At 45.2% G+C, this 288358-nt stretch overlaps 1 protein-coding gene across 1 annotated transcript; it reads left to right on the forward strand.

The window, feature by feature from the left end:
* The first annotated feature begins 8578 nt into the window (after positions 1–8578).
* Positions 8579–230265, forward strand: TMEM71 (transmembrane protein 71). The gene is made up of 9 exons (XM_085604903.1): positions 8579–9035; positions 30013–30081; positions 57818–57884; positions 104048–104266; positions 106041–106216; positions 156438–156596; positions 193136–193237; positions 197360–197545; positions 228582–230265. Exons 2-9 carry the CDS (start codon positions 30036–30038, stop codon positions 228659–228661), a joined length of 1035 nt encoding a protein of 344 aa, XP_085461029.1. The 5' UTR covers positions 8579–9035; positions 30013–30035; the 3' UTR covers positions 228662–230265.
* Positions 230266–288358: the final 58093 nt, after the last annotated feature.

The raw sequence follows: 288358 nt of genomic DNA on the forward strand, positions 1-288358 counted from the left end.
CCAAATACAAACTTATCATAGCATCACAACAGTCTACTCTCTGTTGGTCTCGCTAATTGAAATCGGAAGTTCTCAGATGCACGGGTAGACTCTATTACTCCATAGGAAGCAACCCAGAACACCTTCAGTCTTTTTCCACTTCACACAGTCACGGATACAGTCAACCTCGGATGATCGGCTTCCACGGTGACTACACCGCCGCCGTAAATACCTACGTTGCAGCGCTCCTTCCCACCGGGGAGATCAACACACTTTGACCTATACCCTTCTCCGTGGCCTGTTGCTTGGCGCGCTCCTAGCGCTACCATGTACTAACGGTCGGATAACGTTGCTCCACGCTTATCCGCCTACCTTCACCTTATACCCAACTCGATTACCGCTCCAAGGAGCTGTACCACAATCACAAAGTTAACGGCTCATGGTTGGAGCCTCCTCTCGTCTATGCTCCCTCTGGAACTTTTCGAAATCAGGGAAGGAGGGTCTTGAGGTTTGCCAGGACCAAAACCTCTCACGGGTAGCTCAGCCGAGCTGCAAAACTCTCACCTGCTTCATTCTACGGAAAAAGCCTCCGAAACCTGCAAAGCCTCTCTCCGCCTGGTCGCCAAGCTCCGAGGGACGGGGAAGAGAAATTTCTAGTCCTCTTTCCTGTTTCGCCGGGACGCCTAGCTCCGAGCGGCGAACAGGGTGTTCTCCATAGATTCAAAATAACGCACGTCGGGAGGCGTGCGTGACGGACTTAAGTAGCCGCCCACTTCCTGTTTCTGTGTTTGCTGGGACGTGTAGTCCGGCGACGCTCGGTAGGCGCCTTGGATCCTGAACCCTTACAGTAGGTCCCCTCCCCAAGCGCCTCCTAGAGCCTGGTTTCTCCGGATGTCGGTCGTAAAACCTTCTCACTGCCGCAGGGGCATGCACCGCGTCCGAAGGTTCCCAGGAATCCTCCTCCATAGAGAACCCCTTCCAAGATACCAGGAACCATAACCGGCCCTTCCGTAGTCTGGCGTCCCGTATGCTGCTCACCACATACTCCAAGCTCCCATCCACCCATACGGGCGGGGGAGGCCTCCTGGCTGCTGACAACGCCGGTTTCAACAAACTGCAATGGAAGACGGGGTAAATGCGCATGGAGCTCGGCAGTTTGAGCTTGTATGCCACAGGGTTGATCCTCCGCAGCACTTGGTAAGGTCCTATGTATTTCGGGTGGAACACACTTCGTAGCTTAAAACGAATATATCTCGTGGAGAGCCACACACGATCGCCCACTCCATACTCCGGACCATCGCTCCTCCTCTTGTCCTCCCATTTTTTGTACTTCAATTTGGCTTCCCTCAATGCCCCTTGCGTTTGCTTGTGAAGCCGGCGTAAGGCTTGTAGTCTGGAGTGAACCGCTGGCTGATCCCCTACGGTCTCGGGTAAGGTCACCGGTAGGGTTTTCGCCTCATACCCAAAGTTGGCCTTAAAAGGGGACATTTTGATAGAGCTATGCCACGCCCCGTTATAAGCCAGTTCGGCCATCCGTAGCATCGACACCCATGCCTGCTGCGAATGCGACACATAACACCTCAGATATTGCTTTAATGTTTGATTCAGGCGTTCGGTTTGTCTGTCAGATTGAGGGTGGAAACTGGTGGACGTAGCGGATTCGATCATCAGCGCCTTGCACCACGTCTTCCAAAAACTGGCCACAAATTGGGGGCCTCTATCTGACACGATCACTCCGGGCAATCCATGTAAACGTACCACGTGGTTCAACAATAGTTGTGCAGTTTGTCCTGCCGTAGGCAGTGTGTGGCAAGGGATGAAATGACCCATTTTGGTCAGGCTGTCTACTACCACCAAGATAGCAGTATGCCCACTGTCTCTTGGAAGTCCCGTAATGAAATCGACGCTGATATTCCTCCAGGGTTGTTGAGGTGTGGGTAACGGGAGCAGTCGTCCTTTTTTCTTCCCTCTTTCGGTCTTGTTCCTTGCACAGACCTCACAAGCCGCCACCCACCTTCGGACGTCTTTCCTCATGGTTTTCCACCAAAAGTGTCTGTAGACTGCCACCCATGTCTTGTGTATCCTAGGATGCCCTGCCAGAGGGGAGTTATGACACCATTGAAAGGCTCTGAGTCTGAGCACCTTCGTCGGGAGAAACAGCTGTTGTCCATGAAAAGGAAGGCCGCCCTTGATGAGGCGTTTCAGATCCCTTTGGCTCCACGCCTTCCACCCTTCAGCTGATCGACTGGCTTTAACGTCACCCAAGAATTCGTCTGCTCTCACCACACAGAGGACCTTGGCCGGGTTGATGAGAGAGAGAGGTGCTGGGGTTACGCATCCTTCCGTGAGAGCCTGTCTGGACAATGCGTCTGCCTTCCTATTTTCTGAGCCCGGACGGTAGGTTATAATGAAATCGAACTCAGCAAAAAAAAGGGTCCATCTCATCTGTCTTGGGGTTAGGTGTCGCGCTGTCTTCAAGTATAACAAATTCCGATGATCTGAAAAAACCATTACTTGATGTTGCGCCCCCCACAGGTAGTGACGCCATTCCTGAAACGCCTTCTTGATTGCCAAGAGTTCTTTTTCGGCAATCGTGTAGTTGCGTTCCGCGGTATCCAGTTTCTTTGACAGATAAGCTACTGTGTGTAGTCTACCTGTGACTTTATCTCGTTGGGACAAAACCGCTCCTATGGCTTCTTCTGACGCATCTGCCTCCACTATGAATTGCGCATCTGCTTGTGGGTGTCGAAGGATCGGGGCCGTCGTAAAGCTGGTTTTAGTGCCTCCATCGCTTCTGTTGCTTCCGTCGTCCATTGAAAGGGTACACCTTTTCGTAGCAGTCTTGTTATGGGTACGGCGGTGAGTGAAAAATCCTGGATAAACCTGCGGTAATAGTTCGCAAAACCAAGGAAACACTGTACCTCTCTCACTGAACTCGGAGTAGGCCATTCACGAATAGCCTGTACTTTCCTCTCCGACATGCTCAGCCCCTCAGGTTTTAGGATGACTCCCAGAAATTCCACTGTTGTGACCCCAAACTCGCACTTGCTGAGTTTGCAGTATAATCGGTTCTCTCTTAGTTTCTCCAAAACTAATGTAACATGCTTGCTGTGGTCTCTCTCGGCATTAGAGTATATTAAAATGTCATCTATGTAGACCACCACAAAGATGTCCATATATTCCCTTAGTACTTCGTTTAAGAAGTATTGAAACGCCGCCGGGGCATTACAAAGCCCGAACGGCATCACCAAGTATTCATATAGACCAAACCTGGTTTTAAACGCGGTCTTCCACTCATCCCCCTGTCTTACTCTTACCAAATGGTAAGCACCCCTTAAGTCTAAACGGGTGTAAACCACTGCTTCTCGCACTTGGTCCAACAGGACACTGATCAGGGGCAACGGGTATCGGTTTCTTACGGTGTTTTTGTTTAAGTTTCTATAATCACAACAGGCTCTCAATTCCCCATTGGCCTTGGCTATGAAAAAAAGCGGAGAAGCTGCCGGAGAACGAGATGGCCTAATGAAACCCAGTTCCAGATATTTATCAAGATACTCTCGCAGATGGCGTGTTTCCGGGTCGGCTAAAGCATATACCCTACAAGATGGAACGACCGCTTCGTCTACCAAATCTATCCGGCAGTCAAAAGGCCTATGTGGAGGCAACTGTTCCGCCTGTGTCTTATTGAACACCTCGGCATATTCTTCATACTCCTCAGGCAACTCCACTTCCTTTTCTGCTGCCGTAGCCAAGCGGAAAGGACCTGCGATTGCCAAGGCCTGAGAGTGATGACCGAGAATGCATCTGTCTGCACACCCTTGTGACAAAAAGCGGACTGTTCTGTCCTGCCAATTCACCGTAGGATTGTGACTGACGAACCAGGGCATTCCCAGTATTACTTCGTATTGTGGAGCGGCTATGATATTAAATTCGATTATTTCCTGATGTTTTTGTCCTCCTTCTTGTAGTGTCATTTTTAGTTTCCCTGTGTGCAGTGTGATTTGACCTGATTTAAGAGGTTCGCCATCCACTGCCAGCACCTCCTCAGGGGATTCCCTAGGTACTGCTTTAATGGATAGCAGACAAACCAGTCCGCTATCGATGAAGTTCCCGGTGGCTCCCGAGTCCAACATGACTAATACCTGATGCTCCTGTTCCCCCACTTCTAACCCCGCTGTTAATACGATGTGTGCTTCCGTAGCGGTGGATTTAGTATTGGCTAGTGACGGGATCCTCCATACAGTGGTTTCCTGGGGTAACGGAGAGGCCCTCTCGGGAGGGTTTGCTTCTGTACCCAGGGAGGACACTGCTGCTTTCTTTCCTCTATAAGGCACGGAGGGATTTTTTGGTTTAGAAGGGCATTCCCTTACATATTGCCCCCTCTTACCACAATACATGCATAACCCTAAGGCTCTCCTACTTTCCCTTTCCCCCTTAGTTAAAGACGGTCTCAAGGCCCCTACCTCCATAGGCTCGTTAGTTGCGGAAATCGGGGTTGTTTCTTTCCTTATGTATTTAGTCGTTCCCCCACTCCCTTTGTACCTGTCTCCCCCTCGTTCTGCCAGGCGGACGTCCAATCTCAGCGCCAGATTCATCAGTGCCGCACATGTTGTGGGTTGGGGGTCTATCTGTGCGACTACATCTTTTAGCTCTTCGCAGAGCCCCTGATAAAACAAAGACATGCGTTTCTCTTCTGGCCAAGCGGATTCCGCCACTAACCTATTAAACGCCGTGAGGTAGGTCACTAAATCAGTCTTACCTTGTCGTAACGCCAGCAACTCCTTGTCTGCACTAAAGGTGGTTGTGCGTCGATCGAACACCCCCTCGAACGCTGTTCGAAACGCTTCCCAGTCTGAAAGTATAGCGTCATTATTCCGAACCAAGGGGACTGCCCAGGAAGCCGCATCGCCCACCAAGTACGAGATTGTGAAAGCTACTCTCGAGTGATTAGTGGGGAACGACGATGGTTTGCAGGAAAAATGTAACAATACTTGCGTGAGGAAAATTTGCACTTTTTGCGGATGTCCCGCATACCTTTCCGGGCTGGCCAACGGAATGGGTGGGGGTACCGTCACATGTATCTGCTGCCCTACGGGTGAGGATACATCAAACGGATTCCGCGCCATCCTATCCACCCTATTGCGTAAAGAGGCCGCCTCTACCCTAGAAGCCACCAGTTCTTGCTGAACCAATGCCAACGCCTGTACTAGTTCCTCTAAGGTGGCCATACTCAATACCACCCACCCGGACCGGGAGGAGCACCAAACGTTGGTGCGTTATTCTGTCACGATCTGCAGAACTCCTCAGGATCCGAGCGATGATATAGAATTCCACCTCCCGATCTCCCCGGACTCCAACCAAAAGGTTACGGAGCCCAGAAGGGATCAGGCGAGGGAAAGGAAAGGGGTGGGGGTCAGCAGGGATTGGGTTCTGAAACGAGAAAACAAGTACAAACAAATATATAACAACAGTCTACTCTCTGTTGGTCTCGCTACCTGAAATCGGAAGCCTCTCCAAATACCAACTTATCATAGCATAACAACAGTCTACTCTCTGTCGGTCTCGCTACCTGAAAACGGAAGCTATCCAAATACAAACTTATCATAGCATCACAACAGTCTACTCTCTGTCGGTCTCGCTAATTGAAATCGGAAGTTCTCAGATGCACGGGTAGACTCTATTACTCCATAGGAAGCAACCCAGAACACCTTCAGTCTTTTTCCACTTCACACAGTCACGGATACAGTCAACCACGGATGATCGGCTTCCACGGTGACTACACCGCCGCCGTAAATACCTACGTTGCAGCGCTCCTTCCCACCGGGGAGATCAACACACTTTGACCTATACCCTTCTCCGTGGCCTGTTGCTTGGCGCGCTCCTAGCGCTACCATGTACTAACGGTCGGATAACGTTGCTCCACGCTTATCCGCCTACCTTCACTTTATACCCAACTCGATTACCGCTCCAAGGAGCTGTACCACAATCACAAAGTTAACGGCTCATGGTTGGAGCCTCCTCTCGTCTATGCTCCCTCCGGAACTTTTCGAAATCAGGGAAGGAGGGTCTTGAGGTTTGCCAGGACCAAAACCTCTCACGGGTAGCTCAGCCGAGCTGCAAAACTCTCACCTGCTTCCTTCTACGGAAAAAGCCTCCGAAACCTGCAAAGCCTCTCCCCGCCTGGTCGCCAAGCTCCGAGGGACGGGGAAGAGAAATTTCTAGTCCTCTTTCCTGTTTCGCCGGGACGCCTAGCTCCGAGCGGCGAACAGGGTGTTCTCCATAGATTCAAAATAACGCACGTCGGGAGGCGTGCGTGACGGACTTAAGTAGCCGCCCACTTCCTGTTTCTGTGTTTGCTGGGACGTGTAGTCCGGCGACGCTCGGTAGGCGCCTTGGATCCTGAACCCTTACATATGTGACTATATAGTGAAGTGGGATATCTCCAAGTGATTGTGGACAAGCCAGTACAGTAGGTGTATATAGTAATACTGATCTAAAAATACAAAAAAACTTTAAAAATATGTCAACGACTACAAAACTTTCAGGGAAAGATGCACAAAGAAAAGAGTAATAGTATGAATTATAGACTAATGCTTACAAATTTACATATACGGGTTTTCAGCCACCTCTCTTTGTCCTGTGGTCTGTTGTTGTGTTATTCACATTTTGCTTCTGCCCGATACAATATATAGCATGGGGCAGTGGGTCAGCCTACTTAAGCCACTGGTTAAATTCTCTTTCAGTGACTGCATTTTGCTCTGTCACAAGGAACACATTCGCACACAAGCTTGTTCCCATCCGTGCCAACGTTTTTTTGCCTTTACTTGATAATTTCCTTAGTGTTTGTTGCCTTTGTGTTTAGAGCTTGATGGAATAACAGGAAGTGTCTTGTACACATTCCATCTTTATCAGATCCCTTGTCAATACTGCTGTAAATTCCTTTTAGAATGTTTCGCTTTTTTGACTGTTGCTATTTCACAGCATACCAGATTGTGCATATTTGAAACTGTTCTGTATTAAGTTATCCTCAATTTACTTTTTTTTATTTCTCTCTTCTTTCTTTCCTAATTTCTTTCTTTCCTTCCTTCGTTGTTTCGTTCTTATCTTCTTTCATTCTTGCCTTCTCATTCCTATTCTCTTACTTTCTTTCTTTTTTCTTTCTATTTCTTTTTTCTTCCTCTCCTTCTTTCTTTCTTCTGTTCTTCCCTTCTTTCATGCTTGCCTTCTCTCCTTTTTATTCTTTTCTTCTTTCTTTTATTTTTTCCTTCTTTCTTTTCATTTCTTTTTCTTTCTTTATTTCTCTTTCCTTCTTTCTGTCTTTCTCTTGCCTTCTTTCTTTCTGTCTTTCTCTTCCTCTCTTTTTCCTTTCCTTTCTTTCCTCTCTTTCTTTCTTTCCTTCTTTTTTCTTCCCTTTTTCTTCCCTACTCCCTTTCCTTCTTTTATGTCTCTCTTTCCTTCCTTCCTTCTTTCTTTCCTTCCTTTTCTCATTCTTTCCTTCTCTTTTTCATTCGTTCCTTTTCTCTTTATTTCATTCTCTTTTCTCTCTTTTTCTTTCCATCTTGACTTTTTTCATGCCTTCTTCCTTTCTTGCATGTCTACTTTGTTTCTTTCCTTCCTTTCTTCTTTCGTGCTTTGTTTCTTCACTACTTGACTTTAGCTTGCCTTCCTTCTTTCCTTTGCTCTTTCTTTCTCTTTTTCTTATAAGAAAGAGGCTTGCAGCCAATCCCAGACTGATTCATTAGGTCTCTGTTCGCCATGACATTGTGATTTCACTAAAATTATGTGAATAACATAGCTCCCTATATGGGTTTCAGCCAGACTTCATCCATTAGTCTGTGGTTTGTGTCATTCATATTTGTCTTCCATCCACTCCACCATGCATTTAGGGGCAATGTATCAGCGCATTTCACCCATTGGTTGACTTCACTATGAGTTACAGAATGCTACACTCACCCAACTAGTACCTCACAACTAGATCCCACAATACACCTTCCCAATTGTCACTGTTTACAACGCCAGGAACTTGCTTTTTATAAACCCACTACTCAACTTAAAACCTCAGATGACAGGCGCTGCACTGATTCTGGTAGTGACATAAGCTCACTAACTCTCAATAAGTTATTGCACACTGAAACTGCATTGTTTTCTTAAGTCACTTATACCCGGCGGTATAGCTGACATTTTGCCCCCCCAAATGGAGTAAACGCCTCAGTAGACATCAGTTTGAGCTGTTGTTCTAATCCAGCCAGTAAGTGAATTCTTTCTCACGGGCAGACGTCTGATTGGTCAAAGTCTTGACTGTTTTCAAACGTCATCAGTGTAAGAAGCATCCACGGCGGCCTTCTTCCCATTGGCTAGTAATGCCTTTAGCTTTAGCATTATTCTGAGCTGTCGCCTGTTCTCCAGCAGGTTTCTGCTAAGTCGAGTAGCTGCAACTGGCTCAGGTCCAACAACAACCTCCTGCTGATTGTGCCATCTGTGGGATGAAACCCCTGCAGGAAGGGATCCTGTGGTGCAGACTGCAGCCACAGACCGCTGAGGAAACCGACCCAAAGTCTGAAGAAAGTCCTGCCACGGGGGCGCGTTTGAATAAAAACACTCTTTATCCAAGCTGGTCTGTTTCTTTATCTCTCGGCGGGTGAGGCTTCGGTGTGCACTGCTCTCGAAGGGTTTGCACTTCAGAACCAAACCCTTGAGAGCCGAGGCTGTTTCTGCAACAGGAAACGTGACCTCATGGGCTCCGGTGCCTCCTATCGCTCTGGCGGCTTTTGAAAGGAAACAAGAGGCTGCAGAGGGGAGCTGGCTGCGGTTCTCAAGCCCTCTGAGCTCAGCTGGCCGGTGCACGGGGCACCATCGCTCCCGCGAGATCTTTTATTCAGTCCAGCGCAGCTTCGAGAGGACTTTAGCACGAAGTCTGCGCAGAGGGAGTGTCTCGCGCAGGGACGCAGCCGAGAAAGCCTGCGCGCTACCTTTTCTTACGCATCAGTCCGATGAAGGGACCAGCTGGGTAAAAAACACCCATCACCAGAAGGACGTGACTGGAGATTCCATCAAAGGTAACGTGTGGCAACTGAGTTCACTGTCACTGACTGATGTTTGCATTTAGGAATGTCTCAGACTTTTGACTGATATGGAGAAAGTTTACTCTGCTGTCTGTCTTTCCTGCAGGAGCACAACCCGCTAAGTTATTTTGAGCATCCTTATTAGCATTAGAATAGAGGACCCTGCCGACACTCTTGTGGTGCTAACGTACCAGTGCCAGGTGGTACCCTACCACTAATGTGCTACCACTCCTACTGCAAAGTAGCATCAGGACAACAAACCCCTTTTAATTTGTGGCTGTTCAAGGTGATTGAGCCATGGAACTACCTGGTGTTATACTCTCATACCCAGGGCTTCAAGTGGGGCGAACAAAGTGGGGGATCTCAAAGGAATAGTGAAGTGTGTGGCTTAAACATAAAGTACATTTGTGTGATTCCCCTGGTGTGCCACCTCACCGGTGTTTGCGTTCCTCTTTGAGCTTTCTGAGATTGCATCCAGAAATATAACACAACAACTAACATACACTCAAAACCCAGACTGGACTATTGCCTTTGTCAATGCTTGAATTCTGAAATTGTGACAGTGTGAATTAAACAATAGTAAAGCCTGTGGAAGAGGTAGTGGTATCCAGAGTGTTTCAATCGCTACTGTTATATCCTGTGATATTCACTCTATGTTAAAGATGTATGCATGGATGTGATTTAGAGATTGCAGCTGAGACCCCTAGCTTGCCCCTTGCGAGCCCTGGCACTATCTTTGAGACTCCTGGCCTCAGAGGTGGCAAAATCATTGGCAGGAACACAGGGGCAGCTGTCCTTATGGACATTGGTTGGGGCCCCGCTTTCCTTATCGCCTGTCAATGTTTTCATTATACTAATAGTGAATAATATTATACTCTTAACTTTTAGTGTCATTAAAATAATGGAGCACAATTAGGTGCAATATGACTCTTCCTGTTATTATTATGTGTTCTTATATAGCGCTCAACTTACCCTTGGGCATCTTGGCGCTTGCATTGGGAACCCGTCCTGGTTTTTTCCCTGTGAGATAACCCGTACTGGGCATCCCCAAGGTGAAAGCCAGGCATCCCGCCGCGGGGGGGGCCGTTGTGGAGATTAAGCAAGCTTGTTGCGCAGAGCTGCATAGTGTGAACTCGTGCTTAGAGTGGGCACCGAAGCGAGAATTATCGAGTCCGTGGACAAATGGGCTCCGGACCCTGCTGCGTCGGGAATTGAACCCTGGTCCCGGGTCTGACCTCTGCTTCAGGGTATGCCTCCTCTAACCAGTGAGCTACACTTCTCCTGTCAGCTGAGGTATGCAATAAAAAGCTCTTACATGTGTGGTGCGTGCATGCTTGTGGGGGAGAGTGTGTTTATGTCAGACTGTTTGTGTGTGTGTATGTTTAAGCATGTGTGTGTGTAAGTGAAAGCAAATGTCAAATGGTGTGTGCTGTCGCTCCCACTACCCCAGGCTTTTTAGTGAATTGACGTCCATGCATGTGCACACATGTTCTCTCCACATCTTGTCTATCGGCATATCTCAACATCATCCTTTTCATCTTCAGCACCAGTAGCGGCTCGTGGAGGGAGTGCTGTGGGTGGTGAGGCGGTGAGGCGGGGGAGGGGCAGGGTGGGAGGTAGTAAACTCCGGCATACGGCCATGCAGGTATGTACATAAATAAACAATTCAAACGAATTACATTGCGCACGCTGCAACGCCAAATGGGGATGCAGCGTGGACAATGTAATTCTCTTTAATTATTTATTTATGTACTTACCTGCATTGGGCTGTATGCCAGAGTTTACTACCCCCCACCCTGTGCCTCCCCCGCCTCACTCCCTCCAGGAGCCGCTGCTGTTCAGCACACAATTTTCACTCTCTCCTAATTACTTCCTTGCATCTCCTTCACTTTCCCTTTCTCCAAACAAACAAATCACCCACTCACCCGTAAGCCTTATATTTTCTTTTGATTTTAACTTGTTAGTATTTTGACAACTGTTGTCATCCTCCCCACATATTTGCAGAGAAACACAATTGCAACTGGAATATGTGACCATTGCTCTGTGTGTTCTGCAGAGGGGCCAAGGATTGAATGACAGTGTATTCTGAATACCTTCTTGACCCACAGACAGGCACTGTGAGAAACTCACACTGCCTTCAGCCTCAACTCCGGGGCTCTCAATCGAGGTCCGTTACAAACACCCGGATGTGACTCAGTTCAAAAAATGCACTTTTCAAGATTAATATGCAACATGAAAAAAACCCAGAATCAAAGCATCCTGGAAATAGCTAATACTCTTGAGGAATGCAAAAATAAATAAAGCCTCTGAAATATAAACAGAGCTAAATCGCTGATGTGTTTTACATTCCATTGTTGAGAAATCCTTCAATGTTTTTGTCACTAAAGTTAAGGACGTGAATATAGGGCCCGGTTGTTTCAATGTCTGTTTTTAATTACTACCGTGTTTGAGGCTCCGAGAGACCCAGCCCACTTAAAGCCACGCTCTTCCCTGGTGGATCCACTTAACGACAGGCAGGGGTGGGCTTGCGTCACTTAACGACAGGCAGGGGTGGGCTTGCGTCACTTAACGACAGGCAGGGGTGGGCTTGCGTCACTTAACGACAGGCAGGGGTGGGCTTGCGTCACTTAACGACAGGCAGGGGTGGGCTTGCGACGCACCCAGTGCTTTAAATGGGCAGGTACTGAGTACCCACAATGCTTTAGTTTGAAAGGGAGAGTACCTGCACTTCTCAGCATTGCTGTAATACATTTAATGGGAGAGTACCGGCACTTCTCATAAGCAAGCAGGTATTCTAAATTGTGAGTGCCTGCACGTCTGTATCTCCATGTAAAATACTGGTCACACCTTCCCCCCTTGCTCTCGGGCACTAGTGCAAGCCTGGCCTTTGTCATCAACGCAGCACTAAAAAGCTCGCCTTTTGGTGCCTGCCGCCTCCATAGTTTCAGACACAGGCAAACACAGTGGACCTCCTTGTGAAGGCCTGGAAGCAGAAGGTGGGGCGGCCGTCTGCAGAGAAGGCAGGGAGCCTAAATGCGGCTTAAGGCTGTTAGGATAGTGTGCAGAGATTAACAGGTGTTACCTCAGCAGTGCCATCTGTCCCTGAGATAAACAAAAGGCTGCGAGAGCCCTGCAGACTGTTATTATTTACTTGATACAAGGATGTGGTTGGTGCAGCTGCTCACGTGACAGCAGGCCATATGATGGCCGAAGACATACCCTGGATATTCCATTACGTCAGTGTGAGTTGGTACCCCTACTTAAAATACCTTCTCTAAATTCCACTGTGAATGTACCTGACTTCAAACGCCAATCTTCATTAAACGATTCATCCTGGGCGGGCTGAGGCAGCTGATCCTGAGGTCTGTGTCTAACTTAAAAGACGAAAGGGATGATGCTGAGATATGCGGATAGACGAGAAGTGGAGAGAAATCTGTGTTTAACTTAAAGTCACACACTGGAACCGTGGCCCAAACTTTCAAAGTCGACATTGTAACTTTCACTAGTGAAAAACACACCTTTTATAGACACGAACGCGGGCCACAGGTTGTTGTGTGGGGAGCTCTATCAAAATATTGTCATTTACATATTAAAATCATTATTTCCTTCGCAGAGGAACTACACCTAGCCTTGAAACCTCTTTAGCGAAGCATTTCAGCTGCCCGATCTTCCCTCCGAAGAGAACTAAAGGAGAAATTAGCGCTTCCTTCACAAATTAAAGATTTCCTTAAAGCATCTACCTCTAAAGTTGGATTTGGTGGAGCCAGTGGCTGTCTCTATTATGTCTTGTTTTGGTTGCATGGCAACGGAAGGCCCCTTGAGTGTTCTGTCCTCTGTCAGCTGAAGGCGCTGAGCAGGTTCCAGATAGGAGTGAAGGAATTCTTTGCAGTGCTGCTTATCTGAAGGGCCTCTGAGGCTGGCATGCTTCCATCAGCCAGAGCAAGGATTTAAGGCACCAGCTGAACAATATAATAATCAGAGTACTGTGTCCCCCAAACTGGATTTGATTGCCCTACTGCAAGGCACGATCGGTATTGTGAGGCATCGACCGCAGGGATAAATGTAGGAAGATACCTGACAGTAGATACTTGTGCAACATCCCATCCCCGGCCAGTTGGAAACAGTGGAAGAAAAAGAGACACCTTTGCCATAAGTCAGTCAGTCAAACATCTTTATTTTGGCCACTGGGGCCATAAAAGCACATGAGATAAAAACACATTATATACAAAATATAGCAGCATCGTATGAAATATCAATTTTTGAATGGGTCTTTATATGTACATTTGTATCTGAAATCTTGAATTAGCAAATCCAACTCTTTTAAGTGCCCTCAGGCAGAGGGTTGTGCATTAAACATACAATGCATGTCCTCTACATTAGCCACACGGTTGAGGACAGTAAAGTGCATATGGACAGAGGACAATTTCATTCAAGTGTTTAAGGGAGCGCATAAATAATAAACGCTATATGAGAAGCTGTCCAAATGTGAAATAGAAATAACTATTTCCTTTAAAAAGTAATGTCTATACCAAGATGTAAATGACGGAATAAAATTCTATAAGTTATAAAACACCTTTAGCAATAAATATTTTACAAAAATGATAAATCAGCGGGACAATAGTTACATTCAGTCAGTTTAGGAGAGAGGGTACCTATCCCAGAGTGCCTAATAGATAGTGTTAGACTGCGGTTGTCCTATGGGGTCTTCTTTAAGATGGCTCTACGGGTACACCACATAGAGTACAAGTAACGTAAGATGGAAAATACAATAGGCATGTCAGTGTCGTACTTGAAAAGCCTAAAGACCTCAGAGCAGTGTCTATACCCCATGTTCCTACACAACTGTAGCAACCAGCGAGACCTATACGCACCGCCTCATTTATTCCAGCCCTATAGGACTGCAGCATTGTGAGGGGCAGTGGAAACCATGGGATTCTGGCCCAGAATGGTGTCCTATGCATAATCATTCATCAGGGTCATATGCTGGTCACGAGGCCTCTTTTGAGAACAAAGCATGTTCAGCATCAGCTGCAGTGACTCCTACTGATGTTACTTATGAAGATTAGTGGGGGACAAAAGGGATGTTAATCCAGGCCCAGAGAGTGAAGAGTGGGGGAGCAGAGTGATGGGCTGGGTTCTTTTGTGTCCCTGGAACATTGGGGTTTGCACTAGTCTGCCAGATCACTTCCACTGCACAGAAGAAACCCTCTGCTCCATTCCCAAAGGTTTGCAACCTTTAGTTAGGAGAAGATGCAGGCCACATTCATACTTCCCTGGTCACAACTAAGTACAAAAAGCTTTGCTTTTAGAGATGCAGAAGGAACTCCGCCCCAAGTTCCACAGAAATTGAATGAAAAGTTTGTTTTCTAAAATTAGTTTTTTTTTAAAACAGAGGAAAAACAAAATTCAGATGACAGTATTTTCTTTATAAAGAAAGATAAGACTTTAGCCCCAAAATTGGAAACATATTAGATTCCAGAATCAGGGGGCAGATTTACCAACCTTTCACTCAAGGCAGAGCAGTCTACTGTAACAAGGCAACTTGCCGTGCTGTATTGCGTGAAAAGCAGAGAGCAGAAATGTGCCATCTCTACTAAGATATAGTGCACTTCTGCTCGCTCTCAGCAGTGGTGCGCTTCAGGCAGTCACCGTGCAAGGATGCCTGCGTTTCAAGGAGAATTGTTTTTGTGCAGGAAGGTATGCCTTCCTGCACAAAAACAATATCTCGAGGCATTTTCCTCTTGCGATGTGTGCTGCACATTGCAGCACACGTAGAAAGAGGAAATAACGAGAAGAAAAAAGATTTTCCTCCTCGTTACGCCATCCTCTGGGAGGCATAGCGATTTCATGGAATGCCAGGTTTACAAACCTTTGTAAACCTGGGATTGCGTGAAATCCATGGGTGGATGCATGGGGACGCCCATGTTCCTCCTATGGAACGCCTCCCAGAATGAAATGTAACACAATGCAGCGCAAGCCACTACATTGCGTAACATTTATTTTTTTACAAAGCCTCACAAGGCTTCGCAAATTGCCCCTTGCATGGCTTTGTAAATCTCTACAAGCTTTTTGCATCATGGATGCGCCACAAAAGTGGTGCAACCATGAAGCAAAATGTTAGTCAATCTAGCCAAGGATAATTTGCGTGCAGGACTTTAGATGGATTTCATAGCGATCCTTTACAATAGAAAGAAGAAAAATTGTATAATTCTTGCCTAATTTATTTGTAGACTAAATTAAATATTAGACGATTTTTATCAATTTTTTAATTTTTTTGTTTGCTAAAGTTCTAAAAAGAATTGGCAGAATTGTATTTATGTCTGATAGGGTAAAATCTGAAAAATGGGAATAAAGCACTTGAAAATCTGTTGAGATGAACATGCATAACACTTACATTGTTCCACAACCTCTATAAACGGCCAATAGAAATGTTAATAAAAAGTAATAATCCGATTTGCATAGCACATACCATAAAACATATTTGCCCATCTGGGCTCCAGGAAGATAATACTCATGGGAATAATCATTACTTTATCAAGCTATGAATGCTGAATGGCTGAGTTGCCATTACAAGGTTCTCATCTTGTGGACGAAAGGTAACGCACTGATGGCTCTAACAGACAGCTCACCCATATGAGCTTTATTAGTAACTTCGGATTCTGTTGCACATGGGTCACCCAGTCTTTGGACCTTTTTTGAGGGTGAGTCTCATTACCTCGGTCTCACTCACAATAATTTCAAGGTAAATTGGATTGAGCGTGTTTAACACCAGTGTCCACCTTTTAAGATGAGGCCGCTATGGCGCAGCTACAGTAAGGGGAACTGGGCTGGTTACACGTGAACATGTCTGTGGGCTTCATGTGAGAATCTAACATTGTGCGCAGCCTGATAGCTGCACATAGGTTACATGACAGTGGCTGTTTGAAACTGCAAGCATGTCCTGTCAAAATAGCGCCATTTTACAGGCCTAAACCTGCCTTTTAGATATTGATAGGTCACCCCTTCTAAGTAGGCCTTGTTGCCCATGAAGATAGGATGTATGATATTTAATAGTAGGATATTTCGATATTTATGTTGAATATGGCCTTACAGCGAAATATCCCCAAAATGTATTTTCAGCAAGACGGGTTGCTTCCATAGGGAAACATTAAGCTACATTGTTGTATTTATTAAATGCTGAATTCATAATGGTAGCAGATAGAAAAATAATTAATGGACTAATTTTTATAGTTATTCCAACTCAAATTTGATGCTTAAATCAAATTATGTCTATCTATTAAGCAAAAGGCACGTTAAAAAAGTTAGCATATTTCTGCTTAAAGTTTGTAAGCATTCAACTGTAACCTGGCAGCTGGATGACTCCCTTGTGGTAAGATGTGGATTGCTCCCAGACAGTATACAAAGAGCTTGGGTGGGGAGAGATGTTTTTGTTCCATTCGCAGAATAGCCTGGGACTTGTGACCAGTCCTTTCCTGAGCTTCAACAAATTGCTATCCGGTCACTAGCAGATATAGCTTACATCTAAGCATAGCTCCCTTTTATCTTCCTTGACATTTTGGCCCCAAAACCAGTGGCAGGAGGAAACTGCCCCAGAACCGGCTTGATGTGACCACAAGGGAGGGTTTGCTCATTATCATAGCCACAGTTGAGAGTGGCCACAGGAACACTGACCAGGGCAAGAAGGGTTCTGCCATATTGCATTGTCCTAAAATACAGCAGGAGAGTTGGGACTTGGGCGGGGGGTTGAGGTGGCATCCTAGGATTGGCCAGGCATGCTTGCCATATAGAACTTCCCACCAACACTTATAAACCCTTGCACATTAGAGAGAGAGTGAGCAAGACCGTGGACGGCGAGAACACGAGAATCATGAATAGCATAGCTGGAAGAAGAAGCCACCTGATGCGCCTGATGGACTAAGGACTTCGCCTATACCTGACACCCAGGACTAGATGGGTCTCCTGAAGACCAGTGGCACTGGCCCCTATATGCCCTTGAGTATGAGTTGGGGAAAGATCTTGTCTCCGCTACCACCCCAAGTGCCCTGCAAGACAGCCAGGAGGCTCTGAGGTTTGGGAGTGTGGGCAAGAGGGTGTTCTGTGGACTGGTAGGAGAGGGGCTGTGCAGGAATCCCACTCCAGCAGAAAAGGAGCACCAGGAGCAAGGAGAAGAGCAGACTGGCACAGGAAACCTGTGAAATCAGTTCCCCACAAAATAAACTCTGTAGATGTTAGGAGGTCTGTTAAAATGCTCATATTTGCTAGAGCGCACCACGAGAAGTAAAATGAGCCAAGGAGCAAGATAATTGGCCCAACTGGCCCCACTTATGACCCTGAAAGGATTTGGCCAATTAAACCTGCCTTTTTGGAGAAACAGAGCTAGTAGTACTCTGGTGATACTTCATAAAAATTCCCCGGCATAGGCCAGAGTCTGGGAGTCAGCAATGGTCATGTACTGAATTAACCCAGGGTGGGAATGATTGTTTGGGCCCCCTCACCAGAATCATTCTCAGCCCGGGGACCCCACTTTCCTGAGCCCACTGCAAGAGGAATGCCAGGCCTCGCAACGCAAACATTACCTGGTGAGCAAAGAGAGGGTCCCGGGACTCTATCCCAGGGCGCAAAAGACAGCCGAGTGCCAGGGGCAGATGCACCCAGCTTTAAGTCCTCCCGTCCATGCTCCACTTGGCAGGAATACTCTTTTGGCTCCCATCTGCTGAGGACAGCGGGAGCTGAAAACACGTAATGCCAGCTCCTGCTGAATGCAGGGAGCCAGTAGTCCTGTAGAGGCCTTGAAGCTCCCCCTGCAGGCTCCCAACAGCTCGACAGTGTGTGGGTGTCCCAGGTTGGACTGAGGCACCTGTGAAGATCCAAGTAAGGCAATATCAAAACAAAAGAAGGACCACATTGAGAGAAAAAGCGGCACAAGTTGCTCATTTAGTATGCACTGCTCCCGGCCTGGGAGCTCCACATAATGCCCCCAAGAGGGCTAATTGGAATATTTCCCTTCCCTTGTGGTGCCTCAAACTTGATGGAGGCACCACCAACACAATTTGTAAGTGTTGTTGGGGGCTACATGGAGTGCAGCAGCCCCCCCAGGAGTGATGTCGAAAACAATAACTTTATGTCACCCAGGCCACAGCATGCATGACCATGTAGACTTTGTACTAGTACTTAGCCTTCCTGGATTTGGGGCTTGGTGTTTTAAAGCTCAGGAGTTGGGGGCCTCTAGTGGTTGATCCTATTGCTGCATGCTATGTGCCCAACGTTTGTAAAGTACAGACTCACACACATTTAATGTTGCTTTGAATAAAAAAGGCTTTATTGACAATTTTGTTGATGAACAATGCAATGCTCATTGATAACGAATACATTTAAATATAATTAATGAATTATTTGGTTTTAATTGTGCATCCTAGTTTGTGAATGGTGCCCTAGTGACCCCTTGGGAAAGCCAGATAGGCTTGCTGTATATCTTTGACAAAAGTTAAGTATCTTTAAAGATTCTGTACTATTGAAGGCTTGGTATTATCAATTGTAAAAAAGTGGGTTAATAACAGGGATAGATGTTAGTCAACCTCTAGGAATAAGACCAAAAACTTGTTAGGGTAAATCAGTAACCAGGGACAGGACCCATTCCAGCAGAGGCCAACAACAGGGTCCAGTTCAGGTGCAGATGATACTGGCCAGCTTGGCACTCCAGGAAGAAGGCCTCTTGCAACTGTTGTGTTCCTCTAGCCACCCAGGAGGTCAGCCAACTGACCCTTTGAGTCCAATTGTTTGTCGTGGGTATGATATGATACAAACAAGATTTATGAGAGCGCAACAAATGCCCTTAGGCATGAAGCCGCTGAAGTCCTGCGATGCCGCTCCGCGACATGCTGGTTCCAAAAGGTGCCAATGAAACTAGATCTCCCTACAAAATGAAAAGGCAGGTCTTTAAGGCCTTCCTGAAGGGAGGATGCAGCTTCGGACACGGAAGGTGATGAGGAAGCTCATTCCAGAGCCTTGCTGCCACAGCCGAGAAAGCTCTGCCTTCCCACCTCTTTTTCTGAACTCTGAGTACAGTTACCCAATGTGATGAGCGGAGCAAAGATTTCTCTTAGGAGTGTACCATTGAAACATGGTTTTGATTCCATCAGGATTGACCTTGTAAAAAGCCTTATGCACAATACAGAGGGCCTTGAACATAATGTGCATTTTTTACTGGAAGTCAGTGCAGTTCATGCAGTCTTTCGGACACCAACTGACGTTTAGGGATATCCAAGGTTAGCCTTGCCACCACATTCTGCACTAGTTGCAGTTTTCCTTGAGGCATCTTTCGGGTCTCCAGATAAAGTTTAGTGCAATAGTCAATCCTTGATGAGACAAGCGTAAGGGCTACTTGTCTATGTGCCGGTAAAGAAACAGATGGAAAGACTTTCCTAAGTATTTTGATGATCTAATAGCAGGATGTCACAGTGCAATTGATCTGCCAGTCCAGTGTCAACTCGCTATCCAGGATAACACCTGGAGTCTTTGCTTTGTCCATTGGAATAAGTAAGATACCCAACATATCGGGCCACAAATTCCTGTTCCAAAGGGTGGATTGGCTTCCAAAGAGAAGCACCTCTTTCTTCTCACCATTTAGTTTCAGATAGTCCTTGCCCATCCACCTGGCCACTGTCATCATGCAGTTGAAATTCGTTGCAAAGGCAACTGTGTCTTTCGAAATCTTCACGATTATCTCAGTGTCAGCATACAAATCAGACTGAATTCTGAAAGAGAGTATCAGCTGCCAGGTGGGGAGACATAAAGATTAAATTGTGTGGGGCTCAGGGATGAACCTTGCAGTACAGCACATGCAAGGAGAATAGGTCTGATTGGAACTGATTCATGGTCAACCTCTGAGATCTATCTGTAAGAAATGAGGTCCGCAGTTTCAGAGCCCTGATTCCCAAATCCTGTAGGCGTTCGGTCAGCAGGGTTGGGGAAATGGTATCAAAGTCAGCGGAAAGATCCAAAAGGATCAAGTCCTTGGCCTACCCTGGTTGACTAGGCGTCTGATGCTATCTGTAGCAGATAACACTGCTGTTACTGTTCCACAATATCCTTTTGAAACCAAACTGTGATACGTTCAGCAGACTCTGTTCCTCCACATGAGCCATCAGGTGAAGGTTGAGGTGTTTCTCCAGAATCTTAGCTGGGGCCGAGAGTAGACAGATAGGACCATAGTTCTTGAGGTCATTGGGATAAACATTTGGCTTCTTCAGAAGTGGCTTCACCAGTTGAAGTGGGACAGTGTCCAACCCTTCAAACTCTCCACACAAGTCTCCAGCAGCAGGTCCAGTGGACTAGAATGTGTTCTGGTGAGCTGTGGGTGAAGTGCCACTTTTGTAGGATTTACTTTTGCCAGTGGGTGGAGGTGATTTCTGGGCACTCCCGAACCATTGCGGAACAAGTTCCCAAGGACAAACTTTTCCACTTTTGCTGCACATCCTGTTTGCTTTACTGCAAACTATTCAACAGTGCACTATTCCGAGCAAATCCAACATGGCAGAATCTATTATTTTGCTCCTGAAGGGAGCGTGTGTGCCAGCCAATGTTATGTGTAGAGAAATAAGCAGTCTTCTCCCCTTTAGCTACGCCAAACTGGTTTTGGGACCAGCTCCTCCTCCCACTAGCCTGGTGCATAGCTGGTGACAGATAGCCTAAGAAGCAAAAGGCTTCCCTTCCTCAGGTCTCCCTTTGCATTTACCTCTGAATGGGCAGGATCAACAATATGAGCTTCGTTAGTACATTTGGTTCCTGTCACAAATTGGTCACCCATTTTTTGGACCTTTATTGTAGGTGAGTCTCTTCCTGGGTCTCACTCACAGTACTTTCAAGGTAAGTTGGACTGAGCATGTTCTTTCCTGGTCCTTTCAACTTAATGAAGTTCCTGGACCCTTGTGAGCTCTCCTTTATGCGCTGAGAGGATTTACATTCCTCACCCCCACGTTTACCTGTCAAAAAGCCCTAAGCCTTTGTTCCTGCTCTGGCAGCAGTGTTCACACCTCATTAGGGGAAGCACTGACAGGGTTCAACTGTTAGCTAATGCTCATTAGCCTACTTAAAGTTCAACCAGGTGAAGTGTAACTTTTTAAAAGTCATTTTTCCTAAATATTTGCTAAAAATCATACTTCACCAATGAACTGGATTTTTAATAAGTATTAACAAAAGTGGTTACATCGCCTCTGTAGCTTATCTCAATACAAAGATAGCAAACATATTATTTTATCTGAACTTTAGTTTTTTTATTGAACAGCTACAGCCCTAACAGTGAAAATATTGTTTAGGGGTTAGTTACTATAGGTGCATGCCACCATTAAATTCTTGCATGTACCACTTTTAAATAATCAGGCATTATACTTTGTGGGCTAATTGGCCTACTCAGAGGTGACATTTAATATTTAAAAAGTAGGGTTCTGTCATGTCAAAAGGGTTATTTTGACAGGATCACCTGCAGGTTTGAATACTGCAGGAGTCAAGCTACACAGGTAGGTCTGAAGCCATGTTTTCTTGGTCACTCTAGTGGATGGCATAATAAGGGCTGCATTCCACAGGTGACATTTAACTGTCCATGCCATTGGTGTATTTTCCTACACCATATTCTATGTCCTTAGGGTAAAGCTAAATTAATAATTCAGTTAAGGATTAGCTAATTTTACTTCGTTTTTGGGGCCAGAGCATATAAACTGGGGCCTAATCAGAGAGTGACCCAGTGTCCAGCAATACCAGTCAGCAAAAAATAAAGAAGAGCACGCCAAAAGGACACTTTTTTACATCCATCAGTCAGTATTGTTGTGGACTACATTTTTCTCAGCATTATCAGTGTCTCAGTAACGTAAGAACTTGGCCCACTAATTTTGAATACTTTAGTTTCATAAATGGCTCAGTATTATCTCTGATACAGAATTAATAGTTGTTAAGTATCAGTGGTTTAGTATACCTAGTAGCTAATCAGTGCACCATTGTGGTCAGTTGCTCAGTAGTTTTAGTCAAGCTGTATTATCAGTAGGTTAGAGTTTCCAAAAGGTTCTTACAATTAATGTGTCAAGATTACCAGGGGCTTCTTTTTGTGGCCTATTATTATTAATGGCTCAGTGTTAATGGGGGTTTCAGCATTATCAGTGGTGAAGTGTCAATGGTTAGTGGGTATGAAGCCTGACTTATGGCCACATTACAAAGCTCTTGGAAATATTAGCACTTTAATTCCACACCCAAATTTACAAATACTGCAGCTATTGGTAATACTGGGATGCACAATTACTACGATATTCCAAGTAATTCCTTTCAGATTGAGAATAACTTTGGCAATCAGTGTTTTTGTACCAAGTTTGAAGATGTGAGCGAGGAGTATTGAACGACATGAACAGGGAAGTGAGAATGACTGGTAAGGCAGATAAGAGGAAGGGATGAATGAATAAGTGATGATGGAGAGGGAGAAATGTGGAAGAGTGAATGAAGAAGCAAGGAGACGGAAGGGGGTGAACAGAGGAGCAAGGACGGAGAGCAAGGGGGAGAGATGGTGGGTAGTGAGAATGATGAGATTAAGGGAAGCAAGCTATTGACATTGGAGACCCAGGAAATGATGACTATATGAAGTTCTACCATCCCAACAAAACCTAATGGAAGCATTAATTGGACAATGTAACCTTTCACAAATTGTCATGGGCGTGTGTGAGAGGGAGGGTCGAAAGGAAAAGCGAGGAGGCTGAATTCGATGAGCAATGGTGATTGAGTTTTATTCAAATGAAATTCATCGTTCCACAAAACAGGTTTAGGATGGTATGATGGCCTTCTCTATTCGGGGATCGTCCTCGCTTTCTTCCGGCTGGTGATGGGTTCCTGGCGTGGTCGGACTTCCTCCCCAGGTTGCCTCGGAAAGTAAAAAAGGAGAGAAGGCTGTAAGTTTCGCGGTTCAGGCTTTTCTGATACGAACCCTCCACCAGTAACGAAAAAAACACCCGTTGTGAGGCACGACACAAAGATACAGGTGTGGTGGTTCTCTATAGGATCAGGCGTGGAACAGGGATAAGGGAGTCAGGTTCACTCTGGCATATCAGAAAACCGGGAGGATTAAAGAAGGGAGGTTCGCGAGAATCCACGGATAGGCGTAACACACAAAAAAAAGGGGGGTTTAGGAACATACACTCTATCGAGGAGTAGACAGGGGATAATTGCAGAGGAGCTAAGCTAGTGGACCACAGTGCTCCTAATAACGCGGCTGGGTTGTGAAGGGATACAAAAGGGAGGTGCGTGCTATGCCAACCGCTCTCACCCGAGGTTTCCATGCATTTGCAACACCCGGTATTCGACTAGCTGGACCCCGCTTATCCCTCCCCCTTCCCGTGTCACATACCGCGTTGGGCGCAACTCTCCTGAGTTGCGGCGGCTTATCAGCGTCCTCCTGGGGGCGTCTACCACTCTTCGGACCAGGTCTCGGCTTCTCCGGCTTCGGGTGAGTCCTCCGAGTCGACGGCTGGCCTCGGTTCCTCGTCTCCTGTGCTGGTGGTCGAGTGTTCCTCTACGCTCTTCTCTTCCTCTCGGCGTGGCTGTTCTCTCTGCTCCGCTGGTTCCACACACCATCGCTGTTCTTCCGGGTTCTCTTCATACTCGTCAGTTCCTGCCTCTCTCATATTCCATTGGCTCCTGCTCAGTCCAGGCGGGGCTCCTCCCTGCACACAAGAATCAGTGGAAAGGATTAACTCATTCCCTCCCAGCCTTCGCGTGCCGTTGTCATTCTGTACAAGGGATGATAGGAAGGGTATACCGGCTATGGAGGCCACCTCCTCACATCCCCCTTCCCTAACTTTCTTGCTGGCAAGAAAAGAGTCAAGGGGATATCTAGATAGATAATCAGCATTAGAGTGTTCTTTCCCTTTCCGGTGAAGAGTAGTAAACCGGAAGGGTTGTAGGGCCAAAAACCATCTCATGATTCTGTCATTATGCCCTTTGTTGCGAGAGAGCCATTGTAAGGGTGCATGGTCCGTGTACAGAGTGAATTCTCTTCCTTCCAGATAGTAACGGAGGGTTTCTATGGCCCATTTTATGGCTAATGCTTCCTTCTCGATGACCGCATATTTGGTTTCCCTAGGAAATAATTTTCTGCTGAGGTATAATACTGGTCTTTCCTGATTCTGAGTGTCGGTTTGGGATAGGACAGCACCCAGTCCTTGATCCGACGCATCCGTTTGCAATATAAACGGTTTAGTGTAATCAGGACTCAGCAGTACCGGCTTTGATGTTATGGCTGTTTTCAAGGTCTGAAAGGCCGCTAGCTGTTGGGTTGAGGGAGATCGTAGCGCTTTCTCGGTGTTGATGTTCTTTTGCAGGAGGTCGGTCAATGGGGCAGCTGTTTGTGAGAAATCTGGGATGAACCTCCTATAATATCCTAGGATACCGAGAAATGCTCGTAGTTCTTTTTTCGTTTGGGGAAAGGGTATATTGGCAATAGCGGTTACTTTTTCGTTTTGGGGTTTGATGAGTCCCTCCCCGAGGAGATACCGTAGGTATTTAACTGACCTAGCTGCTAGCTTGCTTTTAGCAGGGTTGATGGTTAAACCGCTGGTTTTCAGGGTCTGTACTACAGCTACCAAATGATCCAGATGTTGTTCCCATGTGTCGCTAAAAATGACAATATCGTCAATATAGGCGGCGGCGTAGTCCTCACAGTGCTTCAGCACTGTGTTCATTAATCTTTGAAAAGTGGCTGGGGCCCCGTGCAACCCGAAGGGTAAAACAGTAAAGTGATACAGACCTCCCGGGGTTGAAAATGCGGTCTTTTCCCATGTCCTGCCTTCGTAGTGGGACCTGCCAGTATCCTTTACTTAAGTCCAGGGTGCTAATATACTGTGTGTTACCAAGCTTCTCAATCATTTCATCAACCCGGGGTAACGGGTATGAATCAAACTGTGATATTTTATTAACCTTGCGGAAATCGATACAGAATCGAATAGATCCGTTGGGCTTTGGCACTAAAACAATCGGAGAATTCCACTCACTAGTAGAAGGTTCGATCACTCCCATATGGAGCATCTGTTGTACCTCCTTCTCTACCGCCAGTCTGCGGGCTTCCGGTATACGATAGGGACGTAATTTCACCCTCCTCCCGGGCAGAGTATTAATAGCATGTTCGGTTACTGCAGTGTGTCCTGGGAGGGTAGTGAAGAAATCCTGAAAAGGCTGTAGCCTGTCATATAGGTTCTCTTTCTGCTTCTCTGTCAAGTCAGGGTCTATGCTCACGGAAAAAGGGGGTGGGGTCCTTGGTTACGGCTACCAACTGGGGTACCTGCCCTTCCCGTTTCTTTAATAAATTCATGTGAAAGATTTGGGTGTTAGTTGGTTTTGTGGGGTCCATTTCCAGGCGATAAGTCACTGGAGTGACGGCCTCTAAGACTTGAAATGGACCTTGCCATTGCCCCAGGAGCTTGTGGTCTGAGGAAGGCATCATAAGTAAAGCAAAATCACCCACATTCAGAGATCTATTTTTGGTACCCTTATCGTAGTAATGTTTCTGGGCTTCTTGGGCTTGTTCCAAGTGGGTTTTACAGATACTACGTATTTCGTGGAGGTGCGTCTTCAGTTGTAAGACGTATTCATGTAGGGGTTTAGTACTCTCAGGGATTTCTTCCCATTCCTCCCTTGCCATGTCTAGTAGGGTGCGTGGGGGTCGGCCATATAACAGCTCGAACGGCGAGTGTCCGGTGCTTCTCTGGGACTTACATCGGATAGCAAAAAGAGCAAGAGGTAACATGTCCTCCCAACGACGGGTTTCTAACTCAAGCAGTTTTTTTAGTGTGGTTTTGAGGGTAGCGTTATATCTTTCCACTAATCCGTCAGTTTGAGGATGATAGGCTGATGTTCGGATCTGCTTGATGTTTAACTGAGTACAGACCTGTTTCAGGAGCTTGGAGACAAAAGGTGTCCCCTGGTCCGTTATTATCTCTCGTGGAAAGCCTACTCGGGAAAAAATGTTAACCATGGCTTTAGCTATATGCAGGGCGTTTGGATGACGCAACGCCACTGCCTCAGGGTATCGAGTGGCATAGTCAACTAAAACCAACACAAATCTACAGCCGCTTCGAGAGGGGAGCAAGGGGCCTATTATGTCCATCCCTACCCGAGCAAAGGGTTCGCTAATGACAGGTAAGGGACGTAAGGGGACTCTAGAGAAGACACGCCTGTTGTTTTTTTGGCAAATGGCGCACTCCCTACAGTATCGACGGATTTGGTGGTATATACCTGGCCAAAAGAACTGTTTTAGAATCTCCTTCTCTGTTTTTTCCTCCCCAAAGTGTCCCCCTAGGAGATGGCTGTGGGCAAGAAACATCACTTTCTCTCTATAGGTTAGTGGGACTAATAGTTGTAGGGGTTGGTTACTTCCCCCCTTTCTATATAGCAACCCCTTCTGCACTAGAAATTGGGGACCTACTTGATTTGGGTCTTCCTCCTCTGTGGCCTTGTTCCAGGCTTCCCTTAGCGTGTCGTCCTCTCGTTGTGCGGCAAAGAAATCTTGGTCGTACTGCCACATGGCTTCCTCCTTGTTCTGGGTGAGTGCTACTCGGTTCCAATCCCTTTTCTCTCTTTTCTTTTGTTTTCTACTTTTCTGGGGTCTCTCCTGGAGTGGAGTGAGATGGGGCTCCTTTGAAAAAGGGGCTGTTAAATACCAAGCGTTCTGATCGGTGAGGTTTTCTGTAACAACCTTAGAGAGATAGGGATAGTCAGAACCCAGGACTAAAGGTTCCGGTAGCCGAGGTATCAACCCTACTTTCACTGGTACTGGAGCATGAGCGGGACTGTGTTGGATTTGTACAGTAGTGGTGGGATACCTCTTGTTGTCCCCGTGTACACACTGTATGTTTACTGTCCCAGTGGTTTGTGTAACCCCTCCCGGGACTGCAGAAGGCTGTATGACACTCTGCAATCATCCTGTGTCCATCAGGGCTTGTCGTTCTTCTCCATTGACCCTTACGGTGTGGTGATAGGGAGGTTTCTTTCCCGCGGGATTACAATAGTAGGAACGTGTGAGCCCGATTTCCATGGGCTCTTCTTTTTGGGGGCACACCCGGGCTATATGACCGAAACCTCCACACGAAAAACACTGGGGCCCTGGGGAAGGAAAGAAACGAAGGGGGTTAGGCAGGGGACCAGGTAGTAGGGTGACCGTATCCGACCTCCGTGGAACCAGTGGCCTCACTGTCTTGGCAGGTCCTCCGCTAGGACGTTTCCAGGTTTGTTCGTCCTTCCCTCTTTGAATGTCTTGTGCGCGATTATATGCCCCAGCGATATCTACTGCCCTGTCAAAAGTCAGTCCCGTGTGCTGTCGCACCCATTTCTGTACGGGGGGGTGTAAGGAGGATAAAAACTGTTTGTGATATATCTTTTCCATGATGTCCTCCTTAGTGGCAGTTAGGGGTTTCAACCACCGGTCAGCTAGATCCCGGATTCGAAAAGAGAGGGCCCTGGGGGTCTCCTGGGGGCCTTCTTTAATTTGTCTGAGGCGTAGTCTGTACGTCTCATCGTCTATCCCCAACCTTTCCAGCATCGCTTTCTTTACATCATCGTACGGTGTAAGGCCTAAGGGGTTGGTGGCCTGATAGGCGGCCTGCAGATTCCCGGTCAACAGCGGTCCTAACTACTGACCCCATTTGTCTGCGGCCCACCCAGCTGTTCGAGCCATTCTCTCGAAATTGGAAAAAAAGAAATCCGGGTCCTCCCCGTTTACATACTTCTGGAGGACCACTGAAGGTAGGGTGGTTTGGTTTCTTTGCTGACCCATCGTATCCGCAAGTCTGTTGAAAATGGCTTCCTGGGATTGGCTTTGCTTCAACGTGGTTTTATGGTGTTTCTCCCTGTCCTCTTCGGTTAAGGCTAGGAATCGTTCCATAATGCAACCTAACTTTTCCTGACCCTCAGCCATTTTCTGGATTGCGGCCTCCATCCTTTCTGATCCCACTTCTGACACCAAGTGTGAGAGGGAGGGTCGAAAGGAAAAGCGAGGAGGCCGAATTCGATGAGCAATGGTGATTGAGTTTTATTCGAATGAAATTCATCGTTCCACAAAACAGGTTTAGGATGGTATGATGGCCTTCTCTATTCGGGGATCGTCCTCGCTTTCTTCCGGCTGGTGATGGGTTCCTGGCGTGGTCGGACTTCCTCCCCAGGTTGCCTCGGAAAGTAAAAAAGGAGAGAAGGCTGTAAGTTTCGTGGTTCAGTCTTTTCTGATACAAACCCTTCACCAGTAACGAAAAAAACACCCGTTGTGAGGCACGACACAAAGATACAGGTTCTCTATAGGATCAGGCGTGGGACAGGGATAAGGGAGTCAGGTTCACTCTGGCATATCAGAAAACCGGGAGGATTAAAGAAGGGAGGTTCGCGAGAATCCACGGATAGGCGTAACACACAAAAAAAAGGGGGGTTTAGGAACATACACTCTATCGAGGAGTAGACAGGGGATAATTGCAGAGGAGCTAAGCTAGTGGACCACAGTGCTCCTAATAACGCGGCTGTGTTGTGAAGGGATACAAAAGGGAGGTGCGTGCTATGCCAACCGCTCTCACCCGAGGTTTCCATGCATTTGCAACACCCGGTATTCGACTAGCTGGACCCCGCTTATCCCTCCCCCTTCCCGTGTCACATACCGTGTTGGGCGCAACTCTCCTGAGTTGCGGCGGCTTATCAGCGTCCTCCTGGGGGCGTCTACCACTCTTCGGACCAGGTCTCGGCTTCTCCGGCTTCGGGTGAGTCCTCCGAGTCGACGGCTGGCCTCGGTTCCTCGTCTCCTGTGCTGGTGGTCGAGTGTTCCTCTACGCTCTTCTCTTCCTCTCGGCGTGGCTGTTCTCTCTGCTCCGCTGGTTCCACACACCATCGCTGTTCTTCCGGGTTCTCTTCATACTCGTCAGTTCCCGCCTCTCTCATATTCCATTGGCTCCTGCTCAGTCCGGGCGGGGCTCCTTCCTGCACACAAGAGTCAGTGGAAAGGATTAACTCATTCCCTCCCAGCCTTCGCGTGCCGTTGTCATTCTGTACAAGGGATGATAGGAAGGGTATACCGGCTATGGAGGCCACCTCCTCACAGCGTGAAAGACAGTTCATCCAACCAATGACAGACCATGAAAACTACTTAGGAGCCAATAGCTGAAGGAATCTGAGACACGCCCACCCTCTCTGTACTACTTCATCTATGTATTTTTATAAAGTATTGATAGCATGAAGTCTCCATGACAGCTATAGCTGTCTTTAGTGAAACCTAAAAAAGGCCTGGAGCACTATGCTAGTTAGTGCTTGTACTATGACTTCTTTAGTGAAACTGCAAAGGTAATGGCAACCTAAAACCACTTTGTTAATCACAACTGAAAGGCGGGAAGATTGCAAAGTTTGCAAAAAGTAGAGAAAATAGTAACAGTATTATAAATATTGCACCTGCTCGCTCCCAGAAAAGTGTGCCCTCTATAGTACACAGTGCATCCCGAAGCTCCAACAGGACAGCACCCTGTGAGGTGGTAAGACACAGTTGCTTACCTGTTAGATGGAAAGAGCAGAGGAGAGCAAGGGAGGTGATTTACAGGCTACAGGTCACCTTACTGCAGCAGAGGGATAACAAAGTCACACAATATAGATTCACAAAGAAGGTCTGACTTCCTTACTTTCAATATAGTGTTGTCTTCCAGATATGCTGGAGGGCATGTCCCGGAATGTCTTGCCCTGGTGTTATTGTTACCTGGTGAGGGCACATCATGTACAATTGAAGTGCAGTCATGGAAGAACTGTCTCCTGTTAAATCTATATGTACGTGGATATCAGTCACATCCTATGACATTGGTATTAAAAGCTGAAAAGGAAAATAGAGTAATATTTACATTCTCTCATGTTATGATCCATGATATCAGTTGCCTACATTAGAACTAAATCTCTATTTTGCCATTTTCCCATGTTCTTTGACAGGCAGAGACCTACAGAGACTACATCACAATGCATGGCCTGCCTCATCTACAGTCAACGCCTGTCGCAAGTAAATGTATGTACAGTTAATATTTACGTTGGTAGGAATTGGGGGTGCGTTTGGCAGCTTCAGTACAGCGAGAAACACTGAGCATCACTTTTACAGAACAGTTAATTTTGGAAAATGTATATAAGTGTCAAACCCCTTTCAGAAGGCCACAGGGCACACAGTGGCTACTGGGCCCAGCCGTGGTGGTCGAGGCCATTTACCTCCAATGCTCTGGGGCCCGACCTACTATGGATCTTGAGCTACTAGGCCAGGTACCCCTTCTGCACTTAACTCTCAGCGGTAGCTGTGGACGAGCAGTCAAAGGCTCCCTCAAGGATGAAGATACAGGTTATTGAACATGACTCATAACTCAAAATGCACTCAGCAAAGTCAATAAATCAATGTACAGTTAAATACTTGCTTTTATATTAAAAAGAAGTATTTTATTTCTAACTCCATGCATTCAAAGAAGTATTGCGACATTCATAAGAAATAACACAATCCCCTTGAGTTCGGGGCTCAAATGTGTAACTGGATAGTCCCTGTCCCACACTCTTCCTGGTAATGTGGTCGGGGTTATTCCCCATTCACCAGTGGCCACATACAGAGGATGTGCACTAGTATGCCTTACTCAAGTGTCCACTCTGACTCTTAGAAAGCAGTCAAAAGTGTCTGTGATGCTGCAACACCTTTAGCAATGAGTACCCTGGGGCCCGGCAGGCACATATCAAGTCCTATCCGCTACAGCATGAGGAAGTGCTCAGAATCTCAGCAGGTGCCCCAACTGCAGGCACTCACATTGCTCAAGTCCTGCTTGGTCAAATAATTCTGCATGCTGGATGCGCAGCAGCACCTGGCAGATGCAAGCTCTCCTTGAGCTGAGTGGCTGGCTGCAACAGCGATTGGAGGTGTATTTGGCTTCTGTTTGCTTGGTAAGTTCAGCCCTCCCCAAACGGTAGATGGTGGTGTTGTGGAGGGAGGATTTAATCCTGGTGCTCATGATCTTGTACCAGTGGCAGAGTGATATTCTCTCAAAGTCCTCCACAGTCCACAGGACAAGTCAGGGGCAGGTCTTAGTGTTTGTTTTTAACCTATATATCACAGCTTCAGTTTTCCGGGCGACAGCCCAAACTTTACAGTACGTGGTACCAGCAGCCCCGCCAGGCATACAGATTTGCAGATGGCCAAGCATGGGTCTTCACTGCACAGCTACCTATACCATGGCATACCCTACTGACATACTGGGTTGCCACTAAGGCCTGCACAGATCTTGGTGTTTTGCCAGCAATTAATTCCATGTTGCTCCTTGTGGCATATGGGGGTCACAGCAAAGAGGCAGTACAGGCTTCACTCCTCCTCGTCCGGCACTTGATTCACTGTTAAGTTCACAGGGTCCCTCCTTGGCGCAAAGGAGTCACCAATCCGATTCTGCACATGGGCAACAACCTGTTCTGTGCACAGCTATATCCTCACACTTTGCACCGGGAGTCCTCTCAACACTGTCCTCTTCCTCACAAGGCACACTGGTTGTGGCAAGCAGGCAGGCACTGGTGCTTCAGGCTCCAGAGCAGGTGATCTTGGTTTACCTTGGTGATGTCCCCTCAGGCCTGGGCTCCCAGTCCTGTTCACAGGCAAAAGTCTTGCAGAGCTTCCTCATTTCACACAGCCCATCTGGCTGCTTGGGAAAGGACACATCTTTGGGGTCTTCCCTCTTAAAGTCCATTTCCAGGTACCAAATGTGATGTTGGTTCTGGGTCTTATGTTGGGGTTCTGCTTCTTTTGAAGTACACCCTTCTCTCCTCTCTTTTTCCTCTTGAATGGCTGTGTGTTACAGCAGGAGAGACTCCGAAGCTGATAGTCCCACAAAGGAGGCAATAGAAGTGACTGGAGCTCACACATGGATACCAGCCACAGTCAGGTTAATCCCATACTCCCAGCCCTACTCTTTATGATTGCCTTATCAGTCCCATCTCCTTCCTGAGTTGTGTCCATGTCCCTTCCTTGTGATCTCCTTCCTGAGCTGTGTCCAGGTCCCTTTCTTGTGATCTGTACTGAATCAGAGATCACTCTTAGAAGTGCACTGGGGAATCTCTCTCTCCCTTCTCCATTGTGTCCCACCCAGCTGACATGCAGCAATACACAAATCTATCGGGGGGCTCCACCACTCCTCTTGTCTTCACCAAAATGGAGTCCAGGGTTTTCCACGTGATGTGCAAGCACAAGGGGAGATGAAGGGAAGCAGGACACCATACATCCTCCAAAATGTTAACACATCTAATCACAATGAGTACAGTGTATCAAGAGAGAGAGTGGGGAAGAACACTGTGTTCCGTATTAAATGTCCCTGGGTGGAAAAACCAGATCCAGTTGTTCTGCATGAGGAAGCCGCACCCACGTAATGTGGCATGCTTTATCATAAGGTTCCTCACCCTGCCCTGGTAAGATGGTACTAACAAGGTGGACTCAACCTCATGAGTATGAGGGAGTTTTTGATAAACAATTCCTGGATAATTACAGGGATCCAGATAAAAATACATTAGGGTAACCCTGGCGGAATTCCTGTTATTATTAGGTACCCAAAGTTGGTTAGAAGAACTGAGAAAGATGTTTCTGGGCACTATGACCCTCACATCTATGTTTTTTTCTGAGAGGAAATATGACCCTCACAACTATTTTCCTGCCAACATGTATCTGCCCATAAACTAACCTAATACACAGCCTCAGGCATTCATTAGGGCTTACAAAGGTAGAGATAGTAAATCCCTCCTAACTGAAGTAACACCTCTACATGCAGGTGATACGAGGAATTTCTACTGTGTGTTTGGCAGACGGGGTAGAACGCTGATGAATGCTGCTCCCTGACAAATGTGTGACTACAGAAGTCGTCGTCCCTGGCATCTGACCATGTTGTGAAGTACCCGCCCCAGTTGGGTGATCATCTCCTTGCAGGCAAGGTAGGTATGCATGGTGCACATGCATAATCTGTGTTTGCCTATGACAACATTAATCAGCATTTGGGATCCAAACAAGAGTACAGTTAGGCACTCAGAGCAGGGGTACACAACCATTACCATAGAAAGGACTTTTCCTTCCCACCAATTAGATTATTTGTTTCAGCGAGTAATGGACTTCATTAACAAAGTAAATGACTATCCTAAAATATGAACGTACATTGGAAATCCTACCAAAGAGAAAGAAAATTCCCTATTCTGACCTATCTGGAGACAGGGTCCGATTTACCTCAACTATTGTGTGAGTAGATGTGCATTACACCTGGCTAACTCCTGAATGTATAGGTTTAAGTCACACCCACTCATGGAATAAAATACATTTGTAAATGTGGGCCATCGTTCTTACAGAGACTCCAGATTTATCTTTCCGCGTCCGGTCTGAGTGAATTCAGTTGTTTTTGCTCCATCCCCTACACTGGAAGGTTGGTCCAGGTATTCACTACCTTCCTACGGCCACCAGTGGTCTGTACCACAAGGTCTAGAGGCTCATTCTCACAGTCCTCGCCGGCCGAGGGTCTGTTACTACTGCTGGGACTCCTGACAAACTCACACTTCAGGTCCATCAGGCAAAAAAAACAACTGCTCCTTACTGATAAATATGATGTAAGAGACTGAGCCAAAAGGAAGTCACAAACTTAAGCAAGGACATATGATCATAAGCAATCGGTTGCACAACAATCTACACTGCAGTGCTACAAAGTGTGGATTGTAAGTACAAGTCCTGCCTTCTAGGGCTGTATCAGTAAAAGTGAGAGTAAAGTACGCATGCGCTAACAAGTTTTGCACATACACTAGCAACACTTTTTACACACTTTCAGATCATGGGAAGTAGTACTTGACACTCTTGACACTCTGTCATTTTACATATCACTGTACAATTCACTTTTTTTAATTTTTTTTAGAGTTTTATATAGTGCAAACTAGACGCGAGGATATCAGGTATCAGAGTGCTTTACATGAGCGCCAGTTTCGTTACTTTAATCAAACTTGTCCAGTGTTGGTCCAGCAGGGGAAGATCCATGTCAGATTATCACAATAACACTTAATTGCATAAAAGATTTGTACGTAAATGTATTGGGTTTTGTGTTATATAAAATGTAGGATAGATTCATCCATCCTGCATCTTAATTGGACATATCTGAGCTTTTTTAAATTAAAGAACTGGGGAGAGGGCAGGACCGTTGGGGGTAGGGTTGTGTCAGGGTTTGCATAAATACTGGCTGATTAGAGATAAAACAGTGGAAATATGGTCCCTGAGGTAGTGCACTAGTTAAAGTTAGACCTACAGGAAATCACTTCCTGGGTCTAGGGTGGAGCTTCCTGGGCAATGTGGTAAATGGATATATAAAATCTCCACCTACACTGGCTTATGTCTCTGGCAGCATTCCTCATTGTTTTGGCTTCTTTGCTGCAGTTTAATTTGTCAGTGACGACCATCATTGAGATTCCCCTTTTCAGTTCCCTCTTCCTTTCATTCGACCTCACTTAAAATTTGATCTCATGGTCATATGATCTTACCTGCCTGTGACAGTCTTTCCCTTGTTTATCCTCTTTTGGTGTCCTGAGGCTTTGGTCCTCCTTTCCGGCTGGATGCAGAGCTCAACCCGCACCAAGAATGGGGTATTTTTAATACTGAACACAAAAACGTGTGTATAGCATTTACCTTGAAAGAAAACTGATTTGTCTGTGCTGTTTTCCTTCACACAGTATCAAGTTCCATGATTGTCCTGAGCTGATATCTAGAGCCTTTCTCTAACCACTGTGACTGGTGTGTTCCCCTTCTCCCATTTCTCTGGTTCCTAACTGAGATATTGTTCTCATACCAAATTTATTTGGAACAACTGGAAAAGTGGGATTCTCGGCTACCCCCATACAACCCTACTATCTTCCTTATATCCTAACAGGTTGCCCTTTCTAAGTTTTGTAGATGAGGGAAACCTAGTCATTTTCACTAAGGCCTCATGGAGAAGGTGGGCTCCTGCAGAATGAGGTGTCTCCAACCAGTTGATCGCGAGCTACCAGTAGCTCCCATACATCTTCAAAGTAGCTCGCAGCTTTGAGTTCATTTTTAAATAAGCACAGGGTCACATTTTTCTTTTAACTTTATACTACATTATTATCATCAGGCTGCAGATAGCAGGGCCTGATAATGAGCAGTACCCAGTCAGATTTGTGGGCCAGGCTGGGCCACAGAGGTGAAGAACTGAGGCACTGAAGTATTTTACTCTTAAATAATAGTCCTTGCTGACTCAATATTGTAGCTGAGAACAAAATGATGTTTCTGGATGCTTTTAAATGCTTTTAAATGGAGAAAGTTAAATTGAAAAGTTATCTTAATGAATAACTCTTCATTTGAATTTTCTCCCATTTACAAGCAGGTGGCCTTTTGCTCCCAGTGGCCAGTAGACAGGCGTCATCTTTATAGCTGAAAAATAGTAATTTTTTCAAATGGGAGAAATTTAAAGTGAAAAAAACTTTTTCTATGAAACATTAAGTATTGATGTTTTTCTCCACTTTCTCTTAAGCCAAATACATCTTAATGTCTTATGAAGCATGTTTATTCACTTAAAATTCATCTAATTTAAACACATTTATGTTTCTGTTATAAATATGGCATCATGTCCACAGGCCACTGGGAGCAAGATGCTTGGTGTTTGTAAATGTAAAACTTGGAAGTGGGAGATAATGTAAATGATGAGTTTTATGGAATCCACATAAAAAAGTCAACTCTTCAGTTTAATTGCCTCTATACAGTGCCATATTTATAAGTGAAAAATACAGCCATTATTTTAAGTTGGAGAAATTTAAAGTGCAGAAAAATGTTTCATACTCTGAACATTTTTGCTGAACATTTTTCTGCACTTTAAATTTCTCCCATTTGTGTTATACATGTAATGGTGCCACATATGGCAAAAAGTGTGTCCTGTGCCACAAGTACATACAACACCATCTCTCAGTCACCCGTACACATTTAACTCCTTTAACACTCTTCAGGTTATCCTCGGCTCTTCTCTGCTCTACATAGCACCAAGACACCTCCAGGCATTCGTGCGCTTTATTAGTTGCATCATTCATTCATTCAAGTATCCCATTCACCAGCACACATGTTCATACATTCTCAAACACCATGCTCTCACTGACACACACAGCAGCCCTGTCATAGTGCCCCTAGTCAAAGTATTTTTCTTAAACCATAGCATCTGGCTCTGTGGACATTAGGCTTACAGCCAATTCAGCTTGGTGTAGGGGCGTCTGGCAACAATGCACGAGTTGCTTAGCCTTCAGTAGCTCACAATGATTTTTACTGATCAGAAGTATTCTCAACGATCTATCGCCGAGTTATCAGCACTTTAGCGCAGCCAAAGTGGCGATAAATCTATCGCATCATTCACAAGCTGGTGCTAACAGCCCATATCACCAGTTTACCTGCGATAGCAGCCGCAAAAAACATCGCCACATATGACCCCGGCAACTATCGCTAATGAGATGCAGAGTAGGCGTTCCCGAGCAAAACGTCTTGACAACACCACTCCGCAACATTCTCAATGACTAGCCACATCGGCGATAAGACCACAAAACAGGTGATAAGGTGTGTTAGCAGCAGGAAACTAACACCTGCTATGACATGGTCCAAAGTCGGACGAGACCTGGCACCAGACAAGGGAGCTCAGCCCAGAGCCACACATGAAGAACAACAGATGCCCTGGAGCAACTGAACATGCAGCCCGGAGCTCCAATAGGGCAACAACACCCACTGCTACCACCCCTAGGCCTGCCACCCCCCTCCTCCTTTGGACAAAGATATTGCCATCAAATCCACGAGATCATGATCCACACAATTTGCCTGTAGTCGCACAATCACAACACCTAACATACATGTGTGATCAGAAAAAGGAGAATCATACATTCAACTCAGAATATCCAAACAATATGTTTATTATATAATACACCCAAAGCAACAATTCAGAAGAGTCATGTCGGGTCTTCTCAGGACATTTTGTAAGTCACAGCCTGCAAGACAAAAACCTAGATAAGAAGGTGTGTCATGCGCTCATCAAAGTACAGAGAGAGAGAGTGAAAGATGAAGAGATAAAGAGAGGGAGAGAGAGAGATGGAGAGAGGGAGAGAGAAAGAGAGGGAGAGATAAAGAGATAAAGAGAGGGGGAGAGAGGGGGAGAGGGAGAGAAAGAGAGGAATAGAGATGGAGAGAGGAGAGAGAAAGAGAGTGGGAGAGAGAGAGACAGCGAGTGAGAGAGAGAGAGGGAGAGAGAAAGAGGGAGAGAGAAAGAGGGGGAGAGAAAGAGGGAGAGAGAGAGCGGGAGCGAGAAAGCGGGAGAGGGAGAGAGAGAGAGAGAGAAAGAGGGAGAGGGAGAGAAGGAGTGTGAAAGAGAGGGAGAGAGAAAGAGAGGGAGAGAGAAAGAGAGTGGGAGAGAGAGAGAAAGAGGGAGAGAGAGAGTGCCGAAACTGCAGACCCAGGCCTCACTGCTCACCTGCTGCCACCGGTGTGTCTCCAGCCACGTGCCGGTACACACTGCAGTCCCCCAGGTCCTGATCTGAAACAGTTGCCAAATACATGAATGGCGGAGTCCATACAGTAGCATACGCCATCATCGCTTGCCCGCCCCTGCGCACATAGGCTGCTGCACCCCAGCCCCTCCCGCCGCCTAGCGGAGATTGCCCGCCCCTGCGCAACCAGGCCTCACTGTCCACCTTACGCCACCGGCGAGTCTCCAAGAGGGCCCACCACGTGCCGGTGGGAGCTCCAACCCCGGGGCCCACGACCATGGCACCCTCCACATCATGCAGCCCCGCACCGCAGGCCACCAGGTCACACACTTGATTCTGGGTCTTGATTTTGCTATGGCAAAGAACATATCAGTGCACACGGCCTCATTGCAGGCTGCACACCCGCTCAGCCCTAGAGGTGCCACTAACTCTGTGAACCGCGAGGCGACGCCACGTGTCGGTAGGCCCGCACTGCCCGCTGGCTCAGGCCCACACTGCGGTCCAGCAGGGCTCACACTAATGCCACCATTCCGGACCGCCTGGACGGCGCATCATCACAGGCTGCACACCCACTCAGCACTTAAGGTGCCCCTACCTCAGTACACCGAAAGACACCGTCCTGTGGCGGTGTGCCTGCTGCAGTGTATCTGGTGCCACCAAGTCTGTGTTCCGCCAGCAATGGACCTTTTATGATTGAGTCCTGTGGTGCGGACACCATCATGTCACCCCCGGCACTGGACAATGTGAGGTGGCAGGGCCCTAGGACCTCATGCATAAATGATACCCACACGGGGGCACCCAGTTGGAGAGTGGAAATGGCATCCAGCACGTGCGCCAGGCCCTTTTTATTGGCAGGGTCGCATGTCCTGTGATGCCGGTGCTGAATGGGTGTGGTGTGGGTGTGAACCAGCAGTGAGGGAGTGGCTGTGGCATGCTGACAACTAGACCTGTGAGCAGCAAATCCCTACAGGGAAGACCTGGGACATGTAGCGTTGTCGTCCCCCCCGTGAGCGTAAGCGGAGTCCGCTGGCCTGGCATATGCCAGTCCAGCGTAAGGGTGTGAACAATGACCCTGGGGCTCTGGGCGTGCTTCCGTTCTGGGCTGGAGCTAATGCGTGTGTCTCCGTTCTAGTATCGGCGCCACCCGGAACGCAATTGACAGTGTGTCACCCTGTGACCCAAGTCCTGCAACATGAGCAACATTGAAGTAAGGGGGAAATCATTGACCCTACATTCATCTATACCGCCACACTTGCAAGATTATAGACATGACACATCGGTGTGACAATGAATGTTTAATGCACATTCAATGGAGTGTTGTAGCTGGAGCAGTACAGGGCCATGCAAACCCCACCTTGATTTGTTGGCCCGTGGAGGGCCAGCCAGAATCCTTAAGGGAATGACAAGTACATCAGAAGAGGAGGAGTTCAGTCCGCAGTCAGATAGCTGTGTCATTTGTGACCAAACAGAACATGGCAGTCCATTTCGAGGTGAGTGTTGCAGAGTGCATTGGGGGACAGTGGAAGGTGATGATGCAGAGGGCAGAACCATGGAGAAACAGGCCATATGGCGGAGTGGAATGCTACTGCGTCCTTCTTACCACAAAGGCAGATTCATCTGCATCTTCGTCCTCTGCTGTTTCATGTGCCTCGTATGTGGGTGGTGGTGTTCTGTCTCCAGCACTGTGTGGCAGTGACACCTCAGGGGCCGGAGGTGGGATGTCCGCCGCACTGTGTGGCACTGACACATCAGTGGCCGGAGATGTGGATGGAGTGTTAGCAGCAGCATTCATCAGCCCCAGGCCTTGTGGCAGCAATGCCATGAGGATGGTCTTTAGGGCACTGAGGGACCCAGCTACTTCTCGTTGGTGTGCAGCCGTGGCAGCCGCTCTTTCCGCCCGCGTCCGCTCCATGTCATCCATGAGCCTCCGCATGAGTCCCAACACCCGGGCGAGCTCGCTGGAGCCACTCTGACTGGACAGTCGTTCTTGTCTCTGAGTCAGGACTCTGGCGATGTCAGCCATGGTTCATTGGAGAGCCTGGAGTGGACTGTGGGTTTCCGTTAGGGACTGTGAGTGGTCCCTGATGGGACTTAGAAACCCATGTATGGCATCTAGTTTGGCTGCCCTGCGGTTGAACCCCACCTGCACTTGTTCAGCCAGCTTCTCCTGGCACCCCAACACACGGAGTTGGAAGGCCATGTGTTCGTCGTGGGGGTCCTGGGAGGCAGCTGTGGTGGTGGGTGCTGCCTGCTGTGTGTACTGTGCTGGGGTGGGTTCTGCTCGTAGCAGCTGGGCTGCCCTGCTCCTGGAGGTGGGGTGCGGAGGCTCTCCATGAGCTGTTGGAGGGCGTCAGAATCGAAGGTGTGGTGGTCCTCTTCGTCATCGGAGAAGAGAGGTTTGGGCTGCTCTGCAGGAGGTGTTGGATTTACCCCTGAAATGTGAAGGGGAGATGCAGTTTAACATTGTGTTGACATGTGTGTTGATGCATTGTACATGTTTACATTCAGACTGCATGACAGTGTATATTGTGTGTTTTTGTGGGGAGCTGCCTATTTGATGCGGGACTGTGGACATTGCGACAACATCACAGATGTGTGTTTGTACTTGTACATCATCATCTCACATTTCCCTGCTATGCCAAATGTGATTGGACAAAATCTGCACACAAACGGCACCAGTTGTGTCCTATGTTCTGTTGTGGACGTGTTGCAGTTTGTACCACATTGTTGTTGATGTTGCTGTGCTCTGCATGTTATGTGTGTGTGCTGCATTTTGGAGGAGTCGCACCGCAGCTCTGATTTGGATGCCCCTTATCCCTTTAATGCGGTGTGCCTTTGACTTTTGTGCTTGTACAGTGCTGGGATGCTGCGGACTTGTGGTACATTGGGCTCATGTTGGGATTTGGGGGCCTGGGGCATGGTTTGTCCGCAGATGTGCTATGCTCAATTGTGCATGTGTACCATTGTGCCTATCTCCCCCCTTCCCCCCAGTCCCTGGTCGTTACTCACCCTGTTGCTGTTGAGTCCGGTCATGTTGAGCAGTGTCCTGTCCCCCAACTCCTGCCACCATCTCCCCACTGATGACTGTGAACACCATTTCCTCCATGTCGTCCAGCTCCTCCTGTGGCGCTGGGCTCCTACCTCCAGTCTGCATTGCTGCCTTCCGGTTGTTTGCGAGTTTCTGCTTGGTTTTGATCTTGACATCATTCCAGCGCCTCTTGACCTCTTCCATTGTCCTCTTCAACACTCCAACTGCATTCACCTTGTCCTTGATGGTCTGCCATATTCCATTTTTGGTTCCCGGTGACACAGTGGTGGTGAGGAACAGTAGTTGATGGTGTTCTATCACCTCCGTTATCAGGATCTTGTTTTCCTGCGGACTGAACCTTTTCTTCCTACTCTTCTTGTCCTTGCCCTTCCCTGACAACGAGGTCCCAGGCTGGTTTCCTGGGGGGCTTGTGAGATTCTGGTTGTCCTCTGCACTTAGTCCGGCTGACTCCATTGTGCTTCGCTGTTGTTTGGCTTTTGTTTGTGTTTTTTTTTCAACTTTCATAGTGCATTTTCCCACATGTCGCATGGGGATTGCAGGCCTGTGGCTGGTTTTCACTGATTTTTGTATCACGATTGGCGTCATCGCCGCTTTTTTCACGTTTGTGTTTCGCATTTTTGCGGCATCGCATTGATTTTAACGCGTTCATTTGACGTGTTGTCGTGGGTCTATCGCATGGTGCAGCCGTGTTGAGAATACCACGTTAACATGGAGTTATTTTCCCGCGATAGACTGCGATGTGAAGAGTTGCGTTAAGCTACTTTTGCGCCAGTTATCACATGTTCTTGTGAACATCTCCCTATGTGTATAGTAAGACACAGAAGTCTAGAGCAGGCAATGTTCTCCCTGTGGTACACAGCTGAATGACTATGTGTACAAGCAAGCTCTTCAAACTCCTTACCCGGTGTGGTACCACAACATTACGGCCTAAATATGACCTGACAAAATTATTGTGGTCTAATATTGTTTCAAAAGTATCACCCCTTTGGATTTAATAGAAAATATATTCCCAATTGAACAATGGTATTGTAAATGATATTTAGGTCATGCTAGGAACATTCTTTGATATATTGCTTTATAGTAAGAGCCTCCTATTTGGAAATAAGGATGTGACTGGCTGCGTATGCTATTATAAACAATTTGAAAGCACGCCTATTGTCTTTGTCAGTGCATGCTTGGCAAATTACACAGGTTCAGTGTTCACTCCTCTAGTCTGCATGCATCAGACAGTGCTTGCTGTGCAATACCTTTTATCTCCTAATACGTCTGCTTGAGGAGGGGTATGCCTTTTCACACCCAGGAGGAAGAAAAGTAAGTTAATGCCTACCTGCATCAAAAAGAGCGGTCTTAGAGAAAGAATAGACCTTTAAAAGCAAACCCACCCACAAGAGGAAACAATACTGCAAACAGGGAAAGTGAACTAGTGCTGTCAATGTTGGGAACAGCATGGCCAGGACATTGTTATTATGCCATAGCACCAGATGGCCTGCATATATATCATATGTGGAAAGAGGGGACAGGTAATTGCTCTGCAATAAACTGCTGCCTCTTATGTATGCACATTGGCAATTAGTAAACATTTTATCTACAGCATCGTTCGGGCCCTTGTAAAAGGTATGTTAGTGAATATTTGCAATATGTGCCCAATATATCACACACATGCAAATTCATCTCATCCACACTTGCTGTCTTTTACCACTATCCCTAAACCATTGTAAAAGTTGCAACTGCCAACTGTGCCTAATTGTACACAACTTGTAATGCCAACATGAGCACCTCCTGTCTTATCTGTCAACACGGCACTTGCAGCCACAGGGCACCTTTGGCACATTTCAATTACTGTTTAATGCATGCATGACATGTTTTCTGGAACATTGGGCTGCAGTGCGAAGGGGGATACCCGGTCCCATGGCGCTCCGAGTGTACAGCAGCATACATTCCATTTTGCTTAGTGTCATTATCATGGCTGCTGGTTTCATGTCTGAAGTCATTAACATTGTCATATGCACAACGAACACTTCGCACTCAGTGTGACCAATTTACCTAGGTCGGTGGGGTGGGGGGAAATGGGAGACACACAAAAATAATACAAATAAAGTACTTACCTTAAGGTATGGCGCAATGTCCTCCTCCACTAGACGTCTCTCTTCCGTGGGACCCGACCAAATCCCCTAACCAATCCTGGTGCTGCTCTCATCAGCATGGGAGCAGCACTAGGATTGGTTGGAGCTGCCTCACTCAGAGCTCTCTGAGTTAGAGAAAATACAGGCCTCCCATACTCTTGAGAGAGGTGAGTGAGTGGTTTAAAATGCACTGGTCTCTTTGGCCTGCTGTCTTGTGACGCCCAGCTACACATGCACATTTAAAGCTGGGTTAGAGAAGTCTAAAATGCGCATGTCTGGCTGGCTGTAGCAAGACGGCAGGCCAAAAAGACATGAGCATTTTAAAGCGGACAGCTCTCTGCTGCCACCTGGCAGCACAGGCCCCTCTCCGTCCTGTCACTCAGTTTAGGACGGGTTGGTTCTGAAAAATAAAATGGTAATAAATAAACGTTATTGCCATTTTATTTTTCAGCTCTGGCCTGTGGGGCGACGCACCTCTGCTCAAACGGAGGAGCTGCCCCTGTTCGCACTATATTTCCCTATGCAACGATGCATCAGCAGCTCATGTCACCTTTTGGTGCCAGCTGTGTTTGGTTTTAAGAGAATAGAATCCCCTACATAAATAAAGTACTTTGATGCCAGCTTATTGTGTTCTCACTCCACTTTAGACTATTCCTTGCTGCAGAGCCAGAGGACAGAGACATTTCCTGTGTTTGCATGGTGGATCATGCAATGGTCATACAAAAGGTTGCACACTTCTAGATGTTTTGGGGTGCTCTAGTTGAGCTACAAAGATGCATCAGCTGATTGATTGTCTACTACTACGGCCTCAGCCCAGGAGGTCCCACACCAGAACACCAACTGATTTATTCGTAAACTTCCAGGAAATCAATGGGCTTCTAGCGGACTTCATGCATAAGTTGGTGACCCAAATTTCCAACTTTTTTGCCATACTTTGTGACAGTTAAATAGGTGTTCTAGTTTACTGCAATGAGAACTATCACTCGTACTAGTGCTTGTCGCTTACTCACTATAGGCCCAGACAGAGTTCACAAGGCTCCAAGCCGGCCACTAGCACATGTGCTGCTCTCAGGACTGTCGGCCTTGGTCATCATTGGGACAGCTTGAGTTAAATGGATGCCAAGCCCTCACCCAGCTAGACTATTTCATCATTGAGTTCGTTCGGCACCCCAGCCGGGTAGAATGTAGCCGGTGTTGGATCCTTGAGGGCTTGGAGCTCAGTCTGGAACCTCAGAGGTATCAGAAGCCAACAGTTTGTAGATAGAACTTGACACTGTACCTAACAGAAGCCTCATGGGGCACTCTCTTTGTGCCTCAATCGTGTATGGGGGACTGAAGAGAACAAGACTATGTCAAATTAGCCTTTTTTTTATAGAACTGCCATTTATTTGGTATAAAAAACAATTCCTAGATAGCCACGGATGTGGGATAACACATTTGCACATATGCCCGTACGCAGGCATGTGTCATTACGCACTGGCGGCCATTTGAGCTTTTTACATTTTCCTGTTCTGACATGGTAAATGGCAATATACGAAAAATTGATATAGAAGAACATATAATAATATATAATAAAATAATATGAGTTGGGGTGCCAGATGGAAAATGAGCCGCCCAGTAGCACCCCCGAAGCTACTGGAACTTGGGGAAAAAATGTATATAAAAATACCCCGCCCTCCTCCACACCCACCATGGCTACTTTTTTTAGGGTGTTCACATCCACAAAATGCCATGCGTTGATACCGTCGTTGATGGACAATCTAGTTAGCAAATGCAGAAAACCAGCTGAACCTCAGTGGCCCATGTCCTACAGGGGCTGTTTAAAAGCCCCTTTCTGTGTCAGTGAGTCTGCATGTGTAGCATATTATGTGTGTTGTGTGACATGTGTTGTGTGATGACATTGGATCTCGTGAGACAGCTAAAGTTGTCTGTGGGTCAAACCCCAAAAGGTGCTTTGTGGATTAAAAATCAGCCACTCTTTCTGCCACCACTTAGACATCTGCTACGATGACCTCATAGAGGCAGCTGGAATGTTGAGAGAGTCGCCTCAGCAGTGACTGCTAATCAGTGCAGGAGTCACGCTGTGCCTTGCTGGCACTGCAGATGCATTAGGGGGGATGTTGCCGAAATCCGTGAAGGTAAGGATGATGGACACGCACAGAAGAGCCCAGAGGGATGAGGGGGCCCAGTGAGCGGCGCATGTGACAGAGCTGCTGAAGAAGATCCGTTGCAGAGTTAAATAAATAATGGTAGTACAGGCCTCTAAAGGGGAAAGAAAGGTTACTTATTTTAAGTTGTTAAGTGTGCCAGGATGAGGGTCCTTTTTCCAACATTGAATATCAGGACATTTAACTGGATGAAACTGTGGAAGATTTACGATGTCATACACCAGCTCTGATATATGCGAGCAAAAATGGCTGTGGTCCAGCTCTACCAAGAGGTCTGGTAGTAAATGTAGGGTTAGTGATAGCTACCTGAATATATTTATCAACAGCACAGATTGTGTTATCAGTGTCACAGCCATATTCACACTAAAACAATAATTACAAGTTATATTTATTGACTAGAAGAGATTACATCAACATTAGAAAAAACATAGAAATAGCTCTAGGACATCAGGATTGCATGAATGTAATATTATTACATATTGTAAAAGAAAACTGTAAAACTTAAAACAGACAGAAACTGGAGTCACTGAAGGGAAAGGTGCAAGGCTGTAGGTGGCTGCGGCCCTGGAAGCAGTAGAAATGGAAAGAACAAAGGGGCAGATTTACAAGCCCCCTGCGCCACCAGCACGTCACTTTTTGTGACGTACTGGTGGCGCAGGGGGCTCCTCCATATTTACAAGGACAGGAAAAGCCACCCTGCGTGACTTTTCCTCTCCTTGTAAATACAGCCACTTCACACGCAGCACGAAGGGGTGTTCCATGGGTGTTGCAACACCCATGGAACAAGACACATCTCCAGATTTACGAGAAATCGTAAATCTGGAGATGCGTGTGGCGTAGCGAGGCGCAACGAGGAAAAATGTTTTCATTTCTCCTCTTTCTAAGCGTGCTGCATTCTACAGCACGCATTGAAAGAGGAAAATGCCTGTAGTGATTGTTTTTGTGCAGGAAGGTGCCCCTTCCTGCACAAAACAATCTCCCCATTACACAGGCATCCTTGCACCATGGTGCAAGGGTGCCTGCGCCAGAGCATGGCTGTAGTTTGTGCACCAGCCCAAGGAGAAGCACAGAGATGCGACATATTCTTGTAAATATGTTGCATCCCTGTACTTTGGAAGTGCTGCAGCGTGGCACAGCCAAAGGGCTTGCGGTGCCACGCTGCGGCACTTCCTCGTAGACCTGCCCCAAAAATGAATCTATCAGAAATGGATCTTTAATGGTGGACCTTGTAGAACTGCAGTTTGCAGGAATATGGAAACCCAGACATGCGGGCAGCACATTTAGGATTGCTTAGACAAAATAAACTGGACTAACTAGCAGTCACAGTGAGGCAGTCAAAGCCTAATGCAGAATGTAGACTGGAAGCCATGATGGAATGGTAAGTAGTTAATGCATTTTGGGGGAGAGCAGACTGCTTTAAGATGGCCGCTGCTGATTTGTGTGTGTTCACATGGACCACGCTTCTCCAAAGTCGGTCCTGGAGAGCCGGATCCATGCCAGATTTTTAAGATAACTGCATTTATCTAAATGGGGATATGTAGAAATCTGCCCTGGAACCGCAATTCTTGGACTGACATTGACCACCATCGAAGGATCTGAACCAGGAACTGAACCAAGAAACGTCCCTGCACGTTGGAGAAATAAGCTGAATGGAATCAACATAAAGCACGAGTTCTGCACATAACTCTGAGGGTTCTTTGCAGAAAAGCAAGTGCTCTGCGAGGAAACACGATTGCTGGGTCGCAAAGAGCAAGTGAAAGAAGGATAACATGATTCTATGTAAAGGCTTTAAAATGTAAAGTGAACCTGGGATTGGGAACTGATACCTCACCTGCTGGAACCACGGCGATACGTCTGGATAGTACGATGAAAACTGTATTGAAGTCGTCAATGAAACGACTGCAAAAAACATAAAAAGAAGACATCTATGTAGTTCTTATTTTGTAACCCCTCTGTTTATTTGTCACAATTCATTTGCATTCCATTAGTGCAATAAATGTCTGTAGGGCCAGGGCAAAAAATAACAGCAAACAATACCTGTGAGAGGCAACCATGTCTGATTCCCTGTTGACGTTTTACCGAGGGACTGCTTAATGGCTTCCTTTAATCGGCTTTACGTCTTTCATACACAATCCTTAGCCTGTTGAACAAGGTGAGGCATTTTTTGGGACCTGGAGCATTTAGAATCTACTGGAAAGCCTCCTGCGAGGGTTCTACTGTGTACCACAGGTGTCCCAGGGGCTCCAGTACTATTATTGCACTCCCGTTTCATAACCAAAGTACTCCCTCTAGGCACTCACCTCTCCTGGGGAGTGAAGCTGAGCATTCAAGGCTTATTTTACAGGCTATAGGGGTTAGCAATATAACCTGACACATTAAATATCATTCAAGTCAATGTCACGTCAGTAACATAACTTCACAGAAGAATGTACGTTTTATGGGGCATATCAACAACAACCGGCGATAATTATCGCTCAGCGCTCTTAGCGTGAGGATAATTATCGCCGGCTAGCGTGAATTTTTATCGCTGAGATAGCGTGCTATTAGCAACGCTTATCTCAATAGCGATAAAAATCTACACGCTAACAGGCTAACGTGAGATTATCGCTGGAAACCCAGCGATAATCACACGTTACCTTGTTGATAGGGACAGGCAAACTTAGCCATGATATCCTCCTTCCATAGGATATCATGGCTAAGTCTGAAAATTAGCAGACGTAAAAAAGCAGCGTTAACCGCGGTTAGCGCTGCTTTTTTTGTCTCTAACAGGGTTAGCGACATTCTTGATAATAGGAGAAATGTCGCTTAGCGACATTTCTCCTATTATTTTACTCTGGAACGCCCCCTTTGCATCTCATTAGAGATGCAAGGGGAAGCGTAGAGTAAAAGGGTGCTAACATGCAAATTTGCGTGTTAGCACCCTGTTGTTGATAGGGTGTTAGTTTTATCTCTGCTTTTTTGGCTTTTAAAGCCAAAAAAGCAGAGATAAAGCCCTTGTTGATATGCCCCTTAGTAAGTCAGTTAAAGGGACAATTACAAATCCAAACCATAGAAGTATAGAAGGTGCTAGCTGGAAAAGCTTGGTGGCCACAATATGGATCAAGATATTTGTATACGTTTTCCATGCTAAGTGCTAGATTTTCTGTAATAGTGCCCCTCTGACCGTTATCTTATTTATTTATGTATTTTTCAGTACATTTATATACAACACACTACATTTAAACTGTTTCTAGAGGTTAGGAAGTAGGGTTACCGATAGAGAGCAGGCTGTGTGCAGACTGCTGTGGCGGCTTTCCTTCAAGGGCTCTAGGGCTACCCCTTTGTTTTAGGGCCCGTTTTTATCATACCAAGAGTGAATAATAACCTATTATTCACTTTTGGTATTATACAAATAAATGTCGAGTCCAGCCTGAAGCAGCTAGTGAAGCCGTCCGTGGCTGGCTCAGGCGCATGAAGGCGCCAACACCAGCCAGCATCAGCCATCAAAGACATTGTCTAGGGCTGATGAAATTCCAGTCCTGCCTCAGGTCCCTGGTGCCCCTATGTGTCTCCCTATCTGTGACATAATAAAGGGTCACTGCTAGAGGTAGCCACTGATGCTGCAGGCCTAATCCTGCAGTGTGTGTGGCTACATGCCAATCACTTTGCCGCCCTACCCTTGCCCAGGCCGACACAGACAGACTGCAGCCTGGTATCTGCGACAGTGCAGGCTCAAGGCGTCATGCTCCAGTGCAGGTTGTAGCAGGAAGGAGCAGGTGCCCAAACAGGACCTGTGCAGGCAGCAAGGTAAGTCAAAAACGTGTTTAAATGTGGTGTGCTGATGTGTGAAAGCTTGCCTCTGTGTGTGTGAGAGAAAGAGTCAGTGAAGGAGTGAGTGAGAATGCGTGATAAGAGTGAGTATAAATGAGGATGGATGTGGATGATCGAGAGAGAATTGACAGTGAGCTGTGTGTGAAACTGAATGAGTCATGGTGAGACTAAGTGAGTCAAAGTCTGAGTGACAAAATGCGACACTGACTGAGACTAGTTGACTTCAAGTGATTGATTGGGAATAAGTGGGGCTGAGTCCCCCACCAGGCCCCCAGCGCCTTGAGACCCTTCCGGGTGAGTAGCTGTGCTCCACAAACCTTGATTGATTGATTGGAAGAGTGGGACTATGTGAGTCAGAGTGATTGAGTGATAATAAGTGTTGCTGCCTGAGAATGAGTGCAATTGAGTGAGAATGAGAGAGACTGCCTAAGATTGAGTGAGTCAGTGATACTGCGTATGACTAAGATAGAAGAGACAGAGTGTGTTAGAGTGAGTTAGAAAGAGGCAGAGTGAGACTGAGTGATCCAGAGTGAGTCAGAATGAGTGAGAATGAGTGGAACTGAGTAAGACTGAGTCAGAGTGAGAATGAGGGAATCAGAATGAATGAGAATCAGTTAGTCTTACTTAGTAAAATTGAGTCAGAGTGAAACTAAGTGAGTCAGAGTGAGGGAGGCTAGGTGAGTCTGAGTGAGATTGAGTGATAATGAGTGGAACTGAGTAAGAAAGAGGGAGAAAAAGTGGGACTGAGTGAAAATGAGTGAGACTAGGTGAGTCAGAGTAATTGATTGAGAATAAGTTGTACTGACAGATTGAGTGAGATTGAATAAGACTTGGGGGCATATTATCAAGAAACGGTGTTACAATTATCGCCGCTTTAGCGGCAGAAAACTGTTTCTAAAGCGGCGATAATGGGCTTGCAGAGAATTCCAATAGAAGCCCATGTTCTGGTGTCAACATGGGCTTCTATTGGAATTCTCTGCGGCATATTATCAAGCCCATTATCGCCGCTTTAGCGGCAGTTTTCTGCCGCTAAAGCGGCGATAATTGTAACACCGTGCTTGATAATATGCCCCTAAGTGAGAAACATAAAGACTGACTGAAACTTAGTGAGACTAGGGAAGTTAGTGAGACTGAGTGAGTCGGAGTAAGTCAGAATGGGCCCAATTCACAGAATTAACTTAAGACAAAATCCTAAATTTACTACTTTTGGTATTCACAGAATGCACTTACTACTTTTGGTATTCACAGAATGGATTTACGACTACTAACTTTACGTCTGCACTCGGGCCGGAAATTCCGGCCCAGAGGCTTAGCTTCCAGCCCGGAGGCGGAGCTTCCGGCCCAGAGGCGGAGCTTCCATCCCGGAGGTGGAGATTTCGGCCATGGCTAAATCTCCGCCACCGGCCGGAATCCTCACCTCTGGGCCAGAAGCTCCGCCTCTGGGCTAGCAGTTCCGCCTCCGGGCCAGACGCTCCGCCTCCGGGCCGAAAGCTCCGGCCCGAGTGCGGACGTAAAGTTATTAGTCGTAAATTCATTCTGTGAATACCAAAAGTAATAAGTGCATTCTGTGAATACCAAAAGTAGTAAGTGCATTCTGTGAATACCAAAAGTAGTAAGTTTAGGATTTTGTCTTCAGTTAATTCTGTGAATCGGGCCCACTGAGACTAGGTGATATTGAATGAGTGGGATTGATTGAGACTGAGTTAGAATGAGTGAGACTGTGGTTTGCTAAAGCAGATGTGATTGTTGAGGTATGCTGGGCCAAAGTTATGTGTGCTTTAAAAGTGTGGGTGAGGAGTTTAACTTGTGCTTGTTTGTGAATGGGGAGCCAGTGTGGCTCCCTTAGGTGAGGAGAGATGAGTGCGAGGCGTGGGAAGTTGAGAATGATTCTTGCAGTCGAGTTCTAAATGGTCAGCAGCCTGCTGGTGAGTTGTTTGTTGATCTCAGAGTAGAGCATGTCCCCATAGTACAGATTGCTGGTGCTGACAGCATGGGTGATGGTTTTCTGGGTGTTGGTTGGGAGGCATTTGAAAATCTTCCTTAGCATTTTCAGTTGATGATGATCCCGAGGTTCTTGGCGTGGGTATTGAGGGTGTGTATCGGTCCTCGCTCTGTCAGCTGCCAGGTGGATTCTCACGGTGAGGAGCTCTTCCCAAAGATCATAACTTCGGTCTTGTCAGTATCCAGCATCAGACAGTTGGACTTCATCGAATCAGCGATTTCAGTCATGGATGTTGTGAACTTCTTCTGTGTGCTTTATGACTTGTCCGTGAGGGAGAGGATAAGTTGCGTGCTATCAGCATAGGAGAGGACATCGATGTTGTGAGAGCTGATGATGATGCTGGCCAGGTGGATCATGTAAGCAAAGAAGACGGTCAAACTCAGGGAAGACCCTTGATGAACTCAAGGCGTCTGGGGTCAAGGGTGGCAGGATGACTGACTGGATCCTGCCAGTCAGAAAGAAGTAGCTCCAGCTTTATCCTGATGTTGTGCTGGCGTTGGATGAGGATGGGATGAGACACCATGGCAAATGCTGCAGAGAGGTACAGGAGCATGAAGCCAGCTGTATTTCCTCTGTCCAGTATCCTGTGGATGTCATCTGTGGCAGCGATGAGGGTAGTTTTGGTCCTGGGGTTGGGTCTAAATTCAGACTGCATGGTGTTGAGGAGTTGGTGTTTGTTTAGGTATTCCTTGAGATGTTTGTTGATGATTTAATCCAGTACCTTGGACGAGTATGAAAGCAGGAAAATCAGTCTCTAGTTGGGGACCACAGACGGGTCTGCTGAGGGTTTCTTGAGCAACGGTAGGGTTGTTTTGTGCTTCCAGATGTTTGGGAAAGTTACCAGTCTTTATTCCACTTTGTGACTAGCGAGGGAAGCCTGAGCCAAGTAAGCCTCTGCATTTTACAAAAGTTGAGGTCTTTCATCAATTCTGAAGAAGTACATACTTTGCCTTGTCTTTTGAATTTTGTGTGCTTCCACACCAGAAAGCCCAACGTCAGACTAACTTTAACTAGCCATGGTGTGATATATATTGCCCTCAAATGATGTTCAGCAGAAGGCCACTGTTGATAGAAAACCAGCAACATAGGAAGACGTTCAAAGGGGACATTTAACCAAAGCAGTGGAAATCTTTACTAAACATTGAAATGGGATGGGAAGCATCCCCATCTCAGTGGTTAACACTGTTTTTGGAACGGGCCCTGAGAATACCTAAGTGCAGTGTGTCTTGTCCACCATTGATACAGATTAGTGTGCAGTGAAATAACCTTTTTATGTGCCAAACACATAGTGAACCAAATGGATAACAATATTCACTCTTAACATATAAACACACAGACACAAAAACAGAAATATCCGATTCACAAATATTTGCTCAAATTAGAGAAAAACCTGAGATACTAGATCATTCATTCATTGTGTATAAAATATTACATATTGCATCAGAGACAATACATCCCTTGCTTATCAGTGAGTGACAGAGTGATTTTTAAGTGTATTTAAATGTCTTCACATTATGACCCACCCACTACTCTCACTGTGTCACTGTGGTCCAGAAGGGTGTGCACCGCCTTGGCCTCTGGGAGAAAATGAAAAAGAGATAGATTAACCCCATCACCCCTCTTCCTTCAGCTATAGTCATTGGAACATGGGGATGTTAGGAATCCAGAAGACTTGCCAGTGAAACTCTTGCAGGACATAAATGAGGAATAGTACCCACATCCCTCAAATCAGCATGGACATAAACCTTGGATTTTTATAATAATTCGTATTTATTATCTATTAATCTACTAAACATCATATGCATAAAGATTATCATCATAAAAAAGGATAACTGAGCCATCATTAATCTTATTAGAACAAATTGAATATAAACCTCAAAGGTTGTTCATCACCTATCCCTAATCAATCAGTCTTATATTTCTCTGTCTCCCTTGCAGCATTATCTTATTCTGCTGCCTCGTTGCTGGGCCATGGAGTACCCCACATGCCTACTACATGCCTGATGGCCTTCAGTACAGTGCCCAGAGGGCTAGTACGTCCCCCACCATTGGGGCTTTCTCTTGCGTTTCCCAACTGACGGAAGCTCATATATGGTTGTTCCCTTAATACCGCTATGGAGCTGGTGAGGGGCAACTCTCACCCGGAACCCAGGTTGTTAAAGTAGCAACATTTGACCGCTCTTCCCTTTCACTGAGGGCATCAGAAGCTTCAGGGCACTTTACACACAGAGAGCTGGAGCTCTAACAAGGTCATTCTGCAGGGGAGATTTTCCCTCCTAACACTGAGCAGTTCACACGTGGAAAGTTCCGCATGAAGATGAGCAGGATGGAGCGGAAGGTATAGGCAAGTTGTATGCACAACAATAAGACCATTATTCTGCAGATTCAATGCAAGCAAAGCAAGACCTTGTGTTAAAACCAACACACCGCATTAAGTGGGTGCACTCAACTACATGTATACAAGTTAAAAACAAGCAATACAGACCTTTCTTTTTTTTTAGAGTTTTATATAACGCAAACTCGACACAAAGGCATCAGAGTGCTTTACATGAGCACCAGTTGCGTTACAGATGGACACATTCATTTTTTTAGGCACAGGGAGATTAAGAGATTTGCCCAGAATCACAGGATGTTGAGCGTCCCTGCCGAGAGTTGAACCCGGTTCCCCATCCTCTCCCTCTTGTTAATATATGTAGAGGTCTATGAAACGCATAAGGGGGGCTTGATGCATATCAAACCCCATCTTAAGTGTTAGTTTGTCATATGACAGCTATACCCCACAATTGTATCTGAAGCAAATGAGCGAAATATATATTTGACAAATTAATACACTATGTAAATATTGTGTATTATGAAAGTGAGCCAGTCTATAGAAGGAAGCATGCAGATGGCAAAAATGCTTACAGCGAAATGATGGTAAGATTTTTTCTTATTATTATTTTTAATTGATTTTACAAAAGTAAACATTGACAGCCATAGTTATTCCAGTACTTTTTAGGTAACAATCACGCCTCAGAGTCAGTGGCATTTTACTTATTCCTCCTCGGATCCACTTGTCTTCTCCTCCCCTCCTTACCCATCCTTCACTCTTCCGATTGTGTTGCTTCTCTTCCCCGCCATGGAGTCACATACTGGCCCCTGAATCATTGCCAGGGGAGCCAGGCCGTATCTCGTTTTTTAAGGCAACCCCTCTCTTCGTAAACGTGTTTCTCCACCAACATGCACCAGTCCATATCTTCCATGCAGGTTTTGATATCTGGTGTTTCGGGCGCTCCCCAACTCCTTGCTATATATGTATTTTTGCTATAATGAGCCCGACCTCTAGTAGAAGCTTGGTGTATTATAGGTGTACTACCGTCGCCCCATATCTCCCTATTTTCCTCCCCGTCGCTGTGAGTAGTCCATCCGTCACCTCCACCCAGTCGTACTAGATATCCCCACAGGACCAGATTGTGTGTATGAAGTCCCGCACTTTGTCACACCCCCTGCTACCTGTGCCTCTGCTGGTCCTCCCCACCTTGTGTAATGTAGCCATAGAATAATAGGATCTATGCAGCATCCACAGCTGTATCAGTCCAAACGCAGAAAGTATTGTGATCTCTCGTGGGGCTTGTAATGCCTCGTCCCACTCCCCGTCTTGGAGTGGGCCCACGGCTCTAACCCAGCCCATTCTGCGTTTGCCCAGTTCTTCGGGGGAGTTGTTCATGATCTTCCTATATACCTGGGAGATTGCCTTTTTCTGTTAGTGGTTCACTCAGCACCCTATCGTCTAATGGTGCGATTAACTGTATTCCTCCATTCTGCTCCCTGAATGCTATGTGTATCAATATCCCAAATGTGTTGAGCAGCTTCTCTTGAAGAATATGATGATCACAATGGACTGCATATGCACCATGACTGCTGGTGTAAACAAGTCTCCTTTGGACCTGGCAGAATGTTGTGAGCCTTTGAGATGAAGGAGTACATCTGAATACTGACTGAAGGTGTGGATGTGCTGCACACTTGAAGCTGAGCAATGATCGAATGATCACCCATTTCAGAGCTGGCCTACACTGTACTTGAATCTTACCATATTTGGGATCCATCCAGTGTGCCGATGGACCTCAAACACTTTGACAAATGGTTAGTGACATTCATTTCTATGCAAATTCCAAATATATGTTCCATTCGAAGTTTAAGAAAAGGTGAGCAGTGTAAGATTATTGGGCAATGTTCCAGACTCTGATGCACGTTCCAATTCAAATGTAAGAAAAAGTGAGAAATGTTAAAATGTAACATTACCTGCACTGGACTGCTGTTCGTAAGTCCCTTTCCCATGTCCAGTTCGGAAACTTAGAATAATTCTGGCATTTAGCTAGAGCTGTCCTGGGGTCCCTGAGTGAGGCAAGGGCAAAACAAGTTGTTCGCTGTGAGAGTCGTGTCCAGATACGGATCACCATTGTGTAGAGAAGGGAAGGCTTACAAGTTTGTGGGGAGTTGCTTGAAAGTGTTAACGTCCTGGTCACTGGTAAAAGGTCCTAGCGAGGCAATGTCATCACGTCTGTGACAAAAGGAATGTTGTACCGTATGTACAGAGAGAGCTGGTTTTTATTGGGTACATGTGTAATTATATGTTTTACAGTGAAACAGGTAAAATCCCTGGCTGGCATTGTTCTATTAGGCGTCTTCCATTGCCATGTGGAGTTTTGAGTTTCTAATGAGCAAATCCTTCTTGAGTAAGCCTTGGACTCTTCTGATCCAAGGTTCCGGGGCTTTGGCTCCACCCCTTTGCTGGTCGTCTTTATTAACATTTGAGTTAATAAAGAAGACGTTGTGCTAGCCCGCCAATAGAGTCGCTCCATTGCTCAAAAAATGCAAACTCCAGGTTAGCTACTGTAGGTTGTGGTGTTGTATGGTGTAACCCTGTGATAAACACAGTAGGAGTTTTTATTCTGAACTCTGAGAAACAGAGCAGAAAGTCCTATACATTGTGAACTTTCTGACAAATACAGTAAGAGGGGGGTCATAGGTTAAATTCTATGACAAATGTAATAAGGGTATTTTGCAATACAAAATTTTCTGACAAAAACAATAGGATGGTTTTTTACATTGTGACTACTGAGAGACCTTGTTAGAAAGATCTCTAGTTCAGATGGTACATTTGTAAATTTATGTTTCATACTTTTTTTTATTTTTTAAGTAAAGATATTGGTTGACCATCATTTATTATGTGTAATTGTGTGTTTTCTGAGTTTAGACCCCACACCATCTCCTGAGTAAGCCTTGGACTGCAGTTGCCTCACTACCCTAAGGGTCAAATGCTAAAGTAGTGTACTCAGTTTTCGTTGAATTGTAAGTTGGCCCCTGGACACCGGAAGTAAAACACTTCAGTTATCTCAATTAGAACGCAGTAGCCAGGTGGCACTGGATAAACAGCAACAGTGGACCCATGCTGCATGTGGCAGAAGGAGCAGCTGGTACACCCAAGCATGACTGCTGCGTCCAAGTGTAAAGATGCGATGAAACATAGAGTGGGCTGGTGGGGGTGCATGTAATAGTAAATAAACAAACGGCTGGATCTCTGTGGTATGCTCCTTGCCCGGAAGGGATCATGTTATAAATTATTTTGGCAACTGCTGGGCTTCTCCCAGAGCCTCCACCCCACCATCTCATTGGGCGATGACTGGGTTTATCCACCTTACTTTACGCTGGTTTACCGAGTGCATAAGTATGGCGCTCTTTAATGCATGTGTGAGTGCCTGCTGTACGGCACATGCAGTAGGGTGATGCTTTTTGGTGTCAACGCATCTGCTCCTTTAAACTCATTGCACCGTGCATGCACCCCATGCCTAAAGGATACATTGCTGCTCACGCCCACTATGATTGGGGGCATGTAGGGGAGCTGGCGTGGCTTCTTATGTGGACCACTGGACCGACCGTAGCCAGGCAGAGGAGCTGCTAGAAACTGCTGTGGAGCTGTTCTTGTGAGGCCAGAGGCAGAGTATGTACCAAAGCAGAGGGTGAGGGTCTGGGGGGTGAGAATATGTTTCAGAGGTAAAACTGTTACTTGTTGGCAACAGTAAACACAGCCAGTAATGCATATGAAGTGGAGGTCAGTGATCCATGCTGGGGTGGGTTGGTAGGTGGAGGCAGCCTACCAGCGGTCACTGGACGAAGGTTCTTGAAGGTACATAAATGGACAGCCTGGGCCATTGGTGCCATCCGAATCTTTGGGCAGCCTGCTAAGGCTCAAAAGCAGAGGAAGATGACTTTGACTACTATTGCCTGCTGCAGCCTTGTACCTTTGTCGGCTGCTTTCTCCTCTGTAAACCCTTCTGCGGCTCTTATTCATGATGGGGGAGGGGGGGGGGGTGGTTTAAGGCACAGTTGGACATGTAACTACCAACTTGTGCACAAAAACAGTTGCGTGTTGGCGGCAATGTCTATATCAAGTAACCGGGGTGGTATCTGTGTTGTTTTGACTTTGCCAGCATTCAAGTTGTTGTTAATATTTTAATTTATCATGAGCAGTGCGTGATGTTAGCAGCACACTGGACAATGTCATGTATTTTGCTTGTTGCCCTTTGTATTTCAATAAATAGTCTGTTCTGTACTTGATAAATAAAATTAAAAAAACTCTTACAGCTTTTACTGCCAAGAGATTACAATGTTGCTGATTCGAATCTGTTTATGTAATATGACCAATACCGCCAGCAAATCAAAAGACCGCAGTCACGAGACAGTGCACCTGACACGCAGCATTGTCAGTTTCACCACAGCACGAGCCCTGTGCTTCTGCAGCGCTACTACATTGCCGTATGGGAGGGAGTACGACGTTTTGTGCACCGTATGCTGCCTAAAGGCGTCTTTGGGCACCTTTGAACAATTTTCTTTTTGTTTGTATAGGCCTGTAGTAGAAAAAAATTCAATATACTTCACGTTAAAAAGTCCCAAATAGGAGTGCATTAAACAGGTGGTGCAAAACCACAGGCGAAGGCTGGGCCTCTATCAGCCCTTGATGACTGGCAGGCATGATACTTTGACCCCATGGACGTAGTATGGCTGTGTCTTGTTCTGTTTATTCCTTAATTGTTGTCTCTTTCGGTTCCCCACAGATCCTCCAGTCAGACGTACGCCTACTGTGGATTTAAACAGCAACATTTTTGAGTATTCCTTTTCAAGGTAAATAATTAAGAAACGCATCTTTTTATATTAAAACGTGGATTTTAAAGATTTGTGGTCGGTAGTTTGCGTCTACCTAGCTGGGATATTGATCCCTCTTTTAGGACCAAGTACATGGCACAATTTCCCTCCTGGAGTTTTCCTCTTCAATAACACTCATGTACCAGGGTCGCACCAGTACACCAATGCATGCGACTAGCTGAATGGAGCAACCTTTGTATGAACACCACGCAATGGAGTGTTGGGCCAGTTGCGCAAAGCCATTTTGCCATCGCAAACCCTGTGATTTTCACATTCACAAGGTTTACAACTGCAAAATGGCTTGTTTTCTATTTCCTAACCCCGTTTTGCAAGTCGGACTTGCAAAATAGGTTTTGCACTCCATTCTGAGGGGCGCGAGGGGGGCATATTGTATGTATCAGTGGTTTGCTTCCATAAGTGCCGTTATCGAGACCTCAGAGGAGGCGGTAACTGCTTCACAAAGGGTGCCCACTTTGGAGCCCTTTGCATGTGTGAATCCTGACGGGTGGCATCGGGAGCAGCGGGCAGTGGTCCAGCAGACCTCTACATACCCCTTCCGATGTTTTTATCAGACGAGAAACCTTATTCTTTTTCTAAAGCAGAACCACTTCCTTTAGGGAATACATGCTGCCTTAAAAAAGAAAATGTATCCCGTTGGGGAATGCACACGCAGGGCAGGTGCACTGCTGTTCTTTGCAGGCCACGGTCTCTGTGTTTGTAGCCAATCACATGGAGCCACACATAACGACCTGCTAATTAATATTATAGGTAGGTCATTATGTGACTCCTGTGATTGGGGAAATTGCAGTGTGACCTATTAGTACATATTGTGCATTGCAAAATTAGAGACAGGTCGCAAAAGGTCCATGCACAGTTTGCGACCCCTCTCTTGGAACATCGGGGGCCTATCCTGGACTTGAGAGAGAGCAACCAGGGTCAACTGATTCAACTTGCTCACTCCCGCAGTGGTTAGCGTTGCCGCATTGTACGTTTTCTGGAGCCTAGCAGCTAAATGTCCCCATGAGAGGAAAGGGCAATTATCAGTCATATGATGAATACTGCTTTCTTTATTATTCAGCGTTCTTTATCATAAGGAACGCACATGCGTAGACCCAGAGGCTGAGACCTTTTGCTTCAGATGGTTTAATCAGATATAATTGTTGTAGTCAGACCCCAGGATATGACTTGACTTTTGCATCACGAACACTTTTCCTGAAAGTTCACAATCAGCCACTCGACAATTCATTGATCCTTTTATTAACAGGAATGTAACTTTTTTCAAACTCAAGCAACAGGCCGGCAGTCCCTGAACCGACTCCTTGTCGCCGGGGATTCCCAGTCGAGTGCAGTCGCAGGGGGCGGTGGAGGGGTGAACGACTGACATGTATAATGTAATCTGGTGCTAATGTTAAGTGCTCTAATGCCCTGAGGCCAAGTACGCGCTTTCTAAAACTGTACAACAACAAAAAACAAGCATTTGCAATGCAAATAGGTCTCGCATTTGAGAGTTAGAGTTATTGACATTGTAAATGGCAAAGTTTTTTACCTACACGTTTTATTTTTGGAGTAAATGTATGTAGCGTGCAAAATCCCTTGGAAAGGTCCTGCACTTCGTAATATATATATTGAAAAAGGCGCAAAGTGTGGATTGTGTCAACAATTGCTTGGCACGTACCTCATGGGTGAAGTGTCGCCACACATGCACACCGTGGTGCTTTACTAATGCGAAACTCATTAATAAAAGTAGTTCTTACAGACTAACCAACGCGATCGGGATCGGAGCATGTGAATCCGAATCCCGGCTTCTCTTTAAATTTCTAGACTATTTGACTCACTCTCCTGCGTATTGGTTATCCCCCAAACACTGGGAGGCAATGAAGTTTGCCAAGGGGGCAGGGGGGCTTCGGGAGTACATGAAAATGTATTCATTGCCTAGTTGTCAAAGGTCGCCCAGTGCTATTAGTTAAAAGTGTGCAGATTTCATTAAGGTATTAAGAGTACTTTACTCGCATCAATGAGAAAATCGACATTAACTAAACAAAATGCCAGAATGCATGTCAGTTTTCACAGTGTTTTAGACAGTACTGGTTGCTTAGTTTCATTGCATTAATTTTTGTATTTACTATTTTACACAGCATCCAAAGTAGGTTACCTAACCCCAAAGCCCTGAGTTGTTAAATGACCCATACAAGGGAGTGTTTTACAGTTGAGCAAATGTGTCCAAATGTAATTTTTGTAGTGCCATGGAATGATCAGCCAATGAGGTACTCGATGAGCAGGTATTTAACTACACGTTCAAAACGTCCGGTATTGTGACTGTTGTTTCTTTGTACACAACCACCTCTCTGAATGTGTTTATTAACACAGAGCTTCATTTACCAGACAGTGCTCACAGAGGGGCGACTAAAGCACAGAACAAAATGTATTCATTTATCCTGAGTGTGAAGGCACCCGGAAGGCTTAGGTGCCCGCCCGGAGAGGCTAGGGATCCCAGCGCTTCTACAGACTCTGCCGTGCTCCTCTGCACCAGCAGGGCACAGCTCAGAATCTGCCGCTTCTGCTAAGAACAGGTGAGGGAGATGAGGTTGGGGCATGCGGGGGTTGTCAGCAGATTTCCAGGTTATTGAAAGTGATGATTCGGACTTGAGGCAATGGAGACTGACTTTGTCTGATTGTCTGCACCAGTCTATTTCTCTACAATCTACGGGGCTCACTGTCATGTATCCATTCATCTCTCTTTGTTAGAGGTGCACAAGCCAATATATTAATTAACAGGTAGAGCCAGCTGGAGACGAGCCCAGCGTATACGAGCCAGTGGGCGAGCCGTGAAAATGATCGGCATGTTAATCATACAGTAAACATGATGTAAATGTGCGATAATGTCTCTTCAGAATTAAAAAAAAGTGCATTTCTTTAGCACATCACCTCAGTTCACTAGATTATAGCACTGAATTGAGAGAAAGTTATTAAAAGTGCTTATTTTAAGCATGAGTTAAAACACTGCCGCTCCTCCCGCCTGACAACAATGCCATTTGTGAACTAAGAGGCGTCAGTTGACATGCATACCCCTATTGTTGCCTAGAGCCTTATTATATTTAGAGTAACATTAAAATCTAGTTCATTAAACACGAGAAGTTTTTGTACAGCCCGCATCTTGAACTCGCATATTTCAAGGTGGCAATAATAAAGGTGAAAACGGAAGTGCCGGCAGGCAAGTAAACACGAACGGAAGAGGGGGGGTGCAGGGGAGGGTGAGAAGTCACAGACTGAGGGAGACAGGGAAGAAAATAGTGTTAGGAGTTAAGGGGCCAATAGCTGTGGAAGGATACAAATGATGAATGAGGAGGGACTAACAAGCCTCAAACCAATAGGAAGGCAGCATTTAAGACAAAAGCCAATGGGCAGAGAGTGGGCAGAGCGTCCACGAAGCTTCCACACCACAGTATATACTGCATGCCTCGCAAAGCGATGGCAGCGCATTCGCGCTGCAACGCTAGGCGAGACCTAAAGAGAGTCTTTAAGTGTGTAAACCTCTGTCCGAGTGCCACCTAGTGGGCATATGCGGGAAACACGCGTTTATGGGCATCAAGGTCCTGAATCGCAAATAAATTTACACAAAACTGCACTTTAATGGTAAGTTTATGACTGCGGACATAAAAACTAAAGACAGGCCTGTCCTGTCTTATGGGCGGCGTTCTCCACCAGACTGCTGAGTCGCCGCAGTTGTATGCTCACTATTAAAAGGCAGTTTTGTGAATACTGAAAAGTGTAAAGTAGCACAAACGTGAAAGTTTACCTTTTTAAATTAGACCCTGCGAATATTTGTTAAACACTAAACACAAACCTTTAGTTGTACTTTTCCGTCAGTAAATAAACTCGACAATAAAACTTTTTCCTGTATTTGGAACTAATTTTACAAAGTATATCTGTTAGGGTGCTGCTGAAAGCACTAGTGGTTCTATAGTTATTGCAAGGTAAAAAGACCAAATTAATAACAGGGTAAAACCATAAGTTCGACATTTCGTTCAGTACGCAGCAACAAAACTCATTGGTTTTACACTGGTCCCTAACTTATTGCGAGGCTCTCCAAGATAGTCCCGTACAATTGGAGGGTAAAAGGATTATCATATTTTGACCCACAATAGTACCAAAAAGATTGCTACTCTAAATCATGTTTTTGGCAATGCCACTTCCATTTTCACTGTAATCCTGTTTGTACATTTGCTGTAAACTTGTGAAGCTGGGAATATCTGATAGAAACTTCTAGCCACATATTACTTACCAGGCATCTGACTGGATCCAGAAACTTTTCATGAGCAGTGCCCCCCTGTGTGCCGGTAGTTAGCATTGTTAGTCTACTCGTAGCGTCTGCGCCAGAATTCACATGCGCAATGCCTCTATAAATACACTCCTCATAATACCACTCAGTGCCACATAATTATATGCTACATATTTACACTGCACTCAATGCAACATACACTCAAATAAATACCGCTCAGTGCCACATAATTACGCGCCGCATAATTACACTCTACTAAATACAACATACACTCCCCATAACACCACTCAATGCCACATAATTACATATCACATAATTACACTCTACTCAATGCAACATAAATACACTCCACATAATACCGCTCAGCACCACATATTTACACACCACATAATTACACTCTACTCAATGTAACATAAATACACTCCACATAATACCAATAAGTGCCACATAATTACACGTGATATAATTACACTATATTAAATGCAACATAAAAACACTCCACATAATACCACTATGCCACATAAATACACACCACATAACTACACTGTACTCAATGTAACATAAATTCACTCAACATAATACCACACAGTTTGACATAGTTACACAACACATAATTACACTCAGCTCAATGCAACATAAATACACACCACATACCAATAAGTACCACATAATTACAAGCCACATAATTACACTAAACTTAAAGCAACTCAAATGCACTCCACATATTACCACTCAGTGCCAGATAGTTACAAGCCACATAATTACACTCTACTCAATGCAACTTAAATACACTCCACATATTACCACTCAGTGCCACATAATTACACTCTACTCAATACAACATAAATACACTCATATAATACCACTCAGTGCCACATAATTACACACCACATATTTACACTCTACTAAATACAACATACACACAACATAATACCACTAAGTACCACATAATTACATGCCACATAATTACACTCTACTCACTGCAAGATATACACATTCAACATAATACCACTCAGTACCACATATTTACACACCACATAATTCCACTCTACTCAATGTAACATAAATGCACTCCACATAATACCACTCAGTGTGACATAGTTACACGCCACATAATTACACTCAACTCAATACAACATAAATACATGCCACATACCACTAAATACCACATAATAGCAAGCCACATAATTACTCTCTACTCAATGCAACTTAAATACACTCCACATATTACCACTCAGTGCCACATAATTACATGCCATATAATAACACTCTACTCAATACAACATAAATACACTCCATATAATACCACTCAGTGCCACATAATTACACACCACATATTTACACTCTACTCAATGAAGCATAAATACACTCCACATAATACCACTAAGTGTCATATAATTACATGCCAAATATTTACACTCTACTAAATGCAACATCAATACACTCCACATGATACCACACACTGCCACATAATTTAATGATACATGATTACACTGCACTCAATGCAGCATACACTCTAAATACCACTCAGTGCCACATAATTACACGCCACATAATTAAACACTACTAAATACAACATACACTCCACACAATACCACTCAGTGCCACATAATTATATACAACATAATTACACTACACTCAATGCAACATACACTCCAAATAATACCACTCAGTGCCACATAATTACACGCCACATAATTACACTTGACTAAATGCAACATACACGCCACACAATACCACTCAGTGCCATATAGTTATATGCCAAAGAACGTGAAACAGGAGTAAACCTGTTTACCCAGTTGAGACCGGGTGGATTATGGTACCAAAACAACAATGTCTCAACCAGTAATTACAGGGACAATTTTAGGAAGAAGCACAAATCATGAAGGAAGGGAAACGAGAGACAAAAGTAAGAAATTTGTTGTTATTATTATACAAATAGTTATAGCAGCACTATAGTACAATCAAATTAAATTTAAGTAGCCAAAAATACACCAATTGTGTACTGACCGTGCTTGGTGCAAGTGATAAGTGCAGTGACACAAGTGATATATACAGTGTGAAACAGCGCAAAGTGAAAACAAACATTAATCATAAACAAATTATATAAATACAATAAATAATTTGTTATAAGGTATAAATCAGGAAGCCGTGGATAACACTGGGATGTCGACGGCGTTTCGACCTTATACAATTAAGGTCATCATCAGGACAATGGCTACAATTTGAGGAGTGCTGTTAAAGTATAAAAAGAAAAATAGATAAGAAATATGAAATTAAGTGGAGCATCTGATGAGACATAAGCAATATCGAGTCACCAAGGAAGGAAAAGAGAAGAAAGACGGGCGGAAAACTCAACCGGCAGGGGTTATAGGAAGAAGAGGCGAGGGGGAGGGGGGGGGGGTTTGGGGTGTGGGGGGGGTGTTTGGGGTGTGGGGGGAGGAATGGGGGGGGCGGGGAGTGTTGATTATGTGTTGACGGAAAAAGGGAAAGAAAAGAGAAGGAGTGTGTAGGCGTAGGATCAATTAAGCGCAAATAAGGTGAAGTGCATAAATGTATCACCTGAGGTCACACAGTAGTTAAATCTACATGGAATCAAGGCAAACGCTAATGAATAGGTGTTATCAGGAAGTCTTGCAAGCACAAGGAAGCTGTATTCGAAGACTGCAAAAAAAGAAAAAATATATAGATACGTAAAAAACAGAGGATATCAAGCCATCTGATACAACAGAAGTGGGGGGGAGGGGGTGTGTGTAGGGATGGGAAGGTGTGTGTTGATAAAAAATTGCAAAAAAACAGCAAAAGAACACATACCAGGCTAGCAGTAATTTAAGTCTGTTGCAGTAGTCAAAATGCAGTCCAACTGGTACGGACTGTATCCACTTTATGTGTGATTGATTTCACCGAATCTATTGAACAAGGGAGGAGTAAATGAAAGCCTCAACTAGAAATGAGGAAGGTACTAAGGCAATATCGTTTAAAGAAACACTTACCAACCAAACCGAATCCAAATGGAACACACGCGCCAATTATCTGAGCTGTTTAGTCCGATTTAACGCTTAAGGGTGCCATAATTGCACATCAAGAGAATGTGGTAGCCGTTACTGGAACCAAAAAACTCTTTCCAAGCAATCCGGTCGATAAATCCCCAGAATGCCAAAACCAAGCGGAGTCAATACGCAAGGACGACTTGGTAGGAAACTCCAATGTGTCGTTGTACGGAAATAAAGCAGACGTGGAAGTCCAATGTGCGCATGTCAGCCTGACACTAAAAGCACTAGAACGTGAACCCTGGGAGAACTAAGTGCCCCGGGGGAACAAGTAACCAATGGACAATCAGTGCAAGTGTTTGGAATAAGAACGGGGCAGGAAGGGAGGGAACGGGGAATGAAATTCCACAAAGACGTGGAGTGGAGAGGAAGAAGAAAAGGAAAATGAAAAATCAAGAATAAAACTTTCAAGGTAACAAGGAAATAAATAAATCCGCAAAATGTAAATACATCATTGAATCATGAATAAACAGTTAACAAAGTATAAGCCTAGAAAAGACATTAAAAACATGCATAAATACATACAGACATAGATACATCAATGTACATGTATACTCTTCCATTATATCCAATTTCATTCGACATTTTAAACAAGTTTAGACACATTTAAATAAGTAACTACTTAGACATCAATTAGTAAGAGAAAACAGAAAAAGAAGAACATAAGAGAGAAACAGAAAAAGGGGGGGGTTGGCTAGAGAGGCCACTTAAACCTTCAATTCAGGCAGACTTAGTTAGAATAAACAGATGGTATTATACAATACATAGAAATGTCATGATGGTAAACTAAAGTACATTCAACTGGCCGAAAAATATAAAGAAAGTTAGAAGAAGAGCGATAATAATCTGCTCAAGGCTTACAGGTTCATGGAGTCGGGCGTATACAATTCAAAATCTTATGATGTCATCAAGACAGAATTCCATTCAAGGGAATTGAGGCCACAGTTTGCAGAATTACAGCGTGTGATCCAACGACATTCAAATCTATTAAGTAGAAGTTGAAGGTCGCTGCCTCGAGTTGGTATTTGTGGCCGATCAATTACCTGCCACGTAAAATCAGTTTCTGTATGATTAAATTGCTTAAAGTGTGTGACCAATGGGGCCGTTTCAACATTACATCTGATACGGCTCTTATGCTGGCTAATCCGTTGTTTTATCATCTGGGTAGTCTGACCAATGTATAACAAATTACAAGGACAGCGTATAGCATAAATCACATTAGTGACACCAAGCACGGTCAGTACACAATTGGTGTATTTTTGGCTACTTTAATTTAATTTGATTGTACTATAGTGCTGCTATAACTATTTGTATAATAATAACAACAAATGTCTTACTTTGGTCTCTCGTTTCCCTTCCTTCACGATTTGTGCTTCTTCCTAAAATTGTCCCTGTAATTACTGGTTGAGACATTGTTGTTTTGGTACCATATAATTATATGCGCTCAATGCAACATACACTCCAAATAATACCACTGAGTGCCACATAATTACACACCACATGCAAGTACAAAAAAACTAAAAGACATTTTTAATTCAAATCTTTTTAATAAGGTTTTTCAATTATATATAATGCCATCCTTGTTGTATAAAGGTCACAAAAATGCTTAACACTTTTTATTATAACTTTTCAAGATAATGCATAGCAGCCACAATGCTCTACAACATAGCCAAAAATTCTGGCTAAACACATAAGGTCCCAAAGGCGAGACCTATTGGCTACGCCAATGCTTGTTACTTTTTCTATGTGTGCTGTAGAATGCAGCCCACATAGAAAAAGGAAAAACAAGGAGAGATGAAGATATTTCTCCTTGTTGTGCCTCACTTACGCCTCCCCTGGCAACACCCATTGCACACCCCTTTAATGCAAAAAACTGTGTTATAAGGAACAATATTTATGAGGCAACATTAAGCCAAAAAATGACTTAGTGCTGCCTCATGAAAATGGAGCAGGTTCCTTCGCCACGGAATGTCACAAAAAGTGATGTTCCGGTGGCCCAAGTGGCCTAAAAAATGAGGCCCGTAGTATTTAATAGAGGACTTAATATCAGCCTACTGGCCGTCTGCTCTTTACTATTGGTTCACTCCAGTACAGCTCTTTTTTTCTGCATCGTAACTTGTTTAGGCAGCGATACGTCATTTCCGTTTTTGTTGACAGGTGCACCGGCGAAGTACTGCTTTGTTACACTGTGATTGCTAATGTGTTGTGTAGGGGAATGCTTTTGTTATTTCTTTATGCTCCTGTTGGTGAGTGTTCAGTTTCGACACCCATCTGTGATGTCCCCCTCCACCACTTGCCCTTCGCTTCTTGTTTGTCCTTGTTACAGAAGTGGCTGCAGATGTTTCTACAGCCTTTTCACACAGCTGATTTTGCAGGCATACATTTTTGGGCTAAGCCTTCTAAAAGTCACATCCCTTGGTTTCCAGGGGGGACCTGTGTTAAGAGGGGGCACCTTTGCAGCTGTACTGTACTACCGAGGTGGGCACCAGGTAAAGCAAGCTCTGAAGAGACGCGCTGTGCACCACTTAGACCACTCGTAGGGAGAGCCGACGCAGGCGGGCGCAGTCACACACTGCAGAAGTAGCGCCCATTTTAGAGATACATCATGGCACAGAGCAGGAGATACCTAATCCGACCCAGGTACAAGCACCGCCTGGAAGGGCGCTACCGCCAGCCTGGCAGAGTAACCCTCTCATGTTACACTAACCTCATGCCTGCTGCAGCAGAAAGCTTTTAATGCAGATCACAGCAGAAGCTAAAAGGCACCGCACTACGAACAAGCCCACATATCACTCGTGCACCCGTCTATCTTTCTCTTCGGACACCTTCCTCCCCTGTACAGAGGATGTTCTTTTGGGTACAAACTGTGGCTGTTTCACTTAGAAAAACATTTACTCGTTTACATTTGTACAAATGTTGAGCATGCTTCAACTTTTTGTTCAAGTTGTGTTATTCTCTGTTTAGGCCATCACCGTACCTTGCTAATGTTTCCTTTTTGTCGCTTCTGGCCAGCACGTACAGAGACTTGAAAGCAATCAGAGGCGAGCAGGCAACATTGAAGAGGGAAGGCTTTTAGGCAGTCATTCAATCATGCAGAGCAAGGGGAGCACACAAACAGAAAGAAGTTTACAAAGCCAAAACTTGCCTGCAATCAGAAGCAGGCATGAACTGAGGCGACTCAATGCTGTTTGCCCCATCTCAGTGCATGCCTACCCATCGCCTTACTCCAACCTCCGACTTTATTCATTATTCCCCAGCTCTCCACCCTGTTTCATCATCATACTTCCTCAGATTCCCCTTTCACCGTCCTTCATCACCTCTGACACCACCTCCATCACTTTCTTTACCTTATGAAACTCTTCCCCCTCCTACTCTTCTCTACTCAACCTTCTCTGTCTGATATTTCTTTTCTCTTCCCTGCTCCACATTACTTGCTTCTTATTTCATTCATCCCTTTCGCCACCATTCATTTCTCGGATCCTTTCTTGCCTTTTCCTGGACCCTCTCACATTCTCCTCCAATCGCCTTCCATCTCTCAGAATAACCCATCACCTTTTCCCTCTTGTCAAGATTTTTGAATTTTTTATCAGGGTCACTACCCTTTGAAGCCACATTTGTGAAAACTGTGGACCTGTCCTTTTTCAGGCCGTCCAATGAAATGACAGCACTGCATCCAAACCTGCACTCAATCAATACCTAATACCATTAGTGGTCGCAATGAGTTATGCGCCCTGTTTTGAAAATTGTAGGGGTGCATCGTAATCGTGGATAGTCCGCACCCGCATATAATCATGTGTTGTACTAAAACTGATCATTAGAATTGTAGAGGTAATAATAAAATGTGCGAGTATAATGATAGAAAATTAGTTCATGCCATTAGAGGAAGTGAAGTGCCATTTAATGTGATTATGTAACTATCGATACTTATTGAAAATGCTTAATGAAGTAGCTCACGTGTAATGTAATGCATTAGATTGAAACGTGCACTATATTAAAGTCTGCTTATGTAGAAATGATTAATCGTGCCTTAACATGATAAAGTGTAGTGTTTGCAGATGCAGCATTTATTAATGCATATAATTCTTGATGTATAGAGGCCTAAATGAATGTTCACATTTTGCTATGTAAGGCCTATTTGTATTTCTTATGTTGGCTGAATTATGTAGGCCTGAAGTGTACTTTCCCTAGAAAAGCTCTCATTTGGAGGTAGTCAGCGAAAATCATGTGCGTGCAAGGATATTCTGTTCTCATGCTTCTGTTGCAGGTGCGAGGACACCGTCTTCGTTAGTTAGACAGATGCCTTTTGTTTTAGGAGTTAGGTATGGAGGAGAGCTGAAACACTGTGTCCTGGAATGCCGATAATTGGAAGAAACCTGGGACCCAAGGACATATCAACCGTTGTTGGACGAAGTACAAGTTTTGGTGGAAAATTACCTACGAGAGGTGCTTAGCCGGAGGAGGTGTTTCAGAGGCGTGTCCTCTATATTGTGCATTTTGTATTAGGGATAGTGCCCCGAGGGAGGAGAGGTCAGATGCGAGCAGAGAGCCGTTAGAGGGTAGAAGGAAGGGATCGATACTGAGGAAGGAGATTTAGAATTAATCTGTAGCCTTAGCTATTGACCCTTACAACGTGAGTATACTTCTCAGGAAGTCTTTAAGAACTGACACCTTTTCTTGATCTTCCCTTGGGAGATGCTAAGTAGGGATGTCACTTTAGTGATAGTGTAGGGACAGGTTAATGATTTTTTTTGCAGGTTTCAATGAATACTGATTTAGATGTTGTAGCAGTTATCGCTTGTTTAATATTTCGGGAGTTTCTTATTCTTTTTATGCTTCACCGGATTAGATTAGTGCGCAGAATGAACTTTGTTTTAGTGACTAAGTATTTCTTTAACCTCGTCATGAGGTGCTTGTATGTTCAGTTATTTTTGGATTTGTAATAAATTTAGTCCAGAGTCAGAGATCCTTCCGAGTCTGAATTGATTGGTACATTGGATTAGCTTGAATGAATTGTTTTTCTCCCCTTTACACTTCACAGCAGGTAAAAAGGTCCAGTCGTCCGAGGATTCTTAGGAGCGGTAAGATAAGATAAGATTAGAATCTGGCGTTATCAGTTGGTAGCAGAGTAGTAAGGGGAGAAGTAGAGAAGGGTAGATATTGAGCCCATAGAGCCAAGTGATGGTGATCCAGTGGATCTTGAGCATTGGACGACGGCGTTTGATGGAAGCCGGAGGAGAATAACGGTGTGGCGGAAGCAGCAGTTCGTGGGAGAGTGAGTATGAACAGGGTTGTGTATCTGTTAGATTGCGGTGTTGTGTTGATTGTGTGATGTCTCGCGGAGTTGGTGTGAGAGTCAAGTGATTGTGGTTTCGGACTGTGAGCGCGCGCGGTCCATGAGATTTGATTTTGATATCCTGGGATAAGAGATTCTGGTGTAGAAGACACCCAGAGTAGAAATTGTCTGATCAGTGATTGTGGGAGTCATGAGACGTCACTGACTGACCCACCTGTGATGGGGAAACGTGAGTGTGAGTGCGTGAGTAAGCGAGGCAGGTCGTGGGTTGCTGTATGTGGAACATCGAGTGTTTGGATCCTATCGATTAAGTACATGACTGTCCGGCCGTTCGTGGGCAGATAGTCTGAGGCAGTTTTCCGGTCGTTTCGCAGACAGACGATTGCCAGAGTTGAGGTCAACAATTGTGAGAGACTGTCCGGTCGTTTGGTGGACAGGCAGTCAGAAAAGTGACTGTTTGGTCGTTTGGTGGACAAACATTTATTTCATTGTATGAAAGAGACGTGTGAGTGTGTGAGAGACAAATTGCAAAGGAGGGGAACTGCTGCATGCGGAGGAAAAGTGATGACAAAGGGTGCCACGTTGTGATAGGTCGGTTGGTGTGAAGCGGCACTGGGATTGGTGGCTTAATATTAGGAAGTAAAACGAACGCTGTGTGTAAAAAGAAGTTGATTTCACCATGAAATGTTTTAAAGTTTTATGAGACATGTGTAGAGGAGATAGAAGGGTGGTTACTCGGGGAGAAGAAGAAGCTCCACCCGAAGATACCCCGGCCCATTACATGGCTACGAATGTGGGATTGCATACTATAATTTGGCTTGAAAATTGGCATAAAATGACTGAGAAAGAGGGAGAATTGGCTTTTCTGCGTTACTGTACTTTCAGGTTGGAAGTGTTGTACCAGTTGAAATCAGTGATGTCTTGATTGCGACCTCTGCCCAGACCAACACATTTCTAGGCGCTTCATGCATGGATTAGAGCAGCACATGACAGGAAACGAGATCGAAGTCAGGAAAGGGTGAAAAAGTCGATCAGGGCATTTCAAGATGCACGATGGGATGCATTGGAGAAAAGATGGAGGGTGGAAACTATTGAGGGGGTTAGATTATTCCTGTTGATGGTGGAAGTGGGAGACACGCAGAAGAAGAGCGTTGAGGAAAACAATAGTGACACAGATGACAGCTTGTTAGAAAGGTTACTATCAGAGAGACTACCCCCATATAACCCAGACTCAGAAGAGGGAAAGTCGGTACCGACAGAGGTGACTGGAGAATCGTAGACTCAACCTAATGCGAGAGTAGTTGGGAAAATCTCAACAGGAACAGAAGGGATAAGGACACAGACACCAGCAAGTACTGAGGCTAACAGAGTTACAAGGTTACAGGATGCTCTTACGTTGCCGGTTACCATTGGCCTCATTGTGTCAGTATATGACCCAGATCAGGCGAGAAATGGGAGTTTGGCAAAGTCAGCAGTAGGAGAAGGGATTAGCTCTGGAGGCAATGGCACAGTGAGTGGAATAGCTCATCTTCCAAGACCCATAGAATCGAGTACGTCATTACCAGCTACTGCAGACTCCTCTAGAGGACAGGTGGATGTAAGATCGGCGAGACCAAGGTCTTTGGCAGATTCAAGATCCGACCTAAGGATGTGGGAACCACCAGTGAGAAGCCAGAATGACAGGATGACTGAAGATAGGGATCCTGGAAATTCAGGAGACAGACCAGTACTTAGGAATATAGTGGAAGGGAACAGATGTGGAGATCAGAGCAGTGTAAATGAAGAATCGTGTGGCACATCTAGTCGCGGGACCCTGAAAGTTGCTATAAGAGCAAAGATGTTGGACGTGGTGAGGTTAAAAGCTGAAGTAGATAAGGTAATCAGTGGAAACCTGCCTTTGGAAAGAGTGGAACTTTATGAACCAGACGAGTTGTTGTTTGTAGCTAAGGACGTAACTCGTACAGCAAGGACAGCACATGACAAACTGACTGAACTGGCAAAAGGGTATGAGGTGGATCTGTCCAAAACAAAGATGTTACAGGGAAGTCATAGATTGCAGTACAATGACCAGGAATTGGAAGAGAAGAGAGTCATAGGGTTGAAAGCTCACATTCGAGAGTTGATTATAGGGATGCGTGCATGGAGCATGCTCGATAAGTGGGAGGAAAGGTGGTCTAAGAAGAAAAGCACTAAAAAGAGCGTAGGAGAGACGCCACCTCCAGCAGGAGGATTGATAGGAGTGGAGAATAACCCTTTACGAGAAGTACAGAATGTGCATGTGCCTTGGAGTAGAGATGATCTGGCAGCATTTACGAATGACTTTCCTCGGCTGAGGGAGAAGCCTGTCGAATGGTACAAGCAGGTCGATTGTTTTGTCAAAATCTCAAAGGTGTTGTGGGTTGATTTGAATACACTGTTTGACATTGTAGTACCAAATGATTTGTGGACAGCTTGTAAAGTTGCAGTTGATTGGCCAACTTCTGAACCAGACAGGGATGTAGTCACAAATGGTCCTTCACCTATTGTTATGAAAAAGTTCGAACAGGTAATTACATGGCAGAAATCCAAAATCTCGCCACAAGATATTGATTGGGTTAAGATAGATCGAACTGTCCAGGAACCGAAAGAGTCTGTACATGAATACTTTGAAAGGCTCCTACAAGCCTTTAAGCAGTACAGTAGGCTAGACACATTAGACCCCAAAGATATGGGGCAGTTTGTTTACAAGTCTGTTTTGGGTCTGAGACCAGAAGTTAGCTTCATGATTCAACAGCATCTGATCTGCTGGCAGAACAAGTCGGTGGATGAAATACTGCGGTACGCCAGGTACTGCAGCGATGAAGTGGACTCGAAACAAAGGAAGCTTAAGGACAAACTGATGTTAGTCCAAATGCAAACCACTGACAGGGAACTCCAGACGCAGCCAAATGGAGGGATGCTAGGGAGAAGGCAGGGAAACAATCAAGGAGGGAATGTGCAGAGTCAAGGGAAAGGGAAACATGTAGACCCCAAGACAGGGATGGATGTGGCAACACTGAAAAAGACCACTGCATGTCACCTTTGTCACAAGATCGGGCATTGGTGTAGATTGAACCCAGCAAATCAGGTGCAACAAGAGGCCGAGATAGTACAGGTACCTGAGGTTGTCAATACAGTAACGAGTCCTAGATCTATGCAAGGGGGGACGATGGTCGAGCAGGTGCAAGTCCCGCAACCTTCGAGAATCCACAGGGAAATCGAACATACCAGCAGATGCCCCTTTTCGAGAATTTTGATGAGTACAGCTCAGACCCGTTGAAATGACGGTGCCCGAGAGGGGAGGAAGCCTGCACTCTTGGGGCAGTCTTAGAGGTAGACCAGAGGGGACAGTTTGTAGAGGCGGATGTTGACGGTCACCCCACCACCTTTTTGGTTTACACTGGTGCTACCCGTTCTACTGTAAGATCTGCAGTAGTTCCCAACCTACCCCTCTCGGGACAATCAATCCAAGTTGTAGGAGTGGCAAACAAGAATATTACTAATCCATTGACCGAGCAGATTCCTGTGAAAATAGGAACTTTCCTAGATCGACACCATTTTTGTGGTGTGCGACTCAAGTCCAGTCTGCTTGCTAGGATGAGATCTTTTCTGCAAGCTAAACTGCACCATTTACTGCACGCCCAAGGGAGTGGAAGTACAGATGAAGGACGATGATGCCACCTTTAAGGTTGCAAATCAGCATCCTGTGTTGACAGTGGAAGAGCTTCCACTTGACTTAAGGGACTCAGTTTCATTGGATGTGTGGGATTTCACGGCAGAATAGATTGGATTGATCAAGGGTGTTGAGCCAGTTAAGATCCAGGTTAAGCAGAATGCTGAGTTTCCGAGAACTCCTCAGTATAATCTGTCACCAGAGACGATCACAGGTATTAAACCTGTAATTGATTCCATGATTAAGCAGGGAATCCTGAAGGAGATAATGGGCAGTTCAAGCAACTCACCCATTATGGGATTGCAGAAACCGAGCGGAAAATTCAAAATCGTGCAAGACCTGCGAAAGGTCAACACAGTTGTTGTACCATTTTGTCCGGTGGTACCGAGTCCATCAGTGATACTATTCCAGATTCCATGCGAGGCAGAGTGGTTTACTGTGATTGACCTGTATCAAGCATTCTTTTCGATACCCCTCCATGAGGAACGCCAATATTTATTTGCTTTCCGTCTGGAAGACCGTGTGTTAACGTAGTGTTGTATCCCTCAAGGGTATACAGAGAACAGGGAAAAAGAACCTTGAGAGTCTTGTATTGCCCCAGAACTCCGTTCTCGTGTAGTAAATTGGCGACCTCCTTGTTGCGTCAGAAACTGAGGATACTTGTAGGATTGACACGATTGCCCTACTGAATCATTTGCCAGAGAATAGACACAAGGTGTCCCCAAATAAGTTGCATTACTGTTTGAGTGAGGTACAGTACTTGGGTCACCGAATTGAGAAAGACAAGAGAAAGGTGTCACCAAATCGGATTGAGGCGATCATGAACATGGCTGTACCTACCACTCAGAGGGAAGTCAGAATGTTCTTGGGGATGGTTGGCTACTGTCGCCAGTGGATTCCCAATTTCTCCCTGAAGGCGAAGCCTTTGCAGAGGCTGACGCTCAAGGATGTGAGCGATCCGGTACAGTGGGACAGCAACTGTCTGGTTTCATTCTTGGAGTTGAGAGAGGGCATGTGTCGTGATCCAGCTCTGGGAATGCCTGACTAAAACAAGCCCTTTTCATTGTTCTGTTGTGAGCGAGAAGGTTGCGCATTGTCAGTTTTGACTCAGAATCATTGATGTGTCCGTAGACCAGTTGCTTATTTCTCAGCTACTTTAGATCCAGTAGCTTTAGCGTTGCCCGAATGTCTCAAATCCGTTGCTGCAACCGGTGTCAGCATTGAGAGGTATGAAAGCATTGTCATGGATCACCCTTTGATAGTTAATGTTCCGCACTGTGTTGAACTGTTGATGACGAGGACTAAAACACAGCACCTGACAAATAATAGACTCACACGCTACGAGCAAGTTATACTTGCTGCGGAGAATGTGACTCTGTGAAACTGTTCTGTTTTAAATCCTGCTACATTGCTACATTGATGCCTTTGCCAAATGCAGATGATGAAGATTGTGAAGACCATGACTATCTCGATGTGACTGAACTTTGCATCAAACCGAGACCTGCCATTGTAGATGAACCTCTTCCTGACCCTGATGAAATTTCCTTTGTCGATGGTTCATGCTTAAGAGACAATGTTGGTCAGTTGAGAGCAGTGTTTGTTGTGTGTACCATTACAGGAGTGGTTGAAGCTGCTTGTCTAGAAGGAGTTTACTCTGCACAAGTGGCCGAAATTATTGCCTTGACACGCGCCTGTTTGGCAGCCGATCGGATCTGAATCACCATCTACACCGACAGCCAGTATGGGTACGGTGTGGTCCATGATTTCGGACAGCTATGATCTTAGAGGGGTTCATGACATCATCTGGTTCACCTATCAGGAATGGGGAATATGTGAGACAACTGTTGGAGGCTTTGCAATGTCCCAAAGAAATTGTTGTAGTAAAATGTGCAGCCCATGGGAGGGGGACTGACTTTGTTTCTCTTGGCAATAAGTACGCCAGTGAAGTTGCACGTTTTTGCGCTGAACAAGGTTGTATTTTTACTGGAGATTACACAGACAGGAGAGAGTCAAGAAAAAACCAAGCTCAACATGATGTTAGTCTTGACTGACACATGGGATGAGCTCGAGCGCCTGCAGGAAGAGGTTTCAGAGCAGGAAAAGGAAGTATGGATCAAATCAGGATGTGAGAAAGGGGATATTGACATTTGGGTTTCAAGTGATGGTCGAGCAGTGTTACCAGATGACTTATTGAGTCCGATGGCAAGGCAGATTCATGGTGCTGTGCACATTGGAAGGGATGCTATGGTGCAAGTGTTCAGACAGACGTGGTATAATCCAAGATTTCATACAGTTGCTGAAGCAGTGTGTCAGAGGTGTGTTACTTGTCAATAGATGAATGCTGGAAAGAAGACTGTGGTTACACTGAGTCACAGTGGGAGGTCGGAAGGGTCTTTCAATAGAATGCAGTTAGATTTTATTGAGATGCCAAAGTGTTATGGATTGAAGTACATTCTAGTGGTGGTGTGTGTTTTTTCATGGTGAGTGGAACTTACCCAACATGAAGGTGTGACACCCTCACAGTGGCGAAGCTGCTATTGAGGGAGTTGATTCCCAGGTTTGGTTTTCCTACCTCGTTGGAGTCAGATAGAGGAACACACTTCCACAGCGAGATCATGAAGTTGCTTTGTGCTGCCTTAAATGTTGATCAGAGACTCCATTGTAGCTATCGACCAGAGGCTTCTGGGTTAGTGGAGCAGATTAATGGAACTTTGAATGCACGGATGGCATAAGTGTGTTCGTCTACATCTCTGAAATGGCCTGATGCATTGCCTTTGGTGTTGATGAGTGTTCGCAGTGTCCCAGATAGGAGGACCGGTCTTTCCCCGCATGAGATCCTGATGGGGAGGGCGATGCGATTGCCAGCAGTACCATCTACAGCTTTGATAAACATCACTAATGACTTAATCCTTGATTACTGCAAAAGACTAGCTGATGTGGTCCGTTCTGTGTCTCAGCAGGTGCAAGCTGCCGCTGTTCCAGCTTCAAGTGACCTATGCCATGATCTGTGCCTGAGAGATTGGGTACTTGTTCGCAAGCACGTGAGGAAGAGCTGCCTGGGTGCTCGGTGGCGAGGCCTTTACCAGGTGATACTGGTAACTAACATAGCTGTTAAGTGCGGAGGATTGCCAAATTGGATACATCCTTCCCACACCCGCAGAGTTTCTGCACCCTTGGAAGAAACAGCTCCTCTCACAAATGAATATCCAGCTGTGGCAGCAGGGCCACGAGAGGGAACATGTCAAGCTGTAAGGGCTGCTGACGAAGCTGGTTGCTCACCAGGCCAAGCTGAGGAGGATTACGCTATACACAACCCAGATATCGACTCTGAGGAAGAAAGTGACGTTGGGAGTGGTACAGAGTCAGACTCAGCGGAAGTAAGGGGTGCGCAGGGGGTCTTGGAGGACAGCAGAAGGGCTGGACGTGCAGAAGAAGCGTGGCCTGGGAAACAGAAAAGGCTGAATCTGAGACTGGCTCCCGAGAGATATTTTGCCCCTGTGTCCGAGATTTCTGAATCGGAAGAGAGTGAAGAAGAACAAACTCAAAATCTGAGAAGATCAAGAAGGACAAGAGTGCCGTGCCAGAGATACGCTGCCCCGGAGTGGACTTACGCAGTAACTGATACCAGGAGTAGTGAGTTCCGGGAGGCTGAGGTCCGTGAAAGTGATCAGCAGAAATCCTCGACTGAAAATCGATGTGGAACTGCTAGTTCCAGGACATGAAATCGAAGGAGTGTTGACAATCACGGTTCCAAAACCTCCAGTTTTGAGTAAGGTACGAATCCTGATCTTGCACAGATTGGTTTTTCCATCGTTTGGATTTGAACCACCACCTCATGAAATGGTAGATGTTCGTCTTGAAATTTTGCATCATGTTTTAGTTGCAATTGGATCTGAACTTATCGTGGCTTGTGAATGAACTGTGTTTTGTAAATAAGTGTGTAAAGAAGTTAACCTAGGCCCGAGAGGAAGAAGAAGAAATTTAGGGACTTTCTGAAGAAGAAGAAAGAGGGTTAAGCAAGTCTTTTTGGACTGTGTAAATAAAGAACTAAAGTACTGTAAAGGGAACTTCCGGAGTGGTGTTGAACTGGTTAACAGCGACTTGTGACAGAGAAAAGGACTATAGGGGGCCCATTATAATGGCGGGCGGACAAGGTCCGTCTGCCACCGTAACGGTAAAAGGGACCGACTGCCAGAGGTGCGGCGGTCCCGCTGTGCCTATTAGGATGCCACCCTGGTGGTCGCATCCCGCACATTTAACATTGTGGCGGGCGGTGCTGTAAGCAGCACCCACCACAATGTTAAAAAGGCATGTTGTGCATTGGCATGCACAACATGACAGGCACTGCGCGGTGACCGCCACCTTGTGCATGCTAATGAAGGGGGGTATTGTGGGTACCCCCTATGTGCACCCCTCACTCCCCAACACCCGGGGGCCTGCAACGGGCACCCCAAGTCAAAGACCGCATGCCTTTCCATGGCTGAGTCTCCGCCATGGAAAGGCATTCTACCACACCCATCATATTATGGGCCTTTTTTCCGCCCGGCAGGCAATCGTGACGATTGCCTGCAGGCAGAAAAGCAGCGGATGGTCTTTCCGTTCGCTGTGGTACCCCTGCCATGCTAATGTGGCGATCCGCCCGCCATGATAATAGGCCCCTAAGTGTTCGTTTGCTGAAAACCAAACCGACACCGAAAATGGAGGCTGGAAATTCAAACCGTATGTCCAAATGTATGATAGTTACACTCATAGGGGGAGTGATAGTCTCAATAGTTGTAGTTATTATAGTGTCAGTTGCTATTCCACATGAGGTAGAAGTCGTAGAGGTGAAGGGAACACCTACGCCCAGTACTTCAACCGAGAAAGAGGGTATCATAGGAGCTGAGAAGGCTATGCTAGATCGGAATAATCGTAGATTTAAGCTTAATACATATGCTAAGCTGCTATATGAATATGAGGAGGCGATGGATGCGAAAGATTGTTATGTGTGTATGCACTTGCCTGCCTCAGTGGACGAGGGTATTAAATATCACCATCTTCCACTGACGTATGGGATTTCATGTAGTTTGTTGCTTAGTATGTTCTATGGGAGAGGTCATTATGAGTACTTCTTTTCGAATTACAATGCAGCGCTTTCAGAGGTATCAGCTTACAAGCACCTGAATAAGTATGATTATCATAAGCAAGAAGATGGGATTGGGAAATATTTCATACCGACTACAACGTTAGACACAGCCTATGCCCTTAGACATAATCTGACCTGTTCACTAACAAGCGTAGAGAAGAAATTTGTAGACCAAGTAAAAGATAGGTATAGACAGCTAACACAAACACGTAACACTGGAGAAAGTCCAGTAGATTGGACGGAGGAGGAGAGAGCTCACAGAGCCAAGGGGAGCTATGGCCCTATAGCATTGGACCTAGTGCAGAGAGGGAAGCTGTGTGTGAAACGTGTACAGACCTATTATGATAAGGTCATTGCGGGACAGAGCACGTGTGATCATGTTTTCACCATGGAAGAGTTCGCAAAGAACTTTTTGCAAGGTCCGGTACAGGTGGTGCCAACAGTATATTATGTGTGTGGAAAGAATGCTTAGGTGAGATTGCCTGCTAATTGGAATGGCACTTGTTATTTGGGAATTATTTTCCCCAAGATCTACCATGCAGAGGAATTAGAACTTTTGGAAGGTGAAAAGCATTCTAGGGCAAGGAGAGATGCAAGTGCAGGAGCAGTGATTGGAGATGTCTTTGGAGCAGTAATACCAAGTTTGGGAGTGATTTTGAATGATGTGAACATTAGAAAGTTGGCGACTGTTGTTGACAAGTTGTCAACTAATACAGCTAAGTCTTTGATACTTGTTGATGGGGAGATGTTGTCGATTAGGACGATGTGATGCAGTACCTTCTTGCTTTGGATGTGTTATTGGCAAAAGAGGGCGGAGTCTGTAAAATGTTAAAGGTTCAAGAGTGCTGTACTTATATACCAGATAACAGCAAAGATCTGGAGAAACATCACTGTGATACACCATGAGTTACAAGATCTGACTGAAGAAGGGGTTTGGGAAACAATTGGTAAAGGACTTGGCAGAGTGGGAAATTGGTTCGCGAATTTGGGAAAAGGTATTCTTGGTTATATTCTGAAGCCTATCATTATCATTGTGGTTTGTGTGGTTTGCTTGTGGAGATTTGCTAGAGCTTATCAGTGGTACAAGGCGAACCAAGTTGAAAGATCCCTTAGGGAGCAAGAGATAAGGATGGCTAGACTGCAGGACAGTTCCTACCAGAATATCAAGACTCTAGAGAAGTTCCAAAAGAGAAGGATGGCTACGAACTCTGTTTAGGTTGGTTCTTTCTCCAGGGAATTGTAATTTTGTGATGACACTAGTCATCAAAGGGGGAACTGATAGAGCGTCATGATGTTCTGAAAATTGTAGGGGTGCATCATAATCGTGGATAGTCCGCACCCGCATATAATCACGTGTTGTACTCAAACTGATCATTAGAATTGTAGAGGTAATAATGAAATGTGCGAGTATAATGATAGAAAATTAGTTCGTGCCATTCGAGGAAGTGAAGTGGCATTTAATGTATTATCGATACTTATTGAAAATGCTTAATGAAGTAGCTCATGTGTAATGTAATGCATTAGATTTAAACATGCACTATATTAAAGTCTACATATGTAGAAATGATTAATTGTGCCTTAACATGATAAAGTGTAGTGTTTGCAGATGCAGCATTTATTAATGCGTGTAATTCTTGATGTATAGAGGCCTAAATGAATGTTCACGTTCTGCTATGTAAGGCCTATTCGTATTTCTTATGTTGGCTGAATTATGTAGGCCTGAAGTGTACTTTTCCTGGAAAAGCTCTCATTTGAAGGTAGTCCGCGAAATTCATGTGCATGCAAGGATATACTGTTCTCATGCTTCTGTTGCAAGGCCACCGTCTTCGTTAGTTAGACATTTGTCTTTTGTTTTAGGAGTTAGGTATGAAGGAGAGCTGAAACACTGTATCCTGGAATGCCGATAATTGGAAGAAGCCTGGGACCCAAGGACATATCAACCGTTGTTGGACGAAGTACAAGTTTTGGTGAAAAATTACCTACGAGAGGTGCTTAGCCGGAGGAGGTGTTTCAGAGGCGTGTCCCCTATATTGTGCGTTTTGTATTAGGGATAGTGCCCGAGGGAGGAGAGCCGATGCGAGCAGAAACCCGTTAGAGGGTAGAAGGAAGGGATCGATACTGAGGAAAGAGACTTAGAATGAATCTGTAGCCTTGGCTACTGACCCGTACAACGTGAGTGTACTTCTTAGGAAGTCTTCACGAGCTGACACCTTTTCTTGATCTTGCCTTGGGAGTTGCTATGTAGGGATGTCACCTTAGTGATAGTGTCATATAGGGACAGATTAATGGATTTTTTTTGCAGGTATCAATGAAGACTGATTTAGATGTTGGAGCAGTTATCGCTTGTTTAATATTTCTGGAGTTTCGTATTCTTTTTATGCTTCACCAGATTAGATTGGTGCTCAGAATGAACTTTGTATTAGTGCCTATGTATTCCTTTAACCTCGTCATGAGGTGCTTGTATGTTCAGTTATTTTTGGCTTTGTAATAAATGTCCTAAAATTTAGCTCGGAGTCAGTGATCCTTCAGAGTCTGAATTGATTGGTACATTGGATTAGCTTGAATGAATTGGTTTTCTCTCCTTTACACTTCACAACAGGTAAAAAGGTCCAGTCGGCTGAGGATTCTTAGGAGTGGTAAGATAAGATAAGATAAGAATCCGGCGTTATCACCCACCTCCCAAAATATCCCAAACATCACATGTATTTGGAATTCAAATAAGTGTGTTCTTTTTCCAGATCAGGGACAACAGGCAGCTCAGTAGTTTTATATCGATGGCAGGACATTAAAGTTGTTTTTAGAGCGCTTGCCACCCACACTTGTCAGAAATGATGTAAAGGAGAGCAGCAAAAGCCAAAGATCATGGGAGCATCTTTGCAGCAAGTGCCTCAGCCATACCCCAAGGGAAGAGGTGTGGCGCCGCGGCCAGGGCGACTGACTCCAGAATCTGGGGATCACGGTTCGTTCGCCGGCGGCAGATTAGCCCAGCCCCATGTGACTCTGAGCAATAGCTTGCTTAATCTTCCCAATGGCCCCCAGCGCCTAGAGACCCTTACGGGTGATTGTTTGCGCTTTACAAATGTGGATTATTATTATTATTATTATTATCTGCCAACTTGAAGATCGATTTCACCGTTTGAGGAGGGGGCGGGGCCTCAAAGGGGGCAGGGCCTCGTGCCGAGAAGTACCTACGAGGCACTTTTGAACACCACCTCGCCCCCCGCCTCCCAAAAAAAAAAGAAAAAAGCTGGCTGAGGCTGGTGCCATGTCCTGGGGTGTTTTCACTCCCCTTAATGGACATAGGCAGTTCAAAGCCTCTCGAAAGCGAGCTGGAAAACTACTATTTACAGTGGTTTGTAGCTTGCTTTCCCTGCCACAGTGTAATAACAGCTCCTCACCAGGTAACCGTGTGATGGGAGCCGATGTCGTGTGTCACACTGTGACACTGTGTGCGTTGGCAGGTATGCATTAACCCACTATGTTATTTCATCAATTAGGACTGTTGGGGGTTACAGCGACAATATAATCAATTTCCACCTACTCATGTAAAAGAGAGAATTTGTTGGGACAGAATACATTTTCTTCTGTGAGCGCCCCAAAGGCTCAGCCTTCTTCGAGCACCTCAGGAGGTGGGGAGTAAGCATGACAGTGGCAGGGCAGTGCAGGACTGTGGCAGGGCAGTGCAGGACTGTGGCAGGGCAGAGCAGGACAGTGGCAGCACGTGTTGGAGAGAACGTCTGTGTGATTCTTTGGATAATGTGAACTTGCATTGCTCCTACCTCTGGTGTATCTGTGGTGTGTTAGTAAAACTTAGCAAAAGTCTTCTCACTTCAGACAAGTGACAAAATGTGACATTAGTAGTGTGTTCTTTACATGGCACTGCATGTTCGGCACAGCGTCACAGTGGGATGCGAATGAACCTTACCACTACTAAGACATATATTTTGAGCATATGCACCTTTTCAGTTACTTTCTTTGGGATGGCAAAGATTGATTCTGTCATACGGTTGTTTTCATCTCTAAATTACTGTGTGATGGGCGCTTGCAGCCTATTTCGATAGAATGAAAGTGTCGCAGGTGCCCCTGATGTTCACATGTGCATGATAACAGCCACAATCCCGACTGACTTCACTAATGTTACAAAGCACTTCAAGGAGCCAAAAGCATGGGTGAAGGTTAAACAACTTGGCTGTGAATCCAATGGTATATGTCCAAATGATTTATTAAGAAAAAGTGATGTGAGGGCTAAGTGATGACGAGGATGTGTGTGAAAAAGGATAAGGAGAAAGTGAGAGGCCTCTGGTAATTCCATACCGCTGATAAGGCTGGGTTCCACTACCAAAATTTTAACGAGGATCCCTAGGTCGATGTCTCCTTTTACCTGCTGAGAAGTTTAAAGGGGAGAAGCAATTCAATTTAAGCAATTCAACTTTCAGTAGTAACTATGGCTCAAAAGATCACAGACTCCAAACTTCAGTTTAGGGGGTTTATTACAAAGCCAAAAACAACTGGATATACAGGCACCTCAATACGAGGTTGTAAAAATACATGGGAACTAATACAAAACCAAATCTATGAATGAGTCTGCTCCAATGAATCATGAAGAGGATGAAAAGCTTCAAAAATAAGACACAGGCAAGGACTGCACCAACATTTAAGTCAGACTTCATCTTGGCTGAAAAGTGAAAAACATTAGACTGTCCTTACTCTATCTCTAAGGTCACATCCCTACTTAGCATTTCCCAGTTAAAGTCAGTTAAAGGTTCAGCACGTGAAGACTTCCTAAGAAGCACATTGACGATATTAGTCAGATAGCCAAAGCTACAGAGCTCGTTCTAAGATACTCTTCCCAGATCAATCTTCTATCCCCTTCTCCTAACTCATCCTGTCTCTTCCTGCCTCTCCTCCCTTGGGGCACTTTCCCTAATACAAAATACAAAGATGTAAAACAAGCGCCACAGATCACCTCATGCTAACGGACACCTCTCCTAGGTAGTTTTCAACCGTCATCTCCAAACGTAGTCTGGTGACCTTTGTTCCCAGGCCTACTCAACGAGAAAGAAGACCGGCTCCCAATTATCGACCTTCTATTTACTTTGTTTCACTTCTTTTCCATGCCTAACTCCTAAAACAAAAGGCGTTAGTTCTAACTAACAAAGGCAGTGTCTTCCAACTGCAACTGAAACGTGAGAACAGAACATCCCTGCGTGCACATGAAATTTGCTGACTACTTCTAAATGTGAGAGCTTACCAGGGAAATTACATTTCCAGGCCTACACAATTCATAATAACATAATAACATAAGAATAAACGATGCAGTGCACACAACGAAATTCGTTTTATTTATTTATATGTTTACTTACCTCTAATCAGCCATAATCCGTAGTTTACTACCCCCCACCCTGCCCCTCCCCCGCCCCACGTCAGCGCCCAGCAGCACTCCCACCACGGGCCGCTACTGAGTATTAGGAACAAGGGCAACCCAATAGTAAGAAGTAGTAACATGGGTCAATGATTTTAAAGATAGCAGTGGTTTGCTTGTAACTCTTTTTATACCATTGTAACAGCATTCTTAGAAACTCAGTTACTAGTGAAACCGTTGGCTTGCCGAATGATAGCTGTAAGAGTTGAACATTCATGAATGGAGCATATCAGAATTATAGTGCATAGATTATAAAGTCTGTGGTAACTCCGCAGATCTTATATCAGTTCACCTGTTAGAGCCAAGTAGACTCTGGGTGAAATACGAGGGAGGGAAAAGAGGAATAACCAGAAGAACTAAGGCCAGATTTGCAGAGTCCTCCAGTAATCCATCATTTCTACGGGGATCCTCAGCGCCCCACATGTAGTACTTAGAGAGATCCCCCCTCCCCTTTATATACTCATGTCCACAGTGGGAACTACAAGCTGCCCCGGCAAATTTTGTCAGACCAGCCCCCTTACAGTGCAGAGCGAGCGAGTGCAGCGAGCCTCACCACTAACAAGTGGGTTTGGGGGGGTTCTCCCCCAAGAAATTTTGTAAAGAAATGGCAAAAATGGTTCATTCTCCAACAAATTTTTCAATCTACATTGGATTGTATTAGCTCTAAAGCATAGTAAATTATGACCTTGCAATGCACCAGGATACAACAATCTTTGTTGGGGCTCTTCAATGATTCCCTCACTATCACCCTCCAACAGTGCCTCTCATCTCTCCATAACCCCTCTCTCACATGCATTTCATTTGTTTTATAGCACCCCTCATACCAGTGTAGGGTGTCAGAGCACTTTATATTACACACATACAAAGACAATGAATCATACGTGTGTAAATCAGTGAACACAAAATGTTACACAAGACAAAGAGACTACAAGGTATAGGATTCATGTGCCATTCATACTGGTAGGCATTTTTCAAAAGTGCTTGGCCTGGGGAAGCACAAACTCAGGATTTAGAGTGTAAAACAGTGGTTAGGGTTAACTTTACTAATAAGAATTTATTTCTACTTAAACAAACCCTTTCTAGCAACATTAGGCTAATGAAAGACTGGGAAAAAACACAACTTTCTAACATGTGCCATGCAGTGTGCTCACTGTGCTTGATTACGATTGTGTTAGACCTGGCATCCTTGGCGTGGTTTTCCCTGACTTTTTGCCTCTACCTCCTATGTTTTTTTGATGCTGTGCTGGATTTCGTTTTTACCGGCTTAGATGCTTTGGGCACTTTGCCACTGCTGATCAGTGTCAAGGTGCAAGTGCTCCCTGTATAGATAGATATCTATTTGTTTTACCAGTAGGTCCCTAGTAAAGTGCACTGAGTGGGCCAGGGCTGGTAACTCAAATGCTACTAGTGGGTTTGTAGCACTGATTGTGCCACCCACATGAGTAGCCCTGAAAAGAGGCCTGCCACTGCCTGAGCAGTTTATTAACTACCATGTCGACCTGGCAAGTGCACCCACTTGCCAGGCCCTACCCTTCCCTTTCCTTGCACATAGGACACCCCTATGGTAGGTCGAAGGTACCCCCCTGGGCAGGGTACAGTGTATGTGAAAGGTAGGACATGTACTAATGTGTGTAACATGTCCTGAAAATGAAATACTGCCAATGTAGGTTTTCACCATTGAAAGGCTATCTTGCCCATATGAGAGAATGGGGAATGCTTTGTAACATTTTCCAAGCATATCTTCCCATAGGGATGAGATAGAAAATTGGAGTCTGGTATCCCTGAACTCAGAATTTATTAACTCATCTTTTAGTAAGGATGGTTTTTAAATTCTATGTTTGAAAATGGTTCTTTTAGAAAGTGGCTATTTTCTTGTTCATCCTTCCTGTGTGCCTCTGCCTGTTTGTGGATTGACTGGCTTTGGAAGTGACAGGGGCTGGGGAGGTGTCGTGGCTCAGGAGTCTGGGTAAGTCAGCACTAGGCTGAATAGACCTGATCTACATTGGGAGTGGTGGAAGGAGTAGCACCTGTACCTGAATAGGGCTGTGCCTGCCTTCCACAATGATGGCTCTGCCCACCTGTGGTGTGTCTGGGACCAAGGCCCACACTGACAAAGGCTGTTGTTGTGCACTGGCAGAGTGCCCCCAGAACTGGTTTGGACTGGTCTCAGAGCCCGTTGCACAAAGGGATCAAAGACATTTTGGGATATAAGTACTAGACCTAAAACCCCTGAACTTTACACAATTTCTGGAATCAAGAGGAACCTTTGCTGAGGAGAAGAGCTGAAGACACTGAGGAGAAGTACTGCCCTTGCTGTGTGTCTGGGGTTGGCCTGCAGTTGCTGTTTCTGCCAAAGAAAGGAGAAGGACTTTGCTGTGTGCTGTGTCCCCTGCTTGAAGAAGGACTTTGCTGGGTGCTGTGTCCCTGGCTTGAAGAAAGTCTCCAAGGGCTTGAAGAAGAGCTTGCCTCCTGTTTTGAAGTCCCAGGAACAAAAGGACTTCACCCCAAGCTCCCCTGAACTTCCTTGCTGAGAGTTCTAACCTGCCATGAGGTGCCTGTAACTGTGTTGGGCCTCTGGAGGTAGTTTTTGCTGTTGGGAGCTGGAAGAAACTCAAGAGAAGGAAGAAATCCTGTTTCCACCGCCGTCGCTGCCGCCGCTGTGACGCCGTGACCTGCACCAAGGCCTGGGGATCCGCTCGTGAAGTGAATGACGCAGCGCCCGGCCTGCTCCGCAGCTCTGACGCCCTTCGATGCCCGCCAACTCGGGCAGTGATTGGCAGTGTCCGATGCCAGCGCTCGCATCGACTCCGCCTTCGCCAGAGCCTGCATCTTGTTATTGTGGCGCCGATAACTGCCGAGAGTGACTCGAGGAACTTGCCGACGTCGCATCATCACCGGAGCCGACATTGGCCCTCTTTGACGCTGTGCATCGTCATCGACATCGTTTTCAAGGTACTGTCTGTTTGGGGGTCTGTGCGACTCCACGCCCGACTCCGCGATCCTTGCGGGGCAGCGCAGTACTTTGGAATTCATGCTGTCCTGATATCGTGATAGCCCCAGTTGGTGCTATTTGAGTTCTACAAGCTTATTTTTGCAACATCCTTTTTAAAGACATTTTACTGAGTATCTGTATGTTGGATTTTAGTCGTTTTGGTCTTGTCAAGTTTAGATAAAGATATTTTATTTTTCTAAACTGGTGTGGTGTCCATTTGTGGTGTTTCACTGTGTTACTGTGAGTGTTGGTACAAATACTTTACACATTGCCTTTGGGATAAGCCTGTCTGCTCGGGCCAAGCTACCATGGGGGTGAGCAGGGGTTATCTAGAGTGTGTTTCCCCCTTACCCTGACTAGAAGCAAGGGTCCCTATCTGTACAAAGGTACCTACCTCTGCCAACTATAGACCCCCATTTCTAACAGACTGTAACTTATGAACTGCACAGTAACAAAAGCATCTCTGTGACAAAAGCTGTAACCCACTGAGCTATGCACATAAACTACTCTTTTGTGATCTGCACCACCTTAGAGGAGTCAAAACTGCCACTAGACAAAACTCAATTTTCTCTCCAGCAGGTACATCAATCACTAGAGTTATCCTGACACTTTTATTGCTGCCTGAAAACTGCTGGATATACAAGGAACTCTGCAGTGGGTGATTTTAGAACTGCTGCACTGCTATAAAACTGTCCCCCGGTAACAAAACCGCCCTCCACCATTCCTTCCTCCTGGAGAAACGCCCAATGCCCTTACGGCCAGTTTGATCTTGGATGTACTGATGCAACTGGTGTTGGTGGCACGGTGCGATTGCCGGGTTCAACTTTGAGGACCTCTGAATGATCCCTTTGAGAGTTCCCAGCTTTCCTATTAGTAAGTGGAAAATGTCAGATTATACCAATATACTCTTCAGCCAGATGTGGCCAGCATGACTCGCGGGTGGGGGGGGGGTGGATGCGTGTGGGGAGAGAGTCACGCGGAGGGGGGGTTAATTTTCAATAAATAAAAACAAATGTAACTTACCTTCACGGCCCGATTCGGTCCGGTCCTGCGTCGTCCTACGTCCTTTTCTCCACACACGAAGCAGGCAGCCTCCCTCCCCTCCCCTAAGCCAATCACAATGCTGCAATGGCATCCACAACAGTAGGCAAGCCACTCCTCCCCTGCCCTGGAGCAGGACCGAACCAACCGCCCGCCACCAACCAAACCCTTCTGCTTTCTCACAGTGCGAGAAGCAGAAACATAAAATGGTATTTATAACACCATTTTATGTTTCTGCTTCTCGCACTGCGAGAAAGCATTAGGGCGATGCTCCTCTGCCCATATGGAGGAGCCGGCAAGCCTTACATCATCACGAGGCGAGCCACCTCACCAGGAACATAACATAAACATAAAATTTCAGGAAAATAGAATCAAGCACCCCTATCCCCACCTCCACTCTGTGCCTCGGTTAACCTTTAAAATGTCACCGGCCCATTAGCCCAGCTTTTTGTCTATCTTGTTCAATGTATGTAAACTAGATTTATTACCTTTTTAGGTCGAGCCTGAGCCAGCGTGCACGCGCTGCTCTGGCGAAGATCTGTTGTAGTTCAGTACGGTAGAGAAGCCTCACCCACTCCCCCGCCCTTATTTTTCATTGGCTTGTGTCTTTGTCCTTTGTAAATGCTGCCATCTGATTCCTTAATAGGCTTATTAGTCCCTCCTTAGTACGGCCATGTTGTCATTTGTAACCTCCCGTGGCTACTGGCCCCTGTACTTAGTTGTTACACGGTAGGTGTTCTATTTTCTTTATTGAGTTTCTCCTACCTCAAGCACAGGGAAGTGCTTTGCTTTCATTCAGAGGGCCATGACCGCTTCACTTTCGCTGTAGCCAGGACAATGGCGGCCGTTTGTTTCCAATGCCATGTCTCGCATTTAAATGCGAGACTTATAGCATTGCAAATATTTTTTTTAAATGTTTCCGTTCTGACGTAGCCGCCGCTCATTTTTTATGCTGCTCGAGTGAATGCAGAAACTCCCACTTGGGAGCAGCGACATGACATTTCACTTGGCAGATCTAAGGGGGTCACAGACCTTTCACAGGCCCTAAGTCAGTGGGAGGGAGCGCTTTGGTAAACCGTGTAACGAAATCAAGCCAATGGTTACCCCTTTCATAAAACAGCGGAATGGCCCTGCACAATGCCATTCACATAGCAGCACAGGGGCTGAAAGGACGGTCACCCAATAGAAAACGACGTTCCTTTGTGTGGACGTGCCTCAAAAACGTCATTTGAAATAAAAGATGTGCAGCTCCTATTAAGGCGCACGCAGCTGTTAATATAACAAGTTATGTATCAGTATCGCCTGTACAGAAATATGCATGGATATACATGCATCCATTAACACACTGTAGACATATGTGTGTCTAAACGCATGTATGTGAATGGGAGAAGCCGTTTTGTCTGAAAGGAGAGGCACAAAGAAGCAATACAGCTGCCCTGGGGATGACCTATTGCTTTCAAGTCGCTTGAACAAATCAGAATTTCCATTGTTGCGGTTGATTAATTAAAACTGATAAGTCACCATGAACAAAGGCTGTTTTCTGTTTAATGTAGTGGGCCTGATTTGGTAAATGCTTCATTCATGTAGCTGTGCAGTGCAGTATACAGGCAGGAAACATTCAGTGTGTCCTCGAACATACAGAATTTATTACACTCGTATGGTCACAGGGAGCGAGCTTTCTAGTTTAATGGCCAAGTTTGAAAGGACGTCTCTTTTAAAGATTCACTGCCAGCTACTCTTTGCCGTATCTCCAGGGCCGTTTCTACCATTAGGCAAGACTAGGCAGCCGCCTACGGCGGCAAAAGGAGGAATTTTCTATTTATTTGTGTATGCATATAATGCCCACTGGAACAGTCTGCATTCATTTCACAGAAAAAGCAGGTGAAGTTCTTTACATATGTGGTCCTTCTTTTAATTTTTATAATTTCAGTATTGTAAAGAAACCATAGGGAACCCATTTCATAACCTTTAAAAGCGGTATAAATAATGTCACCTTTCTCGTGCAGACACATGGGAAAGAGTACACATGCAAGTGAACGTAAAAAAAGTAAGAATACGTTGTATTTTAAATAACATCACTAGGTTTGCAAGGAACACTTTGTAGTGTTCCAAGTGACAAATGGGAAAGTAAAATAGAAAGAAAAACGTGGTGAAGTGGAGATAAGGGGGTCTAAGAGATAACAAAGCGGAAAGGAGCACAACATACAGCACAATAAGCTCTTTCTTAAAGTGTCAAACAGAATTTCTTCCCAGAATCAATGTCGTAGATCACTGCAACTTATTGGGAGACTCAATCTGTATGAGCAGTAGGGAATCAGGGCCTAGATTCACAAAAAGTCATTCAGAGATGGGCTGCATCATAAAAACCTTGTTGTACTGCACTATGCAACTTTTTTGCCTCATGGTCAGGAGCAGCACCTGTATGTGAGTGCAATACTGAAATTATAAAAATTAAAAGAAGGATAACATACGTAAAGAACTTCACCTGCTTCTTCTGTGAAATGAATGCAGACTGTTCCAGTGGGCATTATATGCATGCAGAAATAAATAAAAAAATCCCCCTTTTGCCGCCCTAGACCCTTTGCCGCCCTAGGCGGCCATCTAGTCTTGCCTAATGGTAGAAACGGCCCTGCATGAACCCCGTGTTTTTAGGAGGGTCAAAGTTAGATTTAGAACATGGTGTCGATAGATGCTGAAGTTTCCAGTGCAATGAGAGCTCAGAATGCATATGTATGCCTTAAAGCGCGGAACTATGAGATCATTCCAGCCTGTTATCACTGATGTCTCAGATCTTGTGCTCAGGGTGAAAACCAGACTGCTGAGAGCCCAGAGGTTAATTTGCGTTCAATGAAACCTTCATTTCTGGATATTGTTTGTTCTTTTAGTCCGATGCTGGTCACTGACTAGCAGGTTGCGGCTGTAATAGGCTTGCTGGTAGGGAAAGAGTGATGTTCTCATGGCTGCAATAACACAAATGAAAGGAATGGGACCACAAGAATATTCTGAGGCTATAAAATTGAGCCTGAGGGTTCTCCGGGCTCTGTCTGTACCCATTGGGGAGAGGAGGGATGCTTAGTCTTTCCGTGAGGAGCATTTGAGAGGCAAGATTGAAAGGTAGATACCTAGTCTCCATTTTCTTGGGATAAAATTATGTCAGCCAATAAATTTGGTATTGAAATAATCTATTGGATGGGGTCCTCCACAAGGTAAGTTGTTCCAGCGATTTTTAAATTAGCTAATCAAGCCCTACCCTTGATCCTGAGTTCTTGTGGCGGGCTCAGCAAATATTGGCACACTGTATATACATTAAGGAGGCGTGCCTCCTGAATCCCTACCCCACTGGCCTAATTTTAAGATAACTGAATCAAAGAGCAAAAATATTCCAGAAACAAGCCAGGTAGAGATTTTAGAACTTATATTTAAGCGGGAAGCTTCTGGCAACCAGAAGATAGATTGTAACAGGCCTCATAAAGGGTCATTCTATAATCGCGTTAATGCATTGTAATTGAGTGTTCTTTAAAGAGGTCCATTTTCAACAGTTTCCTAAATGGAGAAGTGTTGGGGCAATTCTTATGGATACGTGGATGTTCTTACTGATGCCGCATGCATCGATGGAAAAGGCCTGTTTCTTTTTTGGTTTTCTTTGTTTACCTCTCCAGTCTGATAGTGGCCTGGCTGTTGGTGTGGTGAGAGCCCTTCGAGATGCTGAGCTTGTTTTTAAGATAAGCGGGGGGCTGGTCATAATCGCTTTGTAAATGATGTAGCTGGTTTTGAAGATGATACAGGCTGGCAAGGGAGCCAATGGAGTTCCATCAGGATGGGAGTGAGGCAATGAAGTATCAGAATGAGAGAGATTCTTATACTATCTTTTAAATATTTTGGGGGCTTGTCCAGCATAAATGATAAATGATCACCCCTGACTGTGCCCTTGTGAAAAGGTAAGAGTTGGAGAGCCTCTGGGCACACAGCGTGTTGTACTGAGAATGGTAGATGCCTTAAAATAAAGTGGAGCTTATAAAAGGAGAAATGAGTTGATATAAAATGACATACTTAGCTGGAACATCAGTGGATTAACAAATAAGCTCAAGAGACAGCTTGAGTTGGAATAGTTAAAATACCAATATTACAACGTGACTACCAGTGACTACTTCTACTTCCATTGAAATGGATGAATGTTGTAAAGAAAAGTGACGTCAATAGTGTGCCTTTTCAGATTAGAGAGTAAATACATTGATTTATTTAAGAATCTACTGGATCACATACCAGGAGATCTGAAATTGACCAGTTCTGAACATATGCCCCCTCCCTATTATGTCTAGCTAGTCATTATACATTGTCCATTGTCCAATCAAATGTCTTCAAAGTCATTGTTTTCTATAAATTCTTCAATTCAGAAAACTATCTATTGTACCGAAAATAGGGTAGGTCCAGACAGCATTTAACACCCAGATTAATGTGGCCATAATTTGATCTATCAAGAAACTAAACATAGTTCTAATGCCAGCATATGTTAACCCCCTTTTCCTATCCATACTCATTGGGGCCTATTCATAAACTGCATTTTGTAGTACATTTAGTAGTACTACTGTGGTAATGCTAAACGTACTACAGAGGGCTATTCACAAACCTGCAAATGTAAATCTCCACCTCCACCTCGCTTATCTTTTCTATGGAGAGATCCTCACATATGTACGTTTACTAATGTGGGAGGAACCGGGGGAAGGCTGGAGAAAAGGGCATACTTACTACTAAACAGGAAGCTTTAGGGAAGGGTAAGGAGTAGGAGTTTAGGGAAGGCTATGGAGGTGTTTACAGAGGACCATGCACCCACCCACAAAAGAGTAAGCCCAATGTTATTTACAAATTGCACTTCTCAAATTACTGCAGCAAAAATGACTCAATAAATGTACTCCCTCTCTGAGATGGAGTAGGTCTAGCACCACACACCACTGGTTTTGCAAGACCTTCTCATTAAAATAATGGAGGTAAGGACTGAAAATAAAACCCCCATGGGAACTAATGTAAAAATAAATTAATTATAAAATGTACAATAGTTGAAAATGTTAAAAGAATAATCTATAAAGAACATTTTTTGGACATCTTTTAATAACCTTTTTTTAAATTGAAAAAAGTAAAATTTCTTGTTAACATGCATTAAATCACTTTTAAATAATTCTATACACCATTTTTAATAATTATGAATACATGGTAATATAATTATTTGAGGTGTTTTTATTTACGCTTCAGAAAAATCATTGTGATCTAATTTAATAGATTCAAAATAATGTAACTTTGATGCAGCGTGACGAATCTCCACTAAACTTTCCAAAAAAGTGCTATTTTTTTTACTAGTTTGCGCATGGAAAGTTTCAGGTTGATCTCTCAAGTGGGAGCCAAGAAAAAGGGTGAGGTTCCAAAATGCTTTTACACCATTCATGTTTCCATAGGTAATTTAGACACAGCTTAAGCCCAAACCACTGAACGGATTCAGACCAAATTTGGCAGAAAGCTAGATCGTGATTCAGAAAGAGAGCTTTATGTATTTTGGTGTAAATTTGATCAGTAGTTTTGGGAAAATTAAGGTTATAACATTGTTTATATCACACCGCGGAGGGTCTGCAGAGCCGACAGCGCTCATCCTGAGTTCTGATTGGTTCCCACCACATCAACCAGGAAGTGGTGGCAGCCATCTTAGAACTCAGGACTCAGCCCGAGTCCTAAAAATGCAAAAAAAAAAACATAAGGGAGCAGGGTAGGAATACCACTATGTGGCCCACCTCCCCAAGTCTTCAAGAGGATTCCGGGACCCATATCTCTTGGGGCTTCTTATTGAAGGTGAAGGAGGCAGCGCAGCCCTCTCCCCGAGCCAGGAGAGGGGGGGCCCGCAGCCCCCTGCTCAAGTCAGGAGAGGCCCCATGGATCTCATTCCCCGGGCCGTGGTTTAAATAAGGAGTGTGGCCCCCTGCCTGAGCTTTATAATGGTCCCGGGGTCAACATTCCATAGGGCCAGCACAGTGATGATGTCCCGGGGTCCCCAACCCCCAGGACACTGTCTATTTTACTGCCCGCGGGCGTGGACAGAGAAAGTGCAAATGTTCTCCCACCGCGCAGGAGCATAAAGCTGTTTCCGCCCGATGAGAGTACAAAACATTTCCCTGCATGTGCTCTCAGGTGGGGAAATGCATTGAATAGCTCCCACTCCGAGGTAAAAAAATAAAACTGCTCATGTTGGGTTGGGGCAATGCCGGCTCCCGGTGCACCCGTGATGGGTGCAAGCAGGGGACTCGGCGGGCCTGCGGGGGCCCTGGGCCTCTTTTTGCACCCCGTAAATAAAAAATAAAAAAATACCTGCTTCTGTTCTGTCCCAATGGGCCGCTTGAAGGGAACCATTGGGGCCCTGGGGCAATCCCCTCAACTCCATATAAATAAAACTGTTGGTGTCCTGGTTGGGACCAGGACACTCAGCGAAAAATATATATATTTAAGTCCTTGATGTAGTTATTTTTGTGATTGTATTTTTTGGGGTGTAAAATGTGAAAACGTAGAATAGGAGATATGTTTGTTTCATTTGTTTTCTTTAAAAAAATATTATATCTCTGACTATTTATTTTCAAATTTTTTATAAAAACTATGTAAAAAGAAAGTCGCAGATATGTAAGTTGATAAACACGACATTTGTATATTCCAAGAGACTTGGGCGAGGGAAGACCTCCAACGTGTGGGTTATGCCTCCTATAACATCCTAGCTTCCACAGGGGAGAGGGGGAGACCCTCTGGTGGCTTAGTCATCTGGGTAGCCACCCACCTTGGTTGCAGGGTGGATCAGCTGCCAACCCTTAAAAGTGAAATCAAGTGCGTGCTGCTTTCCTTCCCAACAAAGGCGAAAATCGCCCTAATAAATGTGTATTTTCGCCCTGTTAACAAAAGCCAAGAATTGCCCACCATTGCCCTGCTGGGAGATTTTATCCCAACCTTGGATCCAGGGATATGGTTGATTGTGGGGGGCGATTTGAACTGTCACTTTGAACCCCTCACCGATCCTTCACATTTTGCCCCAACGGAAGACCTTTACTGGTCTATTCCCAACCTCCTCACCACACCTATTAAAACATGGTCCCCATTAGCGATGCAGCTAAATTCACTCACTTTAAAACTTTCATTACGAGCATGCAATGGTCGGACCAAATCTGACTAACCAGGGCAGACTACATTTAATAGAGTAGGCCAGGCTTCCCACATTGACTACATTTTGGTGGAAACAAGTTTTTGGGTAAAAGACAGGATAGTGACCACAACGCCTTGATCTTGACCCTCAGACAATGGGACCTAGGTATTGCCAAACCTCCCACATTTGTCAACTCCCATAGTGCACTAGTGGCGACCAACAACAGAAGAAACGTGAGATGGGCACACATTCAACAGGGTCCCGCGAAGTTAGCTAAAATTTACCAGCTGGCAAAGCCATCCCTTGTCAAAATGTGGGAGGCAGTCCATGTGGAGGGTCCCATTACGGATCTAGATAAGATAGGGAAAATTCATTCGGAGCTTTCCTTGAAACTGGGGGAGAGCTTCTTGGCGGTAACCTGTGTCAGAGAAAATAGTCATAATAACTGTCCCCAGATATTTAGACTACAACTACTTTTCTGGAAATGGTGACTATAGAGGGTGGCTGCCTCTACTTAATATTTGTTGATCTGAAGTCGGCCTTGGATCTTGTACCCAGAGAAAAACTTTGGAGGGTGTTGAGTGACCTAGGGATTCCTCCATACCTCCTGAATGTTATTAAGAGGTTGCACTTTGACAATTTTGCACAAGTACGCTCTGGAAGGCATGGGGAACTCACTTCCTGTTTCCCTGTTCAAAAGGGGGTACGGCGGGGATGTGTTTTAGCCCCTACTTTATTCTGTATCTTTATTAATGGTCTTATCGACTATCTTAAAACAATCAAGGACAACGATGCTCCAAAGTTAACTTCAGGAAAGGTCCCTGCGCTGATGTTCGCAGACGATACTCTGTTACTTTCAAAATCGCCTATGGGCATCTAGCGTATTTTAGATGGTTTTGAAATTTTTTGTAAGTCAAGAGGGCTGGAGATCAATCTAGCTAAAACGAAATATATGGTCTTCAACCCTCCTCGCACAACTCACCCAAACCCTTCCCTACATGGTATTCCCCTAGAAAGAGTCAAGATATTTGATTATCTGGGAGTTACCTCGGCAGAGAACTTTGAATGGGGTCCACAGTTGGATTAAGCAAGGCTTAGATTAACACAGACAGTGGGTGGTATAATGAAATTATATAGATCCTCAACTTTCAAACCAGCCGTCCCTGTGGTGGAAATCTATAAAGCCCAAGTGAGGGGTGCTACAATTTATTGGGTAGAGCTGTGGGGGCATTGCCCTACCGGCAACCTGATAAAGGTGGAGAACAACTTAATGCGCCAGTTACTAGGTTTACCCCGCAGCACCCCCTTAACCCCCCTTCGTATGGACCTCGGAATGAGGCCGCTTGATGAAGAAATTGCCTTGAGACCCTTAACTTTTTGGCGGAGGATGTGGGTGACCCCAGAGTTGTCTGATTTTAGGTCTGAGCTATCTGAGTTTTTATCTACTTGCACTATAAAGAAAATTCCATGGCTCTGCCATACAAGGGACCTCGCCTCCAAGTTGGGCAGGCCGGATCTTTGGAGCACGCCCAAGACATCGTGTGCCAAGCTTTCCAGGCTAGACTTAGTCAATTCCTACAGAGTAGCTAAGCTATCGTCCATCCGAGAAAGCACCTCAAGTGGTCGCTTAACTATAGAATTTTTAATGGTAAAGGATGTATATAGTAGGAAACCTTTTTAGATTTTGTTCAACCCCCACTGGCCAGGAAACTGTATATGCAATTGAGACTGGGGACACTTCCATTGGCTGCACATACCAGCAAATGGGTGAGAGACCAAACGAGTGAATGTCCTGCATGTAAATACAAGGCGGAGTCTGAATTACATGTTTTGCTCCTCTGCCCCGCCTATCGGCGGTCGCGCAAGCGTTGGTTAATCCAACTATGTAAAAATGTTGGTTTTGTGCGCTCTATAGAGGCTTTTAGAGTCCTAAAGTATGACATTCACCCACCAATAGTTTTTGCCGTATCGCGTTTCTTAAATTGTATGTGGCACACTCGTCGGGCCTATTTAAACTAGGTTTAAGGGGGTTGAAGAGTTGTATGAACTGGCGATGGGCGAGTATGTTTGTAACCAGGCCCTATGCCCTGCATCGCTGTCCTATAGATCTATTTTAGCATAAATTTTATAACTTGTTTATTTTTATATGGACGTTTTTTGTTTAAAAAAAAATTATTTTACCTATGAATGGTTGTATTTTAAGTGGCTTATGTCATAGTATATGTTTTCAGATCCCTGCTATACCTATGTAGTGTGTGCTGTGTGCCTTTCTTCTGTGGGTGGATTATTGTACAGAAGATTTTTGCCAGCATTTACTGTTTTTAATCAGATGTGTATATCATTTGTTTTATTGATGCTCTTTAATGGCCCCAGAGGCCGAAATAAAGTATAAATTAAGTAATTTAATAAAACTTTATTAAATATTTTTTAAGTAATCAATAATTATAAACATTTGATTGTGTGTATTATTGAAATATACATTTGAATACAATTATTGTTGATTTTTAGAGAAAGATTATATATCTGCTTTATATATAGGGTGTTGGGCGGGAAGGGTGGAGGGGAGAAGAAGGGGGTTTGGCTGTCGGCAGGGGGTCGGCCCAGGCCCTGGTTGTGTGACAAACTCCCCACCGCGCACTACAGCCGTGCACGGCATGGGGTTGGCTTTATGTATGGTAACAAAATATTTCTTTATATTAAAAAAAATGCAGACCTTCACAGAAGAAAACAAAGGTCAAAGTAACGTTATAGTTTGGCGAAATGTTCAGTGACAATATAAAGTTTTAAACTCTAAAAACCGCGGAAATTCACCAGTTATAATTATCTCAAGTAAATATAACTTGTGCCCTAAGGTAATTATAACTCGTGATCCTTGCACGAAAAAATATATCCACCTCAGCCCTTCATGGAAAGATTGGTGTAGATCCATCAAGAAGGGGATAAGTAAAAGTGAGGTCTCTCATGTTAATTCCCATAGAAGACTTTGCTTACCGATACACACAAAAATTGAGTTATTAGTTGAGGGGAGTGAGTACTCGCTTCAAATAGCTACAGTCCTTTTCAGTGTGAACCCTTAGAGTCACTAAATTAACCAGAGCTCAATCCACTGGTAGCTGTGGCACAGAGTAGTTCGGCTTAACTTAGAGGCAATGCGTAAAGCATCCATGCAGTACTAAAACAGTAATAGAGACAAAATGCAACACAATAATAATCCCAAAATGAATTAGAAAAACAGAGTGAATTGTAATAAATAGGTTTAAGTAAAAATAGCACCATGAAGCACAAATTGAAAATGATAGTCAATGTTTGCAGTAGAGCAGGATCTAGGTGCTATTTGAAACTGGCTGCGTTGGAGCGTGGGTCAGATACACCAAGCAGGTTTCTCCTGTGCAAAATGTTTTACCTTCTGACTTTAGTCCTTTAAGTCCGAATCCACCACAGGAGTCCACTTCTTTGTACTGGGTAGAAGAGGGACAGCAGATCCAGTCTTCAGGGCTCTTTTCATATCACAGACAGCAGGTCCAGAATGATCTGAAGTGGGTGCCTGGAACTGCCACATTCATGCCTGGCATATGCTAGTGACTGAGAATGACCCCTGAGGATACCCTAGCCAATGGGTTAAACATTCAGAGGTCTAACCTTACCCACTTTGGGCATTTTCAAGATTTCAACAAGTCTTCAGCCATACTAAACTTGGGCTCTGATGGCTGAGGGTGTGTTAGGGGACTGTACTATGGTAATCCTGGTGCCCTCCCACATCTCACACTCAAATCCAGTTTTAGGCAGTCCTTCTACACCCAATATACTCAGTTACAGAAGATTGGTAAAATCAATGCGGAGCTTGAGGAACCAAATGGTGGCTACACATAAAGGAGCTCATTACGGTGGTGGACGGACTTCAGTCTGTCCGTCCGCCATCGTTTCGGATTTGGGACCAGCCGTCCATGAGGTGACCTCCCCTCAATCCGATTTACAATGCGACCGCCTCCACGGCAGTCGCATCACCAATATTTTGCATTGTGGCGGGGATGCGTTCAGCAGCCCCCGCTGCAATGCACAAAATAAAGGCACTTGCATATCCCTGTACTACTTGCCAGGCATCATGCGGTGCCTGCCACATGGTGCAGGGATATGTAGGGGGACACCATAGGTGCCCCCCAGTGCCCTTGACCCAGACCCAGGGATAAAGGGGAACACGTTACTGGCCCCCAGATCCGTTTCCGCCTGCCTTCTTGTGGTGGGTTGACTGCCTCGAAAAGACCGGCGGAAAGAGATATCATAATCCCAGCACCGCCGCAATGCTGAGACTGCGGTGAGTTCCGACAAGCGGTCGGAAACAGTCCGCCTGTCGGTACCGTGGCGGACGGTCTTTCCGCCCACCATGTTTCCGACCACCATGGAAATCTGGTGGGCGGAAAACCTGGTTACAATGGTGGTGAACCACCATCATAATCAGGCCAAAAGTGTTTTGCCATTCTGTTTCCCTCCTATGAAGTGTGCTCCTAACATTGTATGTAAAGCCAACATGCCTTTCAAACAGTGTTCGACGGGATTGGGATCTAACTGTCCGCCAGGTCAACAGAAGGGCCCTGTTTAACTGTCAGCTAATATTTGCTTGTCATTGCGGAAGCGTCTTTGAAGTGCACACCAAATGTCATATGAAAAACCATAGCAGACCCGCCAAGCAGGATGTGACATTTAAGCAGGACTTGACAATTTAATGTCAGTTAATGCCCATTCAGATCAGTCGAATGTTTGCTCTTGGGAGAAATTCTCACCTCACCACAGGGGGGCCATTATCAGCCAGGTGATAGTTAGAAGCTTTAACCAGGCAGAAGGTCATTTTTTTACAGTGCCTGCTCTAAAATATGTATTACAAATCTGAAGTTCTCAATGAATTGCGTTTGTTATAAATATTTTAAAAGGTCAAATAATTAATTCTATAGCTGTTTCCAGTCATGTTTCCATTGTCACTGAAGTGGGTGGCAAAATGGGTGCTGCAGTCCACTTGTGACATTAAAAATACAGGCCCTGGGTATATCTATTGCCAGTAAAAAAAAGGGTACATAAAAAATGCAAAAATATGGGGTGACCTTGCAGAATGGGCAAAATTTCTAACAGCCGTTTTTGAGATATTGGCATTCAAACAGGGCTTGGGTTATGTATGAAGTTAGTCAACACTGGAAAAACTCAGTTATATCTGCATGGTTGACCCCTGGGACTCCACGGTAGCCAGAAAGTTAAACAATTGGCCATTCTGATTGGCCAAGTGAGCCTGTTTTCCCAATTGCCATTTCGGTTCTCCAGTACTGAATGATCTGATTGGCTGGCCGCGACACTGAAGAAAATGTTGCTCCCGCCTATACATCACTCGATGACTTGGTCCCAGAGGCCTGAAAATGTTATAAAAAAGCCAGTAAGGGAGCAGGGCAGGCACACCCTGACCCTTAGTGCCATATGGGGGTCCAAAGGACACCTTCCTGTAAGTTAAAACTTATTTCAGGTTTATGGACCAGTGAATGATAACACAGTATGCACTGTGTACTGCGGTACCAATGTACCAAAAATGCCTACATTGTTTTTACAATGGTCAGGTCATAGATCAGACCCTGCTACCAACTGCCACTGTGCAGGTTGTAGATTGTGTGCAGTGGGGGTTCTCCATCTGCAGTGGAATGGGCACAGGGCAGGGGCTCGGGTTGGTGGAGGTTGTTTGAATTGTAAAAAAAGGGGTGATGTTGTGAGTGATGTCATAATTTATGTCATTTAACATGTCATGAGTGATGTAATATGTGAGGTCATAAGCAGTGCTTGGTGGGAACGCAAGTTACAGGTAGTTCACTAAACTATAACTGGTGATTTTCTGTGGGTTTCCAGTTTTTGAACGTTAGTTCTTATCTTATTTCAACAACTAACTATAATGTCACTTTAATCTCTGTGTTTTTCTGTGAATTTTATTTGATATAGATATGTGGAGATTTTCACAGTTTAAATGTAGCTACAAGGCAAGACATTGCAGAACGATGAAGACCTTGATTATATGGAGAGAGAGATAGAGCATGAGCATACTGTTGCAGAATGTAGAGCAGTAAAGAGGTTAATATTACCCCTAAACTCACTGTGCAATAATTTCATCACTTGCATTGGAGCGTACTATGGCCCGCAGTAATTAGAGACATAACATCGCATCACGTGATCACAACTGGCCCAGTGTTCCTTTACCTAGTTTTCCTAGGTGAAGGAACACAAGAACTGATTGTACCAGCCAGAATTTCCAGCTGATAAAATTCCATTAGACTTTAGCTGCAACAGCATTTGTTGGGCACCTGCCATCCAGCCCCACCCAGCACCCTCAGCTCATTTTTGCCACTAGTTTAGAGCAGCATTCTGGGGGATTCTCTTGTAATTGCATGGCACTGGTGGTGTATTCAATGCTTCAAGTGATGCTTGTCACTTGTAACCTGGCCGCACAGCTCTGGAATCTATCAAAGGATTTATTTCACCACCTTAATCTTGTAATTCCATTTTTAATGTGACAGTTCATGCAAAGTATGTCACTGCGAATAATCATTCATCAAGAAATTTGACACTGATGGGTTCTACAATAAACATAAATACATTTCAAAGAAGGCATGGCCAATTTGACAAAATAATGATTTCTATTGCAGAAATTTCTGTTGTTGCACGTACATAATATTGCCCAATGCATTTCGGGATCTCTGTCCCTTCTCCAGGGGCCGCTGTGGAAAATATAAATAACAGTAATAAAAGGGAGGAATCATCACCAATCCATGTATTTAGTGCTCAATTTCAAACGAGCTGCTAACCAGACAAAGCCACATGCATGTTAAGAATACTGTTCATACTTAAAGAACTGAAGTTGATTTGAAGTGACAGGCCCTGGTGGTGTCTTACCATATGATAACTAACCCTGGGCGTAGTTCGCGAAGTAGCACTATGCGAAGCTACGCAAAGTGCACTTCGCACTACGCGAGCTACGCGTAGCACTTCGCGAACTGCGTAGTACCCTGTTCGCACTGTGCAAGATGTCGTTTTCAATGATTGCACAGTGCGGACAAGCAACCGGCACTGTGCAATCATTGAAAACGGCATCTTGCACAGTGCGAGCTATAGTTTTCTGCCGCTCGAGTAGATTTTTACTCGAGCGGCAGCTTTCTCAACGCGGACTGGTAGTTTCTCATCGCGAGCGGTCGTAAGCATACGCGACCACTCGCAATGAGAAACCTGACCTCCTCGCGTTGAGAATCTCGCCGGGAGGTTTATTTTCCACGCTCGCGATCGTCAACTTGATGTTGCTGATCGCAAACGAGGAAAAAGTCTCGCTGGGATGTCATTTTGCTTGCTCGCGGTCGCCAGCTTGACGTTGAGGACCGCGAGCAAGCAAAAAATGACCGCTGCATTACACAATACTACGCTACGCGTGCTCGCACTGTGCTACGTGCAATTTGCGTAGTGCGAAGTAGCGCAAACTTCGCAAACTACACGAGCGTAGCGTAGTGCTTTGCCCAGGCTTAATGATAACCTTAATTTTGTGTGCGTAGTTTGCACCCCACAAGTACCATGCAACTCGTTATGAAGGCCTATGCCTGAAGGATTTGAATTAGTTGTTAAAATCATTTCAGTGCTAATGTGGTGTAGTCTCATGATGCACAGTTAAATTAATGTAATGTCTGAGTGATTTATTTACCATGAGAAATTGTTACCAAACATATCATTATATGTCCAAATTTATAGTTCAGAAACACTTATTTGTTTTTTCAAAACATGTTGCTACTCCATTTTACCATAATAGTTAAACATAAGCATTAATATATGTGAAACGTGGTTTTTCTTTGTATTATCTAGAGACACTACAAGAAATGTACATATAAAGTATGTGTGGTTTGTGATGCATGCACAAACCACACATACTTTATACCCTATTCACACTCTTTAAAAGTACAGCCCTCATTTCAGAGGAGAGTGATATGATTGTTTTAAGCTTATTGGAGAAACTGTTTAGTAGAGGAAATGTATTGGTATTGAATGTGACACAAAACAATCCTTTTTTTCTCATTTCCTAGTGACAGTGATGCTGGTGACTGGTTTCGCAATTGCTCGTTTTGCGGTGATTCTGCAATAAGTACCCTGTCGAGATTTTACTTGACATGTCGTCATAGCCCACGACTCCTCACCAATGGCTACTATGTTTTGGATGAAGACAGTATCCTCAGCAGTGAGGAAGGCAATTTAACCCTTTCACCAACGAAGACAAAAGTCACTTACAAAGAGCGTCTAGTAAGGTACAGTAAATAAAAGCCTTCCATAATCACACCTTTATCGATTCTACCTAAACAACATTCATAGGAGAAGATTGTGGTCTCTAGTCGTAGGAACTTAGGGGCATATTATCAAGCATGGAGTTAAAATTATCGCCGCTTTAGCACCATATTATCAAGCCCATTATCGCCGCTTTAGCGGCAGTTTTCTGCCGCTAAAGCGGCGATAATTTTAACTCTGTTTCTTGATAATATGCCCCTTCAAGCCTTCTCTCGTCTCATTAGTTGACTTCATATTTCCAAAGGGGCCTTAAGGCTCCTGCACTGTCAGAGTGGGCGAAACCACAAAACAAAACATTATCCAGCTTCCTTGTCCCAGTCCTGACAAAATGCTGTCTTACTAACAGATTCTAGTAACACTCTTACTTTTTTTTTTTTATTTAACATGTCAGAAGTGACGTAATAAATGAGGTCATAAGCAGTGCCTGATAGGGGTGAAAGGTGTAGTATTTTGACTAAACTATAACTGGTGTATTTCGTTGTTTTTGTTTTTTAACATTCTCATTCCAATACCTAACTATAACGTCACTTTAACCTTTGTTTTTTCAGTGATCTTTTTTGCTTACGTAGATCCAAACACAACTATAGCTCAACTATAGCGAACACGATATGTGTAATTAAACAGGATTCCACAGATTAAGGATACCTTCCCAAGATCTACTTCCATGGAGTTGTGCATTTTATGCACACACCCTCCTGTAGGTGCACACTTGTATCCTGTTTTTTAAGTACACTTCTGTATAGTAAGTGCTTATTTGTATTTTATGCATGCGCATGCAAAATTAACCATTAACAAATGTGTACTGGCCTAATTGGAAATGGCTGGAACATTTATAACACAAAGTCCGCAGGTGGAAATAATTAAACATGACCAGAATTTCTTTAATTTTATGGAAGCAGCCCCACAAGCGGAGATCACAGGTGACCAACTAGTAGCCCAGCCTGTGCTTCTTTCTTATCTGGGGATACTTTATGATTCCCCACATTCCTGGCAACCCCTTCTAAAGAAAATTTCTTCCAGATTCAAAGCAGCAGTCAGTAAGGTTGGCCTCTCGGCCAAATGTTTGGGCCACACTAACACAGCTACCAATTGAAACAGCCTCCCGTTAGAGCTTCCTCTCATTGAAAATCATTTGAGTTTCAAAAAGAAACTGAAGACGTGGTTCTTTTCAGGGCTCAAGTAGTGATTCCCTCGAATTTTGGCTTTAAACCTGATGTACTTAGCATGTACCAAATTTCACTCTAAACTGTTTTTCCATTTATCCTAGTGTCGTGATGTCCCTTGGGATGACTGTCACGCTTTATAAAATACAAATACAAACGTGGAGGCTATGATTAAAGTCTTTAGGGCCAAGTGTGTACCATTGGCATGTTATGGTTGAGAAATTTGGGGCCATGTTCTTGCATTCCAGCTTCAGGTGGTTGAAAATTCATTTTTGAGAATCTTGCTCAAAGTACCAGCTAGCACTGCTTCTGAGATTCTGCATGAGGAAGTGGGCATGGCATATATTTCAGATTTGAGTAGACTTCACCCTCTGCTATATTGTGTGCTTTTTTATGATTCTCATGAAAAATCAAATAAAGCTTACTCTTCTACTCCCGTCTGTGCTATACTAGTTCAACTCCCAATGTTTGCACAGAGGGAGATGAATGCATGTAAATCCAATGCTATAATTAGGTTTAATTGATTAAATAAAGTGTCAGAATCCTGCATTAATGCATCCCTATGTCTTCTCAGAATTTTTAGAAGAAAGAAGAAAAAAATTTGCAAATCTCTTGCCAGTCTTTTTGACATGAGTCAAACTAATTCCATGATGGGCAGCAGCATGATTAGTGATATGGTACCAACACACGGATGTGATTTTGAGGACAGAGAGGACAGTGATGCAGAGAACGAAAGGAACATCGATCCTGGTAAATCTTTGCTACAGAATAACATTAGAAGGTCACAAGTGTACCTATGGGTAGATATGCAAAGTACACCAAATGTTTATTATTCAGTTGTAGAACATTATGTTAATAAAAGCAGAAATATTTGATTCTTCCAGCTGAGGTAGAATTTAAGCTTGGGGTTGAGAGGCGTGCAAAATCGAAATCGTGTAATTATTTTCTCAAAAGTATGTCAAATGAGAGGAAAATTATGTGAAATTACACAAACATTAACTGAAATGAACTTTGGGGTATCTGGAGTGGAAATTTGAAAGCAAGGGTGTACTTCACATTCAAAATTCACAAGATACTGAGAAAATATCTCTTGCAACACATTTTGCGTTAGAACATCTTTCTCACAAAAAGGTTTTTTGTTCGAGTCATTCCTCTGCAACCACAAACTATACAACCGGCAGCAACCACGGAACCAGTGTCTTACGGCCTCCTCCCAGCCACCAGCAGGGGCACCCGCCTTCGCGCACGACCAAGTTTCGTGGATGGCAACGATCACGTTCTACTTGGGCTCCTAATACTCTGCCGCTACACGACGCTCGAGCATTCCTGCTCCTCTGCCAGACACCGGATGGCCTCACATACCACTCCTGGGCCTACACATGTCCACCCACTGATCGGCGCAGCCGCCTAAGCCCCTCCAGTCTACCTGTACGGACTTCGTGACAGTACACGCCCGCCCTGAAGAGTCACAGGATTACTCCTAGTGACGAAACACGTGTCGGCGGGTTGTTTGTTTCAATTCAGTTGTTGCTTCATTAAAATAATACTCTAACATTATACTGGTGTCGACCGTTGCAATTGTGATCCAAACGAGACTCTCATACCATTGTTATACCCCCACCACGTGTGTCCAGGACTGTGCTCAATTTTCCAGTGTGGGTCCTTCGACTCACAGACTTCCGGGGGTTATTGGGTAATTCCCCCGAACTGGCAGCACCGTACTTAGTCTGATCATAGTAGACAATACGCGAATAGGTTTGAGCGCCATTCTTCCTGACTTCACTAAAAAACCTATCCCTAGCTTATACAACATTTCACACAGGCTTAATTTCGACATTTTGTGTAGTTTTCATAACAAGAAATGGCACCAGTTATGAAAATTGTGCAAGTGTAAAATAACATTTCACACAGGTCTAGTGATAATGGAAAACAAGTGCTAAATTTGGAAGCAAATTCACCACAGTCTTATCACTTTCATCACTAGCATAGTAAGGCAGTGGATTTATTTCTAGATGTAGCACTTCCTACGGAAGTCAGTGAAAGCAGAAACATATTTCCACCGTGGATTAAAAAAATTAGATAGCAACTGCACTTTTGCTAAAGATTTAGATATTTATACACGATGCACTTACTTTTAAGAGTACTCCTGGAAAGTTGTGACTGTCTCAGCTTTCTAGAAGTCCACCAGGATTTCTTGGAAATTCAAAAAAATGAGCAAATCTGCATCCAAATGGCGTTAAACTATGAGTATAGAGTTATATATATTTTTTTAATTGGACCGTAGGTGTTAAATGGCTAAAAGCTCCCATTTGGTGGCCCCTCAAACATTTAGCAGCTAGACAGACCAAAAGATTGCCAGTTCATTTCCCATTAAAAAAGTGCATTAATACTGGTTTGCTCATAGAGCTGCCCCTCACCCAAGAAGACCGAGTCATTAAAATGCTAGGATTAGCATGAGGGACATTGTGCTCCCTTTGACCCCTGAGGTCATGAAAGGGTTGTACACTTGTCCCTCAAGAGTCTGCTATTTGCTGCTGAGGGGCCAGGGTAAGACCTACTCAAGTAAAATACAGAAAGAAGACAAGATTAATAGAGGCCTACTTTTTGACCCTGACACTATCTTCAGTATCCTTGAGACCAAGGGCAGCAAGGGCAGGGAAGGGTGTAGCAAAGAGTGAGGCAAGGGTAGCAGGCGCTTCCTCTTGCTGTTCCTAATTAACATCCATGGTGGCATTGCTGTAGTAAAGAAACAACACCATTTCTCTCAACAGTACCCAAATGGGCCCATACCTTGACTAAATCTCAAGTTTGAATTATCCTTCAGGAGAAGAAAAAACCTGTGTGTGGCGTATGGTTGGATTTTGGATAAATCTGATCGCGAGCCAACATTGCACTAAAAATAAAGCTTGTGAATTAAATCAGATATTGTACATTTTATATGCTCAACTTTTGGGAAAGTGCTGCTTTTTCAAATAAAAAACAATTTTACCACTCACTAATAGCAACAGGATTGCTCACTGAATTCACACATTGTAAGCATTTACACATGTTGATTCTAGAGCAAACTCAGCTACGTTCATTGGAGAGATGTACAAAACTGGATTCATAGGAAAGTTGAACAGAAGAAGGGGGAGAGAAAGAGTGCAGGCAGAGGAAATGAGGTTACCAGTTAGGGTCACACTTGGATAAACTGTTGGATCGTGCCAGATCTGACGGCAGACAAATAGCCATATCATAGGCGCACAGTTAGAGAAGGCTTGGTGTCATTTCTTCCTTCTAGCTTGCTTGTCTCTAGTTTGATGGGGTTGATGCTGTAAATATGGTGCAGCAAGGATATGGACTGACAGAGGGAGGCAGTAGAGTTATTGGAAGGTGAACAAAATTCTGTTAAATTTCCTGAGACCCTTAATTAGTTGCCCAGAGGTAAGAAGGACTCTCTTCAGAGGAGCTTATATGCTTAAGGGATGTGGGTGAGCATGGTGTTGCCTCCAAAATGAGACTAGATCAGGGTTTGTACATACATATGGAAGTCTGCTTAAGGAAAAGAACTGTTGCTCTATGGAGCATGGTGAGTTGGTGCCAAGTGATTTGTAGCTCCTTGGACTATATGAATTCTGAAGCTGAGGACAGGATCAATACAGAATCCCAGGACTTAAAGCATGTGAGCAATTGTGGGGTGAAGCCATCATGGTACGTTGCTGAGAGCTTCATTAATAGACATTATTTCAGATACGTTGGAGGCCAGTTAGTCCTGCCCAACTACATTGTCTCTAAAGAACAGCTAGACATCTGGAATGAGAACTGAAGAAGAAGCCTGATCTAAATAAATGTAGTTTTCACCTTAGTTTCATATAGTACCATAATGTAGCTGAGACACCAGACCAGGCAGGAGGAAGGGCAGAGCTTTCTAAGTGCAATCACACTTTATTTTGAAGCAGAGGATGAGGGAACTTATTTCTGAATCCATTTTGTCTTGGAGGTCCTCCTGGGTGCTGAGGTGCAGTCGAAGAGCCTAGTCTTGAGACCCTTCCTGAATAGGGTCAGCATTGGGGAGAGCCTTAGGTGGAGTAGCAGGGTGTTCCAGGTTTTGGCGTCGAGGTAGGAAAAGGATCTTCCTCTGGTCCTGGTCTTGCGGATCTGAGGGACGGTGGCACGGGCCAGTTTGGAGGAGTGGAGGTGTCTGGTGGGTGCGTGGAATGAGAGGCGGTGGTTCAGGTAAGCTGGTCGGGCATCGTGAGAGCTGGTTAGGCATGTGTGAGGAGCTTGAATGTGGCTGATGGAGAGAAGAAAGATGGAGAATCCTTCAGAACTGAACAAAAGGAAAAAATATATCTTCAGGTAATTGTTGCAGTACATTCTGACAAGACTGAGGGAGGATATGGGCTTTCCATCACCAGAGGTATATGTCTCTTCCTCAAGAACAGTTCTCTGGAATTTTCAGCAATGGACTCGACTTCAGCCAGCCTGCATCATATGGGATTTCCATTGTATTAATTCATTATGGATGTTTTCTTAAGGAAATTGAATGATCCAATCAAATCTTGCTCTGATGCTTTATGTACTATCTATCCTCTAAGATTGACAGGAAAGTCTGCTTCAGTCGGCCCACTGCAGACTTTAGATCACAAAGCTCTAGATGGATCTCCCCAAAAACGACTTCCTAACTTTGTAAAGTGGTTCAAGGAAACAAGCCTCTGCTATATAAAAACAAACAAAGAAACAAATAAATAAATAAACAAAAAATAACTACATTACTGAACAGGATAGATAACAGCCAGGCAGATTGGTTGTAGTATATTTATTTATTTATTTAAACTTCTAAAGCGCGCAGCTACCCACAGTGGGTTTCCCGGCGCTCAGGGACAGACTGAAGAAGAAAAAATAGCAAGCTGATTTTACTGGGCTACAAATTACTGCTGGAAGAGCCAAGTTTTAAGTCCCTTGCGGAAACTAAAGAGATTGGTTTCTGTCTTTAGGGTCAAAGGAAGAGCATTAAAAAATTTAGGACCTAAATAGGCAAAAGAACGGCCTCCCATTTTTGCCAGCCTAAATCTGGGAACAGAACAATCACTGATGATCTTAGAGTTCGACTGGGTTTATAGGCCTGGATAAGGCCCTGAAGGTATTTTGGGGCTGAGCCGTGTTTGATTTTAAAAACGTGACACAGGGCTTTGAATTTAATTCTGTTTGGAATTTTAAGCCAATGAAGGTCACGAAGTGCTGTGGAAGCAGATATTCTCCTAGGAACATTGCAGAGCAGTCGGGCAGCAGCGTTCTGCACAACCTGAAGTTTTTTTTATGGTTGTTAGGTCGGCTCCAAGATATAGGACGTTGCCATAGTCCAGGCGGGAAACAACCAACGCCTGGACTACCGTTCTTTGTGTGGAAAGGGGCAACATCCACAAGATCTTCTGAAGCCATCTCAAGGTGGCAAAACAGATAGAGGCCACCTTTACAGCCTGCTGTCTCATTGTAAGTTTCTCATCAATGAGAAACCCGAGATTGCGAACTGCAGTTACAGGTTGCGGGGTAGGTCCCATATCATTGGGCCAATGGTGGGGGCCCCAGAGATCCTTGTTCTTGCCTAGTATCACAACCTCGGTTTTGTCACCGTTAAGCTTCAAAAAGTTACTCTTCATCCATTTGGAAACACGAATCAGACCTTCTTTCAGAGCAGAGATGTTGTTGCACTCTTTATTAGAGAGAGAAAAAATGATCTGTGAGTCGTCGGCGAAGGAGTACAGTGCAAGATCAGCTTCCTCCACAATAGTAGCTAGGGGTCTTACATAAATGTTAAATAATAAGGGACTGAGTATCGACCCTTGGGGAACACCATACGCCGAGGGATAAGTTGTAGAAGAAGCAGAAGCAGAAAACACCTGAAAAGTGCGATCTTTTAAAAAAGAGGCTATCCAGGCAAGAGCCGCACCCTCTACTCCCAGGGACCGGAGAGTCGCGAGGAGGATGGAATGAGACACAGTGTCGAACGCCGCACTTAGATCGAGAAGAATCAAGGCTGATGTTTCTCCGCGATCGACACTGTGTCGCAGACTCTCGGTGACTCCTAGGAGTGTGGTTTCAGTCGAATGATGCGCTCTAAAGCCTGATTGGGACGGATGTAAAAAGCCTGAGCTCTCCACAACATGTGTCAATTGTGTATTAATGTGCATTTCCAGGATCTTTGATAGAATGGGGAGCAATGAAATTGGTCTGAAGTTAGACAGGTTGGTGATGTCCGCTCCAGCCTTTTTTAATAAAGGAATTATCATTGCATGCTTCCACTCCTGTGGAACATATGACTCAAGTAATGAAGAGTTGAGAAGTTGCATTAGCACTTGACGTGGGCTGAGTTCAAGTAGTTTTAAAATCTTGGCGGGTACCGGATCCCGTGGGGAGCCAGATTTAATGCTATTTAGGCAATGGGAAAAAGAGGCATCCTCATAGGGTAACCAGTTTGCAAGTTTCGTCCTTGTGAGGAGTGAAACATCTGGAGTCAGGATAGGTTCTGGCAGAGGCGTATCATTAGATGTAGAAGGACTTAATGAGTCATAGATGCTCTCTACTTTAGATATGAAAAAATTAGCAACAGAATTGCATTGAGCCTCTTCTAGTGCAGGAGGGGCTGGTACCGTATCTGCTCCAGTTAATTTCTTCACAACCGAAAAGAGAGTACGGGGACAGTTTTGGGCATTGGTTACTGTATTCGAAACAAAGGCAGCTCTGGCCATTTTACAATGATGATGGTAGTCCCTAAGGGCTTCCTTATAGGCTATTTTACGGGAGGCAGAACGTCTCCATTTTCTCTCAAAAATCTTACAACTAGATTTCATGCGTTTTAGATCTTCAGAAAACCAAGGTGCAGGAGGTCGATGAGATGAAGAGTTTTTGAGTGTTAAGGGAAGAAGTTCATCGATGGCAGAATTCAGCCATTTGAATACTTCGGAGTTTAATACAGATGTGGATGTGTTGGTATTAGGAAGGGTATTCGATAAACGTGCGTTAAGATCAATAGTATTAAGTTTGTGCCAACGACGTATAAACACATCCTTACTGCTGCTGTTTTTATTTTGAATTTCTGTCTGAGATAAGGCAAAGTGTACAGAATAGTGGTCCGACCATTCCAATGGACGGGCAAGAGAAGAACATTCAAAAGGAAGATTTGAAAAGACAGGGTCCAATAAGTGCCCGGCAGAATGTGTAGGCCCAGAATTGCATAATAAGATATTTAAGGCTTCCAATTCAGATAAAAACTATTTGCTGACATTACATTGACCATCTTCCAGATGGAGGTTCAGGTCACCAAGAATGGAAAAGTTGGCCGCTTTCAGGGAAAGAGGAGCAATAATGTCTGCAAAGGGAGTTATCCAGGTGTTAGCGTTACCGGGGGGACGATAAATCAGGAGACCAGACAAAGTGAACTGGGGGCTAATAGCGAGCTTAAAAAGTCCGGCTTCGCATCCAAGCATGGGGAAAGCATCAAGAGTACATGTATAGTTTGACTTAAAAATTATCGCAATGCCACCTCCTTTACCAGTGTCTCTATCTATTTTAACCAGTTTATAACCGTCGGGAATCGTTATGGCAATATCAGGCCCCGAGCTAACCTGAAGCCAGGTTTCTGTAAGGAACATGGCATCAGGATTTTCGTCTACTACAAAGTCGTAAATGTTGGTCTTATGTTTTGGAAGTGATCTAAGTTCACACTCCAAAACTGCAATTTTGTGAGGGAGGAGGGAGTTTTAGCAGCCCCTCGGTTTACCCCGTTTATGTAATGCTTTCAGTTGATTACGCCTTGACATTCGGCCCGTGATAAAGCCGCAGTGGGTGCATTTAAAATTATGAACTGGCAATACACATGTAGTGCACTGTGCGGGGGGTGGTAATTAAGCCGTTTTAACTCCTCACCAGTGTAGATGTAACTAGCACCATGATGGACAGGGATTGCAGGAAGCGGAACCGGGTCCAGTGTCCCTGGGCCCATCCTGGCGTGGACGGGCGTAGACGGGCCTGACTCTGGCGCGACTCCGGCGCGACTCCGGCGCGAGTCAGGCGCGCACGCTGTGCGCGTTCGCTGCGCGAAGACATGGACATCCCCTTTTATGCGCAACTAGAGCGCTGTCAATCCCACCCACACACAAGATGGCCGCCGCTATTCAGTGCCCGGGACCGGCTCCACAGCGTCAATGCTCGGCTGGGAGTGGCCCAGGGCAGCGGGAAAGAGGGGGAACGAAGTGGGCGGTTAGAGCTTATTAAATCAAGCTAGATTGCTTAGAATTGCAATAAAGTGGATAAAACGCCGATTTAGCAGTTTGTACAATTTAAAAGCAAGTAAAATCAGAAACAATGCTAAGTAACACAGCCTCCCGGCTTCTGCCTCAGGAGGTGCTCAAGCAGTCACACAGTCGAGCGCTGGGGAAACCGGGACCCCTTTTATGCGCAACTAGAGCGCTGTCAATCCCACCCACTCACAAGATGGCCGCCGCTATTCAGTGCCCGGGACCGGCTCCACAGCGTCAATGCTCGGCTGGGAGTGGCCCAGGGCAGCGGGAAAGAGGGGGAACGAAGTGGGCGGTTAGAGCTTATTAAATCAAGCTAGATTGCTTAGAATTGCAATAAAGTGGATAAAACGCCGATTTTGCAGTTTGTACAATTTAAAAGCAAGTAAAATCAGAAACAATGCTAAGTAACACAGCCTCCCGGCTTCTGCCTCAGGAGGTGCTCAAGCAGTCACACACATATTTTCATCAACTCAACCAATGTCCTTGTATCCCATTGATTGCAAATAAAGTTACTGAAGATTCTAGCTTGACCCATTTGCCTCCCATCTCCAGTCCCAAAGTTTGTTTAGAGATTCCTAGATCCACAGACCTGGGGAGTAGGTGAAATGGCAATCAGTCAATCAACTTTTATATACCACTGCTAATCACACAATAGGTTATCCAGGCACCTGCAGGTCCCTGAAGGCTCATTCAAACAGCCAGGTTTTGGGGGCCCTTTGGAATTCAGGAAGTAAGGTGATGGTCCAGAGCTGCATGGAGAGGCCGTTCCAGGTCTTTGCTGTGATGTAGGAGAAGGAGTGTCCCCTGCTTCTGCTTCTGCTTCGGATGTGAGGAGTGTGGGCAAGTGATAGGGAAGCAAAGCGTAATCTTCTCGATGGTGGAAGTTCAGGCAGTAGTTAATGGAGGTGGGTCCTCGTTGTGTCGAGCCTTGTGTGCGTGGGTCAGCAGCTTGTATTGGAATCTCTTTTGTACGGGGAGCCAGTGGAATTGCCTGAGGTGTTATGTGGGTTCATCAGGGAGGTCAAGGACGAGTCTGGGTGCTGCATTTTGTATGGTTTGAAGCCTTTGTAGGAGGTGTGTGTCGATCCCTACGTACAGAGCATTGCCAGTAGCCAAGCAGCTGATGTATGGATTCTTGCCTTTTCCATTTATTAATGGCTCATAGTACTGAACAATGAGGCCTTGGCAGAGGTGATAGTAGTAGTAGTTACATGTTGGTCCTTCAGGAGCTAATGTTTACAGCTGAAAATCTGTCAGTAGCCCAGTTTGGAAAATATCCCAATTCTCTTTCTCTCAATGGCATTCTTGAATCAAACGCCTAAAAAGAGTATCTTGTTTACTAGGAAAATGATAATGTTAGGATACATTGATAGGGGTAGTCCAACACCCAAGAGGTAGGCTTAAATCATATGAAAAAACTAACCAATTTTTAAGAAGAAATATCAAATCTTCAAATGTTCTAGGTTATCCATCATCTCCTCGCAAACTGAAGAGGAAGGGAGATGATTAATCTGAAGCCTTCAATTTGGCGCAAATACGTTGTTTGCCATCAACATATATGCTCCAAACTCTGACTGCCCACAAGTCTGGCTTGCACTCAACAAAAAACTGGCTACCCTCCCACAAGACTCATCTATCATCCTTGGGGGAGATTTAAACCTACCAATGGATGGTATTCTTGTAGGAAATCTGAGGCAAAATTCAAACCTTCTTGGTCACACAAACAGATGCACAACCTTTGCTTCTTCCAAAAACTTAGCGATGCCTTCGGACCTCAGACTGGTTGTGAATTCACATTTTTCTTTGCACCACACCAGAGCTACTCCCAATTTGATTATACTTTGGTGGGGCCCAAACTGAAAAATTCTGGTATTGAAACATCAATAGAGCAAGCAAATAACAATTTCAGATCATGCATGCATCACCCACTCCATCAGTAATCCTTTAAACACCTCGAATAAAAGATCTTGGTATATGAATAAGAAATTGTTGGAAGACAAATACATTGTTTAGATATAAAAAACAAAATTAACATGTTCATGAAGGAAAACAAAGACTCGCTCGCATCTCCGTCAACAGTCTAGGAAACATTAAAAATCTTCACAAAAGGTATAATGATAAGCCACATGGCTAGGAAAAATAGGGGCATTAAGTCTATACTTGATAATCTGTCCACAGACATAAACATTGTGCAGCAGAAACATTGGCATTCTAAAGACATGTCTAATTTAAACAAGCTAAAGACGTTTAAATACAATTGCAATACGATTCTGAGCAATAAAGCCAATGTTTGGGTACAAGCACAAAAATCCCCCAAATTATTTCACTTTTACAAAGTGGAGAAAACTCTTGCTGCCTCAAAAGGAAGGAAAGCACATTCTCCAGCAAGACAAAATAGGAAAGCTCATTACCAGAGACACTGAAATAACAAAAGTGTTCAGTGATTTTCAGAGGACCTTTACAAACTGAACAATCACACATCAAAAGAAAACAGCAGGGAATTGTAGGCAAATTGTGTCTAACAGGGGGGCGTGGCCAAGCCGCGAGCTGAGATGGCCGCGCGGCGTTGAAGCTCCGCCGTCGACCCAGCGCATACACGGATGTCCCCAGCCTGCTGACTCGGGCGCTGGACGACGAACGCTGCCATTACTCCTCCTGACCCCCCGAAGCACGACGCGAGGACGATGGGGCCCCGAATGTCTCGACTGCGGCCGGCGGAGGGATTGAACCCGGCGGCCTGAGACCCCAAGATGGCGGCCTGGATCGGCGATCGGGAGCGGCGCTAGGAGCGGCGGCGGCCGGTTTGGAGACAGGTACCCTGGGGGGGCTGCGAGGGGGTTTTGAGCTCCTGGGTGCGGTCTGGCGGGGGTCTGCCTTGCTCCCTGCGCTGCTGCTGGCTTGGGGCCGGCCGGGCGCTTGGCGTTGGCCCGGCGCTGCAGGCACGGCCTCGCTCGTCTTCCTCCCTTGGGCCCCTTGCTAACCCGGGCGGCAGGGCCGAGGGGGGAGCGGGACGGCCTGTTAGCGGTGGGGGGGGTGGGGGGGACTCCGGTCTGAGCCGGACGCCCGTGCTGCCTCTTCCCCTGTCTTCGGGCCCTCTCTGAGGGGGTCCTGTGTTCCGCGGGCTGTGCTGGCTGTCCTCCTTTACCCTATCCTCCCACACCGGGCGGAGGCCGCTGCGCCACCGCTGCTGGTGGCAACATTGTGGATTGCTCCCCTGTCCTGCCAGGGTCCTGAAGCTCCGTGAAGGCGCTCCCTAGTCCAGTTAGTGGGGGTGTCGCCGTGCGGCTTGGCCTGGACATAGCCACGGCCCTTGCCCGGAATACTGCAGAGTCGGGGCTGGACTGACGCCCCTGAGAGGGCTATGCCGTCCGAAGAGCTGTGCCGAGCGGTTGTGCATTGGGCCGCCTTGCTGAGCTGACGCTGCACCGTCTTTGGGCCACCTTTGATCTGAGGGGAGCTGGCTGGTTTCCAGTCGGTCGTTTGGGGGCATGGGTCGCAAGGACCCGAAGCAGAAAACGCTGCCGTTCGAAAAGCTCGCTGAGCAACCGGCGGAGAGGCGCCCTGACATGACGGCTCCGGTTGAGGGCGCGTCCGGCGGACTGGCGGCTCGTGCCCCATCCCCAGACTGGTTGCAGGAGATGAGAGCTGGGTTCAAGTCCATTGATGGTCGCTTTGACGCTCTAGATAAAACGCTGGAGACAATGGGAGCCCAGATCCAGGCCCATGACAAGCGTTTGGTTGAGGCTGAGGCCAGGATCTCAGCCATAGAAGATAGCGCTGTGCAAGAAACCAAGCGAATAGATAGAATGGAACGCATCTTGAAAGAAGTGGCCATCAAGAACGAATACTTGGAATCGCGCAGTCGGCGCAACAACGTGCAAATTACTGGGGTCCCGGAGTCCACGGCTACGGGCAGACTGGACGTATTTGTGGAAAAACTGTTGTCAGACATTTTTGGGAGAGAATCCTTCACACCGGGCTTTGTGGTTGAGAGGGCGCACCGCTCCCTGGGACCGAGGCCTAATCCAGGGCTCCTGCCTCGCCCGCTGATTGCCCGCATCATGAACTTCCGGGACCGTGACACGGCCCTGCGTCTGGCTAGGGAGAAAGGAGATATAACCTGGCAGGGCTCGAGACTCTCGTTCTACCCTGATTTCACCGCTATGGTCCAGGAGGCCCGACGGAAGTACGTGGGGGCGAAGGCTGCGCTCCGCAATCTTGGTTTAAAGTATGGCATGCTCTACCCGGCCCGGCTGCGGGTTGAGATTGACGGCCGGGTTAGGCTCTTTGACAATCCTACTGAGGTGCAGGAATTCTGCCGCACATACAAGCCACGCAAGAGCCCTCCCAGAGGGGATGAGGATGGGCAGTCTCCCCCACACAGTGGATCGGCGGTCAGCCAGGACTTGTTTGCAGGCTCCGGGGTAGGGTGAGATAGCGCCTACGTCCAAGCTTCGTTCCTTCTAAACGTTTGCTACATGGGGACTATGGAACACTTTTTATACAACTGTTCTGCAGTGCTGGGTTGATATCGGGTCGTTGTCACCCCCCTTTGGTGGAAACCGCTGGGACTACTTTTGGTTATGATGCTCCGCTTGTTATTGTTTGATTGCAACTGGCAATGCTGTTTGGAGCTTTTCTTTTTGTTCGCAGGTCTGGGTTCGCCTCACGTTTGCGTGATCTGGCTGGGGGGGGGTGGGGGGTAGGGGTAGGTTATTTTGATCTCATTAACATTGATTGGTGTGTGTTGAACTTGCTGATATATGAAGATACGACTGATTTCTGTTTCCCACTGCTTGCTCCGTGGTTTCGATGGCTCAAATAGGCTTGAATGAAACTCCCATCAACCTATCGTTAATGTCTTGGAACGTCAGGGGCCTGAATAACCAGCGTAAATGCAAACAGGTGATACATTATTTGAATCGCACCGAGTGGACATTGCTTTTATTCAAGAGACACACTTGCACTCCTCTACCAACGCCCGCTTTGCGGCGTCCTGGGGCGCACACAGATACTTTTCCAATTTCAGTAATTATGCTAGAGGTGCTGCAGTGTTGATTCATAAGATAGTCCCGTTTCATTGCCAGAAGTTTCTAGGGGACAGAGAGGGACGCTACTGCATAGTGAGAGGGGTGTTGATGGGTCACGTGGTCATTCTTGTATGTGTGTATGCTCCTAACACTGATTCCCCGGATTTTTTCCACACGCTTGCCGCCCAGCTCGCAACCCTTGAACCGGCCAGGCTCCTAATTGGCGGCGATTTCAACCTATTGCTTGATGTGGGGTTGGACAGTACCTCAGGGGCCACTGACTCTAAGCCCAGGGCGCGGCGCGCACTCTTAGACCTCTGCCACCAATTTTCCCTGGCTGACATTTGGCGCAGGCGCAACCCGGGCACCACTGATTACACTCACTTCTCGGGTCAACACAACACTTGGACCAGGATTGACTACTGCCTCCTTTCCCCGGGCCTGTCCCCCTGGTTTCGTACACTGAAGACTTTCCCTAGAACATACTCAGATCATTCTCCGGTCTTACTGTGTTTGGACGTTCCACGGCCCGAAGGTTTTGAGCGACAGTGGCGATTCCCCGGGAGAGCGCTTTTAGACGACCTCTTTGTCCACGAGGTTTCCGAGGCGATTGAAGACTACTTCACGGTTAACACCGGCTCGGTGGACTCTTGGGCCGTGCTCTGGGAGGGGTTTAAGGCATACATTAGGGGGATTTGCATAGCTAAACATGCTGGGGTCCTAAAGGCGTTGCGCACGACAATCACTCAGCTAGAGGTTCAGCTAGACTCGATTGACGCTGAGGCGCGGCGGGCTCCGTCTGACGACGTGTTTACTAGGCGTCTGCGCCTCCTGGCCGACTACCGGGAGGCCGCAGACAGGGAGATCCTGTATCTAGGAAAATACCATACCGCACGCAGATACGGTGAGGGGGACAGACCGGGGCGCACGTTGGCGCAGGCTCTGCGACCGCCGTATAATAAGTCCTTTATAGCCGAGGTTAGGGGCGAGGACGGCACACTCCGCACGACGCCCGCCGAGATTCGGGACGAATTCCTGGCCTACTTCTCGGCTTTATACACGACCAAGCAAGGCGACGCCTCGGCCTCTCGGGAGGCCTACTTATTGGAAATCGCGCTAGTATTCCTTGACAGGGGAATGCAGTCATTTATGGCGGAGCCCATAACGGTGACTGAGGTTCGAGGGGCGATTAAGGTGCTTCGGAGCTCCTCAGCCCCGGGCCTCGATGGTTTCTCCGGGGATTTTTACAAGGCCTTTTCTGATCTTCTGGCGCCCAAGGTCATTGAGGTGTATGCGGAGGCCTTGGAGCTAGAGACCCTCCCGCCTACCCTTCGTGAGGCAGTCATAGTTCTGCTCTCAAAGCCGAACAAAGACCCGGCGTTGTGTGGGTCATATAGGCCCTCTCCCTATTAAACATCGATTTCTAAGATCCTTGCCAAAATAGTGGCCAACAGACTTTCCCAATTGATGGAGTTTATCATAGCGCCCGCGCAATCTGGCTTTGTACCCCATCGTTCGACGTCATTAAATTTGCGGACGCTATTCACAGTGTTACATAGAATAAATTCGGACACACCCGCGGCAGCGATTCTCCTCGACACCGAAAAAGCTTTCGACTCCTTAGAATGGCCTTTCTTTCTTTCCGTAATGCATCGAATGGGCATGCCAGCGGGCTTCATCGCCACCACGCGGCTCCTCTATAGTCGTCCCACGGCACGCCTGCGTATTAATGGTACACTGTCCCGCCCATTCACTCTGACTCGCGGCATGCGACAGGGCTGTCCGCTATCGCCACTGTTGTTCATACTTGCCATGGACCCTTTAATCAGGCACTTCCAGGAACGACATCTCCACAGGGGTCTCCAGTTCCGGACGGGTCCCCTGTTGGTCTCCCTCTATGCGGACGACACCATACTGTATGTCAGAGAGCCACAGGTAAACCTTGCTCCCCTGATACAGGAAATCCTTCGCTTTGGTCGCCATTCGGGGTTGGGCATAAACTGGCATAAGTCTATAATTTTCCCGTTGACTAGCGGCACCTCCCCTTGGCAGTGTGAGTTTCCGTTGGAGTGGTGCTCCGACTCGGTACGATATTTGGGCATACATATACACCTGAGCACGGACGAAATTATCCGCCTCAACTATGGCCGCGCGATTGCGAAGCTTGAGGCACAGGTGGACGGGTGGCTGCGTCTTCCGCTCTCCATATCAGCCACAATAGCCATTATAAAAATGATAGTACTTCCTAAATTTTTGTATCTTTTTAATAATATCCCCATTCCCCTCACCCGGGCCTTTTTCGCCACCCTACGGTCCCATTTGATTAGACTGGTCTGGGGCGGAAAACACCCCCGGATCCGTTGGAGGGCTCTCACACTCCCGCATGACAGGGGCGGCTTCGGAGTACCGGATTTGTATTTATACTATCTGGTCGCTCAATGTGCACACGCCTATGCCTGGTACCACCCCGACGCACGGATCCCATTTCTTCGTCCGGAGGCGGATTTTGTTCTCCCGGGTCGCTTGGCGGCGGTATTGCCCAAGGGTGTCCCTAGGAGTCCAGTGGATATTCAAACGGTATCCACCACCAGCTGGGCCTGGAATAGACTTTCGCGCTACTTGGACCAGCCTATCCTATATTCCTCTTCTCTCCCGCTTCCCAACCCGGGTTGGTTACCGGGCACTGGCGAGAAACTTGTGCAACGTACTTTAACGAAGTTTAACCTTACCAAGATTGGGGATTTATACCCGGGGGGGGGCACATATTCTCGGTATCTGAAGAGGCACGATTCAGCGAGGCCACGTTCATGGACAAATTCATCCTTTACCGGCTTTACTTTACGGCTAGGTCGGAAATTAAGGGATTCCCCCTCGAGCCGGCTTTCTTTGAACCCCTCACTATCCTCATTGACAAGGATACAGGGGCACACATCATTTCTAAACTGTACAGGACATGTGCTGCACTGGTTCCTTGTGCGGATGACCAGTTGCGGGCGGCATGGGAGGCGGACTTAGGTAGGCCTATTACGGACGAACAATGGTCCGCTTGCTGTAAGGTCACTAACACGATATCGCTCAATAGTCATCATAAACTCCTGCACTATAAGTTTCTCCGCCGCAGCTATATGACCCCTAATAGACTCCATTCCATTGATTCCACGCGGCCTCACACATGCTGGAAATGCGCTGCACCTCATGCTGACTTTGCACACATGACCTGGACATGTCCGAGATTGCAATCATTCTGGACGCAGGTGCACAAGATCCTAGGGGAGATGTTGGGGCTTGCGCTGGTTCCCACTCCTGAGGTTGCGTTGCTGGGCTACATGGTAAATTTCCCCAAGACAGTTCGGAGGCTTGCGTCTCTGGGATTGCTGCTAGCCAAGCGGGAAATTGCTGGGCGCTGGGGTGATAGAACAGCTCCCACGGCTAGGACGTGGCTTACGGCCATGGCTTTCTGCAACACGAACAGCGAGATTTACTCCAGTCTCCTCCCCACCGTGGCACGTCCCAAAGACATCTGGGGCCCATATAAAACATATATCGCAAACCTGCCGAGCTCCTCTCAATCGCACTCCAGCTCGGGGATAGTACCCACGGGGGTTGGATAGGCTATACAGCAGCGGAGTTACACATTCGGGGAGGTCGTGGGGTGGATGCAGCGCTGTGGGTATCCTCACTTCGGGTCTGGAGTTGTGGGTTGCGCATGAATTGGCTAGTGCAAATATGAAGGTCAAGGGTATGGGTGACATGGGGGAGCGTATGGAGGGTCCTTGTTCTAGGGTATTCCTGTTTGGCTTCGGACGGGTGGGATTACAGCGATGGTTGGTGGGTCCTTGCTGCCCTGAGCCTTGCTTATGTGTTATTTATGGTCTAGGGAATGGAATTGTCGTAATGTATCTCTCCAACTGATATCTATTGAACACACGGCCGAGATCTCTGCATTGTTTTGTTTTTCAAGCATAAATAAAGTTAAAAAAAAAAAAATTGTGTCTAACAAACCACCTGAGTATGAGAAACACAACCTAAATAAACCTATTCAAACACTGGGAATATTAGATACCATCTAATCTATCTCCTCAGACAAAGCACCCTATCCTGACGGATTCCTCATCAGTTTCTATAAATCATTAGGTGATGAAATCCTCGAGCACTAAAATCCACCCTCACACACTTCACTTCCCAGGGTAAAGTCTCAGCTTCAGCATCTGAGGACACAATTGTTGTCATCCCGAAAAATGGTAAAGACTCCCTAGAGCTGAAAAATTACAGACCCATAACCTAATCAGTATGGATGCTAAAATATATGCAGTGGTTCTAGCAAGTTGATGATGGAAAATAATTACCAAACTCATCAATAAATCACAAGACAATGAAAATATCTGCACATTTTGTCGTATTACTGAGAAGGGTTGCCCAAATCCCAGCCTCGGCTATTGGACTAGACTCAGAGAAGGCTATCGACAAAGTGAGTCGGCCTTACCTGGAAGCTCTCCTGCACCACCACGATCCAGGCACACATTTTATCAACATGACTATGGCACTATAAATTTAACCAAATGCTAGAGTGCGAATAAACCGTAACCTCTCAGACCCAATCACACTAGGTCAAGGGACTCACCAAGGATGTCCATTATCCCCACTTGTATTTTTATCAGCAATTGACACTCTTTTATGAGCCATAAATTTCTGCGAGAATATTAGTGGCTTCCAATTTAAATTTGACGCACTAAAAACAGCAGCATACACAGATGACATCCTAATATTCACCAAAGATGGCAACATATTGATCGCAGCTCTCTTAGAAATTATCCCTAACTTCTCCATCACTTAAGGATATACCCAGAACAAAGATAAGACAGAGGTTCTCCCATTAAACCCTTTATTCCTCTCTGATAGTATTGCTCTCTCTGGCCTTCATTGGCAATCCAAATTCATTAAATGCCCTGGTATATGGGTCACAAATGGTCTACTAGAATCAATTAGGTACAACAAATCGAAAACCATTACAAAAATTAAAAGTCTTCTGGATTCCGAGTCTCCAAAATAGTTATCTTGGTGGGGACAATTTGAAACTTTAAAAATGCTGATTACCTCTATTATTAATTTCACATCTAGCATACTACCTATCAGACTATCAAATACATTTTTCAGCTATAAATAAAGTCACTGTCTAATTTCTATGGAATTTGAAAAAACATAAAAGTGCCTAGACCAAACTATGCAATGAATAGATCAATTCCAAGGTCAGTGTAATTTTCACAATTGGTTTAATTATCCAACTGCATCCTTGACTAGTCACGGTATTCGTTGGCTCTCTGAAATGACCAATTTTCAGCCATACTGGATTGAAATTGAACTATATCACCAAACTGCTTTCTAATAAGCCGATCAACACTTCGCACTTGAAACAAATCTTGCTAGACTTAGAGTCAATCTGCTATTAGACAACAAACTAAACAAGCATTTGCAATGCAAATTGGTCTCACATTTGTGAGAGTTAGAGGTATTGGCGTTGTAAATAACAATGGGGCATATTCTCAAGGACTTATCACCGAGTTATCGGCACTTTAGTGCAGCAAATGTGGCGAAAGAATTATTGCCCCATTCTCAAGCTGGTGCAAACTGCCGATATCGTCAGGTTTCAAGCGATAGCTTCCGCAAAAAACATTGCCACGGATGAGAGCGACAACTAACGCTAATGATATGCAGAGTAGGCGTTCCCGTGCAAAAACACACGAAGACACCACTTCGCGATATTCTCGATGATCAGCCGGATCGGCGAAGCAATCCAAAAACCGGCGATAAAGCGTGTTAACAGCAGGGAATGAACACCTGCCTTTTACTGGTGTTTAGCAGGACGACAACCTGCAGTATAAAAGGGAGCCCGAGCCATATCGGCAGACCAACACATGTCATGGAGCTACTGATCATGCAGCTCGGAGACCCAAGAGGCCCACAACACCCACCGCCATCACCCCCAGGCCCCCCCCGGACCCCCACCTCAGACGACCACAGAGGTAGCGCAGCATAAGACAGCGGTCCTTCCGAAAACGCACCAGCCTCACAGACTTAATGCCAGAGGAAGTCATGGCCCACTACAGGCTCAAAAGGTTAACCATCCTCCGCATCCTGACCCAAATTGCCCACAGGCTGACGGTACCAGTTGCAGCTGAGCCTTTGACGGATCAAGACGTCCAATTCGCGGACTTGAATACGTGGCGATTGTTGAGACAGCACCACTCCTCTTTTCAAATCAAATTTACCGTCCTACAGAATTTGAACAGAATTTACTCTCAAAGTTGATGTCGGCCCCCTGCATAAGAGACACGAGGAATCTATTTCCAATTAATTAAATCGCTTTCCCAGGTCCCCAACCTATTTCTTGTCCTGATGAAGACCCCTTTTGATGCATACTAATTGGCACAACCATATTGGGTCGAAACGTCGACGTTACCTGTCCTATGCGTCCGTGCAAATCCACATATAGAACAAGGAAATCACAACCTATAGTGGCCTATGTACTTCAAGCCGGATCTGTTTGTTTATTATTTCTATGTATTGTCCATTGTACATATTTGTTATATGTGATTTTTTTGTTCAAGTAATCACTGTTTCACAAATTGTTCCATTTTGTATGTGTAATCTGGTTGGTTTACCCTGTAAACACTTTGGTGTTTTCATTGCAATAATTAATATCATTCCATCAAGTAACTCGAATTCAGTTCTGTTTCTTTGGGTCTGTGTGTGTCCTGTACAGTTCTAAAGTGTATTCAGTACACGTCTAAGTTAGTTTGCTCACTTCCCGACAGAACCACTGTTCTTCGCTTTCATTCGACGGTACCAACACAGCGGACAATCATCATCCCTCCGCAGACAAAGCTGCTGGCTGTGCTGCACCTGTTGGCCTCTGGTACCTTCCAACCAACAACCGCCAGAGTCGGAGGAGTCTCACAGCCAACCCTATTAAAGTTCATCACAACTGTCTTGGATGCCATCATCAGATTGGTACCCCAGTACCTTCACTTCCCCGACACTGCGCAGGTACAGCTGGAGACCAAGCAAGGCTTCTACGCCATAGCTGGCTTTCCGCACGTGTTGGGAGCAATTGACTGTACACATGTGCTACTTGTGCCCCCTGCCGACACTGCACACAATTACCGCAACAGAAAGCACACGCATTCCATCAATGTACAGGCAATAGTGGACCTCCGGGGACTCTTCACCAACGTCGTCGCCAACTACCCAGGCAGTGTGCATGATTCCTACATCTTCCAACAGTCCATCATAAACCAGCGATTCGAGGATGGCACCTACTGAAATGCACTGCTCGTTGGTAAGTAATAAATGAACACACCCCACACCTCAACTCCACAATCATGCAACTCACAACTGTGGGAAAGCACACGTTACAACATCACATACAACATGCCAAACAACATGCCCACCTACCAGACATGACAACACAAGGAACTGTGGTAACAGGGGCCAGCCATGTAGACAAACCACCCACGTCATGGCACCTCTGCCACACAATAGCAGGATGTGGTGAGAGTTGTGAACCAAGTATGTGCGAAGGAGGCAGGTGACCCATCAATGAGAATGTACACAATGCCAAGTGTGGCGGTGATGTGCTGGACAGACTTCAGTATGCAGAGCACAGACATGTCCATGTGGACATATGCTGCTGGTGTTTATAGTGTTGTGGACAGTGGACGCAAACAGGTCACCTCAGGCAGTTGGGGAAGACCTTGGACATGTAGCTAAGTCGTCCCCCCGTAAGCGTAAGCGGAGTGGGCTGGGCCAGCGTAGGAGTAGAAATTAATAGCCCGGGGCTCAGGACGTGGTTCACTTCTGGGGTGGCCACCAAAGCAACTACTGCGTGTGTCTCTATTTCTGCCATATCCTCACCATAGGCCTACACACACGTGGCTGACCACCTTCAATGGCCAATATCACAGTGTCGTCGTTAGGTTTGTGAACATGCGCAGACAGTCATGACAATGGTGTGTCTTAGGAGTGCAAGTGATGCAACTGCGCAGCGCATACAAGTAAATAGGCTCGGGGGAGTGAGGAGCAGCTGTGAGGCAACGTAATACACATGGATGCCACTCCTTTGCCACATGCAAGACATGTCAAACATGATTCCCAAAGTCCCACACATCACACACCAATATACTAATAAGCCTGCCAACACAGAATGCAGAACCACCGATTGACACATCTCTCTCCCCTGACAAAGGTGATCAAGGATATGCACTCTGCCCGTGGATGATGACACCCATCCGAGCCCCGAACACCCAGGCCCAGAGGCAGTACAATGTGGCCCCCAAACGCACCAGGGGCATTGTGGAGTGGTCATTTGGCATGTTGAAGTCACATTTCAGGTGCCTGAATATCACAGGTGAAAGACTCCTGTCCAGCCCGCAAATAATGTGCAAGATGATCATTGCATGTTGTGTGTTGCACAACATATGTGGAGGCACCAATGCCCCATGGATCCATGTGCCAGATGCACTGGACGATGATGATGAGGATGAGGCAGGTGGTGGACCACGCCCCAGTGCAGCAGCAACAGGAATAGACCGAAGGGACACTATCATTAACAATTTCTTCACACGAGCACGTCACATTGGGACTGTCCTTAGCAATCATGGGACAGGACAAAATGACCACAGGCACAGCATGTGCAAATAAATTCATTCCAAGACACATTCCCTGTGTGCATGTCACTCCTCTGCATTAGCACATCACTCTGACAAGTGTAAGTGGAACATTTAGTGCTGACAATTTAACCAATGGCAATTAGATGGTGGCTGGTCCTCCGTGGGGCTTGTGGGGTTCAGGTTGTCCTCTGTACTTGCTCTGGCTACCTCCATGGTGCTTCGCAGTTCTTTGTGTTCTGTTTGTGTTTTTTGTTGCCGCTTTCATTCTGATTTTTGCAGCCTGACTTGTGGGACTTGCAGGCCTGGCGCTGCTTATCGCGGACTTTTTATCGCAGCTAGGCCCAAAGCAACTTTTTTCACGTTCGGGTTTGGATTTGTATCGCCGTCCCGGTAATGTTATCGCGGACATTTGACACGTTATCGGGAAACTATTGCATGTTACGGCCATGTTGAGAATGTGACGTTGACACAGAGTTATTTTCCCACGATAGACAGCAATATGTGAAATTGCGTTAACCTATTTTGGCAATGATTATCGCACGTTCTTGAGAATATACCCCACTGTCTTTTACCTACCACAGGAATGAAAGAGGAAATAATATGGAAACAGAAAGGATGCTAGAGAAAGGAGAAAAATGAAACGGAGATGGAATGAATCTGAGGAAAGGGGACAACTGAGGTGAAAAGAAAATAGAGGGGAAAATGGAACCGACACAATAAAGACAGAATGATGAAAAAGAATAGTAAAGAAAGCAAAACTGTCCAAAGACTGAAACATACAGAGAGAGTAGGAGAGACACAGCAAAAAGACTGGCAAAGAACGAAAAGGACAATGGCACAGAAAGGGAGAAACAGGAGGAATAAAGATAAACAGAGATGAAAAAGAAATGGAAACCGGCACCAGGAAAGGTGGACCATCACTCCCGTACCCACAACAGCCCAAGCCAGGCACAGGGACACAAGGTACGTCGGTCACCTGCTGAGGCTCAACCAGAGCGGGGTGAAGAAGCAGACGTTTCGCCCAGCCGCCCCTGCATTCTACGACCCCATTCTCGCATCGGCTATTGCTGCACAGCCCACAGCCAGTTAAAGGGACAGCTGCGGAAGAGAAAGGCTTCCCTCAGCTGTCCAAAAGCCGGAGAGAACGGGACAGATTACCTGCCCTGAATCGTGCTGCCCGAGTCTGCAGTGCTACCCCAGCACCCCCTCTCACCTCGTCAGGTTGTGGCACCGGTCAGCGTGAGAGATTGCAGCGCCCCAACGAGGCACATCCCGCCCTGTGATCCTGCTTCCAGCGGGGCTACGTCTGTCTCCGGCAGCGCCCGGGTGGTAGGGAAAAGTGACCCTGCTGCAGCCAGGAAACCAAACAGTGGAGATGGGTCATCGTGAGCACAAAGAAACCAAGACGGCACACTGAGAAACCCCTGCCTCAGCCTGCAAAGAGAGTGCTGCACCAACGCGGAGACAAGCCAGCACTGACATTAACATCCCTGCTCCACCTTGCCCATAAGTGGACGTAATAAGCACAAGGAGCTGTAATGTTTGCTACCGAGTGGCACGGCGAGTCCCTACCTGTAGATGCCTTCGCCAGTTCAAGCCTCTACCCCGTGAAACATATTGAGGACAGCAACCACAGCGCCACCTGGAGGCCTGCTGCCGCACCGCATCTGACCTGTTGCAACACAAATTTTAGAGAGGAGAACCCGTTGCCACCTCATTGCCTGCAGAGGAGTGAAAGGCAGTGTTGAAAAGGGCAGCATACCCTGAGTAACGTGAAGGCCGTCCCCGACTGGGGGAACTTTGTGGAAAGGACAAGCACACTGGCAGGAGATAAAACCCCCACCTGCATTCAAGCAAGGCCAGCGTCTGCAGAATGGGGGGAGAGTGGTGAGACTGGCGAGGCCTGAGGAGAATGGTGGTGGCAGTGCCACCTAGTGACTGCCCGGCAATCTGCACCCAGCAGTGAAATTCTACACAGCTGCCCACATGGGGAAGAGCACGATTGCCTTAGCACACACAGGAAACGGGAAAGCCCCCCCCACTGCACCCGTCCACACAGAGCCCATGACAGCCGCTGTTGACTCACCTGCAAGACAGAGTGAAAAGCCAGAACAAGTGCAAGTGCACAGAGCAACCCCCTGGATGCGATATGCAGCCACAGCCAGAAGAGACTTTGCTGCCTGCCGCAACTGCGCCCTTGCCAAGCTCGCAAGGGGAACACAGAGTAAAGGCATATTTACAAAGAGTGCCTGCAGTCATAAAGCAGTATGGGGGGAGTACTGGAGCAGTTTCAGTAAAAAAGGGAGAGCTGCGCAGACACAGGTCCCAGCACATAGTGGGCTTCTCCCTGTCTCCCATGCACCATTGTAAAAGAGAAGCACCACAGAGCTGAAAGCTGCCCAGCCGAGAGCAGCGAAGCAACAAAGCCTAAGAAGGCAGCAAGCCCTGCGGGAAGCACGCGAAGAACATGCACAGAGTGTGCACACCCCCAACGGCTGTCGGACTCTGCCGCAAGCAAAATTGCGCCACCCACCCTCCGTGGTGAACGGACGCCACCGCCAGCGAGAAGAGCGGGACACCCATCCCAGTGATGAATAGCCACCATGGCAAGCCAGGAGAGGACGCCCACAAAGAGGACAAAGCGCGTGAAGTCCGAGGTGCTCGACAAATGCACCCAGAAGCGTGTTAGCATGGGCAAATGCCCCCGAGAGAGATATGTCCCCAGAGAGAAGCACTGCTGAATGCACTACAGAGAGCGACCACATCTCTACTGCACCGAGGTTGAAGAGGAGAACACAGCAACAAGCAATTGCACAGCGGCACAAGAACAACTACTACCGGTCCAGGAGTGACAGACTGAAGAGAATGCGCAATCAGCAGGTCCAGTGAAGCAAACAAAGGACGCAGTCAGTTGCGCGCCAAAAGAGAAGCCGACCCGCCAGACGGTCACAAAGAAGAAGCCGACCTGCCAGACGGTTGCAAGGGTGAAGCCGACCTGCCAGACGGTCGCAACGAATAAGCCGACCTGCCGCATGGTCGCAAAGAAGCCGACCTGCAAGACGGTTGCAAGGAAGAAGTCGACCCACCAGAGGGTTGAGAAGGAGGCGACCTCCCAGAGGTCAGAGAGGAGAGACCTGACAAGGTCCGACAAGAAAAATGAAGAAGAGGTCCGTGAAGGAAACCGAGGAGAAGTCTGACAATATTGACCAGACGTCACACAGCAGGCAAGGAGCCTGTCACACAAGTGACCAGTCCGGACAAGCACACTGGAGAGAAGAAGAAGCAGGCACCACGACCGCGCAGCCTCAAGGCGCCAGCACGATGCCCTCGAGCGAAGAGAAGCAGAACACCGTGGAATTCCCTGGAGGAGGGGATGGTGCCAATGGAAGTCCCCAAGAAGCACATGTAAGTCCTACGGACGGGATAGGCCTGCAACAGGTCCGCAAAAGGAAAGGAAAGACCATCACAAGAACGACGCGACCAGTGAGATGTCCATGTGGCGCCAACATGAGACAGGTGGCAGGACGCCATGTCCAACTGAAAACCTGGTCGGAAGAAGGAGGAAAGAGCATGACGCCACAGGGCAGACAACCACCACAGGCGAGCAAGATGGAACTGAGAAGAGCAACAGGACAAAGGACTCGCACCAGCACTGAGGAAGGTGTTCACAACAAGCCAGCCACTGGGGTGCAGAGAAGTCACTGGAGACAGCTCCGCAGGAGGACCTACCGTAAGCAGCTAGCAAGCGCGATCTGCGTCCTGGCCCCACGCTTCGCAGTTCGACTGTCCTCTCACATGTCACCGGCTGCTTGGTATCGATAGCACCACACCTCGCAGTGCACCTGCCTGAAAACAACAGAGCGGTGCCACAAAGTCCCTCAAGTCCTCCTCACTCCCTAAGGTCACCCCGACAAAAGATCGCCGCCTGTTTGCCCACTGAAGAAAACCAACATTCTGTTATCACCATCCAGGTGCATCATCGCCAAGGAGCATCGCACCACCCGAGTGAATCCACACACGCCCCAAACAACTGGAGGTCAATGAGGCGAATCACACAGGAACCTTCTGTGCACCCCCGTCAACCTACAGCCTGCTGAAGTCGAGCACACCCGGCCATTGGAAGATCCGCCCTTGGGGACTACTCAAGACTTGGCCGTGACCCTGTTGAGAGTTCCACAGTGACCCCTAAGCGCGGCCTACGCAAAGACCCGCACAGCCCACGTGGTTACGTGGCAGTCCAGGGGCCAAGGGCCTAGACTGAGTTCCCGTGTGAAGGGAGTCCGAGCAGGAGAGATGCGTCGGTCGCAGCTCCACGTCATGGCCAGGAAACAAGGAGGTCACGGTTGAAGACTGGTCACCCACATGATTATCAGAGGAAGGCGCTTAACTGGAGTCCAAATCCCGAGGACGCCCAGACGAAGACACCACCATCAGAGGCTACATAAGCGACTTGGCTGTGAGTCCGTTGACAAATCTTCAGTGACGCCTTCGCGTGGCTCACACGAACACCTCACACGGTCCCATGGCAGCCAGCAGGAAAGTCCTCCAAGAGGCTCCAGTGAGAGAGGAGTCCAGGCAAGGGATGCAAGTCGGACGTCGCTCAGCAATCCGGAGTAAGAAGGGTCGTTGAGCACACCACCTCCAGAGGAAGGCCTCACTTACAGAAATCATCTCCAACAGCTGCAGGTTTTGTCACCCACTGGGGCCTGAGCGCCTGAGAGATCTTCCAGAGTGGATTCCACCACAGCTCCAGATGCACCGACACTGAACTTTGTACATAGACTCCAACACCACGAAACCAGGCCGGTCTAACTATCATCGCCAAGGCGGATGAAAGCATCCTGACGATGTGGGCCAAAGCTCCAACGCTGCCTGGCTGATGGCCTGAAGAGACTCTCTTGGTGCTATGTGTTGTACATTTGTTTTTCTTCCAGGTTGGACTTTTTTTTTTCTTCATTAAAGTTTGGGAGGGATGTAGTGATTGGCTGGTCACCGTTCTAGTGTTCCACCTGTGATGTAACCACACTCTACACCCACCCACCACAGGCGTCACCAGTTAGGTGACCCTGTTAATAAAAGGGGCCGGGCGCACGTGCCCTGGGCCAGTTCCAGTACCACATATCAGGCGTCCATGTGGTCATTCATACAGTATGTGGGCCTACGGCCCGAAATGCTTACCAGCTCCATTGTGTGCATTTAACCAGCCCCAAATCACCGTAGCAAGAGACGCGCCCAGGCGCTGACTAGGAATGGCAGGCCCATCCAGCATCAGGAAGAGGCAAGGCCACCTCTTTGTCCTTGGCTCCGGGCCCCAAAGCCTCTGCATTCGTGTAAAAGGAAGGTGCTTTAATATGTATCTACTGCATTGCTTCACGGTGTGTCAAGAATGGTTAAATGAAAGGCTCAAAATAATCTCGTGGGTGTGGCTGCTTAATCTAAACTCCCTAAACTTCCCAAACAGACAAGTCACTCTTACGTGAATTGTGTAATAATAGAGATTGAACCCGTAATTGAAGGAGTGGAGACTATTTGAAAATGGAGGGAATGTTGGAGTGGTTTAGTGAACGTCCTCTATAACCGCAACAAAACGTTCCTGAAGTTTATAATTCTATTCAATTGTATGTTTTCCCTTAATAACTGTCTTAGCCATGAGTTTTACTGGCAAAAATATTTATTATTATTTATAAGTCGAGTTTGCCGCTCCCTCGCTGAGATAGTAATGTGGTAAACTGGTCCGTCTTTCGGCGCTACATCCATGAGCAACTTTAAGGATGTGGAAAACGGCCCACACTGAACTGCTGAGGCTGAGACAGTACGGCCCATCCTCCCACTTCCCTGAAGGGAGAAGAAATAAAGGCTCCGTTTTCCACTAACACTGTTTACTTCCCGACCCCGTACTGTGTACACAACCCTCCACCCCGATTGCTTCCCTCCAAAGACTGACTACCCTTTCGCATTCGAACAAACAGAAGTCACACTGAACACCCACGCTATAAGCTCCTACTAAAGGGGTTGCGGGTGGAACCCTGGGAGTCATTGAGTAAGCAGCATATACTAGGAAAATGGGCCTTCAACCACGCAGAAATAGAAATAAAACAAGATTAATTGTATAAAGAAGACTACGCTCCAGTGGGGTCAACAAACATATCCCCCAGCCACAACCCCCTCAAGGAACTGATGGGAGAGTATGTGCCTGGATGTCGGTCTTAGCGAAACAACTCACCACGCGCTAGGCCGCTAATGCTGCCGATCTGAGGCGTCACTACTCCTTGTATCGTTGCTGCTGAGCCCGAAGGTTGAAGAGGCTGTGGTCGGAGGAATCAATGGTTGCGCGATGGAGGGAAGTGACTCACACTCTATGCGCGCCAAAGTACCTCCGCTGCTTCGAGAGGGCAGGGCAGTTTACAGAAGCACGGTGAACAGAGGCAAGCCGCGCCCCACCTGGCCATTGTCTATGCGGCCGAGTGATCGCGTCCCGGATGAACAAAGAAGAATGCCGGCAGCGGCCCGAGTCTGTCCAGCCCATCCATTTCCTCGGTCCGGTAGGCACAAGCGGAGATTCAGACGGATAAGCATTGAAGTACAAAAGAAAATCGCGATTGCCTCAAAGTAAAACAAGGCACATAAAAAAAGAGATCCCCGAAAAACAACAGACCTAGAAAAAATGCACTAATGCAAGGTAAGGTGCCAATAGACATAGGCGAGCCCAACATGGAAAAAAGAGGGACTTAAAACACACTTAGCCAAGTAGTACATTTTGAAAGATTCACTCAACAACAAATAGGAAAAAGGAGGCGGGGACTCACCTAATAAAGCATATACTGCATGTTTCAACGAGACAGCGCATGCGCTGCCTAGGCGAGACCTGAAAACAAGATAGTAAAGTCTAACATGCTGTCTCTATGGTACAACAAGAAGGCTCACACAGATACCCATATTAATCTTGCTCACCCTTCACTGCTGTGGCAGCATACATGCAAAACAGGGATCATTAATCCCAGAATGGAATCCCAGTAGTCACAGCTTTCATGGAAAGTCTTAAGAGAGCCATGTGGAACCTTAACATAGTCCATGAGGCTCATGGGGCCACCCTTCAAACATTTACACTCATGTCCCTTACAGTTCTTTTATTGAAAGGTAGCCTTCTTAAAGCATTACTTCCCTCTAGGTGCATTAGTGAGCTACAAGCACTCACATTACAAAAACGATTCATTCAGGTTCACAAATATAAGGTTGTTCTCAGGACCAATCCTAAGTTTTTCCTTAAAGTGGTTTCACCATTTCACCTTAATCAGACAATAGATCACCGAGTCTTCTTTCTGCAGTTGGATTCAGTAGTGGAAAGAACTTTACACATGCCACAAAAATTCTTATGTACTACATTGACAAGACCGAGTCTTTTTGTAAGTCTGGTCAATTCTTCTGCAGCTTTCGCAAAACCTTCCACGGGACATCACATCTCTAAGGTAGGCACAGCAAGTTGGATAATCAAGTGAATCCAACCTTGCTACCACAAAGCTAAGAGAGTCTTACCTGTACCTCCCAGGCACCTTCCACCTGTAAGAAAGGGGTAACCATGACTTCCTTAGGGAACATTTCACTAGCTGACAACTGCAAAGCAGCCACCCGGTCAACGCGTTTTCACTAAGCACCACTGTGTGGGCATTTTAGCTTGACAGCTGGCTGTGGTTGGTCAGACAGTTTTCAGAACGTGTTCCAGACATCTCCATCATCTACTCGCTATCCACCACTTATGGAGGGCACTGCTTTTAAGTCTTTGCCGAGAATATGTATCTACAGTCACACATGCTACCAACAGAAAACGTTGCTAATCCTATAAGCATCTGTTTATAGCATGTGGTGATTGTACATCTGTCCTTTTATTACTCAGTTAACACAGGAGATAATGGTCCACTAATTAGATCAAGGAGACTGAATTTGTTACATACTCTTCCACAACTTAAATCACTGTCCTCGATTGAAACAAAACAGGTTTTTTTAGGTTTTTTTAAGTCCTCATTTATACGATCTTTATGATAATGGCAACAGGGTCACCTCATAATCGTGCACGGAGGAACGCCCAGAGAGGCATCGTTAAGCCATGTCATTAGAACCAGCCAATTCCAATAAGTTTGAGTGAGCAGTGTGCCACCATAGAAAAAACTCGAGAACTTGCTTGATTGTGTTGTTTTAAATCATTGGACTTCCCTTCCTACCCTACCACCTAGCCATGTCCCAATGTTCCCAATATTTTGTGCGTTTGCTGTTACCTCTCAGTTCATCCAACTTTCTAAACTTGTTCACTGCCCTAACCGAATCATCTACTTCAGGAGGTAATGGAAGAATCCAATTTTTACACACCTCACGTCTAGCTAATAACATAGATGTGAATAAAAAATGGTTCTGATTTTTACTGATTTTAATGCTAGAATCAGCAGTGTCTAAAATGCCAAATATGATAGGGAAAGAGCTTACCTTGACGTTGGTGTCTAGAACTTTATCAACAATCTTACTAACTGCGTGTCAGTAAGCATCAAGGTGAGTGCATGTATAGAACATATGCATGTCGTTAGCCTTCATCTCGCCGCATTTAGGACATTTTTTCATCACCTGTGTATTCATCTTTGACAGTTTTTCGGGTGACCAATACGACCTGTGCAAAGTAAAAAGATGACTTCTCCTAAGAGGAGCAGAAACAATATTGTGCAATAAAAAAGTGCAAGATACTTGCCAAGAATGTTGCAAGTCTTGAGCCGGAAAGGTTTTCTTCCAAACGGCTTCAGGTATGTCAAAATCGGCCTTGTTTCCCTCGATCAAGTGCCAGTACCACATCGAAACTACCTTTCGAGTGGGTTTTTCTGTAAATCCTCCTCTAGCTTCCTGCAAGGTTCTGGTAGTGTCACTTGTCCTCTAGCCCAGCTGGCCATCTGGTAGTATTTAAATCTTGATATTTTGTTATTTATTCTTTCCGCTAAAACGTCCCAGTGTTTAAGATTCCCATTTTCGAGAAGCTCCCTCCACTTCTCTATTCCTGCTTTTTTTTCAGAGGGCTTGCTAGGGCGTCTTTCAGACAGTCTGGAGTGCCCGGCGAGTTCCATATTGGAGCCAGAGGACTATAATACGAAAAATTTCATATTTACCTTATCTCGGACCAAATTTATATGCTGATCTTAATACCTTCAGTCTGATCTTTTTAAAGTATTTAGGGTGGCCGAACTTATAAAGACATTGATCATGGTCGGTTACAGCTTTCCAGTAGGCAGGATAGGACTCACGGGCACAAAATAAAATCCTAATGTTTTTAAAATGAAAGGCTTTGTAATACGTGGCTAAATCTGTGCTGGCGATCCTCCCCCCCCCCCCCCCCCCCCGGCTTTTCTTTTGGCAAAGCTTTCTCCAAGCTATTCTTACCCCTTTAGATGCCCACATAAACGTATTGATTTCACTCTGTATCTTTATTATGCCCACTGAGTTAAACTCCAAAGGGATTGCGTTAAATATAAATGTGAGCTTTGGTAGAATGGCCATTTTTATGACGTTCGATCTCCCCAAGAAAGTGAGATGTAGACAGCTCCATGATTTTAACAGTTTGCTCATTTATTTGGTTTTAATATCAAGATTGACTTGAGCAGCTTCTTCAATATTTCTTGGGACTTCGATCCCCAGATATTTGGTTTTGTTTTTGGACTCTGTCAGGGGCGTCGTTATGTTCCAATGCATAACCTCAGTTTTTTGGTGGTTAATCTGGTAGCCGGATATCCTCCCAAAATCCGATAATAAACAGTTTATGCTAACAAGGGATTCGTTCAGGCTAATCGTATAAATCATTAAGTCGTCGGCGTATAATGCCACTTTCAGGGCCCAACCATTAAAACTAAAAGGTATAATTTGTTCAGAAGACCTTATCATATTGGCTAAAGGTTCTATGTGCAGGTTAAAAAGATGTGGTGAGAGTGGGCAACCCTGCCTGGTGCCTCTTCTGATCTGAAAGCCATTTGATACTCTACCATTTACAAGTATTTTTCCCACCGTGGCTGAGTATATGTTTGCAATGACCCTTGAGAAATTCCCCCCTAGATCAAAATGGTGAATAACCTTCTGCACGTATGACCAGTTTACGTGATCGAACGCTTTTGCTGCGTCGAATGTAAAAACCGCAAGGGGGACTTTTTCCTGAGCTGCAATGTCAATGGCTCCAATAAGTTGGTGAGCCAGATCACATAGCTGTCTCCACCTCATGAAGCCCTTCTGGTCTTGATGGATTAAATTATTGGTAAAAGACCCAAGCTTTTGTGCCAGAATCTGGTTAAATATTTTATAATCATTGTTGAGGAGTGATATGGCCTGAATGACTCACATTTTAAAGGGTCTTTCCCAGGTTTTAAAATCAGACAGATAGTTGCTTCATTCCAAGTGTTAGGGATCTGAGAACCCTCTAAGTAAATTGAGTTAAATAGGTCTGCTAGTTTAGGGGCCAGCAGTTCCTTCAAAACTGAGTAGATCTCATTGGGGACTGCATCAGGCCCAGCCGCTTTTCCTCTTTTCAAGCTCTTAATTACTTGCAAGACTTCTTCCACCATGATAGCTGCATTTAAAGATTCACGGTAGTCAACGTCCAACTTCAAAAGTTTTGACTTCTTTAAGTATGTGTCTACCAAAGAGGGTGAGGGGGAGAGGTCTTCGTCATACAAAAGCTGGAAGAAGTCAACAAAAGCCTCTTCTATATCAGCCCTTTCTTCTACCTTTTCCTTCCCATTGGCCTTATAGACTGCCAAGATCTTATTTCTGTTGGACTCAGTTTTAAGCTTCCACGCTAAAAGTTTGCCACTGTTTTCCCCAAATTTGTAATTCGATAGGGAACTAGCCTGCCATCTCTTCCACACCCTGTCATCCAGATAAGAAGCTAATTCTTGTTTCTTTTTTAATATATCTTCCTTTATTTTGTTCTGATCGTCCTCATTAAGGACAATCTCCAACCTCTCTTGTTTCTCTAGTATGTCAGCCTCTAGCTGTGCTAGTTTAATTTTTTTCTCTTTATTCTTAAATGCTGCGAGGCTGATTAAGGCTCCTCTGAAAACTGATTTAAATGCGTCCCAAATTACAGTCTTGGAGAGTTCCACCTCGATATTATCTATAAAGTAGTTTAACGTAGTAGCACTTAACTTATCTATTACTTCAGGATCCAATAAAAGTGTGCGATCTAAAGTCCACCTTTTCTCTCCCAGCATGTCCTTTGTGACTAACTCAAGGTGTACAAGAGAGTGGTCTGAGAGATGAGCTGGCGTATGGGATACCTTTTTAACATTGTTGCCTAAAGTCTTGTTGATTAGAAAAAAATCAATCCTCGATGCGTGACCGTACTTATGATTCCTATAAGTAAATTTATTAATCATGTCTCCTTTAACTCTCCAAATATCAGTTAACTCCAAGTCATCTTTAAGACTATTCAGACATTCTCTCATTTTAGGAAGGTTCGAGACCCTGCCCGGGGGGTGCCTATCCTTTCTGGGGTCTAATAGAATATTAAAATCTCCTCCTAGTATGATTGGAAGAGATAGAGTTATCAATTTATCATAGAGAGATTGAAGGGGCGCTGGGTCATCTGTATTAGTACCGTAATACCCAACCAGCGATATGGAAATGTCGCCCGACTTTATGTTGGCTATGGCCCATCTACCCCTTGAGTCTACACTCTCCCATATTAATGTTAAATTCTCTGACTTTTTTATAATGATTGCTACTCCTTTGGTGTTGCAGGATTGATTTGTACAGACACTCTCACCAACCCATTTTTCGCGCTTCCTAATTTCGATCCATTCTTCTTTAATAAGGTGAGTTTCTTGTAGTATAATTATATCACACTTTAGATTACTCATCTAGCCCAAGGTTAGTCATTCCGCCTTTCACATCGACCCTGATTGCCATTAATTTGTATATCGGACTATTATTTTTTAGATTTTTTCCCAAATGCTCCCCACACAAAAACGTGTTTAAAGTGCACAAAAATAAAGGGAAGTTCCTGAAACCCCCCTACAACCCCAACCCCTACCCTTACCCCTGCCCTGGAGAACCCTCCCTAGCGCCATTTGGGCAAGATTAATTGCCCTATTTGAGGTCCACACTTGTGGATTGTTATCTTAAAAGTTATCCGTCATGGCTCTGTAATTTATAGTATTTACTGCTTTTTATTATGTGTCCTCATTTGCTCTAGGAGCTACTCTACTTCTGTCGGCTCTCTAATGTTATGTGTTTTATTGTTCCACATTATCCGCAAGAGAGCTGGAAATCTCAGTTGAACAGTAGGACCTTCCACTCTCAGATCTTGCATATATTTACCCAGGGCCCATTGCCTGTCGGCCGTGGCCTTAGAAATATCTGTACGGATCTTGTAGTTAAAGCCATCTTTTGAGAGAGTGCCAGATTTTAGGGCCTTATTCAAAATGTGCTCCTTTAAGATGTAAGATTGAAAGTTAACAAACACTCTACGGGGGTTTTTCCTATCCTTATTAAGCCTGAAGGGATCTCTATGTACCCCTTGTATGTCTTCGTCCAATGCTTTTTCATCCAATTCAGGAGTAAACTCCTTTAACAGATTGACTTTGAAACCCCTTACGTTCTGACCTTCTTCACCTTCCGGGATATTCAACAGGCGTAGTTTATTTCTTCTGGAGTTATTCTCTAGTGTCTCGACTTTGTCCCTGAGTTCCTTTTCGGCTCGTGACAGCTTATCAATACCTAGCTGGCAGTGTTTCATTTCCTCCCTAGTCTGTTCCAGGGTGGTCTCGACTGCACAACTCTAACAACTAAAGCGTTGACCTTAGATTCCAGGGCTTTGCAGGTTGCCTGAATTTTTTCTTGGTTCCTTTCAGATTTTGCGAAACTGAGCTTCATTTCCTTAAACAGTGAGCCTACCAAATCACTGACCCCTGCCTCTGAGGGTACTTCTAGGTCTTCTAGGTCTCGCTAGAAGACCAAAAGCGGGTTCTGTTCAATGATAAAAATGATCTGTCAGAAGTAAAGGTAGAATTTGGTAAAGTCCTGCACCTTCGATAATTCTGGGTAAATGTGAATTATTTTGGAATAATGGCTTTGATGTACGAGTACAAACATTACCGAAATAGATGGCTGGGAAATAAATGATATTGCTAAAATATGTAATGCCATATTCAGCACACCGCAAAAATGATCACTCACCCTACAGAATGTAGCCTGTTCAACAGTCATTCAGATTAACCCAGAAGGTAAGATTTGTTAGAACATTGCAGCAAAAAAGTAATAGTCAGAATCTGGATCAGGAGCTATCCTGGTCTTGGTTACCAGGAACATTGCACAGGAATAAATCTCAAAATGTTATCCATCTGTTAGTTTACCCAAACGCTTCCTCTCCTTTCATGGAATCTGGGGAAGTGGGGCTACATGAAAAAACAAATATCTAACAAAACTAAAGGCGATTATAATATGTATACAAAAATCTTGAGCCAAAGGAAATTTCAAGTAGATAAATTCTATGTAATAAATATCCTCGCTAGTAATTCAAAAAGTAGTCATGCAAAAGGGGCAATTGTTATTCCTTTATCTACAGATTATGACTTGATTATCTGAATACTCGGTTAACATTGTACGAAAAACAATATAACATAGAGTTGGTGCCCGTACGCATTGTGGACTACTGAAGGAGACTCAGCAAATCTCAATACTTGAAAGACGTCTACGAAGAAAAACAACTTGCAAACATCCAAGACCAACACTAGATGGGAGGAGTATGAAGCTCATCAAAGATTTTGCACCACCTCAGCCTTTGAGCTTAGTATGCACCAAATCCAAGTATCAATATCCCGATAGAGGAGATGACATACCTTTGAGCTAACTCACTACTTAAATGAAGGTTCCTTATCTATTAACTACCTTGGAAAACAACTCAAGCCGTCGATCTCCAAGATTTTCATGACTAACTTCCTTCCACTGGTAGAGGAAATCAGCAGGGGTTTACAACAATGGCGCTATCAATCTCTCTGCTTGTTAGGGTGTATTGCATCTATCAAAATAATGAGGCAACTGAATACACTATTTTCTTTCTCAAGGTCAACCCAATTCACCTCATTAGATGCAAAGAGACATACCTAACATACAATGAGGCATACCTAACATACATTCAATGGGTCTGTTAAGACTTTATTGGAGGGAGAAAAAATTCAGAGTAGCAGGGCAACTAGGAAATTGTCCCATCAAGAAGGAACACTGGACTATGATGCATCACACCTCAGATACTTTCTGGAGTGGTCAAAGGAAGAATCCCATCTACAATCATGCTCTGTAGATCGCTCACTAGCCGGGAGACCAGTGTGGAAGATCCACTTACTGTCATTCAGGGACAGCCCTAAAAATAGGATGAAAGTCCCAGCCAAGAGATCCTCCCTAGTAGCCTGGGATATGGCTGAGGTAAAATATGGATTGGGATAGGGATCCCCCTACCCTCTGTTCTGCGTAATTCTGAGTTTGGGCTCATTCTGGATCAAGAGGCATGTAAGGGCTGGCAAGAATCAAAGAAATATGTTTGCAAATGGCTCAAATAAGTACTTGAGCAATTCAAATTGGATTTTGGGGTTCAAGCAGTGGTACACTTCAGATACAACAAGTTAGGTACTGGGGTATTAACCAGTCTATTAGACAAGTGCCAACTAGCCATTTGACTCAGTTTGAGGAATTGCTTGGAGGGGTTTCAAGTGACACTCATCTGTTAGCCAGAATTTAAAAGGTGCTAACTGATGGAAAGAATACCCTAAGAAAGACTCACCAGGAGGAGTTTGGTAAGTCCCTCTCATGATTTAAGTTGGAAGCAGTATTTCCTTGTACGATTTGCTCCGGTGGCACTGGAAATCCATTCAATAAATAAGAAACAATCTGTTTTGTGCTGGAGGGTATGCTGAGAGGTAGGCAGCTTGTCACATTTTTGTATGGAATTGCACTCGCATATGGAGCTTCTGGAAAGAAATAATGGGAACCACTGAGGGAATCTTGGGCATTAAGATGCCCGAGTCCTTTCAAAGTATCTTATTAAGTTGGCTTGCTGTCATGGAAGGAAAGAAGATGAAGAGGGCTACTGATCTACATCAACTTTCTACTGGCGGCTAAACATCAATACTAGCTAGGTGGAGATCTCCAAAGGTGCCACATGTTCGAGTTTGATATTTTACATTAAAAAAAGTTTTGACCTGTCCCTTTCTGCCTTCCTTCTCTCATTTTTGCTGAATTTGTTTTTGTTGGCCTCAAGACTGTGTCACTTTACCACTGCTAACCAGGGCTAAAGTGCATGGGCTCTCTACTCTAAACATGGTGGAATTGGCTTATACCCAATGGCATATTTAATTTTCTTATACGTTCCATGTTAAGTGAACTACATAGGCCCAGGGCATGTAAATTAAATGTTGCTAGTGGGCCTGCAGCACTGATGCCACCCACTTAAGTAGCCCTTTAGACATGTCTCAGGCCTGCCATTGCAGAGCCTGTGTGCGCAGTTTTAAACTGCCATTTCGACCTGGCAAAATAAACCTTTTGCCAGGCCCAAATCTTTCTTTTTAATACATATAAGTCACCCCTAGGGTAGGCCCTGAACAGCACAGAGGGAAGGTGCCATGTATTTAAAAAGTTGTACATGTTTTACTACATTTTGCATGTCCTGGTAGCGAAAAACTCTTACATTTGTTTTTCACCACTGCAAGGCCTATCTCTCCCATAGCATAACATTGAAGTTGCCTTATTACATTTTATAAGTGTAATTTCCAAATAAGAAGAGATACCGAGTTCCCTGTTTGGTGTCTCTGGAATCCTAATTTAAAATCCTAATTTCAGATTTGTAATTACAATTCTGAAAATGCCACTTTTAGAAAGTTGGTACTGTCTTGCCTCATGACTGGGTGTGGGTGAAAATGGCCATTGTGTTGTATTCTTCATAAACAGCCACACACAATGGTGAGCCTAGGAGTGACTGGATGGGATATCACTAGCAGGATGAGAGGGAGGAGTTGGGCACAGCCCCACTTACACTTGAATAGGCAGTGTCATGTCTCCTCACAAAGGGCTGCATACTGCCTGTAGTTAGTCTGGATTCAGAGCAGGGAAGGCAGGGCATCTGTGCACTTCAAATGCATGCCTCTGCACTTCAAAGTCATGCCTCTAGAAGCTTCTCCCAATTTCAAAGGCATAACTGTGTATAAAAGAAGGACCTCAGACACCAACTCTTAAGTATACTTAAGGAACTGTGGATCCTCTGACAGGATGAAGGGCTGCTGTTCTGCTACAAGGACTGCCACTCTGCTGGACTGCTGCTCTAAAGGAACTGCTGTCCTGTTGTGCTGACCTGCTGCCTACTGCCCTATTGCCTGGAGAAGAAGTGAACCTACAACTCCATCTTGCACCAAGGACCCCAGAGTGTCTCACAGAGCTAGTCTGCTGGCCTCTTGATCTGAGCCTGGCCTGCTCTGTGCACTACGCGTACCACTGCCCAGAATGATCTACTTGCTCTCAGCGAATCTCTCCAACGCTAATGGGTCTCTTTGCACAAAACTTGAGAAGGTAAAACTTCAGCTGGACTAATCTGGGACAGTATCCAACCCACGCTCCATCGTGTTCAGCATCAACTTTTGACTTTGATTCAGTCCAGCACGACCAGTTAATTGCGACTGGTGCTTTACGCTTTTCAGGTGTTATATTGCAGTTTATTGTTTAAAAATTCAAAAATTAAGTTATACTGATTGGATTTTTGTTGTTTTGGTCTTATTGTGTTTATTAAAGGAAGTTCTATTTTTCTAACATGGTGTGGGATCCTTTTGTGTGTTGTTGCCACTTTATAACTGTTTGAAGTGTTGTACAAATACTTTACACATTGCCTCTAGGTTAAGCCTGACTGCTCTGTGCCAAACTACCAGGAGGTTGAGCACAGGTTAATTTGGGGTTCGCTTGTGCTCTACCCTTACTAGGATTGTGGTTGCTGATTGACAAGGTCACAGACCCCAGTCAACCAGTAACCCACTTGCTAACAGTAAGTATTGGGGATGGGAAAATATACATATGTAGTACAGGGCAGGCAGCACTCTTTCGCATTTTCCAGGGGCATAGCTTCTGGGGGGGTGGTGACAAATTCTTGGCTTGGTAGTTGGGTCTGGGGGCCCTGAGTCAGGTCTGCTTTGTCTGTGTTGGTTTTTCTTGTCATCCTAATTTCACTAAGGGGTTGTAACAGACTCATTTTTTGGATCAGAAACGTAAAAATATATTTAGGCACAGACTCACAAAGATTTTGCGTCAGGGTTGTATCACTCTTTAAATGAAGGCCCGATGCAAAATAATTTTCGGTATTTACAAAATCACACAAATGTTGATTTGCGGGGCTTTGTAAGAAAAAGCAACACAACGCAGGTCATTGACCTGCTTTGCATTACTTTGTGTCAGGTAGGCATTCCATGGGTGGTGCATGGGCATTCCCGCGTGTCCACCCATGGATTGTGATGCAAACCTATAGTTACAAAGAGTTGTGGACATGGATTTGAGCAAAAATAGTGTCCCTGCATAAGGTTGGCGTAACGAGGGGAAATATCTTTATTTATCCTCATTATTTCCTCTTTGCAGATGTGCTGCATTGTGCAACATACATGCAAAGGCAAAAAGCCTCCAAGGATAGTTTTTGTTCAGGAAGGTACTCTAGTCCTTACTGCACAAAAACTATCTTGACCATAATACAGACACCTTTGCACTATGGCTCAAGGGTGCCTTCATTGGCCCGAAGCAGCCCAAACTCCGCCAGCGCATGGAGAGAGTAGAACTGTTTGAAGATGCGGGACGACCGATTCGAGGCAGGTACAACAAAGGGTGAGATGCCTTGACGAAAGTTTGACAACAGGGACTACCCCCTCAGCCTGTGCCAGGTAGCAAGAGGCTACCACCCCAAAAAAGAAAAACAAACAGCGATTTTCCTTACAAGTCGTGGGTTGTAAGTACAATCCACACACACCATCCCTGTATGACCTAGGCGCATGCTGGTCTTTCATTTGTTTGGTCCTGACGAAAGCCATTCCGACCCTGAGAGGCACTCTTATGGCTGAAACATGTAGACCGCGCTGAGGATAAGTTGGATCAACTTAATATCCCACATATATACTTCACTATATTTTTTCACTCTGACCAAGACTTCCCACATAAAAATTAATGTCTAATTTACTGAAATTCTTGAGAAAATTTTAAAACTGCACTTTTCACTTATTAACTAATCATCACTGTTCGCCTCTCAAAAAACCCAGCTCTGTTGTAATCAGGAGTCGCAGCACACCCTGGGAGCACTCGGCGACCAAGGTGTGCCCTATGATGAAGCATGTCACCTACTAGGTAGGTGAGTGAGGGTTCTTTTAAACACCCTATGGGTTCCAACGCAGTGCACCTAAAAAAACACAAAAAAAGTGGTTATAGGTACAGTAGTGAATGAAATAGGAGATCCGTTCTCATTTTGTTACAATATGAGAGTAGAACTGTGCCATTTCTTTTAAGATATGGCACAGTCCTGCTCTCCTCAGGGGACGCAACTCTACCTCTTTGAAAGGCACCTCAGTGACTAGTTTACCACAAAAGTAGCAAACCTGAATCCAAAGAACTAATGCTTAAATGGATGCAAATTTACTACTTTTTAAAATTCACAAACATTGGCAATAGAATGTTTGGAAAGCTATGCAGTCTTAGGTTTCCAGGTATACTACTGGCAATCAAGCATCCAAAATTAATGCTCACAAATAGTTTAACTACTGGCAATCTCTTGGGGTTGTATTCCAAACCATTGTTTTTCATCCACTGTGCCATTTTATGCAGATGGCCTGATTTAAGATTTAGCAGGCTAAGTAAAGACTGACAGGGTGGCGGAGAACTTTGCTGGCTTTACTTGCCCAGCCACATTTAGAGTTGTCTGCCAGACCAGTTATGGCGGTTCATGTCAATGTAGGAAAAGTGTAATGGACAGCTCCTTCAAGCATGACAACTGGCCGTCAAACTTTTCCTAAGTTTGAAATTTGTCAGAAACAAACTTCCAAAGTGGGAGTTTGCTTTTGAAAAACAATATATAATGACCCCTACACCAGATTTCTGCCATCGTGTGGGGCGGTCATTTTTTTTTCCTGCCGGGCACCAGCTTGTTCATGGCGGTGAGGTACAGTAAAAAAAAGCAACATCTGACCATCAACTCTAAATAGGGCGTGCAGTCGGATGGCTTACTTCTGATGGCTCCTTCTCCGTTGGGACTGTTAAAGATAGTTTTCCACTGACAGAGTACATTTTACTTCCTTGGTGTAAAACTTGTGGTCCGTTCAACTCAACACTGCAACAAAGTACCTGTCCACCAAATTCTAAATCAGCTCCAGAGGCCCATCTAATGGTAATCAGTGCTGACCCTCCTCCTCATGGGAACAGCCATCCCGAACCTTGATCACCTCACATATTCACCCTGTGACCCACCACTGCTCTTTTAGTTGGTAAATTTGAGATTCACCTTACCCCCCGAATCTCACTAACTAAGCTACGCCCCTGAATGGCCCGCCTTGCTAGACACCTTATTGAAAGATCACATGGTGCTGATATGCAACAGAAATCTAAGGGCCCTACAAATACTGCAAGATGGAAGTATTTCTGGGATGCCCTTGTTCTTTAAAAAAAACATCCTCCACAAATCCCAGAATTCAGGTCATGTTTGGTTCATTTTATGTAACAAATCCTTGTAGCAAATTGAACCTTTCTCTTTTAGTTGCAAACCGTGCCCAATCGCCGGATTGTGTACTACATTATTAGCTATTATTATTGTCAGCTGATTGATTTGGACTCCCCTGTTAGCGTTTATGTGATTTGTCATATTGCCTTCGTGATCTAATTTGTACCAGGAAATGAACATCAGCATTATGCGGTGTAATGAGTTCTTGCTTCTAAATAATCGCAGGAATGAAACCAATTGAATTATAAAAGAGAAGCTATTAATGCCTCAGGGTGAACAATGCAAGATGTCTGAAAATCCAATCTCAGTGGACAGGCTAAACGCTCGAGATGATTATCAGTAAGTCACAGTGAGAGGCTCTTGGGGTCTGACTCAAAAACACAGTGGAGACCTGCAGCAAATCCCTGGCCGACATTTATCCTTTTTCTACCTCCACCTGCGCAGAATCTACGTGTGACACAGTTTAGCCAACACTGTCTTGGCACATGAAAGGACCACCACTTTTTCTCTTGATTTCCTACTTCTTTTTAGTGGGAAATATTATTCCTTGAGGCCACTTTCCCTTTTTAACACACTGTAAAAAATAGGGGTGTACGAATTTGCATAACTTGGTTTGGCGCTAATCTGGAAAAATTAGCTGAAATGAGGCACAATTATGCATCCTTCCATCCATTTTGAATGCCAGGGCTTATTTTGCTCTAAAACAATAAATACAAGTGACGCAAACAGCTGCTTCACGTGTTCTGGTAATTAGCTTTGTTTTCTTATGTTTTTGCTGCGAAAAGTGCACAATAAAAAACAAAACAAGCATTGGCATAGCCAATAGGTCTCGCTTTTGGGAACTTCTAAGTATTTAGTTATGCAGCACAATATCCTTGGTGCAACCACATCAACTGTTGCATGGCTAAACACTTATAAGGTCCCAAAGGCGAGATATATTGGCTATGCCAATGCTTGGTGTGGTTGTGTGTGTGGTTGTGTGTGGTTATGTGTGTGTGTGTGTGTGGTTGTGTGTGGTTGTGGGTGTGGTTGTGTGTGGGTGTGTGTTTGTGTGGTCGTGGTTGTGAGGTTGTGGGTGTGGTTGTGTGTGTGGTTGTGTGTGTGGCTGTGTGGTTGTGTGTGTGTGGTTGTGTGTGGTTGTGTGGTTGTGTGTGGTTGTGTATGTGGTTGTGTGTGGTTGTGTGTGTGTGGTTGTGTGTGTGTGGTTGTGGTTGTGGGTGTGGTTGTGTGGGTGTGGTTGTGTGTGTGATTGTGTGTGGTTGTGTGTGGTTGTGTGTGTGGTTGTGTGTGTGTTTGTGTGTGGTTGTATGTGTTGTGTGTGGTTGTATGTGTGGTTGTGTGTGTGTGTGGTTGTGTGTGTGTGGTTGTGTGTGTGGTTGTGGGTGTGGTTGTGTGTGGTTGTGGGTGTGGTTGTGTGTGGTTGTGTGTGGGTGTGGTTGTGTGTGTGGTTGTGTGTGTGTGGTTGTTTGTGTGGTTGTGTGTGTGTGGTTGTGTGTGTGTGGTTGTGTGTGGTTGTGTTTGTGTGGTTGTGTGTGTGTGGTTGTGTGTGTGGTTGTGTGTGTGTGTGTGGTTGTGGGCATGGTGGGGTGTGGTTGTGGGTATGGTTGTATGTGGTTGTGTGGGTGGTTGTTTGTGTGGTTGTGTTTGTGTGGTTGTGTGTGTGGTTGTGTGTGTGTGTGATTATGTGTGGTTGTGTGTGTGGTTGTGTGTGTGGTTGTGTGTGTGGTGGTGTGTGGGGTTGTGTGGGGTTGTGTGTGGTTGCGTGTGTGGTTGTGTGTGGGGTTGTGTGTGTGGTTGTGTGTGTGGTTGTGTGGTTGTGTTTGTGTGTGTGTGTATGGTTATGTGTATGTGTGGTTGTATGTGTGGTTGTGTGTGGTTATATGTGTGGTTGTGTGTGTGGTTGTGGTTGTGTGTGTGGTTGTGTGTTTGTGGTTGTGTGTGTGGTTGTGCGTGTGTTTGTGGTTGTGTGTGTGTGGTTGTGGTTGTGTGTGTGACAGTAATACTAAAAGCATCTCAAAATAAAGGAACACAAACATCGACTTTGTGGAAAGAGAAAGCACGTTGTAAGTAGGCCTGGGCGAAAATTTCGTTCCGTTCGCGGAAGTTGCGATAATTTGACATTTTCGCGTTCCGCGGAGAGCGCGAAAATGTCAAAATTTCCGCTTTCCGCAGCTTGGCGATAATTTGTTTCTTGCTCGCGCTGTAAAATAATACATTCTCGCGCCGCGCGATCGCCTTACCTGAATCCCTGTGTTCGCCAACAAGTTTTCTTGATCCGGTCGCGTTCTCCATGAGATGTTGTACTGTTTTTAGCCATTTGCGCTGTCTCGCGACAGTTCGCGCCCGCAGTGACGTCATGCGTCGCGCGATCACGTCTTTCTTCTCGTGATCATGCACCGCGAGACAACTCAAAACAAGATGGCCGCGCCCGCAAGCAACCACATGGGTAAGTTGGCGACCCGCAACCATGCAGAAAATCTCGCAAACATGCTGGAAAAACACTTCCGCATCTTCGCGATATTTCCGCTTGTTTGCAATAATTTTAAACATTTTCGCGATAATTTGCGGAAGTGGATTTCGCAAATTCCGCCCACCCCTAGTTGTAAGTCAAACGGGCGCAGCAAAACATTAACACAACAAAACAAACAAGATCACTTAGCGAAGCCTGAGTGCTGATAATGGATACACACAGCCCATCATCTTAAGAGTTCGATTGCAGCCAATGTGCATTCAAACCTGCCCACTCCTTGTGAGTTGCACCCCATATTTCATGAGTTGTAACTGCTGCACCCACCATAGCGCTTTGAGATCTAAACAGCTACATAGGTCTAATCGATTAACCAGCTGCCAACATGCTGTGCTTTTAAAGAGAATGTGCCAAAAGTTTCCAGCTTCCTCATCATGTCCTCATGAAACGCCAACGAAAGGACTCCCTGAATGGTGCAAAGGACATGAAGCAGCCGCTGCGATCAGAAATAAACACTGTGAACGTTGTCCAGTTTCACAGTAACATATCCTTAATGTTCTTTAAGTCACAAAACAGTAATACTAAAAGCATCTCAAAATAAAGGAACACAAACATCAAGTTTGTGGCAAGAGAAAGCACATTGTAAGTCAAACGGGTGCAGCAAAGCTTTAACACAACATGTTCTTTGATGTTTGATGTTCTTTGAACGAGAACATCAAAGGGGCGCTGCGAAAGTGAAAGTGATCGCGGGCGCTTAATGAGCATGACGAGGTTTGCCAGCCTCTGCTCCTAAGCGCGCGCCCGCGCACATGCACTGAAGCTCTAGGCTGGCCATGGTAGCATTTTTTGAGCCCTCATGCGCTGGGTCAGGCAAGACCTAAAAAAAAAACTTTATTTGTTTAATTTGTCACACAGTAACTGAGCGGTCGTACATAGAGTTTAACAACATAACACCATCCAGCTTGTTTCCAGTGTACATCTGAGTCCTATACACATTTCGTAATTATATATGCATTTATGGCACAGCAGAATACTTAGCATCATACATAGCTAGGGTGTTGTACAATTACCAACTTTACATTTCGCTACTGCTGTCAGATCCATTGTCCTGATCATTTCCATTTCCCGTTGGGTTTAACAACTCCCTGCATAGCTCTCTCCAGATTGCAATGTCCTCATCTAACTTTTCGTCCTTGCGACAGGTTTTCATAGGCAGTTCTTCTGCACGAACAGCCAGCAGCACCCTCAGCAATGGAAAGTATAGGTATTGCGACTGCCGTGGTGGCAATCGCATTGTAATACCCCTGTGGGACCGCCGTCTTGTAGGCGGGCAGTCCCTCTCCCCGATACGATGGCGGACTGACTAAATTCCGTCTGCCATTGTAATCAGCCTCTAAGTTGGTATCCTTATCTTGATTTGTGGGAGCAGTGCAAGTACAGCAAATGAAATCTAGTTTCGATGACTGGTGGGCTAATTGAAGCAGCACTGGTATGCACTGAAAAAAAGAGAGTATGGAATGGGAGCAAAAAGTAACAAAGTGCTATGCTAGAGTCTAGCATATCACTTTGTCTTTTAGAACCAAATCTGAATTTTGGAAAGCTCCAACCTTCCAACTTAAATTTAGATTCTTGCATATCTTTTGTTTGTGGATAAAATAAAATGTTCCATAATTTGTGTATTGTTTCAGGTATACTTGTTTCTGTATTTTTGTGTACTGTTTTGTGGTTCAAATCTTATAAATTGCTCGCTCAGGGTGGGGTCCTCGGCTTCCAGTAGTGATTCAGTGGCAGTCCACAGAAGTCAAAAGGTTCAGAACCACTGCTCGATAGAATGAGGGCCGTAGAGTACAGCTCACTTAGATGAGGGATGAGTAAAGCATCCAGCTCATAGAAGAAGGTGGCAGCACCATTCGGAGCCTGACCGGCAGAGTCAATGTTAGGAGGAAGCACAGAGGGGTAAGAGAAGCGGCTCTAAAACTTAGTCAGGAACTGGATATGGTAATTTCCTACTGTCTTTTCTCTCTACCTGTGGGACCGCCGATTAGAAACACAAGTGGTCAGTCAAGATTACTGACAAAGACAAATATGGTGTTGTTCCTTGGAGGTGATTGCTACTAAAATTATGAAATTCACATAACCTAACCAGATCACCTGAGTTATTTTGCATGGCTTGCTGCTAACAGAATTTTGGAAGAACATTGCATTGATGGTTCAGTTGGGCTATCATTGTATTTTGGGTCGATGTCAGACCAGGGTGAGCCCATCTACTGGTTAAAAATTCCCACATACTCCTTTTTTTGACACTTGGAAAAAGTTGTGCCTGGAGGAGAAGCCAATGTAGTTAATTTATTGTTGAGTGATGTTACCAATTTTTTTTAAGTGGCCTCCATTCAAATGAGAGTGGAGGTCCTGGAAGTCAATTTCAGGGAGGAAATGTTTCACTTTTTTCTTTAGAGAGAGTGGATACCATGCTGTCTCAGTTTTCTTGATGATGTGTTCTTTCAAGAAGAGATCTGTATCAAAGGCGAAACCAAGGAATTTTGTACTGGGTGCCACATTGCATGGAGGGGTGGTGGGGTCTAGGTTGTTGTCGCATAGCTACGTTTTAACTTGTAGTCATTTCATTCTGTTGGTAAGCAGGGAGAATTCAGTCTGTCTGCTGCCTTTCAACTTGGTTCAAGCTAAACAAATACCACATGCATACATACATACATACATTTGTCAAGTTTAGCTATAAGTAATTGCTGGACATCCAGTTCTGGATTAGATCAAAGCAGGTTTGAAGTTGCTGAATGCCGTACACCTATAAGGTTTTGAGTAAGAGCTGAAAGGCACCAGTGTATTGCTAAATCTTGATGTTGTACAGTGTGAATCTACGGAGTTACATGCAGATAGGTAGATGCTTACTCCGTAGGAGGGGGAATGTCTATTGATATTTCAGTTCCCATTTGGACAAGATGAGTGTGCTTAGATGTGAAATATTACAGCACTTTATTAAAGAATTCCATGTGTCTTTCCAGGGTGTGGATAAGGGCTTTGTGGCTGACTATGTTTCATTGTGGAAACGTGGAGGAGGATCAGGAGGCAAGGGTCATTACTGTAACAGATGAAGATGGCATCATCAGCTTGGGCGAGGTCTCATCATATTCATTAGCTTCGGGCCAGCCGGTTTCCTCCAGGTCCTCCCTGTTGTGTGTCTGTTGGATTCAGCATCAATTTTTTTGAACCACGAGATGTTCCTTGCGACTGTTTCTCTACCTTTGTTTGCTGTAACCATGGTTCCATCAACCCTCAACAAACAAGATGAGGAAGGCCTCTTACTCTTCTTCATTTGGGGATGAATCTTCCAGCTGACGATTTTTGGATGTGTCTGGCAGCGCCAAATTGGTCAGGGATAGTTGTTGCACTGCCCTCGCTGGCGGTTTACCTCCTCAGGAGCTTCTGCTCTTGAGTCTTTTCTGACAGACAGATGCGAAGTGGTTACTTAATCTGCAGTTCGAGCATGTGTGAGCTTGTGCAGGGCAATCACTGATTGGGTGGTTTTCACTGCCACAGTATCTGCATCAAGGTCTTGTGGGTGGGGATTCACGTATCTTGGCGGTATCAATTTTGCCATTTGTGCGGATGGTGTCAGCTCGCTCAGTGGGGTTCTTCTCTGGTGCTTGGGTGATGGCCAGGTCCATCTCATTGGCCCTTGCTGCTGAGAGGTCATGAGACCTTGCCAGGATCAAGATATTGTCTGTACTAATGTTGGGCTGTCTCAGGGTTAGGCTTCACAGAGTCTTGTTGCGACACCCCTGGATTATTTGGCCCTGATCTCCTTTAATTGGTCATCCGCAGTACAGGTACTTGCCCGCTCGCGCAGTCTCGCATAGAATGCATCGATTTACTCCCCTTCATGTTGTCGGGCTTGGTGGAGTTTGAATCACTCAAAGTCGGGGGTTAATTGCAGATCAAAGTGAGCGCTGAGGGATCTGACGGCTGCATCATAGTCTGTGGCAGGGTTGTTGTCGGGCAAATGTTCAAACAATTTGTATATCTCTTCCCCTGTGTAGTGAAGCAGCAGAGACCTTTTGATTGTGCTGTCTGTCTCTCGTGTGGCAATGAATAATTGTCCAGCCATTTTATCCAGGTCTTTCAGTGGGAAGAGTCAGTCGCTGGACCCGCCAGTTCGCTGAAGGGCAGCAGTAAGCTTATGTTTCTGAGGGAGTTGCCTCTCTGTGCAGCTGCATTCACGTCCTCAGTCATGGTGGGGGCTGCCAGGGTGGATTGTGCATTGAATTATTCGTGTTTTCAGAGTCCTCTTTGTGCTGTGTGATGTTGTATGTGTCAATGCTTGTTTGCCAGCACCTGACATCCTTTCATTTTTTTATTTTCCTCCTGGGCTTAGTCCCTCCTGGAAAGTGCCCCTTCCTTTGTGGTTGTACTCTTTTTCATTCGTTTTTTCCCTTCCTTTTCTGCACTGTGTATTAGAAATCCCTGCCCATTCCTTATGTGCCGAGTAGGGGTGGGCGGAATTTGCGAAATCCACTTTTGCAAATTATCGCGAAAATGTTAAAAATTATCGCAAACACGCGGAAATATCGCGAAGATGCGGAAGTTTTTTTCCCGCATGTTTGCGAGATTTTCTGCATGGTTGCGGCTCGCCAACTTACCCATGTGGTTGCTCGCGGGCGCGGCCATCTTGTTTTCAGTTGTCTCGCGGTGCATGATCGCGAGAAGAAAGACGTGATCGCGCGACGCATGACGTCACTGCGGGCGCGAACTGTCGCGAGACAGCGCAAATGGCTAAAAACAATACAACATCTCATGGAGAACGCGACCGGAACAAGAAAACTTGTCGGCGAACGCAGGGATTCAGGTAAGGCGATCGCGCATGCGCGAGAATGTATTATTTTACAGCGCGAGCAAGAACCAAATTATCGCTAAGCTGCAGAATGCGGAAATTTTGACATTTTCGCGCTTTCCGCGGAACGCGAAAATGTCAAATTATCGCAATTTCCGCGAACAGAACGAAATTTTAGCCCAGGCCTAGTGCCGAGCAGCCCTTGCGGATATGAGGGCCACAGGAAGGCTGCAGGTGGTAGTAGCAGCACAGGGGGCCTTGGAGCAGCAATAGGGCATGCCCACAGCAGGTACTCACTGTGTGGTCCAAGTAGCACACGGGTGTGGTGCGGTAGCAGGCCGCCCGGCCCAATTCCAGGTCCCGCTGCGGGGACAAGGAGGCATTGTGGTTGAGCGAGAGTCTCGCCGCAGTTGGGAGTGGCACGCCAGCCACAGTGTGGAGGTGGCAGCAGAAAAATGTCTAGAAGAGCAGAGGCGGGGCCAATGGGAAGGCAGAGGCGGGGCCGTGCACCGCCACAAGGGGCCGGCGGTACCACGGTAGGCAGCAGCGGCAGCTATTGGGGGAGGGTGGGGGATCCCATCCTTTTCGCCAGTGTCGCAGGCACCCTCGTAGTGGTAGAGGGGCCCGCTGATTAGGCCCACACACACTCTCCTAGCCCTCAAGAACACACGTGGACTTAGGTTGTATAGTGTGACAATAAGGCTCCGTGTAGTCTACACCCATTTATTTTATAGCCTCCGGCCACACCTGGCCAGAGGATGCACTGAGTGCATATCACGGTGAAGGCAAGCCAAGTGAGACCGGATGGCTCACTACACCCTACGCCAGCCAGGAAACAGGAGGAGAACTCAGGAACACCAGGAAGCAAAGAAACTTCAAGTGCAGGATTTCAGACCTGGAAGCAGAAACAAGCATATAAACAAACCCTGCCTAACTAGAGGGAACCAATTGGGTGAAAACATGAAAAGGGAAGGAACGGGTAGAGGTGAGTTGAACTAGATGAGAGTGGAAAGCTATACAACTAAAAGGAATGTTGCCAGGCAGCATATGCACGGTTGTAATGGACCCCAATACTCTTGCTGCCTGTAATACCACATCAATGTACCCTCAAACTAGAAGTGATTGTACTGGGTCTAGTTTATCAGCCTAACTACTATTGCCCCCTGTTCCATACCTGTCTTGGCTTACTACAGCCATATGTCTGGTATGTAAAGTAGGTGAAAACGCTAATAATGGTCTACCCAGTCTCAAAGCCCACATGTTCTGTGCCCTTACTCGAACAGATTCATAGTCCCCTCCCCCACCCCCACCGATAGTGTCAGCTTGATAACTTTTCAGAGTCCTGACAATTCGTCTGGGTCGAGATTTTAGTTTTCTGTATTTGTCCTGGTTTGAAGTCGTCTGGTAAGGTACCTGGGCTAAAGATGGAGTTGTTGATGGGTGTGATAGCATTTCCATGGGGAGATTTCACAATTAATGATGGAAGCATATGTCTTAAAAAGAGGTTGCCTTGAGGGTAAGGGTTCAGAGTTTGAGAAAAGGTCAAAGGAAGCCCAGTTAGTGGTGAAGAGATGGGCCTTAGGAGACAGAGTAGGTGCTAATTTGGGTTTGTTGTTGTGGCTTCCTTATTTGCCTTATTTGTTTGTTTTCCTTTTTGTGCCTCTCCTTTATTCCTGTCTGTCAGGAGCTTATATGTAGGTTTACTTAGATAGTTATGGCATGTCATGATTGATTTTTTTATTTATTTGCATGATTTTGCTCATTGAGGTCTAAAAATGTTTGAAAAAGCCTTTCATGAAATTACTTATCTGTGTTTATTCAGCCACCCTCATAGTCTCATGTTAATTTGGACCTTGTTGTAAATACTACTTGTTTATTCAGTCATTAAATGTCATAATTTCATCGTTAACATTTGCTTATTTTTTTTATTTCAATGTGGAAAAAGATCTTCAAAATGCAAAATCTCTTCTACTTGAGACTCCGCCCCCTTTCCTGACACCTACAGCTGTTAAAGATAGCGCTGGGCCTCCGGTTCAAGTACCACCAGTCTTGGGCAAAATCCCTGGGAAAGCGGCATCGTTTTCTAAAAGCATGACCAGTGCAGGTACTATGATTCCAGTCAATCTAGTTTATAAATGTGAAAAAACTGAGTGAAAGAAGAGATAACATATTCATTAAAAAATTGTTATCAAATGCATTGATTTTTAGATACTGAAAATTACATTGCCGCCCGTTGGGTTTATTTTGTGCTTCACACCAAATGGCTGCTGTTTTCAGCACTCAGATAACAGGTATTACTATTATCCAATTTAATAGTATTCAGTTTACTGACCGAAGATGGATGGAAGTGTGCTTTGTTGGGATTCAAACTCTTGACCTTTAGTTCACTGTAGATGGTCGTGGTGAGTGTTGGCCTGCTGGACTACCTCGACAGTGGAGCTTCGGGAGAAAGTAGTACACAGTAGCCTAAAACACGTTGTTCAGTACAGTTATGATGGAAAAGCTACACATCAGTGTAGACTCCATGCTTATTAAGCAACATCAAAGATATCTGTATTTCCTGCCTGTAGAGAGCCATAGAGTTAAACTGTGGGAGGAATAGGCCTCAGTCTTAATATGAGTTGTGGCTGACCTCACAAACATTTCCACTTCTTCCGAGAAAAGTGTATTTGGCAAATGAACAATAAAAAACACATTCCAGTTAAGAAATACATAGGCGACCGATGACGGGCAGGGCGGAGCCAGCGATGAGGAACATGGCGGCAGGCTGAGCGCCGGTCGCAGCAGCTCCGGGGGACTGCTGAGGTTGAAAATGCCGAAAAACGAAGCGGGACAGTATGCGGCTGTAGCTGGAACTTCAAGGCGGTAAGAATTGGATGGAGATGGTTTGGTGATGGAGAGGGTTCTATTTTTCAAATTTCGCCTCTATCTCTCTGTTTCTCGAGGTACGGCTGAAGGGACGGTGCTAGGACCTGCTAGGACCTGCTCTTTTGGCCCCTATGTGTGGGAAAGAAGTGCTGCAAACAGGAAACTCGGACGTATGCCGGAGGAGCTGGTGGTTTCGTTCTCGTCTGGCTCTTGTTCTATTCCAGCTCCGTGGCCCAGTGTGTGAGAGAGTTTCCTGTCTCTCGTGGGGTATTGTAGCGCCAGTGCAGGCACAGGCACAGGCGGTAAGCTGTTGTGGTGGGGGGAAAGTGTCGGTGTGCGATTTTATGGATCAGGGCATAAGCGTTTCCACCCTTCCTAATTCCACAGATGGCCAGTACTCCGAACTAATTCAGGAGGGTGTTAGGAGGCAAAGGCCGATTGCGGGGGTAATAGAGAAACCTCCCCTCCTGGGCAGACCACGCTCAACTTCGCTCCTTACATCAGCTATAGTACCTATAGTAAAAGCATCAAGTCGGAAACAAGGGCAACAACTGGCTACATCGTCCTTTCCCCCTGGGAGACAAAGGAATAGATACCAACTCCGCTCACAGGAGTTGAATGTAGGTGGCGAGTTGGATTCTGTCGATAGAGAACGGCCCATGCCATTAACCCCCTGCAAAGGAGGAAAAAAAGTAGGAAACATAAAAAAAGCAAAGGTGCCGAAACCTGCGCAATTGCCTCTTAAGAAAAATTCGCCTTCACTCAAAACATACTTTAGAATAATGGAGCAGGCTGCCGGTCATAATTAACAAGCGGAGTCCGATCTTACTCCACAAAGAAAACAGAGTGCGGATATTTCAGCAATCCCTCTTGAGAATCAATTTGCCCCCCTGGCAGGTCTGTCTGACACTGGGAGTGGGATACCATTGGTACAGTCTGAGGAGATGGAGGAGGCGGTTAGAGGTCCAAGTCCCCAGGTTGCTCCTACATTGATTGCAACTCAGGAAAAGCAAGGCAAGGATCTGGCCCCTGGCCAGGGCCTGGGCCTGGTCCTGGTCCGCGATCAGGGTCAGAGCCAGGGGAGCTTAAGAGAACCAGAGAGCATCAAGACAGACAGGTTGGGCTCCCTTTTTCAGTCCCTGAGGGGGGATCTGATGACTAAATTTGAGATCTCGGAGGGCAATCAAAGGGCAATTCATGACAGGTTCGATTTATTGGAATCTAAATTAGATGATGTTATCGCCCGGACCAGTAAATTGGAACTGGAAGTGGTAGCCCTAACTAAATCTGTCCAGGGGAACTCCAAAGACATCGAAACTCTGAAAATACAGAATAAATCCCTTGCTTCAGATGTGGAGAGGCTAGAAACCCAAGCCCGAAGAAATAACCTGAGAATCTTGAAAATACCTGAGGGAGCGGAGCTGGAGGACATCAAGGGCTTTGTCTGTAACCTGTTAAGAGAAGGGGTTTTAAAAGACCATCCAGACATTGACTTGGAGGCTGAAATTCAACGAGTACATAGAGACCCCTTTAAGTTACACGCAGATAGAAAAGCACCTAGAAATATTTTGGTAAACTTTCAGTCTTTCAATATCAAAGAATTAATCTTGGGGAGAAGTCTCTCTAAAGCAGACCTTCACTATCGGGCAACCCCATATCTTATTAGATCGGATATTGGAGGAAGAACAGCTCAGAGGCAGTGGGAGCTGGGCACTAGAATGCCAGAATTAAGATCGTTTGGAGCCCAAGTGCAAATGAAATTTCCAGCCCTCTTAAAGATTATGTGGAATAATAAAATGTATAATTGTACCCAGGTTACAGAAGTAGATGATCTCTTAACTTTGATGAGACAGAAGTGACATGGATTAAAGTAGGTGCAAAACACTAGCGGCAATATAGGTTACTTAGGGACATAGAGGTATAGAGGTTAAGTAACCAATAGGATATTAGAGAAAAGAAGGGAATAGTAAGGGTGAAAGAGAAAGGAGATATGAAAAGGAAGAGAAAAAAAAGGAAGGGAAGGGGGAAGGAAGAAAAAAAAAAAAAAGGAATTTTTTATTTTTATTTTTTATCTGTCACGTAGCACCCTCGCATTTTTTCACTTATTCTCTTATTATATTTTCATATGATTGTAGTAATTGGAGTAATGACAAAAAATTCCTGCTAGTGTACGTAGACCCAAAGGCAGTTCTCCCAGAGCCCTATAGACGGTTTTTCACCGTCAGGTATGTTGGGGGGGTTCCTCAGGGGGAGGGTGAGGGTGGGGTGTCGGGTGGTGGGTGAAAAAGCAAAACAAATAGTCCTCATATATAGGAATTATATGCCTAGGATGAGTGAAAGCGTAGAGTACAGTCATGAGTAGATCGATAAGTATTAAAACCGTCTCCTGGAATTTGAACGGAATGGGCGATAGGAGAAAACAGTCTAGGGTTTGTGACTTTTTAAGAAATTCTGGCGCCGACCTTATGTTAATACAAGAGACACATCTTGAGTTGAATGTCTGTAAGCCAGTTTTTGAAAAATTGGGGTGGGTGCAAGAGATAGTGTGTTCCAGACAGAAGGGAGTGACTAGGGGGGTTGCGATTGTTGTTAGGGCAAATAGGGGGAGAAGACTGATAAAGTCTGAAACTGATCAAACTGGTAGATGGATAGTGGCAGCCCTCTCCATTCACGGCATTCACTACACATGTGCAGCATATTATGGCCCAAATGATGATGACCCTGGTCCTCTATTGAAATTGGTAACAGGTCTATTAGCGTCCCCAGGCCCTGTGATATTGGGGGGAGATTTCAATCTTATTTTAGATTTTAATCTGGATAGGACATCAAAGGTTAAATATCATGCCCCTTCTAAATCACTTTCCGTCCTGGGAGCTTTGATGAAAGACTTTAATTTGCTGGATGTTTGGAGGGCCAAGTTCGGTTCTACTAGGGGGTTTACATTCTATAGCAAGAAATACAAAAATTATTTGAGAATCGACTACTTCCTAGTAGATCAACATTTGCTTACAGACATAACCTCTCTTTCCCATATTCCAGTAGGGATATCTGATCAAGCGGTTGTCGAAATGGTATTTTCATTAAGTTCCAGACCCCCAGCCATTAGATGGACATTAGAGAGGACACTGCTTTTAGAGGATCAAGTAAAGGTAGAAATGAGGAAAATAACAACTGAATTCCTAAATATTAATATTGGCTCCTCCTCCATTCAGATTGTGTGGGAATCTTATAAGGCTTTTTTACGGGGTATGCTGAGCTCCCTTATGGCCCGCAACAGAAAGATTCTTAAAAGAAAAAAGCAGGATGAGTTGAAAGCGATTACTGAAAAAGACATGGAATTACAATCGGCCACCGTTTCAGATAGAGAGAAGATCTCTAAACTAGAAAAGGAGCTTTTAGATCTACAACTATCTCTTAAAGCCAGCGAAGAAAAGATCATTAGGAAAAAATGGGAAACTAGTAAGCTGAAGAACTTTGAATATGGGGAGAAATGTGGGGCCCTTCTCGCCTGGAAAGCAAGAGAGGAAAGATCCAGGAACAACATTAAAGTTTTAACTCAAAGGGAGACAGGTATATCAATTTTGGAGGATAGGGACATTAGGGAGAAAGCAAGAGGGTTCATGCAAGACCTATACAAGGAAGATAAGAGTGTTGAGTTAGAGAAAGTTCAATCTTGGTTAAGTCAGAAAAATTTACCCCAAATCTCAGAAACCGATAGGAAATATCTAGAGAGCGAGATTATGGAAGGGGAAGTAATAGCTCAACTTAAGAGAACAAAGCGGGGGAAAGCGGCGGGCCCAGACGGGTTACCAAGTGAAATATACACAGTTTGCTCAGAGCAATTGATACCTGTCCTTACTTTACTCTTTAACCATTTATTGATTTCTGGCCAGAGCATCCCCCCTACCTGGGCTGAAGCGATGATCACTTTAATTGTAAAACCCAATAAGGACCCCAAAAAAATCGAGTCCTACAGGCCCATATCTCTTTTAAATTCTGATTTGAAACTCTACTCGGGGATCCTTGCAACCAGGCTTGCTAAAATTATAAAATCTATAATACATCCGGATCAAAGAGGGTTCATTCCGGGGAGGCAGTTGAATGAGTTGACCTTCCAGGCGATTCGAGCCATTGATTATGCGGAAGACAGAGGGCTCCCTTTATCCTTAATTGCAATAGACGCAGCCAAGGCCTTTGACCAAGTAAACTGGAAATATGGATGAACACAAAGGTATGAGAGGCAACACAAGAGCGAATTAACTAATACAGTGTGATACTGAACAGATTGTGTAATCCACACAGGACTTATAAGGTTTCAAATTATCTTTATTCCATTGATGTTGTCACATTCACAGCCAACGCGTTTCGCCCAAACATGGGCTTCTTCAAGGCTGTTGGAGATCATACAAAAAGTCATATCAGATTTATTTGTAATGAAAACATGTGTAGTTAACAAACAAAATAATCATAATACAAAGAAAAATAGAGAAGTGAACAACACACCATAATTTAGATGTTTGTCAAGCCAAGGACCTAAAAACATAAAATAATAATAAAACGTGAAAAAGAAAGATAAAGATGAAATTCAAAGTTTTTAGCAATGAAGCCCAGAATATCTTGTCACCAGAAATAGTGTTGATTAGAAAAAGGAATACACCAGTGTAAGAAAAAGTACTAAAAATGGGACTGAGAAACAGAACTATATGGATTTAGAAATGTCGCTTACCAAGAAATCAGACTGAGTGGCGCATAGAGAATGGGTCACAACAACGCAGAATGTTCACGACGGATAGAGTCTAAAAATAGTAAGGGGAAACATAAGTAATGCCCAAAATTGGTAGGAATGCAAAGATTTCAGTTAAAAGGTACTGATCTCTGGTCAGTCCACAGTCACTGACCTTGTTAAAAGCTAGCGTGTCATCTATGTACGAGAGTATACAGTAGTAACCGTCAATGAGAACTTCCTGTTTTAAAAAAATCCTTAGCCGAAGTTATCTGTAATGTAATTAGAATAGTAATAGTAGAGGTATATGAGAAAAAATATAAACGTTGATCTACAGAGTCGCTTTGAAAAGCACACTCGAAATCAGTACCAACTGGCCTTACCGAAATGTAGCGAGAGGCCGGTAGACAATCGTAAGAAATGATGAGTGATCCAAAGACAATGGTTTCCAGAACAGTTCAATCTGTATCGTTCTAATAGTGAAAGAACAAGATAAAAGCTAAAGTAAGATTCAAATTTTTTTTTTTTATATATGTATAGAAATCAAACACGCACAAATAAACCGTAATGGTCAAGAGCACTCCGCCACCCAATCCTGCATATCTAAACAGTAGACCGAGGTATTTAGAAACAGGTATTGGCCCAAACGAGAGCATAAAAATGTTGCTGGTTTAGAACAGTATAAAAGATATATCTAAAACACAATGGACAGCGGACCAAAGAAACGTACAACCCATTGTTAGGCACTCGCCCATGCGCAAACTATACACAAGGGCAATGCTCTAGCAAAATTAAGTTCAAAAGCCCCAAGAGGCCACTAAAATCACAAATCCAAGAACTAAATGTGCAAACTAAACACATATTCCTCGAGAAACTGGCGCCGTTTCATCGGCATTAAAGTGCCCACTACTGAGTCCAGAGAGCCCCAATATCACCACCCATCCACCTTACTTTGTAAAGAGCGTACGTCCAATTCTGAGTAATGAAGTCGTCTGCACAGGTACGAGCACCGTCGTGTAGGAGCGGTAACCAATTGAATGCTAAGGCGCCCATGTATATATGTGTGTTTTTGGCGTCCAGGTGAAATTCCCGGAAGCGGGGAATGACGTCAATGCGCCAAAGCGTATCCTGCCTAAATGTCCTCCATCTTGGACTAGTTCCGGTTTATGTAGTTGTTCCAAGAATGACATACGACAGAAATAATGAGATGGCAAAATTACTCATATATCGTCTGTCCTTGAAAAGATCTCGTCCTCGTCCTAGTTCTCTATCGAAATAGTGTCATCTGAATTACGAGACGAAGTTTCAAAATAACAATTTAGGAAATAAGAACAAAGGTACAGAATTGCACATTTATAGTTAAAACCGCAAATAACTCCAAAAGTGTGCACAAGCACAGGGCACCCAGAATTGTCCATTAATATATCTTCGGCGCTAAAATGAAGCATCCGTAATTGCGGGATAATCTAAGTAGGCTGAAAAATCGCTCTAAAAGAATCAGCCATATTGGAATGGTTCCGAGTGACTGGACAGTTCTACGACTTTCTTCTATCACATGAGGCGATGAGTACTCAAATCCACAACAGACTGTCAGCATGTTGAAAGACATTACAAAAAATATCTAAGAGCAATAAGATTGAAAATAAAAGCAAACAATAAAAATGAAAACCGGAAGTGTATAAATGTGATATAACCAGAACTCAAAAAGAGACCAAACAAAATTCCATATGAAAGTGGTTAAAAACGTAAACAAGAATAACTGAAAATATCAAAAAACGAGTAAACAAACAACGCAGCAAAAGGTCCTATGTCCATAGATAAAAAAACATATAAGTGTTCTAAAAACCAAACATTGTGTAAGTGGGGGGACGTACTAAGCTTAAGTTTGTCAACCTTGAGGTAAGCGACTACCAATCACTTCAAAGTTATATTTTCAGTACTATGTGTGTAGCACATCCAAGAGACATTCCCTCACATCATTTGACAAGACAAAATAATGTGTAAGCGTTCACGACCACAGCGACAATCCGTTCTCAATTCGAAAAATGGAAGGATATAAGGCATACAGGATCGGAAGAATGAAAAGTGGTGCACTTAGTGTGCCAGTTCATTAGAATAGATTAGTACAGTGCTTAATGGACATAATATAAGCATGGGCAAGAGAGCCAAATCACAGACAATGTACATAAGATTTTCCATTCGTATTTGGTGTATTGGTTACACAAACATGAGCAACAGGCACAAAGTGCGAATGTGAGTATTTAAGACTCAAAGTGCACAATAGCAGTTAATACATTGAAACACAGTAATTATGATGGTAAAGAAAATCATCCAATCGACAATGAGAGCAAACATCGAGTTCTGCCTGATACACTTAGATTTTTAGAGAAAATAATGCATCTCATTGTCACTGTTGAAACCCTGTGTGACCGATCGTAAAGTGCAAATTCATCTCGCCTCCAATTGTCTCAATCTAAGTTCTCTATCCCCACCCCTTCTGGCGGGCACGGCAACATCAATGCCATGGAAGCGAAATTTGGATCTGTCTACACCTACTACACAGTTGTGTGTCACCAATGCATATGTGGTATCACCATGTAAGGCAGCTCTACGATGTTCATGTATACAAATTTTTAAAGGTCTAACGGTGCTGCCAACATATATTTTACCACACCCACAGATCAAGACATAGACCACATAACTGGTGAGGCAGTTAATGAAGTGATAGATTTTGTGTTCTTTGTCAGAGTTGTAACTAAACGTTGAGGTCTTGTTGCATCCCAAAGGGCAAACGTTGCAGGAGCTACAGGTAAAAAATCCCAACGGTCTCTGTAGCCAACAAGACTTAGGTGATTGGGACAACGTGTAGCTGGGGCAAAGATCGTCTCTGATTGTTCTACTTTTTCTAAATGTCAGAGATGGTTTTGGTGTGATGATGCTGTTGACACCTAGTGCTCCCTTGAGAATAGACCAATGTCTATTTAAGATCTTAAATACTTCATGATTCAGAGTAGAGTGAGTCGTAATAAAGGCAAGTCTCTCTTTTTGTCTGTGAGCAGATCTATTAGTGTTCTTAAGTAGATCCTCTCTTTTAAGTTTGATGGCCCTACTTTTGGCTCTTTGTAAAGTGATTTGCTGATATCCTCTCTTCTGCAATCTGTTCATAGCCAGTATGGTTTGGTTCTTAAAGTTTTCTTCTTCACTACAATTCCTTCTGATTCGAACCAATTCACCATATGGTATAGAATTTCTTGTAGATGCCGGGTGCGCACTGGTGTAGTGTAACGTGCTGTTGACTGCTGTGTCTTTCCTGTGTAATGTACTGTGTATTCTTTTGCCTTGAACATAAAGTTCAAGGTCCAGGAAGTAGATAGAGGTCTGAGACGCCTCCATGGTAAAAGCCACATTGAATGTATTTTGATTCAAGAAATTAAAGTACTCTTTAAGTTCTAGTTCAGTGCCTGTCCATAAGATGATAATATCGTCAATGTAGCGACCCCAGAACTGAATATGTCCAGTCCAATTGGATGCCATCCGTGACCAGGCATGCATATGTTCCACCCACCCCATGAATAGATTTGCATATGAGGGGGCAAATTTAGAACCCATTGCGGTACCTTGGTTTTGTTTGTACCAAATTTGGTTAAAGAGAAAGAAGTTGTTGTCCAGAATCAAGTTGATCATAGACAGAAGCATGACGTTATGTTCCATTAATGTAGCTGATCTCTTACCCAAGAAGAAGTCAACAGCCTTTATGCCCAGATCCTTTCTAATACACGTGTACAGTGAAGTCACATCCAAAGTGGCAAACCACATGCCATCCTCCCATTTTAGATCCTCCAATTTGTTCAAAATATCTGTACTATCCCTAATGTATGAGGGTAAATTAATAACTAGAGGCTGTAAGAAAGTATCGACGAATTTCGCTAGAGCTTCTGTCATGGAGCCAATGCCCGAAATTATGGGGCGCCCAGGGGGGAAGGGTTTTTTTTATGCACTTTGGGTAGAAGATATATGCACGGAAATCTGGGATTGTGAATAATGAGAAATTTGTACTCTGTCTCTGAGAGAAGGCTAATCTCCTTCCAGTGTGAAAGATGATCATTTATTACACTTGTGGCTAGAGGGCAGGGGTTAGATGACAATCTGGTGTAGTTAATGGTGTCATGAAGTTGTCTGAGTACTTCACCTTCATAATCCTCTCTATTCATGATCACTATATTTCCCCCTTTATCAGCCTCTCTAATGATGATTGAGTCATTTGCCCTAAGGGTATGTAACGCTGTTCTCTCTTCCTTGGTCAAATTGTCATTAGTGTACCTTTTAGTACGTGTGTGAAATCTATCTTCTAGAATGTACAAGTCTCGAGATACAACTTCATAAAACGTATCAATGCTATAAAGGTGTGGGCCTTGTGGGGTGAATTTACTACGAGTATGAAGACCACTGTCACATGAATAGTCCTGTCTGATATTGTCTGATCTGGCTAGATAGAGAAACGCTGATTTATGACATTAATGTGTCTGCGAATTGTATGGATACAGCTTCTGTTTCTGAGAATTTGGTGATTAATCTGTCTAATTATCAATTGTCGATATATGAAAATAATGTGCTTAATAAAGGATTAGGATACTGCCCTGTTTCCAAGGGTTTCTTTTCAGATTTACATATCGATTTGTATAAGTTTGTACGGATTGCCAAACTTAAATGTCATTACTCCATGAACAATTACGAATCTCACATCATGGAGGGGCCTAATGTACATACGGATATTACTGTCTCTCATGTAAAAAATGTTGCTACTCTGTTATCTATCGATGAGGAGAATGATTCATCAATTGACAATATTCTTTTAGATCTCAATATCAGACAGGACTATTCATGTGACAGTGGTCTTCATACTCGTAGTAAATTCACCCCACAAGGCCCACACCTTTATAGCATTGATACGTTTTATGAAGTTGTATCTCGAGACTTGTACATTCTAGAAGATAGATTTCACACACGTACTAAAAGGTACACTAATGACAATTTGACCAAGGAAGAGAGAACAGCGTTACATACCCTTAGGTGAAGTACTCAGACAACTTCATGACACCATTAACTACACCAGATTGTCATCTAACCCCTGCCCTCTAGCCACAAGTGTAATAAATGATCATTTTTCACACTGGAAGGAGATTGGCCTTCTCTCAGAGACAGAGTACAAATTTCTCATTATTCACAATCCCAGATTTCCGTGCATATATCTTCTACCCAAAGTGCATAAAAAACAACCCTTCCCCCCTGGTCGCCCCATAATTTCGGGCATTGGCTCCATGACAGAAGCTCTAGCTAAATTCGTCGATACTTTCTTACAGCCTCTAGTTATTAATTTACCCTCATACATTAGGGATAGTACAGATATTTTGAACAAATTGGAGGATCTAGAATGGGAGGATGGCATGTGGTTTGCCACTTTGGATGTGACTTCACTGTACACGTGTATTAGAAAGGATCTGGGCATAAAGGCTGTTGACTTCTTCTTGGGTAAGAGATCAGCTACATTAATGGAACATAACGTCATGCTTCTGTCTATGATCAACTTGATTCTGGACAACAACTTCTTTCTCTTTAACCAAATTTGGTACAAACAAAACCAAGGTACCGCAATGGGTTCGAAATTTGCCCCCTCATATGCGAATCTATTCATGGGGTGGGTGGAACATATGCATGCCTGGTCACGGATGGCATCCAATTGGACTGGACATATTTAGTTCTGGGGTCGCTACATTGACGATATTATCATCTTATGGACAGGCACTGAACTAGAACTTAAAGAGTACTTTAATTTCTTGAATCAAAATACATTCAATGTGGCTTTTACCATGGAGGCGTCTCAGACCTCTATCTACTTCCTTGACCTTGAACTTTATTTTCAAGGCAAAAGAATACACAGTACATTACACAGGAAAGACACAGCAGTCAACAGCACGTTACACTACACCAGTGCGCACCCGGCATCTACAAGAAATTCTATCCCATATGGTGAATTGGTTTGAATCAGAAGGAATTGTAGTGAAGAAGAAAACTTTAAGAACCAAACCATACTGGCTATGAACAGATTGCAGAAGAGAGGATATCAGCAAATCACTTTACAAAGAGCCAAAAGTAGGGCCATCAAACTTAAAAGAGAGGATCTACTTAAGAACACTAATAGATCTGCTCACAGACAAAAAGAGAGACTTGCCTTTATTACGACTCACTCTACTCTGAATCATGAAGTATTTAAGATCTTAAATAGACATTGGTCTATTCTCAAGGGAGCACCAGGTGTCAACAGCATCATCACACCAAAACCATCTCTGACATTTAGAAAAAGTAGAACAATCAGAGACGATCTTTGCTCCAGCTACACGTTGTCCCAATCACCTAAGTCTTGTTGGCTACAGAGACCGTTGGGATTTTTTACCTGTAGCTCCTGCAACGTTTGCCCTTTGGGATGCAACAAGACCTCAACGTTTGGTTACAACTCTGACAAAGAACACAAAATCTATCACTTCATTAACTGCCTCACCAGTTATGTGGTCTATGTCTTGATCTGTGGGTGTGGTAAAATATATGTTGGCAGTACCGTTAGACCTTTAAAAATTCGTATACAGGAACATCGTAGAGCTGCCTTACATGGTGATACCACATATGCATTGGTGACACACAACTGTGTAGTAGGTGTAGACAGATCCAAATTTCGCTTCCATGGCATTGATGTAGCCGTGCCCGCCAGAAGGGGTGGGGATAGAGAACTCAGATTGAGACAATTGGAGGCGAGATGGATTTGCACTTTACAATCGGTCACACAGGGTTTCAACAGTGACAATGAGATGCATTATTTTCTCTAAAAATCTAAGTGTATCAGGCAGAACTCGATGTTTTCTCTCATTGTCGATTGGATGATTTTCATTACCATCATAATTACTGTGTTTCAATGTATTAACTGCTATTGTGCACTTTGAGTCTTAAATACTCACATTCGCACTTTGTGCCTGTTGCTCATGTTTGTGTAACCAATACACCAAATACGAATGGAAAATCTTATGTACATTGTCTGTGATTTGGCCCTCTTGCCCATGCTTATATTATGTCCATTAAGCACTGTACTAATCTATTCTAATGAACTGGCACACTAAGTGCACCACTTTTACTTTCTTCTGATCCTGTATGCCTTATATCCTTCCATTTTTCGAATTGAGAACGGATTGTCGCTGTGGTCGTGAACGCTTACACATTATTTTGTCTTGTCAAATGATCTGAGGGAATGTCTCTTGGATGTGCTACACACGTAGTACTGAAAATATAACTTTGAAGTGATTGGTAGTCGCTTACCTCAAGGTTGACAAACTTAAGCTTAGTACGTCCCCCCCACTTACACAATGTTTGGTTTTTAGAACACTTATATGTTTTTTATCTATGGACATAGGACCTTTTGCTGCGCTGTTTGTTTACTCGTTTTTTGATATTTTCAGTTATTCTTGTTTACGTTTTTAACCACTTTCATATGGAATTTTGTTTGGTCTCTTTTTGAGTTCTGGTTATATCACATTTATGCACTTCCGGTTTTCATTTTTATTGTTTGCTTTTATTTTCAATCTTATTGCTCTTAGATGTTTTTTGTAATGTCTTTCAACATGCTGACAGTCTGTTGTGGATTTGAGTATTCATCGCCTCATGTGATAGAAGAAAGTCGTAGAACTGTCCAGTCACTCGGAACCATTCCAATATGGCTGATTCTTTTAGAGCGATTTTTCAGCCTACTTAGATTATCCCGCAATTACGGATGCTTCATTTTAGCGCCGAAGATATATTATTGGACAATTCTGGGCGCCCTGTGCTTGTGCGCACTTTTGGAGTTATTTGCGGTTTTAACTATAATTATGCAATTCCGTACCTTTGTTCTTATTTCCTTAATTGTTATTTTGAAACTTCGTCTCGTATTTCAAATGACACTATTTCGATAGAGAACTAGGACGAGGACGAGATCTTTTCAAGGACAGACGATATATGAGTAATTTTGCCATCTCATTATTTCTGTCGTATGTCATTCTTGGAACAACTACATAAACCGGAACTAGTCCAAGATGGAGGACATTTAGGCAGGATACGCTTTGGCGCATTGACGTCATTCCCCGCTTCCGGGAATTTCACCTGGACGCCAAAAACACACATATATACATGGGCGCCTTAGCATTCAATTGGTTACCGCTCCTACACGACGGTGCTCATACCTGTGCAGACGACTTCATTACTCAGAATTGGACGTACGCTCTTTACAAAGTAAGGTGGATGGGTGGTGATATTGGGGCTCTCTGGACTCAGTAGTGGGCACTTTAATGCCGATGAAACGGCGCCAGATTCTCGAGGAATATGTGTTTAGTTTGCACATTTAGTTCTTGGATTTGTGATTTTAGTGGCCTCTTGGGGCTTTTGAACTTAATTTTGCTAGAGCATTGCCCTTGTGTATAGTTTGCGCATGGGCGAGTGCCTAACAATGGGTTGTACGTTTCTTTGGTCCGCTGTCCATTGTGTTTTAGATATATCTTTTATACTGTTCTAAACCAGCAACATTTTTATGCTCTCGTTTGGGCCAATACCTGTTTCTAAATTCTCGGTCTACTGTTTAGATATGCAGTATTGGGTGGCGGAGTGCTCTTGACCATTACGGTTTATTTGTGCATGTTTGATTTCTATACATATATAAAAAAAAAAAGAAATTTGAATCTTACTTTAGCTTTTATCTTGTTCTTTCACTATTAGAACAATACAGATTGAACTGTTCTGGAAACCATTGTCTTTGGATCACTCATCATTTCTTACGATTGTCTACCGGCCTCTCGCTACATTTCGGTAAGGCCAGTTGGTACTGATTTAGAGTGTGCTTTTCAAAGCGACTCTGTAGATCTACGTTTATATTTTTTCTCATATACCTCTACTATTACTATTCTAATTACATTACAGATAACTTCGGCTAAGGATTTTTTTAAAACAGGAAGTTCTCATTGACGGTTACTACAGTATACTCTCGTACATAGATGACACGCTAGCTTTTAATAAGGTCAGTGACTGTGGACTGACCAGAGATCAGTACCTTTTAACTGAAATCTTTGCATTCCTACCAATTTTGGGCATTACTTATGTTTCTCCTTACTATTTTTAGACTCTATCCGTCGTGAACATTCTGCGTTGTTGTGACCCATTCTCTATGCACCACTCAGTCTGATTTCTTGGTAAGCGACATTTCTAAATCCATATAGTTCTGTTTCTCAGTCCCATTTTTAGTACTTTTTCTTACAGTGGTGTATTCCTTTTTCTAATCAACACTATTTCTGGTGACAAGATATTCTGGGCTTCATTGCTAAAAACTTTGAATTTCATCTTTATCTTTCTTTTATTATTATTTTATGTTTTTAGGTCCTTGGCTTGACAAACATCTAAATTATGGTGTGTTGTTCACTTCTCTATTTTTCTTTGGATTATGATTATTTTGTTTGTCAACTACACATGTTTTCATTACAAATAAATCTGATATGACTTTTTGTATGATCTCCAACAGCCTTGAAGAAGCCCATGTTTGGGCGAAACGCGTTGGCTGTGAATGGGACAACATCAATGGAATAAAGATAATTTGAAACCTTATAAATCCTGTGTGGATTACACAATCTGTTCAGTATCACACTGTATTAGTTAATTCGCTCTTGTGTTGCCTCTCATACCTTTGTGTTCATCCTTATTGTCTATGGTCTTCTAAGCAGCTGGCCATTTGAGGTGGGCAATACTTTCACTACTCAAAAGTGACATGTCCAGGCGGTGCATACGTGCTTAACCTAGCTGCTTATTTTTCAAATTTTTAAACTGGAAATATCTGTGGGCCACTATGGTTGGGTTTGGGTTCCCTTCAATTTTCATAGAGGGAATTAAGTCTCTCTATCAGGGCCCTAGAGCTAAAGTATTGGTCAATAACGGCTTGTCTGACTGGTTTCAGATATCCCGCGGTACGAGACAAGGTTGCCCTCTGTCCCCCCTTTTGTTTGATATTTATTTTGAGCCTTTTGTCTGTGGTATTAGGGCTGACTATGTAATTCAACCCTTTAAGATAGCAGATTTAGAGCTAAAGGTCGCTCTTTACGCAGACGACCTTCTTTTATACACCTCCAATCATGTGGAAGCCATACCTAGGCTGTTTTATTTAGCTGAAGAATTTGGAAGGCTCTCGGGATATCAAATAAACAGAGAAAAGACCGAAATAATGGGATGGAATAACACCACACCTATACAAAATGTAAAATATAGAATGAGATATTTGGGAATTAATTTAACTCAAGAACTGAAAAATATTTCGAAAATCAGCTGGTAGATAGTAATAAAAGAAATTACAAAAACATTAACTAGATGGGGTAATCTGCCATTAAATATCTATGGACGCGTCAATCTTATTAAAATGTCCATACTTCCTAAATTAACTTTTTTGTATAATTCCATCCCCCTATCATTTCCACAGAAAGAGATTAAGTGCCTTCAAGGTAAGATTGGCTCTTTTATTTGGGCATGTAAATCTCCCAGGATAGCCTGGAAAAAGCTAAGGAGAGGGTTGAGGATTGGGGGCTTGGGCTTACCAGATCTACTCATATATTGTCATGCCTTTCACTTCAAAAACTTTAGACTACTGACTAATAAACTGGACTCAACCTCACAGGGCCGCCTTTTCCAGGCTTTGCTTCACGACATACCGCAGGGACAGGAGTTTTTTTAATTTAAATTTGGCGACCAGAAATTCTATAAAAAAGTCCGTTTGAAGATCCTGCAGGCTGCCCTTAGGAACTGGGTATATGTTCGGAGGGCTCTGGGAATCCCATATTACCACGCTTATGCCCCAGTTTGGGATTCCCCGGGCACTCCAGAGTGCCTTCAGGACCAGTTGTCCCAACCTTTAAAAACAGCTGGCGTGAGGACATGGGGAGATCTTTGGGGCAACTCGGGCCTTTTGGACTGGGATTCCTTAGCTTTACTAACTAATGGATCTTTAACAAGATTTAAGTTCTACCAACTTTCCGCCTGGTGCTCAAGACAGATGGTACAGCAACAGAGGGACCTTGAGATTCTTGAATCTGTCACCAGGGGAGGCGGGTGGAAACGGGAGGTTTCATTTTGGTATAGAGCTTTGTTGGGGGATGCAGAAATGTTTAACTGTGAGTTGGCTAGTCTTTGGGGTAATTTGATATCAGATAGTCCCGAAGCTATAAGTAAGATCTGGATGATTCTTTTTCCTTGTCTCAGAGCCTTATAAAATCGGACAATCTAAGGAGAAACCATCTGTTTACGGCCTATCGGGTGTATTGGACCCCTGCTAGATTGACCAGGGTCACACGAGTGAGCTACTGTTGCCCACGCTGTAAACTCCCGTCAGCCGATGACACGATGACACCCATATATTTTTAGAATGTCCAAAGATTCTCGAATATTGGCAGGAGATTTTTGACTTCCTGGGGAAGGTTTTAACAACTACCAGTATATGCTCTCCGAGGTTAGTTTTCTTTGGCCTACCACCCGGCTATAATGTTAATAATTATTCCACACAATTCATATTCTATGTGATGGTTATAGCCAGGAGAGAGATTTGCAAAGAATGGAAGTCAACGGCCCCTCCCAGGTTTACTGACTGCCTACGAAATATTATAGAAAACAGCAAGATGGATATGGCGTGCCAAGCAGAGAATACGGATAACGTCTGGTCGGAATTGGTGGCCTGGTTGTCGACATAATGGTCCGATGATTATGCCAGAGGTTTGTTTAGATCCGGTCCTCCCCAGCCCTGAGGTATTCCATCATAGGACAGGGGAGTGGGACAAGGAAACAGCCTACCTCTGGGCGACCCCTATTGCCACGCATTGAGCCCAGGGCAGTATCAATAGACAATGTGAAAGGCATATGGGATTTCCATCTAGAGTATATATGAGGACAAAAAAAAAAAAAAAAGAAATACATAGGCTAAACAACTCAAGAATGAATTCTGTTCTTTGCTAATTTATAGAAAAGTAGAATAAAAAGTGCAACATACATGCCATCGTTTTTTTAGTCTGGTTTAAAGAAGGGCTTTAAAAAGCACTACCAGGAGAGGGGCTTTAGCTCCACCCACATGTTGGCAGCCAGGAGTACATGCTTTGATTGGGCCAAATGTGTGTGCTTAAACAGAAAAAAAGTGCTTGCTCTCCACATAGCTGTGAACATTTTTTTTAATTTGTCCAGTTGCCTGAGCTTGAACTAGGGAACACACATGAAACTGCAATCCTATTAAAATTGTCTTAGTCAACTAGATAATTTACTGTGTTTTTTTCTCTGGCAACATCACAGATGGGAGGAAGACAGTCATTACCCCCTCATCGGTCCTCCTTGTCCCAGTCATCGCAATATGAGGTGGTCCTGCCTCCCGGCAGGCACTCTAACACACTTGTATTTTTTTTTATTTCCAGAGAATAAAGGCCCCTACCACCCGCCTCCATGCCTGCTTTTTTCCCTGTCCAGTGATAGGTAAGAGAACACACTAGTTTTCTGTTCTGTTTTTGCATTGCTTGTTTCTTTTCTGTGCCGCATTACTCTTACCAAGGTGGGTGTTTTGTGTGCTCCCTGAACCCCCCGCGGTCACGATTCGCATGTATGTGCTTGGCTGCGGTAGGGAGCGTTTCCTGCGGTTTGTGGGTTGGGGCCGGTCAAGTGCTGAGTAGTTCCAGCAGCACTTGGTCCTCGCAAGCTGTGTCTTTTGTGCACACGGCTGCGGGGAAGGAAGCAGCCTGTTTTTGATGGTTTTCAGTGTCCCATTTCATGGGGCTTGGTCCTCTTGTAGTTGTGCTTTTAGCACGGGTTCCTTTCGGATTGGCAGACTGGCGCCCTGGGTTGTTCCTGTTGTGCCTTGCTGGTGGTTTCGCACTTGCGCCTGGTTGGGCTGCATCTCCATGGCAGCGTTGCAGGTGTTGAAAGACTGTACAGCTGGGAGCTGTCGCTCAAAGGCAGGTCTTGTGCCATTGATGTCACAGGTCCCTCCATTGCAAGGGTTCGAGTCTCACCACCGGTGGCAGAGTAGATGGTCATCTTTTCGATCCGCTTTCTTAACTTGTTTTTGAGGATTTGCTTCGCTGTCCCTCATGCCGCCAGGAGATTGAAAATGTGAATGGGTTGGTGTCTTTTCTACGGCGGGCCTATTTATGGTGCATGTTCTGGTGGTCCTACGCATAATGTCCTCCTTGTCTGAATGTTTTTTCCCCTTGCACTGCTTCTCCATGTCACGCTGGCTGTTGGTTGGAAGGATTTCGCTGCCCATTGCATTTCCTGTGTCTTGTTTGAGCTCACACTGTTGATCTTTCCCATGGGGCTGTTTCCTTTGGTCATCTATAAATTTTTTCCTCCCGGTCTCCTTGGGGGGGAGGGGTGGGGGGGGGGGAAAGACATCCCGTATTGGATCCAGTTGTACCACTGGTTTGGGTTGGTCTGTAGCAGGTTTCCACTGCCTCTACTTTTTCTCTGGGCCAGTTCGTGTTCGTCCTCTGCCTCAAAGGACTTCCTTTTAGACTTTGGGCTGCTGCTGCCTTTTGCTACGGCCAGGGTCTGTTCCGCCTGAGCCTGACTCGTTTGGTGGTGTTGGCTCAAGTCTTGTCTGGTTTTCCGGTGCCTGGTGGGTTTTCTACTTGGCTGGGCCTACTGGGGCATGGTTCAGGGCCCTTTGGGCTTTCCCCATGGAGGCGGTGCTGTTTTCATCTACCCATAGGTTGCCTTTCAGGCTCCTTCTTTCTTTGTGCTTTTTGTGCTTCGGGCTGTGGCCGCGAAGCTCTTTGTCCTTTTCTGTCAATTCAGATTCTAGATTTCTGGACATGTTGTGCTGGTCGCTTCCCTTTCGTATCCAGACTCCTGGTCAGGGTTCCGCATCCCCCATTATCTTCTGGCTCCCGCTTCTGCGGTTCCTGGGCATCTGCCGGTTGTGACTGTCCTGGTGAGGGCCAGACTCCGCATTTCCAGGGTCAGTGGTCCTGTTGATTCTGTCCTGTAGTATAGTTCCTCAGAAGAGGTTGTTGTGTTGGATCCCATTGTTCTGCCTCTGGGTCAGTTTTGGGCATCCCCATTTTCATGGCCCTACAGGGTAGCTTTGTTATCAGTGGTGGTGGTGGTGCTCCCCTCCTTGGCTATACCCGGAGTGCCTCTGGCATTGGGTTACTCTGGTGCTCCTCCCATTCTCGTCTCTTTCTGTGCCTGTTGGTTCCCTCCGAGCCCTTTCGTGCTTCCGGAATCTTCCCAGATTGCGGTATGCGGTGCATCTTCGGTTGGCGACTTTTGCGGTCTGTCATTTCTCTGGTCCTAGGGGCAATTTTGCCAGTTTTTGGCTTGATGGTTGTTTTTATTTTTCATGTAGCCGGCCTGTTTTTCTGTGTGTCTCTCTCTCTCTCTACTGTTTTCAGCTTCCTGAGGTCGCTTTTCGGTCTGTCGCCTTCTCCTTGCCCCTTCTCCGAGGTTTTGGCTGTGGCTGTTTGGTGGCTTCGGGGGTTCTCTGGGTTGCCGGTCCTCACCAAATGTTTGGCTTGTGCTTCCACTATTCCTCAGCTTCTACTGGTGGTAGAGGCGCTGTTTTGCTTAGGCAGTTGGGTTTCAAACTGCTTCTTGCTCCATTTTTCATGGCCCCGTTTCGGTTTCTTGGCGGGTTGTTCAAATTTTGAGGGAGCCATTTCTGCCCTCACTACAGGATCTTTAGGGGATTCTCTTGTCCCTGCTGTCGGCTCCTCTGCTGGATTGGTTGGGGGTCCAGGGATTGACTGGGTACAATTCTGTGGTGGTTCCTCTGGCTTGTTTCCATCTGTCCTCTTACTTCCTTTTTGTATTATCTCATTGGGATCCCACCCTTGGGGTTTCGTCTCCCCAACACCCTTCTCATGCTCTGTTTCGGGATTTGGGCTGGTGGCTCTTCAGTCCCACCTTGCTGTGGAGGGGTCAGTTCCTCCTTCGTTGTTGGTTTCCATTGTTGCCGGTCTGTGGGGTTGGGGGGCCCTTCGAGGGGATTTGGTGGCTGTGGGCCTCTGGTCCCTGTGCTCTGGGTTATTCCTCTCTTTGGTGTGAGTTGCCTGGTCTTTGGAAGGCAGTCTTGGTGTTTCAGGGCCTGGTGCAGGGGGCAATTCCACTGTTCACTCCAGGCCTTCAGGTGGAGCTCATTGCTCTTCGAATGTACAGGGGGTACGCGGTGCGTCCCTCCCCTCCTATGCCGCCTCTGTTTTGTTCCTTAGGGTAGCGGCCTCTTCTGGCATGGGGTCAGTTTCCCTTCAGGTTTGCCTGTGTAATCATGTCGGCTGTTTGCACCGCTGTCTGCCCTATGTCCTGGCCTCTCTGGCTTGGCCCTCTTCGGGTCTTTTAATCTCCTGTTTGGGGTTTCTGTGACAAGTTTCTTTGCCTCTCCCCCCTCAGCCCTGTTTCCAGGGATCTTTTTTTTCCCCAGAGGTGGTTAATCCTCCGTCTTGGTTCCCTTCCTTTCCCCTTGTCCAGGGGTGGGTCTGTAAGTTGGGGTAACTTTGGTGTCAATGTTTTTGGTGGGACCTATTTGACCACTTCGTTTTTGTTTCCTCTGTTTCTTCTGTTGTCCATACGGGCCCGTTGTCTGGTTCCCGGGGATCTCGTCTCCGCTTTGGTTTTCTGTGCTGCCTTTCCCCCTTCTCAGTCATTTAGCAGCTTGGCTCTTGGGCACGTCTCACTGGAGTCTCTGGAGCTCTTATCTGTTGGCACCAGGTGTTCTGTGGTTTCATTGGGATTATACTATTGCCTCCTGTTTCTTCAGAGTGTCCGTTTTTTTCCTTTTTCCTATGTGGTGGGCTTGCTGCAATTGTCTGCTCACTGGCTTTATGTTGGCCGTTTCTTCAGCTTGGGGTTTAGAGGAGTGTGGGTCTTTACTGGAGTCCTGTCCCTCTTTAAGGCTTCTGCCTGGTAGGTTGGTTGGTTCTGGTATTGGGTCCAGCCTTTGTTCTTACAATTGATTGGCAGTCCTTTCCGACAGGAGCTTTTTGCTGGTTTTCCTGGTGAGGGTGTTGATCAGGTCCTCTCATTTTTGGTGCAGCAGACTCTTCTGTTCTGTTCTGTTTGCTGCATACTTCAGTTTTCTCCTATATTGTTTGTCTCTCCTGGCTGGATTTCTTTGTGGGCTCTGGTAGCCCCTTTACCTCTCTGTGAGAGTGTGTGGCAGTTTTTTTGTCAGTCTTCTGGATCTTTTGGTCTGACTCCTCCTGTCCAGGTTCGGTGACACTCCCTCTGTTCTGTTTCTCCTTCCTGGCCTGTGCTGCAGGAGTTCTCTCTCCGGAGGATCTGTCGGGCAGTCTCTTGGTTGCGGCCTCACTATTTTGTTCAGCGTTTTCGACTGGAAATGTTGCATGCTTTGATAGCTGCTTTTGCACTGCAGCCATTTCATGAGATTGATCTTGCAGTGGGGGTTCCTGCTGTCTCAAGCTTAATTTTTATTTTGGGTTTGTTAAGTCCTCATATTGTAATGACTGGGATGAGGAGGAACTATGAGGAGGTAATGTCCCATTACTTACCAGTAATCTTCATTACCCCAATTAAGGTCCTCCTCGTCCCAGGCATGTCCCCTCTCTTACCCCTTCTTTTGTTATGTCTTTTCTTGTTACTAGCAAGCATGAAGGCAGGTGGGAGGGGCCTTTATTCCGTGAAGAGACAAAAAATATTAGTGTGTTAGAGTGACTGTCGGGAGGCGGGACTGCCTCATTGTAATGACTGGGACGAGGAGGACCTTTAATGAAGATTACCTGTAAGTAATGTGACATCATCATTGGACTTCAGAGAGTAGTTTTGTTGTTTCAGAGCCGAGGGCTACACTAATCTGCATGGAGTTTTAGGTCTGGTTTGACAGAGCAATTGATGCAAGACCTTAAGTGATCAACAAAAAAGAAAAGTGATCAACAAAAAAAGAGCTTTCAGAGTCCTACTGGAAGAAGGGCTTAGGCTCCACCCATATGTTGATTCCTCTGGTGTGCATACACCATAAAAACACCTGTATTGCAGATAGGTATACATGGAATCTCACAGATTACCATAGTAGACAATGGTTTTGGCGTTTAGCCCTCAGTGTGACAAACCGTGGATATAGAAGGTTTGCTATGTGAGAATCCTTGTTAGGCAGCCTTAGGAGAGATAGTATTTTGCATAGCCAACTGTAATTTTGTATACATTTCTAATGTTATGTGTATCTGATGGTTGCCTTGTGGAAACGTTAACACTCAAAACTGAAGTCCTGAGTCGGTTAAGGCAATGTTACTGTTTGGTGCTCTGAGAAACATTATGTCTGATGCCATTGGTTTGGCCTGCTTATTATAAAACATTATGACACAGGCAGTCCTATTAATTGTGAAAAGCATATGTTTAAGCCAGTAAGCCCTTAACAGTTGGTTGTTATCACACTGTGTTACAGACTATATAGACAGGTATTTTGTTACATTTAATACCACAGATTATCATAGTAGGCAACAGTTTTGGTGCTGCCTATCCACGCAGAAAAAACATGGGGAGTTTTACTGTGATTATTCTTGTTAGGCCTTGTCTTGTGCAAGCTTTATTTTTCTACATATTTGTAACTTTGTAACTGTATACATGATGGTTGCTATTTATGTGCATTTGAACAGGCTGGTGTTGGGTAAAGTGCAAAGCTAATATTGAAGGGTTAAGGTTCATCTGATCATTGTGAAAAGTCACAGCACTTTTCATAGGTTTGATCTTTTTATTGTGATATGTTATGAAAAAGCCAGTTGGCTTCCACTGGCCTACTTATTGTGAAGTGCATGTATTAAAGACAATAGGCTTTTACGGAGTGATTGTAATTACACTGTGCTGAAACCTGAAAGCAGTTATTTTGTTACGTGCAATTTCACTGATTATCGCAGTCGGAAAGGGTTTGGTGTTGCTAATTCACCCAAACAAACCGGGGATAGAAAATATACCCTTTAATAGTCCTTTATAGGCTGTCTTAGGAGAGGTAGTATTTTTTTTTTTCCAACTGTAATTTTGTATTTGTACTTTTATGACTGTATGCCAGATGGCTGCCTTCTGAAAAGCTTATGCTCAGTAGAATAGGGTGGTGTTGGGTAGGATGACAAGCCAATGATAAAGGCTAAATGCCTGATTGTTTATCATGAAAGTTACAATAAAGTTAGTAGGCTTCATTTATGGATTAGGCAAAGCATATGTTAAAGCTAATAGGCATTTAAGGGTGGATTGTTATTACTCTGAATTAAAGCCTACAGATCGATATTTTGTCACATGAACACTAACCCTGGGCGCGACACTACGCTTCGCCCACGTAGTGTACGTAGCGCTGCCTGCTTCGCAGTTTTCGAAGTAGGCGAAGCAGGCAGCGCCTACGTACACTACGTGGGCGAAGCGTAGCTTCCTGCCGCCCACCACCCGCCTCCCGCCCGCCGTACTTTTAAAAGCTAAAATAAATTTGTAATAAAGCAAATTAGGCACTTACCTGATGCGCGGCGTCTCCCGGGGCTCCCTCTTCCTGTTTTTCAATTTTCCTGACAAATGCGCATGCGCGGACGCCCGCGCATGCGCATTTCTCGCAAGAAATGCGCATGCGCGGGCGTCCGCGCATGCGCATTTGTCAGGAAAATTGAAAAACAGGAAGAGGGAGCCCCGGGAGACGCCGCGCGTCAGGTAAGTGCCTTTAATTTGCTTTATTACAAATTCATTTTATCTTTTAAAAGTAGGGTGGGTGGGTGGCGCGTAGTGGGGCTACGCGAAGCGCGTAGTGTGCGTAGATTTGCGCACACTACGTGCTGCTTCACGTAGCCCCATTACGCCCACTACGCCCACCCTTAATGAACACTCCTAGATTACTTCAATAGTCACAGGTTTTGGTGCTGGTTACTCTGTATGCAAACTGTGGGTTAAAGATATGTAGTCAGAAAACTTGTTAGGCCCTCTTAGGAGAGATGTTATTTTGCTTTGCTAACTGTAATTTTGTAAACAATGTCATTTTATGGCTATAACTGATGGATGCCCTGTGGGAAAATGTAAACTCAGTACACGAGTCCTCAGTTGGTTATGGTGGCAATTCAATAATAACAGCTAGAAACCTGATTAATTCACTAGAAAAAAATATTTCCAATGCCATAGATCTGTTCTGTTTATTATGAAACGTTATGATAAACGCAGTAGGCCTGACATATCATTAAAAACATATGTTATAGTCAATAAGCATTTAGTGTGGATCATTTTTTCTCTGTATTAAAGCCTACAGATAGGTATTTTGTTATATGAAATTTCACAGATTATTTTTGAAGGGAAACCCTTGGGGAAAGAAAATTTGTCCTGCAATAAATCTTGCTAGTATCTCTTCTCAGCTGTATGTAATATATACATATATATATCAGCCATCGCAATAAACTTAGCGGTATGTAAGATTCTTGAATTGTCGGCGTCTTCTTTGTGGTGAATGTTCCACAAGGATTCCTCTTTACATGTTATAGTGGGACTTGCTACTGCTGCCGTGCACCAGCTCCGAGAGGTGGAGGTGGTCGGGAATCAGCAAGAGCCTATATATATATATATATATATATATATATATATATATATATATATATATAAATAAATATATATATATATATATATATATATATATATATATATATATATATATATATATATATTCCAAATACATGTATCGCTAAACGCTGCACGCCTGCCAATTTGTGCCGGTGCCTGCCGTGGTAGAGAAGATCCACAAATTAAAGAAAAAAGTTCAATCCGCAAAGGAATGAAGCAGCACACCATCCAATTCAAGTGCGAGCTTTAGTTGCTTACAAACAATGCGCTTTAGCCGTAAAGGCCTTTGTCAAAGGCCTTTACGGCTGAAACGCGTTGTTTGTAAGCAATTAAAGCTCTCACTTCAATTGGATGGTGTGCCGCTTCATTACTTTGTGGATTGAACTTTTTTCATATATATATATTACGCTCTCTCTCCGTCTTGCTTCCCTGCACTCGCGGTCGGGTGCTTTCATGCACGGTGACGGACACCGCGCGGATTTTCAATCCCCAGCTCACGGTAAAAATACCAGCACTCGCAGGAACGTACCTTTCCAAATTTTATTTGGAGGGAATATACACAGATAGATGCGTTTCGGCTTGCCGCCTTTGTCAATAGAGGCCGGCGCCGACTTGTCACAGACTTAAATACAGCAACGTTATTAGACATCAACATAGGACACCTAAACTTACTTCAGTAAAGGTGTCAGCCATCTTTAGACGGGTCAATTAATACATATTGTGCCCTGACATTCATTATTATTTCGCCCTGAATGGGCTTAAATAAAGCATGTATCACGCACAAAAATCATTCTTACTCTTATATACTGATAGGAAAAAGAGATACTGAACAATCACATATATATATATATATATATTATCTACTGGCGGGCGCCAGTAGATAGTTATAGTTAGGACCGAGTTCCCATAGGAAATCTGAAAATTCTATTTTGAATAACTTTGGCGCCGGTTGACGAATCCTCGCGAAATTTTCAAAACTAATGGGGCGCTCCGCTCAGCTCCTACCCTGAAAGTCTCGGGGAGATTCGGCAAGCGGGGGCTAAGAAAAAAGGGGGGTCCCAAAATGCGTTTTCCCCATGCATTTTCCCATAGGACCTTTAGTCGAAGGTACAGCCCGAACGGCTGAACAGAATTACTTGAAATTTGGCAAAGAGGTAGTCCTCAGGTCAGGCATGTGCCTTTTGCATATATGGTGTCAATCTGTTCAGTAGTTCCTGAGAAAATTGCAGTTAAAAGTACATAAATATCTATATGCGCGCACCATAACGTGCGCGAGCGTAATTCTGATTGGTGGTTACATGTCAGTCAACATTCGAATCAGTCAAAATCAGGAAGTGTCGGCCGCCATTTTGTGTGTGACAGTGAAAAAGAAAGGTGGAGAACGTGAAAAGGGGGCAGGGTAAGACCGCCACGCTATCACAAGGATGATGTCATGAGTGATGTCACTGACCATGTCATGAGTGATGTAATATGTGACGTCATCAGCAGTGGATTGTGGTCGCGCGAGTTATAGTTATCTGAACTAACTATAACGGGGGAATTTCAATGTTTTTTTACGAGTGAAATGTCCAGCTAACTATAACATGTGTGAAACCTATGGTTTTTTAAGTGAATTTGCAAGGTTTTTTAAATGCTAATTCCTAACTATAACGTGTGTGAAACTTATGGTTTTTTAAGTGAATATATATATATATATCTCCTCCGTGCTTAGGTTACAGCCGTCGCTGCTCCAAAACAGAGGGTGTGTCGTCATAAACGGACCATCCAAGCAAGGTCCGGTAATGTATACAAATACCTAGTAAACCAAGGAATGACGACGCCGTGTTCTAGCCAAATTTCATTTATTTAGTGAGCTGATAGGATGCGTTTCGCCTGTACAGCAGGTGATCAAGCCCATATTATATATATATTCGCTGAAAAAACCATAGGTTTCAGGGGTGTTATAGTTAGCTGGACATTTCACACGTACAAAACCATTGAAATTCCTCTGTTATAGTTAGTTCTACTAACTATAACTCGTGCGCCCGCAATTCACTGCTGATGACGTCACATATTACATCTACTAGATGATGTAATCTGTGATGTCATTTGAGATGTCATCAGTGATGTCATCAGTGATGTCACTGACCATGTCATGAATGATTTAATATGTGACATCATAAGCAGTGGATTGCAGGCGCGTGAGTTATAGTTAGTAGAACTAACTATAACGGAGGAATTTCAATAGTTTTGTACGAGTGAAATGTCCAGCTAACTATAACACCGCTGAAACCTATGGTTTTTTCAGTGAATTTCTAAGGTTTTTTAAATGCTAATTCCTAACTATAACATGTCTGAAACCTATGGTTTTTTCAGTGAATTTCCAAGGTTTTTTAAATGCTAATTCCTAACTATAACATGTCTGAAACCTATGGTTTTTTCAGTGAATTTCAAAGGTTTTTTAAATGCTAATTCCTAACTATAACATGTCTGAAACCTATGGTTTTTTTCAGTGAATTTCAAAGGTTTTCTTAAATGCTAATTGCTAACTATAACATGTCTGAAACCTATGGTTTTTTTCAGTAAATTTCAAATATTTCTTAATTGACAATTTTTAAATGTAATAATAGTCATATTTATTTTTTTGATACTGATTTTCTACATTTTTCAACTAGTTATTTTTACATATTTTATTTTTTAAATTACATTATATATTTTAATATAAATGGATTTTTTTTTCAAATATTGAAACTCTGTTTTTTTTTGTTTGATTTAAAAAAAAATATATATTTATATTATTTTCTTTATTGTTTTTTTTTTCAAATTTGTTTTGGGAGTCGCGCACCCAAAGCGTACCTTTCTCGATCGCTGCGCGGAACCTAGCCAACATTTTAGGATTGTTTTGTAGGATCTGCGTAGGATGTGCAATGGATGCGTATTTTCCTGCGCGATTGCTATGCGACTGGTACGCGACTCCAGGCGCATACGCTACACATACGTATTACTATACGCGATGCTCACGCGCTTGAGTGTGATGTCATATACGTGTTCGACGCGTTAGGAGTCGCGCACCCAGCGCGTGCACACCAGGGGGCCACACTGAGCACCGCGCTGGGTGCGCGACTCCTAAGTTGTCTGTAAAAAAATTCTCCCCGGGGACCCCATCCCCGGGGCCTATATACAACGTTGGGGACCGTTTTAAATACTTCTGTCATTGGGCTACATGCGGGCTACATCTGGGTGATATTTGTGCTGCATTTGGGCTCTTTTGTCTCTGGTGGCCATCTTGGGAGATTTATTTGTTATGAAGTTTCCTAATTTCCTCATTTACTACAGTCTACTCAGTAGGACATACTTTCAGTTTTTACTTTGATTCCATCAAGAAGGCATTCAGATGTGTCACACATTTGCCATAAATTTAGAATGTTAGCATTCTAGTTGCTCATTAGATCACTAGTAAAGCTACTGCTCACCCGGGAAGTCTGCTGCTGGTATTGAAAGTGCATGTTTCAGTCTGCATGTCAGAATTTTTTAATGAAATAGAAGAGGATTTGAGAAGTCACTCAGAATGTGCCCTAATTTTTCTTTCTGCAGCACTAATCACACTTTCTATGGCAAAATGAACCCCCTCATTTTGTACCTTTTTTAATTAAATGTTTTAAGAGTTACCACTTTATTCCAATCAAGATGGCTTCAGGTGTGCAATACGTTTGTCATAAGTAGGACTGTTAGCGCTCTAGTTGTTCTTTAGAACACTCTGGGAAGCTGCAGTAGAACACAAAGGAATCAACTGACAGTCTCTGCCCTTGTTGGATGTACATGTTTTACTGAAAATGTCAGACTTCATTGACTTCATGACTGAGAAAGATAATGTGAATTTACAGAAAATATGCTCTCATTTTAGCTTATAGATCACCTTCCAAACCTCTGTGGGAAAAGCATGAGAAAATAGTTTTCTCTCAAACATGATTCATGATATCCCAGCAGAAGGCTTTTTCACATGGTAAAATCACCTTAGAACACACCACAATTCCTAAAATGAGTATGGTACCATCAACAAATGATTTATAATGTAACTAAAGTCTTAAAACCTTCTATTAACTGCAATGCTTTTTAATGAGGTGCTATCATGCATATTGATCCCAAGATGGCTGCCAACACTTCTTGTAAGAAAGTGCTGACAGCCAATCAGATATCACGATGAGATGTGTGCTTAGGCTCCGCCCAGATATATATGTGATTTTCCCAGGAACCACTGAACGGATTTACACCATTTAACCAAAAGGCACGAGTATGAACCAAGGGCTACCTCTTTGCTAAATTTGGTGTAATTCCGTTCCGCAGTTAGGGCTGTAGCTGCGATTAAACGTTCTTATGGAAAATTGCATGGGGAAAACACGTTTTGGGACTCCCCTTTTTTCTCGGCCCCCGCTTGACGAATCACCCCGAGACTTTCAGGATAGGAGTGGACCGGAGCGCCCCACCAGTTTTCAAAATTTTGCGAAGATTCGTCAACCGGCGCCAAAGTTATTCCAAATAGAATGTTGCCGATTTCCTATGGATAATAGGTCCTAACTATAACTACCTACTGGCGACCGCCAGTAGGTAATATATCCTACTAGGGGTCGCCAGTAGGGAGTTATAGTTAGGACCATGTTTCCATAGGAAAGTGTTTTTTTACTTGCCTATATCTTTGGCGCTGGTAGACGTATCTTCCTGAAACTTTCCCAAAAGGTTACCCAGTGAATCTTGTTGTGCATGGAAAGTTTCGGGGTGATCTATCAAGCAGGAACTGAGAAAAAGGGGGGTGGGTTTCAAAAACGTGCTTTTCCAATATTATTTCCCATAGAGACTTTTGTCACGACTACAGCCCAAACACTTGGACGGAATTACACCAAATTTGCCAGAAAGGTAACTCTTTGTCCAGAAAGAACCCTTTTTTGTTATTTGATGTAAAACTGTTTGGTAGTTTTTGAGATATTAAAAAAAAATGGTATGTATAGGGATTCGAATCCTCCAAGGATCCGACAGTCACAGTGCTAAAATCTGACTGACTGCCAACACCTCAACCAGGAAGTGTTGGCAGCCATCTTGAGACTCTGCTTCAACCGAGTTCCACAGAATATGTTTCAAAAAAAAGATACAGGGGCAGGGTAACAGTACCCTGACCCCTTAACTCTAGTCATGTGATCCCAGAGGGACCCCGACAGGGCTAAAAAGCACTTTTAATTTGCAAAAACACGATGGAGCCACGGACCTGTGGCACAAATAAAAAAAAAAACACGCACCAGCTCCCATGCTTGTGTGGGGTGGGCCAGGACCCAGGGGCATTTTTTTAAAAAAGGAGGTGGCACATGGGGTCCCCTTCCTGAGGCTCATTCAGTCCTGGGGACCACCACCTCCCAGGGGCTTTATCAGTTAAAAAGGAGGGTCGTGCACGGTGCCCCCCTCCATGGGCTCTCCAAGCCCAGGGGGACCACCACCTCCTCGGGGCTAAATACACCTAATGGAGGGGCACCACTGACCCCCCCAGGACCCAGGGACCACCACCTCTCCAGGGCCAAATATTTATTTTTAAAAATTAAAGAGGGGCTGCGCCCCCTACCAGGCCACATAGGGCCCTGGGGACCAATACTTTCCCGGGGCCGGTCCTGAACAATAAAGGAGGGGGCTGCGTGGCCCCCCTCCTGGAGCCACATGTGGCCCTGGGGACCGCTACCTCCCAGGGTCGGCTCCTGCTTCGTCTTGAAGTGCCCAACCCAGGGACACAGCTGTTTGCTTTCGCTTGGCAGGAGCTGATAGCTCCCAGCAGGTGAGAGCAAACACTCGAGTTCCAGCAGTCGGGATCTGCCAAAGTGCTCCCTCCCGCTGGAAGTGGAGGTTTCATCTCTTTCCCTGCCCACAGACATGTGGGCAGGGAAAGAGATGAAACAGATTGCTCCGGGACGGAGGGAGCTGCCTTTCTGCAGGGAGCAGCTGGGACCACGGGGGCCTTGAGGCTCCCCTGCAGTCTGGGGAAAAAGAGAAGAAAGAGGCAAAATAAAGGTCAGAAACAAGAAGAAAGAGGCAGAATAAGGTCAGCAAAGTGCAGGAAGAGGCCAGATAAAGCTGAGAAACCAGCAGAAAGAGGCAGAGTAAAGGTCAGAAACGAGCAGAAAGAGGCAAAATAAAGGAGAGAAATGAGCAGAAAGAGGCAGAATAAAGGTCTGGAATGAGCAACAAGAGGCAAAATAAAGGCGAGAAACAAGCAAAAAGGGTCAAAACGGAGGCCAGAAATCAGCAGCAAAAGGCAAAATAAAGGTGAGAAACGAGCAGAAAGAGGCAAAATAAATGTCAGCAACAAGCAGAAAGAGGCAAAGCAGAGGGCAGAAAAACAAGCAGGAAAGGCAAAACAGGGGGCAGAGAAACAAGCAGAAAAAGGCAAAACAGAGGAGATGGCAAAACAGAAAGCATGCAGACACACACACCCACTCAGACACTCTCACACTGACTCACAGACCTACTCAGAGACTTACACACCCTCTCACAGACCTACTGAGACACTCATGCACTCACTCACACACTCACTATCAAAGGTTAGTGGTTACATTGAAAAACTAAAATTAAACCTTCATTAAAAAAACAAAGGTTATAGGGATGTAATAGTTAGGAAATAGATTAATAGATTTAAAAAAGACCTTAGAAATTCACTGAAAAAATCAAAAATTACAGGGATGTTATAATTTGGCTCAGATATCTCTCGTACAAAACCAGTGTCATTCAGCAGTTATAGTTAGCTGGGCTAACTATAACTTATGCCTCCACAATGTACTGCTTATGACCGCACATATTACATCACTCATGACATGGTCAGTGACATCACTGGTGACATCACTGATGACATCTCAAATGACATCACTGATGACATCATCTACAGAAGGACTCACACACCCACTCACATCCCATACAACCTCTCATATACCCACTCACACTCCCACAAAACCACTCACATACCCATTCACAGACCCATTGAAGTACTCACACAACTCACTCATTCATTGAGCTACTCTTGCAACCAATCACTTTCCCATATAGCCACTCACACACTCACCCATATAGCTACTCATACACCCACCCATTCACCTATACAGCCACTCACTCACCCATACAGCCTCTTAACATAGCCACTCTTTCGCCCCTACGAGCATTCACACACTCACTCTTACACTTACATACCCATTCACACATCCATAGAATCACTCACACATCTGCTCACTCACCCATACATCCATTCAAGCAGACACTTATTCTACAATACAGCCACTCACATACCAATTCACTTAACTAAACAGCCACTCAAACAGCCACTCAGAGACCAATTCACTTAACCAAACAACCACTCAAAAAGCCACTCATCCACCCTTACAGCCACTCACTCACCCAAAGTCACTGACACACCTACTCACTCACCAGCAGTCACTCACACAGCCACTCACTGACCTAAACAGCTATTCACACACCTCCTTATACACCCATACAGCCACTCACAAAGCCATACTGACACTCAGACATCCACTCACACACAGATACATACATTCACACAGCCACTCACATAATATATGCTAGAAATAGTATCATTCATTAGTAGTACGGAAATAATACTATTTTAACTTTTGCAGGACCTTGGTATATATGTTTTACACTCATAATCTTTTAGAAAACACTTGCACTCACTGGATGATGTCATCAGTGATGTCATCTGTGATGTCACTGACCATGGCATGAGTGATGAAATTTGTGAGGTCATAAGCAGTGCATTGCGGGAGCGTGAGTTATAATTAGCTCAGCTGCTGAATTTCACTGGTTTTGTACAAGTGAAATCTGAGCCTAACCATTACGTTCCTGTAACTTTTGTTTTTTTCAGTGAATATATATATTCACTGAAAGAAACGAAGGTTACAGGGACGTAATGGTTAGGCTTGCATTTTATATATATATAAATATATATATATACGTAGGAGGCTGGCTTGGTATATGGTGCACACTTATTTAGGTGAAGCAGCTTGCAGTAATCCAGACAACCCTTATGGTGATTTTAGTGGTCTTAGACAACCATGGAAAGCTCTCTAAGTGGTAGCTGTGGAAAACAGACTTCAAGCTTAGTCCAAGTTCCTGGTGGTGGAATTAGTGACGTCAACAGCTTTCGAGTGTCTCAAGCCCGTGCTGGAGAAAGTATTTGCACTTTTGGGAATGCCGGCATAGATAAGAACTGACAATGGACCACCATTCCAGGGGCAAGAGTTCCAAGAATACATGCATGTAAACAACATCTGGCAATGCAAAATAACACCCCAGTGGCCGCAAGCCAATTTAGGATGTTGAAAGGTTTATGAGGACTCTTAACAAGGAATTGGGGATTGGAGTTGACCAGTCAGAATATTTGGAGGGGTGTTTGCACCGGTTCTTAAAGGCGTATCGACGACTCCCCACTGCACCACCCGATGTGCGCCAAGCGACCTACTCATGAAGAGAGCCGTGAGGGATGTGATCCCTACCAGAGAAAAATGGTCGCCATCTGTACTGGATTCGGCAAGGACACAAGAGAGAAGACAGAGCACCAACGATAATGCTAGTCAGAAAAGGTGGGCTCGACCCAAAGTGATTCGATGAGGAGATTACGTGGTCATGAAGGACAGGTACCCTGGGTCCAAGTTTCGGACACCGTTTGAACGCGAGCTGTGGGAGGTGGTGCACGTGAAGGGATCGATTATTACGGTGAAGAGAGGATCCCAACAGGTGGTGCGAAATGCGTCATGGTTCAGGAGGGTCCCCAGTGCCCAGGTGGCGACAGTAGAAGACGAAGGAGAAACTGAGGGTTTCGGAGGGTCACAGAACTCGGATGATCCACGAGGGGTGGAGCCAGTGGAGGAGGTGGAAAGAAATGATGAACCAAGCACTCTGACGCTGGCGATGAGTGAGAGAGTGGGAGTAAGACCGGAGGAGAGTCCTTAAGGCCAGGGTGGGCAGCGTTATCAGCTCAGAGGAAATCCGCAACCAAGCACCCGCCTCAAAAACTTTGTATGCCACTCAGCAACTGAACTGTGAGCAGCAGCATGGACGTTGCAGATCCTGCTTTGTTTATTGTGTTAGTTCATTTTATTAGTTTGTTGTTTTAGTTCATTATTTTCTTGTTTCTCCCATTGGTTAGATGGGATGTAGTGAGCCACCCGGCTACTAAGGGACAATGTTGTAAACAACTCCCTGGGACCAGGGAGTATAAATAAACATGACGCCAGGTCACTGATCTAACTAAGGTGGTCGTATCCTTTATTGCTGTTGCCTTAACGTATAGGCCCCAATTGCCCCCATACCCCTCACAGTGTGCCCGCCCGTGGGTCCCCTGGGTACACCTCGACATTTACCACCTGCACAGAAACAATCTTAGATATATCTTCTTCCGTATTCCCCAAAAACTCGGAATCTGATAATAGCTCCACCACTGTTCCCATCAGGTGCCTGATACATTGCGTGTAGGAAAAATCCCATTTCGATTCCATCGATCCGTGTCACCAGGGAGCTGGGCTACAGCTCCGGCCGGACCCCAATGCTGCCAAGTTCAGAGCCGCTCACTTTGGAACAAACGCATGCAGGTTCCTCCAGGGGTTAAGCTGCAGCGTTCAATCCCACAACGGCGACCTCCCTCCGAAGGACCACCCAGGGTAAAGAAATACTGCAGAAATAAACCCCTCTGCTTCCTACAGTGTTAGGCGTCTCAGGTTGGCTCTCGAAGTCCGAAGTTACAGCAGTCCAGGTGCTGGAAGCAGTTTTTGTTTCACAGAAACGCCATGATTACGTCAGAAAAGACGGGTAGCCGTTCCACGTCCGGGTGCTTGCCTTTGGTGGGCCGACACCACGTTTTACTGCATACGCGTTACGCGTTTCCCGCATTGAACCTTCTCCACCACCATGTTCTTCGTCTGTCGTAGGTACGGGAAGACAGCACTAGTAAAAGACGCATCAGGGTCCATGTTTGGCTTTAATAAAGCGGATTCATTATTTTGTTAATATTTGTTTGAATATCAGCAAACTGCAAGTGCAGGTAGAAAACAAAAGACCTACACCTTTCAGGCTGAGGCCTGCTTCGGGGTCATAGAGTCGTGCTGTACAGAATGTCAATAAATAGGGATTGTTCTGGTTCCTCCCTCATCCATTAAAAACAAAATTTAAAAGAACCCATACACTGAATTCATGTATGTTGACATTGGTGCTTTGAAGTCTGTATTATATATTGTTTATAAGGGTGCCACCAGGTTATTTGTATAAACAAAGAAACTCTAGTTTCATTTTGAGGTAAAATACCCGCGCATATTATTCATAAAATATCGTATTCATCTGAATGCTATATGATATGCAGAACAAGTTCATAAGTTGAGCAAATCCATAGGTTTGAGGTAAAAATCATCATGTATGTGTGTGTATATATATATATAACATCTATATTTAAAGTTAGGTGAAATGTTCAGTAACAACGTAATGTTTTAAACTCTAAAATCCACTGAATTTCACCTGTTATAGGTATCTCAAGTAACTCGTGCCCTAGGGTAACTATAACTCGCGCCCTCGCCATGCACAGTTTTCACGTCAATAATTGAATTGCAAATAGTTGCAGTGATGTTTTCATTCTTGACATTTATATATATTATCAATGATGTCAAAGAAGATGTCATGAGTGATGTAATATGTTGGATGATTAGCAGTACATGGCAAGAACGTGAGTTATAGGTACCTTAGAGCACAAGTTATAGTTCCTTTAGATAACTATAACAATAACTGGTGAATTTCAGTGGTTTTTAGAGTTTAAAAAGGTAAGTTGTTACTAAACATTTCACCTAGCTCTAATGTTACTTTGACCTTTGTGTTTTTTTTCCAGTGAATTTCTAGTTTTTTTAACATAAAGTAATACATTAATTACCATACGTAAACCCAATACCCCGCATGTAGCCCACCCAACGCGGAGCACAGCCTTTGGTCGTGCACAGTGGCTGGCTGGCCACAGGGCCTGGCCTGCAGCCAGGTCCTGGGGCCAACCACCCCAATGGCAGCCAACCTCACACTGCACTCGGTCTTCGGCACTATGGGGCAGGGACTTGGCCACAGGGCCTGGCCCTTGGGACCACACCCCCAGGGCGTTGTACAAAGTTTGAATCACAGCAAGTTAGACAGAAAAAAACAGGTTTTCCATCAGAAGCTGAGCACCAAAACTGCTTTTTGAGAATAATATAGCAGCCAAATCCTTGTAGGTGGAAACCAGTCACTCACACCTGTATTCAAGCAAAGTCTGGTTTACCATCTGTTGCAAACATCAAATATTTAGAAATGCCTCTCTTGTTATAAGTTTGTGAGTAAATACCGTACTCTACATATAATAAACCAAAAGCTTATTCCACCAGTATAAAACGTGCACCTTTATTTGATTTGTAAAGCAGGACACGGCATTCTTTTTGAGAAAGGACAAAGAAGTGATCCAAGGCCAGAGATTTTGAGAAGACGTGTTTCCTCTGGGGGGTTTCTAATCGTACATGGAGGTACAAGTTTTGCCTTATATTATTACAATTTGTTGATGTGTTTTACCTAATATGCTATCGATCCTTAGATTGTGATCTTGATTCTTATTTTTTTCAGGATATCAGCATATCAGTTTACATTCAAAATAGTAGTAGGCTATGTTCTAAGAAGTTATCTAGAAAACCTACCATAGATCAGCCTTGTGTTGGATAAATCTGTCTGTACCTTCTTAAATGTATACATGGCTGAACGTAAATTTAACTGATATCTAGTGCAGTACTCTACGTTGGACTGCCTCCTAACAGTTACAGTTCAGCACACAGCTTACAACACTAAATTGTAAGATATTTGGCCAATTTGCTCACATACATAGCTTCAAATACCAGCAAAGCAGGAGTAGTCCACATTTTTATCATCTAGTGAATTTAGCCCCCCCCCCCCTGCCATCGAAGGTCCACCTAGCCACTGAATTGCAAGCTGTATGGAAGCTTGGTCACGTAATCAGGCTGCCCTTACCAAAAAAACATATTAACAGGAGTATACTAAACCTTCTCGCCTCCATACATCCTTGCTTTTCAATAGAACACCTATGACGTCTGCATTCAGATGTTCAAAGCCAAAGACAGAAGAATATAAATACAACTTGTGTTTGGTGCTGCTAGTGCTTGGAAAGGTCCCGGGCCTAGAACACCTCCTACTTCCTCACCTTAGTCATTGTTTCCTTTTTTGCCTGATCCCAAATACCCTGAACACAGTCTCGACCCACATTGGCACCCAGATACATCTTCAATTCAACAATGTCCTATGAATCTCCCTCACTCGCCTTCATAACTCTCACTCACCTGCAGAACAGGCCCTATTTCTCATGCGCTTCATACCACACTTGGTGGTACATTGTGGCATGCAGTGACTATCTATCAAAACAAGGCCATTCTTTAAAATCCATATTCTGGTGCATAAATGCCTCCATGGATTGGCAGCTGACTCTGTGGCACAAACACAGCCCGTGTTCTTCACTATGGTCTGAAAACTGGACCACTCAGTGGTTTCTTGGTTGAATTCTAAATCACAAGATGACAGAAGAGTCTTGTGCCAGGACCCAAGGTCGCGAGTTGTCTACCGCTTCTATTCTGTCAAAAGTCTAAAAAATATATTTTTAATGATCACCTACTGTGCTTGAGACATGACATATGTAAACATTTGTTGAGCCAGGGCCAAAATTAGGTTCTTTTCCTTTTTAAGTAACCCCGGACTATCACATCTACTCACCCCTTTCCGTGGACTGAATACAATCCTTCCCCCATTGGTTCACCACTTTAGAGTCTGTTCTGACAATGAGATCAGTCTCTCAACCTTCATCATCTCAAAAGTAACTTTCAGTCGCTCTTATCTACTACCCAACGGGAAGAATCACACCATCCCTTGAGGCAGAGTAAATGTTCCCTGCAGGCTTCAGAAAATCAAAATCCTGTAGTTCAAACATATTGGAAGGTGAATATGTATCAGTATGCACAAATCCTCTCAGAGGATCTGCTTCTCCCAGTGTTCAAATATATATTAGGAATATAGGTTCTTGGAATGATGCTCAGTACCCTCAAAGGTAATTCCTTCAGGGTTTTATGTACTTTATGTCCTCATGTCCTTCCCTATACCGCTAGGATTCATGTGCAAGGGCAGTGAGAAGGAGCATTGACAAAGCCAATAGGTCTGGTTTATTTCAGCCTGACCAAAACATTAAAAACAGGCTGCATCAGTGAAAAGACAAAACAAAGAAGTATTGCTTTCTGTATGTAATGCACCCTCAAGAAAACACATTTAAATCGTGATGAGTCAAAGTATACTTTTGAGATGTAAAATGGTCCCAAATGCAAACACTGCATAGGAGGTGGAATGATAAACCAAGCAGTCAATAGCATTAGGTGAGATAGATACTCCTTCAGGTGCAGATAAAGCATTCTCTGTGTATGATTTTTAGAGTTGGTTACAGTACATCTGCAGACAGCTGTGCTGTCAAGACAAACCTGAAAAGTTGGCCACAGCTGATTCAATTGCAATGATTTTCAGCTGCTTCCATAAGACAGGATATTATATTGCAGGAATTCTGCAGCAGAATCACATGGGCTAGAGCACTCCACTTTTCCAAAACAACTGTAGTTCAGCATGTATGGTGACATGCACAGAGATTCCTACTTTTGTGTATATCTATAAATCTGCAAAAATGAAACATGCTGCCATAAATGTCTCCTTTCTATCAGTGGTAGAACAGAACAGATAACTTAAAAAGATAGTTCTCTTTCCCTTTGTAGCTGTAATTCTGCTCCACGACCAGCCTTTCATATTGTCTTCTGGCTCTTGCAGTAGGCATTGTGGTGTCACATCTCAACTGTAACAAGTTATTGTAGCTGAACAGCTGTTTCATTTTCTTATTACAGGTGAATAAAGATGTCACATGTCTAATAAAAATTAAAGAGGATTTTATATAGGGATTGCAGAATGCTGCACATAATATTATATAATAATACTAATAATAAGAGCAGAAGTGTGGGATTAAGCGCTGTACAAAAACAAAATAAGAATATTAATAATTATGATTATTCTTTTTACAGCATAAAAACCCACAGTACTCTTCTGCTGTGTCTACTTGATGTGAATAACAGGATTAATAACACACCTAATGATAACAATAATAATAATAATTATTATTTTTATGTGTTTGTACAGCACATTATCACACACTTCGGTCGTTTTTAGGTAAAGCAACTTACAGGTTTTATTATTGCCCAGTTAACTGGTACTCTTATTTAACAACCTGAAAAGGATAGAAGCCTTAAGTCGGCCTTGCTGAGATTCTAACTCGTGACCTGCCAATCACTACGCATGTCAGCAGTGAGCATATATCGCAGTGATATATCCTCCCTGCCTTAATCACCAACAAATGGGTTGCTGTACATGAGCTCCCACTGCAACAGTGTAGTGTGTGTCCAACATATGTTCTAAAGACTATAAAAATGTGTTACATTTAAATTAATTGTATGTAAATGTATGTTTTTTGCCATGGATCTGGCTGTCCTGGACCTATGATGGATACTAATTTACTACACAAGCACCATTCCCTACTTCCACTATTGCGCCTGTCTGATAACCCAAGGATTTGCCAGAGTGACAATATGTCGAATCAGCCCCCAAGAGCTATTTGTAGAACATGGGGAGCATAAGAAGACCAAGCCATTGAAGGGTGGAAAATACCAGCATAGGGCACACTCCATAGATGACCACGTCCGTCCCTTTACCATCAGTGGCAGCTAAACTGCTCACAACTAAACTTTGCCCTGTTGCCATAACATCTCATGTCACTTCTTCAGCAATGTCCTCCAACAATGCTATATAATTGCCCCCCACATTTTTGTATGTGTGCGCATAGCTCTCTTTGTATGTCTATTTTTTCATTTGAATTTAAAACAAATGAGTCAGTGAAAACAGCATTGAAGAATTAATTGTAAAAGGATGATCAGCACCCACCATTTGTCATATGATATATATGAGATTTACAAATGGTTTAGATTACATAGTGCACAGACTCCATCAAAGTTTTTCTTACAAAGATGTCTTTATTCACTATCTTCTTGTTTTTTTTTTATAAAACTTTTCTTCATTGAATCGCAATGTTCCCAACGCATTTTGTCCCTTAGCAGAGACTTCTTCAGGGCTTGTGGGTATAATTGCACTTGTGTCAGCTAGAAGTTTCAAGAGACTCCCAACGTAACAACGTGATGCCCAATCAATGCTGAGAAGTTTGATAATTGTAACAAAGTGTCAAATCTATCATTCCACTTCTTGTGCCGATAGTATTGTGGTACCTCATCTTGGTGTGTGACAATCCCACAATCGGACCAATTGTGCTGTTATTGGCAAATTACTTCGGACCCGTGTCAGCATCAAGATGCGTGAGTATCGTAGCTCACATGCAGCACAATGCGGCAGAACCGGACTTCAATCTTGTAATTACTTTAAGCAATGAAGAATTACCTTATGCTAAAATGCCCTCAAAGCCATTGTGTGTAATGTGTAGATATCATATATGGTATTTTCAGAAAGTGTGATTTGAGGACCATATCATATTAATTTGATTGTCTCTTGTGCAGATAGTTGTGAGTTTTCGCATGATCAAGGACAGTGGACATCACACAACAGAAGACCATTCTTGAATACTACACGTTCTCCCAGGCATCTGTCATTTCTAAGCCCAATAAAATCGCGATTCACTCTATCTCCGAAGGTTTACAATACAAGGCCTGGATACTTCTGTGAAAGAAATCTGAGAGATTTTGGTATGTCATCAATTATTATTTCCTAAATTATTTCCCTCCTAGGATGAACTTATCATGCTATTTATTATTCAGCAATCACAGGTAATCTTCGTTTTTCAACTTATTTACAAATCTAACACAGAGTAGCATGACACTACTCCATGTTTAGAAGTGGAGGAGTAAAGTGGCAGGTACATGTTGATCTGCATAGTATCAGAGGGAGACATGTTTTAGAATTGGTAGGAGGCTTTACTAGGTGTGGTTTGATTATGTGGCAAGGCACCATTCTCATTCCTAGACATAATAAAGTTGTAGAAAGTGAAGGAGGAACTTTGTGACCCTAATATCTGCCTATAAGGAATCATACCTTTCTTCTTTGACTTACAATACCATATAATACAGGTGATTTGTAAAACCTTCACCCATATTACATCCCTAGAATCTTCGGGACCCCAGCAAAATTTCTGTTTCTACTCTCAGGATTCACTGTTTGCCAGAGCTTATCTAATGAAGAAAAATATAATATACAGAGGGAGGTTTTGTTCAGCCATTGCTTTACAGGAAGTGTCATTCATACATGTCGCCCATTCAACATCTGGAGGGTCAGGCTACATGAGAGACGTCTTTTGGCCTCTTTACTTGTCTGAGGCTAGTAGGAGGTGAGCGTATCAGGAGGCACAGGACTCCATTTCCAACCACCATCAATGCACACCAGCCCTCCAGGAAACGTTTGTATGTGACATAATGGTGAAGACACAGACCACTGTTATCCTCTCCACAGGAGAGATCACTGACACAATATCGATGCATACAATATTCAAACACATATATATTTGAAAATAAATATTGTTAACAGAAACATTGCCTTCCTATACTTAACTAATAAAACCAGAAATATCAAGAACACAAATATCGTTGTTAAAAAATCGATTTTTACTTATATAAAAAACGCAAAGATCAGTAACAAAAATGTCAGCACCTTTAAATAAACATATACAATTTCAAAAATATTATGCACATATCAACTACAATAATATCACCAAACTAATTACCATTAATAAATATAAAAAGCACTTTTTACATAAAACAATTATTTAAAATAAACATAAAACACTGTATACGCATGTTTGAATTAGGAATAAATATATTACATCAGCAAACTATTTATAATTCGTCCCAATAAAATAATAAAATATATAACTAACTTCATAACAATATAACCAAAAATCAAACTATAAACAACCTTAACCAATAACATCAGACACACAAATCAACAGTATAAAATTCAGACTAATTTTATCAACTAAATACTACAAAAACGACAAACGCTACAAGACGTCGAAACTCTGCCGTATTCTCTGTCCAGACCCTTAAAGGAGAAATACATACACCTCAACAACTACCTACCCAAGTAAGTAAAACTTATAAACTAAAACGTACTTGTAAATAAAATTAAAAATGTAAAATAGTAAACAATTAACAAAACACTTTCCAACTTCTATCTTTTTATATGTACTTCCTAAAAGAAAATACTATGACTTCGAAAAGTAATAACCTGCCATACATGGTGAATATCAAAACAGATGCTTAAAATGTTTGGGATTCAACCTATGTACCGCCTATAGTTAGTGGACGAATTTGTATCGGTGTTTCGTGCTCCAGGGTATCACCCTCTGAACAGAGTGTAAATAATATTACTGTGGTTGCACCCCCAAATCCATGGGGTATGTCCCCCGGGCACAGATGTAGTCCTTGTGAAGGGATTCAGTAGCTTAGGTTAAGTTCAATAAACCAAATATAATCCATAGGTTTTGATGCTGTTTAATATTGTTGTACCATCACAATATTGTAAATAAACCTCAACTCCCAGAATGCATAATTTCTGGAAAACTTGTTTCATAGAGCCCAGCATTGTTCAATTCATATTCCAAACCCAATGCATTTCGGCTGTGAGTCTTCGTCTGGGGATGATCTGTAAATGAATGTAGTCAACTTTAAATCTATGTCATACTGAAGAATGCCTTATCGTTGTAAGTGCTCCTGGAGTATTAACTTGTGACTCTGTGGATGGTGATTCAAAGGTGCGTGAAGTTATTGCGTTAGAAAACTAAAAAATACCAGCGTTAATAACCTGAATCCTTTCACAAGGACTACGTCTGTGCCCGGGGGACATACCCCATGGATTTGGGGGTGCAACCATAGGAATATCAAAACAGAAACATCCCTTACATAAAATAACTACTACCAAATAAACAAAGCAGCACTTACTACAAACTCTTAAACCACATTAAACATAAAACATATAATTACTACCCACAAAAAATAATCATAGACTTTGTACAAGGCATGATTTAAACCATTTAAAAAATCTACCCCACACAGCCATAGAAGTCTATTACAACCATTTATTAAAAGCATATAGTGACACCTCCAACAATCTGCCCTACGTGTTGAATATGCTACAAACACCCAATTTGCCTTTAAAATAAAACAAATTATGGCACTAGCCTATGTCCCTGTCACAGAATTAACTGACCCCAACAATTTACTTATAGAAAGCCCTTTCTACCAACTAAACGAAGACAATTTAGGCCCTTTAATAGATTGTTTAAAAAATATTTGGGTTGGCAGATTGCATCGCTCTGGATACAGACACCAACCCAGATTCCAAGTACAATGGTGGAATGTCTATGACAGCACCTTGGCACAGGAAGCCAAAACAAACAACGACTGCGTTGTTTGTTTTGGCTTCTTGTGCCAAGGTGCTGTCATAGACATTCCACCAAGGATGGCACAATGCCTTCCAATGCCTTCCAATCCACTGTAGAAGCATCATAAAAAGAGCAAAGCTACCAACAACTATGGATGGAGCAACCTATAAGCGAAATTGCACCTAAACTTAGTAAACAAACCAAAAGAATGATTGGCACGTTACAATTTAAAGTCAAACTCCTCATGAACAACAAAGAAGTATATTACTTAAAAATGTTAGTCAAAAGCATAATTTAAAAAAATAGTAACCTACAAAAGTAAAAAAAACCTGTCCCAAAATCTAAACAAACATGATAAATCATTTTATATAAATAATAAACATACTGGGCCTGATATACAAAAGTTATCTGAGACAAAATCCTAACTTTACGAATTGCGGTATTCACAAAGGGCATTTAGGAGTAGTAAAGTTAGGATTTTGTCTCAGTTAAACTTAAGTTTTGGTCTTAAGTTAAACTTAAGACCAAAACTTAAACTTAAGACCAAAACTTTGCCTCAGTTAATCTTAAATTTTGATCTTAAGTTAAACGCCGTCCATATGGATTACAGGCTGGTCTCCGACTGTCCGACGGGCTCCCAAAGGACTTGTAGGTTCACCAAGAACCCATGGTGCCCAGAGCCAATAATTGAGCTGTGCCTTGCAATGGTTTTTCTTTGTGTACTGGGTATACAGCAATTCATTTTGTAAAATATAAAGAGTGAAAAATATGTATCAAGGAAACCTATAAATTTCCGAAATGTGAACGAACTATGAAGTTTAGAAGCAGTGGTTATTTGCACATCTCTGAGTTTGTGGGTACCCAGACTAGCATGTGACTTATTTTTTACAGATTGTCTTACATTTGGAAGGCAGAAATGCATAGAAAGTCAATTGGTAATAACACTTGTTCTGCTATTCTGTGTTCCTCTACGTCTCCCGATAAAAATGACACCTGACTTGTGTGGGTAGGCCTAGTGCCCGCATCAGAAAACGGCCCAAAGCGCAACGTGGACACATCACATTTTTCCAGTGAAAACTGACCCTTTTTTGCAATGTGCCTAGCTGTGGATTTTGGACCACCTAGAAAACCTGTACATAAAAACACTAGACAACCAGGGGAATCCAGAATGGGGTGACTTATGCGGCTGCCACTAGTGTCTGTTACCCAAAATCCCTTGCAAACCTCAAACTTTGTCAAAAAGCCACATTTGCCTCACATTTCTGTGGTGGGAAGTTCTGGAATCTGCAGGGAGCCACACATTTCAACACACCCAGCATTCCTCCAAGTCTCCTGATAAAAATGGTACCTCACTTGTGTCAGTCCGCCTAGTGCCCGTGACAGGAAATGGCCCAAAACGCAAGGGGAACACATCACTTTTTTCCACAGAAAACGTACCCTTTTTAGGTTGAGCCTAAGGGCCAAGCTGTGGACTTTGGACACTAGCTCAGCCGGCACATAGGCAAACCTAGCAAACCTGTGCATTTTTGCAAACTAGACACCCAAGGGATGACTTGTGTGGCTCTCCCCAGGTTCTGTTACCCAAAATCCCTTGCAAACCTCAAACATTGTAAAAAAACAAACACATTTTCCTCACATTTCTGTGATGGAAAGTCCTGGAATCTGCAGGGTGCTACAAACTTCCGCCCACCCAACATTCCCCCACGTCTCCCGATATTTGTGTTTGGGGGGTGGGCGCATTGGCATGCCCATTTTGGGCAGACCCCCCCCCTACATATTCAAAATAAATAATCCCTGGTGCCTAGTGGGTCTTCTGCGCCCCCAGGGGGGCCTATTAGTGGCTTGTGCCCCCCTCTTCCCCCATGAGGGGCAGAAAGACTGTTTGAATTTAATTTAGTTGGGGCATGGTCTTGCTCATTGTGGGCAGCCCCCACCCCCCTTTCATAAAATATTTTTTTTTAAACCCTGGTGTCTAGTGGGCTTTCTGCCTCGCCCCCTGCGCTGTTCGTCAGTTCACTGAAAAAATCAGAACAGCCTCTGGAGCTAGGGAAGCTCTTCTTCAGCTCCTGAGGCTGTTTTGCAACAACAGAAATCCCTCTGGTGCCTCCACCAGAGGGATGTCCGGTGCCATGTGCTTGGATGCGTGGGAGCCGTCCGAGGCACACGAGCACTGTTGCGCCAGGTGGCTCCCGTGCATCTGATGCATGGAACAGGTTAATGGCAATATTAAATGTATTGGCTAGGTGCTGTTTAGCCATGCTAACGATCTGGGGATCCCCTATGTTGATTTGTCCATTAACATATGTGAATTCAAAAAATAAAATCAAGACTTTATATAGGCCTGCTATCACCAAAAAGAATATACTAAACAAACAGCATAAACTGCAGAACACTCCCAGTTTATTACCCTGGTAGGGCACCATCAAATTCATGTTATGGTCAGGAACCCTGTTTGGAAAAAGTGGCTAAATAGATGACCAATTGCTGCTTGAAATTAAATGGTGACTAAACAGCTGATGATTCTGGGGAACAACGCCATCCCCAGACCTCTGTCCAGTTGGTCGAGTTTTATGGGGAACTCCCCTGTCCCCAACTGCCCGATCAAGAATTTAGGAATATGGATGGAATAAGCACTAACAATGGACGACCAAGCAAAAAAGCTGGCGGGCACATGTTTAGGATTACTTAGAATGATCCGGAATGTCTTGGAGCTTATCCCTGAGCATTTAAGGAAAACGGTAATTCAATCATTGGTGGTCTCCCGTCTGGACTACGGTAATTCCCTTTACTTGGGTTCACGAAGTATGTTATAAAGCGACTCTAGACCGTGCAGAACACAGCAGCTAGACTCCTCAAAATTCCAAAGCTCCAAATCACAAATCAGTGAGGGAGTACTTGAAACTGCATCTTTGGCTGCCTGTTGATGCAAAGATCAAATTCGAAGGCCTTTGCCTGGCACATAAGGCAATAAATAACAGAGGTCCCCCTAAAATCAGAGGCCTGGTCCTGCTACATGTCCCCACCAGAACTCTAAGATCGTCTCAAGAATGCCTCCTTACAACCACAAGAATCAAGAGAGCAAGATGGGGTGGCAGATCTTTCACACGTCTGGTCCCAAAACTTTGAAATGCCTTGCCCCGCGAACTAAGACTGCTAGAAGAGGAATTCAGATTTAGGAAAAAGCTTAAGTCATGGTTAATTCCATTGTAACCTCAACAGGTATAGTTTCCCGCTGCAGCTTGACTACTCATCGCTGGGAAGCCTTCAGGCAGCCATGCACTTTACAAAATAACTAACTAACTAACATGCAAATGTAATCTGTTCCATTGGATGACTTTATATAAATAAAAAACAAGGGATCCCCTACAAGTCCAATCCATTGAGACAGTACCTGCACATGAGTGATTTTTACTATAAAACTGTCACCCTTCAGGAAATCCTGAAGGCATCATCATAGAGTTTTCACGGTGGAGTTTAAAACTTCCACTGCAGGCTTCCACCTGATCTCTTTCAGGGCGCACTTATAGATATTCAAGTATCCTAGCAGTAAATGGTTAAAAAGCTGCCTGAGGCATACTTGCAACAAACTGTATTATCAGAATATTGTCTTGATTAAAAGCAAATGCAGACACTATATGGGGTCTTATTCCCCAAGTATCCTTCCTTGTGGTCTACATGTTTCAGCCTTCCTAAAAGATACTGAGGTTTTTGTCAGGACCAGTATTTCAAGGATCCCTATGGATTGCCTAATCTTTTCCAAACAAGTGGGGAATTACCCCTACTCACACACAATACTTCCACTCATACCATGGAGTGACTAAATGCTTATGTCCCAACTAGCTAAATCATCAGTGGGTATTGATTTATTTAGCTCTACACTCCTTTGCTCCAGATGAGGGTGGGTCAACGTTCTTATAGTCACACTTTCTTCAAAGTAACTTTGGGTTCAATCACCTAAGCACCCTCACGCCTCGCTGGGCGGTTCATATGGATGACCTATCAGAATTGTAGTTTACTAGTTTAAGCACATTTAGTAGCCAGCCAAGTCCTGTGCATTGTTCAAAAAAACTCAGTAGTCCAGGCAAAAAATAATGAGGGCCCAGACAACTCTTTCATGGTGCTCCAAAAGGACCAGAGGAAGAACTGTAAGAAGCAGTCTAAGTTAGAAGAAACAGGCAGAAGATACTTTGGTCACTTGATAAAAGAAAGTGAGTTTATTTATTTATATATTTATTTATTACAGAGTTATAATGCGCATGGCTGCCACAGCAACGAGGCGTCCCAGCGCAGTACAAGGACCCAAAACGAGAACCTAAGAGAATCGAGGCAATTAAATGGTAGAAGTGGGGAAAAGCCATGTCTTCAAGGCCTTACGAAAAGCCAGGTTGTTGAAAATAGTTCTAACAGGGGTCGGAAGTGAGTTCCACAATTTTGCCACCAGCCAGCGGAAAGAGCGCCCCCTGCCCTTGCCCTCCACACTCGAGGAGTGCAGACCCAGGCTAGGTGAGCAGATCGCAACGGGCGCTTGGGTACATAGGTGTTAGACCTGGCACCTTGGCGTGAGTTTCCCTTCCACTTTTTGATGGTGTGCCTCGATTGTTTTGCTGGTGTTGTCCGCTCAGGGCACTGCGCCACGGCTAATCCGTGCCGCAGTGCAAGTGCTCCCAAAGTAAAATGTACCTGTAATTGATGTCCATGATTGGTTTATTGGATTCACTGTCAGTCCCCAGTAAAGTGCACCAGGGGTGCCAGGGCTTGTGAATGCCAATGCTGCTGGTGGGCTTGCAGCGCTGGTTGCGCCACCCACAGAAGCGGCCTTGTAAAATGTGTCTAGGGTCTGCCACCGCAGACCCTGCGCGCGGTCCGGGACCGTCGCGCCGACTGCGCAAGTGCCCCCACTTGCCAGTCCCTAAACCTTCCCTTACCTACATATTAGCCACCCCTCTGGTAGGCCCAAGGGCAGGGTGCATTGTAGGCATAAGGTAGGACATGCCCTGTGTGTGTGGCATGTCTTAGTAGTGAATTACAGCCCTTGTCGTTTTTCACTATTGAAGGCTACCTGCTCTCCATAGGCCAGAATGGGCTGCCGGGATCACGCCAACGCTGTGACCCCAGTGGACTCAGAGAGCATGGTAGAAGTGTCAAGTTTAGTATGCCTGAACTCAGGATGATAAAATACTTCTTGTAGTCAAGTTTGTTTTAATATCCTGGGTTTGTAAATACTACTTTTAGAAAGTTAGTATTTACTGACCTGACCATCTCAGTCCGCCTCTGCTGTGTGTGTGTGTTCTGCCTGGCAACAGTAAGGAGCAGGGTTGGGGAATCCCCAGAGACAGGTTGGCTGCCAGGTGGTGGGTAGAGAGGTGACACCTGGATGGGTGGGAGGAGTACACCTTGACTCTTGAATAGACCTGTGCTCTGCCACCACAAAGCCGGCGCCACCCCCTGTGGGGCGGCTGATGTCTCTGCCCTGCTGCTGAAAGGAAAGAGCAGAGTCACCATAACAAAGTGCTCCAGAACTGGACTGAGCCAGGCCTAGGCCCCCTGGCGCTAAAGAACAAAAGAATCATGGTATAAAAGTAGGAGCCTGGCTCCTAAGAAATCAGAATCCTGTTTACCACAAAGAACCTCTGCCCGACTAGAAGGAGAAGAAGACGCTGGAGGAGCTGGCCTGCTGCTTGCCTTGCTGAGAAAGGAGAGGAAGAGACTTACTGAAAAGACTTTGCTACTTTGTGCTTGAACATTCTCCAAGGGCTTGATCTGAGCTTGCCCCCTGAACTGAACCCCAGGAACAGTGGGTTCTCTGTGCTTTTGCTCGTCCTCCAATTCGAGCCGTGTGTGCATCCCGCTGGAAAGAGACTGCGCCCCTCATCGCCCCTCCTAGGGCCGTGACACTCAGAAGCTCGCCTGCCTCAAACCCGTGAGAGCCCCGCTCCGTCCCGAGCCGCTCTCTGTTCCCGGGCCAGGCCGCCTGCATCCCTGTCACCGCCTCCTACTGGAGCGCGCTGACCGCGCTATCACCCCTCCCGCCGGAAGCCGTCCGACGACTGTGATCTACGCCGGGTCATCCAGCTGCACTGACCGTGCCCTGCGACCCCGCTTCGCTATCCCCGGACATCTCAGGCCGCGCCGCCCCCGCTGTGGAGACCCCCCCTGCACCGCCGTGCTAAAGGGTCGCGGGCCGCGCCTGCCTACTTGCCCACACCTGCTGATTGAGGACCCAAGAACACTTCTTAAGCCGAGAGTCGCACCGACCTGTGCCGACTCTCCACATCACGAAAGAAGTTCCAGTATCGGGCTCGGGGCCCGCAACGCCTTATTTCCCCGTTCGCAGGAGTCGATCTCTGTGAGTACTGGAACCACAAGTAACATTTGCAAGAGAACTACAAGGTATCCATTTGAAGCTACGAACAACGAACATTTGCCCGCTGTACAACCTGGTGGCATAGCGAAAACGTTATTGGTCTTGTGATAAGTCTGCTGAGATATATATACCTTATTTTTACATAAAGAATCGTATTTTTATATATATCCAAGTCTGGTGTCCGTTTCTGGGGGGATTGATGTATTTACTGTGTGTACGATTGTAAGTGCTTAACCACCAACGCCTGAGGAATCGCCTTGGCTGCTCACGCCACGCACCTAGAGGGTGAGCAAGGGTCATTCGCAAGGGGTTATCCTGCGCCCTGACGTGGAGGAGAGGGTTCCTGCTTGACACAAGGGCAACCTTGCGCCAACCAGAGATCCCCGACTCTAACATTGTTGGCAGCGGTTGGGATTTCGGATTTGCACTTGTAATTTGCATACAGTGAATTATTAATCACCAGATAGTGAGAGCAGACCAAATAACGCAACCACAGGTTTTCATTTGTTGAACTTTGTTGAGACATCTGCCATTACTGCAACCATGCCTGGCTCGCACTCCGCTGGAAGAGCACTCTCTGTGATTTCTGGAATAGATGAGGTGGATTGGGAGAGACTGGAAGGCTACTCGATGGAGCAATTGAAAGGCTACAGTGTAAAATTCCGAGTCCCCCATGCTGGATTCAAGAGGAAGACCCAGTACACCAAGGCGTTGAGAGCCTGGAAGGAGTCAAGAGACCCACGGAATGCGGGGGACATCGTTCCGCCCGACAACCTTGGGGAGCCCAGCAGAGTCCGGTCGCCAGAGGAGCTGGCAGACAGGGCAGCCGACAGGGCGCATGCAATGGAGATGGCAAAGTTGGCCGGACAAATGGAAATGGAAAAGCAGAAGTTGGCCCTGGAGGCACAACAACGCCAAATGGATCATGATATAAGATTGAAGGAGTTGGAGCTGAAGGCGAAAAGTTTGGACACCGCTCCTTCTGGTGGCAGCACTCCACCAGCGCAGGTAGAGTCCAAGGTGTACATCCCCAAAGATGTAGTAAAGGAGTATTTTAGAAAGGATGACATAGGGCAGTGGTTTAGAGCCTACGAGGTGGCCATGTCCTCACACCGGGTCCCTGAGAAAGACTGGGGAGCGGGGTTGTGGGGAAGGTTCCTTGCGGAAGGGCGGGACACACTGTTAGATTTGCCCTTAGAAGTCCAGACCTCATACCCCCATATGAAGGAAGCTTTAATGACCAGGTATGGGTTAACTCCTGAGCTATATAGACAGAGGTTCAGGGAGACCAAGAAGATCCCTGAGAGTACGTATGTGGAGTATGTGACCTTTTTCTGCAGAGCACTGGATGGTTGGGTGAAGGGTAGCAAAGTGAATGATTATCAAGGGCTACTTGATTTAATTGCATGGGAGCACTTGTCCAGTCAATGTTTTCCTGAGCTACGCCAGCACCTGATAGATAGCAAGCTGTCCAACCCGAGGAAGCTTGCTGAGGAGGCGGACCGCTGGCTCAGCACCAGAGTCCACAAGGGTCAAGTGGGAGACTCCGCCAAAGGTGGGCAGGGTCCCCAGCAGAAGAGTGGGGGGGACAAGGGTAAACAGAAGGGGTTCCAAAAAGGCCCCCAAAGTAATTCCCAAGGGAACCAGCAGAAGGGTTCTCAGCCTCCCCCACCCCCGCAGCAGAACGGGGCCCCGACAGGTAGACCTGTTCCAAAGGGGCCCTTCAATTGTTATAGGTGTGGTGACCCGGGTCACATTGCCTCTGATCCTAAGTGTCGCCTGTTTGGTAAGACCGCACCCACTGGTGCTCCACCCCGGCAAGTAGCTAGTGTTAACTTTGGGGAGGAGGTCGCAGTCCAGGAGGGTGGGGGTCCCGGGCAGATGACCCTAGTCTCGCTAGGAGACAGTGAGATGGTCCCTGTAACCTACCTGCCCTCTAACACTAAGAAATATGGGCAAGTAGTGACCATCAATGGAAAGAAGATTGAGGCTCTTAGAGATACAGGAGCCAGCGTGACCTCGGTGAGGCAACACCTGGTGTCTCAAGAGCAAATTGTACCCAATGCCTACTGTAGGGTTGTCAATGCTGACAACGTAGAGAGTCGTTGTCCAATGGCTCAAGTTCCCTTTGAGTGGGGGGAGGTCTCTGGTACTCTACAAGTCGCTGTGAGAACTGACATGCCTGTAGACTGTCTGCTAGGGAACGACCTGGAGAGTTCCCCTTGGGAAAAGGTGGAGAAGACCACGCATCTGAGGATGGTGGGTCTACCCGACTGGGCGTGCGTGACCACCCGGTCCATGGCAGCCAGTAGGGGTGTTGAGAGGGTCCTGGAGCCTGAGGGAGAGGTCCAGGAACCGGCCTTAGGGAGAAGGCGCAGGAGGCGCGGGAAACCGGCCCCCGAAGTTCCCACGGCCCAGGAGGAAGTAGACCCTGAGGGGGATGCTCTGGAGCCTACCGGGGAACAGATTGCCGAACTGGGAGATCTGCCTGAGCTGACCCATTGGCAGCAAGAAGGAGGTCCCTCCAGGGAGGAATTCTGCAGGGAGCAGAAAGAATGCCCTTCTCTCGTGGGTATGCGGCAGCAGGCTGCAGACCAGGCCAATGGTGTTCAGGCCAAAACACACTACGTGTACTGGGAGAGTGACCTCCTGTATTCCGAGCCTAAGGCTGCTGAACCTGGGTCAGCCCGTGTGCTGGTGGTACCCCAGAAGTTCAGAACCTTCCTACTGGGGCTGGCTCACGATGTGCCTTTAGCAGGACATTTGGGGATGGACAAGACCTATGACAGGCTTGTCACCCACTTTTACTGGCCCCAAATGCATAAGAATTCAGATTCCTACTGCAGAACCTGTCAGACTTGCCAGGCAAGTGGTAAGAGCGGAGGGAAGCATAAGGCTCCTCTGCAACCTTTCCCTGTGGTCGGTACGCCATTCCAACGAGTGGGTATTGATATTGTGGGGCCTCTGGACCCCAAGACAGCCCTGGGCAACAGGTTCATCCTGGTCTTGGTGGACCATGCCACCCGGTACCCTGAAGCCATCCCTCTGAGGACAGTGACGGCCCCCGTGGTGGGACGGGCACTGATGGGAATTTTCTCCCGAGTGGGATTCCCTCTAGAGGTGGTGAGCGACAGGGGGACCAATTTCATATCCACATATATGAAATCCCTGTGGAAGGAGTGTGGGGTAACTTACAAGTTCACCACTCCTTACCACCCCCAAGGAAATGGGTTGGTTGAGAGATTCAACCGAACCCTCAAAGGCATGATCATGGGCCTGGACGGTCCAATGAGGCGTAAGTGGGACGTCCTCTTGCCATGCCTGCTCTTCGCTTACCGAGAGGTGCCGCAGAAGTCTCTAGGGTTCAGCCCCTTTGAGCTTCTGTATGGTCACCCGGTAAGAGGACCTCTGAGTTTGGTAAAGGAAGGCTGGGAGCAATCTCCCAGGAAACCTCCCCAGAATGTATATAGTTACATGCTGGCCTTCCGAAACCAGACTCGGCGTTTCAGGCAACTTGCTGAGGCAAATCTGGAAGCCAGCCAGGAGGAGATGAAGCGGTGGTACGACCGGAATGCCACTCTGGTAGAGCTTCAACCTGGACAAAAGGTGTGGGTCTTGGCCCCGGTGGAGCCTTGTGCACTTCAGGATAAGTGGACAGGTCCATTTGAGGTTGTGGAGCGCAAAAGTCCTATCACCTACTTGGTGGACATGCAGACTCCCAGGAACCCTTTGAGGGTCCTACATGTTAACCGCCTTAAGCCCCACTTAGAGAGGACCGAAGTGGGCATGCTGCTGGCCACTGATGATGGAATGGAAGAGGAGACCGAGCCTCTTCCTGACCTCTTAGTGGCCTCTGAGAAAGATGGGTCAGTGGATGGAGTTAACCTCTCACCCACCCTGACGCCCGAACAACAGGAAGATTGCCGCCACTTGCTGGGACAGTTTTCCGACCGATTCTCCCTGGTTCCTGGTGTCACGGATTGGTGCGTCCATGATGTGGACACAGGAGACAGCTTACCTGTAAAGCACAAGGCTTACAGGGTAACTGACAGGGTCAGAGCTTGCATTAAGGAGGAGGTCTCCAAAATGCTTGCGCTAGGGGTGGTTGAGTCCTCCAGCAGTCCTTGGTCCAGCCCCGTGGTCTTGGTCCCCAAAGCTGCTGCGCCGGGAGCCACACCTGAACTCCGGTTCTGTGTGGACTACAGAGGACTCAATTCAGTAACGAAGACTGACGCGCACCCCATCCCCAGAGCTGATGAGCTCATTGATCGGCTGGGGGCTGCCCGGTTCCTCAGCACGTTTGATTTAACGTCTGGGTACTGGCAGATCGCCTTGACCGATGGGGCCAAAGAGAGGTCCGCATTCTCTACACCAGATGGGCACTTCCAGTTCCGAGTCATGCCATTTGGGATGAAGAATGCCCCTGCCACCTTTCAGAGGTTGGTCAACCAGGTACTGGTTGGGCTGGATGCGTTCAGTGCCGCCTACCTGGATGACATCGCAGTGTTCAGTGCCACCTGGCCCGAACACCTGCGCCACCTCTGGGAAGTGTTGATGGCTCTGCGCCGAGCAGGCCTCACGATCAAGGCAAGCAAGTGCCAGATCGGGCAGGGTTCCGTGGTGTACTTGGGACACCAAGTGGGGAGTGGCAAGGTGGCACCCTTGCAACCCAAAATTGAGACCATCCTGGCTTGGGAACCCCCCAAGACGCAGACCGCAGTGAGGGCCTTCCTGGGGCTCACTGGGTACTACAGGAGGTTTGTCAAGGGCTATGGAACGATTGTTGCCCCCTTGACAGAGCTGACTTCCAAGAAGCAGCCCAGGAACGTGATTTGGACTGACACCTGTCAGAAAGCTTTCGACACCCTGTAGACTGCCATGTGCACGGCGCCCGTGCTCTTGGCCCCTGACTTCTCCAAGGAATTCCTAGTACAGACAGACGCTTCAGAGCATGGTGTAGGGGCTGTTCTCTCACAGATGACTGAGGAGGGCTGGGACCAACCCGTAGCCTTCATCAGTAGGAGGTTACTTCCACGGGAAAGTAGGTGGAGTGCAATTGAGCGAGAAGCATTTGCTGTGGTCTGGGCGCTGAAGAAGCTAAGACCCTACTTGTTTGGGTCTCACTTCCGGGTTCAGACGGACCACAGGCCCCTCAGATGGTTGATGCAAATAAGGGGTGAGAACCCGAAGCTGTTGAGGTGGTCCATCTCCCTACAGGGTATGGACTTTACGGTGGAACACCGTCCTGGTACAGATCACGCCAACGCTGACGGTCTGTCCAGGTATTTCCGCCTTAGTGACGAGGAACCCCCTGGGCAAGGGTAGTTCTCCCCACATTTCAGCTGGAGGGGACACGTGTTAGACCTGGCACCTTGGCGTGAGTTTCCCTTCCACTTTTTGATGGTGTGCCTCGATTGTTTTGCTGGTGTTGTCCGCTCAGGGCACTGCGCCACGGCTAATCCGTGCCGCAGTGCAAGTGCTCCCAAAGTAAAATGTACCTGTAATTGATGTCCATGATTGGTTTATTGGATTCACTGTCAGTCCCCAGTAAAGTGCACCAGGGGTGCCAGGGCTTGTGAATGCCAATGCTGCTGGTGGGCTTGCAGCGCTGGTTGCGCCACCCACAGAAGCGGCCTTGTAAAATGTGTCTAGGGTCTGCCACCGCAGACCCTGCGCGCGGTCCGGGACCGTCGCGCTGACTGCGCAAGTGCCCCCACTTGCCAGTCCCTAAACCTTCCCTTACCTACATATTAGCCACCCCTCTGGTAGGCCCAAGGGCAGGGTGCATTGTAGGCATAAGGTAGGACATGCCCTGTGTGTGTGGCATGTCTTAGTAGTGAATTACAGCCCTTGTCGTTTTTCACTATTGAAGGCTACCTGCTCTCCATAGGCCAGAATGGGCTGCCGGGATCACGCCAACGCTGTGACCCCAGTGGACTCAGAGAGCATGGTAGAAGTGTCAAGTTTAGTATGCCTGAACTCAGGATGATAAAATACTTCTTGTAGTCAAGTTTGTTTTAATATCCTGGGTTTGTAAATACTACTTTTAGAAAGTTAGTATTTACTGACCTGACCATCTCAGTCCGCCTCTGCTGTGTGTGTGTGTTCTGCCTGGCAACAGTAAGGAGCAGGGTTGGGGAATCCCCAGAGACAGGTTGGCTGCCAGGTGGTGGGTAGAGAGGTGACACCTGGATGGGTGGGAGGAGTACACCTTGACTCTTGAATAGACCTGTGCTCTGCCACCACAAAGCCGGCGCCACCCCCTGTGGGGCGGCTGATGTCTCTGCCCTGCTGCTGAAAGGAAAGAGCAGAGTCACCATAACAAAGTGCTCCAGAACTGGACTGAGCCAGGCCTAGGCCCCCTGGCGCTAAAGAACAAAAGAATCATGGTATAAAAGTAGGAGCCTGGCTCCTAAGAAATCAGAATCCTGTTTACCACAAAGAACCTCTGCCCGACTAGAAGGAGAAGAAGACGCTGGAGGAGCTGGCCTGCTGCTTGCCTTGCTGAGAAAGGAGAGGAAGAGACTTACTGAAAAGACTTTGCTACTTTGTGCTTGAACATTCTCCAAGGGCTTGATCTGAGCTTGCCCCCTGAACTGAACCCCAGGAACAGTGGGTTCTCTGTGCTTTTGCTCGTCCTCCAATTCGAGCCGTGTGTGCATCCCGCTGGAAAGAGACTGCGCCCCTCATCGCCCCTCCTAGGGCCGTGACACTCAGAAGCTCGCCTGCCTCAAACCCGTGAGAGCCCCGCTCCGTCCCGAGCCGCTCTCTGTTCCCGGGCCAGGCCGCCTGCATCCCTGTCACCGCCTGCTACTGGAGCGCGCTGACCGCGCTATCACCCCTCCCGCCGGAAGCCGTCCGACGACTGTGATCTACGCCGGGTCATCCAGCTGCACTGACCGTGCCCTGCGACCCCGCTTCGCTATCCCCGGACATCTCAGGCCGCGCCGCCCCCGCTGTGGAGACCCCCCCTGCACCGCCGTGCTGAAGGGTCGCGGGCCGCGCCTGCCTACTTGCCCACACCTGCTGATTGAGGACCCAAGAACACTTCTTAAGCCGAGAGTCGCACCAACCTGTGCCGACTCTCCACATCACGAAAGAAGTTCCAGTATCGGGCTCGGGGCCCGCAACGCCTTATTTCCCCGTTCGCAGGAGTCGATCTCTGTGAGTACTGGAACCACAAGTAACATTTGCAAGAGAACTACAAGGTATCCATTTGAAGCTACGAACAACGAACATTTGCCCGCTGTACAACCTGGTGGCATAGCGAAAACGTTATTGGTCTTGTGATAAGTCTGCTGAGATATATATACCTTATTTTTACATAAAGAATCGTATTTTTATATATATCCAAGTCTGGTGTCCGTTTCTGGGGGGATTGATGTATTTACTGTGTGTACGATTGTAAGTGCTTAACCACCAACGCCTGAGGAATCGCCTTGGCTGCTCACGCCACGCACCTAGAGGGTGAGCAAGGGTCATTCGCAAGGGGTTATCCTGCACCCTGACGTGGAGGAGAGGGTTCCTGCTTGACACAAGGGCAACCTTGCGCCAACCAGAGATCCCCGACTCTAACAATAGGCCTCCAACAAATGGAGAAGGCCAGGCGGAGCCTGTCTTGACAAGATCTTGTGTGAGATGCACAATGCCTTGAATTGTATCAGTTTGTCCACTGGCAACCAATGGAGTTTGGGGAGAACCTGCGCTACTGAACAGTGCTTGGGTAATGAGACCAGAATCCGTGCTGCTGCATTCTGGACCCTCTGGAGGTGCTTTACGCTGGCCCTTGTTGCTCCCAGGTATAGGCAATTGCCATAGTCCAGTCTTGATAGAACAGATGCCTTCGCACCGAAGGGGGGAAGAACCCGAGCAGAGGCTTTAGACCCCGCAGGAGTCCGAAACAGACCCCCGCAACAGCTTTTGTTTGTTTCTCAAAGGTCAATCCCTGGTCAAACCATACCCCAAGATTTTTTATGGTTTCCTTAGGAAGTGGGGCAGGTTTTAGGCGGTCCGGCCAATATAGATCGGACCACAGCTCCCTGTCCTTCCCAAATAACAGGATCTCTGATTTACCGGAGTTAAACTGTAGGCAGTTAGTTGCCATCCAATCGGAGATAGCTAGCAGATCGTCCTTAAAATTGTCTAGATTGGTGGTACATTTCCTAGTCCGCATACGACACCAACGACAGCCCCCTCCCCTTCGCCAGCTCTGCCAAAGGGTTGACATACAGATTGAATAATAGAGGGCTCAATATGGAGCCCTGTGGTACCCCCTGATGCAATGCAAACTCCTGTGAGTAAAAGGGGGATGCCAAGACCTGAAAAGATCTTTCCGATAAAAATGATTTGATCCAACCCAAGGCTGAATCCCTGATCCCGATGTCCTGTAGGCGTTTAAGAAGTATTTTATGGGACACCGTATCAAAGGCGGCACTTAAGTCCAAAAGGACCAAGGCCGCTGAGTCCCCTACATCTAGATTGCTCCTAATGGCTTCCGACACAGCCAAAAGCGCGGATTCAGTACTATGCCTGGGCCGGAAGCCATGTTGAGTAGAGTCAAATATGGCATGTTGCTCAACAAAGTTAGCCAGAATGGACTTCACATGTGCCTCCACCACTTTAGCCAGGAAAGGCAACTGGGAGATAGGTCAATAGTTACCCGGTTCGGCAGCGTCCAAAGAAGGTTTTTTTAACAGGGGGACAACTTTTGCATGTTTCCATGCCCGTGGAACTGACGCCGTCAACAACGACAGGTTAGCCAGATCCAGACCCACACCTGAAATGGAAGGATAGAGCTGGTGGAAGTGGGTAGGGGTCACTGGATCAGCCGGGGAGCCTGATTTGATTTTTAAGCATAACGCCTCAAACTCCAAAGGCGAGATGGGAGGAAGTGCTACCAAATTACGACCCTCCGTAGCATCTCCCCCTTCGGACCCACCTCCTCCGGCAAGGGAGCTGCCTTTGGGAGAGCCAGATAAATCTGTTCCACCTTGTTAACAAAATACTGGGCTAGCTCATCGCATTGGAGGTTGGAGGCGATAGGAGAAGCCCTAATGGCTCCTGTACTCTTCATGCCACCCAGCAAAGAAAAAATAGTCTTGGCAGGGTTAGAGCTGCCCAGAATTTTGCTGGCCACAAAGTCCGCCCGTGCTCTTTGGATACCCTTATGATATTGCTTGAGGGCCATCCGATATTCAAGTTTTGCTGTTGCATCATATGAGTGTCTCCAAACACGCTCCAGCTGCTTACAGCCCTTCTTAGCTAGAGAAAGGGCGTCGTCAAACCATGGGTTAGATGGCCCGCGTCCTTTCCTTCTCCATTTAGCTGGAATAAAGTTATCCAGGCCAGCCGTCAGCCAATCGTGGTAACACCAGTTAGCTGCGTCCACATCCGAAGATACCTGAGGTTGATGGCCAGATAGCCAGGCAGAGAGAACCTCAGGGTCAAGCCTGTGCCAAGGGCGTTTAAAAACTTTAGCAGGGCAGATAGAGTCTGTCTTAATCTGCAATTGTAGAGAGAAGGAGACAAAAAAATGGTCAGTCCAGGCCTGCGGGATTGGAGTGCACATTTTAATCCGAGGAAGATTGGAAAAAACAGGATCCAGCAAATGGCCGGCTACATGGGTAGCCTCGAGCACATGCTGCCTCAGCTGGAAAGCTTCTAGGTCTGCCAAAAAACTGACGATCTCTGCTCTCTCCATTCTCGAAATGGAGGTTAAGATCACCCAGAATAGTGAAATATGCTGCCTTACTAGCGAAGTGTCCCATTTTATTTAAGGGATCTTCCCTAAAGCCGCTGGCCGGCCCGGGAGGCCTATAAATCAAAAGACCAGTCAATGTAAAATTGTGAGTTAGCCTGATTTTAAAAGAGGCGCATTCACAGCCCACTATATGTTCCCTATCCAGGCCAACGGTATGGGCCTCCTTAACTACCACTGCCACCCCGCCTCCTCTCCCCCGCCTCACGATTCAGAGTTTTCAACACATAACCAGACGGAAGAGCCAGCCAAGGTACTGCTACGGCATCTTGGCTGAGCCAGGTCTCCATAAGGAAGAGAGCATCTGGGGATTCATCAAGCAGAAGGTCAAAGACTTCTGCATGATGCTTTATCAAAGAACGGCAATTAAGGCTAAGGAGTCTAAACTCCTTAAACCCTGATGGGCAGGTGTCCCTCTGTGCTAGAGTCAATTCAAGCGAACAGAAATCGCAATGAAAAGAGTGTTCCTGTAAGGACCAGGGTGAGGAAGGACAGGTAGAGGCCAGGGCAAAGAGTTCCTCCCGCGAGTACCTGATAAGGTCAGTAGCGCAATTGACAGGGGGCCTGGCGCCTGGCGTCGGACCGGCGCGGACGGGCGCAGCCAGGCTTGCCTTAGGCGCCCCTTCGGATGGCGCCCGCTGCGCGCGTCCGCTGCGCGGTCGCGGTTCGCCTGCATTTATGTGCCTCTGGGAAGATCCGGCCTGGGCAGCTGCAAAGCTAACTTCCCCCCTATCCAAGATGGCAGAGCTACTCCGACCGTCGCGGGGAAGTGGAAGCTCCAAGCCTCACCCACCGACCACAGCGACTCAGCAACACTTGCAGAACCACAGATGAGCTCAAAGTAAGTTAAAAGAACTGTTTTTAAATTTTTATCGATTAAAAGACCAACGCGCTAGCAAAATAGCAATAAGAGATCAGGACAAAATACCAAATGGCTGCGTGCAACTCGCTCCCGGCTCAAGCCTCAGGAGCCTGATACTAGCGCGGTCGCGGATGCGCCTGCATTTATGTGCCTCTGGGAAGATCCGGCTGGACAGCTTCAAAGCTAACTTCCCCCCTATCCAAGATGGCGGAACTACTCCGACCGTCCCGGTTGACAATCAAATAGTACACCAAGGTTCTTAGCTAAAAGATTGGGAGTCAGGGCCTGGCCTAACTGAGAGGGCTACCATCTAGAAGTCCAACTGAAGGTGTTATGTTCCATATGGGTACCCCAATATCGGCTCAGGTACTTAATGCACCTTTCACCTACATTGCCCTCAGATTGCACTACATAACGGTTCTTAGAACTGACCATTAACCTAGTTGAGGTAATGACAAGAGGACCTGGGGTTTTCTCCGAAAGGCCTCATTCATTATGCATGAGGATTCTTGGAATCATAGCTGGACAAAAGTCTGAGCATCTCCTTCATAAAAACTATGTACAAGGGTCATTCCTTCCGTCATCCTAGCTTAACATGACACAACGAGGTATATCCCCAGGGGTATCACTTTCGGTATATATACATCATCTCTTGCTAAGGTAGAGAGAGGAGAAAAGGACTTCCATGCTGACACACTGACGCGAGACGATGAGGCTCCTGGACGCAGACACTCCAGCTCGCAAGTCTGACATCCCTTGCAGGGGGTCCCACAGTCTCTCACTTCTGGTAATGAGATTTACTTTATCCTAGAGGGATTCTTGATTTTACACCCACATCCATGCTAGGTACACTTAAGTACATCGAGTCGGGTAGCATCGTAGGAGTACGCTTTTATTACTGTCATGTATTTTAATACTTGCCTGTATTTATAGTTTTAGCACAATGGTAGAAATCTACCATCCTTTTACTCTGTGAGTGCTTATAATCATTTATCATCTGTTAATGTCTAATGGTTGTCTGAGCACGAATGACTGAGCGACTAGTAGCACTGTTTCCACGATTCTGAGGGATCAGGGTTGTCATGTTTGATAGTTGCCAAGAACTATTTTCTTCTTGGTAAGAGGGGTTTCCAGTGGCACTGTGAGCTAGCTGGTATACAGTCTGACATATTCTGTGGGGGTGTCCAGAATCAATTTGGACAGCAAGCCCGCAGTGTATGTTGTCTAAACGTGCAGATCCCATATAGGTTTATAGGAACTACACGACAAAGGGAGATCCTCCAGATATCAGGAGTTCCATTTTGTACCTATTGAGTTTTAACTGCATTTGCAGACATCGGGGAGGCTACAGATGACATACGGGTTTGAAAATTGTCAGCGGCAGAATGATTTTCATCCTTGAAAGAAATGATAATTGAGGTGTCATTAGCATAACAATAAACTGTGCCCCAAAATAAAAAAATATGATTAGCAAAAGGTGAACCTAAAGATTATAGAGTGGGTCAAAATGAAATCATAAAAGCATACAATAAAAGGTATACATTAAAAAAGTACATGCATATATATACAAGTAAAATTGCTAAAAGGGTTTTGTTTTTATACAATCAAAGTCAATCAGAACAATCCCCTGTTAATGAAAAATGTGTCAATTGCATAAGGTGCATATTAAAATAATTACATAGAGTTCCGAAACTTAACAGCCAGCTTTAAAAAACTCATCACTGCAGTGATAGTACATTCATTTTCCAGTTGTAATAGCCTAAACATGGCCGGTCTACAAGTGCGAATTCCCCAGGACTTTAAAAGTGGTTTCAAAAAAGCCCCCCTGGGCAACTGATAAAATTTACAAAAAAGAACACAATGAATGTTAGATTGAGCAGAGGTGTCGTCACAAGGGCATAGTGGGAGTTCATTTGACCAAGAATTGCAGACAGGGAAAGCAATCATACGAAAAAAGTTTCCAAATCTGAGACGAGTCAGAAGCATTCGGGCATAACAAGTAGGCTGAGTTAACAAATAGTTTTGGAGCCCTTCATGCATGGTTATTTTTTGGAAGTTACTAACTGTATTTTTTGTTTTTTCCAGGTTCCATCTGTTAGTTGTTAAGTGGTTTAAGGCCAACTCTCTTAGGGTCTTCCTGGAAACCATTTCCATGCTAGAAGGCCTCGTAAAAAACTCAGGGTGGCCGAGATCAATCATCATGTTTCTTACGTAGGTGAGCCATTTGATGTTAGTTAATCCATCGAGTTTGAGACAATCTGTGATCAAGTCTCTGTTTAGTTGAGTCTCAGGAGTAACACAGATCTTATGCCACAACAGTATAGGCGCAATTTTAATAATGTCTGAAATATACAGCATACCCAGTTCGATATGTATAAAGTAAGTCGATGTTGATTTAGAAACTCCTAGTAGATAACACAAAAACTGGTTTTCAGTTTTTTGAAGTAGTTGTGAATTTTCAATGCCCCAAAGACCAGCTCCATAGGTGGCAGTAGAAATACATTTAGCCTTATAAAGTACAATCAGCTCTTTCACTGGTCTGCCACCTAATTTAGCTGAAAACTGTTTGAGGGCGCCAATTGCTCGGGTGAAGGCCAAATTTCTGGCATTTACAGCTGTATGCCAGTTTCCCCTCCTATCAAAGTGTATTCCAAGGTAGGAGAAATGGTCTGTGGTCTCAATCCTCTTGCTGTCTAAGAAGATTGAGCAAGGCACTTTCTTTGTTCCAGGACCACAGGCCATCGTGTATGTTTTTGAAATATTAATTTTTAACCCTCGTTCTTTCATATAAGTTGCAAACTTCAAGACAGCCCTCTGGAGACCTATCTTATTCCGAGACATAATGGCAGCATCATCAGCATAAAGGAGTATTGGGGTCGGAGCTCCCAGAATCTTTGGGTAATCATGCTGTGATTCCATTAAATATTGGCCAATGGAGTTTATGTATAGGGTAAAGAGGAGGGGGGCTAAAATGCACCCCTGACGTAACCCTCTCTTGATAGGAAATTTGTCAGAACACTCGCCTTTATTTCCATAACGTACCCTAGCGCCTGCGTCACTATACAGTGTTTTTATAAATTGAAGGATGTTAAAGTCTAAACCCATTTCAGATAGTATGGACCATAGTATCTCATGGTTCACACAGTCAAATGCGGAACTCAGGTCCACAAATGTAACAAAAAGAGTTCCCTTTTTTGCCTGCGTGTATTTTGATAAGACTAAGGCCAGATTTAAACTCTGTTCTATAGTCCCTTTGCCTGAACTAAAACCATACTGCAAATGGGATAAAACATTTTTTTCCTCTGCCCAAAGTTGTATTCTATTTAAAATTGCCCGTGCTGCTACCTTCATTAGGGCATCTAAGAGTGAAATTGGCCGGTAGCAGGAGGGGTCATTCCTGTCTCCTTTTTTAAAAATTGGGACGATTATGGCTTCGGACCAAGATGGTAAGAAGCCATGTCGATTAAAATTATTTAAAACATTTGTTAACAGGGGAGCCCAAAGGTCAGTTTCTGCTTTGTAGACATCGATTGGGACTCCATCGGGGCCAGGGGCTTTGCCTGAAGGACTATCTTTGATTGCTTTTGTAATCTCCATACAATTAAAAGAAATGCCTATCGGGAATGTATTCAGTAGAATTATAGGTGGTTGAATGATTACCCCGTCAATCAAGGGGTTGCCATAGTCAAGGTTTTCTACTTTATCGTATAAGTTTTTAAAGTGATTTACCCAAGTTTCACCATTAATGGCCATATCCATAATATCTGTCTGATTTTTCTGTAGATAAGGGGCATTGACCACTTTCCAGAAGGCTAAGTTGTCCTTAGATTTGGAGGCTTCAATTAAGGCCGACCAAGCTTCTTTCTTTAAAGTCTGTTTCCTTGTTTTTATTGCCAAATTGTACAGTTTTCTGGCTTTACTGATCTCAGCAGATGATTTGGTAGTTTCATGCAGTGCCCTTTTGAGAGCTTGAAGTGCTTTGGTGCAGTTTTTATCAAACCAACCGTGACCAATTTTAGAGTTAGGTTGGTGCTCTCTAGTTAGTAATTTTTTAAGTTCAAATTGAATTTTTAAGAAGGGAGTCAAGAGTACTGATGACTCCTCTGTTTCTGTCAGACAGGCAAGTATATCAGGTTGGCAGGATCCCATTAGAGTATGTAAAAAAACGGCGGGATTGATCCTGTCCCATTTTATGGAATAGCCGTTTTTTGTAGCTAAATTTATGCTGGGATGGTATTTAAACTTGTCTCCTGAGATCTCATGTGTCTTTCTAATTTTAAGATTAAAGGAAATTGGGTAGTGATCACTGAAGAGAACATTGAGTGTTTCCCAGGCGGTAACTAGTCCTTCATTGGATGGAGATATAAGGGTAAAATCTATAGTCGAATTGCATCCCCGCCCATGAAAAGTTGGTTTAAAGGGAATATTTGGGGTGCAGAGTTCGTTAATAAAACACAAGTTAAAATGAAAAAGCATATAGTTGAGAGTATCGCCCAGTTTTGAGTGAACGAAATGAGTTGGGTTGTCATCCTTATGTTTACCAAGGCCGCAAATGCCATTGGAAGCATGTGGGCAAATAGTGCAATTGAAATCGCCCAACCAGATCAGCACCAACTCATCTTTTTCCTGGGTCTTAATAGTATTAGCACTCAGCATAAGATTATCAATTTTATTGTATGCTTTTATGATTTCATTTTGAAAATCGAATAAAGCTTTCTTGATTGATTGATAGAGTGGGTCTTAGAGAGGAACCCTGCACTACTCCAGGCTTCTTAGTTTGAGGGCTGAATGGAAGGGAGCAAAGTAGACTACCTGAGTCCTCTTGGACAAAAATAGCACTAAGGTCTGTAGGAATGAACCCGGCTTTTTCACCTTGATCCAATTTGGAGCAAAACTCCTTAGAGACAGAGATTAGAGCTGACTCAGTGCTGTGGTAGGGATGAAATCCAGATTGACAACAGTCCAAAAGATATGAAATGAAATGAAGAGGGATGTATAGAGTGCAAACAAATGCCTAAAGGCATCAAGGTGCTGATAACGGTTAGTCCTGGGGGAGGGAGCACAGTCGAAAAAAGGGGTTTCAGCGTTCAGTGACCTAGAAACCTCCTTTAGAGTGTGAAGGCCTTTTGGATTGGGGTATGATTCTGGAGGCTAGTGATGAGGTGGGGAAGGACATTTCAGTGCCTGGCTGCTGTCACCGAGAAAGCTCTGCGTCCCCATCTTTGCCTATTGAAATTTGTGGACAGGCACCCGGTTATGGCTTGAAGACTGGAGCTGTCTGGAGTGACTATACTATTGAAACATGGTTTTAAGACCTTCAGGCTCAATGTTGCGCAATGCCTTGTGAACAATGCATAGAGCTTTAAAGACAATACGTTTGTTCGCAGGAAGCCAGTGGAGCTTAGATATGTCTGCCGGGACTGATTGATATTTAGGAATATTGAGAATCAGTCTTGCTGCCACATTTTGTACCAACTGTAGCTTGGCAACATGTTAATATCCAGGTAAAGCGCATTGCAATAGTCCAACCTGAATGAGATCATTGCAAGGGCCACTCACTTGCTTGCTTGTTGAAAGGGAGATACAGGGAAGCATCTTCCTGAGAATTCTGATAATCCAAAAGCACGTTGAGACTGTCTGATTGACCTGCAGGTCAGACGACAGATTGATGCCAACAAACACGCCAAGATTTTTGCTGAATCAGAGTGAATGGGTTGCGTGCCTAGCCTTTCTGGCTACCAGGAATTATTCCAAATGGATGGTTGGCTCGCAAAGATCAAGACCTTAGTCTTGTCTCCATTAAGTCTAAGTTAATTTTGGCCATCCAGATGAATACCGCCTGCATGCAGTTTCTGAAGTTGGTGGAAATGGCCTCCGTATCTTTGGTGATGGACACAATGATTTACATGTCATCAGCTTACGAGAGAGCCTGAAGCCCAAAAGACCTTATGAGCTTAGTATATAGATTGAATAGGGTCAGGCTCAGTGACTCTGAGGAACCCCACATGGCAGGATGATAGGCTCAGAAAAGAATTGATCTAAGATTACTGTCTGCGACCTGTCACTGAGAAAGGAAGTTAAAAGCTTGAGCGCTGAGTCTGTGAGCCCCAATTCCTTCAGCCGTCCCACTAGCAGGGTCGGGGCAATGGTATCGAAGGCTGCGGAGAGATCCAAAAGGATCAATGCCTCAGACTGACCCTTCATCAACCATGGTTCAAATGTTGTTAATTCTTCGGAGGGCAAGGTTCAAAGGACAAGCCTGACTTCATCTTCAGTAGATTAGACTCTTTCCTCAGGTGTCCACTGGGTAAACCAAGAGAGGGATGCTATCGGACTATCCCTGGTTACCATAGTCTCTGATGGACTTATCTCTGCATAGGTGTCCCATTGGGTAGAGGTAGGGGACTCTGCATTAAGGAGATCAAGTTCTTTATAGATATTGAGTATTTTAGTTTGAAAAACCCCACAATTCGATTACAGAAATCCTGAGATACTTCTGTGCTGGAGGAGCCTGAGGGCACGTAGAGCAGGTTGACCAGCTTGAAGAGATCTCTAGAAGATTTTGCTGATTCAAACTTATTGGTTCAGTAGAGGGATTGCTCTTCCTTCATGACAGCTTTGTATTTACCCCTATCCAACTTGTCGGGGTCCCTTTCCTGCGGATCATAGCTTTTACGCCAAGCCCGTTCTTGGCGACAACAGGACTGTCTTAGGTGTCTAAGCCTCTCAGAAAACCATGGGGAAGTCAGTAGCTTCCTTCGTGTGTAGATATTCTTAATGGGAGCGACAGTATTGATAGCAGAGGCGAGCCAGGAGGAGAACTCAATGGTTGCAAGTTCAATGTCCTCATGATCGTTCATGTTGCAGCTGTTTAAGGCCTGAGATAGAGTTTCTTGGGAGAGCCCTTTCCAGATTATTTTAAGCATTCTGTTGTTCACACAGTTAGGAACCTATTGTATATGAGGCCAGGAAAGGGAGAAGGGACTTGCATGGTGGTTGGACCAGATTTGTATTAGGGCCTCAAAGGCCTTCAGGCAAGAGTCGTAGAAAATGGCATCCAAAGTATGGCCTGCTCCATGTGTGAGTGTTGTGACAAGGTGTGAGAGTCCACAACATGTCAAAATGTCCCTGAGTCCCGGGAGTCTTTACATGTATGCAGGTGTGGTTCCATTAGGTGCGCACGCTCAGATATAAGGGCAGATCTAGGTCCAGTAGGTCAATAGACTAGGAACCAAGCAAACAAGCTGGTAGGCATTATTCTTATGGAAAAGTGTAACACTTCACAGGAGGTTGAAAGCGGTTCCATGAAGCATTAGTACTTAGTTTTATGAATAACTGCCAGCCCCCCCCCCACATCCTGTTGAGTGCAAAGATTGGTATTAATCAGGTATCCCATATAATTGGTCTTCCTAGAGACATTCACTTCCCCGGGGGGTGGCAGGCTGGAGGGACAGGGACTGAACTAGAGATGAGTGCAGAGGGAGTGATCTTAAATCTATATGAGGTGCAGCTACTGTTTTTGCTGCGGTAAAGTTCATCGAATGCAATAAAAGAAATACATTTCGATAAGTTACCATAGTTTTTCAAGTTTAGCAGCTGCTCTCTAGAACAAAACTGATACGGGTTTTGGCGCAAGGTGCAGCATGGTTGTGGACCGGCACAGACGGACTTGCCTTTGGTGCACATCCGCTGCGTGTCTGAGTGCATATCTGATTTTATGTGTTCTCCTACGGGAGTCTAGCCCGCTGGATTAAATTTGGGAGGGCCATTATAATGGGCAAAGATTATAATGGGAAGGAAGCACAGTTTCAGAAAAGAAGGGGCCAGATGTATAGCAGGAAAGAGTGCAAGGGGGAAAGGGTACCAAGAAGAGGAGTAAGAGTAGCAAGGGCCAGTATTAGGAAATTGTGGATGATGCCAAGAGAAGCAGGGACATAGGGGTACTAGACAAAATGGGAGTCTTTAAGTAGGTGGTGCTCAGAAATCCCACTTAGAGGGTCAGAACTGTAAAGGCAGTGGTCAAAATGAGGGCACAGGATATGCATAGACTGTGCGCCCGTCTCTTCTAATTTGCATTACCTCCACCCCTTGCTTGGAGTGCTGATAGAAGACGGACTTGACCTGATGTTTTTTCGCCTATAGGGCAGGTGCAGTCTCCTCCACAGCCCCTGGGGCTCTCCTGATGCTCACAGCCTGTTTTGTCCCCAGCACCTGCCGGGTCAGCTAGACCTCAGATACGAGCTCCTTGGGCTGGCACGGTGTCTACTAAGGCCTAAGTCTAGTCTACTAAGCCCAAAGTATGGTCTCCTCTACACTCAGCGGACTCCCAAATGCCAGACCACCCATGCAGCAACACCCCTACTCCTTCCATGGCCAGTGTAGCCCAGCCTACCATCCTGCATTTTGCAACTTTGTTCTGCAATCTTGGCTCCTATTAATCTGCCTATAAAGGGGCACTGCAGGACAGCAGTTGTTTTGGTTCCCACCACGTTGGCCCCCTCACAAGCCCAGAAGGAGAGGAGGATTGAAGTTGCCAGGTCAGATACCATGAGGGGAATGGCCTGATGTCCAACTTTCACTCAATTAGCCCTATATAAGCTGGAAAAGAGGTGCCTGTCAGTGGCTGGGAAAGAAAAGCTGCATCACAGGACAACTCCTGCACAATGCAACATCCTGATGTCAAGGCCAAGGAACTACTTTTCTCAGAGAAATGGCACTGTTTTGTGGGCCCTGCCCCATTAGAATACAGTGTTTATTTCCAGCATTTTTAGGTGGAGTGATAGAGCCGAGATTAGGTGTGAATTTTCCCAGTTCCATGGCTGAAATGTACCCACTAGAGCTTATCTAGTTCTTTTGTCTTTTTATAGAAATGGCTACCTATATTGAGCATGTTCCTAAACTTAGTCCAATATTTTCACATAATAGGAACAAATGATGAGTTGGACATTGACGTATCAGGGCTTAAACCTATTTCATTCCATTTCAATAAGTTGTTCATTTTGTAAACGTGCCTCTCAAACGAAGCAATAGAGAGCAGTCAAAACTGAGTCTAGTATGGTATGTTATGTTACTGGATTTATAAAACAGATGGTGACCCGTAGGCATCCCAGCACTTGATGAGGAAGTGAACACCCCACGGAGGTCAGAGGTCACATTGAAATCTTCAGCTCTTGAAAATGCAGGTATTGAGGGCCTTGCAAACTTCTAGCTCATTATCCATGGCTCTACTATCTAAGGGAAGGGAGTTCCAGAGTTTGCCACATTAAAACTAAAAGATCGTCCTCCACTTCTTGCTCGCCTAACCGAGGGGACAGTAGCCAGATATAAATTAGAGGATCTCAGTGGCATATTAGGACTATGGGGGGTGGTGAGGTGGTGTAGGATAGGAGGACCTTGCAAGTGTAAAATTGTATGGGCAGTGCACAGGGATTGATTTCAGCTGACTATCTGTTACAAAAAAGGTCCCAAGGTGGAGTTTGAGGGATCTCCATCAGGAACAAGTGAAAAAAGCAGCAGGGTGTCATCTGCGTAAGGTCCAAAAGTACGATGGTAGTAACGGCCTTGGTCCAATCTCCTTTTAGCATCCTCCACAACTCCCAAAAGGGCAGTCTCAGTACTGTGCTTGGGCCGAAAGCCAGTTTGTGTGTGTGGTGCAAAAGGGAGTTGGTCTCAAGTAAGTCTGAAAGAAGTCTATTCATATATTTCTCTGCATCTTTGTTGATGTCTGGAAGCAGGGAAATTGGGCAAAAGTTCCCCAGGCATGTGGGATCAAATTCTTTTTTTTAAATTGACTTTGACCATTGCATGTTTCAAAGGGTACAGTACCATTCCAGAATCCAGAGAGAGGTTCACCATTTTGAGCAGGATCGGGAAGATGTTTGCTGGCCCAAGAGTAAGAATTTTCAGAGGTTGCAGGGGGGACCCAGAAGTGATTTGGCTGAAAAGGGCAATGAACTTATCCAGCGTGAGAGGGGGAAATTCAGAAAGGATAGGAGAACTGCTCTCCTTACTACTGCACAAGGGGAGGAGGTCAGAACTTACATCTACATTTTGAAAAGATTGGTAAATATCCAATATTTTGGTGTCAGAGTAATTGGCCAATGCATTGCACCTCTCATTGGAGGATTCAGAGGGTGGGCCGTTAGATGGTGGTTCCAGCAGAGTTTTTGTGATCTTGAATCTTTCTCTGGGGGAGTTGGCAGGTTCGTTGATTCTGGTGTCAAAGTCAGAGACCTGAGCACCTTTGATTTCTGTATGACACGCCCTGTCAGACTCCCGTAGGTGGTGAAGGGAGTGAAACTCACAGTATGAATAATAATCATACTCGATAAGCTCAATATCCATCTCAGCTATATTTTATAAGATGGGCAGATTTAGAGACGGGTGGTAGAAGGAAAGTGAAAATCTGTGCTATGCAACTCATGTTCGCTCAACTCCCCAAAAATGTCCTCTGTCTCCACATTTGCAGTGTGTGTTCATGCATGCAAAGTGTCCTGCTAAATGATCATGGAAAGTTGGCCATTTGAGTCCCATGAGCTCGTTGCTCTGAGCTTCCTCTTGCACCCAGGTGCAGCAACAACTCCAAAGAAGCCCCAGCCGCCTTCAGAACGGTACAGGTGAGCATATGGGGGATTAAAAGTGTCAGGTCAGTGTTAATCTGCCTCACCAAATATGCAGTGCCTGCACTTTCAGTTTCATAATTGATATCGACCTTGAAAATGTAGGCTTTCTACTTCAATCTGGCAGCCATTATTACTTCTTTGGAATCACCTATGGAGTTTGTAAACTATTTCTGGTACAATTCTTTAACATTCTGTTGATGTACGCTATAATTAATGTGCATGGCCACTACATCATGACACTTGTGCTGACCATACTGCTGCTGGATCAGTTGGCATGGCGATAGGTATTTAGAAAAGATAATGTGTGAACTAAATATCATGTCAAGAATAAAAGTCATCTGAGACAAAATCCTAACTTTATGACTTTCGGTATTCACAAAAGGCATTTAGGAGTAGTAAAGTTAGGATTCCTAACTTTACTACTCCTAAACTGAGACAAAATCCTAACTTTAAAACATTTGGTTTTCACAAAAGGCATTTAGGAGTAGATACGTTAGGATTTTGTCTCAGTTTAGGAGTGGTAAAGTCCCTCTTTCTGCTTCTTAACACAGTTTTTTGTGTTGCCACCATGAGATCTGTTGAGTCACTTTCACATCACGAACATCTTGAATTAAAGCAGCCTTGTGTTCGTCTCCACTTGTACTCATTAAATACAGTCCCTTCTAAAAAAGATGTATGCTGCCGTTTTTATTTTGCAAGGTCAATAGCTTTTTCTGAGCTACTTCTGTCTCCTTTTTTCAGAATTCAACATATCAAGAAGTCCGATTTACCTGATCGTCATGATATTGGTATGCATATTAATTTCTACCTGGGGGACCTAACTTTCGACCTAGCTGGCCATACAAACGCCTCCAAAGTGAGCAAGAAAGTTTAGGATTACAAGTATATCCCGGACTGCACCGAAGACCCAGAAGCTTTTTCAAGAAACTGATCAAATAAAATCTATTTCTTCTCACCAGATTCATATCTCACAATTTGCAAAGATGAATTCAAAGGCACTGCTAACATAGTCTACACAAAAGGAGAAAAATGGCAAAAAACTCGACATCTTCCAGCTGAAAATCAAACTCTAATGAAAATGCTGTATCATGTGCTTGCAATGCGTATAATAGCTAACAAAGTGAAAATAATATTTTTTTAAGAATGCTAGATTTTTTAAAGACAGCAAATTCACCTTTTATGTTGCACTCTTGGTCGACAAATGGTCTTTTTACTCTGTGATTTTGAAATAGTGCATCACTATTAAGAAGCCGCATAGGCCAGTCTAATGTGTCAGATCAATGCTCGCCTCCTTTGACATTGCAAGGTACTTACAAATTATTAAACTGCGATGAGTTCCTGCGGGTAAGGTTTTTTCCAGACAAGAAACTACAAACAGGTCCTGGCATTTCCCTTCTTCTTGAAGTTGCAATAATAATAATATGTTTTATGTAGTGCTTCATGTCGCAATTGTGCTGTTTCTAAACGCTGATCATTTTGCCCAGTGGAATGGTTTTGAATTCAGTGACCTCATAAGGACAGAAGGCACAGTTGACCTTGCCAGTAGTCTCACATTGACCTGCAGATCATGGCAGATGTCAGCGGCGAGTGTTACGTCACCGAGTAATTTTACCGGCTTATATGATACCAGATATGCATGCTCTTCATTTTGTTAGGAAAATCCGATGAAAAGGGAACGAGTCACATATGGTATAAAACTATTTTGTCATGCAAATGTGGGCAGTGAACTTGTCGCTGTCGTCACGTGGGATTCTGGGCTTGCTCAGTTTTTGAGAACAAAGCAATAGAATTCTTTTTAAACCTTCGATGTTTCGGCCCCGCACTGCTTTGTATTGTTTTTTCCGAATCGAATGAAGGATGAATGTACAATGAACAACGAGACTTTCTTCAGTTGTATGATTTTTGTAGTTCTTATCATTCCAAAAATCATGTCTCTATATATTCAGAGGAGAAAGAGGGGAATTCAGACATAACTGTACCGAAAAACATTTATTAGACATATTGTGCACTCTTTCTGTTTTCAGCCATTTTCCACTATCTTCATTTATATGAGTCATTTTGGGAAAGCAGAAAAATGTCCCTTTCGACAATTTAGAACAGTATCTGGCTATTAAAATTGTATAGAACTCTTATTGTATATATTATTTAATAGGTCTTTTCTACTCTATTAACTAAGTGAAGATATTTATGTACTGTCAACGAAGTGCCTTCTGATCACCTGTTACGAAAGGGATGAACCACGTGTGAAAATAAAACTTTCTTTGAGTGTTTCCCAATTTGGATTCCACTGAAGGTACTGACTATAGAAATATAAACCGTGTACTGTAGTCATTTACAAATGAGTACACTTCTTGTGAGTTTATTTTGTAAGTATCTGAAATCAATAAAGAGAAACTACAGCCTGTGAGTGCCATTCAGTACGGCCATATTTTAGCAAGACTCGGCATACGAGTACACAGCATTTCAAATATTAATATACTAAGGTTTGGCTCCAATCATGTAAAGTATATAAGATCACTGTGGTGAATATGTGGAAGACAACAGCAAAATGCGGTTGTGGACGCGCCATTGAAAAGAAAAAACTGAAAAACGCTGGGCTATAAGGCACATTCTTAGCAGGCGAGCGATTTTTTGAGTGATGATTGAATAAATCGACTTGTACAGCTGAGCATTTTAAAATGAAGCTGTTGTACATTCTCCACTGACATTCTTAAGTTTAGTTATTAGGTCTGATCTAGAGACAGCATTTGCTATCTCACCAGCCTCGTGTAATAAACAAATCATAAAGGAAAAATACATAAATAAAAACTAAACACATAAATATATGCACACATAGGAGGGCTTTGGGTTAGCCTTCTTCCTCCATTGATCTATTCATGTTTTGCTTCTGCTCACAACAACTTTGGGCAATGGGGAAGCTCACTTCAGCCGCTGGCTCTCTTGCGCCAAGAGGGATGGCTTTTTTACTGATCGCATGGGCACATGTGCATAAAACAAGTGCACTTGAGTTCTAGGGCTGGGGAGCCAATTTTTACTTTGACAGTGCCTCTTTCTTTCCATTCTTTATTCCTTTTTGCTACCCTGCGTGTTTAAACTATGACTTCAGGTTACAGTTATAAAAAATCAATAGCATATTTGCTCCAAAATGAATCCCTGAGATGAAGTCAAGTGGCAGATCTCACCACTGGTTATGTGACGAATGCCAACAGTGAGTCCTGCGCTGAATCTTTTCCAAGGTTGGAGAGACCGGCTGTTTGCATTGAGTGCAACAAGCACACTGAAATACCTTGGTCTAGAAAAGGCTTTTTGCTAATCAAGAAATTGAGCGGCATGTTCTGTTAAGTATGGAAGAAAAATTGTCTTTTCAGGACAAAAACCTGCACCCACCAACAGGTGGCATGCTTCACCATAGGGTTCGTTCTCACACTTTAACAAAGTTGTGCTGTGGGGTAAAACTCCTAAAATATGGAGGTGCTCTTTGGATGTTCTTAAATTGTCCCTATGTGAGTAAGATGTATGGGTGAGTGGAGCAGAGTGTAAGAAGGTGTACAGAGTGAAGTTAAAACTATAGCCTAACCAGACAATAGGCTTTATTGTTGTCTATTAGGGTCAGAATTAAAACAAACAAAAGCGAGTGATTAGGGAAAAATCTGTATATCCCTAATTATTCTATGGTCAACATGTTTCTGCCTTCAAATTACCCTTAAATAAGGTGTAGGGGCATTTATCAGGATCTACAGAAAGTCACTCTGCTATGCACTGTCAATAAGCTAGTCAGTGCAAAAGAAATTAAAAGAAAGAAATGCAATACAAAAAGTGGTCACCAGAAATTTAAGGGAATCCACCTCTCAAGGACCCGCAACTGTTGGGTCTCAATGCCTCCTCGCAAGGTGCCCCTGGCAAGAGGATAAGGGTACATGGTGTTATCCCTCGAGCGAGGCCATGTCTCACCAGGTTCGAGGATCTATAGTTATATATAGATATTTCCTTGATCACTAGCTTTTGCGTGTTTTAATCCTGTCTAATGTACTGGGCATTATGGCAGACCTTAACTGGGATGAGAACATGACACTAGTAACTCTAGACGTAACAGCCCTCTATACTAGCATTAGGAGAGACTTTGGCCTTACTGCCATTAGAAAAATATTGAACACCAGATCTGCTAGCTTTTGAGATCACACGGAGATGCTCATAGAAATGATTCAGTTGATCCTAGACAACAATGTGTTTCTCTTCCAAGATAAGTGGTACAGACAGAAGCAAGGAGTAGCAATGGGTTCCAGGTTCTCACCCTCGTATGCGAATCAGTTTATGGGCTGGTTCGAGGAGATGATGATCTGGGATCCAAAGGGAACACGATGGAAGGATTCCATATTATACTGGGGCAGGTGAATTGACGATTGCCTGATGATCTGGACAGGATCATCCGAGAAGCTGACTGAGTTTTTTGACTATCTAAACAGTAATGAACACAACATCAGGTTTACTTTCCAGCACAATAAAAATAAAATCTCCTTTCTAGATGTTGAGCTGTACATTAGTGACAAGAAGATGCATAGCAGACTTTTTTGCAAAGAAACAGCTTGCAACGCACTACTGCATGCAACGAGTGCCCACCCCGCACATCAAATCAAGTCCATCCCATATGGAGAACTTGTGAGAGTGAGACGGAATTGCAGTTTCGATCCTGAATTCGAAACATGCAGAAAGGGAGTCTTGACCCAATTCCAGAGTAGGGGCTGTGACATGACAACACTAAACAAAGCAGAACATAGGGTAAACAAGCTCAAAAGACAAGACACACTAAGGGATCGCAATGATCCAGCCAGTAAGGAAGACAAAATACGCACGGTGACTGCATATAATAATTGGTCAGGTGTCCTAATGCGGAGTCTTATCAAACACTGGCACCTGCTCAAAGCTGATCAATCACTCACAAATCACATTAATGAGAGACCTACCATCACATATAGATGAGGAGTTTCCCTCAGAAACTTACTAAGCCCAAGTTATCCTCGGGCTGAGAAAAGTGAGATGTGGCTGACACAACGATCTAAGGGTTTCGATGGATATGGACACTGCAGCGCATGCAAATGGGCGTGCAAAAAGAAGACAGATTTCAAAGGCCCTGGAGACATAACATACACTATTGGGTCTAACATTAATTGCATGACTAAATTCGTAGTTTACATCATTGAGTGCAGATGTAAAAAAAGATATATCGGAAGCACAATCAGGACACTACGTGAGAGAATGGGTGAACATATGAGAGCTGTGAAGCAAGGGGTTGATCGATAGCCCGTTGCAGCACATATGTCACAATGCCACGCACAAACATCTTATAAACAATTTGAATTCTTTGGAATTGAACACACCCAGAGACACCCTAGGGGTGGCAATCGAGAACTGGCCCTACGCAGACGTGAGGCACTCTGGATTCTGAGATTGCGCAGTACTGAGATAGGGCTCAACATAGATTCTGAACTACATTACTTTCTGGGAAGATAAAAGCACGGGGATGTCACGCTCTGTGTTTTATAAAAGTACAGACATACTATGTGAAAGCGCTATTTTTGAGATAACTAAAATATGCAAAGTAATGACACCAAACTTTTAAGCAATGATGTATGATGTTTTACTAATTTCGGAAATGTTTTAGAAATGTTGCAGACACACTACAGGGCAACACCATACGCATGATGACCAAATATGCAGAATATTGAAGCTAATAATGCAAAGTAATGATGTTGATGCTGCTAATGTGCAATAGGATTATGATTTCGTAATAAGAGAAATTCATATGTCCGTTTCCACTTCTCACGATCTTCTTTCACGCTCGTTCACTACTATTTTAGTATCGCACATTCCTGAGATGATGGATGAAATGGAATACTAGTGTTTCCCTACATATATTTCCCTGTTCATAGTGCGAGATTTTTAGACACACTACAGGAGAACACCATACGCATGATGACCAAATATGCAAAATGTTGTAGCTGATAATACGAAGTAATTATGTTGATGCTGCTAATGTGCAATGTTATTATGATTTCCTATTAAGTGAAATTCATATGTCCGTTTCCACTTCTCACGATCTTCTTTCACCCCCGTTCACAACTTTATTTAGTATTGCACACTCCTGAGACGATGAATGAGAAATATGGACTACTAGTGTTTCCCACATGAATTTCCTGTTCATAGTGCGAGTATTCGATTTAATAGCAACGCACATCACGAGCACTCACCTCACTTTACAATCCTGATAATCACTTATTTACATACAGAACGCATGGCCAGGCTCAAATATTTGGTCCCCACCTTTATCTTTTTATTTTCATTAATTTGTCAAAAATAGGCACAAATAGTTATAGGGACTACGTAACCTTTAACATAGAAGATTGATTATTTAATAGAGAGGTACATTTGGGTCAGAAACAGAAGTTGACCCGCACATAGCGTATGGGACAGAACTTCAATATGGCCGTCGAATGGGAATATGGGTATATTGAGGCCTTCAATTACGTTGTAGCTCCAATTAGGGCTAGCCCCCTTTATGTGAGGACGCATCCTTTCAGGAAGCCGGCCTATAGGTACTGATGGCTAAGACCAGGCAGTGTTCCGTACACGGCATGCAAAGCCCATGCATCGTGGAACTACTGTTACAGTAAGAAGGGGAATCGACATAGGCAATCATAATATTGGGGCGTTGATACCTATTAGAAACTGATGTTCTATTTTACCGCGACTGCATGTGGCAAGTGGGTCGTGTTTAACCATTATTTGAACTACGGAGTGTGAGCGCAGACTTTTGCTCACCAACTTTAGCGATTTAATAGTGAGAAGTGATAACAGATGCAGTGCATGCATATGGTGTATTCAAAAGAAGAATTTTTATACAAATTTGATTGTATTTAAATGGATACATGCAATTTAGCACGGTTACTCTTGCAGTCGGAAAGCTCAGAAAATAGGTTAAATCCTGACTTCTCTGGTACTTTCTCATGTCTTTATGTGTTTAATACTCGAAAATGGGAGTGATGTTTTCTCTTCAGTTGGCTGCCTGGTTCGTTTTAGGTAGTTTCAGACAATCGGAAATGTATAATTAATAAATAATATAAACGGAGTATAAAGGAATGAAAGTGGGGCCTATTGTGTGGTCGTTTGGCCATTTCGCACACATTGGGCCATTTAGAATAGATGAGACATAGGAGCTTGCATGATTCTTAATACAAAGACCAGTTTGTGTAATTGTTGAATTTAGACTCGAGAACTTCTCGTGTTTGTAATCACTGGGACAGTTAAGCTATTGCCTCTAAGACTGTGAGGACGTCGCAAAGATACAGAACCCCTTGTGGGTTGGAAATATCACCACAACTTTAGTAGGTGATGTTTACTATTTACATGCAATCAGGAATTGACATTGGACGCTTTATTTTGAATAGACACTTATTGGAGACCCCTTTTGTTTTACTTTCTTATAGAGAAGACATCAAAAAGGATCATAGGTATTTATACATGGGAACTTTTGGTAATATGATCTAGTTATACTTGGGTCTCCCTTCACTTTCCACCACAAATTCACGTCCCCACCGAGAAGATAGACATATGCCGATTTATGCATGCTACCACCTTGTGCAGCTTGATCACGACTTCTGTTACAGTGTCTTTTAAAATCCCCTCCACGTGTGATTCATCCTTTTTCTTCCCGTTTACACTTCGGCATGCAGGATATTTAATTTCTATCCACTCCAAGTGCAGTGATAATGAGAGATCTCATGACCTCACACCCTGTGCTTTTTCTTATATAAGCCACCTAACTCGTGACTACATAGTTAGTAGAATTACAGATACATTGTGTATATTTGTGAATGTATCCTGTGATACATTACCTTTTATGTGTTTTTGTGCAGCCTTGATAAAGTCGCGGGACGATTTCCCTTGTTAAGCGACGAAACATGTGTCGGCTGTTGTAAAAGGCTGTTTTTGAAGACTCAAGGATTGAAAGAAAAAAAGAACAACTACTTACTCTATGTGTTCTGATTTGTGCTCACATTATGCACGCTTAAATAACTCCTGTTACAACATTTTGCGTGCTGGGGTATTTTCTCTAACGTTTTGGGGGTAGCTTAGTTTACCATGTTTGGGGAGTTTAGTGGTTCTCCTCTCCCTGCAGCACAAAAGATACGATAGGAATTTCCCACAATAATACCTGTGTCACTCTCCTAGAGCGCCATCTGCCTAATATAATACCACTGCCCGTTAATATACACTCCTCATATTGCCCTATCTCTATCCTCAATGTCGAGGTGAACCTCCTCTCCAAAACTCATGCCAACAGACTCATAGGACACATGCATGACCTGGTCCATCTGGATCAGGCTGCCTTCATGCCGCATAGAGCCACACACCACAATATCCGACATGTCCACAATGCCCTAGCGATGGTTGATTGTCTGGGAGGTCCGACGGTCGTACTCCTGACCGATATGGACAAAGCGTTCAACTCGAATTTTGCCCTGCGGTTCCTATCCTAGGTCCGCCTTTTATATCCATGTGGCAAACGAGGTGTCTGCCCCCTTCCTTACCCACAGCAGCACAGGACAGGGGTGCCTGATGTCCCCCCTGTTGTTCGCTCTGGCCATGGAACCTTTGCTGCATGGTTATGGATGGACGCTCAGGTACGTGGCTTTGAGTGGTCACCGGAGTTGTCTGACAGAATAGCACTATAAGCAGATGACTTTTTGTTCTTTCTTACAAATCCACTGACGTCTGGGCCCCATATTTTGCAGATTATTCAGATATTTGGCACAACTACCAGGCTTTGTATGAATGCTGGGAAGTCAGTGGTGGTCCCTGTGAGAGGCTCTGCTGGCGACATGGAGTGTGCTTAGATTCAATGCGTTTTCCTTAAGAGGCGAAAACCTCCCCAATCTGCACTCACTCTATTGCATTTAAAGAAATAAAATGGTAATCCAAAGGTAATCTGAATTTCAATGTATTTGCTTTTCTTTTCACATTACAACATCATAATGTTATATTCTTAAGGCATTCCTGTAATGGCAAGCCCTTTAAGGAAAACGCATCGATTCTTAGTATTCATAACATCTTGAGCCCAGGGGATGAAACCCATCAGCAGCTAAAAAATTAGTTTATTTGATTAAAACAGCAAGCACAATTAGGAGTGCGATGGTCTTATTATTTTCTGATAATTTTGAACATGGAGTGTGCAGCTGGTTTAACACTGGCTAGACATGGTTTAAATATCTGGGGTTAATTATCACCCCCGACCCCGCAATATAATGGTCCTGCAAAATGTGCCCAATACTGTCACTTGTTAAAGAGGAGGTAAAGGCCTGGTCTGAGCTGGCAATCTCCCTGATGGGCAGATCAACAATCTTTAAAATGGTTTCACTTCTGCGTATACCTGCACAGAGCTTATTACACCAGGCACCGCCTGTGGTGCATGGGAAAATTGGGTCCCCTACGTGCCTTCGGTGTGTGATAGATGAGGGCACCTTACTACACACAGTGTGGGATTGTTTGTCCTTGAAGTGCTTCTGGCAGCGAGTGACATCTTGCCTTGCAGAGGTTCTTTCTTGGGAGATCCGGCTAGATTCCAAACGGATCCTTCTTCATAGCACAGAGGGTCTCGGTGGGAACAGCTATAAATGACACCTGTTATTTCTGGGGTTCACATTGGCAAAGAGGGACATAGACTAAGATGTGGAAAGCGAACTCCCCACTGTCCACAGGCACATGTAAAAGAGGTATGGACCGTTGTATGGGTTTAGAAATAGTTGTCTTTCAGGGCAGGGGCTGTCCTCAAAAACACCCCAAGATATTGCAACAGTGGGCCAATTATAGGGGCATTGTCCTAGCCCCGATGAATACTATCAACACCCAGTTGGACACTGAGATCCGAACATATGGCGATACCAAATGAGGGAACATGTCATGAACCACAAGTGTACTTGCAGTAGGGATCCATGGGGTCTTTCCTGGTTTTGGGGGGAATTGAGAAGGACTGTGCAAGTTTTCCATGTTAATGTTATTCAAGGGCATGCACCCTATCATTTGCTGCCTAAATATGTAGGCCATCATAGCCATTTCGTATTGCAAAAACTCAATAAAATCTGCTGTGAAAAAAAGGAGTGCTCACTTCTTTGTGGGACTTCCTGAAGCAAATCAAAAATTTGAAAACCGAAGAAGGCCTAAGTTTGTAATGAACAAAGTTTCATGTAAACTGATAACTTTGCTTCTTGTTTATTGTTTTTAAACAATAGGCACAGTTCACTAGAATTACTGTTTATGGATACTGCCTAAGCCCTCGGCGAGAGGCTTCATTAGTACAAGCCTCAGTCTATTTCTTCCAATTGATTTGAAGAGACCACCATCACGTATTTTTTATTTCCAAGTCATTGACCAAGGGGTCGTGGATCTTCACACGAATCATTTGTGTCCTGAAGTTGGTCTCACAGATACATTACAATGGTGGCCAAAACATTGATGTCTAACCCAATCTTCCCTTTAGTGATTGTTATACTCATCTGGGGAGATCTAGTTTCTATGTATAGGACAGACTCCTGTTTGTTATGTGTGTAGATGGGTAGTTTTACATTGATGACTAGTCTAATCTTCACTTAGTTCAATTTGAATTTCTGTTATCAATGTAGGTGAGAATGTGTTGCTATGAACCCCTACGTTATTGCATTTTGATAAAAACGAAATAATCAGTGATACACCTGGCCAACTGAATTTATTTTTCTTCATAAATACTATACATGCATTTCTTCAAATAATTTGTGATGTCATGGTGAGACGTCCCATATAAAATATACATTTAAAGATTTTTTTTTGTGTGAAATAAATCCCTTGTAGGCACCCTTACCTGTTTAAAATAATCACCCACGCCCTCAAGGGTATATTGGGTTGCCAAATTTCACTTAAAAAGTTTCTAAAAGTGGCATTTTTAAAGTTGCAATCATAAACCAACTTTACCATTAAAGAGGGTTTATCATTACAAGTCCATAGGTACCAAACATGACTGTTCTACTGCTTCTCAATCAGAAATTTCACTTAATAAATGTATTAAGGATTCCCTAATGTTAGCCTATGAGAGTAGTGAAAAAAGAATGAAGGAGTTTTTTACTACCAGGACATGTAAAACTAAAACATATATGTCTGCCTTTCACTTACACAGCACCCTGTCATATGGGCTACATAGGGTGTGCCTTAGGGGTGACTTATGTGTGATAAAAGGGGAGTTTAAGGTTTGGCAATGGGTTTTAAATGCCAAGTTGACATGGCAGTAAAACTGCTCATAAAGACTCTGCAGTGGCAGACCTGAGACAGGTTTAAAGGGCTACTTAAGTGGGTGGCACAACCAGTGCCGTAGGCCCACTAGTAGCATTTAATTTACAGGCCCTGGGTACATATATTGCACTTTACTTTATAAGTAAATTAAATATGCCAATTGTGGATACACCAATGTTACCATGTTTAGGGGAGTGAGCACATTCACTTTCACACTGGTTAGCAGTGGTAAAATGCCCAGCATCCTAAAGCCAGAAAAAGGGCAGGAGGAAGGCAAAAACTCTGAGGGGTGACCCTGCTGAAAGGACCATTTCTAACACCCTGGATCTGAGTTATAGGTCCGAGCCTATAACAAGGGAGGGCTTTTATTTCAACCATTATAGCCCGGGTCAGAAGAACTGTAGGGCTAATAGAACATTCTACCCACTGAGGGTAAAACATTGTAAATAAAAAGGGAGAACAATAAAGACAAACATTGGAAAGTTGGTGCAGAAGTCCTTCTTTGGTCATTCTTGGCCCTCAGAAACTCCATTGTCTTCAATACACCTCTCAGCATTCCAGTATCCTAATATGGGTAAACACGGCATAACATCTTAGAAACAGAAATAAAAATAGGTATTAAATATACATATTAGATCCAATGAAAAATATTACAGATCCCATTATGACCCATTTGACATCAACAGGGTGCCAGGATTCAACAAGAAAAGATTAAGAACTTACAGTATGGGTGAACTCTCAGCATAGGCAGCACACATGCCAGATCTTTGTTTCTGCCGTATGATTGTAGAAGACAACTCTGGGGTGAATGTGGTGCAGGTAGAGCCTGAGGCACTTCCGGTCAAGGGAAAAGAGACTTCTGGATTTTCACTTGAAGTGACTTTCTTCAATCATAGTGGTAAGCCTTTCCCCACCTGGCAACATTGTGTGTTGTAGGGGCTTACGGTTGACGTTGTAGTCACTCAACACACCCGTTCTCTCACTCTATTTGTTTTTTCCCTTCCCATTTTCCTTGTGATCTAGTCCTTGGAAGTATTTGGCTTTTTGATATTCTTACAGACTCTCTTGGTTAACCTTGTCTCGCTGCGTTGGTCTGCTGCTCGGATCATCTTCTGTTTTCACCCTGACAAACTTTCAGGCATCATCCACCCAGCTTGGCAGACTCCTGTGCTCCATTCTCAGAACACCACAGGTCTCCAGTCGTCCTTCCTGCTGAGACTGGTAACGGCCATTGCTGGTGTTACTGACAATCATTTTATACTATACCTATAGATGGACAATTCAAGTCAATTGACTCTATGTTCTTTTTATACAAACTCAGGACAGAAGTAACCACTGTGTGCTTTATCCAGAATCAGATTGCCACCATGAGAGAAGTCAACAAGTCGCTATATCGCCAGTGTCTCCATTTCTTCCGCCAAATCCCAGATCATATACTGTGCCTGTTTAAGCTCACTATCGTGCAGTGAATTACATGAGCAAACGCTAGGGTGAGAATTCTTCAGTTCCTGCCAACAGTTATGTTTTGAAAACCTGACACTATATATGGTAAAGGTTTCATTGTAGGACAATTACTTGAGAAAATGTGTTAGTGACTGCCACTTCATTCTCATAAACTAAAATTACTCAAGGCTTGGAATATTCACAATAGAAGCCGGACACAAATTCCTGCCACTACTGGGGACTAGATGGTGAAGTTTTATCAAACCACAGACAGGGGAGAATTAGTTAAGTAACCTTAGTAGCACTGTTCAGGAGGCATTTATGGTCAGATAAACTATATATAAACGTACATGGATACCGGTGGATTCCTTCCCTTTGTGGAGCAATACAACATGTTAAGGGGCAGTAAAAAGAATGAGTAGCTCATATTTAGGTGAATCAATATTAAAACTGAGGATTACCTGTGCCTAACTATGGACATTACAGTTTAATTTTCCCCACAATCTTAAATACTGAGCTTCAATATTAATATTCAAATCTCAGAAAGGATCGTCCGAAATTTAAATGGTTAATGTGACTTATTGTGGCCTGTAACATATTTTAACCAGTTGTGTGTACCTGTGTACCGAACCCGGACCGCTGTATATTACACGGGGGGATAGGAGACAATCCATTAGATTGTGTACATCGAGTTGGAATTACCCAAATACATTTTCAGTGCCTAATTTGCAGGACCAAGTAGGTGCTGGGGCCCAAGGCTTTGCTCAGAAGCCTGCGGCCAGGAGTTTCGAAGGTCGGGTTGCCGAATACCAAGGCTGTGTAGTCTTGATTCCCCCTCATGCCTCTTTCATCCACCCCAGACACCCCCTGCCTCTTTATCTCACTTGTGCAGGTTCTTGTTCATACGTGCTTTCTCCCCATTATCACAGTTTTTTTAGGTCTCGGCCTGACGTAAGCAGCGCATGCACTGCTCTCGTCATACGAGACTTCTTGGAATCGATACGATTCCAGAAGCCTCGTCCCAGCTCCGCCTTTAGTTTTGATTTGTGCACGTCGTTTGGCGTCACGAATTATGCCAAAAGCAGTGCAATCATTGCACGGATGGCATGTCAATCGCTGCTTGTTGCCACCGTGTCTCCTTTTAGCCACGCCCAGCGGGATGTGATCTCTTACCGCGGCGTGACACAGAAGGTTTAGTATTAGCTTGCCGCACTTTTTTTTGTATGCTTTTTTTTGTCCTTTTATCGCGTGCACACCACTCGTGGGCTTAACGACACGCCCGCTTTCATTTTCATTGTTGCGGGTTTTATTATAATTTGGAGACCGCGCGCCTTTTAACTAAAGACCCTCTTCTATTTTAACATCGTGGGTTTCATTATTTAAATTTGGAGAACTACAAGCCCGCTTTCATTTTAACATTGCAGGTTTAATGGCGACAGCTTGTGTCGTTGGTGTTTAAAGTTGCGGAGGCAAATGGTGCGGGAGTGTCTATGACTGCTTCTGCCTGTACCATGCCTGTTCTGTGTGCCTGTGGGACGTTTGCACCTCTCGTCTGTGTGTCTGAGAATCTTGCGCCGCTGCTGCTGCCTGTATTATACCTGCTCAGTGTGTCTGGGACGCTTGCACCGCTTGGCATGTGCTCTACTCTGTGTGTTTTTTGTGGGGTTGGTGATACTGGTAAAGGCCTTTACACTACAGACTATGGGGGAGGGTGGTGTGAGGTGTGTCCGTGTCGATCCCTTCACGTGCCCTCTGGCCTCCATGTCCTGCCCCTGGCCCCGCCATCAGCTGGCAGATGCCCCCCTAGGGCATGCGCCTCAAAGTGGTCATGTACTCGCGGCTGAGGGTGCTTGTGACCTCTTGTCTGAATTAAGGCGCTTGGTGGCCTGGCAGCCATTCATGCTGCTAAACAGCAAAGCCTTATTTCCCAGGCTGACACTGCAGTTATCCCTTCATTAAAGTGGGGAGGGAGGGACCCAGTCCCTGCATGACCCGGGCCCCCAGGGTCAGAGGCTGCCCCTTGAGCTTCACCCCCCAGGTCACATGGCACAGCTCCTGCCACCCATGTCTGCCCCGGGATCCGTAGAAGGTCTGTGGAGAGCTGGAAGCGCTTCGAGGCGGCGCCAGGGGAAATGTGAGCTATACAAAAAAGGCCGTTGCTGTGACATCATGATGGGGTCAGGGGACAGGCCGCAGCATATTACATGTCATCTCTGTGGGTGGCTGGACAGCGCAGAAGGAGCGCCCCCTGCTTCACCGTCCATCCTGAGGAGGGACACCGAACCTCTACATAGGACTACATTTCCCAGAACGCACTGGTTGAGTACATTAGAGCATGGGGCGGCGACATAATGTCAATGTAACTTCACACTATTCACCTGGAAGGTAGAGAGCACAAAAGGGCGAGTGCGCCCCTGCACTGTACTACAACTTCCAGAATGCACTGGTTTGTTCCATGAAAGGCTGGGGCACGAGCTGCGCACAGAACTCCTGGAAGGTAGCCATTCTACCCCTACGGCCATCTCCACCACCGCCTCGGGGATCCCTACAGACCCAAGTCCACCGACTGTGAGTGTAACACGGAGAGGATGTAGTCTGACGGCCAGAGCTGCCGACCTTGGAGCTGGTGAAACCAAGGTTCGAGCCTTGGGGTCGACTCTTCATCCTGTGATTCTGGGCAAATCATTTAATCTCCCTGTACCTACCAAAAATATGTTTTAAAAAATGAATATGTCCTTGTGTAAGGTAATCGGAGCTCATGTACAGTGCTCCAATACTATGCTCTGCTCTGTGTGTTTTTTGTGGGGTTGGTGATACCGATGAAGGCCTTTACACTACAGACTATGGGGGAGGGTGGTGTGAGGTGTGTCCGTGTCGATCCCTTCACATGCCACGTGCCCTCTAGCCTCCATGTCCTGCCCATGGCCCCCGTCATCAGATGGCAGATGATTATACATACATACACACGCATTCGCACATATGTACATTTGCTTGTTTATGTTGGAGATGTATAAATACACACACTCCATATATAGAATTTCATGTTTACAGTTCGTGATTATAATTAATTTACAAACAAGCACAGATTACAAAAACTTTGTGTGACAATGCACATGGCAGTAGGCGGTGTAAAAATGCGCTTGAAATACCATAGCACAACCATAAATTAAACATAAATAAAAAGCAAGTATATTTTTCAATATGGCATAATGAACGCACTCAGAAGATACATTAGTGTAAATGGGGCCACCAATCCCTCCAGAATTCCCAGGTTTTCTTTCCTTTCGCGACCGAGAGTGCTTGTGACCTGTTGTCCGAATTAAGGTGCTTTGTGGCCTGGCAGCCATTCATGCTGCTAAACAGCAAAGCCTTATTTCCCAGGCTAACACTGGAGATTTCCCTTCATTAAAGTGGGGAGGGAGCCAGTCCCTGCATGACACGGGCCCCCAGAGTCAGAGGCTGCCCCTTAAGCTTCAACCCCCCCCCCCAGGTCACACGGCACAGCTCCGTGATGGGGCATAGTCCCATTATGGCATCACACCCCACCCTTACCACAACAGAGTATGCATGCATAAATAAATACACAACACAACTTTTGTTTGGGAAAATATTGCTGCAGGTTTATTCCATACAAAATTATGCAATATGGTGGGTTATCTTACGGGCGATCCAAGGGCAGGCAGCTGTACCAACCTATGCTGCCCTGCCCGCCTGATGAGCCAAGCACTGTGGAGAAACTAATCAGCGCTACCCTCATGGGGGGTGATCCCCTTACTGGATCACGGGTGATCCCCTTACTGGATCACGTGACACATTGGTCCCTTATTACTCACGCCCCTTTCAGGGCGGAGCGTAGCAAGGCAAACCCCCAGTTGTTCAGGCCCACAACCGCCCGAAGGACTAACGGGGCGCCGACGTAGTTGTTCCAGGACCCTCCACACGAGGTTCCTGTGATTTGACTCTGGCACTCCTATTGTGCTCATGCAGAGGTAACCTTTCTGTACCCATATGCTTCCAGATCGCCCTGTAACTCCGCCTGCAACGACAAAGAAAACATTACAACATCCTATGTACTTCGCCTGCCAAACCCACGCCGGGTAAGCGGTAAGGTGGGAGACGGTGTGTCCGGCGCAAAGAGGATGCCAAGATGGCCGGGGGAGGCATAAATACCTCCCACTCCTCTACGTGCCGGAAGTGACGCGTTTGATAAGGGGACTTCTCCTAGAGTCCCCCATTATTAGTGGGGGTGGGGAAATGCCCAAATGGGACTAAGGGGGGCCGCCCGTCCGCAGGCAGCCGCATAGTCCCATTATGGCATCACACCCCACCCTTACCACAACAGAGTATGCATGCATAAATAAATACGCAACACAACTTTTGTTTGGGAAAATATTGCTGCAGGTTTATTCCATACAAAAGTATGCAATATGGTGGGTTATCTTACGGGCGATCCAAGGGCAGGCAGCTGTACCAACCTATGCTGCCCTGCCCGCCTGATGAGCCAAGCACTGTGGAGAAACCAATCAGCGCTACCCTTATGGGGGGTGATCCCCTTACTGGATCACGGGTGATCCACTTACTAGATCACATGACACATTGGTCCCTTATTACTCACGCCCCTTTCAGGGCGGAGCGTAGCAAGGCAAACCCCGGTTGTTCAGGCCCACAACCGCCCGAAGGACTAACGGGGCGCCGACGTAGTTGTTCCAGGACCCTCCACACGAGGTTCCTGTGATTTGGCTCTGGCACTCCTATTGTGCTCTTGCAGAGGTAACCTTTCTGTACCCATATGCTTCCAGATCGCCCTGTAACTCCGTCACAGCTCTGGAGGCGGCCACCGTCGCCTAAAGAGCCTCCCCACCAAAACAGTTCCTTTCTCACTGCAACCTGCAACTTCACGGGCCATCTTCATGTCCAGTAGGAACAGATCCAAGTCCAGCTGTGCCAAGTGCACCCCAACTTTGTAAAATAACCTTTGGTGTTCGCCCGGCATGGCTCATGCCTGATGAAGCCAAAGCCCCTTGCTCTGCGAATTTGCGCATGGAGCGGTTTATGGTTCTCTGGGAAAGGACCAGTGCCTCGCATGCCCTGCAAGGATCTGATGGCCTCCCAGGAGGGGGCTCTACTCTTAAACATCGCTATCTTCCTTCAAGCTGAAGTGGCTCCCACCTCCTGAACCCTGTAGTTGCAGCTCTCTAGCCTTATGTGCACCCTATCACCTGGTTCAATGGAACCGCAGCCCACTCATTTATAGGACCGCTTCCACAACCAGCCTATATACTTGGCTATGTGGACGGGGCATTTTGTGCATCACTGAAGCGACCCGTAGCCCGACCTGGGAGCAGAGTGCACCTCTTAGTTGAGGTTGACCCGACATGTGCACTGACCTTCTCTATAATAATCCATGGCGAACAAGACTGTTTTCTGCCTAGCGCACACTATTGCAGTCACAACAACAATTTGGAGAGAACTTACGCCTACTACCAGACTTGCTTGACTAACGCTCTATCACAGATGCCAACGTCCCTGCTAACCAGCTGAGATCCCTGATGCTCTATAGGTCTTGCCCCCACTCTATTTATGCAGTTTCCTGCAATGTACCCTTCTGCCCTTGTATGGACGGGAAGATACCTACGACGTTGCAAAACTCACTGAACTCGCATTCGCAGGCAGTTCGGTGGGGGAAGAGGGGTCCTTAGGATTGGCTTTGCTACATTGCCTGGCCTCCCAGCCCGCAAGCACCCTCGTCTGGCAGCAGCCTATCTGCTGTGTTGCCCATGCAGTATCCGCACCCTGGCGCAAGCCGTCCCATTCTATACCTCTGCTAACAGACTACCTTCAGTGAGGCAAGGGTGAACGGTTGTATGTTGTGCGTCTGGCCATAAGAACCTTGGTTTGCTTTGGCAGGGATCAAATTGCTGCATCTGTCACTCCCACAATAGTGGCATGTGCAGTTCTATTGCCTTCTAAACTTCAGGGTGGGACTAACATAACCCATGAGACCACAGATCTTGTGTGTCTTCCAATGATTATTAGCATCCGAGGTTCCCGGTGTCAGTTGGTGACTATCCAACTGGTGTGGATGGGTTGTTAACCATGCCTGGCAATACGTACTACCTTAGACAAACCTCTCCTGACCTGCATCTATGTCCTACTTACACATATTTACTGGTTTATGCCACATGGCACCCTGCTAGTTGGTGATACGGAACCTCCTACCCAGCATAAGCTGAAAATCCTGCGTTGCCATTCCGCCACCTGTGTATCTTGGGTCACACTCCTGTGTCACCTAACCTTGGTTCTAGAGTGCACTTAATCTGCACCGTTTGCCAGGTGATTGCACAGCCTTCTTTGATTGCTAGACCCTGGTGAACACATTAATGGTGTTAAATCTGGTTTGAAACAATATATGCATTGTGCCCTCTATTTGAGACAACTCCCCCCTTCGTGGAGTGATGGCTACACAGGTGCCTGCACAAGTCACCCAACGGACAAGTTGGCCCTGACTACCTTGTGTTCTGGTGACAGATTTGGAAAGAGCCTTGCCTTCAATTGCTGCCCCCTGGGAAACACACAATGCCCGTGTTCGGTCTGAGACGCGGTGATGCCCTCATGTAGCCTCGAACCCCTGTTCAAACAAGAGTGCCAACTCCAACTAATTAAACCCACACCTAGACAATGGGTGGGGTCTAGCTATCCCCAAACTTCTGCTGTTGTAACCCACGGTCACACGTACTGTTTAGTTCAATGTAATAATTAATGGCACTGACAACCACACTGGCCTAATACTGGGCTGTGTCAATGCGGCCCAGGGTGATCTTACACAATCTGCTTAGTGTGGATGGGTGCAACTTTGCCCAGCTGAAGTGCAATCCCTTTGACAATTACTCCTGACAAGATGTGCCAATGCAGGTAGAAGAAAGTTATCCGGCCCGCCTTACTTCCTGTCCCAGTTATCTGAGTAAATTAGTGACAGAAGCATGCTTAGACTGGTAGCTGATACGGTTACTTACGCCTGCAAAAACGCTCAGCTCAGCCCGCTAGACAATTGTTTCCATTGGAAAGCGGTGCAAAACAGACCTTCAAGCACTTAAGGCGGTGCCTCGGAGTAGGGCTCTAATCCCCCGATGCCATTTGGATAGGGTACTACATCTGTCTGTAAGCCGCTCAGTGCTACTGATGCCTGGCGCTTCCTGACCCACACCCAGCTCTCCCTGATATAATCTGCTCATGGCTGGGACTCAACGGTGCGGCGAAAGACCGAGACCAACTAGCCTGACCTTAGATCTTCACCAGGCTCCCAAACCAGAGCCTTCCACAAACCTAGTGGCCTAAAACATTCTCCCTGTGGGGCGGCTGCGAATGGACTGCAAACAACTCCTAGGCATTCTCTACCAACAATGTAAATAGCGTTTCTGGTTGGTTAGGGTATGCACCTAAGCCTGGCTGAACCCGCCTCTCTAGTCAGGAGAAGAAAGTACACAATTAAGCTGACACCTGCCCACCCCGTAGGTGGTTAGGAAGAGATACCAGCTTATCCTAGAGGCAAATGTAATGTGCCAACCGCCCTCCCACAGTGACACACTATGCACCCTACCGAAGAGACTCCATACCAGGTTATTTTAATTACCCCTTGTATGGTCCATCCAAGAGAAACTTACTTCCATCTGCCCCTATTACCCTGTTCTATCACCTCATCATGACATTACAGGGATTACCTAACTCATTGGGGCAATCGGACCACCATCCTCAGTTAACACCACCCTGTAGTTGCTGCTAGGAACTGTAAATAGCATAACACCTTATGCATCCACTCAATCAGCAGTGTATCCTACTAACACTTGTAGCAGGGCGCATCATAAGTACCTCATGCCCAACTGAGGCATCACATATCTCATATAACGCACGGACACACAGGCCCTTCTGTGATTAGAATTACAACCTCGTGTGCCTAGCAGCGCCCGGATGCATCACGCAGACCAGCCAGTAGAAATGCCGGTGATGACCGGGGTAAAGCCCAAAACAAACAAGTGTCACTGACACTAAGTCAGTCACTAATACAGTAGCTAGCCAATGTGCCGGTTGAAAAAGACTAAGATTTCCCTCCTCCGGTCCGAAGCCCTGCACACGTTGATTTCATTGGTCAGTTTCCAATAGTCTCTGAGCTCTCGGTCGGCCGTTCTGGTTATCAACCACATCCACTCACCCCATGTATAGCATCCTGCGGCGCAGGACAAGCCTCACGGCCAGGCATAAAAACAGCATCAAAACACCCCACGCTGCTGCTCCAAACCAGTCCAGTCACACCAGAGAGATCGTCCCAAACTCTGCCCAGGGTGCGCCGAGAGCCAAGGTATGATGTCCCCTGGACATCTCAGATAAGACCCTTAAATTGTCTAGCGGCGCTAGAACACCAGCAGCTGAACAGCAGGGGTCGCACTACAAGACTTCCTCCTCTAAAGCCTGAGGCATCAGTGCCTGAAGCTTGGTCACATACGTGACTGGTGGCCCTTGGCTGTATAATCCCCCCAGAGTGTGGCAAGACCCATAATTTGCCTTCCCAAACAGAGAACCGAACAATGCCAGGCTTTTGTAACAAACAGGCGAGTGTTCTAGATGTCCATTTCTTGAAATCAGGCTATGACAACTCCTGGGTGCCCCCAAGCCGCGTTAAGATGCGTGGTAACCCATTCAACAGACTGTCCACTCTACGTCGTCACTAGACATTGCCGCCCTCTCTTTGCCAATAAGCAGATTCAAGAGTCATAAATGATTTCCTTGTCACTGTTGGCATGATCATTCTCGCTGCTGAGGCTCATGGATAAGAATTCCGGGGAAAAGCAAGTGTGCCACTCTTTTCTGCTCCCCCGTTGCATCTCACTCAGACATGCATGCCTCAAGCACACAGAGGCAGGGCAGCCCGCCCTAAAGGCACTGCTAGGGGCCTCAAGAGAAATCAAACTCAATAACCTCACAGGGGGTACAATCCTTGCTATAGGGAAACAAATTGACACATGTTGGCATCTGTCCCCACTATGCTTAGTCTGCACTATGCACTAACCTTTCTCCATAACCATTTACGAGACAACCTGCTTGATTCCAGAAAGCCATTTACCCTGAGGGCAAAGATCAAAACATTACCTGATTGTGATTAGCTGGCACAGTAACCTATAATGCTGTGAAATTATGTAACGGCACCAGCTGACTGATACCACGCTACAGGGATACAGCTCCCTGCCACAGACCATCACATAGGCGGCGAGCATGTCAGGAACCAGGGCATCATACCTGTCCTGTACCAGCGACAAGCTAACCAAAAGATATACCAAGCGCAAGGCAGTAGCTGCGCACAGCTCACAGCTAGGAACATTGCCCCTTCCGGGCACACAAGCAGGCCCACCCGGCGAGAGCATAGCCAACATCACCAACGACCTCAGAAATGGAGCGGCGCCCTTATACAAGTGCAAGCATGATACCAAAAGCGAGGCCCAAGGTGCGCCTTTTAAATAATTACCGGACAAACCCATTAAATAGGAACTCCGGAGTGTACTTATATGGTGCAGGGCAGCAATGTACTCTAGTCCTCTTACCCTTAGGTGACGCCCCATGAAAAAACACAGCCACAGGATGCGCAGAGCCCGAAACACGTCTGTCCCAGGCTCCAGCAAGCACGCTTCGATGTCTATTCTCAATTATACTGTGCTTTCAATCCCCTTTTCAGGTAGGCACACTCTCAGCCCTTGCACTGTTATCCCGGGATACAACTCGTGTCTTGAGCTCTATCCTCACCTCAGGGGGGCCATCCTCACCCAGACTGACCTCATGTCCTGCCATACCCAGGCAGTGCTGGTCAAGACGCTGAGGGACTGTTGTTCATTAGACTTGCAGCCAGACGCAGGGTTATGATAGGGCTTTGTGTTCGCCTGTGGGGCAGTAGCAACAGGACCGCAAACCACTCCTGGAATTTTTCTTACAATATTGTATATGGAGTTTCTGGTTGGCCAGGGTATGCAACCAAGCCAGGCAGAACCCCCCAATCCAGTCAGCGGAGCCAGCGAGGATAATCTGCTGCGACTGAACACTGCAACACAGCCTGTGCTGCAACAAACCAAAACATGCCTCAACAGGGCCCAATGGCCAGCCTGACCTAGAGCAAAGTAACCTGCTTGGCTTTTAGCAATGCCATCACCAGGGTAAAAGGCACCAGTGTAGCACCAGTGCGCACCTGGTGCACTTGGGCCACTGCCGACAATCCTAGGGCCAAGCGCCGCATTGGATTCCTATAAATGCAATCACTTGCCGGTTGGGCGAAATTATAGCGAACAAACACATCCGTTGAAGGCTAACAAATATGCACATCACCGTTGAAGAGTACTAGGCGCGGCGTTGAGAAACCGGAGCATCACATCAAGTTACGGTACAGTAATAACACGCCTGTGTTCAATGGGATCTCAAACATTTCTATCATGAGAGCTACTTGTGCCTAATGAAGCTTGTCCCGGGCCACAACCTTATTAATGCTTTAATAAGGACCACATCAAACAGGGTTACAATGGTGGCCCCCATGGGCAAGATTACTTTCAATGAACACATCTGTGCAGTTCTATGGTTTGCTAGCAGACTGCGCAACAGACGCGAGACCCTGACGATTCCCACTACTCGGTGATCGCCCCCCACGAGCCCTCCACTTGCCGCTTCCTCATGAATTATTATTATTATTTTTTGCATATTTATATAGCGCGGACTCGACCCGAAGGTATGGAGCGCTTTACATAGCACGGTATTTACATTACACATTCAGGCACGGGGAGATCAAGTCATTTGCCCAGCATCTCAGGATGTGGACGCGACCTCGAGGCTCGAACCCTGGTTTTCCTGCAAGGTTTCCCGTTCGGCCATGACGACCCTCCTCACCCCCAGGGATGGAGCCGCTTGATGATGGCTTACCCCACCACAGCCCCTGATCGACCGGGCCGCTTAGGCTGGGGACCCCATTCACCGCGTGGGCAGAGGGCCCCCAAAACGGTTGGGATGCTCTACTCTGCAACAACCTGCTGGTTGTCTGATGTTAGCGAAGCCACTAGGTGCCAGAAGGGACAACGGTGTTTAAACACATAGCCTTTACCGTCATAATGGAAGACCTTAACCCCTAGCCACCGTGACACATGAGGATTACACCCCGCCCATTGGCACCGCCTGCCCAGTCATGTTGGGACCATGTGAGGCCTTACCCGCTGACGGGCGAGGCCTCCCCCACATGAAGAAAATGCCATTGCCTGTCATGTTAAACTCGTACACCCCAACGTTGAAACAGCGTTTTTTTTTTTGCTGCATCTTTTATATAGCGTGGACTCGACCCAAAGGTATTGGAGCGCTGTACATGAGTACCGTATTTACATTACATATTCAGGCACGGGGAGATTAAGTGATTTGCCCAGAATCACAGGACGCGACCTCGAGGCTCGAACTCTGGTGTCCTGCACCAAAGTCAGCAGCTGCACATGAGCACCGTATTTACATTACATATTCAGGCACGGGGAGATTAAATGATTTGCCCACGATCGACGCGACCCCGAGGCTCGAAACCTGGTTGCCTGCACCAGAGTCGGCGGCTGCACATGAGCACCGTATTTACATTACATATTCAGGCACTGGGAGATAAGTGATTTGCCCAGGATCACAGGACGCGACCTCGAGGCTCGAACTCTGGTGTCCTGCAACAAAGTCAGCAGCTGCACATGATCACTGTATTTACATTACATATTCAGGCACGGGAGATAAGGTGATTTGCCCAAAAACCCAGGACGCGACCCCGAGGCTCGAACCCTGGTTTCCTGCACCAAAGTCGGCAGCTGCACATGAGCACCGTATTTACATTACATATTCAGGCACGGGGAGGTTAAGATATTTGCCCAGGATCACAGGACACGACCTCGAAGCTCGAACCCTGGTTTCCTGCACCAAAGTCGGCAGCGCAGCCAACGGACCACATCTCCTCTCCCCGAACACATACGGGCTGCAGATAGGGGCTTGCGGGTGGGGGCCTGCGGTTGACCCGGCTTGCCTCACAGCTCCCACACATGTATAGTCCAATCTCCCCCCTAGCCCCCCCGTCATCCGGAATCGCCACCGGAGCAGCTTACTTGCTGGGGCGATGCGCCTCTCTACCCGCGTGTAACCACCGCTGCCCTCTCCCCAACACAAGGTGCCTCCAGGGCAGCTGGCGGGAAGGGGAGGCAGGTGCTGGATATACATGTTCCAGGCCCCCCTCCGGTTGCCCGATGCATCTCGATCTGAGGGGCATTCTGGTGACTGGCTCTCACAAAATATTGCTGCAGGATTCAGAAACCCGCTCCGTGAGCTAATCCCCATCCCCTCCCTCGGCGGACCGGGCATGAGCAATGGCCTATACCGGCCGCACATACTAGTGAGGGGAGGGGGTGGGGAAGGGGATACACTCACCGGAGGTCGGATCGGCATGGACTCGTGGAGAGGCGGGGCAGACGGCGTGTCCAGGACACCGAGCGAGCGGTAGCGACGGCGTGTCCGGCAAGACGGCGTGTCCGGCGCAAAGAGGATGCCAAGATGGCCGGGGGAGGCATAAATACCTCCCCCTCCTCTACGTGCCGGAAGTGACGCGTCTGATAAGGGGACTTCTCCTAGAGTCCCCCATTATTAGTGGGGGTGGGGAAATGCCCAAATGGGACTAAGGAGGGCCGCCCGTTCAGGGTGGCCCCCTGCGGGGGCCGCGGGCAGCCACAGACTTTCGCTGCTACCCATGTTCGCCCCGGGACCTGTAGAAGGTTTGTGGAGAGCTGGAAGCGCTTCAAGGCGGCGCCAGGGGGAAATGTGCGCTATACAAACAAGGGTGCTGCTGTAACATCATGACGGGGTCAGGGGACAGGCTGCAGCATAATACACGTCATCTCTGTGGGTGGCTGGGGGGGGCAGGACTGAAGGAGTGCCCCCTGCTGCACCCGGCATCCCGAGGAGGGACAAAGAACCTCTACATAGGACTACATTTCCCAGAACGCACTGGTCGTGTACATTAAAGCATGGGGCGGCGACATAGTGTCAAGGTGACTTCACACTATCCACCTGGAGGGCAGAGAGCACAAAAGGGTGAGTGCGCCCCTGCGCTGCACTACAACTTCCAGAATGCACTGGTTTGTTCCATGAAAGGCTGGGGCACGAGCTGCCCACAGAACTCCTGGAAGGCAGCCATTCTACCCCTACGGCCATCTCCACCACCGCCTTGGGGATCCCTACAGACCCAAGTCCACCGCCTGTGAGTGTAACACGGAGAGGATGTACTGATGGCCAGAGCTGCCGACCTTGGAGCTGGTAAAACCAAGGTTTGAGCCTCAGGGTCGACTCTTCATCCTGTGATTCTGGGAAAATCATTTACTCTCCCTGTTCCTACCCAAAATTGATTTTTTTTAAATGAATGTGGCCTTGTGTAAGGTAATCGGAGCTCATGTAAAGTGCTCCAATACCTTCGGGTCGAGTTCACGCTATATTAACTGCAAAAAACAAACAAAAAAAACACTGGCTGAACGACAGCAACAATTTCATGCTCTGTAAATATGTAATATATAATTGTACAAACCTAATCTCTTTTTATAATGTAATCTTGAGTGAACTTGCAAAGCATACATATGTAACTCTAACCACTAGTATCTGTAGTAGAGGTGTGTACTTACTACCATTCTTATATGAATTTAGAGTTTTTCTGTTTCTAACTTTTATGTAACTCATGTCCTCTGAAGTCCTTATGTAATTTAATTGGTTCTTTTGTAAAGCGCTCTGACACCTTTGGGTAAAGTTGGCTCTAGATAAAACGGCATTAAATAAATAACAAGCATTAAAAATACAATAGGTCTCGCCTTTCATTAAGTTAAAGCCATTTGCTTTGCTATACAATACCATTAGCAAAGCAAATGGCTTTAACTTAATCAAAGGCGAGACCTATTGCATTTTCAATTCTTGTTTTACTTTATCTCCGTCCTTCATTCCCCATTGTGTTTTTTTTTCTCTCTTGCTCTGGGTCAAAGTTTGTTGAGGAAAAATAATGGCCACTTTATTCAGTTCACATGTTTTAGGCATAGCTAAAGCTATTAATACACATCTGTTAGCTGTGGATGACTTACTACAAGCTTCACGCAGTGTTATTTGCTGACATGTTCATATCATGCTCAACTCATTTGCACATTGTCCTGTAGTAGTACATTTCCAGTTTTCCTTCAGAAATACAATGGCTTTCATATGTAAAGCTCTATTTGAATAGAAGAGTCATATTCCCGATGTTTTGAAACCTGTATTCTTCATTGTCATGCAATTATTGTACTCTTTTGTTATTATTAGAATCCTGAATAGCCCACCATGAATCAGATAAGAGGCATTAGGAGTATCAGTCCGCAATACGACTGGACGTACTATTTTCTCTACAGATCTTAATTTATACAGTGTTTCTCGCTTGAACACAGTAAGTTTTCGGAAATAAGATTATAATCTTCAAACAACCTTGTCTCATTAATAGGCTCCAAGGGATGTGCTTAAACTTGGGCAGTTCAAGTGCAGTTTGCAACTGAAATGGTGTCTTAAATCGAGTCTGCTCTTTGGAATGAGACTCTAACCTTTCCTTTATTATTTTAAAAGCAGAAGAACCCTTTTCAGACAATGAATAAATCCGCTTATTCAGTAACTTCAGATTCGGATCAACAGAAAACCTTTCCTTGTTTTCTCTGCTTGAATCTCTAAGATTCTACACCTAGCTTCATTTCATGAACAGGTTGATATGCAAGGCCAGCAAAGCAATTATTTCGCATATACACCATTCCGATTCCTTTGGTCCCTACAAAAACAAAAGGAACATTCAATATTACTACATAGAATCAACGTGTTCAGTGATAGAGCTCAATGTGTAATATAAGTTCCTAACATAATTTGCCAACACTTAATGTAGTGAGAAAGTTCTCAGTACATCTACTATCCCTTTAATTTCCTATTGGACTAGCAGGGCTTTAAGCAAACCATCCATAGCCCTGATTACCAGGTGTTTTCCATCTTAAAGGACAAATAGAAGCCCATGATGCTTTCTTAAACGTACAATGTTTTGTAACATCACCATTTTGACTGCTGTTGCACTGTACCTCATTTCCAATCTGGAAAATGATCATAAATACCCTTGTGTTTTTGGTACAGGGAGATCTTCTTCAGCGGCAAAACATTGTCTGAGAAATTTCCTTATTCAGAAACGCAAACACAAAATCTAGATGCTTCACTGTCACAGTGACCTTGGATACCAGCCAGAGCGTGTCAGCCAAAAGTATATGATCTTCTGAAGCACTGATAATTTCGGGGCTTTGTTCTAACAGTGCATCAGAAAGCATTACGCTGTTTGTATGGTTGGATAATATACTCAAGACCGTTCAAGCAACAGTGCTACATGTTACAACTATATACATAAAATGAAACTTAAAACCAGAAGTTAATGCTGTATTAACTGCTGTATGCTGGTCAAAGGAAGGAGTTCACAACAGTGAAGAGGGACATCCTGTTACCATTCATGCTTTTTGCCTTCAGGGTGGTGCCACAAAAAGCAGTGCACTTCAATGACTTTGAAATCTTGTTTTGGGCCTACTGTAAGCGACCCCTTGAGTCTTGTGAGTTAAGCATGGGGAAGACTTCTAAGAAAGCCATAGTGGACTAGATGCTAGTCTTAAAAGGTCAAGCTGGCCACTACATGAAAAAGGCCAACAGAAATCTGAAGGCAAGACAAAAACTAATCGAATAATGATATGATCATATTTGGACATTGAAGGGTACCAACCTGGCAAGAAGGTGTGGCTGGTGGAGGTGGCACTCCAAAATAAGTGGACCGGCCACACACAGTGCTAGAAAAAATAATGTGGGTTGACTTACCTTGTGGATGTTGCCACCCTGAGATACCCTATCAGGGTTCTGCATGTGCACAGCCTGGCACCTAACTTTGACAGGGCTGATAGGGATATGTGAATGGTGAGAGATGGAGTAGAGGAAGAGACGAGTGAGCCCCTCCATGACTTCCTGTCCAGTAACAAGAAAAATGGCTCAGTGGAGGGAGTGGTACTCTCTGCTTCTCTGACAGAAACGGAGCAGCAAGACTGTCTTCAGTTAGTGGGGCAGTTTGCAGCACTGCTCTCATGACATCTGGATTCACCGGCTGCTAAATCTTTGACATAGGTAACAGTGTACCTATCAAAACAATTATATATGCTGTCAGATAAGGTAAGCATCAGCATCACATTACAAGTTTCTAAGATGCCACCCCTGGGGGTGTGACTGAACCCTTGAGTAGATTTTGGTATAAGCCAATGGTTCTAGTAGCAAAAACACCCTGCAAGGAAGGAGCCAAGGACTTAGGGGCTCATTAGGATGGTGTAACGATTGCCACCGCCGGCCCAGTGGTAGCGATCGTTACGCCATCGTCATGATAGTTACCCCCGCCACATTATGATGGCGGTGGGTATCGCGGCGGACGGAAAGTCTGTTTGCCGCTTTTCCGCTAGTGGCAATCGTCACTATTGCCTGCCGGGTGGAGCAGGGGCACTTCTATGGTGGCGGTGCCTAGCAGGCACCGTCCGCCATATTAGGATGTCGAGTTTTAAAGGCCTTGCCATGGTGGCAAGCTGCCATGGAAAGGCTGGCGGGGATTGGTTTTGGTGCCCCTTGCGGGCCCCCCTTGTGTCTGGAGGAGGTGGGGTGCACTTGGGGGGTACCTATGGCCCCCCTTACATTTTGCTGCACCAAGTGGCAGGCACCGTGTGGTGCCTGTCATGTGGTTCAGTGAAATGCCTGGCATGCGATTTTAACATTGCGGCGGATGCTGCTGCCAGCAGCACCCGCCGCAATGTTAAATTGCAGAATGCGGCCCCCATGGTGGTGGTAGCATCCTGATTCGTGGTGCGGGACCGCTGCATATCTGGCAGCCGGTCCCAATGCAGGGGGGATGGCGGTTGGACTCAGGTCCACCCGCAATCCTAATGAGCCCCTCAGATTCTAGATGGATTATGGACTGATGCCCCGCTCATGCTTAGAGCTGTTGAGCTCATTAACATTGGGCTGATGTTGAATGGTAAAAAATGTATTCTGTTAAGTTAGCCTCCGCTCTCCCTCATTTTGTCTGTGAACACCCATTTTGTATTTCTGCGAGGACTTTTGCAAAGTCAAGAGTTACGTGTTCACCGAAAAGCTGGTTGTGCTGATAATACTTGCGTGCCAGGGTAAGAGGCCCTGCCCTGCCGAAGCCCGAGCACACAGATGTTTTATCTATAAGCCAACACCTGTAACCTCCCTTGCCTGTCTACAATGATGGTGTGGGTAGGGGTTTATCAAGAGTTAGCAGTTTGCATTTCATCATGACAAAGTGATTTCAATGTGTTTCACAAGGCACCAAACTGTATAAATACCTTGTTTGAACGTGTGCTTGTCAGTTCCCTCACTCAGGCACTTGCAGTGTCTGGATGATGGGACTCTTTTCATGAGTGCAATAAACTTGTGTTTTGTTTCCACTGCAGTGTTGATCCTCGTTTGTGAACCCATAGACAGAGGGTGTCCCTGCACCAGTGAGACAGTTAAATTCTCACTTCTACAATTGGCGCTGCAACATGGGGCCCCATTGAAGACCGCAGCTGGACCAGAAGGAGGTTGTTTCGACAGGACAGAAACACAGAGGGACGCCCCTCAAAAGTAGACTTGTTCTCGCGGCCGTGGTGATTTTCAGCTAATGGACCTGACCTTCGTGGCGGCTGTGTGTCTCAACTGGGGCTCTTCTGTTGGCATTTTGGAGGTGATCTATTGATCTGAGGATCGGCAGGTGGGAGTTGGAGAATTGCGATCCGGCAGGATCGAAATGGCTGTTTTTTTGGTTTTGGTTTGATAAAACATTTGCAAATATTTTAGACAGGTAATGTGAGAATTTTTTCTCGTCTCTTGGTTTTGGTATAAAAGTCTCTTGACAACATTGTTAAGAAGAAATTGGTAAAACATGCCTGTTTTGAGTACACTTCGTGCACTATGTTGTTGTTGCAACAAGAATAGAATTTTGGAAGAGAGACAGCCAGCGCCTATAGAAGGCACTCCGAATTATGAAATGTACATTAAATACGGTATTTCTTCCATACTGTTTAGCACATTATGGAACAAAAATACAAAGGCAGATGCCAGTTTACAATAGCCACTTAATGGTACCTTTGATGCAAATAAATTGCAATATGTAGAAGAGCAGCTCTTTAAAAAGAAAAGTAGGCAGAGTATGTTTGATGCTGTAGGATTATAGAGAAAACACATTAAACAAAAACAGATTACAGAAGAAAAGCATAGGAAGAAATCTGAAGAACAGACTATTGTCCAGAAAATTAAAGAATTACAATTAAAAGCACATGAAGAGAGTGTGGAAAGTGATGAGAGAATATTTAAACTTCAATTGCAAAAATTATATGCGGCTAGGGAAGAAATAGTACATAAGGGTTTAGAGAAGGAGGATTCAGAACTAGAGGAATTGCTTTGCAGACCAGCCCCACCTCCTTATGCGCCGAATCCTACCGGGAACAATGCGCCTCCCCAGTTACCTCAAGTAGCTCAAATGTATCCCCCTTTGCCTGCTGCCTCGGCTGCAACTCCTGTATCTGATAGAAAGGTTACTGACTGGTGTTTTAGTGCCTGTTAATCTACATTTGAACTAAATAGTACTAAAAGGAAGAGTTTATCTTTTTACTCTAGGATTTGGCACTCGTGTTGGATTTTATTCATACCTTGGTTGTTGTTATGTGGCATACATTTTGTATTGTAGTTGGTAGGATAAGTCTCCTTTTTTCGTGTAGACACCTAATTTACTTTTTTATTTTATTTTTTAACAGGTCCAATTTTGTGGTGTTTGTAATGCCCTGAAGAAGGTGGTACTCCTGGTTAGGAGTTGTCTCACCGAAACGCGCGTCGGCGTAGTTGATTAGGCCGTCTCCACTCCCATTGACTGTATCTGTATACCTTAGATAAATGTCTCTGCATTCATCTTGATCAACCATCAGAGTACCTTGGGATTCTTTATTCCATGCTTTGGAGTTGGGCCTGTAAGTGTCTTTGGTCTGCTCCTGAATGATTTTTGTGTCTTTGTAATGCTGTATGAATGTGAGCTGTTTGAATTCGAATGTATGTATGTTTGATCAAAAACATTTCCTTTCTTTCCTCTGATTGGGAACCTGTTTTTTCTTTATATTGTGTGTGTAGAATATTTTTATCATTGTATAAACGAATTATATGATTCATTCACTGTGATTATTTATAGTAAAAAAGCAGCTTTGACAATGAAATAAAAAAAGAAAAAATATTTGTTACATTTATTGTTTTTGTTTTCTTATTTACTTATTTTTTTGTTGAGTGTCTTTTTGCATATATATGCCACATTACTTTAATCCAACCTGAGTGTCATTCTGTTTGCATTTAAACATATGATACACTGTACATTTTTCAATTATAGGGGTAGAGTACATTCTGTTGCTTTTGCTTGGTTAATTTTCCCCTGTTTCTCTACCCGTATTATTTTATTAGGGGTCACCCTTTGTTCTTTGGCTACTACTCCTGTTCGTACACCTGAAGCTTCTAAACAATGTCATAGATCTACCCTTACAGAGAATGACAAATTGGTATTATTGATTAGGGCCTGTGAGTGGGTCCGCGATGATGATATACGATTAGACGAGATTTTCACGACTTTGACACAATACCCACAAATTACTAGCAATATGTCGTATGGGAAATGGCTAATGCACTAATAGAGTACTAGAGGACTAATATGAATGAGGAGGCCCCTCACGAATTAATCATGATATGTAAAACGTCAAATAAAGGGGCGTTGACCGCTGCTCCCCAAAAGCAAGCGGTAGAAGATATATTTACTCAAAAGAGAAAACGTAAGAGGCTCGACTAAAGCTTTCCCTATGCGGGACTAACGCCTGTGTTTCAGCCAGCCACAGGAGACGGCCAGGTAGTTAATGCGGACCAGTTTTGGTTCCAATGAATTTATTCCCCTTGGAAGCGATCGGACATATTGGCCATTAAAGCTTTATTGCCTGACCCTAAGAAGAATCAGAGTGCATTCTATGACGAAATAAATGACCTCTTGTGTTATGACTTTCGTAGATATTGACATGTTTTTTGGACTGATACTGCCCCATGACCTTTGGCGTATGGTTCGTTAACAGGACCATGCGGCCTTTGGCGGTCCTTAGACGCAATTAGAAGCAGCAGATGTGGATAGGAAAGCAGAGGAGAAACCACCTCAGCTTATATTAGACTTACCGGGTCACATCATTACTTATCTGAAGACGGTAGTGCCGCCAAAGAAAATATCATGGGCGAAATTAGCAGCTTGTAAACAAAGGAAAGATGAGTCGGTCCCTGACATTTTCACCAGGTTTGAGACGACATTTCATGATTACAGTGGTCAAGACACAACTTCTGACACAGGCAAACATTTATTCGTAGACAAGTTCGTAGCTAACTTGTTACCTGAGATTTTGCAAAAATTATGAGTAGCTGAAAGTACGTGGGCTTCCTCCACCCTACCAAAAATGTTGGACATGGCCCACTATTGTGAGAATCATGTAAATGATGAGAAAGATAAGAAAGAGGGTAAAAATAAGGAATTGAAAACTAAAATGTTGTTGCAACAGGTTTATGGGCCACAGATAGGTAGAGGTCGAGGAGTTTTTAGAGCTGACCTCCCGAGGAGGAATATCCAAGATTCCCTGATGTTTGGTTCGTCAGGGCGAAATCAATGTGCGTATTGCAAACAAAACGGACATTGGCGATCCGGATGCCCATTACTCCACCAACAATGTAGAGGAATGGGACGGGGAATGACAAGTGGCCCACAACAACGTCCTGGTGTTAGCAACAGACAGAATCATTTTGACAATACTGCCTCGACAAAAACGTATTATACAGATGACTTTAGTGTATCAGATGCCACAGGTATGCAGTTTAACTAGGACAGCGTAGGATGAGAGCAGGGATCGATTTCTATACTAGTAGATCAGACAGGCCCATATGTTACTGCTAAAATATTGGGGACCTTGCAGAAGTTTCTGGTGGATACTGTAGGCTTTGCTGGCAAGCTAATTCTTAGTCCTGTGTCTAAACCCCTGGATCTTACTATTGGTCCATTAACTCACCGTTCCTTCTTGCACCAAATTGTCCTGCTAATTTGCTAGGACTCGACTTACTCAAACATTTCCATGCACATATCTATTGTTCACCGGATGGTGTATGTGTTACGTTTGGTAAGCCGATATGTGATAAGCAGTATGTAATTAATAAAGTCCCACATGAACTGTCCACTGTCCCGCCTTCTGTGTGGGCAGAAGGTGATAGTGATGTAGGCTTATTATCTATTGAACCAGTACAGGTTAAACAGAATGCTGTCCTGCCCCGAATACCTCAGTTTAAAATACCACAGGAAGGTGAAAGTGCCTTAGTACAAATTATAGAGGATCTCATTGTCAAAGGGGTAGTTTAAGAAACTGATAGCAATATTTGTAACAGCCCTATCTTGCCTGTTTTGAAACGTTCCACCTCTGAAGATAAAGAAAAAGTTTATCGATTTGTAATTGATTTGCGTGAGATTAATAAAATTGTAGTGCCACAGTTTCCCGTAGTTCCAGACATTACTACTCTATTGACAATGATCCCGCCCGCAGCGTGTGTTTTTTCGGTAATTGATCTAAAAAATGCATTTTTTTCCATTCCTATTGCACCTTCTAGTAGGTATTTGTTTGGATTCTCCATTAAGGAACAATCCTTCCAATTCTGTCGTGCTCCTCAGGTGTATACAGAGAGTCCGAGCATTTATAGCCAGGCCCTTAAACGCCAACTTGATACCTTGCAGCTACCCCCAGGCACTTCTTTGTTACAGTACATGGATGATCTGCTGATAGCAGCCGACACCACTGAACTCTGTATTGAGGCTACATTGCTATTATTGAATCACCTTGCTAAATTGGGCCACAAAGTATAGAGACATAAGTTACAGTTTTGTCGACCAGGGGTTACCTATTTAGGTCACCTCTCGTCGAAGGAGGGAAGAGCATTGACCAAAGACAGAATTCAGGCGATCAGACAAACACCTATTCCTCAAACGCAAAAGGACGTTAGTGCATTTATTGGCATAACGTCCTATTGTCGTCATCGGATCCCTAATTTCTCCTTCATTATTAAACCTCTCCTTGTCCTTACAACTAAAGATACCCCATTTCCTTTGCCTTGGTCTTTTGAGTGTCAGAGTGCATACCAGCAACTCCGAGCAGCACTATGTTCTGCTAGTGTATTAGGAACACCTTATTACACAAAACCATTTTCTCTTTATGTACACAAACATAAAGGTTGTGCATTGTCTGTCCTAACACAGCCACATGGGGACAAACAACGCCCATGTGCATACTTTTCTGAAGTTCTGGACCCCGTGGCCAGGGCACTCCATGGTTGCCTGAAGGCTGTGACAGCAACTGCCATTGCAATCAGACAATCAGAAGGACTTGTATTGGACCACAAACTGACGGTGTTTGTTCCCCATTCAGTTGATGTATGATTGAATCAGACATAGACACAACATTTGACGAGTTGTGGAAATAGAAAATAATTGCTGTTAGCATAAGCTGAAGCCATCTTGTTTGCAGCATCCATTTTGTTAGCCTTGTGATTCGGCCGTATTCACTGTTGCCTGCTTTTCTATTCTGCTTTAGTCATCAACCTTAGTTAACTCCTTCTGTACTGAGCCAGAGCAATATATGAGCTTAGAAAGGCCTGTAGCTGCTAGAATGCACCTGTTTGAGAATGTAACTGTCTATCACATCCTTCTGATGAAAGCAGTTCCGTTTCCCCTCCCACGTTGCTGACTAAGTGATATTCATCTGCCCATGTTTGTCAGTATCTATTCCTGTGTAGGCTTGTACCTTCTATTTGTAACTACATGCTTGCTCTGCAACAAACTGTGTATAAAAGGCCCATGGTTTCTGTATTCCATGTACTACCTCCTACAGCGCCTGAGGGTGTTTTATTGATGTAGTCCCACTCATGAGTGATTAATAAACTTGTTATTTTGAATTCCAGCTTCAGTGCCAATCTCTTCTAAGGACCCGTGGAAAAACTTAAGGGTGAACCCTGCACTGGTGTGCCCCTGAAAAGGCACATTTCTACAGTTTGGTGCCCAATGTGGGGCGCATCGGAGACGCGGCCATCCAAAGGAGTGGTCTTGACAGAGGAATGGAATCTTACTGAGGAGATGTCCTGCTCGACGAGACCTTTTGTCTTTGCAGACCGAAGTGCTTTTCCGGTTTTCCCAATTTGACCCTCCAGGTGGTGGCCGGTCCCAGCTGAGATCTCCTTTGGCACAAGTTTTGCAGTGACCATTAGGTCGACCAAGGAATTGGCAGTTGGAGGTTGGAGACTTTTATTTGGTAAGGTCGCTGAAGCGACAGTCTTGATTTTGGATTTGCTTGGCCAAGATTTAGGTTTTGTTTGGTTGTTTATTGCAATAAATAAAGGCAGGTAATGTGGAGAATTTTCTCTACTTTGATATATCTGGGATAAGTAATATTTTACTACAATTTGGTAGCATGCCAGCTCCTAGCACACTTCGTAGGTTGTGTTGCTTTCTTGGTGGTACCAAATTGGATTTAGAAAGTAGCCAGCCGGTTCCCTTAGAGGGGACATCTAATAGGTACATGCATATTAAATACGGTATTTCTTCCATAATGTATAGTACACTGTGGAACATATATACAAAAAAGGATCCTGATCTACGATGGCCAGTAAATGCGTCATTTGATTTTAAAAAGATTCAGTATGTTGAGCAGTGTTTGTTTAAACGAAAGAGTCAACAAGATATGTTTGATTGTGTACGAATGTGGGAGAAAGAAGTGCATGAGAGAGTGAGGAAAGAAGAAGCTATAGCAGAAAAAGAACAGTGAAAACAATATATAACAAGCATTGGCATAGCCAATAGGTCTCGCCTTTGGGACCTTATAAGTGTTTAGCCATGCAACAGTTGCATAACTAAATACTTATAAGGTCCCAAAAGTGAGACCTATTGGCTATGCCAAGCGGCCGTGTGGCCGCGAAAGTTAAAGTGATCTCGATTGCGATCACGATCAAACATCAAACAAAGCCGGAAACATTGTTTTGATGGCTGCCGGCGGGTCCAAACACGAGAACTGGGGGTCTTACAGGGGCAGTCTTGGAGCAATGTTTATATACATTGCTTGGGATATTCACCTATCGTAGTGAATTCGTGTGTGCGTTATAATACGCTTGAATGAAATTTCCGTGAACTGTGGACATAATTGCTGTTCATCCATCGAACAAATTGAGATGATTGGAAGAATTCATATTTTGTATATACTGGAACTTTAAGAGGATTTTTCGTATGATTGTCAAAGCTAATCAAGCTGGGAACATTTGTCTCCAATGACTGACCTAAGAGTGGACTAGTTACGAATTTGGCCCTGAGGAAGCCCGTTGTCGGGCGAAACACGTGGGCTGTTTTGCTGCTGCTATATATGATCGTCTTGCAACATTAAAGAAAATATTTCTGTACTAATGAAGAAATTGGACTCGAGTGTCTATTGTATAGTTTCTACACATTTTTGAATTTTTGCCTCTCTTTGTGCTATTGATATGTTGTAGATTTGTACTGTTAGTACTGTTAAGTTCTTTGCACTGACCTTTTGCACTTTGCACAAGTTTCGCTGCTTTCCCCGCCCCGGTCCACCCCGGCTGTGTGCCGTTTGTGTGGAGGGCAGGGCTAAGTCTTACAGAACTCCCCTTTCCGGTCCGGGAGGCGGGACTTTCAAACCCGTTCCTCCTCATAAGACCGATGTGCACGCGAGCGCATCGAGATACTCTGGTGAGATTGCCGGTGTGCTGCGTTCGACTGCTTTTAACGTTTTACCTGTAATCCAAATTTTAAACTTTTAATCATTTGTACTGTTAGTACTGTTAAGTTCTTTGCACTGACCTTTTGCACTTTGCACAAGTTTCACTGCTTCACCCACCCCGGTCCACCCCGGCTGTGTGCCGTTTGTGTGGAGGGCAGGGCTAAGTCTTACAGAACTCCCCTTTCCGGTCCGGGAGGCGGGACTTTCATACCCGTTCCTCCTCATAAGACCGATGTGCACGCGAGCGCATCGAGATACTCTGGTGAGATTGCCGGCGTGCTGCGTGTGACTGCTTTTAACGTTTTACCTGTAATCCAAATTTTAAACTTTTTATCATTTGTACTGTTAGTACTGTTAAGTTCTTTGCACTGACCTTTTGCACTTTGGAAAAGTTTCGCTGCTTCACCCGTCCCGGTTCACCCCGGCTGTTTGCCGTTTGTGTGGAGGGCAGGGCTAAGTCTTACAGAACTCCCTTTTCCGGTCTGGGAGGCGGGACTTTCAAACCCGTTCTCCTCATAAGACCGATGTGCACGCGTGCGTATCGAGATACTCTGGTGAGATTGCCGGTGTGCTGCGGGTGACTGCTTTTAACGTTTTACCTGTAATCCAAATTTTAAACTTTTAATCATTTGTACTGTTAGTACTGTTAAGTTCTTTGCACTGACCTTTTGCACTTTGCACAAGTTCCACTGCTTCACCCGCCCCGGTCCACCCCGGCTGTGTGCCGTTTGTGTGGAGGGCAGGGCTAAGTCTTACAGAACTCCCCTTTCTGGTCCGGGAGGCGGGACTTTCAAACCCGTTCCTCCTCATAAGACCGATGTTCACGCGAGCGCATCGAGATACTCTGGTGAGATTGCCGATGTGCTGCGTGTGACTGCTTTTAATGTTTTACCTGTAATCCAAATTTTACACTTTTAATCATTTGTACTGTTAGTACTGTTAAGTTCTTCGCACTGACCTTTTGCACTTTGCACAAGTTTCGCTGCTTCACCCGCCCCAGTCCACCCCGGCTGTGTGCCGTTTGTGTGGAAGGCAGGGCTAAGTCTTACAGAAATCCCCTTTCCGGTCCGGGAGGTGGGACTTTCAAACCCGCTCCTCCTCATAAGACCGATGTGCACGTGAGCGCGCAGCGGAGGAATTACGTAGACTAGCGATGCCATGTGACACATTATGCCAACATACCTTAAATGCTGACAGCAAGGTAATGAAATGTAATCATTGCGATATGATCCTAACTCTTAAAACGATTAATAACACAGAGGGAAAGCTTTACCTAGCATTACTTAATTGTAGGTCACTAGCTAAACATAATTTGAGATCCATGACCTACTAAGAGAGCGATCATTGGATGCTCTTTTCCTGACAGAGACATGGCTCAATGAATGCTCCACCCCAGACATTCTGGTCGCGACCTCCAACGATTACATGATAGCAAGGCAGGACCGTGAAGGCCAAAGAGGCGGCGGTATTGCTATAATCTACAAATCCACACTCAAGTGCACGATAAATAAAGCTAATGTGGAAGACTGTGAGGCACTTTCATTTTCCTTAGCGGCCAAGGAAGACAATACCATAGCCGGTTTTCTGATCTACCACCCGCCAGGACCACCCACACAATTTATTATGAGTTTAGAAGAGGAAGTAGTACACCCTGCTCTCCGCCACAAGAATTTCCTGGTTCTAGGAGACCTGAACATACATTTCGATAACAAACAGAATCAAGAAGCTAATACTATATGTAGGGACCTATTGATACATAACCTAGTACAGAAAGTTGAGACATCAACGCACCCAGGGGGACATATCTTGGACCCAATTTTCTCAAATATTACGGAAACAGAGGTGGACACACCCTGGCCAATCCCCTGGTCGGATCATCATTTAATTCAGTTTACAGTGCCCTCCCACAGGAAAAGGACAGACCAACAGACCAAGAAAACCACCACTAGGAAATGGAACAACTTCAACTCTACTTCCTTTACCAAGGAGCTGCTAGGAAGTAGACCGATACTAGATCTAGACATTAACCTAGCTAACATTCAATTGGAAACCTGGATAACAGATGCACTAGATAGGACTGCACCTTGGAGCACCAGGATCCCAAGGAGACAAAAAGAAACCGCCCCCTGGTTCAATGTTGAGCTAAAGATAGCTAAAAAAAACATGTAAAAGACTTGAGGGAGTATGGAGGAAGGAATACTGTAGTAGAGCCAAGGAAAATTACAAGAAGGAGCTAAAACAATACCATGCACTAATTAAAAAAGCCAGAAGTACCTTTTACACAGAAAGAATTGAAAAGGCTAGCAACTCCTCGAAGGAAATGTTCACCATACTTAAGTCCCTCAGAATACATGAGATTAAAGATGACTCTACCACATTTACGGAGAGCTGCAACAGGGTAGCGGAATTCTTCGCGAAGAAGGTGACTATGATATACAACAGCTTCCCAGGAGAAGCACAGCAGGGTATAGGCCTTATATACGGAAGCAAGTCCAATTTTACAGGAGTGACGCTGGATGCCTTTAAGATCCCAGAAATAGAAGAACTTACAGCCATAGCAGAAGGAATCAAATCTGGCTCCCCTCGGGATCCAGCCCGACCTAAAATAATAATGGAAGGAGCCAAGGCAATTATGCCATATATATCGGAGCTCATCTCACGCTCATTCCAAACTGGCACTATCCCTACTAAATGGAAGCAGGCCATTGTTAAGCCACTCAAAAAGAAACCATCATTAGACCAAGCCATATTAGAAAATCTCCGCCCTATATCTTTTCTGCCATTTGTGGCAAAAATTGCAGAAAAAGCAACGAACAAACAGCTGGTGGAACATATAGATAGGAATGACATACTCCATCCAATCAGGCTTTAGAAGGGCTCACTCTACTGAGTCAGCATTGCTCATGGCCTCTGAAGCCCTGAGAATACATGCAGATGAAGGACAGACAGCCGCATTGATCCTTCTGGATCTCAGTGCAGCGTTTGATACCGTCTCCCACAAACTGCTCCTCCATAGGCTAGAGACGTGTGGAGTTAGGCACACGGCTCTAAACTGGCTGACATCTTTCCTCTCTTCACGTAGTTTCCAAGTCTCACAACAAATATATCTATCCGATAATATTCCCCGGTCCCAAGGGGTACCACAGGGCTCAATTCTGAGCCCCACCTTATTTAACATTTATGTGGGACCACTGGCGGAGAGTGTAGAGAGACATGAGGTGTCAATTGTATCTTATGCTGATGACACGCAGCTTATTGTGCTGCTATCACAGGACAAGGACCAAGCAGCGGCACGTTTCTCCGCTTGCCTAGAAGAGGTAGCCCACTGGATGTCCAATCACTGCCTCAAGCTAAACGGAAATAAAACTGAGGTGTTGATTGTTGGTAAGATGCCATCAATCTGGTCTACCGCGTGGTGGCCTGACTCTTTAGGCCAACTACCGACCCCTAAAGCAGAAGTGAAGAACTTGGGGGTCTGGTTTGACTCAGAGCTGACTTTTATTATTATTATTATTAAAAAAATTTATAGAGCGCGTAGTCACCCTGAGGTATCCCAGCGCTAGAGATCCCTACCTCTGTGGGTTGGGCGGCTGAGAGGGGGGGACGGCAGGTATCAGAAGGAGGAAGATTAAAATTAAGGGAACAGGTGAGCTTTAAGCCGTTTCCTGAAACGTAGGTAGTTGGGTTCTTTTCTCAGGTCTCGGGGAGAGCGTTCCAGAGGCGAGCAGTGTGGACCGAGAAGCGTCTTCCACCCGAGCGGGCTTTCTTGAATCTAGGCATGATGATAAGGAACTCCTTATCCGATCGAAGGGGTCTTGGTGCTTTGTAAGATTTTCTGAATTTTCTAAGAATCGGAGGGCCTTGATTCTGCAGTAGCTTATGCGCCAGGCATAGGACTTTGAAAATCACTCGTTCTCTCACTGGGAGCCAGTGAAGGAGCTTCAGGGCAGGTTTAGCTGAAGCTCTGGCCGGGTTGTTAGTGAGGATCCGGGCCGCCGCATTTTGGATTTTCTGAAGTTTATTTAGAGTTGCTTCAGGTGTACCCAGGTAGATTGCGTTACTGTAGTCGAGCCTGGAAAGTATGAGGCCTTGGATGAGAAGTCTTTGGGATGTGGGTGGAAGTAGGGGCAGAATCTTTCTCATACTCTCTTTCACTTTTGAGAGCCAAATCTGGACGGTAGCGGGTAAATGCCATTATGCTATGAAAACTTTGCAGAAAATCTTAGATCTCCTACCTTCCAATGCCAGGAAAACCATTGTACACTCTGTAATAACCTCTCTACTGGACTATGTCAATGTACTATATCTAGGTACTATAAAGAGAGGTTTATCCATATTGCAGAAAGTACAGAATGCGGCAGCACGTCTAGTACTTGGCCTGCCAAGAAGATCTAACACGAAACAGATCTTGACATCTCTCCACTGGCTTCCAGTGGAGAAGAGAGTCGTGTTTAAGGCAATGTGCCATTGCCACCACATCCTACTAAAGAAAGGCCCAAGACACCTTCTACCTCTGATTACTAAATACGTACCAAGACGTATCCTGAGATCACTAGACAAGGACCTGGTGACGGTACCAAGAGTTTTTAGAGCTAGAATGGGGGAACGCTCCTTCAGGTACCGAGTGGCAAAAATTTGGAATAGCCTCCCATCGGATCTAAGAAGAGAGGCATGCAAAAGGAGTTTCGCAAGCTACTAAAGACCTGGCTATTTGTACAACCATAGCATGGATAGACTTGGTCTAAAACTTCACAGAGCGGCCTTGCTTGCAGGTAACAGCCGCATCTCCCGGAGAACTCTCTAAGCACGGGGACACACCGATGGTGTAACAAAGCGCTCTATAAATGTATAAATAAATAAAAATACATATAAATAAGATGATGCAAAGGGATATTTTGTTTATAATTGGGTCTACACTCCTTGGAGTAGAGCAGACGTTATGGCTCTTAAAGCTGCTTTGCCCGACCCACGGAAAAACCAGCCCGCTTTTTATGAAGAAGTAGAAGGAGCTATTAGCTCCTGTACTATGACTCTGCCAGATATTTACATGTTTTTTGGACTTATTTTGCCCCCTGACATGTGGAGATCAATTCAGAAGGTAGATGATAATGTGATACTTGGTGCATTTGGAGCAAATAGATGCGACTAGAGAGCCTGCGCAGAAACCACAACAGGAGATATTAGATCATCCCAAAGCTATTGTGATTCAATTGAAAACTCTTATACCCCCTAAGAAAATAGATTGGACTACATTAACGTCTTGTAAACAGAAAGCGGATGAGTCCGTTTCTGATTTCTTTACACCATTTGAAGAGACATTCCATGATTTTAGTGGGCAGTCATTGACAGATGACATGGGTAAGCATCTGTTCGTCGACAAATTTGTCGCTAACATGTTGCCAGAAATAGCTAGTCGCCTAAAGGCCAGCGAGAGTTCATGGACTACGTCTTCCCCAGTCTCCCTTTTGACTATGGCTCAGTATTATGAGCGACAGAAATTGGAAGCAAAAAGCAAGGAGGATAAAAAGGTTAAGGATATAAAAACGAAAGTTATGTCGGCTCAAGTCTATGGTCCCTCATTTAGAGGTGGTAGTAGAGGTGGACGTGCAATGTATCGCCCTGGTGTACCCCCTTTCCCTCGAGCAACTTTGTCTTCTGATCAGTGTGCTTATTGTAAAGAAATTGGACATTGGCGTGCTGCGTGCCCCCTTTTGCAAGGTCAGCAGTATCAGCGGGGTAGAGGAAGTATGAGAAGCCGCCCAGGGAACACAGGAAATAGGGGAGGCATGGATAATGGTACCAGAATTGAGGCAGTTGAACACAATCCAAATTCTTTTAATACCTTTGATAGACGAAACCAATACCAAATGTCTGATTATTCGGCTGATGGTCCTAAGGATTCTGAATATGTATAGGAATGCCTAGGATGGGGTAAGGAACCGGTTGAGGTCCAGGTAGATCAGTGGGGTCCCTAAGTCGATGCAAAAATCTTGGATTCTACTGATCAGTTTCTGGTTGATACAGGAGCTACTCGTAGTGCTCTGTCTAAACAATTGGTTCCTAGGGCTCCCCTGTCTGGCACAATGATAACATCAATAGGGTTCAATGGGACACCTACACTTAGCCCACTGTCACAGCCACTTGCATTTAGTCTTGATAAATTCCCTGCAACATGCCCATTTCTGCTTTCCCCTAACACGCCGGATAAAATTGTGGGTATCGATATGCTTAAACATTTTCGTGCTGCAATACGTTGTTTCCCAGAGGGTGTGCATGTTATTTTAAATGATAACTATCCAATGGTTGAGAGATCTTGTCTTATTAAAGAGGATATTGCTCTGGCATTGTTACCTAGTACCTTGTGGCCTACATCAGATACCAATGTTGGACAAATGTTTATCCCACCATTACATATTCAACTGAAAGAAGATGCTTCTTTGCCTCCACTGCCCCAATATAAAATATCTCGAGAAGGCGAGGAAGCATTGATACACATTGTTCAGGATTTGATTAAGGTGGGGGTTGTGGAAGAAGTCCCTTACAATACCTGTAATAGCCCTATTCTTCCTATTTTAAAAAAAGACACTGATTCTAAAATGTATAGATTCATCATTGACTTGCGAGAGGTTAACAAGATCGTAGTGCCCCAATATCCAGTAGTCTCTGACATCACAACACTTCTTACTATGGTTCCTTCTACTGCAACTAAATTCAGTGTGATCGATTTGAAGAATGCATTCTTCTCGATGCCTATTGATCCTGACACCCGTTAGTTGTTCGGCTTCACTTTGAATAATCGATCATTCAGATTTTGTAGAACTCCACAAGGGTATACAGAGAGTCCTAGCCTTTATAGCCAGGCATTGAAAAGGCAGCTTGATTCTTTGGCTCTTATTTAATATGTCAATGACATCTTGTTGGCTGCTAATACCCCTGAACAGTGTGCCGAAGGAACACTGTTATTGCTATCATTCCTTGCCTCTCATCATCACAAAGTCTGTCGGAAGAAATTGCAATATTGTAGACAGCAGGTTACCTATTGAGGTCACCTCCTGTCTAAGGAGGGACATGCACTTACACCAGATCGCATTCAAGCTATTTTAGACACACCTGTGCCCCGTACTCAGAAGGATGTTTGTGCACTGATTGGCCTTACTTCTTTCTGTAGGCAGTGGATTCATAGCTTTTCTCACATTGTTAAACCCTTGTTGGCCCTTTTGACTAAAGACACTCCGATGCCCCTCCCATGGACTGCTGAATGCCAGCATGCTTTCCAACAGTTGCGTCAAGCTCTTTTTTCTGCACCAGTATTAGGAACTCCAGACTACACTAAGGCTTTCACACTCTATGTACACGAGAGGGATGGTTGTGCTCTCTCACTTTTAACACAGACACACGGTGATAAGCAGCGTCCTTGTGCATATTTCTCAGCTGTCCTTGATCCAGTCGCCCGTGTGCTGCCTGGGTGTTTTCGAGCGGTGTCGGCGACAGCTGTGTCCATACGTCAGAGTGAGGGAATAGTCTTGTCACAAAGATTGCTTGTGCTAGTACCCCATTCAGTTGATGCTCTTTTAAATCAGATGAAAACACAACATTTGACTAGTGCCCGCATGACAGGATATGAATTGACACTTTTGGCTCCTCATATCACACTGAAAAGATGCTCGACTCTGAATCCTGCTCCATTTTTGCCATTTCCAGTCACAGGAGTTACATGATTGTATATCCATTACTGAAGAACAAGCAAAGGGTCGTGTTGACCTACAAGATACGCCCCTTTCTAGTGTTGATGAGGAACTGTGGGTTGATGGGTCCTGCTTGAAGTTGCCTGATGGTATGACATCCGCTGCCTATGCAATCACAACACTTCAGACAGTAGTTGAGTCAGCTTGCATTCCACAGAAGTCAGCTCAAGCAGCTGAGTTGATATCACTGACAAGCGCATGTGAGCTTAGTACAGATCTACTTGTTAACATCTACACCGATAGCCGATATGCTTTTTGAGTGGCTCATGATTTTGGGCAACTCTGGAAGGAAAGAGGCTTTCTTACTTCACATGGGACGCAAATAGTGCATGGGGAATTAGTACACAATCTCCTTACTGCCTTGACATATCCTAAGAAAGTGCCAATTGTTAAGTGTAGCGCACACAAAAAAGTGACTGATAAAATAGGAAAAGGAAATGCCTTTGCGGATCACACAGCTCGTTAGACTGCAATGCTGCGAAGTACTACACCCATGTATGTAATTAAGTCACACGCTGAGCGTTGGCATGATGCCAGGCAAGAGGTACTGGATATGCAACAATCTGATTCTGTTGAGGAATTAGACCAATAGTCTAAGGAGGGAACATTGGATGATGAGGGCTGTTGGAGGAATAAAGAAATGACAAAATGGAAGTTACCCACAGCCTATTTACATCCTATGATTCACATTGCACATGGGCCGGCACATGTTGGAGCATCCTTAATGACAAAGCAACTTATGCAAGTTTGGGATCATCCAGATATTGCCGGGTAAGCTAAAAAGATAGTCCAGTCTTGTCTTATTTGTCTCCAATATAATCCTGGAAAGGGAACACGAACTCCAGCCGGAGGGTTTGCCATACCTACTGCACCTTTTGAGGTCCTGTAAATGGATTACATACAGTTTGAGCGTTGTAACAACCTAAAGAATGTCTTGGTAGTGGTTTGCGCCTTCAGTAAATGGGTGGAGGCATAGGCTATGAAAGATAATACAGCTCTTACTACAGCAAAGGTGCTCCTAAAGGAGTTTTTCCCCAGATTCAGCATTTGTCGAGCTTTGTGGAGTGACAACGGACCCCTTTTCATTGGGCAAGCTGTTGATTACCTCATGAAAGGGTTACAAATTTAACAGAAGTTCCATGCTGATTTTTACCCACAATCAGCAGGGCTAGTGGAACGTTACGATTCTACCCTCAAGCTAAAATTGGCCAAAATACAGGCTTCCACATCTTTGAAATTGCCTGATGCACTGCCATTAGCGTTGCTATCCATTAGATCGATACCACATACACGATCTGGCCTCACACTGTATGAGGTGGTTTTTGGAAGGCCAATGAATATTTGGGGGATTCCTAAGCCACGCCCTATACATGATGTACCCTATGTATTGATGAACGACTATTTGTCTCAGTTGACTGACAGTTTGTCTTTTATTTATCAACAGGTTCGGGAGACTCTTCCAGACAGGTCGCAGGGTGAGGGCCATAATCTATGGCCTGGGGACTTTGTCCTAACAAAGTCTTGTCAGCGGACTAGCTCCTTGGAGCCTCGTTGGCGTGGCCCTGAGCAGGTGCTCTTGGCTACCAGGACTGCGGTTCGAGTGACCAACCGGAAGAACTGGGTCCATGCAACCAATTGTCACAAGGTGTTGCAGGACCTAGTGAGCCCAGCTGTGTTGGCAGATCATCGGGACATCCTGGACACAGAGAAAGGGCAAGCCACGTCACCTGAAGGACCTGAGGAAGTCTTCCCGGACCACACGATCCCTGGTGCATCTCGATATCAGCTGCGACCCCGGAAGAGAGACACTTCGTTGCTGAAAAAGACTGTTGGAGCCACTGTCCTGGGTAGTCAAAGACTGAGTTACAAAGGGGGGTACTCTTTAAGTGGCTACTCGTCTCAACCTCAGCGAAGAAACCAATGTCTGCCCAGGACCTTAGGGCACCATCTGTTCTGTTGTTCAATGGCAAGATGAACATGCCTGCGGAGAAGAAGTCAACTGTTGCAAAGGTTTGTGATCGAAAGAGTACATTCATTATTGGACTCACTTTGATTTTTGTCATCATTGCTACAATAACATGGGTTGTAGAGGGAGTAGCTCCTGCACGACAACTACTGAAAGCTACTACTCCTGTCCCCATTGAGAACCGATATTTTACTCTTCCCTATCATGAAAAGAAGCAACGGATGTCATATCTCAATAACACTTTCATACAAATGTTGCATCACACCCATAATGCTACGAACATTACCAACTGTTGGGTGTGTGGAATGATGCCAGCTCATCAGAAAAAGGGAGGAACGCCTTTCATTCCTTTGCCGTTTTCACACAATGGCTCCTGCAGAACCTGGTTTGCACTATTGTGGGCTTCTCATATTGGTAATATTACTAACTTTGATGTAGGAAGACTTAACACTCAGTTACATAGAGTCTGTTACCCTGATGAGGAAGGAGATCCAAAAGCTAAAGGAACTGTATGGGAAATGGAGGAGTATCGCCGAGGGAATTCCTCCACGCACTATGTTTTCCCTAACACTCGAACTGTCAAGGGTAATGGGCCTACTGTTATAGCTGTTACTAGAGCTCGAGCAGACCTTTGTGTGAGAAGTATGGGCACTATCCCTGTGGGAAAAAGTGACTGTACTACAGTGCTGAACATTACTGGAATAAACAATAGTAGTTTTTTGTCATCACATAACACCTATTTCATTTGTGGAAGTAAAGGCTATTACCACCTACCTATTGGTTGGTCAGGTAGCTGTTTTTGTTTCCTTTTTGCTACCACCTGTGTTTTTGGCACTTGCATCCTACCACAAAGACTATAAACTGTATAATGACATTTCTAAGAGCCGATTTAAGAAGGCAATAAATAACGATGAGGTGGATCAAACTGATACTGCATTGCAGCGGTATATTGACTTTAATTTGGGACTTGTCTTCTTTTTTGGTGCGGCCTTAAACAGCAGAAAGATAAGGCGCTTAACACGTGTTGTAGAGGCTGTAACCAATCAGACAGCCATGGCACTTGGAAACATAACAGAAGAACTACAAATTGCGAGAATTGTGGCACTCCAAAACAGGATGGTTTTGGATGTGATCCTGGCAGACCGTGATTTTGTTCAGCTCCTGGTTTGAAACCTATTGAGGTGAGACTGTGTTTGTTGCCTCAAATGTTTGTTTCCCTTCTCACCTTCTCCATTGACTATTATATGCAGCATACAACATTTGAGAAAGAACACTTATGAACTGAGTGTGGAATTATAAGAGACTATACAGTGAGAAACATTGTTGACTTTGAAATTGCGAATGCCTATCATGGAGGAAGATCATCTTGATATTCAACACGTTACGGAAAAACAGATCAAATCTAGATGGACATTTATTTGTTTGGCGGCAAGTTTTATTAGTGTTATAGGTATTTGTGTGATAGCTTGGTTTTTACATGTGAAATTTCCTGTGAATATGCTTGTACGCCCAACGCCTACCTCGCCTGAACATTATTATTTTACTCTTTCGCCGCTAGATGAAAAACATAAGCTCTCGTATAAGAACAATTCATTCATTTGAATGTTGCATTATACCCATAGCATTGCTAATGTTTCTGATTGTTGGGTTTGTGGTTTGTTACCTACACACCAGGGTGCAGGGGGAACACCTCTCATCCCACTCCCATTCTCTCACAATGGCTCCTGTCGTGCCTGGTTTGCACTTCTGTGGGCTGCAGAAATGAGTGGCATTTCTAAAGCTGATGTAGGGGGTCTTAATAAGAAATTAAATACGGTATGTTACCCAGATGACGATGGTAACCCACATGCAAAGGGGTCAGCATGGGAAACTGAGGAATACGTTGGAGGTACCTCTGCCACAAGATATGTCTTTGCGAAGACACGGACTAAATTAGAGAAAGGATTCCCTATTATAATAGTAACGGAAACCCGAGCCCCCCTTTGTGTGAGAAGTATTGGTGCTATTCCTGTAGGTAATAGCAACTGCAACACCACATTGACTATAACAGGTCCCAATCACAGTAGTTTTCTAGCATCCCATCATACATATTTTATTTGTGGAAATAAGGGTTATTTCTATCTACTACAAGGGTGGTCAGGGATATGCTATGTATCTTTCCTCCTCCCTTCTGTTTATTTAGCTCCAGCCTCTTATCACAAAACTTGATTATTGCCTCACAATTCTTTACTAGTTAGGACCAAGAGAATGATAGATATTAAAGCAGTGGACCAGACTGACACATCATTACAGGAGTACATAGATGTGAATGTAGGTATCTTTTCTTTTGTTGGTCTGCCCCTCAATAGCTGAAACATAAAAAGACTCACAAGAGTAATTGAAGCAGTAGTTAATCAAACCACAGCAGCTCTAGGTAACATCACTGAGGAACTCCAGGCAGCAAGACTCGTAGTTTTGAAGAACCGCATGGTTCTAGATGAGATCCTTGTGGATCGTGGTGGTGCATGCCGAATCATAGGAGCTAGCTGCTGCGTATACATTCCAGATAATGTACCATCTGTTTATCTAAGTTACATAAGATAGCTACTGAAATACACCAAGACACTGGAACATGGACCTGGGCTAGTTGGTTCTGGGGCATTATTACATCATGGGGATGGAAACTACTTATTATAGCAGCTTGCGTAGTAGGTGCTATTTTAGGTTGTTGTATTTGCATTCAGTGTATACCTGTAATATGTCCAGATGCACTTCTTTATGCATGCCTTGTATTCCCAAGAAAGAAAATGTTCATGACGTTAATGAGAAGCTTATGCTCCAGCAACAAATAGATGATCTCATGAGTATAGAAAAGAGAAGTTTGTTCATCGATGATGGAGTACTTTAAGTTGTTATAGTATAATCTACTGAGTTAGCTTATTATCTTTTTGCTTTCTGTATCTTATATATTCGAAACGTATCTTTTTGTTATTCAATTAGACAAAAAGGAGCGACTGTTGAATGGTAAAAAATGTATTCTGTTAAGTTAGCCTTCGCTCTCCCGCATTTTGTCTGTGAACACCCATTTTGTGTTTCTGCGAGGACTTTTGCAAAGTCAGGAGCTACGTGTTCCCTGAAAAGCTGGTTGTGTTGATAATACTTGTGTGCCATTGTAAGAGGCCCTGCCCTGCCGAAAGGCCCGAGCACACAGATTTTTTATCTGTAAGCCCGCCAATGTCTGTAACCTCCCTTGCCTATCTACAACGATGACGTGGGTAGGGGTTTATCAAGAGATAGCAGTTTGCATTTCATCATGACGAAGTGGTTTCAGTGTGTTTCACGAGGCACCAAACTGTATAAATACAGTGTTTGAACTTGTGCTTGTCAGTTCCCTCCCTCAGGCACTTGCAGTGTCTGGATGATGGGACTCTTCTCATGAATGCAATAAATGTGTGTTTTGTTTCCACTCCAGTGTTGATCCTCATTTATGAACCCATAGACAGAGGGTGTCCCTGCACCAGTGAGACAGATAAAATCTCACTTTTAAACTGACAAATACTTAAGTGCCTGACATCTGTTAATTGGCCGATCAGCCTGAGGTATAAAGGAGAAGGCCACATTTCCACACCCCAGAGCCACTATCAGTTCAATTTAATATTTCTTGGTTTGAGACATGTTCCTTCTTCCTTCCAGAGACTTGTAATTCAGGTTCTACAAAACCTCAATGTCACTTATCTGAATGGCATTGCGATTAACAGCTTCAGATGGGAAGCCCATCTGATGCCTCAAGGAAGTGCTTCAACTCCTACATCAAACATGTTTGACTATTAAGGCAATTAAGTATCAGAGCTGCACTAACCTGTCAATCCAGACAAAACAGTAGGGATGCTAGTATCCACATTTCCCTGAATCCACTTATGGCCATGTAAAGAATATCTATGCCGATCAGCAGTAGATCCAAGAAAAGGGGAATGGGACAAGAGAGTGAGAAACAGAGAAACTGGATATCTTCACTTCACATGCTCTTACTGCTGGACTCAACCTGCTCTGCAGAGGTGTTGATACTAGCAAGAATAAATTAATTTTAGTATTTAGTCAATATTATTACAGTTATCTGTTTCTACTAAGACATCTGATAAACCTTGTGAAGTGCCTACATAATCCACTCTGCCGGTCCTGATAACTCTATGATTTTCTAAAGCTGAAAAATATAAATAATATTTCTAAATAATGCATGAAATAACCTGAATTGTAATACATGTTCTTATATCTACAACGGCCATAAGAGAGTAAGAAATCAAGTCTGTGATATGAATGATTCTAAATACACATAGTTGCCACATCCGATGCAACCATTCCGTGAGAGTGGGAGGCCGCATATTCCCCAATGTGCAAGGATATTTTGAAGGGACGCCCCCCAGGGCCAGTGCTATTTGACGACCTCCGCGTGATTTAACAGGGAACATGACAGCGTTCGGTAAGCCTAAGAGAATGTATGCTGGAAACCGGGGTAATTTAGGGTGGAAATGAGAATCTATATCCTGGAGTACCTGCGCCCAATAGGGAGTTGATTGAGGGCAGTCCCACAATATGAGTGTCAGAGTGTCAGGTGAACAGCATTTGCACCAGCACGAGGGGTCTTTTGTTGGGTTGCCTTTGTGGAGCCTGAGAGCAGTAAAATACCAATAGGTTGGTATTTTAGTGGCGGTCTCTACACTAGCCACGTTACGCGCAGTGTGCTTGGCTCTGTAGTATATGTCCTCACATTCTTGTTGGGTAACTGTACGTCCTAATTCTACTTCCCATCTCTTTTGGCTCGGCGTGTTATAAGATGTTGGGACTTGTCTTATTAAACAGTATATCTGTGAAATAAGGTGGGCATCATTAGATTTGGATTATAGCCACTTGCGGTAAGGTGACGCTACACCAGCAGGCGGATAATAGAGTGCATGACCCAGTGTCTTATTTCTTGATAGCGAAACTGTTTTGGGGAAACCCTGTTGGTTTCAGAGAACTTCAAAAGAAAGCGGGCCCTCTTCATCGAAGAGGTGTCCAATCGATCTACTTCCCTCCCTTGTCCACCATGTAAAAGCCTTTACATCCATCCTAGGGGAGAAAGAAGTATTTTCCACAATAGGGTTCGATGGGGATGGGAAGATGGTGAGATTTCTTGTCTCCGCTATTCTATCCCATGCCTTTAGGGGTCTCGTGTTACAAACCAGAGATAAAGGTTCTTTGGCCTAGCCGGTTTCACAGGAAAGGGATCTGCCATAGCGACCGCCCTGCCAGCGCCCTATCTATGAAAAGACAGTGCTTTTCAGACTCTGGGAGCGACTATTCAACGAATGCCTTGATCTGGGCTGCCCAATAATAATCCTGGAGATTTGGGATCCCAAAAACCCCTTCGCCGAGGGGCCTGTAGCTTAGATCGCCCCTCAGTCTGGGTCTCTTGCCCACCCAAATAAAGGATTCCAATTCCTGCTGAAGCATATGTATCGTGCCCGGGGGAAGTTCCAATGGAAGGGTCTGAAAGAGGAATAGTATTTTTGGCAATATGGACATTTTAATAGACGCTAACCGGCCGAGCCAAGACAGCACGTGTGGTCTCCATCAGCACAGGTCTTCCCTGACATGGCGAAGTAAAGTGGAATAATTTAACGTTATGTTATTGTGTAGTGACACGGAATGTTGTAGCCCTAAGTAGGGGATCGCCACTGAGACCCATTGAATGGGATGTGCATTTCTCAAGGCGTTAAGTGTAGAGGGTTTCAGGGTGAAGTTCAGTGCTTGTGACTTATGAACATTAATTTTGAAACCTGCTGCTTGGGAGAATTGCTCCAGCTCAGACAAAACAGCCTGGTGGTAGGCCTGAGGGTTTTCTAAAGTCACTATTATGTCATCTGCGTAGAGACTAAGCATATGTGTATCCCCCCCAAAGTCTATACTTGAGACGAGCGGGTTATCACAGATTCGCTGAGCCATTGGCTCCATGTAGCAGGCAAAGAGCAGGGGGGAGAAGGGGCAGCCCTGGCGTGTGCATCTCTGTATGAGAAACGGCGAGGAGGTAGGACCATTTACCCGGACAGTGGCAGCTGGACTAGTGTACCCGCTGAAAGCCAAGCTACGAATCTCTCAGGGAGCCCAAAGTGCTGCAACGTCACCTTTACATATGTCCAGTTGACCCTGTTGAACGCTTTTTCAGCGTCCATCAACAGAAGCATCCATTCAGTGTCAAATAATTGGGTTTATCTATTATGTGGAGTATGTGCTTGGTGTTGTCCGCGCATTGGCGGTTGGGGACATATCCTGCTTGGTCAGGGTCAATCAATCCAGGAAGGAGAGGTGACACGCGGGATGCCAGGATGCCTGTGAATAACTTAAAATCAACATTAAGGAGGGAGATGGGCCTATACGAAGCACATTGCCGCTTGTGTTTCCTGACTTCGGGTAGTACAGTCACTGAGGCCCCTAGCATCGATTTAGGGAGGGCGGATGGTGTCCCTATAGCGTCGTATACTCTAGTGAGCATAGGGGCCAGTATGGTGCAGAAGGTTTTGTAAAACGAGCCGGAGAACCCATCAGGTCCAGGGGATTTAAGTGGTTTAAACTCGGAAATGGCTGAAATTACCTCCTCAATTCTGATAGGGGATTCGATGTCCTTTGCTTGATCTGGAGTGATTGTAGAGGTGGGGACTCCCTGAAGGTACTGAGCCTGGGTTTGCAGGAAAAGATCTTGTCCTGTATAAAGTTCTGCATGATATTGGCGAAATGCTTCAACGATATGCTGGTCGGTAACCATATCCTCTCCAGTGGAGGCAATCATGGAGGCGATCGTAGATGTCTGTGTCTGTATTCTTAGTCTGTGAGCCAATAACCTCCCTGCTCTGCCCCCGTCTGTGTAGAAATTGTTTCGAAGTCTGAGCGCTGCATACTCTGCTCTATCAATGTCTAGTGCTGCTAATTGGGAGCGCGCTGCTCCAAGTTGTCTCCAGACTCTGGGGGCTCCGGTTCTCTGGTGTATGCGTTCTAGCTCCTGTGTCTGTTGCGTCAGGAGCTCTCTTTTCTCCCTGCGTACAGTGCTTTTGAGATCTGTTGAACTACCTCTGGATGATGCAGCAACGTATCGCGGAGGCGCCAGGTCCAGGAGAAGGTCTGGACCCGTGGCAGTGAGAGGGCCAGGGTGACCACTGAATGGTTTGACAGTGTGTATGGCAATATATCTATTTCTTCGATATAATGGTTTTAAACTCGTCGTGCCTAACAAATAGTCAATCCTTGCATAGGTTTTGTGGGAGTGCGACTAAAAGGTGTATTCTCTTGATATGGGGCATTTGTCTCTCCATAGATCGATTAGACCTGCAATCGGTGAGCATCTGTTTCTCCTCCTCTGAGAGAGCACCAGTCTGTCCTTGTCTTTGAGCTGATCTATCTACGGCATTATCAAAGTCTATTTGGGCCTCCATCCAGTAAGATTGTCCTGTCTTGGGAAGCGCTAATTTCATGCAGTACCTTCGATAGATATTCATCTTGACCTTCGTTGGGAGAGTAAACTGACCCAATGGTGAGTGTGTGCGAGCCAACAAAAGGAATGGACCAGCAACCTTCCTTTTAGTTTCACTATTTTGGGCCCTATCTTACCGGGGCAAGTGTTGATATGAGGATAGCCACTCCTGCTTTCTTTGTAGAAAGAGAGGAAAAGAACTGTTGTGGAAACGCCAAGATCAAAGTCTTTGTGTGTGTCCCGGGTAAAAGATGGGTCTCCTGGAGCAGGCATATATGGGCTCCAGAGTGTTCTAAATACGACAGAATGGTGCGGCGTTTGATGGGGCTATTCAATCCCTCAACATTCAGGGTCAGGATCTTAAGGGCTTGGGTCATTATGATTGTCCTGAGAGGAGGCTAGTGTGTTGCGCTTCGCATCACTGGGGTGGCGGCTGTTTGTTGGTATCTCTATGTCGGTCTGGCTTAGCCCTTGACTGGGTAACATAGGGGGTTGGTGGGTCATGCTGGCGTGTCGGAGGGAGGGAACCAAACTAAATAATAACCCCAACATAACACAACAAACTAACAACATAACACAAAATGTATTGTAAATGTCCTGGGAGTGTATTCCCACGGTAAGGGGTTGGAAGAGTTCCAGATCTTCAGACCGCCCCGCTCCCCCCAGGCCACAACCTAGTTGTAGAGACATGAATGTACCGTCCTGACATCTTGTACTGGGGGCGATTATAGACTCAGGAGCTGTCGAGGGAAGGCTCATGCCGGGCCAGTGGAGTCCTCTCCCAGGAACAACAGGACAGCTTGCCTCTCTTTCGCTATGGTCGGGACGCAGCCTTGATGAGCCAGAGTTGATCGTCTTCCAGTTCCGTGTTTCCCGCCCTCTGCCCGACCCGGCAGTCGAGGGTGGGCTTGCCGCAGGGTCTTCCTGGATGTTCAGCAGTTGATGAGCCTCCTTAACTGAGCAAACTTGTTGAATTTTACTGTTGAGGTGTAAGATGAGGTGGAACGGGTCTCCCCAAGGGTATGGGATTTTACTGTCTCGGAGGTGCATCATGATGGGCTGGAAAGCTCTTCTCTTCTGTAGCATTGATGCTGCCAATTCTTGAAACAGGAGAGGCCAATGCCCCTGGAACTGTAGTGAGTTACTCTCTCTGGCCCTTTGAAGGATGCGCTCTTTTATTTGAAAATCATGCACACAGGTAAGGATATTTGGAGGCGGAGCCCGAGAGGGCCTCCCAGGGCCCACCTGAAGCATGTGGTCCAATTTGATCTCCATTTCCTACAGGGCATCAAGGATCGATCAGAAGAGACCCTCCCCAAAATGCTGCAATGTTCTGACCTTCTGCTCCACTCGGAATGTTACCGATACTAATAGTGTTGCGCCTAGAGCGGTTCTCTAGGTCCTACGCATGTGCTTGGAGGTCTAGATGCTGGTACTTCAGGCGGATTACCTCCTGCTGAAGAAGTTCAATCTCTTCATCCCTACTCGAGCCCTGGGTCTCCAGCGTATCCACTTTGTCCCCCAAGGAAGCCACGTCTTTCCTCACCTCCCTAATCTCCTGCGCTATTTTGGTCCTTGTTTGCTTTAAATCTTCTATTAGAAATGCAAATAGAGTCTCAATAAATACGCGGGTGAGTGGATCCTCGCTATCCCCAGGTTCTGTTGATTCCAACGTTGCACGTTGGGCTGTGAGCTCCCGCTTCTGAAGTTTGAGCCACAAAATGGTGTTAAGAACCGTGCCTTCAGCCACCCATGCTACACCTTTTGGAGCTTAGAAATCATATAAAAGGTTGAACTAGGAACGTAAAGCTCACGTTCAGGCAATCCGAGTGACGGTGGTAAATATGGTGATAAAAATTAAACAACAAAATAAACTTACATTTATTGGTATAACTGATGTACATTTAGACTATTTTACAGCATGCTCCCCAGAATCACAAGGTATTCATGCAAACAGAATGCTGGACAGAACCAAGAATGGACTATGACATTTCTACAAAGGTTAGCTCAGTATTGACCATATACGCCTACCTACTCCATTTTGTTCTTCAATTTAGTGAGAGGCTGTTAGCACTAGTGAGTCCTGGTTTCAGCCTGCAACCTTGTGTTTCTTATTTTGTATAATGTGACTTTTGCTAAGTAATCAAGGAGCCATTTGTATTTTGCTTTTTGCTAAATCTCCTGCTTAAATATTTACTGAATATTGGTTACTGGACTGCAGCGTTGTTAATCTCACACGTCACCATCTACTTGGAGAGCTTTGCATTGCACCCTATGACGTATAAGAAGCAAGGAAGCTCATGAATCCTAAACTGCTCAGCAGTACACTGGAGGGTGAAGCAAAGTGGGACATTCTAGGGGCACCGATGCTCCAGTGTATGCACAGGCTGGCTGGATCAAATCAGCCCCTCTGTTTCTGCCTATCAAGAATGTTATATGGCTCACTCACTGTTAGACCTGGCATCATTGGCATGAGTCTCTCCTCCATTTTTTTCCGTTTGCCTCCTCTGTTTACGATGTTTTTGCTGGAATATTGCTTTGGGCACTGTGCCACTGCTGATCAGTGCCACAGTGCAAGTGCTCCCTATGTTAAAATTGTTACATTGATTGGTCTTACCATGATTGGCTTGGTTGACTTACTGTTCAGACCCTAGTCTAGTGCACTGCGTGTGCCAAGGGCGTGTAAGTTAACTGCTGCTGGTGGGCTTGCAGCACTGGTTGTGCCACCCACAGAAGCAGCGTGTAAAATGTGTCTCAGGCTTGCCATCGCAGAGCCTGTGTGCAGTCCCTGACTGCCATGTCGACTTGGCAAGGAAACCTACTTGCCAGTCTCTAAAACCTTCACTTTGCCACATTTCAGACACCTCTATGGTAGGCCCTAGGGCTGGGTGCATTGTGGGTAAAAGGTAGGTCATGCCCTGATGTGTGTGGCATGACCTAATAGTGAATTACAGCCATTTTCGTTTTTCACTATTGAAGGGCTACCTGCCTCCAATAGGCCAGACTGGGCAGACTGATTATTATCTCCATTATAATCTAACTGACTCAGGGAGCATGGTAGCAGGTCGAGTTTAGTATCCCTGAACTCAGAATTTAATAACACACCCTTTAGGATGGATGGTTTTTAAATTCTGTGTTTGAAAATAGCCCTTTTAGAAAGTGGCTATTTCCTTGTCCAACTATCCACCGGTCTCTGCTGGTTTGGTGTGTGTGTCAGGGGCTGGGTGGCTCCAGAGGTCTGAATGAATCAGTGTGGGGTGAATGAGGCATCTACACTTAGAGTGGGGGAAGAGTAGTCCCTGATAGCCTGCCCTGCCTGACACAATGCTGGCTCCACCTCCTGCCGGGCGACTGATAGCCCTGCTCCTGCCAGTGACAATACTGGCTCCGCCTCCTGCTGGGCGGCTGAGGACCCTGCTCTGCTCAGTGAATAGGCCAGGTGCCTCTGCCTGGCAACACCCACAACAAACCCAGGATGGGGGGAATTTCCCTGCTTGGACAATGGGAACAAAGCAGAAAAGGGGTATAAGAGAAGGACCCCTGAACCAAGAACTCAGATCACTTCTGACAAGGAAACCTCTACCAAGGACAAGAAGCCTGCTGATCTAAGGACTTGCCTCCCCCTTCTGCCAGTGTGCTGTTTGCTGGGGGGAACCTGAAGCTGCTTCTTTATTTTTGCCAAGGAACAAGGAGAGAGGAACTTGGTGTGTACTCTCAAAAGCTTGCTAGAAAATCTCCAAGGCTGGAAGAGTGCCAGACTCCTGTTGAAGTCACAGGGCCAAAGGACTTCACCCTCTACTGAATTGCTGGTTGCTGGAAAGTGTTATTTCCAGTGCACAGGGGAAATCTGCAGTCTCGACGCCGCCGACGCCGCCGAATCCAGCTCGACATCGCGAGTAACGGCTCCAGTGTTCCGAGTCTTCGACGCCGGCCGCCGGGCCCGATCGATGCCAGTAGCGAAGCCAGGAGTAGTGAGTATCGGCTCCAGCTCCAAGTGACCCCGTCTTGTCGCCGGTACCGACGCCGCTGAGTAGTGAGTATCGGCTCCAGCTCTAAGCGACCCCGTCTCGACGCCGCTGCTGATCGCACCGACTCGGCGCCCTTCTCGACGCCGTGAGCGCTGCTCTGGCCCGACACCTCTCGACGCCGCTGCAGATCGACCCGAATCCGAGGCACGATCGATGCCGACCTCGACGCCGACATCTCGACGCCGTGGATCATCGTTTTCTTCATTTCCAAAGGTACTGTGTTTGGGGGTTCTGTTGCGACTCCAGGCTCGACGTAGCGCTCCTCGCGGTCGACACCGAACCTCGGGAATATCGTAAACTCGACGTCGTGTGACTCCTGTGGGGGTCACATTGTTGCGAAGAACTGTGTTTTAAGAAGAATACTTACTTTTGTTGCTAAAGAACTATTTCCTAAGAAGAAACTTCACCTGAACTATTATTTTTCCTTCCAAAGAGTATTTATTAAGATTGTGGTATATTTTTGTCGTTATTTGGTCTTGTGCTAAGCCTTATATAAAAATACTATTTTTATAATAACTCCTGTGTTGTGTCTATTTGTAGTGTATTCACTTTATTACTGTATGTGGTCATAAATGCTTAACACACTGCCTCTGAGATAAGCCTGTCTGCTCTGCCAAGCTACCAAGGGGGTAGCAGGGGTTATCTGAGTGTGTAATCCCCTTGCCCTGACTAGAGTTGGTGGGTCCCTATTTGTCAGAAGTGTATACCTCTGCCAACTAGAGACCGCCGGTTCTAACACTCACCAAGTGCAGGATGTGCCGCTGTAGTCTGTGTGGGTCAACTTGAGAGCTCAACCTCATCTACCAGAAAAAGACAACTCTGCACATCCAGGCCAGTTCAAGGGGAAGTAAGATGCTGCTTGTTCCAGACCACCCACAGAACCACGCTCCACGGCACCCTCGCCTACAGACCTCCCCGGGCCTTGCACTCCTTTCACCACTACCATTATGGACCTCATCGCACCCCACACCATCGCCTCCACAGACTACATACTCATCGGAGATCTGAATTTCCACCTCGACAACCCGAGCGACCCCGACTCCACTGCCCTCATAGACAACCTCGCCAACCTCGGACTGCAACAGCTCATCACCACCCCCAAACACAAGGCAGGACACACCCTCGACCCCAACTTCGCATGAGGGAACAACATCGGGTTCAGCCACACCTTGAAGCCCCTCTGGACAGACCACCACTACATACACTACTTTGTAAATACACCACCACCACTCACAAGCCTACCCTGCACCCACCATGAAGGAATTGGAGCAAGATCATAGAGGAGCACCTCAACTCCACCCTCATCTACGACCTCCCGTCCGCCACGACCAATGCCGCTGGATCATGAGCTTCGCAGACAAGCTCGCACCCCTCCCCAACCCCGACAGACAACGCCCCCTGAAGGCCAGCTGGTACACCACCAACTTCCAAGAAGCCAGGCGCTCCTGCAGACGCCTCCAAAGACGTTGCAGAAACAGCAAACCACCAAAGACCAGACCGCCTACAAGAACACCATGACAGAATACCACCAACTCATAAGAGCCACCAAGAGGACATCCGGAACAAAGTCCT

Source organism: Triturus cristatus, chromosome 5_1 (assembly GCF_964204655.1).
Source record: "Triturus cristatus chromosome 5_1, aTriCri1.1, whole genome shotgun sequence".
Taxonomy (NCBI): Eukaryota; Metazoa; Chordata; class Amphibia; order Caudata; family Salamandridae; genus Triturus; species Triturus cristatus.

Excerpts from the sequence above, each read along its gene's own strand:
- TMEM71 (XM_085604903.1), top strand. The coding sequence starts at position 30,036 with ATGCATGGCCTGCCTCATCTACAGTCAACGCCTGTCGCAAGTAAAT. Across the intron at positions 57,885-104,047 it reads TTTGAGTATTCCTTTTCAAG|TGACAGTGATGCTGGTGACT; the intron begins GTAAATAATTAA and ends CTCATTTCCTAG. Across the intron at positions 156,597-193,135 it reads TAAAAGCATGACCAGTGCAG|CAGGACACGGCATTCTTTTT; the intron begins GTACTATGATTC and ends TGATTTGTAAAG.